The 288,358-nt window shown below is 41.8% G+C and overlaps 7 protein-coding genes, 2 long non-coding RNA genes and 1 other non-coding gene across 16 annotated transcripts; 6 read left to right on the top strand and 4 right to left on the bottom strand.

The window, feature by feature from the left end:
• Positions 1-10,406: 10,406 nt before the first annotated feature.
• Positions 10,407-14,428, top strand: LOC124054566. Its single transcript, XR_006842397.1, has 4 exons — positions 10,407-10,504; positions 12,532-12,572; positions 12,918-13,206; positions 13,910-14,428. It is a non-coding gene; the product is annotated as an uncharacterized LOC124054566 (long non-coding RNA).
• Positions 14,429-26,178: 11,750 nt separating this feature from the next.
• On the bottom strand, positions 26,179-73,816 carry lrch4 (leucine-rich repeats and calponin homology (CH) domain containing 4). 3 transcript variants are annotated; one of them, XM_046380229.1, is made up of 18 exons: positions 73,410-73,816; positions 50,060-50,204; positions 46,492-46,621; positions 46,190-46,295; positions 45,274-45,520; positions 44,705-44,801; positions 44,388-44,499; positions 44,140-44,234; positions 43,975-44,027; positions 40,231-40,383; positions 39,826-39,894; positions 39,569-39,623; positions 39,392-39,455; positions 38,453-38,554; positions 38,267-38,367; positions 37,507-37,644; positions 35,141-35,218; positions 26,179-34,776 (listed from the first exon to the last, which is right to left on the bottom strand). In XM_046380229.1, the coding sequence occupies exons 1-18, from the start codon at positions 73,579-73,581 to the stop codon at positions 34,540-34,542; spliced, it is 2,154 nt and encodes a 717-aa protein (XP_046236185.1). In that variant the 5' UTR covers positions 73,582-73,816; the 3' UTR covers positions 26,179-34,539. The 3 variants fall into 3 exon arrangements, with proteins under 3 accessions (XP_046236185.1, XP_046236187.1, XP_046236186.1); XM_046380231.1 differs by having other exon boundaries at positions 26,179-26,422; XM_046380230.1 differs by having other exon boundaries at positions 38,267-38,364.
• Positions 73,817-83,920: 10,104 nt separating this feature from the next.
• Positions 83,921-85,465, top strand: LOC124054927 (histone H2A.Z). The gene is made up of 5 exons (XM_046381469.1): positions 83,921-84,080; positions 84,330-84,407; positions 84,575-84,688; positions 84,777-84,906; positions 85,169-85,465. The coding sequence occupies exons 1-5, from the start codon at positions 84,078-84,080 to the stop codon at positions 85,228-85,230; spliced, it is 387 nt and encodes a 128-aa protein (XP_046237425.1). The 5' UTR covers positions 83,921-84,077; the 3' UTR covers positions 85,231-85,465.
• Positions 85,466-99,138: 13,673 nt separating this feature from the next.
• On the bottom strand, positions 99,139-147,442 carry mllt3 (MLLT3 super elongation complex subunit). Of its 2 annotated transcripts, XM_046380592.1 has the most exons (14): positions 147,286-147,442; positions 146,323-146,503; positions 126,111-126,193; positions 125,847-125,990; positions 123,145-123,183; positions 121,185-121,313; positions 117,387-117,965; positions 111,922-111,991; positions 110,870-110,923; positions 108,512-108,650; positions 107,466-107,562; positions 107,267-107,335; positions 106,631-106,702; positions 99,139-102,263 (listed from the first exon to the last, which is right to left on the bottom strand). In XM_046380592.1, the coding sequence occupies exons 1-14, from the start codon at positions 147,295-147,297 to the stop codon at positions 102,132-102,134; spliced, it is 1,800 nt and encodes a 599-aa protein (XP_046236548.1). In that variant the 5' UTR covers positions 147,298-147,442; the 3' UTR covers positions 99,139-102,131. The 2 variants fall into 2 exon arrangements, with proteins under 2 accessions (XP_046236548.1, XP_046236549.1); XM_046380593.1 differs by lacking the exon at positions 110,870-110,923.
• A 1,076-nt stretch (positions 147,443-148,518) lies between these two features.
• On the top strand, positions 148,519-201,217 carry focad (focadhesin). Of its 3 annotated transcripts, XM_046379815.1 has the most exons (46): positions 148,519-148,654; positions 148,822-148,856; positions 149,530-149,623; positions 154,712-154,782; positions 156,746-156,820; positions 157,803-157,957; positions 159,709-159,807; positions 165,251-165,352; positions 165,698-165,923; positions 166,751-166,960; positions 167,080-167,167; positions 169,012-169,205; positions 169,556-169,816; positions 172,667-172,771; positions 173,190-173,291; positions 173,423-173,550; positions 174,176-174,302; positions 174,388-174,522; positions 175,328-175,378; positions 175,812-175,895; positions 179,390-179,528; positions 179,841-180,029; positions 181,010-181,131; positions 181,230-181,322; positions 181,618-181,706; positions 182,548-182,589; positions 182,729-182,837; positions 183,402-183,518; positions 184,955-185,193; positions 185,306-185,395; positions 185,597-185,744; positions 186,059-186,178; positions 186,781-186,903; positions 188,243-188,320; positions 189,017-189,088; positions 190,740-190,842; positions 190,953-191,033; positions 191,240-191,368; positions 191,446-191,561; positions 192,422-192,682; positions 193,378-193,467; positions 194,073-194,250; positions 194,387-194,484; positions 198,813-199,064; positions 199,198-199,273; positions 200,269-201,217. In XM_046379815.1, exons 4-46 carry the CDS (start codon positions 154,714-154,716, stop codon positions 200,340-200,342), a joined length of 5,439 nt encoding a protein of 1,812 aa, XP_046235771.1. In that variant the 5' UTR covers positions 148,519-148,654; positions 148,822-148,856; positions 149,530-149,623; positions 154,712-154,713; the 3' UTR covers positions 200,343-201,217. The 3 variants fall into 3 exon arrangements, with proteins under 3 accessions (XP_046235771.1, XP_046235770.1, XP_046235769.1); XM_046379814.1 differs by lacking the exon at positions 148,519-148,654 and having other exon boundaries at positions 148,749-148,856; XM_046379813.1 differs by lacking the exons at positions 148,519-148,654; positions 148,822-148,856; positions 149,530-149,623 and adding an exon at positions 149,939-150,223.
• Positions 200,566-207,833, bottom strand: hacd4 (3-hydroxyacyl-CoA dehydratase 4). The gene is made up of 7 exons (XM_046379817.1): positions 207,590-207,833; positions 204,294-204,400; positions 203,127-203,254; positions 202,877-202,986; positions 202,074-202,180; positions 201,475-201,606; positions 200,566-200,759 (listed from the first exon to the last, which is right to left on the bottom strand). Exons 1-7 carry the CDS (start codon positions 207,643-207,645, stop codon positions 200,677-200,679), a joined length of 723 nt encoding a protein of 240 aa, XP_046235773.1. The 5' UTR covers positions 207,646-207,833; the 3' UTR covers positions 200,566-200,676.
• Positions 207,834-214,339: 6,506 nt separating this feature from the next.
• LOC124055100 lies at positions 214,340-214,503 on the top strand. Its single transcript, XR_006842561.1, has one exon. It is a non-coding gene; the product is annotated as a U1 spliceosomal RNA (small nuclear RNA).
• Positions 214,504-221,555: 7,052 nt separating this feature from the next.
• On the top strand, positions 221,556-250,062 carry c23h4orf54 (chromosome 23 C4orf54 homolog). 2 transcript variants are annotated; one of them, XR_006842326.1, is made up of 3 exons: positions 221,556-226,770; positions 246,564-246,718; positions 249,616-250,062. XR_006842326.1 is itself a non-coding variant. In XM_046379816.1 (2 exons), exon 1 carries the CDS (start codon positions 222,176-222,178, stop codon positions 226,748-226,750), a length of 4,575 nt encoding a protein of 1,524 aa, XP_046235772.1. In that variant the 5' UTR covers positions 221,556-222,175; the 3' UTR covers positions 226,751-226,770; positions 246,564-249,129. The 2 variants fall into 2 exon arrangements, 1 of the variants encoding a protein (XP_046235772.1); XM_046379816.1 differs by lacking the exon at positions 249,616-250,062 and having other exon boundaries at positions 246,564-249,129.
• A 6,355-nt stretch (positions 250,063-256,417) lies between these two features.
• Positions 256,418-259,614, bottom strand: LOC124054686. Its single transcript, XR_006842433.1, has 2 exons — positions 259,560-259,614; positions 256,418-257,597 (listed from the first exon to the last, which is right to left on the bottom strand). It is a non-coding gene; the product is annotated as an uncharacterized LOC124054686 (long non-coding RNA).
• trmt10a (tRNA methyltransferase 10A) lies at positions 258,607-272,524 on the top strand. Its single transcript, XM_046380964.1, has 7 exons — positions 258,607-259,035; positions 268,730-268,898; positions 269,007-269,078; positions 269,175-269,249; positions 271,210-271,359; positions 271,439-271,544; positions 272,218-272,524. The coding sequence occupies exons 1-7, from the start codon at positions 258,860-258,862 to the stop codon at positions 272,382-272,384; spliced, it is 915 nt and encodes a 304-aa protein (XP_046236920.1). The 5' UTR covers positions 258,607-258,859; the 3' UTR covers positions 272,385-272,524.
• Positions 272,525-288,358: the final 15,834 nt, after the last annotated feature.

Here is a 288,358-nt window from a genome sequence, read left to right as displayed (position 1 = left end):
TGACACACTGAACTCTTTCTTCCTCTCCCTCTCCTTCTGCACACATTCATGTCCCATTAATGCATATTACTAACTCAACTTCTTCCCTGGAGTCCCTGTGCTTTCTTGTCCCGCAGATTCCTATCGATCATGACTGGACCTCCTGCTGCGGTCCTGCTGTCGTCCTGCTCAAAACCTACTGCAATTACTACTGTTTAGTCATAATCTGATTTAAATCTGTTACGACTCAGTACAGCTACTACCATTATTGTTACTACTATTGTTATCAAAATCACCATAATACCTTCTGTATATTTCATTGTCATTATCATTATCTACATTTCCGATACTTCTGGTATTATTACTGCTGCTATGCATCTCTGCTTGTGTGCTCCTTCTCTCATACCCCACCCCCTCTGCCTCTCTCCCTTGCTCTCTCTCTCGCTCTCCTGCTCTCTCTCTCTCTCTCCCTCTCTCTCAACCCAACCGGTCAAGGCAGATGGCCACCCATCTTGAGCCGGGGTCTGCTCCGAGGTTTCTGCCTTCTAAAAGGCAGTTTTTCCTCGCCACTGTCGCCAAGTGCTTGCTCAAGGGGGAATGTTGGGCTCTCTCTATTTACAATTTAATTAAAGAGTTTGGTCTAGACCTGCTCAAATTGGGAAGTGTCATGAGATAACTTTTGTTGTGAATTGGCGCTATATAAATAAACTGAATTGAACTGAAACTGAATCACCTCCAGTAATACATCCAACCACTGCAGAGTCATCAGAAAATTTCTGAAGATGGCAGGTCTCTGTGCAGTGCTTGAAATCTGTGGTTTAAATAGTGAAGAGGAAGGGAGAGAGGATGGTCCCCTGTGGAGCCCCGGTGTTGCTGGTCACCAGCGCCGTTGCTAGCCATTTGGTTGCCCTAATTACAAATGCTTTGTGGTGCCATATCGTAACTAGTACCTACCCTGTTGTGATGATTTTGAACTTTTGAGCCTGAACTTTTGATGCCCTCGCTGGTACTTTGTGCCCTACACGCTGTGCGTAATGTGTGTGTGCGGAGCAACGGCTCTGCTGGTCACACTGTCTGACATGCAGCACTTTAGGTGTGCATACTGTGGTCTGCCAGTCAGATAGTCTGCAATCCAGGACACCAGTGGGGCCTCTACCTGCATCACTGTCAGCCTCTCAGCCAACATAGCCAGCCTGATGGTGTCAAACACACTTGAAAAGTCAAAGAACATGATTTTCACTTGTGCTTGCCGGCTTGTCCAAATAGGTGTAGACTGTGTTCAGCAGGTAGATGATGGCATCGTCCACTCCAAGGCGGGGCTGGTAGGCGAACTGAAGGGCATCCTGAAGTGGCTGGACCATGGGCCAAAACTGTTTCAGGACGAGTCTTTCCCGGGTTTTCATGATGTGTGAAGTCAGAGCCACAGGCCTGTAGTCCTTGGGGTCGCTGTGACTTCTCGTCTTTGGGACAGGAATGAGGCACGATGTCTTCCACACCACGGGGACGGGGTTGAAGACATGATGAAGAACTCCGCTTAGATGGGGGGCACAGGCTTTCAGGACCCTGGTGTTCAGACTATTTGGGCCTGCAGCTTTGCCTGCGTGGAGTCTCTGCAGCTGTTAAAGTACTTGAACCAACTAGGCATTAAAGGGGACATATTATACCCCTTTCGGAGAAAGTATTACAATTCCCTGTGGTCTTTATGAAATGTCTGTGACAATATTTGGTCAAAACACCACACGAATGAAGCACCACAGCTTCCCTCCTACCCCCTCTAAAAAAGCCCTTTTGAGAATGAGTGGTTTTGAGTGCCTGTTGCTTTAAATGCTAATGATTAAGATTAAGATTAAAGATTAAAGTGACATATTTTGTCATTGGAGGGAACTCACTCCAACGAAATTTGTTCTCTGCATTTAACCCACCCAAGTGACGTGCACACACACACAGCAAACCCGGGGCAGTGGGCGACCGCGTGCAGCGCCCGGGGAGCAGTGGGGGTTAGGTACCTTGCTCAAGGGTACCTCAGCCATGGACACCGGGACGGGGAATCGAACCAGCGATCCACCGGTTACGGGTCCGACACCCTAACCGCTGATCCACGACGCTGAGCCACTTCACACACGCCCCTGTCTTCCGGGAGGTGTGCTGACGCAAGTACGGGGTAATGGCAGATCTTCCATTGATCCTGTTGGCTGAAGACATAGATTTGCTTTGTTTTCATGTAAATTCACTTCAGTGGAACCAAGAGTACTTCACCTCTTAACATATACATTGTTAACTAAAAAGAAGGTAAAATATTTTCCAAAAAAAACTAAATCATATACAATACTGTGCAAAAGTTTTAGGCAGGTGTAAAAAAATTATGTAAACTAAGAATGCTGTCAAAAATATAAATAATAATTGTTTATTTTTAGCAATTTAGAAAATGCAAAGTTAACGAACAATAGAAAACTCTAAATCAAATCAATATTTGGTGTTACTACCCTTTGCCTTCAAACCAGCTTAAATTCTTGTAGGTACACCTGCACAAAGTCATGGATTTTGTAGGGTTATAGTCATGCCAAACAGGTGCTAATGATCATCAATTTTACCTGTAGGTTGAAACACAGTCACTAATTGAAACAGAAACAGCTGTGTAGGAGGCTTAAAATTGGGTGAGGAACAGCCAAACTCTACCAAGGTGAGGTTGTGGAAGACAGTTTCATGTCACAGGTCGTATACCATGGCAAGCCTGAGCACAGCAACAAGACACAAGGTAGTTATACTGCACCAACAAGGCTTCTCCCAGACAAAGATTTCAAAGCAGACTTGGATTTCAAGATGTGCTGTTCAAGCGCTTTTGAAGAAGCACAAAGAAACTGGCAACACTGAGAATCGTAGAGTAGGTTTCAGTATTGTCCTTCTGGACCTCAGTGCTGCATTTGATACTGTTGACCACCAGATTCTTTTACAGATACTAGAAAATCAAACTGGTATAAATGGAACTGCTCTAAGTTGGTTCAAATCCTATCTATCAGACAGATATCACTTACACTGTACATGTAAATCACAATTCGTCCATGCACATTAAAGTTAGCCATGGTGATCCACGAGGTTCTGTGCTTCGCCCGATTCTATTCACAATCTATATGCTCCCACTAAGCAATGTGATCAGAAAGCACTCTATAAGTTTTCAATGTTATGCTGACGACACCCAACTGTATTTATCAATGAAGCCAGATGAAAGCAATCAGCTAATACAACTGCAATCCTGTGTTGCAGATATTAAGTCCTGATGACCCACAACTTTCTTCTGTTGAACGCAGACAAAACTGAGGTTCTACTAGTAGGTCCAAAACGCCTTAGACAATCTTAAGCTAATGATATAGCCTTTCATAACGGACTAGCTCCTGCCTCTAGCACGATTGTAAAGAACCTGGGTGTTAGCTTTGATCAGGACTTGTCTTCCAACACTCACATAAAGCAAATCTCGAGGACTGTGTACTTCCACCTTCATAACATTGCAAAAATCAGGCATGTCTTTTCCTTAGATGCTGCTGAGAAGCTCATCCATGCTTTTGTTACCTCTAGGCTGGATTACTGTAACTCTCTTTTGTCAGGATGCCCTAAAAAATCCCTCATGACTCTGTAGTTCATTCAGAACTCCGCAGCTCGTGTCCTGAATAAGACTAAGAGGCGTGACCACATTTCACCTTTGCTGGCCTCTCTACATTGGCTTCCCGTTAAATTTAGAGTAGAATTTAAGAAGGTCGTGCATGGTCTGGCCACCATCATATATCACTGATCTCACTGAACCATATCAGCCCACGAATCTCCAAATAAATATGGAGCCCAATTATATACAAATTCATTGCAAAGCATATTAGTGCAAGTTGAAAATATTCATGTTGAGTCAAAGTCACACATGCTGCTGGGCTTTACAGAGCAGAGCAAAGGGACAGAGCGACGGTTCAGCTGCTGAGAGCTCAGCTGAGGTCAGCTCCCCTGAAAGCCTGTGTTGAGACATGTAAAGACAGCAGCTCTAACACATCACAATGTTTTACATCATGATAAGTTATTATGGAAAGTTACTGATAAGAATTATTTAATGCAAAATAACTTAAAGAAACATTGCATGTAGTAGTCCACCTTTCACCTTCTTTTTCTCTCTCTCTCACTCTCTCTGTCACTCACATTACATACATTGTTTGATTGTGTGCGGGAGTTTATGTGTCTATAAGAGGTTACTCCTTTTGAGCTCTTCAACAATGAAGAGCACTGTTTGGAACATTTTGTCTGTTTACTTAGCCTAGATTTTCCCACTCCTGTGGGCTGGGGAAAGAGCACCTTGGAGAGCACCGCAGCACTTGTCCTTGTCATTGTCTCAGTCCTCAGTCCCTGGCTTTCATAACAGGCACTGTCCATTGTTCTGAAACAGAAAGAGGGAGATCAGAACACATCAGTTCAGTTGGCTGCTTGCTTTACAGCTAACGCAGGAGTTTGAAGAATTGTGTTGTTTTAAAGATAGATTGTTGAGTCTCATCAGTCAAATATAGGTGCTTTGTGTGGGTGAGGAATGAATGGACTGTTTTTAAACATTGATAATATTTGACTACAATCTCTCCCATGAGTAGCTCCTTCAGCCGCAGACTGCTGCACCCTCAGTGCAAAAAGGAACGCTACCGGAGGTCCTTTGTCCCGACAGTGATCAGACTGTGTAACAACAGTATCACATAGGACTGCTGCTGTGTTCTTTTTCCATTATTCCTTATTTTATTATATTTTTTTTCTTTTTTAATTCTAGCTTATATGTTACTTATTTGTTTCTAGTAGCACATTGTGCACTGTCTTTTTATCTATCTATCTATCTATGTATCCTTTTGTCTGGACAAGGAAGTCTTTCAGGACATGTGAAGCAGCACCCATGTTTTCAATGGAAACAGTGGTCTGGACACAAATCTGATCTGATCAAAAGCAGTGAGAACAATGTGACTTAAAGAACAAACCCGATTTGCCTGCAGTTTGAACAAAGCCTTTGTGTCCACCTGATAAATGGAAGACAGACAGAGACGCAACAACAAACAATAACGAAAATAACAAAGTATTGGAAAAATAAAAGAACAGTATTAGCAATAATAATGATGATAGTATTAGTAGTAGTAGAAGAAGAACAGGCATTACCAGATAGTCCAGCTGGACTATCTGGTAATGCACAGCTGTTAGGATTTGCTATGCTTTTCTTTCTTTCTTTCTTTCTTTCTTTTTAACATTGTAAATTGAATATCAAAATGATTCACCAGTTCATGTAAAGGCTTTTAATCTTCAGGAGCAAACACATTACAAAGCAGCAAGTCAACAGTGACTTGTTTAAAGAGTTGCAGACTTTGACTTGGTTTACTGTGCGAATCAGCTGTATTAGGAGAACGAGGTTTACAGATTTGTTAGCACCAAACTTTCTTTTCTAATGTTGTTTCTGTGGCAGCGAATAGAACTGATTGTTTGCTTGATTGTTAATTAACAAAGTCCTAAACATCCAGAAACATGAGGTCCTTTCTGTGCTTTTCTTAGCAGAATGATTATAAAAACAAAAACCTGAATGTATCTGTAGACACACTTTAAAAAGGTCAGACCAATGCCATCATCATCATGCCATCAGGATAAATAAAGGAATTCTGATTCTGATCATTAGTCTGAATTTATAAATCTGAATTCACATTTGTGCCTTTAGTCAAATTACTGCATGCATAAACAAGTTTTTTTCTCAGTGACTGAAGAAATAGTTTTGTTGTTATTTTTTTTATCTTTATACTTTTATTTTCTTCGTGAATGGTGTCTGTTTGACACCACTGGGGTTACAGCTGAAAGAATAAGGCTGGAGTTGTAAAACATACGCCATAAGAATACACTGAAACACCACATCAGAGTACTATATTTTCTGCCTGCTTAAGATACATAGATAGTGCAGGACCAGGCCAAGATTAAATTAAAGATTAAATAAATAAATTCAGATCAGTTTCAACTGATTAAAGGCACCCTGTGGTTTTTCACCACGAGGTACTCTACAGAGTAGTCTTGATGATGGTATTATGCTGTTGATGGGATATTGCAATTATTACATAATTGCTTGCTCAAAATTACTTGAGCTGACTATGATCATCAGATATAATCATTAGATTCCAAGGGTAAGGAAGGTTTTACAGTCAAATATTATGAAAATAACTTTCAAAAAGAAAGCAAGATACTTTCCAATAAAAGCATGTAGTAATTGGTAAAAATAATAATCCAGAACATAAGTCTGGATAATAATAGAAAAAGTAATACAGTAAATACCATAAATTAAGAAATCCATGCAATAAAAAGAGATTTGAAAAGGACACATAGCCTGCATGAAATTTCCAGGTTGGGAGTTCAACTGCTGGGGGACCTGGACAGTGAATTTTCCAGTTACCTTTGGTGACGAGGCAAAATTTCCTTGCTGCAGTGAAGGACAGCAAGGTTTGGTGCGATATGATATAAGTTAAACACCTGTATCAACTGCAGACTATGGATATTACATCTGCTAATTCCAGAAGAAGAAGTTTGCAGAAGAAAAGAATAACCTGATTTTGCTTAGATGTCTTAGGTGTACAAAGCATGACTGCACAACTTTAGCCACCTGAGTAAAGGATAATTCTGAGTCAAAGATAACACCCAGGTTGCAGTCCCCAATGCCAACATAGCTTTTTAGAGGGTTGGACATTTGTGGTCCCCTTGCATTGAAGGCTGAACTGAGATGAAGGAGAATGAAAACTGAGTACAGACCAGTGCCAGCTGCAAGCAGTAGATCACTGGTGACCTTGACCAGAGCAGTCTCAGTGCTGCGTCGGGAGCAGAAACCAGACAGAAAATTTTAAAGACTTCAATTTAGTTGACTGGAAACAGTTGTTTCTGAATTCTTTGTTGAAAGTGATGGCTTGTATATGGGTCTAAAGAGAGAAAGAGATGTAGAAAGTGGTATGTTTAAAACTGGAGGTTCAGGTACCAGTAACAGCGAGCAGTTTAAGATAGATAGATAGATAGATAGGTAGATACTTTATTGATCCCGAGGGAAATTCAATAAAGGGCCAATGGATGACTTGGAAAGTGCAACAATGTCTTCCAGTATTGAGAAAGATATTATAGTGAAGTGGGTCAACATGAAAGATGGACTGGAGTCATCACATTGTCTGAGTTCAGCGTCAGGTGCTGCTGAATCTGCTATTTTATTATAGAAAGCGTGGGAGTTTATGGTTTTAAAAAAGATTTGGGGAATATGACTTTGTTTAGCAATCAGATCAGAAAAATTAAACACAAGAACACATGAAAAGGGCACTGTGGTTTTTAGAGACCGGGGAGCAACTAAAATCATATTTGCGTATGACTGCAAGCCAGCTCCTCAGTTTTTCATTCTCTGCAAATGTTTTAAGAAGAGGGAAATACATTAACCTCACATTTTGGTGTGTTCACACAGAAAGGCTAGCTAATTGTGTTAATTAGCCTTGTGTTAATCTCGAAAGTTTGATTTCAGCATTGTTTGTGTTTATTTGTGTTACTCATAGGAGTTTGACTGCGGGATCATTTGTGTATATTTGTGCCAACATTAGCAGCATTAGTGAGAACAAAGAAAAACAGCAAAATGAACATACCCACACGTCTTGTGCAGCCCAAGACTCAATAGCACTATGGCTCCCTGTCAGCCAGGGTACAGTGCTGAACAGAAACCTGGGGTTATTCTTGTTTTCCTCAATTAACTTTGAGTTATAGGCTGCTCTGGCAGTCTGTAGGGCCTTCCTATACGATCTAAGGCTGTCTTGCCAGATTGAGTGAGATTCTGTGAGTATAGAGGAATGGCATTTCCTTTCAAGTTTTTGCGCATTTTGCTTTAACATGCAAACCTCAGTATTATACCACAACGCTAGTCTCTTTTGCATTATGCTCTCTATTTCTCTTTTAGCAGGGCAATCGAGGTGATTGTTGTCCTTAATAAGCTTGCAGCACTGTCCACAAAATGGTGAATTTGAGAGGGACTAAAATTGGCAGACTTTTGGCCATGGCACACATTTTGTCAGGGTGTAAAACAGCCCTGGCCCAAGGGTGATACAAGGGTGGCGCCATGATAAGGTGTTGACAACACTTGCTGACATCTTGGAACAGGAAAGAAAGAGGAAACACCCAGTCAAAACAAAGCCATGGAAGAGCACCATCACCTTTGTCAAGGAGGGGTAAAGACCAGTTGTCCACGGCAAATGAAAACAAAATCTGTTCCAAACAACCCAAGAATGGGAATTGAAGGCTGATCTGGGGAGGAAACTCCAGTTCCAAGGGTGATACTTTCCACAACCCTAAGACCGGACATTGTGAAAAAGTGGCAGGGAGGAAAAAAAAGCCAAATATCAACAACTGGTTCAGGACTGTCAAGAAAAAGGGTGGACAATATGGCTATTTCCAATGGAAGTGAGATTCCCAGCCAAATACATGTGGAATCTGTGACATACCTGAATATATATGTGACATAAAATAGGACTAGTTGATCTTGAATGTGTTTTGAGTGTGGACCAGTGGGGTTATGGGTGATGGTCATGTGATAGGAGGGCACGGGGAAAAGGTTTCGAGGAGTTCAATAAAGTGCTACTGATGTTAGAACACAGTTTGTCCCTCGCTTACTTCTTTACTTCTTTATAAATAGAAGATCTTCTGACAAAAGTAGGAATAAGAGGACAGAACCAACTGGAGAGCGTTGTGGGTAAGGGTCGAAACACTCACTCAACACACTCGTCAGTGACAGTTGGGTAGTACCTCATGACCTCTCCTCCAGATAAAGGCTATATCCATTAGAAATTGATGTTTTAGGGCATCAATGATGTAATACTGAGTAGACTTAAATACTCAGTATGATGATAAGAATGTAAAATGCTGGTATGATTATCACCCTCTTTCAAAAGTGCTGTTGTCAACACAATTGTTCAGATAGAAAGAAAGCAAACTGCCTGTTTTGGTTTTTTTGTTTGTTTGTTTCTTTTTTGTTTGTTTGTTTTCTGTTTAGGTGGAGGTTTCTGTCCTTATTTCCAACTGCTTGGAAACTACAGGACTCAATCACACCCAGAAACCCTGCCCATGGATGTTGAGAGGCACAAGGATAATGAGCCACTGTCAGTGCTGAGAAAACTTGTTTGGAAATAAAGCACTTAAGGGGAAAGGAGGTTAAGTGACTTAAAGTCATCGTGTCAGGCTGGTTCTGGATGTTGAAGATATTAACAATAAAGGTTGGGTGAAAGCACAGTAGCACATCCAATACCTGCGTTGGAATATACGGCTCAAAGTTTCAACGTGTTCCCCAGTCCTGTCTAATTGAAATGATGGAATTTTACATGATGTTTTTGATGTAAGAAAGGCATTAATAAAAATATTTTATGCTCCCTGTCTGTGCTGCCTGAGTGGGAACACAATACATCACATGTGTCAAACCGGTCCACAGGAGGGCCGGTGTGGCTGCAGGTTTTTGTGCCAACCAACCAAGAGCACACTGTTTGACCAATCAACTGTCTGAAGACGGAGATCAGTTGATTAAATGAGTCAAGTCTGGTGTGCTGCTACTTGGTTGGAAAGAAAACCTGCAGCCACACCGGCCCTCCTGTGGACCGGTTTGACATGCCTGCAATACATCAACCCTGTTCGTTCTTTCATTTCATCCTCCAAAACTTTGAATTCTATCATCAGTGCATAGGGGCCCATGCCTATTAAACCTGATCCACTGCTCTCCTCATATAATTCCTTGATCTCTTGCCTCAGGTGCTCGGCCACCCACAGGTACACTGTGTTCACACTGCAAGCAACACAGTGCAGCTAGTGAGAATGTGACCCAGAAATGTGGACCATGTGTTTCTCACCTGATAGGAGATTTCAAGTCTTTTCAGGCTTCTGTGCTTGCGTGTTCACAATGTGACTTATGAATAGAGGTGTATAGTGGATTTCATCCATCCTGTATTCACTACAACCTATTTGAATGACTAACATCCAACTGAAAACAGTGTCTGTGGTAAGTTTAATGTCCCAAAAGACTGGTTGACTCAGTTGCAGAGAGGACACAAGCACACCAAGGCAATGAAAGGTCCACAATCCAGATACTTTAATCCACAGGCCAGACACAGGTCAGAATCCAAAAACACAGTCCGAAGAAAGGACAACAATACAGACAGGGACTAGGCAACAATCAAGATCTAAATAAAGCAGGCAGCATTCAAAACCAAAGACAGTCGGGCAAGGATCCGGCAACGGTACAGTGTCGATAGACGTATACAAACAAGATCGTTCGCAGGAAAACTCACTAGGAAACGATGGAAAGTATGGCATACCAAGGTAGCACAGACAATCTGGCAAAGACACATGGTTGAGGAAGCCCTTATATATGCTATGCACAGGTTGAACAGGTCAAGGGAACAGGGGCACTCAGTGGAGCACAGGGAATCACAGCCCAAACAGAAAACTGAACACACATAACAAAAGAGGGAGTGCATCCAAAACCTTACAGGTAAGTGTTCTTTTTAGATTTCCCTTCAACTTTTGCATTGTTTAAATCTTAATAGGTGTACAAAATATGTAGCACTTGCTTATGGAGTTAGTAGAAACTTTTATTTCCAAATGTTACATATCATAATGTTACATTTTATTTCATAATGTCATATTTAATGATATATATTTTTTTTCCCATTTATTTCATTGCCAACACATCTTGTAAACTGGCTCTATTAACTATTCAGTTCAATTCAATTCAGTATATTTATATAGCGCCAATCCACAACAAAAGTTAACTCAAGATACTCTCCAATTAGAGCAGGTCTTTCTCATCTGCGAGATGAGAAAACACAGGGACTCCAGGGAAGAAGTTGAGTTAGTAACATGCATTAATGGGACATAAATGTGTGCAGAAGGAGAGGGAGAGGAAGAGAGAGCTCAGTGCATCATGGGAGATCCCCTGAGAGTTTAAGCCTATAGCAGCATAAATAGGAGCCAGTCTAGGCCAGCCCTAACTATAAGCTTTATCAAAAAGGAAAGTTTAGTCTACTCTTAAATGTAGAGAGGGTGTTTGTCTCACAGACCAAAACCAGAAGATGGCTCCACAGTAGAGGAGCTTGATAACTAAAGGCTCTGGTTCCCAATCTACTTTTGAGGACTCTAGGAACCACAAGTAACCCTACATCTTCGGAACGTAAAGCTCTGGTGGGATAATAGGAAAAAAAGATCTTATAAATAAGCAAATGTACGCAATAAAAAGTATAAATACTGACAGTATATACTGTCAATCTCCCTTCACTTTGTCAGAGTGGTTTAGGCAGGGGTCAGCATATATTATTCCAGGTTTATAGCCACTAGGAAGAACATGCTGTTGAAGTATGACTTGTTCTAATGCTATCTGGTTGGTGTTATCTTAGCTGGTGTGTGAAACTTCTTTACGTAAACAGTGTGCAGGATGTTGTGGGTTAGTTAGTTTGTTCCAGCTGCGGTGGATGAACAGAGTGTTGATGAAGTGAAGCTATGTTCCTGTGGTCCTTTCTGAGGTTCGAACTGTCCTCTCAAGGGGCTTCCTTACCATCCAGTGACACCACTTGTGAGAATGCTCTCCACAGGACGTCTTTAGGCCTCAGTTAAAGGGTGACAAGTTGGGACACTTTTCTTCAATGACATTGAAAAATTGAGACTGTGCCTTCTTGACAGTTGCTGAGGTGCTTTCTGACCAATTTATCAGGTTGCTGGTGATGTGCAGAAACCCAGAAACCCAAAGCTGTTGACCTCCACCTCAGTACCTTTCAATCCAACAAGATTACTGAAATTCAGGATTAGCTTCTTGTACTTCCACTTGTACTTTAGTACTTCCATTACATGACATTTTTCATGTAATGGAAGTACAAGGTTCCCTTCTTTTAATATTTAGGTGAAGCAATTAAATTCAGTTCAATTCAGTTTATTTATATAGTGCCAATTCACAACAAACGTTGACACATGACACTTTCCAATTTGAGCAGGTCTAGACCAAACTCTTTAATTAAATTGTAATACAGAGAGCCCAATATTCCCCATTGAGCAAGCACTTGGCGACAGTGGCGAAGAAAAACTGCCTTTTAGGAGGCAGAAACCTCAGAACAGACCCCGGCTCAAGATGGGCGGCCATCTGCTTTGACCGGTTGGGTTGAGAGAGAGAGAGAGAGAGAGAGAGAGCAGGAGAGCAAGAGAGAGAGAGAGAGAGTGTTGGGTGTTTTTAATTTAAATTGTATTTTTAAAAGCAAGGCCTTTATGCAGTTATACTGAAATGTTTTTTCTAAAATTTGATTTTCAAATGCTAAGGTAATGACTCTCAGGTGTCAAATGCACTCAAGTCAAATCAACTATTGTGGATGCTGATAACACCATTTGATTCATATCACGTTTTGTTATGTAGGAAACCTGAGAAAAGAACTAAATGGTATATATATGAAGTCTTAAGTATTATCATGGTGTGAGATCTGTATTAATGCTATGCTCTTCTGGTTCTTCAAACTTCACATTGCATATTTTTTTCAGACCCTGATCAGCAGAACACTAGCATGCAGCACCATCTACAGGTAGGCACAGTGCAAAATGACAGGAGACACGACGGGCCTCAGGCTTTGCAGCTGTTACGAGGAGTTTTACAGTTAGGATGACACAGGAGCTTTCTTTAGGTGTTACAAGACAGCAAAGATAGACTGTGCTCTTATTTAACTGCAGATAAAGAAAGTAGCTGTCATCAGTGTACCTCAGCTAAATGCTGTTCTAAAATTTGATGCTGAGATGCATTTGTATTTCTTTTTGACAGGTAGAGCTCAAACTAATAACCTTCTATTTTCTTGTGCCTGTCCTTTTGCTTGTTCCTGTTATTATTGCTGTCACAACTGTCATGATTTTATGCCCAAACTGACTCCTCACAGGCGCTTCCCTACAACAGTCCACCACACATCACATTTCTCCACGCACATCCAACGTCAACTTCTGTATTTTAATAGTATCTATGTAGTTAACTTGTATACTCCCTATCCCCACATTATTTCTGTGTCTTTATTGGTGCAAAACAAAAACACACATATAAAGCAAACAGAGTTTGGCCCAAACAGCAGCAGCTTCCCTAGCAGGTCTGCAGCTGATCCTGCCCCTGGAGGTGCCACTGCTAGATGCTGCCACTGTTTGAGCCAGGACTTGCTGAAGGATCGGTGATGACAGGTATGATGACTTTTACTTCCTCTCTGCACTTCATAGTGACTGATGTGAGCACCACAGGACAGAAGCCATTCACGGAGGTAGCCAGGAGCCAAGAGGGTGATGTCTGAAGTGGTGACAGTCGCTGTTTCTCTAGTTTGTGACAGCCTCGAAGCTGTGGCACATATCATGGGTGTTGTCAGCATAAAGGCGGTTCAGATTTTGTGCATGGGTCCTTTTCTCTGCCCTAATTGAACATATTGAACATATTGGGTCACTTTATGTTGTTGATTTGGAAAGTCCTTAAACTAAGACGTCTCTTAGAGTATTTTCTGCAAAATACTCATAACAAATGTATGAAAACTGTAACAGAGTTTTTTAAAAAATATATAGTACCCACAAATTTCAAAATTATGCACCAGTTTTCATGTTTTTATACTCAACTGCAAACTGTGTTGAGTGTCAAAATGATATCGGATTTTCATCTTTCCATTATATTTAGCTTATGATAGTAACTTTGTCATAATGTAAAGCAGCTGACCAGCTGAAGACATGTCACAGATGTGATGGTAGCCCATGGTCCCACTCACACTGAGTCACAGCAGACTAATTCACAGACCAAGTGAATTACAATGTGGAAACAGACTTAGAACTCCAAGTGTGAGATGGTGTTTTGTCAGCAGCTTCCCCATTTAACAATAACCTTCTTCACCTCGTCTTACTGCAGGCTGATGAAGCAGGACAGCAGGTCTGGCTACTGGCTGATATCCATCTATGTTGGAGCGTGGAGGTTCATACCCGTCTTCAATTACATCCCATAAATGTCAGGTTGCCTCTTCAGTCCCTGCCTCGGTTAGCAGTAGGCCTCATGGGGGCGTCTGCTCAGACGTGACAAGAATCAGGCTGAAGCCATTTCCATACACAAGTGTGAGCATTCATCATGTGTGTGTCTTATCAAGAAGTGAGACGATAAGCTGGCAGCAGACGGTCCTCCAAGGCAGAGTGTGATAGAGCAATTAAGATGATTGTCAATTAGGCCATGCTGCTAATTGACTGGTGATTAAAGCCAGAGCTGATTAATAAAGTGAAAGCAGCTCTCGTCTCGATATCGAGGAGGTGCGGTAGAGGGCCTGTATGTGCCTAGACATAAACAGAGAACAGCTGGGCCCTGTTGTCAAGCTGCATGCTGGATAGCTTAGCACTTAACAGTGTTTAAGTACAGCTGTGATGCTGTCTTTGCAACTAAACATTAAGTAAGCTAGAGCTTAAAAGAACAGTGCATCCAAAAATGACAACCCACTACAGATGGGCTTAGAAGTGGCTGTAAATAATTTCTTTTCACATCAATATTTCTTCTTCTTCTATTGGTGAAATGTTTGTGGACTTCATGCGACTTCCCTCTCAGCATGGGGGTGAGTAAATAACTCATTTTTGGGTGAACTGTTCCTGTAACTGTCTCATAGTGCACAGAGATCATGCTTTATGTAATTTTTGTGACCTGTTATTGACTGATTAAATACTTGGGCAAAAAATATTTGTAGTTCATATTTTACAACATGTAAGAATTACAGCAGTCAGCACTTAAGTTAACTTTTAGCTTTTATATAAAGCTTTTAAGCCCCATTTTTGAGTTTACTTCTTTTATGTTTCATTCATACCAGCCTAGTTACTCTGGATAATCCACAGACCTCACCTGAAACACTTTTCACCAGAGATGAAAATCCTTTGCAGTGTGTTTAATGTGGCAGTAAGGCACTGAACCCCTAAGTAGCTCCTGGTGCACACACTAGTGCCTTGCATGGCAGCTCTATGTGTGAATGGGTAAATGAGAGGATAATTGTAAGGCATTTTGTCCGTTAAGATAGAAAAGGCGTCTCAAAGACATAATATATTCCAAAATGGACACATGAAACCAAAACTGCTCGCTAGATGCCTTGAGAGGCAAGTGAGAAAGAGAAAGATGATAAGTTATTCCTGTTGAAGGAATGAGTCAGGTGGAGACCTTGGAATGGGACATTTTGCAACATAATTAAACCTTTGCTGTCAGTGTTGTGACAAGTACCCACAGAGGATATGCACATATCCATTCACTGCTGCAGGAGTGACTGGAAGCAGTGCTTTAAAGCAGGATACTTCATTTTTTTACGGTCCAACGAGAAGAATGGTCAAGAAGCTGAGACTCTGTTTGTTAAAATTTCAGTTCGATTCAGTTTATTTATATTGCGCCAATTCACAACACAAGTTATCTCATGACACTTTCCAATTAGGGCAGGTCTAGACTATCCATCCATCCATCCATCTTCTTCCGCTTTATCCGGGACCGGGTCGCGGGGGCAGCAGCTTGAGCAGGGATACCCAGACTTCCCTCTCCCCAGACACTTCCTCCAGCTCTTCCGGGTGGACCCCAAGGCGTTCCCAGGCCAGTTGAGTGACATAGTCCCTCCAGTGTGTCCTGGGTCTTCCTCGGGGCCTCCTCCCGGTGGGGCATGCCCGGAACACCTCCACAGGAAGGCGTCCAGGGGGCATTCGGAACAAATGCCCGAGCCACCTCAACTGGCTCCTTTCGATGTGGAGGAGCAGCGGCTACTCCGAGCTCCTCCCGGGTGACAGAGCTCCTCACCCTATCCCTAAGGGAGCGCCCCGCCACCCTGCGGAGAAAGCTCATTTCAGCCACTTGTATCCGAGATCTCGTTCTTTCGGTCATGACCCAAAGTTCATGACCATAGGTGAGGGTAGGAACTTAGATTGACTGGTAAATTGACTGGTCTAATCTCTTCACCACGACGGGCCGGTACAACGACCGCATTACTGCTGTCGCTGCACCAATCCGCCTGTCAATCTCACGCTCCCATCTTCCCTCTCTCGTGAACAAGACCCCGAGATACTTAAACTCCTCCACTTGAGGCAGGAACTCTCCTCCAACCTGAAGGGGACAGACCACCTTTTTCCGGTCGAGAACCATGGCCTCGGATTTAGAGGTGCTGATTCTCATCCCAGCTGCTTCGCACTCGGCTGCAAACCTCCCCAGCGCACCCTGAAGTTCCTGGCCTGAAGAAGCCAACAGGACAACATCATCCACAAAAAGCAGAGATGAAATCCTGTGGTTCCCAAACCAGACACCCTCCGGCCCCTGGCTGCGCCTAGAAATCCTGTCCATAAAACTAATGAACAGGACCGGTGACAAAGGGCAGCCCTGTCGGAGGCCAACATGCACTGGGAACAGGTCCGACTTACTGCCGGCAATGCGGACCAAGCTCCTGCTCCAAGAGTACAGAGACCGCACAGCCCTTAGCAAAGGACCCCGGACCCCATACTCCCAGAGCACCTCCCACAGGATGCTACGGGGAACACGGTCGAATGTCTTCTCCAAGTCCACAAAACACATGTGGACCGGTTGGGCAAACTCCCATGAACCCTCAAGCACCCTGCGGAGGGTATAGAGCTGGTCCAGTGTTCCACGACCAGGACGAATACCGCATTGTTCCTCTTGGATCCGAGGTTCGACTATCGGCCGGATTCTCCTCTCCAGTACCCTGGCATAGACTTTCCCGGGGAGGCTGAGGAGTGTGATCCCTCTGTAATTGGAGCACACCCTCCGGTCCCCTTTCTTAAAAAGAGGGACCACCACCCCGGTCTGCCAGTCCAAGGGCACTGTCCCTGACTGCCATGCGATGCTGCAGAGTCGTGTCAGCCAAGACAGCCCCACAACATCCAGAGCCTTAAGGTACCCAGGACAAATCTCACACCCGGAGCTCTGCCACCGAGGAGCTTCCCAACTACCTCAGTGACTTCAGCTTGGGCAATGTATGGACCCGCCTCAAGGTCCTCAGCCTCTGCTTCCATAACGGAAGACACGTCAGCAGGATTGAGGAGGTCCTCGAAGTATTCCTTCCACCTTCCGACAATATCCCCAGTCGAAGTCAGCAGCTCACCCCTTCCACTGTAAACAGTATTAGCAGGGCACTGCTTCCTCCTCCTGAGGCGCCGGATGGTTTGCCAGAATTTCCTCGAGGCCGACCAATAGTCCTCCTCCATGGCCTCCCCAAACTCTTCCCAGACCCGAGTTTTTGCTTCCGCAACCGCTCGGGCTGCCGCACGCTTGGCCCTCCGATACCCGTCAGCTGCCTCAGGAGTCCCACAAGCCAACCATGCTCGATAGGACTCCTTCTTCAGCCTGACGGCATCCCTTACTTCCGGTGTCCACCACCGGGTTCGGGGATTGCCGCCACGACAGGCACCAGAGACCTTACGGCCACAGCTCCGAGCAGCAGCTTCCACAATGGAGGTGGAAAACATGGTCCACTCGGACTCAATGTCCCCAGCCTCCCTCGGAATCTGGTCAAAGTTCTCCCAGAGGTGTGAGTTGAAAACCCCTCTGACGGAGGGTTCCGCCAGTCGTTCCCAGCAGACCCTCACAACACGTTTGGGTCTGCCAAGTCTGTCCGGCTTCCTCCTCCACCAGCGGATCCAGCTCACCACCAGGTGGTGAGCGGTGGACAGCTCAGCCCCTCTCTTCACCCAAGTGTCCAAAACATATGGCCGAAGGCCAGATGACACAAGCACAAAGTTGATCATTGACCTCTGGCCCAGGGTGTCCTGGTGCCATGTGCACCGATGGACATCCTTATGGTTGAACATGGTGTTCGTTATGGACAAACTGTGACTAGCACAGAAGTCCAACAACAGAACACCACTCGGATTCAGATCAGGGAGGCCGTTCCTCCCAATCACGCCCCTCCAGGTATCACTGTCGTCGCCCACGTGGGCATTGAAGTCCCCCAGTAGAACTATGGAGTCCCCGGTCGGAGCACATTCCAGTACCCTTCCCAGGGACTCCAAGAAAGCCGGGTACTCTGCACTGCTGTTTGGCCCATAGGCCGAAACAACAGTGAGAGACCTATCCCCAACCCGAAGGCGTAGGGAAACGACTCTCTCGTTCACCGGGGAGAACTCCAACACATGGCGGCTAAGCTGGGGGGCTATGAGCAAGCCCACACCAGCTCGCCGCCTCACACCATGGGCAACTCCAGAGTAGAAGAGAGTCCAGCCTCTCTCCAGGAGTTGGGTTCCAGAGCCCAGGCTGTGCGTGGAAGTGAGCCCGACTATCTCTAGCCGGTACCGCTCAATTGGGCTCTTTCCCCCCCAGTGAGGTGACATTCCATGTTCCCATAGCTAGAGTTTTTGTCCGGAGTTTGGGTCGCCGGGATCCCCGTCCACAGCTGCCGCCCAAACCACATTGCACCGGCCCCTTCAGAACCCTCTCGCGGGTGGTGGGCCTACGAGAGAGCGGGCCCACGTCGCTTATTCGGGCTGTACCCGGCCTGGTCCCGTGGGCGGAGACCCGGCCACCAGACGCTCGCCTGCGAGCCCCAACCCCAGGCCTGGCTCCAGGGTGAGGCCCCGGTAACGCCAATCCGGGCGACGTACACATCCTTGCTGTTTTATCTTTCATCTGGGGCTTCTGAACCGCTCTTTGTCTGACCTGTCACCTAGAACCTGTTTGCCTTGGGAGACCCTACCAGGGGCTTAAGCCCCCGACAACATAGCCCCTAGGATCACTCAGGTACTCAAACCCCTCCACCACGTTAAGGTGGCGGTTCAAGGAGGGAAGGTCTAGACTATACTCTTTGAAATGGCGTCACATCAGCACTTTATGACTTGTTTAGAACTTGTAACTAAAAGTTTAGAAGTTGACTCTTGACTTGGGACTTCACTGGAAGGATTTGAGACTTTGTCTCACCTCTGCACCTTATTTTACAGAAAGGACAATCAAAGCATTTTCAGATTCTTACACTACTATTAAATCCATCACAGATTTACATACAGGGCAATAACGAACACTGTAGCCTGATGCTCTTTACAAATGTCTCACTGTAAAAAGTCTGTCCAGGAACAAGCACTGTACAAAATTGTTACATCTGTGCCTTAGAGTAATTAGCCACATTACCAGTTGTATTTTTTGTGTGTGCACATTCATGATTCCAGGTGTTACAAGTCAAGTTATTAATGGTGCCAAATTAAAACAAATCTTAGATAGAGCAGGCCTAGAACATACTCTTCAACATACAGGAATGCAACATTCCCCCAAGAGCACTTGGCGGCAGCAATGAGAAAAAACTACCCTTATGCAGGCAAAAAGCCTACGATAACATAACTGAGGTCAAGTCTATACTTTAACTAACTACAAACTTTTTTTTAACAAAAAGGAAGGCTTTAAGCCTACTTTTAAGCCTACTTAATGTAGAGAGAGTATCTGTCTTTCAGACCAAAATTGGAAGATGATTTAGCTCTTTAAGGTAAGCGGGTGGATTTTACAGGGAGTCAATGTAGAGAAAGCAATAATAATAGTAATCCAGTCTGGAGGTAACAAATACAGTTTTTTCATCTTTTTGAGACAGGATGGGATTTTTGCAATGTTCGGAATGTTAGCGGAATGAAAACTGTTTTATGTAGGAGTTATGTAGGAGTTGAAGGGCATGTGTTTGTAAGATGTTTAAGATTACACAATAACCTCAGTTTTGTGACAGAAAATTGCAGGTTATCCTAGTTTATATGTACTTAAGACATGCCAGAAGCTTAGTTCACAGATTTATTTCATAGATATAATTTCCTATAATTACATGTAATTTGAATAACATGTATAATAAAATGTATGTATGCATTACTTCTGTCCCATTAATGCATATCACTAACTCAACTTCTTCCCTGGAGTCCTTGTGCTTTCTCGTCTCGCAGGTTCCCATGGATCGTGGTTGGACCTCCTGCTGTGGTCCTGCTCAAAAATCACTGCGATTACTACTGTTTAGTCATAATCTATTTTAATTCTGTTACTACTCTGTACAGCTACTACCATTATTACTGTTACTAATACTGCTATTATGATCACCATAGTATCTCGTGTATACTTCATTATCATTATCTACAGTTCCAATATTTCTAGTATTATTACTGCTGCTATGCATCTCTGCTTGTGTGCTCCTTCTCTCATACCCCACCCCCCTCTCCCTCTCTCTCCTAGTCTGCCTCTCTCTCTCTCTCTCTCTCTCTCTCTCTCTCTCTCTCTCTCTCTCTCCCAACCCAACCGGTCAAGGCAGATGGCCGCCCATCTTGAGCTGGGGTCTGCTCCGAGGTTTCTGCCTTCTAAAAGGCAGTTTTTCCTCGCCACTGTCGCCAAGTGCTTGCTCAAGGAGGAATGTTGGGCTCTCTGTATTACAATTTAATTGAAGAGTTTGGTCTAGACCTGCTCAAATTGGAAAGTGTCATGAGATAACTTTTGTTGTGAATTGGCGCTATTTAAATAAACTGAATTGAAAAAAACTGAATTACTTAAAGGAGCATATATAACTTAAATACATGAAGTATCTGTCTAAGAACTGAACCATGGGAACTCCTTGACTAACTTTGCAGTGTATGGAGGACTAAAGATTGATGCCAGTTTAAGTTAAAAGTAAAAGCCAACTCTCTCCATGGGTCAGAGAGGTAGACACTCCATTTTTAAGTCCAGGCTAAAAACATTCCTCTATGATAGAGCTTATAGTTAGGGCTGGCTCAGGTAACTGAACCATTTTATAGCTATGCTGCCATTTGCTTAGACTGATGGGGGACTCATCAGGATACAAGGAGTCATCTCCTCTCCTCTCCTTCTACACATTTGCTGTTCTGTCTTTATCTGTTATAGTGTCTTCACAGATTTCTCCAGAGCTCTATCCACCAGCACCAACCTCCACCTGCATCACCTCCTTCCCTGTGCTTCTACCCTGCCTGCCGTCCCTGCTCATCAACCAACCTGCTGCTCCTGCTTTCCCTGTTCATGGCCCAGCCTGCCCACCAGGAGCTGCCTCCATCAGCTCTCCCCTGACTGAACATTCCCCATCCATCCATCCATCCATCTTCTTCCGCTTTATCCGGGACCGGGTCGCGGGGGCAGCAGCTTGAGCAGGGATACCCAGACTTCCCTCTCCCCAGACACTTCCTCCAGCTCTTCCGGGTGGACCCCAAGGCGTTCCCAGGCCAGCTGAGTGACATAGTCCCTCCAGCGTGTCCTGGGTCTTCCTCGGGGCCTCCTCCCGGTGGGGCATGCCCGGAACACCTCCCCGGGAAGGCGTCCAGGGGGCATTCGGAACAAATGCCCGAGCCACCTCAACTGGCTCCTTTCGATGTGGAGGAGCAGCGGCTCTACTCCGAGCTCCTCCCGGGTGACAGAGCTCCTCACCCTATCTCTAAGGGAGCGCCCCGCCACCCTGCGGAGAAAGCTCATTTCAGCCGCTTGTATCCGAGATCTCGTTCTTTCGGTCATGACCCAAAGTTCATGACCATAGGTGAGGGTAGGAACGTAGATTGACTGGTAAATTGAGAGCTTCACCTTGCGGCTCAGCTCTCTCTTCACCACGACGGGCCGGTACAACGACCCCATTACTGCTGTCGCTGCACCGATCCGCCTGTCAATCTCACGCTCCCATCTTCCCTCACTCGTGAACAAGACCCCGAGATACTTAAACTCCTCCACTTGAGGCAGGAACTCTCCTCCAACCTGAAGGGGACAGACCACCTTTTTCCGGTCGAGAACCATGGCCTCGGATTTAGAGGTGCTGATTCTCATCCCAGCTGCTTCGCACTCGGCTGCGAACCTCCCCAGCGCACGCTGAAGGTCCTGGCCTGAAGAAGCCAACAGGACAACATCATCCGCAAAAAGCAGAGATGAAATCCTGTGGTTCCCAAACCAGACACCCTCCGGCCCCTGGCTGCACCTAGAAATCCTGTCCATAAAAATAATGAACAGGACCGGTGACAAAGGGCAGCCCTGCCGGAGGCCAGTATGCACTGGGAACAGGTCCGACTTACTGCCGGCAATGCGGACCAAGCTCCTGCTCCGAGAGTACAGAGACCGCACAGCCCTTAGCAAAGGACCCCGGACCCCATACTCCCAGAGCACCTCCCACAGGATGCCACGGGGAACACGGTCGAATGCCTTCTCCAAGTCCACAAAACACATGTGGACCGGTTGGGCAAACTCCCATGAACCCTCAAGCACCCTGCGGAGGGTATAGAGCTGGTCCAGTGTTCCACGACCAGGACGAAAACCGCATTGTTCCTCTTGGATCCGAGGTTCGACTATCGGCCGGATTCTCCTCTCCAGTACCCTGGCATAGACTTTCCCGGGGAGGCTGAGGAGTGTGATCCCTCTATAATTGGAGCACACCCTCCGGTCCCCCTTCTTAAAAAGTGGGACCACCACCCCAGTCTGCCAGTCCAAGGGCACTGTCCCTGACTGCCATGCGATGTTGCAGAGTCGTGTCAGCCAAGACAGCCCCACAACATCCAGAGCCTTAAGGTACCCAGGACGAATCTCATCCACACCCGGAGCTCTGCCACCGAGGAGCTTCCCAACTACCTCAGTGACTTCAGCTTGGGCAATGTATGGACCCGCCTCAAGGTCCTCAGCCTCTGCTTCCATAACGGAAGACACGTCAGCAGGATTGAGGAGGTCCTCGAAGTATTCCTTCCACCTTCCGACAATATCCCCAGTCGAAGTCAGCAGCTCCCCACTTCCACTGTAAACAGTATTAGCAGGGCACTGCTTCCCCCTCCTGAGGCGCCGGATGGTTTGCCAGAATTTCCTCGAGGCCGACCAATAGTCCTCCTCCATGGCCTCCCCAAACTCTTCCCAGACCCGAGTTTTTGCTTCCGCAACCGCTCGGGCTGTCGCACGCTTGGCCCTCCGATACCCGTCAGCTGCCTCAGGAGTCCCACAAGCCAACCATGCTCGATAGGACTCCTTCTTCAGCCTGACGGCATCCCTTACTTCCGGTGTCCACCACCGGGTTCGGGGATTGCCGCCACGACAGGCACCAGAGACCTTACGGCCACAGCTCCGAGCAGCAGCTTCCACAATGGAGGTGGAAAACATGGTCCACTCGGACTCAATGTCCCCAGCCTCCCTCGGAATCTGGTCAAAGTTCTCCCGGAGGTGTGAGTTGAAAACCCCTCTGACGGAGGGTTCCGCCAGACGTTCCCAGCAGACCCTCACAACACGTTTGGGTCTGCCAAGTCTGTCCGGCTTCCTCCTCCACCAGCGGATCCAACTCACCACCAGGTGGTGATCGGTGGACAGCTCAGCCCCTCTCTTCACCCGAGTGTCCAAGACATATGGCCGAAGGCCAGATGACACAACCACAAAGTCGATCATTGACCTCCGGCCCAGGGTGTCCTGGTGCCATGTGCACAGATGGACATCCTTATGCCTGAACATAGTGTTCGTTATGGACAAACTGTGACTAGCACAGAAGTCCAACAACAGAACACCACTCGGATTCAGATCAGGGAGGCCGTTCCTCCCAATCACGCCCCTCCAGGTATCACTGTCGTCACCCACGTGGGCATTGAAGTCCCCCAGTAGAACTATGGCGTCCCCGGTCGGAGCACATTCCAGTACCCTTCCCAGGGACTCCAAGAAAGCCGGGTACTCTGCACTGCCGTTTGGCCCATAGGCCGAAACAACAGTGAGAGACCTATCCCCAACCTGAAGGCGTAGGGAAACGACTCTCTCGTTCACCGGGGAGAACTCCAACACATGGCGGCTAAGCTGGGGGGCTATGAGCAAGCCCACACCAGCTCGCCGCCTCACACCATGGGCAACTCCAGAGTAGAAGAGAGTCCAGCCTCTCTCCAGGAGTTGGGTTCCAGAGCCCAGGCTGTGCGTGGAAGTGAGCCCGACTATCTCTAGCCGGTACCGCTCAATTTCCTGCACAAGCTCGGGCTCTTTCCCCCCCAGTGAGGTGACATTCCATGTCCCCATAGCTAGAGTTTTTGTCCGGGGTTTGGGTCGCTGGGATCCCCGTCCACAGCTGCCGCCCAAACCACATTGCACCGGCCCCTTCTGAACCCTCTCGCGGGTGGTGGGCCTACGAGAGAGCGGGCCCACGTCGCTTCTTCGGGCTGTACCCGACCGGGTCCCGTGGGCGGAGACCCGGCCACCAGACGCTCGCCTGCGAGCCCCAACCCCAGGCCTGGCTCCAGGGTGAGGCCCCGGTAACGCCAATCCGGGCGACGTACACGTCCTTGCTGTTTTTTCTTTCATCTGGGGCTTCTGAACCGCTCTTTGTCTGACCTGTCACCTAGAACCTGTTTGCCTTGGGAGACCCTACCAGGGGCTTAAGCCCCCGACAACATAGCCCCTAGGATCACTCAGGTACTCAAACCCCTCCACCACGTTAAGGTGGCGGTTCAAGGAGGAGTGAACATTCCCCATCTATCCCATATCTCATGTCTTTAACTGCTTTCCTGCCTGTACAACATCCATTGTATATCTGCCCATCCTGGATGAATCATCCCTCCTCTGTTGCTCACCCTGAGGTTTCTCCCATTTTTCTCTGCTAAAGTTTTTTCTGGGAGTTTTTCCATAGTTGATGTGAAGGTCTAAGGGCAGAGGATGTTGCTGTGATGTTATGTAAAGCCCTTTGAGACAAACTGTTTGTAAAATTGGGCTATACAAATAAAGTTGTCTTGTCTTGCATTTTCTAATAAGATGCAATGGTGGGTGGAATCAAATATAGCACTAAGTTCTAGCAGTACAAGTACAGAGACTAGTCCCTCATCTGATGCAATTATAAAGTCACCAACACCAACTCAACTGATGTCACTTGAGGACTTTTACCAGACTTCATTTAGCTTGCTCTAGTGACACAAAAGGCTGTATCACACTTTACCATATACACTGAGACAAGTATAAGTTCAGGGCTTGAACTTCCATCACCAATTGAGATAGGGAGTAGCCTTGTTTGATATGGACAAACAGAAAGTCTGGCTCTCTCTCCAAAGTTCAGAAAACCAACTACCAACACCTTTAAAACTCAGAAAACGAAGAAACATGCGGCATGTACATATGTAAATCAGCAGAAATGTAAACAGTAATTGTTGAAGTTTCCTCTTTCTGGGCAAGCCTACTCAGTCTCCCAACAGTATCAGGGCACACCTGAGGGATTAAGAGGCCTGCAGCAGACCACTCCCACAAACAAAATGTATTCATGATTTTACTTATTTTAATTCAATGCAGATTGAGGTTTGCATAAGAAAAGTCAATGTATAAGACAGTAGCTTTTGGTTCTTTGATTGCATGCAGCAATTTTTAAAGTGGCCTCACACTCTATCATCTATCATCAACTCGATCCATATTGCGGCAACAGGCAAACTACCGACTCATAAAGCCGAACCGAGACACCTGGCTCAGAAGGCTATAGGGCTCGAAAGTGTGACGTAACGGAATGGGAAAACTGCAATGCATTGTGGGCTTTGAGGGCAACTGAAAAGTGTGCTTACGCCGGCTGTGTGCGTGACGTTGCTCTTGTGTTCTGTTGTTTTGTTTAAAACATGGTGCAAACGTGTTGTGTCGTTAACTGCCACAATCGTTCACATGATCGCTTCAGTAAAAACAAACTGATGAGCTGAGATTTTTCTCATTTCCAGTGTGGAAGCAAAGCCAAGGACCTCGGCATTAGCGTTAAACTGCTCATGTATTTTATGATTTCAGGATTCACAAGATGCTCCTCTTATTGATGAAGATGACGATGCGAGGCCTCAAATTAGGTGAGATTTGCGCTAAAAGTTTCAGCTTCCTAAGCAGTGGTGGAATGTGTGAGTTTATATACTGTAGCCTTCGTAAGTTCACCCACATGGAAAGAAAATATATTAACATAAATATTTTTTGTCTATGCCACATATATTTTCCAACATATGTGCACATATTCGAAATTCCCCCCCATACATACATTTCAACTGTATGTGCATATATGGATATATATTTATATTTACGGATATGTAAATATATGTGTGCATATATGTCTTCATATAGGTTTTTAACAGACATGACCTCACTCTGAGTAACAAAGATATGAGATGTTGATCCTCTCATTTAACTCTCAGACACGAAGTGCATATTGAACTGTTCCTTTGTGACGTAATGTTTCTGAGACAGGAAAAGAAACACAGCAAGGCTTTGAAGTCATTTACAGTCTTTTTTATTGTTTCCATGTATTTGATCTTTGGTTGTGAAATATGAAGCATATTGAAAATAACACTGTCTTGAGATGATCTTTTTGATATAAAACTGTTAAGTCTCTGCAGACACTTCCTGTTTCAGGGTCCGCTGGGAGCCATCAGCCAAGTCAACCAACACCTGAACTGTCTGAGCCAGGCGACTCAACCCATCATCCTCCATGATGAGTTGGGGGGAACACAATGAATCCTGGGAATGGAGAAAGAAAGGAATTCGCAGATGCAGTTAAAATACATATATTTTCATCCAGACTTGAATACCTTTTGCTTTGCTTTTCTATATATTGAATGGCTCTGTTACTGGCAGCTTTAATAATAATCATTCTGGCGCACAATCTTCAGACTGGGTGTGTTTTCTTTTCAAATCAATTTGGGACCTGGGACAAGCTGCATGGACCCATTTTATTATTTTCTTGGTTGTTTTAAAAGTTTTAAAAGAAGTCCCCAGCTCCTTCACTTGTTTAGGAGAATTCTTCAATGCTGTTTCGCAGTGAAGCTCCCGAAATGTTTTATGAAGCAAACTTTCCATTGGCGTGAGGTGAGTAGCTAATGACTGAATTTTCATTTTAAAGGACAGAACTTGGCTGTTCATCCCCCTGCCATCCACAGCCTGTCCTCTGTGAATTTTCTATGTGTACCCTGTTGCCGCCAAGTTTTTAACACATCAGACCATACGTGATAGTTTCAGATAGCCAAAAACTACAACTTTGCTGAAATAATACTACCTGGCTTACTCTCTGGTACATATTTTATACCAAAATAACAAAGGCATTTTAAATAGATAGAAAAAATGATGTTGCAGAGGGATAATAAACGCGGGGGAATACCCCCTTTGCCTGGTTGGTAGCCTTTGACCTTTAGTAGGTGGATATATATTTGAACACAGCGTGATGTCATTTGTATTTCACTGTCAAACAGAAAGGAAGTGAATTTTTAATCTAATTCACTTCTAATTTGCAGAATGACATGCGACTGTGTCTTCATAACCTCAGCAGTTGGTTGACTTCAGGTAAATGTAAGGTTACTTTAGTTTTGAAGAAGCTGAGGAAAGCCCTAGATGGATTACAAGGAAATAACATTAAGCTTGTTTAAAGCCACTATGTACACTGAAGGATCTGAAGATTCCTTTGTTTAGCGCCAACAGGTGGTAGCATTAAGAATAACATTGTAGCAGTACATGCCGCTACCCACAGATTCAGTCCAAATTTAATGCCATCAAAATAAGTTGATGTTGTTATTGTTTGGAACTTCAAAAGACACTGAAGTTAAATTAAAACCATTGACAGGTGAAATGAATCACATTAATCATCTGTTTACAATACAATGTTCTGTGGGGAAAGCTTGGGTTCTGGCAATCATGTGGATGTTCTTTGACACACACTGCCCACCTAAACATTGTTGACCAAGGGTTGAAGCTTTCAACAGAAAATATGATTGCTGATGACGTAAGACATTATTTTTCTGCAACAATCTGTCTGTTAGATGTGACAGATGTGTTGTCATTTCTTCTAAACTGTGAACATAAAGGCCAACCTGGTGGTGAAAGAGTTAACACATTTATAAGACATGCTCAATGACATTCTGCAGCAAAGCATGTCATTTCAGTCTCATATACAGTGAATATCAGAAACATCCACAGACCCTGTTCAGTATTGAAGTGTTTATTGCCTCCAGGTCTGAAATGAAAAGCCATTAAATCAGGCAGTTACTTTCACTTTCCTTTGGAACAAGCAACCAGTCACTTCACAATGAAGACAGACTTGTTGTAAAATAGAGAAACATTTGGTCATGTTTGAATGTTTAATGGAAAAGAAAGAGCTCTGATCTGACTGATGATGAAGTGTTGCCTTCATTCAAACATTGGCATTCATCAAGTCTGTATGTCTTTATGTTAGCTAGATATTTGGATAACTAGAGATGGCTAAAGCTAAGTAACCATCTTATATATATATATACTATATATATATATACTATATATACACACACATATATATATATAGGGCATACTGAATTAGACTTGTATGTCAATCAGAATTACAGTGTAAGGGACATGGTCTTATTGTTTGGGCCTTTGTTATAGTGGTACCATATGACCTATTGGCCTCATATGTCTTGTGAAGCATTTGCATATCATTTCCAGTTATTGTGCCAAGTTCTGTATTGCTACCTTATTCCAACTCACAACAATTTGAACTTTTGTGGCAGAAAAATAATAATGATAAATAGACAACCTCAGTTGGATTCTGCCCCATTAGGGCTTGAACCCTAACAAGAGTTCATTTGTTTTGGTAATGTAATAAAGTAGCCAGTAGCCAGCATGTCAGCAGTGTGCATCTTCTTGATGGGAACTTGGAGGCAACAGGGCATATATTGTAGGCACCGATTAGGTGCAATAAGTAAATGTAAGCGCCCATAGGGAATTCAGAAATTAGGATGGCTATATTTGGAGAAAAGTACCCTAACATAACCCAGTGAGGACACATAGAAATATGGGATTGGACAGCATGTGGCAGTTGGGTTCTAACTGTGAGCTAAACCTGTATCTATACCTTTGTTGAACTTTCCTGGTGTCAACTGACGTTTATAGAGTTTGACCTCTCATTGTTCACTGTTAATCCAAAGTGCACATTGCCATCCGACCCACTGCTCTGACTGCTGCAGAGCATTTATGTTAAACAAGCGCACAGTAACAATCAATAGAGGTTATTGTGACTAATCCATTAGGATACCCTGTCAACCACACCTTCAGAAAAACTGACAAATATTAAACAGACCATGATAACAGCTACATAATTATCTGAGGCTGCATTGGCACAGTGGTGCTTTGAGCTAACTTCTGATATGCACATAGTAACATGCTCATGATGCTGACACGCTGATGTTGAGCAGGTATTATTGTTGCATTCGATTTGTATTTGTCATTTTCAGAGTTTTTTTTCTGTGGTTTTGCGTAATTTTAGACGTGAAAAGCAGCATAATGTGTTGTTTGTCAGCTGGTGCTGCTTGTACCAGCTCGATGTTGCTATAACAATAATGGCTGAATAACGTTACAAACGAACTGTCCTGTGTTGTGACAACAGAACACAACTTCAACAAATTGAATGGAGGTTATGTGTTGCACGGTCGCCATCTTAGTTTAGCATATGAGTATATTAACTTAAAATGATTTTTGTAAATTTATGCTTATTGTGAATTTGAATTTGATGGCGGCAGCACACTCCACAACTTTCCATAGGTAAATGGGTTCATTGGTAGAAAGTGATAGTATCATGACTGGGTATGAAAAGAACATCCTCCAAAGGCTCAGTTCTTTATAGGCAAGGATGGCATTGAGGTTCACCACTTCACCATTACAAACGATTGTATGAAGGTTACTACTACATGGGCTCAGGAACACTTTGCAAAACTTGTTTGCAAATAATTCTATTCTGTGTTTTATAAAGTGTCCCAATTTTTTTGGAATCAGGGATGTAATCACATAAAGTACAAGTGTGGCTGATGCGAGTGGCCTTAGTTTGCAAGTTATTTGGTCACAAATCAAAGTAAAATTACAAATTATACTTCGGCCTGGTGATGGCTCTAGAGGAAAAGTCAGAGGTTCATTAAAGTTATTAGACCTCATCTTGAGGGAAACATTAATGTCTGAACCACATTTTGTGGTAATTGTTAAGATATTCAAGTCTGGGCCAAAGTGGCGGTGGACCAACAGAGCCATCCTGCTAGCAATCAAGCGTAGAAAGGACATGGGTAGAAGCCACGTCCAGTCTTGACACTAGCAGTCACATTTCTGAGTCAAATCTAAAATGGCAGCTGTATAATAGCGTCCAATTTTGGATTGGACCAGTTGTGCGGTATGGTTTGTAGCAGTAAATGTTTAAAAAGCCTCTGATGTATCCAGCCTCTGAGCATGAGCGTGTGCCTGTAGTCATCTATTTGTAGTTTGTTAATCCATTCTTATTTGATGGTTAGGTAACCTGGCTGACTTAATATAATCTGGTCATGTGACAGTCCTGCACAATTTGAAAGCCTTATGATGTACATCGATTGTTTGAAGCAAACTGCAGGATGCAACTGCCGAACAAGGTACCTATACAACAATGCACAGAAAGCAAGAGATATTGAGGGTCCCAACAGCAAAGTTCTGAATCGGACCCCAATTAATGTCCTACTGGTAATGATGTATGACTGTCATCATGCATAGCCCAGATTCGGCTGGTTGTCAAACTAAGTAGTGCTATCACACTCAACAGACACTGCACTGAATGTTTGTCCTGCTAGTTGTTGCACCACATGTTGATGGATTCATAGTCCCTCCTGCATGGCAGCGATTCTGAGGCTTTTGCATTTTGCAGACAGTAAGATGGGCCCGTTGGAACGTCCTCAGTGACCCTTGAAAAGACCCCTTGAGGAACTCACTCACCCACAAAAACTGACATTTCCCAGTCTGTCTGAGAAATGATTAAATCTACATAATCAGTGCTGCTGCCTGTGTAGTGATTACTTGATTAACTGGTGAACCTTAAGAGTCTGACTACACACACAAAATGAAGACTGTACCATAGCTTGACAATACACACTTGCAGTGGGGTGTGTGTGTGTGAGCAGCAGGCAGACTGCAGACTGAAGTGATGCAGAGAGGAAGAATCAGACAGGCGACAGAACCGTTTGAACATCCTTTTTGTGAAAGGTGCAGTACAAACCTATCGGCTGATTTCTGTCTTTTCACTGACCTTGGCTCAGCGCACTCACCTGCTCCAACATGGGCCAGCTGGAATTTATGACGGTAAACCTGCTGTTTGGAGAGCACACATGAGCTTTTGAAGAGGTTAAAGCACAGGGCAGAGTGGATTCACATCAGGATACCTGCATGCCTGCTCAAAATTTTACCACATTGCATCAGCCTGAATGTGTTGTTCAAAGTGACTTAAAAAGCAATGCAATAGGAAGGAACCAAGCTGGTAAAAATCAGACTGTCCTGTACTGATCTGACAGTGAATGTGCAGGATTTGGTCTTCCTTTCTAACTCCACCAGTTACTGCTGAAGCTTGTGTGTTTAAAGAATGAATCTAATGTTATTCTATATTTTTCCTCGTTGTCAACAGATCCCATGAAAGACCAAAACCATCTGACCCTTAATGCTTTGAAGGTCCCCAGACTTTGAAATAGTAGTTTGACATTATATAGTTTTATACTGTGGTGACAGGATGACAACTGGACTAACCTGGTCTTCTGCAGACTATGAGAAGCTTCATACAAAAGCCAGTGAGTGAACCCTGAGTAATTTTTTGTCAAAATATATTAAGGAGCTGCAGATACCCTGATCACATTCAGTTCTTGGCCGGTGAGGCAAAAGCATGACAGCAAGCAAGCAGACAAACAGCACATGGTCCAAGTTTGTTTTTAATAATTTCTTTACAGCGGGTGGAGGGAAAAAAACGTAGAGATTTATATAAACTGAAAAACGATTCTTAATAATACACGGGTATCATATAAATATAAAATACAATAGTATTTCTGTTCCACTAACATATTTCAGAAATAGCTTGTCTAGTGAAAGAATGACTGTATGCTGCTTATCCAGTTCCATTTATAAAATATACATTTGAAACAGTATAAATTTTATCTTAACAACACGCTAATAAAAAACTGGAGCCAGGGAGGAAGGTTTTTACAGTGGACATCCTGACTTCTGAATAAGTTATAAAACTAGACTGCAGTTCAACAAATGGCTTTTTTTTTCATTTGACATCCCCAAGAATCCATTGCTAAGTTAAGATGTTATGAACTAATCCTGAATACATTGTGTAAAGCATACATAACTCGTATATCGTATGGGATTTTACTTGAGTTTTTTTAGATTTTTCTTACATTGTGTTTAATTATTTGACATTTTTTCTGCTTTTGTGACAACAAAGTTTATTTCATGTGACTGTAATGACTGTGGTGTGTTGTACATGCATTTTATGTTGTTTTTTTGGAGAGGTTTATTTTCAAGTGTTTTAAGTTTCCATCTGCTTAAGGGTTTGTTTTTTGGCAACGCTGTTTTGCGAATGGAGGATGGAGAATTTGTGAATGGAGACAACACCACTGTTATGATGTATAAAAGTATTAGGAAATAAACCCACATGGAATAAGTGTCATAAGCATCAATGTCATTGTGACACAAACAGTTCTGGAAATAAAAGTTTCTATGACATAAAAATGAACTCCAGCAGAACTTTTATGATACTTAAAATGATGACATAGTATTTCATAACAATAATGACAGCGGTTTTAATAATTGGTTAAATTGTAGGTTCATTTACGGTATATATGTTCCAAATGTATTCAAAGGAATTCTTTCAGAATTATTTAGTATAGAAAAATTTGGGGCTCCATATTTTAAGAGTCAGTCCTGCTGACTGCAGGGTTAAACAAACGCATCCTTTGCTGAAAGGGAAAATATCACCTGTTCACCTCTTGTACGTTACTGGGCAAGAGGCCTAAAAACAATATTTTAGGTTATTTCTTTATTTGATTTTCCACTTATATTGAGTCACTGAAGTTTTCTGTCTGAACAAATTATGCTGAACATCTGCATTTAGTTCGTTAATTAGAACGTTTTAGTGTCCCACTTGTGGTTTAGAATAAATGAGGTTTATTTGTAGGGCTTTAGTTGTAGAATTCCAAAAAGCTTACCCTTGATATTAGCTTTGAAACTACCCATCAGTCAAATAAGGATTATAATCAGATTCCAGTCAGTGTTTAGTAGCAGACATTGACCTTCTGTGAGCAATAAGCCAGACACAGCAAGTGGTAGAAACAGCAGAGGCTCAATGTGTGGCCTCTAGGGAATCAATTATTTACCAATTCAACAAAAGGGAAAACTTTTAAACAATCAATGTTATTTCAACTGTGAATAATTGAATATTGATTACATCTAATTCACCTGCATGTGTGATTTAAAGTCCACACATTGATTTTACAAAGCTTTATGGGCCTTTAAAACTATGAGTTTACAGGCTTAACTGAATTGGTGAAGCTTCTGCTGTTTCACCTCAGAAACAAAAACAAACACAAACAGAATAGAATGCAAAATAAATAAAAAAAAAGCAATAATTTAATAAACTGTTTACATTTATACAAAAATGAAGTCAGCTGGTCAAAGGGGCCAGTGACAATGACAACAAAGACTTTACACACACAACCTCCTTGAGGGGTTTGTACCGTCACTTTGGACACATGAAGCCTGCAAGGGGGATTGACGCAGCGACATCGCCCCCTGCTGCTCACAGTTAAAATAGCAGACAAAAATAAGAGCCATCTCTGCCAATGTTCAGTAAGAGGCACTGCTTCACTTGTCTCACTGTTACATTGTCGTGTTAGACATAACATCACTTAACATCCAGGTTCCACATTTCACCAACTTGCATCTGCCTCAAGGCTAAAAATCACATCACATTCACAGTTCAGTCTCAGGCTACTTAAACAATTTCTCAGGATGAGCGATCGGCCTGGAGTTTGAATACACTCAGAGGTAGAGCTGCTCTGAACGCAGAAATAATCTCAAGGTAGAACTTGGAGAGCAGAGCTAAAGAACCACAGTCCCTCCGGCCTAGTGATGCTCAGAAAGAACCAGAAAAAAAAGAGCCACACTGGCCATATAAACTTTCCTCGGGCAATCTGTTAGCCAACAGCATTTGGGCCCTGATCTGTTCCCGCCTGATACAGAGTCAATCTTCCACATACACTCAAAGTCCACGACCACAAAGCTTGTGTCACAGCTGTTTGACCTCGCTGGTAAACAGCAGGCATGAGCACAAGACATAGTGTGTCAGTGGGATTCAGCTGAGGGTGTGGTTCCTTTGCTCCACCCTTTCATGTCACAACCAGTGAGATTGTGTGTGCATGTGGCGCAGCTCTGCCTCAAACAAACAGAAAAGTGTCATCCCGTCCGAACACGCTGTGCGTCACAGAGTGAAGCCTAAACGAGGCTAAGGCCTGTGACTGATCATCTACGCTCTTACAGTATTTGTCCAACAGTGTAGTGCTTTCTGTTCATCTTAACACCTCAATGAAAGCTGTAGCGTCAGTGTACTGGAGTGTATTCTGTTTGTTTCTTAAAGGTGCTCAGCTCAAAGCTCTATATGGCTCAAACATCCAACCAGTGCAGCTGTGCTCTGCAGCCATGGAAGGTATGCGCACACACACACACACACACACACACACACAGACACAGACACAGACACAGACTCTGGCTGCGTGTGTAGAGCAGGTCAACAGTCATGCGAATATACACATAAGTACTGCGTGCCGGGGGCTGCTCCTCTAGGTGAGCAGGTAGCAGTAGAGGATGTAGAGCAGGGCCATGACTGCACAGTAGAAGAGCAGGAAATCTGTGGACAGCAGCGAGGAGGAGGAGGACGATGACGATGAATGTGAGGAGTGGCAGCGCGACTGGTCCTCTGCCGTCCCCCCCCCCTCCGCGGCCAGCAGGGCCGTCACACAGCGCAGCACAGCGGGCAGCTTACACAGAAGCACATCAGAGCACACACACACGTCCGTCTGGACAGGACACACACAGGAGTAGAATAGAAGTAGTCAGATTGTAGACAAAAAAGGGACAAAACAGAGTGTAGAATTGGAGAAAGCAGAGTTATGATTGGACTGATATATGGGCCAGATGTTGGCAAGTGACTGAAAATATGATTGAATTCAGGACAAAAGTCCTTCAGACACATTTATCAGTCCAGCCCTTACAGGAATAAAGTAGCAACACAACTGAGCTTATAACACACAGACAATTCTATTTCAAATACTTCTTTAAGAATTGTGTTATTGTGAGGCTCTAAGAGACAACAACATTTCAGTATGCAAAGCGCTCATGAGTTGTACTGAAAGGAGAGGGAGAATCATGACGAGACTTTACCTCAGGGACTCCCAGCTTGCGACAAGCAGCAATGAAGTTTTCCACGTTGAGTCGACTCTTTGCTGAGCTCAGTTTTGGCTGAAAATAATACCAGACAACCTCATTCAGTTAACTTCACATTGCAGTGCCACACTGCCTTGCGTAGTCATTTTTAACATTTTTTTTACTGGAATTAAATTGCACAGAGAAACGGACAAAGGATTCAATTCATGAAGACCGAAGAAAAGTAAAACGCAATTGTGCTTTGAAGTTGTTGTGGCCGGTAAAGGCAGTGCATGACATTTAACAAACTGATCGTTTTTGTGAACAGATGAATGTGAGGTGCTGATTTGAAAGTTTCTGTCCTGTGGAGCATGATGTTCTCCTCTCCGGTACAGTGTAGCGTATGGACATGAGACATTAGAAGTGAAGCACTGAATCAACCCCACATTGAACACTCTCTGTTTTGGAAGGTTCCTAACAGAGTGAAACGACCTTGAAGTATCCAAGCAGCAGCCATAATGAAAGCTCTTTGAATTGTCTAAATGCTGAGGAAAGGTGCTTCAAAGCTTCAGTTCTCATCTCCTTTAGCATTGGATACACTAGTCCATCCTTTACAAAAGGAAGCAAATAATGCCATCCCACAATGCCTTGCAGCCCTTGTGTAAGGGCTGGTGTGGCACCATGGTTGTCTCTTCCTAAGCGCTCATGAATTCTCCTTCAAATGCTTCCTTTACCACATGAAATTGTTGGAAAACAACAAAAACAACAAAACTATCCGGCTCCAGTATCTCCAGTCCTGCCCCCCTTTGAGTCATACTGTGAACTACCCGCTTGACAGACTCTGTTTTAACTCACATTTTATTACATTTCTGCCCTAATATTGAATAGTTTGATTGAAAGTATTAATTATGGCATTAATTCATGCATTGTTTCTTTGTTTATACTGCAGAAAACTATGAGTTGAATGGAGGCAACAAATGGACACCTGAATTACATTTCCTGTTCAGAGCTCCTTTGTTACAGAAGTTGTTTCACTGTTGGAAACAGCACTGAAAGCAAACTGCAGAGTAGAAGTGATGGTTGTTGAATGAGTGTTGAATATGCCTCTGTGATGAAATTAAATACAGTCCATGCTGGCCACGCCCAAGCTCTTATTTCAACACTGGATTTCAAGAATTTACAATATGTTCAAATGTAACAGGGACCTGCAGACTATTAATTTTAGAGGAAGAATGATGGTTTTAGAGACCCTGATTCATTTAATTGCCTGCATAAATTAGTTCTTTTTTTTTTTTAAATCCTAACTCAACTTCCCTGGAGTCCTTGTGCTTTCTCGTCTCGCAGGTTCCCATGGATTGTGGTTGGACCTCCTGCTGCGGTCCTGCTTGAAACCTACTGTGATTACTACTGTCTAGTCATAATCTGTTTGAATTCTACCGTTATTATTGTTACTACTATTGTTATCATAATTACCATAGTACCTTCTGTATACTTCATCATTATCATTATCTACAGTTCCAACACTTCTGGTATTGCTGTTGCTATGCATCTCTGTTTGTGTGCTCCTTCTTTCACGTCCCACACCCCTCTATGTCTGTCTGTCTGTCTGTCTGTCTGTCTGTCTGTCTGTCTGTCTGACTGACTGACTGTCCGTCTGTCTCTCTCTCTCTCTCTCAGTGAAGGCAGATGATCGCCCATCTTGAGCTGGGGTCTGCTCCGAGGTTTCTGCCTTCTAAAAGGCAGTTTTTCCTCGCCACTGTTGCCAAGTGCTTGCTCAAGGGGGAATGTTGGGCTCTCTGTATTACAAAATGTAATTAAAGAGTTTCGTCTCAACATGCTCTAATTGGAAAGTGTCATGAAATAACATTTGTTGTGAACTGGCGCTATATAAATAAACTGAATTGAATTGGATTGAATTAACCCATAGTGCCTTTAATACCAGGGTGGCTGTACACAGTGCTGAACGCTGGCTTAATCATCTTGCATCAGTTACTTGTTACTTGATGTTTAAGAGACCTACTTGTAGTATAACAAATGTCACATAAATGTAAACGAACTGGAACACTAGTACAAGTACAAGGAGAATCACACTCTCAGTAATATCATTGTACAGCACTGTTTGCTAATATTAGCTTACAGTTAACAGACAGCACAAAGCTGCAGCAGCAAGACTCCTGAGTGTATTAAACAGAGCTGTGTTTTACTGCTTATGAATTAGACTTTTCACTTGGAATAATTGATGTGTTTTAAAAACCCTCCTGAAAATATAAGAGCTGAGGTGGGACTTATTCAGTTCACTTACCCAGTAAACAAGTGATGAGAAAACAGATGGTCCTCATGAGAGGAAACAAAGTCATCATTGACAGGCCGTTTATCACACTCACCACTGCTGGGGAGGGAATGTGGATGATTGACACGGAGCGTGGGCGAATGTGATTGACCAGCTGGCAGAGGACGGTGCCATTGGATAAGGCCTCACCCAGATCCTCCGGCAGAGTGATCTTCAGCCGAGACTCCAGAGTCTGAGCAGGGAGACACGGAGGAAGCGTTACATCACATCTTTATTCTTGTCAGCATTAAAAAGCTTCTTATGCCACCATGAGACACCAAGTCTAAAGCTTATCATAACAATGTTTTGCATGTGTTAGATGTCAGCATCTTGCATCATCAATGAACTGAGAAGAAGATGACACAGAACATATGTGTGATGCTGTCACAGTGCGAAAAGGCTGAGGGCCTTTGAGGACATGCAGAAAGAAAAAATAACCCTCCCACCTGAAACAGTTGTGTGAATTTACTGAAAACTACATATCAGTCAGCCAGCCTACCGTCAGCTACAGATATGAGTGTTTGCTACATAAACATCATGAAGCATTAGTCATTTTCATTTCCTTTGGAATGAAATGTGACCTGAGGTGGGACTTGAGGTGATTCTTACTTGTTGACCTGTTGCTTGTATGCCTCTCTAGCTAACTAAGCTAACTAACATATGAGCTGTAGTGTGTTACCACCTGGTGAGCTGTCTCAACACTCTTCCTCTGTATTGTGTTCTACTAAAAACAAAACTACAAAATAATGTGTGAAAGAAGAATTGCGTAAGATTTAGCAACTGATCCAACCTAGTATGTGCATTGTGCGGTTTACCTTGCGCAGTTGTGTGATGTTTGCTCTCTCCTCTTTTGGAGAACGGAGAGTCATGCGAGACTCACTTCTGCCAGATTCACCAAGAGTAAAGACTGGTCCCGCTAGAAAGACAACAGCCGGTGTTGGAGCTTTCTGGAGCACTGAATGGAGGTTTAAGGGATGTGTGTGTGTGCGTTGTTAATGTACCTGTGGGTTTGACGTTGCTGCGGGAGGAGGTGCGGAACAGGAAGCTGTTGGGTTTTTGAGCCTGGCCGGGTGGCGGAGACGTCTTCGGGGAGGACGGGACATCTGACACAACCATTTGTGTTAATGATGTAAATGTGTGATGTAAGACACACTCACATAGCACGTCTTAGACCGCTCATTCATAAAGTGCCACGGCAAAAGTCTGACTGATGGACTTTGCTCAGAGCAATGAGGGATAAGGACAGGCCTGGTGTAGGATGGCGCTTTATGTTCTTTCTAAGTCCATTATTATAACAATTTACTGAAGGAAACTGAGGCTATACTGAAGTCATCGGCTATAATCAGTCTCAACTTTAAGCCAACATTGATTAAGGTCCTCCAGCAGCTCAGACAAAATGCCTGAAAATTTCCAGGAGTGTTTTTTGTTTGTTTGTTGTTATTACGCAGACTGTAATTATACTGCTGGAAGAATAATTAGTGGTTTGTCTAATGATTCCTGTCATACTTCCCCAATATTTGAGCAAATTTTTCCCAGCGTCTGGGTAAAATCCATCAACTGAGGAAGACTGTGTGATGTCATAAACAGCACCATCGCAGCTACTACGACTTTGATCAACTGCTGTTTCCTGGTCAACAAAGAGCAATGAATCTCATCATTGTCTATGTGAGAGTGTGTATGCAGTCAGTTTAACCACCAATAAGTGCACTGGTAAGGTCACATGAATCATAGTTTTTACGGTTACCCAATCCAGGACAGCTGATAGGAAGTGTGAGGGTAGAGTCACAGCAGAAATGGACAGTTTAGGCAGGTAGAGGAGGTGTCAGGAAACAGCAGCTGACACACATGATGTGAAAGCCAAAGCCTGACAGCAACAAAGCCTCTGCTGTGTCACAGCCCACAGCAGCTCCCATATGAATGGCTCTTTATATGTGTGGTACCTGTTCTGCTGCTGGAGCGATGCAAATGTATTGAAGGAGATGCTGTGCTCATCTGGTCAGCACTCTGGGTTAAAAAAAAAACAAAAACAAAATTAACATAATACACATTTTCACCAATGGAGTGACACTATGCATCTCTCAGCTCTGTTTAGTGAAGGAACAAGGGGCATGACTCACTGCACATCGCTGCCGAAGGCCTGAGTGTGAGTTGCTGTTTTCTGGAGATGCACCACTAGGGGGAGACAGACACCAAAGTTTGTTCACTATGGAAAATCAAAACTTTCCACGCCCTCAAGATTTACTCCATTTGTAATTCAACAAAGAACGGGATTAAGCAAGGATGAATGGAAGTGAGTATAACTTTCAAAGTAACTCTCATGTGTCTCCTTGCTTCTGCTCAGCTGCGTTTTATCTGTTCAACAGGCCTTACTTACGCTGAACTACTTCCTGTCGGTGGTGCAGTGGCCACATGACTTCCTGTTTTGGTGTTCAACTTCAACAAACTGCAAAATGAGAGTTTAGACAAGGAGAGAGTATAATTAGATGTGAGTCAGACAGGAGGAAGTAGCCTCTGATAGGCAGATGCTCCTTTACTGCCCCACACACCTTTATATTCACACTGTGTTCCAATGATGATAGCAAACAGGGGAACACGCATGTTACTAATGTCATGTAATGTCTCTGTCCAATCCATTCACACACTGTAACCCAGGCATCAAATGCTTTTTCCTCTGCCAGCAGTAAACTTTGAGGTATGACGCTTGCAGTCTTTTCTGAATGCATGGAAGCACCAAATGTTGTTCTAGATTTCTCCATGGGGAATGTAAATGAGTGCTGACCTGGCCTTTTCTCTCTGCTGCTGCAAACGCTCTCTCTCCTGCCAGATGAACAGGGTACCTGGCCTCCTGCGCTCCTCCAGGGTGGGGCTGGAGGGGGACAGGGGAGAGGAGGAGGCCGATGACGGGGGGCCCACCTCCACGTGGAGGCTGGACCTGGAAAGAAAGAGGCAGAGAACACAATGAGGCACATCACATTGAAATATTTTGATGTGAATACCTTTTAAAATACTTACTATTTTTATGCATTTTTTCCCCAATTTAGAACTATCCTCGGCACAGCTACCTCCACCGATGGTTCCAGGAGTTGTAATATAAACTTTATGAACTTGTTCCACTTTCTAGCAGAGAAATACTGCCAAATTTTACAGGTTAATTTGGAGTTACAGATTTGATAGGACATAAGCTGCAGCTCTGCCTGTCATAACTACTCATCATTGACGTAGGCCGATTCCTTATTTTTATAGTTTTTGTTTGAAAGGCTTTATTTTTGTCTATCCAATGTGGGTACCTGACAAAATAAAGCATCAGTTTTATTATGTAATGAAATGGTTTTGAAATCCATTCTGACTGTGTAAACTGCTATAATGTGGAACACAATTCTTACTCCTTGAAAGGTTTAACACTATGCAGTACATACATAAAAACATGAAATCATTCTTCTTCTTTTTTTTTTTTCAAACACAGTGTTCTTAAGTTCATGTAGTAATATCCCTTCATGCCAGGTTGTCACATACCAACGCTTAGTCATGCCCATCTCAAACAGACACACAAGGTGCCACTCACATGCCTTCCACAAAACTGCACGTTGGCAAAGGTTAGGCACAGAAACCACGTGGTTAGGTTTAGGAAAAGATTGCTCATGTGTATTTTGTTTCACAACAGGACAACATGCGCCAAATTCACGTTGCTAACACTTTAGTAAATACAATTTAGAGCAGATAAAAGCTTGAAGTGAGATATAGAACAGCATGAGAAACAAATCATTTGAAGTCAAGTCTATGGAAATGATCTGACAGGCTTGTACTTTCATTTTGGGGGTCAGTTTTGCGTAAACCAGTTATATTTAAAAGCCTGGTTAGAAACTGTGCGTTGAGTTTTCATTGTAAGTCTCTGTATTCTGTTTTGAGAAGTCCCAAAGGAGGTGTTGGACACCAAGATTCAGAACACCTGTTTGTTCAAACTACAACACGAACGTGAAGGATTGTGCAACAGCTAAACTGAATCCCCCTCAGTGAGAGGGAGCTGTCCGGTGAACAGATAGTAATCATGTACACTATATGAGCCTCAATGAGGATCTGAGCACTAATTTGCCCTGACTAAATTAAACTCAGAAATTTCATGCAATGCTGCTTGTTGCTCCACGGGCTGAGAACAATGGCCCTTCATTACAAATGAACATGTAGCCAGTGGAGTGCCGGGCACTAAACAATGCAGTTATCTTAGTTAGAGAACAACAGAACTGCATGATAACAGCTTCAGCACAGAGAGGGCGTGAATGTTGCTGCTGCAGACGACACTTCACAAGAAGAAAAATCTGCAGCAGCTGGACAGAAACCGTGTAGTGGTATGTTTAACAAAAATATTCTGAAAGCATTTTATCCTGAGTCAGTCAGTGTGCTATCTGTTGCATGCGTTGTTGTATGCTACCCACACTGTGTGGGAGTGGGGTTGCTTTGTTGCTAGGTGCAGTTATTTCTGTACATATCCGTCTCATCCATGCATTCCTGCTGTTTTCATGGACGTAGTTATTACTGCTGCTGTGGTACAGAAAGATGACGTCCCCATTCAATCTTTCTTAATGTGCAAACAAAGAGTTTGTCTAAATAGGGAAAGGGTCAGCAGCTGCGGTGGCGTGCTGTTTGTTACGTGGCAGCATGACGAAGTGACGTCATGCAGCACAGGAGGCAGTTGGTATGACACTGAATGTCCACTGTCTGCTGCTCTTTGATTACCAGCTGATAAAGAGAGTGAGCAACATTCAGCTCATTTCTTTCTACAGCTTGTGAATCTTGACAAAGGCACCATAGTTTTTGCATTTTCTATTGGGAAAAAGACACAACAAGCTGTGTGAAATCTGATTTTTGGGGGTTTTTTGTCATTGGTACACATGCTTTTTTGTTAACATCCACTAAGGCTGTCATGATATCAGAATTTTTCCCTTCGATACCAATATAAAAAAAAAAAAAAACCAACTAGGCACCCAAAACAGGATAAATTTTCTCCTTCTTCACATGATTCTACACATCTGGTTTTGAAAACATTCTCTAAGTGTCAACACTTGCGAGCTGACATGCTGGGCTGTGGATCCCCTCACCTCTGAGAGGCTGGAACAAGACTGTGTCTGCTTTCTGGGTAACCGACTTATTCTAAATTGAAAACATACATTTTCTTAAGTTAGAAATTGCCTGATTGCTTACAATGCTGTATAATATGTTGTTTGTTTAACATTAACTTTTGTAAGATACATGACTGTTTACACAAAGCTGTTATGTTGTGACAAAGTAATAAATGCAGACTGAGCAAGTGAGCAAATCAAGACTGTTAACTCTCCAAGATAACAGAACCACAAGCACTCAACCTGCAGAGTTTGAGTGAGTGGCCAACAGTGTAAGTAATGGGAGCTGCAGTCTATTGACTTTCCCAGCTCTTCAAACACTCTGTAGGGTGACCTTGTAAAGCAAAGCAGGAAAGGAGAGAGGTGTGAAACTTTGTCTCTGTGTCACTTGGAGTGACAAAGCACACAGATTCCCACCAGAGTTTAGATGAAGAAGATGAAGAACGCTTTTCAAAATATACTGAGACACCTCACACAAGAACTGTAAACAAACGAGACCCTGATGAGCACCAACAGTGTCATGGAAAACTGAGACACTTCCCATAAAGCCTTTGACTCTTCGTCCTTAATCCTACCTCCCTGACGAGGATTAGCAAATTCACAGTGATATTTTCCAATCACCTTTCACTCCTTCTACCATCAGGAAGACCAGTGGCCTCTTCCACTTTTGTTTTGAAACACAATGATCCCAGTTTAGCGCTTAAAAGGAGCAAGCTTGTGAAATATGGCCAGAAATCAATGATGGTTCTAAAGTTACAGAGGGCAACATGTCAACAAACTGCTGCTAGCCATCCTGTTTGCTTTAGTTATCTACGACTATCATCAGCTGAACCTTGGATCTTGCGGGGGGGGGGGGGGGGTAAACTGTGGGCAAGCGGGGCTCAGCAGCCTCCCAGTGAACCAGATCAGGCCCAGTCTCAGAGAAATGCAGAGGCCAGCTTGCAGACAGGGGATGGAGAGAGGAGGTGATTTACAGCAGCTCTGACAGAGACAGTGACTTCACTGTGAGAGACAAACTTGAATTCGGAGGGCATATGGTTGTTGTTTACTAAGGAGGATAACTATAAGAAGATTTGATTTGTTGATATTTTGTGACTTATTCAACTGAACAGTAAGAGAGCTTATGATTCTGACCAAACTCTGCCCAGGTGTGAGGTTCTGGAGGGGGGTTACAGACGGGACAGGCCGAGTGCCCTGCCAAGTCGTCAGCACTACATCACCACATCAGGTGTGGAGTCAACCCAAAGAGAACAGTGCTGCTACGGGAATGTTTTCTGCTTTTATCCAATACTATTGTTTTACGCTTTTCACTCTAGTACTGTTTTACGTTTCTGTTATTTGTGAACTCGCTCTTCAGTTAAAATTGAGCAGCAACAAGCAAAGGACACCTTAGGTTTGACAAGACTGACCTGCATACTGTGGTGTCCTGGGCTTGCGGCGGTGGGGAACTCTCCTTCTGCTCCTGGAAATCAGAAAAACAATCCATAATTGTCCGTTAAGTAACACAGGAGGCGAGATGATGAGAAACAAGAGGATCTGACACAAGAGCTGATTAGATGTTGAATGGCTGGTACCAGAGGAGGTGTGGGTGGATCCATCCTGATCTCGTCCTCCTCTTCCTCTGTCACACTGCTGTCAATGAAGTCCACATGCTCAGCCTCTCCGTTCACTGCAAACAGTGTGGAAGAGGAGACTTTCTCTAAACGTGCAAACCTATTTACTGTATCAGACACATTTTAGGCCGGAGAAAGAGGCAAACCTACCTACTTTTTTTACAGTTTAATACTTTGACATGAAAAACAGCAGCTGCGTCCCTTCTCACCTTTGTTAGCTTCCAGAGGAGATCCATCCTCTTCGTCCTCCTCCTCCAGGTTCCGCTGGTCTCTGCTGACCTCAACCATGCGAAGAGATCGCTCTGAGAAGTCATCGGCTGACTGGACACAGACAGACAGATATTCGTTGACTAACTGATCTGTGGCCTATTGATGACAAGTAGGCTGTTCTTGTATCGTTGCATTTGAATATGGCACATTTTTCCACTCACCATATATATAGTATATATTATTCAGCTTTCTGATTCCCTGCAAAAGCTTCTCTACAGTCATATCTGTACTGACTTCATTTGTCCAGGAGTATTACCTCATTCCCAGACCACCGTTTGCTGCCGCTGTCCACACTGTTGAAGCCAGAGTCCAGTCCTCCGAACTGACCTGTGAACAGCTCCTGGTCTGACAGACTGAAGGGATACATGCAAAGCACACACAAGTAAATACACAGCAGTAATGTTGATAGACAGTTACATAGTGGTTCATGAGTTTGGAGGGCAAACATTTTCTCTTATCTCAGTGTATTTCTTGAAAACAGCTCACTAGGAAGTTAAAAGAGGTCCATTCAAGTTTATAAATATTTGATTAAACCCTGCTTCCTCTCAGTTGACGTACCCGTTCACTGTCATCATTTATCATCCATCACATCTATATGTGCTGTACATCCTGCTGTGTTGCCTCTCGTATGTTCACATCATTCATATTGTAGCACAAGAGTGTGTCATTAAGTGCTAATGGTAGCAAAAACACTTATGTCCAGTACTATTAAGATACCAAAAATGACTGAGATATTCTTGGAGATTTGACCAGTGGGAATGTGCTTGTTCCTTAAGGTAAAGGCAGGAGCCACTTTTCCCCCTTTCTGCCTCCAGTCTTCCTCACCAGCTGTTGAATCCAGTAGGCCTCAGGTGTCTCTCCAGCTCCTCCTGGCTCCTCTTGCAGGCCTCCATGTTGAGGTACTTGAAGATGTGGTATTTGCCCTTGGAGCATATCTGCGCAGGTGGCATTTGCAGCGGGTTGTTGTCCAGTGAGATGCTCTGCAGATGCCGGAGGTGGCGGTAGCACAAGGGCACACGGGAAATGCGGTTGCAGGACACATCGAGGCGGACGAGGGGGAGCTCAGATATTTCTGTATGATACAATGAGCAATTGCTGTGTGATTTGGGCCTTGACTTGTTGTCTCCTTAGACTCTGAAAGTGAAGCCTGAATACCATATTAGTTACTTCCACTAATTTCTCGAATAAAGGTTTTCATTTAGTTTTTCCCACCAAAACACATTGCGTGTATGCCTCAGGTTTTTTCCTTCTTCAAAAAAAATCACAAGCAAAGCCAATTTTTTAAGTATTTTAAATTTTTGTGTTTACTCTTTACTTTTTAGGAAGCATGTTCTTTTACGTAATGATAATAGAGAATGAGGCACTGATGATTTAATTAGGATGGCCAGAAGTAATTCAGCACTTCTAGATGTAAACAATCAATAGCTCACAATAATGATGTAATGACCATCCAACTAGACATGGTATTCACAGAGCTATCATTTATTTAGGGTGCCACAGCTATACTTTACAGACTTACCAAGGCTTAGTATGAGCGGAAAAGTTATCTTTACCATCCTGTGTAATTACAGATGCACTGAATACCGACCTGTGTAAATGATAAACTGTGCAGAATCACACTATGAAGTCTGGACAAAGACACTGCTGAGGTTTATGCAGTTAGTTGGGTTTAGCAAAAAGCACTGAGAGCAATGTGAGCTGAGATGAACAGAGACAGGTTTGAGGTCAACTGCGTCTATACCTTCAGGCAAAGTGGTGAGCTGATTCCTCCTCAGGTTCAAGTCCCTCAGACCCTCAAGCTGGCCGAGCTCTACAGGCAAACACTGCAGCTCATTACAGCTTACATCCTGACAGAGAAAGACACGCCAAGTACGGAGACTTTAGATGCAGACACTGTGGACTTTTAATTACGGTCCACAAGGACATAAAATGATCCGTTCCCATAGAAATCGCTGACTGACCTGCTGTTGCCGAGAGAACAGAAAGATACTGTTGACTGGAGACAACAGTATGTGTGTGAGAGTGTAAGTGTGTATATCATACCAGCTGTCGGAGGTGTGCGAGGGAGTATATGGAGGCAGGCAGTGAACACAGCTTGTTGTTGCTGACAATGAGCACCCTCAGGAGCGGAAGCTGAAACACCGACGGGGGCAAACTGGACAGGAGATTACGACTGTGGAGACAAACACGCGCAGACACTGATGTCATTCAGTGGCATAACCAGCTGAGTCTGATGGAAGGCTGAACTCGATTAAATTTCAATTCAGTTTATTTATATAGCACCAATTCACAACAAAATTTATCTCATGGCACTTTCCAATTAGAGCAGGTCTAGACCAAACTCTTTAGCCCTCCTTCATGACACTGAAATGCTCTACAGATTTCATTACATTTAGAACAGACAGTTTAACATTGTAGCTAAAGCTAACCTATAAGTCAAGTCAAGTCAAGTCAACTTTATTTGTATAGCCCATTTTTACAAGCAGTTTGTCTCAAAGGGCTTAACATAACATCAGCAACATCCTCTGCCCTTCGACCCTCACATCGACTAAGGAAAAACTCCCAGAAAAACCTTTAACAGGAAAAAATGGAAGAAACCTCAGGGTGAGCAACAGAGGAGGGATCCCTCACCCAGGACGGGCAGACGTGCAATGGATGTTGTACAGGCAGGAAAGCAATTAACAACATGAGAAATGACATTACTAAAAAGATAAGCAAAACAAAATCTCAACTGTTTAGTTTCACTTTTGCTACCACCTCAATATGATTTTAACATTTCACAAGTTATAAGAAAATTATAGTAATGAAAATTATAATGAACTGCTGTAACATTCATGTATTCTTTTTTTTTTTTTATGTGATGTTGAGAAACACTATCCTATCAGTTCGATTTCGGCCCGTAGGGAGAACCACCCCGCCCATAGTCGGTACATAGAGGAATGACAGGCAGATGTCAACAATACACATTGGGTTGGTCATAGAGCCGGCTACAGTTCAACTTGAAGATCTGGATGGAGAGATACCTGCAGAAAGATACAGAGAGAGAGAGAGAGAAAGGGAGGGAGAGACACAAGACTACGAGGAGCACTGGACACACAGTTAGTGACATAAAATAATGAACTGCATGTTAATCTGACGAGGGGAGAGGATAGAAGAGGAGAAGGAGGAGGGGAAACTGCTTGGTGGATCATGTTTGTGTCCCCCGGCAGCGTAGGCCTATAGCAGCTTAGCTATGATAGAGATTTAAAGATTAACAGTTAGTCAGACCTATTCTACCTGTGGCTATATATCATGAGGTGAGTGAAACTATGCCTACCAGCCCTACACACTTTATTTGGTGCTAACTATATGCTTTACTAAACAGAAAGGTTTTAAGTTTAGTCTTAAAAGTGGAGGTGGTGTCTGCCTGTCGAACCCAGATTGGCAACTGGTTCCACAGCAGGGGTGCCTGATAGCTAAAGGCTCGTCCTCCCGTTCTACTTTTATAAATTCTGGGAACTGTAAGTAAACCTGCACTCTGTGATCTGAGTGATCTATTGGGAATATATGGGACTATTAGATCCTGCAGGTATGATGGGGCTAGTCCATTTAGGGCCTTATATGTAAGTAGGAGAATTTTAAAGTCTATTCTGAATTTTACCGGAAGCCAGTGAAGAGAAGCTAAGATGGGGGAGATATGATCCCTTTTACTGATTCCTGTTAAAACTCTAGCTGCTGCATTTTGGATCAGCTGCAGGTTATTAATAGAATAATTTGGACATCCTGACAATAGTGAGTTGCAGTAGTCCAGCCTAGAAGTAACAAAAGCAGTATAACAATGTGCAACTACATTATCTTACAGTCTTAGTTATTTTCTACTAAACAGTATATTTACTTTGAGGCTACACTTTTGCTGCCTGTACTACAAGCCACCTGGAGGGTGTTTCTGGTCTCCTAGCAACAGTAAAATTATGGTGTGGTTTTGTTGTTCCAAGACAGAATTCATTGAAAGCATAAACAAACTGCAAAACGGACACAAATTTCTTTTGGGTTTGGTTTCCGGTTCACCTTTGACCTACCCCATCTACCACACATTTTACCACAGAAATTACATTTCAGATGCGCTCATTTTCACTTTTATAGATGAAATGATGTGCATCAGCTGTTCCAAATGTGGCTACAAGGACCCGAGGAAATGACAAAATTCTGCAAAAATAGTGCTGAGTAATATATCCCTTTACTTTAGAGGCTATTTCTGGTTATTTTTGCCTTAATTACACGCAACTTGGCACACTCCCTGTCCCTCACTCCCAAACGTACTCCCAAACTATAATCAGCTCAATTAAAAAAACTGGGACACTGTGTAAAAACACAAATAAAGTGGAATTTGATCATTTGCCAAACCTTTTTGACATATAATCAGAGACAATATTTAATGTTTTACCTCATCAACTTGAATTTTGTAAATATATCGTCGCTGTCCAACAAAAAAAAAAAAACGTATCTCCACTATTTACGTATTGGACATTTTACATTGTGCAGCATATCCATATTCCTTCCTAGCAACTGATGCGTTGGGTATTTATACAACCATCAGTCAAACTGATGTGTGCACATCAATATCAGATTACTATTTGCCCATGATTTATCTTGATTTCAATATAAAATGCGAACCAAAAGCTTTTGTTAGCATAATGTGCTAACTGGAGGTGTAGAAAAGAGAACCAAAAGCTTTTGTTAGCATAATGTGCTAACTGGAGGTGTAGAAAAGCCTGCAATCAAGTTTGGTGGGACATAAAAATGAGACTGGAGGATCGTAAATAAACGCATGTCATTGGAGTGTATACTAATAAAGATGCTCCTGGAAAAAAAACAAATTTTGGAGCTTATTCTGAATTTGATGGCAGCAACATGATTCAAACAAGTTGGGACCTGAGTGGTTTCTGTAGTTTCAAGTTTAGGCAAACCGAATGAAAGACAGAAAATCAAGGTTTTCTTTCTCTCTAAATTTGTTACTTTGCTTGCCCACTCTTTCACTCGTAAGTGCTTTGTTCTCTCTCTCTCTCTCTCTCTCATTACTTCACAGTGAGGATAAACAGAGAGATCACACCTGGAATGAAACCTACCTGATTTGTGAACAGGACACACACAGACTGTGTTTGTATAGTAAGACTGTTACACTTTTATCTTACAGTGTTGAATACTAACACATGCTAACAGCAAAAACAATAACATTGTCAATCTAAAAAACAGTCTATGGTGCAAAAAAACTGGCAACACATGGTTTGGATAATCTGTTGTAGCAATGTTGTTATTGTTGCAAAATCTGAGGAGTGACTCTGAGTTTGATGGGCAGTATGGTGACTGGCCATACCTTCGGAAACAGGAGCCAAGCTGCAAGAGCACCAAGAACCATAAGTTCTGGACAATGTTTTAGACATTTTGGTGAGTCAGGACCTGTTAGACTCTGAGTTTGGGCTTTTTAAGAGCAGTAATGCTTGTTAGAATGAATCACAAGCTGCAGCAGACCGAGCTGGACCAGTGCCTTTCATAGTGCAATGAGAACTAGCTAAGTGACTCAGATGGTGTGTGTGTGTGTGTGTGTGTGTGTGTGTCATCGTTGCTGAGTTACCTGAGGTTGAGGTAGGTGAGGGCCTGGAGGTTGCCCAGGCTGGAGGACAATGAACGCATCCCATTGTGGTAAAGGCTCAGTGTCTCCAGAGAGATGAACTGACAGAGCTCCTCCGGCAGCTCACACAGACGGTTCTTAGACAGATCTGACAACACATGAAGACGATCAAACATTAGACCCGTGCCTCCTTTTCTGCAAGTACCCCCCCCCCCCCCCCCCATCATGGGTGAAAACATCCATAATGTGGGAAATACGAGTTGTTGTTGTTGTTTTTTTTCTTTTTTTCTTTTTGAGCAACTTTATAAAAAAGTATGTATAATTGAACATGTTTAAAGACAGAAATAAAACACTAGCAAGAGGGTAATGTACTCTTTCAAATATTTTCAATAAACAACAATTGGCATGTCAAAAGTGAGAAAAGAGATCAAAGTTTAGATTGCGTTTTTTTTTTTTTTTGGCCATCCCTATTCCTATTTGCAATAATATCATTTGATATTTAAGTTCTTCGTCCAGTCTGAACCCAGCTGTAACCTTCCTCTGTCTCTATCGTGTTTCCTGTCACTGTCAAACAATGGCAAAATGCCATGGAAAAAAATAACATGATAGAGAATGAGACCTTTCAACAAGATAATAATAACAATAAATAAACAATTTTAGCCCTTGATATAAAACAAAGGAGGAAAAACTCAGGCTGACGGAAAAAGAAACCAAGAAAAAAGACGTTGGAAAATAACTGAAAAGCACTCAGCAGCACTTTCACAAAGTTAGAGTGTTCACAAGAGGCAGTTAAAAAAAAGAAAGAAAGAAATGCACCAGAGGCCAAGATATGCTGTTGTCCTTTTGTTACACTTCTCTTGCCCTCAGTTTGAAATGCAAACTTTCACTTTTAACTTTGTAGTCTCCGAGCCCGAACAGAGACGTAACCCTGATGAAATCAATCAAATTCATACTTTGCTTTTAGATCTGATGGGTCCTTGTGCCATTTGACAGGACCAGCTCTCTTTTCCAAAACCAGCAACCTAAAATTAACAAGCAGCTCCGCGCAGGGAAGCCACACTGCTGTGACAGAATCTTGGCAAGGTCAACCCTCGTCCACTTCTGAACAAACTGGGTGAGCAGCTGCAGAAACAGCTTCTATTGGCTGCTTCCTGCTTTCAGAGTTACTGTATGTAGGCCATTCCCATCCATCTTGAAGGATACATGAATACCAATACTAATGTCAATTAAGAATTAAGGTGAACCATCTGGCCCAGATGTACAATTTCTTACTGTGACCTTATTTTGCTTCCTCTCTCCATCAAAAATCTCCTACCTCTCAAACCTTCCACTTACCTAATGATTATGGGGCATGCTCAGTACCGACCCTGTCATCAACACATCTTCTTCTCTACACAAATATGTGTATCACTTAAACTCTTCATCAGGATGCACATGGGGTGAAAAATGTGAGCATGCAGTAAAGCATCAACAGATTGTCTATAGAGCTGCAGCAATTCCACCATTAGCACTGAGCTTTCACAGGCAGCAGGAAGAGACAGAAGTCTGTCAATGGCAGACAGCCCAATGGCTTTTTATCGATTGCTGGAAAAAGAGGAGGAGGAGGAGCAGGAGGAGGTACTCCATCTCTTTGTTCAGGCTTCTACTCAGACCTCTGGAAGACTCCGACCAAAAGCAAAAGCAAAGTGATGATATTTAAGGAGAAAAAAACCCAACCTATTTCTGATATCTAAAAATAGCTACAAATGACATCAGTACATAAAAGAGGAGGAGGTCTAATTTTGTGTTCAATAAAGAAGAAAGGCTACATACTTTATTGCTAAGCCATGTTTTACAAAGAGTTAACAAAGAAAGCCAAGTTTCATTTTCAGGACCACTTCACATGGCCTTAATGAATACAGCCACATGGTTCAATGTGTTGTGTGTGTATGTGTGTTGTGCCTGACTGTACGTACAGTAAATGTGAGCGTATTTGGATTCTGTACAGTCGCTCCTAAAGCCTGAGCTCTACCCGTCCTCACTGTCCCATAGCTGGAGGGGGGCTGTCTGAACAATAGGTGGGGGGTGGAAATAGTAGTGTGTGCCTTTGTGTGTGTGTGTGTGTCTGCTCTGGGGGATGGAGAGGTTGTCTATTCTCTATTGCAAAAGATAACCAGAAATCTGGGAGCTCCAGTTTGGCTAAAAAGGAGGTGCTGGACATAGTATGCGCACCCACATTTAATACAAATGACTACACTGAGTGCCTAACCTCAAACTGCATCCTAAATATATTTAAGTTCTTATCTTAACCTTAAATCCACTCATTCATACAGAAATGGCCCATATTTGGACTTTGTAGGTACAAAATAATAACAATAACAATACACAGTACAATACAGTGCTCTCACTGACCTATCATGGTTCACACTGCAACCAAAGTGGTCGAATAAGAGAGTGTGGGAGTTAAAATCTGACTTTGTTGCATTTGTGCAAGTGACCCAGTTGCCCAGCATAGCAAGAAAGCCTCTGCAATTCCACATGCAGTTCAACTGTGCAGAGCATTTGAGATGAGAGCTGCCACAATGGTACAACAGACTCAACCCAAGGCATTATGGGATTGCCATTGAAGGCTTAACAACAATACTAACAACAACAATAACTGTTTTCAAATTAGAAAGTAGATAAATAATGACAGAAGAACTTCAGTGTCGGATTTATCACTATAGTTGAGAGTCTCGATCATGCAGCTTCCCAGAAATATTTCGACATTTACTTGAAGTATCTTGCTAGCTTCAGCATGAAGTCATGAATTTTATCAATAGTAATGATACAGCAGTGAAGACTGCATCCATTCACTGTTAGGTCTGGATGGAAAATTATTGTTATATAACAATACTGTAATGTGTAATGGAGAGCAATTGGTCCGCAGCAGGAAATTGCCTTTAAAAAGACTTGCTCTAATCCAAAGCCAACTCCGTCAGCTCCACAAAGCCACATGAAGAGGAGGAGGAGAGCCAACAGGTCATGACAGCAAAAGCTGAGGTCCTTCCACTTACAGCATTAACTCACACTGGCCTTTGCAATTTGTTTCCAGATTGTCTAAATCCAGCAGAGACAGTTCACAGCTGGCATTACTGCATGCACAGTAAATGCGTCTCAGAGAATGTGAAGGAGAGCGGCACCAGCTATAACTTTGGCATAAAGTAAAGTCCCTGTCACTGTAACCGGCTTGTGGTAAAACACACACCTGCGGAGTCTGCATCAGGAGAGAAACAAACCAGTGAATGTGTGTATTGTCCAGACTTGCTAGTATGGGCAAAACTGTTCTGTTGGGATCTGAGGTAAAACCCTTGGCCGGCTTCTGAATTGTCTTTCTTTTTACGGTTATGAAGTGGATTGGAACTGAACTGCAGGTAACTGGAAAAACAAACTCTGTGAATGTTGGGTGAGTTTTTCACATGCACACACTCATATACACACCAAGACTGCTTCGCTTGCCTAATTTACTTGCACTTATTGATAAGAGAATTAAGTCGTGGGTAATTTGTTTTTTGCAGTGCCAGAATTTGGTGATGTACATTTCATTGCTACTTGCTTTATTTTTTTTAAAGTTTTTTGATGGAGTCATTTTATTCTTATTTTATATTTATTATTTGGGAGACATGACTCTGACTGGCAGCCCTTTTTATTTAAAAGTCTGAAACCCCCTGCACACTGTGATCAGATTTGATGCTGCACACAGTTTTGAGTTTGAACAGGAGGAGAAGCTGGACGTGTGCAGTCCGTCACCTGCAGCTCCTCACCCAACAGCACACCAAGGCTGCTCCTGATTGTTCCATTATCCCGTGCAATATTTCAAAATGATCTGCTAACAACTTGGGTTTCACCAGTTAAAGGCTTTACTGATCAAAGTACTGTTCAAACATTTGCAGTTGCAACATAGCTAAAGCCACAGGGTGACAGATTCTGAAAGGTCCCGCAGACGCAGCCAGTTCATAATGCTGCTAATATATAAATATTGCAATGAAAATCTTCCAGATTGTTACTGTAAATTAGATTTTGCATTATAAACAAACATTTGCAATGTATTTATAATGATGTTCAGGGCCAGCTAATTTTACTAAATAATTCAGTCAGATGCGTGCACTGAGGTACAACAAAACCTTTCCCCACACTGCTGAGAACAGTCCCATTTACATGAAACAAACAGTAGTTCAGTGTGATCATATGACCATTAGCTGGGTTCCTATGGCTGTGTATGGGCAACCTGCCAATACAACACCTGATCATGATGCAGGGTTATGACTCAGTTTATTGTGGCATACTGCTATACTATAAGCAAGGCTGTATGCTCTTTCGTAGGCCTGTGTTCTGTCTGCCTGTCTCGGTTTATATTGTCACGCTGGAGTCCTGGGCACACAAAATACGACATCTTTTTTTCATTAACAAAACTGCACTGAGTGCCAATACAGAAAGTCACTGAAAATTTAACCTCATTTCATCTGTCACTGTACACAATGCAAGGGAGAGACACCAGCATGGCAGGCTGCAAACTTCAGAAACTGAGGCTTGTCACTAAATGACAGGACAGTATGGAAGTAGAGACGATCGCTGAAAGAGTGGTGCGATCACTTCTGTTCTGCTCCGAAGCCATCTGCTCCCATGCTGAATGTTAATGAAGTCAAGTAACCACTCTGAACAGTGGAGACACTGAAACAACCTCCTGTGCCGCCACCCAGTGTGAGAGAGTGTTGTGCTGACAGAGCTGTCAGCAGCCCAACACCAGAGATGCACCATGGGGGCCTGGGAATTTGATGTGAACCATGAGCAGGCTGCACACAGTTTTATTTCTCTGTGTGGAAATGTGATGTTTTTGTATCAAAGAAAATGAGTAAAGCCATCAAACAGTGGATGGTACACGTATGACACAAGACTCACATAGGCCAACACAGGAGTTAAATGTGAAATATATATTTCTCATACTTGCACATCCCAATTTGAGGAGAACCCTAGAATTTTGCTGTCTGCTAACGTGAGACAAAAAGGAAAATTATCAATATAATAATATTAGAATTAAAAAACAAAAAGAAAAGTAACACATTAAGCACAAAACTCACACAACAGACCACGCAATGCTACCCCATTGGACAGAATTAATCCATACTTGCACCTTTAAGGTCTCTGACCTGGACTGACCCCTGGGGAGTTACCATGGTGACCATGCCGACTTTGCTACCGGCTTAAGAGCAGGGTCACCCATCATTAGCCGAGAGAAATTAGCTTGGTTGAAAAAGAAACCACCCAAAGCAGATGCACACAAGAATGTGTTTGTGTTTGTGATGGGAGGAACCTCCTCTTTCTGGGAGAACCTGGAGTTTTTGCAAAGCTCCGGGAAACCACTGTGAGCTCCCCTGTTATTGTCCTCTGTCACACTTTTTGTGTTTGCCCTACATCTGGTTCAGCTTCGACTGTTCGTCAGAGCTACATCCGCCAACCTCGGCAACTTTCACTCCATGCTGGTTGGATCTTTTTGACAGCTAATAGAAAACACTTGCTATGAAATCACAGACTGTGGCGTTGCCAGAAGTACCACATGCTTAAAAAGTTTCAAGCCACACAGCTATGCACCAGCACTCTGTTCACCGCATACTTACAACGGTGCTATATGCAAAAATCATACAACAACCAAAAAAAAAAAAACAGGAAATGTGTCCAAACTTTTAAAAGGGAAGGGGTGTTAAAGAGGAGAGCAGAGCAGAACAAAGAGGAATGGCCAGACAGAGCAGAGTGCTGTGTCTAATTACAGGTCAGGATGTGTTAGAGGAGCGTCCACTTCAGACGCTTACAACACTCGTGACCCAGTGACACACCGGAAGCAGTACTTATTAGTATATTCTCTTTGATACGTGAGGAAAATCCAAAATCCATCAATGCATCGAAACAGGTTGGCAAATTCTTTGTTTAAAAAAAAAAAAACCCTCATATTCCAGAGTCTGTTGTGTAACCTGGCGCCTCTCTGAGGCACATCAACACATTGACGTAATCAGCCAAGTCATTCGCTGCACTTCATTTTACAACCGAGACTGTGCTGCTACAGAATGATCTCATTCTTCACAGAATGGTGGATTCTGTGCATGCTATTCTGAAAGTTAGACATCACGTAGACTGATAGCTCAGTACTTGTTTCACTTGTAAGTAATTGTTTCCAATAAGAACACATACATTGTATTTAACATTCTATAAAGGAGGTGTTAGAAATGTCTTCAAGTCTTCATTGTAAGGCAGTAGAACTTCCTCTCCTGCTAAACTGCAGTGCGCTGTCAGAGTTCATTAACCCGCTAATCTGTTTGCAAATCTTATTACCTCTTCAAGGCCCAGACTGCTCCTATAAACTGTCAATGCCATGTTACAGTCTTCCTCAGCTCATGTCATGCTACCCTACCGCTGTAGGGTAGCATGGAGGTCAATACACACTAGTAGCTTATCAAAACACTTGATGCTATGGTCTGTGATTGGGTGTGGAATGAAACAACAACAGCCTTCCAGCAAAATGTGCACAACAAAGTCACGCAGGAGTCACAGATTGCATGACTGACACATTTTGTTTCTTGTAGAGACATGTTCTGCACTCAGAAAACAAACATCTAATATCTGAACTCAACTGTTGATGCTGGTCCCACTTCCAACACTTTAAAGATGTCCTTGATCGGAGTCATTTAATACTGGGTGTCTGCTGATTCCAAGTCCAGTCCCATATTTACCTGAACAACACAGCTGTCTAGTGCACATTCAAACTACAACCCACTCAAGCCACATTTTGCTTCATCCAGAAATAAAGTTTTGCATCAGGCCACAATCCAAGTTTAAGTGGGATTCCTGAAATTTATATGACCCAATCAGTTAGAATCAGTTATATTATGAGAGTTGTTGAGAATAAAGGAACAGCTGCCCAGACAGCAGTCAAGTTTCATTTTTGTTCTGTCATCAAGTTACTCTCTGCGGTAAAATGAATTAGTGACAGCTGATGTGAGCTACAGCCACTAATGTTTGTCATTCTCATGCTTTTAAAACAGTCAGAAAGCCAGTACGCCCACACCTTCCCAATGTGAGAGGCTGCTTCCAACTGTTCCTGTAGCAACAAGTGAACCCACTTCACAAAGCAACCGGCCAGGTTTGAAATTCTAATTCTTCACATATCTCCTCCTATCACTGTTCTTATGTGCAAGAGCAACCAGTAGGCAGTTTTAGGAGGGATGAGAGGCACCCCATCCCCTAGTGATTGTGCAATCCCTTTTCTTCCCTATAGTTCTTGTTACGATATAATAACGCTTCAAATACGCAAAGCTTAATCACCTCTTTTAACACTATGTCAAAAAAAGAAAAGAAAGAAAAAGCTAGCCACAAACAGGTAGTGTTTACTGCAAGCCGGCTGCTTTCATGTGTTTTGTTGTGCTTACCCAGAAATTCCTTCAGAAATATGTAGATATCAGGTTTCTGAATATCTCACCTGCTTTAGGGTTTTGGTGACTGAGTTCTAAGGCACATGATGAAGGCATCAAGGTCCAGACAAGTAAAAAGGGGGGGCGGGGGGAGTAAATGATTTATATGACAGCTGATTATGATCTGACTATGACTGGAAAGAGACAACATTAATAGGATGCAAAGAAGAGGAATAAAGACATGACAAACACTAGTTAGCTGCTCAAAACTGTTTCCACAAGTCACACTCTTCTTTGATTTTATATCTGAACTATAGTCGAAAGTTTTCTGATTAGCGTGTTTGTATCCCAGTTGTTCCTCCAACATTTATTCCATGCCATTCAGCCAATAAACATATGATCAGACCGCACTCAGCGTGACGCTCAGATGGAAGAAAAGACAGACTGTACACAGGTCTGTTTGTGTGTTCATGAAATGAGACTCTACTCATATCACATTCTGAGGAAGGGAGGCGAGGTTCATAAAAAAAAAAAAAGAGTGAATGACTAACAGGCGTATAATAGCAGCAGGAGAGCATGGACAAAGGAGCTGAGGAGCAGCCAGAAAGAGGATGAAAAAAAGACAAAGAGGCCGACCATGAGGATGCCAAGACAACAAAACCCCCTGAGAGGAGTGACTCAACAAAAAGTGGAGCTCTTCACTGGATTAAATCCACAGGGCTGCAGGGACTGCTGGGAAAGACCTGCCTGTGCAAACCTAGAAGACACTGATTCACAGGGAGAGGACTGTGGGCAGGCCTTAGTCAAAGCTTGTCCAATGTTTTCATAAAAGACAAGACTTTAAATTGATGATTAATTGATTTTTTAATGGTGTAATACTACATGAAAAACATTTACCAGTATAACGCTTGCCTCGAGCACACAAACTAAACGAGGAGGGTATTAGTTACAGTGCAGTGTCTATATCTGAATAAAGCTGGCTTTTAGGACAAACGTGCAACCATAGTCCACAATACAACTATTTATAGGTTGGGGGAACTGAGAGGTTATCTTTAAGTATGGAGTTTTACAGCCACAGTCTTACATTGTCTGGTGTGACCTGTAGCTTCTGGAGGCCAACATGAGCATATAAGATACTGTCACATTCACTGTCTGTTTGGGAGAATGCTCCACTGTGTCCACCAACTAGTCTGTTGTTTGGTACTGAGCACGTAGACTAAAGCAGCCAGTGGAACTGTGGGCCAGAAACCCAGGAACAATATGCTGAAACACACACTAGTAATCAGAATAGTAAGATTTCCAATGAGCATCATCTTTAGAAGCCACACCTTAATCCGTCCGTAGGCTCATTTAAAACACTAGAGCCTGCCATTCGATCTCATGCTGTTGGGGTTTATTTCAGTGTTGCCAGTGACAACACGACTCCGTGTCTGGTGTAAGACAGGATGTGGCAGGGTTGATTCCTGTTACAGTGTTAGTTACTGCGAGTCGAGGAGCAGCACTGTAGACTGAAGCTGAACCCCAAAGCGTGTGTGTGTGTTTGTGTGTGTGTGTGTGTGTACTGCATGCCTGGGCCTGAGTGCCACAACTACAACATGTTGTGTAATGTTGTAAAGTGACTTTGAGCGAGTTCATATTCAAATGAGAACATCAGTTTGACCGATAACTTCTATTTTATCATCATCGTGATATGAAGATATGTGATAAACACATTGTAAATGTCTGCCTGTAATTAATATCATAACACTTCCAAGCTCTTTTATGAGTTTTCAACAGCATCTACCAATTTATAACAAGAAAAGTACACTCCACTAAGAGTGGAACGGACTGCTGTCTTCAGCACTTACTGACGAAAGTGAAATCTTTCAACAGCTCAACAGTTGTTGCAGTGTACATTTTTTATGACTTGTGAAATATCACATATTAATTTGTGTACTTCGCATCATATGTCAATGTGCATCAAATCACCACAAACTGTTATTTTCATTATTTGACAGACTAAATGGTTATTGGATTAACTGACATTAATCGATAATGAAAATAATTGTTAGTGGCAGCCCAAACTCATTTTCCAAATTGTAGTGCTGTTCCTTTGTAACATTTTAGGCCAATTACTGCAATATCATGTAGCGAGGGGGGGGGGGGGGGTACTTTTCTCTGTCAGCAACCATTGATAAAAAGTAACTCCTTTTTGGATGTATTGTATTTGGCAAATCAAGTCAGACCTGATCTCCGCTCTCCTCCTACACCAACACCTCTCCTCTTCCCCTTCCGCATTTTATAATTATTTCTTTTCCCCTCCTCCTCTCTGTTCTTTTCCTCCTGAAGACTGCAGGGTTTGCATTAGCTCTCACATGCAAAACTCAAAGCTTCATGCAAAAGGGAAAATACGCTGTGACCACATTCAGAACTCCTGAAAATACCTTACGAGTACACTGTCAACAAGACTTGTTTGAACAGAAAATGAAAATCATAAGAATAACAAGCCATTTAGGCAGTGCAGCAGGCTCAAAATGAAATGGAACAACTCTCAGTATGACTGTAATCTATTAGCGAGGAGCATCTATTTTTTTGGGAGGAATTCTGGCTTTTTAATTTTTCAAAACGCACTGAAGGCAAAGGGACCATATCTGTAGAGGAAACTTCAACTCTGAGTGCAACAGTCTGAGAAGTGATAAACAGAAACAGATGGTACAATTGTCATGGAAACGGCATGCACATTGCAGGGGTGTCAAAACTAATTACACCATAGAAAAGGAAATACTGTAAGTATTCATGCAATTTCAGCACAGTCCATCAAATATACAAGGTCAGATGACTTATTTTAGGTACAACACTGAAATGGTAATTCACCTTCCACATGCCCATCTGATGGAAAAACAGACGTCAGTGCATATAATCACCCAAACATGCATATACTCAAACTGAAACTATTAAGAGAACTATTCAGTTTAGTCTATTACAGTTAAGGCAACTGACTAGAAGTGCAATTATTAGACCTTTAACTGATTAGTCAGTCAAAAACAAAATTAATCAACAACTACGCTTTGTGGACAAAAGTACCGGGACACCTGACCATCACACCAACAGGGAATTTCATGTTATTGCATTCTACACACAGACAGCTGTGCAGCTATAACAGCTTCCACTCTTATGACAAAGCTTTCTGTAGGAATGTTTGCTCATTCATTCAGTAGAGCATTTGTGAGGTCAGGCACTGATGTTGGATCAAAAGGCCTGGCTCACAACCACCATTCCAGTTCATCCCAAAGGTGTTGGATGGGGTTGAGGTCAGGGCTCTGTGTGGGCCATTCAAGTTCTTCCACACCAAACTCATCCAACCATGTCTTTATGGAGCTTTGCTTTGTGCACTGGGGCACAGTCATGCTGGAATAGAAAAGGACTTCAACAAACACGTTGAAAGCATAACATTGTCCAAAATGTCTTGGTTTGCTGAAGCATTAAGATTTCCTTTCACTGGAAGTAGGGGGTTGAGCCCAGGTTTGTCTGAATACTTTTGTCCATATAGTATATTTTGATAATCATTTGATTGTTTCACATGTTATGGTCTACAGTGCCAAAGTCAGTTACTAAATCAAGTTAACATATTGCAACGACCTTCACACTCTCATATTTTTGGTCATTTTGGTCAGAATTGATGTGGTTAATACTATGATAGTTAACAAAGTGCCATTTCATACAACTACACACAGTGTAGGATAATGAAAATGCATTCAACTCTTATTGACCCTACTGTCACGGATTAATCCCTGGTAATCATAGTTTTCACAAGACTGGTGTAGTTCCCTGCACATCACTGCTCAGTGAGCGTGCATCTTTTATCACTCTGTCAGACAAGTCTCTCAGTTCATTATAAATGGTCTCTGGACTTCCTTTATTTGGGATTCTCATGAAAAGTTACAGCAACATCCCTCTCACCACATCCTCTGAGAGATGACAACACATTTTTGTCACTGAAATGTTACAGTAAAAACTGTAAGTACTCACTCACAGTTTTTTAGGGATGGGGCGATTAATCGATACACATCGATACAAGGACACGCGCAGACGAGATGCGAGTGCATCAGTAGTGTGAACTGTAAACGGATGCAATTTTTGAACAAAATCGAGATGCATCGATTAGTAAAAGTCTGCGTCGGTAAAATTCAATATTTTTATCATTGAGTGGCTGCATTTATTTGTACGTCTAACAAACCAAATAAGACGTTATTTTTGGATATTTTTACTCTGACTAAATAGGATCTAAGTTAAGTGAACGTGCACCGCGGATGTATACTGTTGTAGGTGCACCTGGGTGATATTGATTTTATGTGGGCACACTGTTCAATACGAATATGGTGGAGGCAGAGAATATTATCTACTCACCTGTCAAACATAAATCAAAAGTTTGGCAATACTACGGACTTTATAAAAGTAGGAGAACTTGTCAAGTCAGATACAATCAAAATGTGCAAAATGTGCCTTGCTGCTGTACGCTACACAGGGAGTATCACAAACCTCACTAGTCACCTGAAACGACGGCACGGTGTAACTGTGGAGGCCTCCGCCAGTAACCCGGCATCTCCCGTCGTGGAGTCAGATCTGGCGACTATATCTATGAGCAGTGAGCGACGTATTGTAAGCTTTTTCCATGCTCCGCTGGATAACAGCTTCGCTCATGCAAGGACATAAATGACATAAATGAAAAGATATCCAGCCTTACAATGTTATTGAGAATGAAAGCTTCAAACACCTCCTCCATGTCTTGGACCCATGGTACCGAATACCAAACAGGAAGCTTTTCTCCAAAATTCTGCTGAATCTAGTTTACATGTTATGTTTTATAAGCAGCTATAGAAGATCTCTTTGTGAGAGAGTAATTTATTTTCTTTTTTTAATACAAAGATGACTTCATTTTATTTGATTAATAAATAATCAAACTCATTGAATTGTGCAGTGCATCGTGACTGAGTAGTGAATAATGTCGTGTCGCATCGAATAGGTTTTAGGTGGTGCTACATATCAGTAGGTGCTACATATGTATCTTAAATGCATCGGATTTGGACAGCGTATTGAGATGCGTATTGAGATGCGTATCGTATCGGCCTCATGCCAGAGATGCCCAACCCTAGTATCTATCTATCTATCTATCCATATTTATATACATATATATATATGTGTGTGTGTGCGTGAATGCAACCTCATCATTCCCTCCTAGGCCCCATGCCCTCTCTATGGATTTCCCACTTTCTCTTGAATCAGCCATCTGGACAGCAAACACTGGGAGTTAATGGATCTGTTGGGTTACATAAGACAGGCAAGGTCTCGGCCTACATTATTCACCAAGTAGTCCACTCCACACCATAAGATTATTTACACACGCTCTTACAGTGTTACATTGTGTTGCGGGACAAATACAAAGCCAGGAGGAACGCGACTTACGCCCCTTAACTAATGGCTGCCTGCTGAGCCTGGAGGAGACAGCAGCAACAGCACAACAAATAAAGAAAAGAAAAAAGCAGAGACCCTTTCATGCAACCGTGATGTCCTGGTTTCAAAGCCAGCCTGGGACCTTGGTGTTGGTCAGCTGTCCTTCAGCCACACTACCATCTTGTCCATCGATACTATGAACTGTCAAAACTTTAAAAGAGTTTGTTGGAAGACTGGGTAACCCATGCCGGTTGTTCTAGAGATAGATGTGATGACAATGTAGAGAGATCTAAATGAATGACCCTAACTTCCTTTCAAAAACCTCCTCAAAGATGAAGTTCAAGGATAAGTCTAATAATATTCTAAAGAGCCAAAGCAACAATGAGCCGATCCTACGAACAAGAACTGTGTGTGTGTGTCAAACATTGGACCTTTTATTCATGCCAATAAACACATCAGTGAGCCACGCTGCTAAAAGTGGCTGACATATTCCTTCATCACCATGAAAACACAGAGTGTACTTCAGTTGGACTCAGTTACACATACACCATTCCTGTCCTACTATGGCACTAAACATGGATTCAACCCCTGCTGAAAATAGTTCCCAACAAAGGTACTATTTCCTCCTGTTTAAGGTTTGATACAAACCACAGTGTCTAGCTGTTACGGAGTCTTTTTTTAATTAGACTATATATTTATAATTTGATCAGTAGGAACCAATGGACTTGTGGCGTACAGCCACAGAGATTACAGGCAGGTGAGAGGCCAACTGGTTGGCTTTAGTCTGTCTGTGGAACATGTTGACAAAAAAGAAGATTTTAGAATAATTCCATGTTTATCCTTTTAAACAGTATCTCCCAACAGGTAGATCAAAAAGTGGTCTATTGTGAGTGGACCATGAGCTTTAAGTAAACTAAATTTCAGCAGATTGCTTTCATTTTCAAGCATGGTCTCTGGGGAAAAAGGTCACAAAATATATGGAAACAAAACAGAATGCAAAGTTAGCTCATGTGCGGACCCTGACATTAAGGATTCACGATGCAGACGTTTTCAGTCGATACTGGTGACCAATAATTATCTACTTTTCTTGTTAACTTAAGAATCAATCAACAATAATTTCACATATTGTATATTAAAAGAAACTTCAGAACACATAGATGATGCTCACCTGAGGGTAGGAAAGACTATGATACAGTGAAGACAGATGGTGTTAAAACTCACTGACATTTTCCCTCCCCTCTGTGTAAAAGACATCCACACGGGCGATGACACGTTTGGATTTCTAGTCGACACCTAATATTCTTTATAATAACAGAAGATGACACATTACAAGCTGCGCCAGTGGTATGAAATGGTATGCAATTCCTGTCTCCTAACTGGGTGTGGTCCTCACTGGGCATCTTGAGCCATTTCAGTGTCAGAATGTTTGGATGACACGTGGCTGGTGAAAAACATGTCCAATATTTATTCTGGTGGGCCAAAGAATCGGTCATAATCTGTGCTCACATGCACTCCTCCCATTGGAAGAACTAGGCCCAGAACCAGGTGCTGGTTTCTTGAAGGGGAAGGGCAGTGGTGACACCCACCTGACACAGATGCAGGAAATGGCTCAGTGAGACGTTTCAGTTTCTGAACCATCTCTGTCTACACTGTGCGGCTCTAGCCAGCTGCAGCCGTTTGACATCATGAACAAGTAAACAGCATGCTATTCTTCTCCTTCGGGAGAAGAATGCTGGTTAAGTCAATGAAAGCAATGTGGCTCTTTATTATTGATTCTATTTATCAGGTATAATCTCATCATCAGTCAATACGCCATAGTATAAATTCCCCATTATAACGACAGTAATACTCTATGTGACATAAAGGACAGGCACAGGAACAGATGCCAAGGCTGCATGAGCTGGTGCTTTCAAGCCGAACTGAACAACTAAAAGCCACCAACTCACAAAACTGACTTCCCTATTTGTGAATGCAATCTCACTCTCAAGAGCCAGATATGATGCAACCTGTGCAAGTTCCCACTGATACTTAAACGCATTAATAAGGTACAGATCAGTGTTCCAGTTTGGCTGCATCACATACAGGTGCCTCATCCAAGAAGACCTTCATACCTTAAACAAGCTAAATGCTGCTGACATTCAGTTGCCTGACAACATGTTATCCACCTCATTACTCAGTGCCTGAGGGACAACAGCCATGGCAACTGTGGAGACGTTCTGACCCATGCTCCCTCCTCCACACACACACACACGCAAACAGGGCTATGTATGGCACAGTATATGTTTGCTGGCAGACTGGAGTGTTGCCCTACAGCCTGCCTGTGTCTCTGCCTTTACTCTGGTTACCTCCCATGGGAATGAGGAGGATTCCCCCTCCCCACCAGCTGCTGTGCTCTGAGAGAGAAAACACACCAGCAGCTTTCAGAGAGAAGCGTCGAGACACGAAAGTAAAAATAATGTAAATTACTGTAAAGCATGACAAACAAATTGAGAGCAACGCAGCCTCATTTACCCTCCACTGGAATGAATAACTGACTTCTGGTCCCTGGTAATGCAACAATGCAAGAGGATGTGCACACTCCTACAACAGGGAAGCTTCATTCTACAATTACACAAGCAAGAATTTAGCAGTTTATGAAAGATTGCTTCTGGTCTCCCAGTTTTTTTTGAGGAAAAAGATCCATCTGACATTTTATTTAGTGAGAAATTTTAAAAATTAGCTTTATGGCTGTAAGGAAACATGCTGGCTGACAGAAAGTGTGGCGCAATCAGACGGGCAAAGCAGTGAGGACACAGAGGAAGAAGACAAAGCAGAAGTGAAGACTGAGTGAACAGGCAGCCCACATCCGCAGCACAGAGGAAATAAAACACATACACACACTCACACACACCCACTGCACCAACATACATGCACAAAGTCTCATTTAATGATACAGAACAGATGTAAACAACTGACAGAGAAGGCTGCAGACATATGTTGAGATCACAGTGCACATGCGTGCGTGCTCATACACACACACACACAAAATCAGGGCATGCCCAACCCAACCATTACTAAACCGTACATTGTAGTTTTGTAGTTTCTACCAGCTTAGCCAGAGCCATGTCAGGCTCAAAACCCAGCCATTTGTTTAAGACAGTGACATGTACTAGTTCATGCAAAAACTGATACTTTCAGTATTTTATTTCTCTGTCCCCTGCCACTTCTAGCTGCTACATGAGAAAGTGGTGTAACTGGCTGGCAGTACTGGGGTCTCTGCTCCTCGCAGGAGAATAAAAGGATGGCCAGATCAGGCAGTGTCTGATTTCTACAGACCTGAACTGTGATTGGACTGGCGAACTGCTTTATTTATTTATTTTTTGCTTTTTACAAATATCCGATTAAAAGTATAAATCAATAAAAATTATTAACAATTCGGTTTGTAGGAGTTTGCACATTACAACCAACTGAACACTCCTTCACTCATCCCACACTTTAAAAGCTGGTAGGAGAACCTACATTGGCCTTCAGGTGTAACCACCTTAGGTTGGAGTGTTAGTGCCAATTGGTGCTGCACACAAAAAACAACTGGCTGGTGGCAATATGATTTTGCAGGTATTTGGTCATAAACCATTGAATCAAAACTGATGATAGAGCTAAATTAAAAAGATCACAAATGTTATTATAAATCATCTTGTGATGGTCATAAATGTCTGAACCATCAACTATATATAAGGATGGATAACATGAGAGCTCCCCAAAAATGAAGCCAAAGCCTCTCAATCGCCCCTGGTGGCTGGCTGCAGAACAGCTCATAAACTCTCCCCCTCCATGTTAGCAGATGGGACATTGGCCAATCTAAAAACGTAAGTACACGTCAAATAAATTTTTCGCAGCGGCGTTTTGTGTTGGAAGTTTAGGAAGTTCATGCTGAAGTACAATTAAGTGTTGATTGACAGCTGATCACTATCCACGACAGGGACAGACAGGTGAATGAGCACCATCACTACTGCACAGACTCTGGCAACGAATGACATAATGAGCAGTAGATGGCAGCATCTGGTAGACACGTCCAACTTTATATACTGTATGTCAATGGTCTGAACCAAATTTTATGAAATCTGACTAGTAATTGTTCAAACAGTTCATTCAAAACACAAATGTCAACTTCAGGATTGACCAAAGTCATCAGGATGCATCTGGAGACCCTGGATATCAAACAGCAATTATTTTTGATCATAACTACCATCACAAAGTTAAATCACAAAGAGAACGCAAGGAAGAAACAGCATTTACGAGCTACTAGCTGTGTGTCTGCCTCTGCTACAGACATTCTGATAATGAGGCTCTGGGATGACAGTCCTGACCCTTAGTGGAATACAGCTATTCTAAAGCTGTCCAAGCTGTATTCTGCACCATGTTTTGAGTTGTTTGCACCTGAATAAACTCAGCCCTAATGCACACATTAGGTGCCAGGATATTTTTATTGTCAGGAGAACGGTTCATGATTTGAACTCAGGGTAGCTGCTGTGAATCAATGCTAGCCACAGATGCCCTCATCAAATTTTTCAAAGTTTTCAGTTTGTTGAGTCCCTGCACAGACTCCTCTGAGTCAGTCCTCAGCAGATGAGTGCCTAAAAACCAACAAAATGAAGTAAACAGGAATTTGACTAGAGACACTGGGTTTCACTGTTGTTAAACAGTCTGGATGATAATGATAATGACAGAGTCATGGCCTTAAACCGTTCCAGTTTAACACCAAAAACACACGAGACAAACGACCAAAGTGGACAAGGCCTTTCACTTATTTTTCAGAATGAAAAATAATTAGGCCTTTCTAACTTTAATCCATGAAATAATACAATGTGAAAAAGAAGGGATTAGATATTTGCTCAAAGGCCGACAAAAGGGCTGTATGCCACCTTACAGGAACAGCATATTGAAATATCCTTCACACATATACACACACGCTTCCCTCATTCATTATTTCTCTGAGTCAGCTGCTGGTCTTCTCAGTTGTGGAGAGGGAGTGCTGGCTGTCCAGCTCCCCTCTTGCTCTTAACAACAGGCTCTGGTCTCACATCCCCAGAGGTCATGTGAGACTGGAGGTCAATTTATGAACTTTGAGCCCATGCAACAACATTTCCGCTGCTTCTGCCACCAAACAAATTAAAACTACATAGTCTTCACAGGTCCCAACAATTCTTTTTTAATAAAATGCCTAATATATAATATTACTACCAGAGTTTATCACTAAGAGGAAGACTCCAGTGCCAGTCTGAGTCTTTTAATATTGACTATTTGTTCTTTTCTACATTGTCTACAGTGCTCACTCACGTACTCACACATTTCTCTTATTGTAAGTGCAGAAAAAGGAAATAACCACAATAAAAATCGCAAAAATGTTGCCTTGTCATTCCTCATTAAAAGATCCAGAAGTTAAAGTGTTGGACACAACAACTCCGACGTCACTGTGAAATCCATTCTCAGTGTAATCAGATGTTGAGCGAGAGAAAGTTTAAAATAGTTGTAAAAATAGCCTTCCAGTGTCAGACTGCGCACATGCATCACTGTGCACAGTGAAGCGCAAACACTCGACTGTGGGAAAGACAAGAAAGAAGAAAAACACAGTGTAGACTGGAGGGGCACTTCAAGTTAAAATGACTTTTTATCCAGTAGCAAACACAAGATGGGGTGCGCTTGCAAAATGTTACTAAATTAAAGCAAGCAGAAAGATTCTTTTTTATTGCCTTTTAACTCAATCTCTGCTTGCACTATTTTCAGGCCTGTTAGCTATTTTTTGATTTTATTTCGTATGCTGTACACCTCACTCACTCACATAGTCACTAGTCACCACTTTCCAGTCAACATTCAAGTGATTACAGCTGGGGAATCGGGGATTATTCTAAAAGACACATCGGGTTTATGGCTGGGGCATATGACTTACAAATAATATCTCAATATTTTAAGCCTATGCTGTGATACATGGTGTTGATACATCCATTTTAACACTGAACTAAAAACAAAAAAAATATATCACACTTTCCCATACATTCATTTTTGGTATGAAAGAGATCACACTTAAAGATGCAGAACAGTGGCACCAAAAAAACCTTTTATTTAACAGATTCAGTCCAGTAACACGAATATCATCATTCCTAAACCCATGCATGGTAAAACCTAATTAGAAAAGCATTTGCTCAGGGGTGGGCTGTGTGTATTCAGTCTGCAACAACACACAGACATGTGGGTCCACAAGGTGCACACAACAGACAATGGCTGGGCTTTGTTCCCTCCAACTGCTCTGAGCTACCGGGAAACACTCTGGGGGAAGCAGGCCAAGTCTCCTTCCTTGTGTGTGTGTGTGTGTGTGTGTGTGTGTGTGTGTGTGTGAACCTTTGACCTTCCTGAGGGAAGCCGTTCCAGTGGGGAACAAGGACTGATGTTATCCTAAACACTGCTGGGCCTCCACAGCCCAGTCTTATCCCACTTCAACCAACATATTCATCTCTTTCTACGACAACGCAGCCTCACAAGACTCAGCGATTCGGTGGTTCAACTTGTACTTGACCCACCTACTGTCGTTATTCTCAGTTTAATATAAGAATTTAGTATATATTCAATTAAAATTACAAAATGAGTACATGAGTACATGAGTACAGCACCCTCGAACAACTCTTTGCTGTACGCACTCATGATCTCTTGTGTCTGGTCCTAAACGCCGACTACAGACGCTGCCCCCCCATCATCAAAGCAGATGGCAATCACTGATATATCAGTGCTGTCAGTGTCTACAACTAGGATGACAGGTTGAAGCAGGACTATCCTTCTGATCACAAAAAGAGAAAGAAAGACACCATGAGAGTGAAGAGTGGGAACAGCAGTCCAGTGAACTTCTGTTCTCTCCAAGTCTGATGTCAGTAAATAACCCAGCTAACCCAGCTGTTGGTCTGCCTGACTAAAGCGAGAGCAAAATTCAAGTATTTTTTAGACTTGATAAACATCCATAAGCAACAGCATTAATAAACTACAGCTCAGGCAAGAAAAAATTAGTCATGCATGAACATGTGTTACTATGCATGTGCATACCAGCATCAGCCTCTATGGGAACCAGTCAGTCCAGGCAATAAAGGGGCATGGTGACACTGAATTCTGAAACACCAGCCAAGGTTTAGTTACAACTCTGCATGCAAGATGGAAAGCAGTGGCTCTGACTGACTGTTGACTAAAGCCAGTACTGTCTTAAGTTTTACATTTTATAGTCAATAATATATAGTTAATAAGTATATTGTCATTTAGTTAACTGTCAGGAAAATCAGTTAGGTAACTGACAAGAATGTCCGATCTTGACTAAATTCAGATACTTGAATCATGAAGCAGCCTTGCTCACTGATTTGCAGCATGTCCCACAAAAATCTGATAAACAGAGACACATTAAAGACATGATAAGTGATGTGACAAATTCTGTGACAGAAATCAAACAATTGGTCAATTCTGCAACAATTTAATATGTGATTAATCAACTCAGTTTTTCCAGGGAAATATTTCAAACATTCCCTTGTTTCCATTTCTGAAACATGAGAAACTGCTGCTTTTCTCCATTTATGTGATAGGAAACTGAATGGTGTGATGGCTTTTGTTCTGTCAGACAAAGCAACACATTTCAAGATGACAACTTGGGTCGAGAGGAACTGTATGAACCATTATTCACGATGTTCTGGCGAATGAACTTGTCCAACCTGTAGAAAGCAGCGTTTAACACAACATGGTTTAAGACAATGTGTTACCAACTGCAGACTGAATTCTATTCACAGCTTTTTAAATGTTAATTTCAGCAGCCTGGTCTCTCAAATATGTGGACACATTATAGAGATATTTAAGCATTTCTCAGCTTTATACTGACTACATCAAACACACACTATATACTGTATGTGAAGCTCTTTATTAAACCTGGATTTAAGTCTGACTCTACTGTTTCAAGACAAAAAGTCACTGTAAATGCAAATTTTCTCTTGTCCTTTTATATTTTCAGCAGTGTTGTCCTACCTGTTAGGTTTTTACAGTCCTAACTGTAATAAGCAAAAGCTTATTACGCACACACCCAGGGACACAAAGAAACAGAGGGTCAGAGTGTGCATAACTACCAGGTGTCTCAGTGAAATGAGAGAAGCTCATTACTCAAATACTAGACATTACCACAAAGATAGCCTAGGTGCTGCAAAAACATGTATTCAAGACTTAATATCTACCACTAGGCCTATAAAGGAGCAAAACCCTCGAATTAAAGCTGAGTGAATAACAAATGAGTCACCATGAGTCAGACCAAATGACAGTGAGGGGACCAGCTGCCTTCTTCAATGAGAAGGTGAAGCCACGGTTGAACACATGATCCATCCATTTTGTATACCGCTTATCCGTCAGGGTCATGAGGGGGCTGGAGCCTATCCCAGCTGACTACAGGCAAGAGGCGGGGTTCACCCTGGACTGGTCGCCAGTCAATCACCAGGCTGACACACAAAGACAGACAACCACACACACACTCACACCAAGGGGCAATGTAGAGCAGCCAGTTAACCTAATGTGCATGTTACCTGGAGAAAACTCACACAGACCGGGATTCGAACTTGGAACGGTCTTGCTGTGATTTTTGATATGTTTCAGTATCAATAGCAAAATTTTACTATTTTCAACACCTTGCGAAAGCTAAGGTGAAGTAGGCCCTAACACTGGCATACCTGAATGGAATGCAGCCTTTATTAATTAATGTTAACGATATTTGACAAACCAAAATGGCATCTGTGCCTGTCTACTACAGCCTATCTCTTGTGGAGTTCTAACGAAACTCAAGACCTCCCATTTTATCCACTCCACAAGGGGTCTCGAGGGAACCTCAGATCTCAGCCTGATTTTCGAATTGGTGAATTCATCCATCTGTGTGTCTATCAGCAGCTTGTATAGCAATGCATTCTCCTCCCCTTGCAGATCTGACGTGATGTCAGTGAACACATCACAGCGAGTACGACTGAAGTCCGAGGGGCCTCAGTACACAAGTCCAGAGGGCAGACATTTGGATTCAGCCAGACACCAGTTTTCTGTTTAGTCTTCAAGTCTCCAGTGACGTTTCTATAACATCATCTGTGTTGTTTTATCACACTTGACACAGCCACAGAAGACATTATATAGTACAACTGCGTTTACTATCTGAGTAATACTCAAGATGAGTAAACTGTACAGCCACGTTATAATGAGTAGAGTACCATTTTAAACCTACTCTTGCTGTGTTTACTGACTTGCCAAGCTGGGTTATTTTGTTTATCTGGGAACCTGCTCTTGTATCAATTAAGTGACAGGTATGAGATCCGTTCATTTCCATAGACAGTACGGTCTGTGTGTGTGTTTATGTGTGTTCAAGGCCTCCTCATTCCACAGGGCCTAGACCTGGGTTGTTATGAGCAGATGGTCATACCTAGCAAAGCACAGAAAGCAGTAGCAGACGATGCGGGGGGGGGGGGCTGCTTTAAGAAGCTGCGTCGTCACATTGATTTCAGCAACCTGGATGGGGTAATCCTCTTTTCAGCGAGGCAAGGACAAGGTAGTTCATTTTAATCCACATTGTCACCCACACACCTACTTCACCGGTAAGTTTCACTCTCTGATGTTGTCTTCATCATCAAATAGTCTTCTATAACGTCCTGAGCAACGCAGCTCGATAAGTGACACACATTCAGACAGTCCAGGAGGCTGGCGAGTAAAAAGCTGCCATGTCGTTACACTAGGAACTCATCTCTCAAAACAGAATACAGTACTTCGAAACTTCAAAACCACCCTTGAAGACAAAGCAGTGAAGCTATGAGCAACAACAAACCTAATGAACGATGCTCGAATGTTCAGACTACCAAAAAAAAAGTACACAAGGGGACTGTCAGCGTGGAAGATTTTAGGACTCTTCTCAGAGGACATGTTGAGGAAGAGGAACTCGCATGTCTTGACTTTTCCTCTCTTTTTCCTTGAAGTCCACTTTAAAAGAAACAAGTCAAGTTCCCTTTAAAAAGCTGGAACCTCATGTGGCTTTGCTTCAACAGACCAGAAAACACCCCATAAAAAAAAGTAGGGGCTTTGGTGGGAAAAAAAAATCCAAAATGCTGGTTCACGCTGCATGCTAACGGTAACCCTGAGCTCACACGACACTTTGGTGGAAGAAGACTATGTTAAGGAGCACTTTAAAAAATCTTATTCATCTAACAGCGGTTTGGTGGAGTATACATGCATCGAAGTACGAGGATGAGTCCTAATAATCTGAAAGAAGTCTTAATTTACAATGGACGAAGTTGTGACAGTCACAGAAACAGCAAATGCGCGGTTATTTGAAAGTCTTGTGAAACGTGTCGGATGCTGAAAAAAGATGTGCCTTCCCCGTTAGAAAAAAAGAAGCAGGTGGCGATAAAACAAAAGGCGGTTCTCACGATAACAGCTAGCTCCCTCGTACTGCTCTGTAAGTTAAGGAAAACAGTGAATATCAAACCGACCTGCATGTGTAATGTCGGAAAGGTCGTAGTTCCTGGCGCTCCGTGGAAACTCCTTCAGCTTTCGGTTGGACAAATTAAGAGCCCCGCTCGCGGCAGCCTCCTCGAGCGCCTTCTCCACGCTCCGACTGGCCGCTACTGTGGCCGGCAGCTGGGCTCCATCCCCAGCAGCCATCAAACGTACAGGTCTACCTAATCTTTTACTTTGTTTGTAGCGTCCGCTCCTCTCTCATACCCCGTAATCCGTATGAAGTCCCAACTGAGTGCCCTTTTTGTAAACTTCTTTAAAAGTATCACATAAAATCCGAAGAAAACCAGTGGGCAATGGGAGTTGTAACCGTGCCCGTCACACAACAGGAGCTATTCGCTGCCGCAAGGACTGAAGGAGAGCGGTACAAGCTGTCAATCTTTCAGGAAGTTGCATCAAGTTCCCAAAAGGATTACGGGAAGACTATGCTTCCCCTTCAAAATAAAGGCGCGAATAAGCCCCACTTCTAAAGTAACAAAATCATCTGCTTGCTTGCTTTCTCGTTTTTATGCTTGTTGATGATAAATTCATCAATGTTTTTTCACACTATTCCAAATCATCTGTGACTATAGTTCTGTATATATCCCACCTCCAGTCAGAGCACAACACTGAAACAGCGTACACAGCTGATAATTTTTTTTTTTTTACATATTTCAACTCAGTAGCTAACAATGTTTACATTGTTACATGTTTACACACCTGTAAAGTGTCTTGAGATAACTGTGTTATGAATTGCCACTTTAAATAAAACTGGATTGAATTGAATTGAAGAAATTGCTTTGAACAAGTTATTCCTTCAGTGCACATATGGATATTGTCTTGTTTTAGGACAGTGACAATTGTTTTAGGACAGTTTATACAAAGCAGACTGCACTGACAAGTTTGCTGAAAGCGGACTAGTCCCAGCCTAGTCAAGCAAGCAGGAACTGATGAAGCCTCTTGGATGAGAGGTGAAACGTCTTCAAAGACAAATATCTAAGTCCAGTTGCTTTCGATTGAATTTCCTTGAGATAACCATGACCTGGATGAATGAGAATATTCACAGGCTTGCTGAAAGTAAATGCAACCAAGATCTTCCATGAAAACATAACGATCTCCGATTATATATACTGTATTTAACGTACTTAATTCTGCTCCAAGCGTTGTATGGTAGCTAATTCAAATTTTATTTTGATAGTTACAACCGGAAGTCAACAACAGTTTTTCTTTCTACCAGGCTCTCACGGAGGTTTCGGAAGGGTGCAGCCAGCGCGACGGAGTGTGGAGGAATGGGCGTGGTCACAACGCGAGACGGGGCGGGTTTTTTTCTTGCATAATAAGTACAGATTGAATTTCACGAGAAATGTTATGTTGATGCTAATGCTCACCAATCAGAATAAGCACTAGGCACTTCTTTTTGGATATGATTAAATCACTGACCGATCTTAAAGATGTGTGCACAATGAGGTAGTAGCCACGTGATCCAATTACGGTCTCATTTATCATGAATGAAAGCTTATGTCACTTTAATTGAATTTGTCCCTTTATTGTTCATCTTTATTCTCATAAAAAACTACAAGATTAAATTACCTCAAATACAGTATGCAGAGTACTTCACTAATGTATGCCCAGATTGTCTGTCTGAATACATACACGTGTCTAAACATCCATAAAAGTGCAAATGCAGCGTCAGCCGGACTGCATGGTACCCTCTTGTCTCCCCTGAGGTACCTTATTCTTATTTTTCAGTTCTTTCAGGAACAGATGACTCCCCTACAACACACACAAACACACACTTCTGCATCCATTAGCATTGCCCCCTCCTCTCCGTCCTCCATCCATCCTTCTCTTTAGCTTTTGTGTCCTCCCTGCCTCCCTCTCCAGCGTCCCATTGGACCATCTGTCAAAGTCCTGTCGGACTAGTCAAGCAGCTGCGACCAGGACTAATGCGTGTGTGTGTGTGTGTGTGTTTGTGTTGGGTGTGTGGGGGTAACTTTCACTACATGCACTTGCAAAATCCATTAACAGTCACTGGTTAAGTCATTGTACCCACTGTATCTCTATGGGATTAAAATAAAAGCATATTACCTCCTCCAGCCATTGGGATGTTGTAAAACTGTTTGGTTTGCTGTTTTGAGCTGGACTTTATGTTGTGTTAATGGATTAGACATAATTACATAAATTAATAATTAACAAATATATATGTGTATACATTTTAATACCTTAACTGTACAGGTTCTGTCAAAAAATAATTCCAGTTAAAATTTATGCTTTTGACCCATTCTTCACCATTCCTCGTGGTCTGCAAAGCAGAGCCTGAAAAGGGATATGCCAGTGTTGTTCTACCGGCATGTGTTGAAGTTCCTGTACTCGTTTGAGGCACGTCTTAATGATATACTGTATGTCCCACTGTCCACTGCCTTTTACGAATTACAAATAGAGGACCCCAAAATGCAGACACCAACGCAAGGGATAAGGTGAACAAGGAGACTTTAATAAAAGAACTTTCTCAAAATGAAACAGGTGCAAACAAAAGGCTGCTGGGAGTCCAGGGCATATAGTCCAAACAAAGAAATAATCCAAAACCACAACTCAGGGAACACAGGAATCAAAAGCACAGGGAAGCACAATGAATTGACAAAACACACAAGGAGAACACAGGTATATCAACACAGGGGCGACTGGACAGGTGAACACAATCAAGGTGGGGCAAACGATCAGAAAAGGAGGGAAAACAAAGACAGGAAATGAAGAACTAAACCAGACACCAAGGGGGGAAATGACAAAATAAAACAGGAAACAAACTAAAGAAACTTCATCTCCTGTCACTGGCATACTAGTAGTGTGCCGCTAAGTGTGTGGTTTTGAGGTGTTCCACTTTGACCAGTGGGATGTTGCTGTTGTGTGTTTTTTTTATCACCAAATGCCATCTACCTTTGGATTGATATCATTGCAAAATATCACCTTTGCGTAGGATTTTTAAACTAGCATTTGGCACTAAAATGACTAATATCCACAAAATTTATTTATTTGTTTATTCGGTCCACTTCCAAGCCACATACACAACCAACATCCCAACACTGACAGGTGTATCACTCAGCTCTGTCATGTGTACAGTGTAGATCTTTGTGTGTAGTGTAGACCAATTTATCAGTGGGCTGGTATTATCTGACAATATTGGCCTATCACAGACATACTTTGTCAGTATCAGCGTGTATATCTAATATATGCCTGTATGAAAATTCTTTTCTTTGCATGTTTTAATGCTGAGAAAGACACTTAATATAAATTTTTTTAATTTTAATTTTCTTTATTAATCCCAAGCTGGGAAATTATTTCTCTGCATTTAACCCATCACTGATTGAAACACACACACACATGCAACATGCAGTGAAACACACAGGAGCAGTGGGCTGCATCAAGCACCCGGGGAGCATATATAGTGCCTTGCTCAAGGGCACATCAGCTGGCTAATGGGGGGTGGGGACATTATCACTCCACCACGCTCAAATTTTTCCTGCCCGTATGGTGGGGGAATCGAACCAGCGACCTTCTGATCACAAGCTGCTTCTCCAACCTCTAGGCCACGGCTGCCCCAAATTCCCATCCATCCATTTTCTATACCGCTTATCCGTCAGGGTCGCAGGGGAGCTGGAGCCCATCCCAGCTGACTACGGGCGAGAGGCGGGGTACACCCTGGACTGGTCGCCAGTCAATCGCAGGGCCAACACACAAAGACAAACAACCACACACTCTCACACTCACACCTAGGGACAATGTAGAGCAGCCAATTAACCTAATGTGCATGTTTTTGGTATTGTGGGAGGAAGCCGGAGTACCTGCCCCAAATTAGTTATGGTAATTTAGAAATGGTGTCATTATGTATGTATTTATAATAAATATATAAATAAATGAACCAATATATGGATCAGAGGCACTGTGGCCGGATCCCGTTCTGGGCCCTTTTGTGTGGAGTGTGCATGTTCTCCCTGTGCCTGCGTGGGTTTTCTGCAAGTACTCCAGCTTCCTCCCACAGTCCCAAAAACATATACATTAGGTTAACTGGCTGCTCTACATTGCCCCATAGGTGCGAGTGTCTGTCTTTGTCTGTCAGCCCTGTGATTGACTGGCGACCAGTCCAGGGTGAACCCCGCCTCTCACCTGTAGTCAGCTGGGATAGGCTCCAGCTCCCCCGCGACCCTGATGGATAAGCGGTATAGAAAATGGATGGATGGATGGATGGATCGATATCAAAATTGTTTAACTGTTTTACTTCCTAAAATCTGTATAAGAAGTGGACCCAGTCTGTTAAACTCTATACATGGGTCATTTTTAAAGAGGCATCCATGGTGCATGCAAGCCAAGAGGAAGTGGCAGCTTCACCTCCTAAAGGCAGTTATTTCTACCATCTACCTTTTTAAGTCAGCAGTGTTAGCTGCCTTGCTAAGCAGTTCAGCAGCTGATACATTAATGATAGACATTATCACACCATGAAAGCTAGCTGGAGGGAAAATGTAATGACTGCATGACCATAGTCCTACTTCTTTTTGAATGACAAAAGCTTTATTGAGCAGTTCATTCCATTCAGTGCTTTTTGTACTGTGGACTAAAATAAACATGACAGCCTTTGGAAAATCCTTGTGGTGGTTTTCCAGTGTTAGCTTTCTGTTTGATTCAATGACCAAACTTCCCCATGTGGATCATCTTGTTTTAATGCAAACACACAACAAGAGACATGAAGTAAGGAGAAGAGCTGTAACTCACACACTTTAACACACACAAGCATGATCATCCTGTCTCTGAACGCCGCACAACAGGAGCTGACGACAAAAGAAGCAGTGACATAAACTTCTGCTAATGAGTGTGAATATTCATGCTTTTCAGTGACCCACATGGCATCAGCATACACCAATCAGCAGAACTGAATGTCACCACTGGGGTTGGAATCTATATTTACTTGGATTAGAGCAAGAAATTACTTCACTACTTATGTTGTCTTGATAAAAATGCCCTCTTACCTCAGATATTATTTAACTGAACTGATGTCTTCATTAAAAAAAACTATTGTCTCTTGTTTTTGTCTTTGAGGTCTTTGCACACCAGTGACCCAGGAATCCAGCCTCCAGTTGAACAGCTCTGGAGACTTTTCCCACCATACAACAGGCAGAGTGACATCACAGTTTCTCACGCTCTTTGTCCATCTCTTCTTCCTCTGAGCGCTCCTTCTCTTCCTCTCCCATCGTCCCCAGTGGGCTTCAGAGACATTGCTGGTCCTGTCACAGACAGAGACAGTGCAGACAGACATACATTCACTAATGCTCTCTGAAAACTAAACTACAGCTAAGTGCTGTATGTGCCGTCATTAACATATTAGATTAATAACAGAATATCTTAAACTGAAGTGTACCTCCTTCACATATGTAACAGGAACATGTAAAGTGGTTGATTTAGGCCAACGTGGGAGTGTGTCTACGGCAAGACCATAACCATGGAGTCAACATTGGCTGAGACCATATCTGCCAGAAGCACCCATCCCCCAGAAAAAGGAAAAATATATTCAAAAACTAATTTCCTGTGATATAGCCTACATGGCCATTTGCAAGTCACAGAATAGAGACAGTAGCCTACTGTGTTTGACTTTGACTGCACCAGTACAACAGCAGAGGAGCAACAGCCTCTGTTGGGGTATGGTGAAACCCCTTAGAGAAGCCCAGAAACACAGCACACCACCACTACTATAACCAGTTGAAATACGGCAATTTGTTAGTTTAGTTATGATTTTGATACATTTTCTAATGATTATTATATGCATGGTGGCCTCTCACAGCATAGCATAAGTGTATATTTTTCTGGGGGGACATTTTGAACAGACATGACAGAGATCAACCCTAAAGTTTAATCCATCACCTTGAAAATCTAAGAAATGTTGCCTGTTTTCACATTCAGCTGCTCTGAGCTCAAGCTAAATCTCAGTTTAACACCATACTCCAACACTGTGGAGTATGGAGCCAGCTGTGGTCCGGGAGGTAGAGGCTGTGTCCTGAAAACTTGAAGAATCTTGTGCTTATACACATTGAGAATGGACTCGTAGACTCAATAGTAACCCAGCTCTGAGTGGCTGAGTCAAGTGATGTCAGAACCTGGTTAGCCTAGCTGCTGCCCTGCTGAGACAGAAGCACTTACGCTGTCTTAATAGAACTAAGACTCGGTCCACAGCTACTCTCGCATCTCCCTGATCATTTACTTCAGTACTGTTGTGTCCAAATGACAGTGTTAATGTTCTGATGTTTGGCAGGTGTAATTTATCATGTTCACCACCTTTTTTTTAGTGCGTTAGCATACTCACATTCGCAAATTAGTATTAAACATAGTAAGTAAAAATCTCCTAACAACTCCTCTATAGCTGCATAATTAACATGCTTATAAGTTACTCAAACAGAAATGTGTATTTGTGGTTTTCAGGGGAAGTTACCCTATGTGCTCGAACTGTTTCTGAATAGACCAGAGCAGGTCACTTGTGCACACCTTCCTGAAGTGCCGTCGTCACAGTGAAGTTGGTTTAGTATGACTGAGCCGTACAGAGACCAAACCCTGAGCTTCAGAGATGTTGTTAGGAGTGTTTTTCAAATCTTGGCAGAGTCAGGCTAGCTGTTTCCCATACTTCCAGTCTTTATGCTAAGCTATGCCAACCACACCCTGACTGCCCCTGCACGCCTAAAACACAAAGGACTGTACAAATAAAATGTATTATTATTAAGCTGTGCAAGTATATTTATCAAATTGTAGAATTATCCCTTTAATAAATAAATCCATACATATGCTGTTTGTCACTGCTTATGCTTTTCAGGGTTGCAGGGAAGCTGGAGCTTATCCCAGATAGGATATGGGTGGGCGAGAGGAGGAGTGCACTCATGACAGGTCGCCACAGAGACAAATAACCATTCACGCTCACATTCATGCCTACAGGCAGTGTAGAGTCACCGGTTGGTTTAACCTGCATGGACGGTGGGAGGAGCCAAAGCACCCAGATGTTATATATAACATAAATACAGTTACTCATAGGAGTTAAGAGGTTAAGAAGAGCACTAACCTTTTTCCTGGGTTGTGGAGTACTAAACTTAAGTTCTGTCCCTAGTAAGCTGGAGAAAATTTTAGGATGTCCAGTCATATGCAAAGTTGAACACCATCCATATAATTATGATATGAGATGCACGTGGAGTTGAAATAAAACTGGACCAAGTATTGAGCCATGTAGAACACCTTTTGTAAGATTTGTATTATTTAGACCCAAATGAAAAATTGTTATTTGTAAATAAGATTTAGGATTAGTTTCCTCAGTCCAATGCAATATTCCAGTCTATCTGACAATATTCTGTGACCCACTGTATCAAATGTAGCACTGAGGTCAAGAAGAACAATTACAGAAACAGAAACAATTTCAGAAATAGACCTCTGACTGACAGACGTAGTAGAGTCGGAGAGGTGACTGAGTGACTGAGGAGGACGGGGAGAGTGGAATGAGAGAATGGGATGGAGGTCAGGGGAGAGAGTGAGTGACTGCTGAAAGGCCAACATGCCTGGGAATGAATGGTATGAGATTAAGACCAGCCCACCACCAGCTGTGCATGTTGTCCCAGACACAAACGCACAATGTCTTATCAAGTCCCAACACACACACCCTGACTGGAGCCTGTTATACATTAACACAGCTATAAAACAGGGTGATAGGGAGACTGGAATCTCTTTGCTTTCATGACTCTTTGCCAGCCACTGTTCCTTCCAACTGGTGATGTAAATTGTTTTTTATGTCTTTTGGGATATACAGTGTTTTATACAACAAAGGAAAAGAAGAACCGATGATGTACGTGTTTTATTAATCTTTTGTTCTTATCATTCACTTCGTTTGCTAAGGATTACAAATTTGACAATTAATATTTGTACATGATACGTTTTATATTTCTCATCATTTTTCTCATTCATACCAAACATGTAAAACATGAAAATTATCTGAAGGGAAAACTGAGAAGTGTGTTGAAAAAAGGCGAAATAAGAATATTTTCCAACTAATTTTGAGCTAAACATGAACCATGCTGAAGCTATTCAAAGAGTGCACCCTCAAGCATGGACGTTACTAAAATAAAATAGCTCAAATTTCATCGAGAACTATGACATCTATCATACTTATCATTTACAGTATGTCTATAAAAATTTCAGCCAAACTCTACAATAATTAGCTTTTTCTTGCAATACACTGAGACAGGGGATTGATGAACAGACTACTGATGCAGACAACCCTTTATTTTATACACCATACACAGAAGTACTGGGACACCTGACCATCACACCAAAAGGGACTTTAATGACTTTGCATTCTAAACACACAGACAGCTTTGCAGCTCTAACAGCTTCCACTCTTCTGGGAAGGCTTTCCACAACATGTTTCTGTGGAAATTTTCCCATTCAGGCAGTAGAGCATTTGTGAGGTCACACACTGATGTTGGACCAAAAGGCCTGGCTCACAATCTCTGTTCCAGTTCATCCCAAAGGTGTTGGATGGGGTTGAGGTCAGGGCTCTGTGTGAGCCAGTCAAGTTCTTCCACACCAAACTCATCCAACCATGTCTTTATGGAGCCACTGGGGCATTGACTACTTAAAAATGTGTGGGCCAGTACAGTATGTGTCACCTGTTTCATACCAGTATTGAAAAAGTAAACTCAGATCATTTACTCACATAAAAGTAGCACTACCACTGTGCAGAATTACTCTGTTACAAGTAAAAGTCCTGCATTCAAAATGTTATTTCAGTAAAAGTACCAAAGTGTCTGCATCAAAGTATACTTAATGTACCAAAAGATACTCACTATGCATAATGGCTGATTATGAAATAATGCACATTGTAATAATGGAATATAATTATTAAAGCATTAATGTCACGCAAACAAATTTTAATTACTTGCAGGTAGCATGTAAATTTAGCTGAATCATATTTCATTTGTTGATTACATCTTAATCGGAATCTGCAAAGTAACTTATCAACTTAAGTTATCAAATAAATCTAGTGGAGTAGAAAGTACAAGATCTTCCTCTGAAATGGCATGGAGTTAAAGTATAAAGTAGCACAAAATGGAAATACTCAATATAAATACAAGTGCCTCAAAACTGTACTTCAGTAAAGTACTTGAATAGATGCACTTTATTACTTTCCATCACTCTTTCATACAGAATAACTGGATTTTCACAGATAACTTTAAATTTTCAGACATTAGTTCATCATCAGTTTAAAACTTTAACACCAATGGACCACATCTACTTCTTCACATACTATGCACACTAAGCCTTATATACTTATTTAAAACTGACAATCACATAATAGGTAAAAGATAAGATAAGATAAGATATTATATTGATCCCCAGAGGAGAAAATCAAATGCATGAGTGGAAATTCAACAACACTTGGCAGAGGATGGTTGAGGATGATTAATTAAAATTCCTCACTTAAATAATATGTTAAGCAACAATGACATTTTCTGCAGCTGAAACTTGCAATGACATGTGTCTCCATAACTTGTGGCTATGGTATAAGTATGATGTTGCTGATGTGCGCTCTGGTTTGTATTTAGAACGAAGACTTCCTGTTGATTCATTAGCATTCACTGCCCTCATGTGGTCACAATAAGAAACTACAACACAATAATAAACATACCCCTTTAACACCAGTAAAATTATTGTAGTGAAAAACGTTTATCTTGCTTATCAGTTTCAGGCCTTCGGTGAAGAGGATGGGTGGACGCATCATGACTTTGTAAAGGTATTAAAATATTCTGAGGATCTAAGTAGTATAATCAGGCAGGTATAGGGATGTGACAGCACATCAAATGGCTTTCTTTTTTTTTTTTTACAAAAAGGGTACTTGGAGAAATAAAAATGTAATGAAAAACATAATACTAAATGCTCTTTATCCATATTCGACAACGAAACTTGGCGGTCTACTCTTGTGCATAAGTTTTTGCCTTTGACTCTGGGGAGTTCCTACTTCCTTTTGTTCAGCGTTTTATATTGTAGGCCTATTTTCTTTATTAGACAGTACGTTGTGTATGAAATGGACTGCAGCTGAGGGTCCACTGTCATTTTGATAAAATCACTGGACGTTTTTTGTTTTGCTGGAGCTTATATAATGATAAACAAAAGCTCTTTTAAACAACAAATGTTGCTCATATTTTCAGTCAATTTATTAACTTGGTCTGATGACTCAACAACTTAAGTTACAGGCGTATTTTCTTGCTTTTACAGATTAAATAAAATTAGACCAGAGAAAGAAAGCTGTACTCCGAATGAATACCAACTTGTTCTTTTATAATGAAAAAGACAATAGGAGTAGAGAGGCTGAACATCCGGAACTACATTACCCGTCATTACTTTGAACCGAAATTTACCATATTTCCCGCAAAGTGGGGTATTTTCTTGTTCATTGGCTAAACTCCATGACAGGACACGTATGGCGAAATATGATTGGTTTGCGCTCTCCCTTCAGTAACCCGGATAAAGATTTGCTATATAGCAGGGACAATCGAAGGCGGGGTTGTAGTTCAAACCGACAGTCAGTATTCTGTAGAGAGAACTCGATTTTGTGCCATAACGTAGGAACTTATTTGTAGATTTCAAATATGGTAAGTATTTCATGTCGTAGCGACATGTCTGGACGGTAAACCGTATGACAGAAATTTGTTGGCACTAAACGTTTAGCACCCGCCAGTGCATTTCGGCGACTAGCTATCGTTAGCGTTAGCTGTTGTAGTAGCTTAGCAGACAAGCTAACTTGTCGTTAAGCAATAGGATGGCTACAGAATGTTGAAATGGGCGGCAAAATTGCTACGATTTGGCGACTGCAAACTCATTAAAATATTCATCTTTTCCAGGCTGGTGGTAAGGCAGGTAAAGACTCCGGGAAGACCAAGACCAAAGCTATTTCGCGCTCGCAGAGAGCAGGACTGCAGGTCTGCTTATTGATATTCATTCATTTTCTTGGCTATGCTATTACAAGCTAATGTTAACCATCGGACGTCGCAAAGGTTACTCAGGTGGTGGCCGTCTCCTACCGACAGGCCACTGAACCCTTTGTTGATCTGCTGTAATGTCCGACCGCTTTTTTTTATTGACTCAGTTCCCAGTGGGTCGTATCCACAGACACCTTAAATCCAGAACCACCAGCCACGGCAGAGTGGGAGCCACTGCAGCGGTGTACAGCGCGGCAATTCTTGAATACCTTACGGCCGAGGTAACGTGAACCTTCGTTATCTTAGACCTGCCTATGTAAATATCTTAAGTCTGGCTATGTAAACATGCTAAGTCTGGCTTTCTTTCAGGTTTTGGAGTTGGCAGGAAATGCATCAAAGGATCTTAAGGTGAAGCGTATAACCCCACGCCACTTGCAGCTGGCCATTAGGGGAGATGAAGAGCTGGATTCACTTATCAAGGCCACCATTGCCGGTGGAGGTAAGGAACAAGTCCTGCACTACACAATAATCTAAATTGCATAAGTGTATAGTCATCAATTTATTTTTCAATTAATCAACTAACTGATTATAACATATTGGAAATTAATGAGAAATGTGGGATTCATTTTACAATAATGTATGATTACTTAAACATCATTCTGTAATTGCAATCACTGCTGCTTATTTTTCTGTTAATCAGGTTATAAAGTGTCTGCTTGAATTGAACACTGTTAATGGGCTTACCTGTTTGTTTTTCCTAGGTGTGATTCCTCACATCCACAAGTCTCTGATTGGAAAGAAGGGCCAGCAGAAGACTGTATAACCTGAAGTGCTCTGCAAGTCTGCATCAAGCGGTTAAATGTGTTAGATTAGAACACCTTTTAGGAATAATTTGTATTGAGCTTGCATTTACTCACCTGGGGTATTTTTTAAAAGTGGCTTCAGAGAAGCTCTTTTTTTGTTTTTGTTTTTCAGGTGTTGCTGTTTTTGTGTTGAAACTTGCTTTTTGTGGCATTCCCATGTTGAAAGTGGTGTTTTAATAAAGCTCTTATTGGGCATTTGCTGTTTGTTTTAAGTTCTTGCATTTTCATGAGCTGGTTTCTGTTGTCATTTCTACACTCAGTATTCAGTTGATTACTCCAATGTGGATGGGATGCGTGTGTTTGCTTTTAGTGGTCTAAATCATCCCAGTTTGCTTTGTCAACTGAGGTGGATTCTTTCAGAGGACAACCACAGCTTGAATATGGAAAGAGTCATGGCATGCTTGGATCCAGCTTAAGCATGTAAACATCAGTTTCAGCATCATGTAGTTGCATGAACTGCAAAGCATGTTTTGTCAGTTTACCACTGGACTGACATGAACTGGGAAACACTGTAGTCATTTTTGGATTCTTGAATAAACACTGGACTGGTATAGTCAAAGCATCTTGCATAATGTGTATGGATGGCTTATTGCATGAAGGCAGTTTGACTGCATTCTTGGGTTCAAAATGAGTTTGGTTAAGAGTAAAAATCTGCAACTTGAGCAGTATTGGTGTCCAGGCACATTTTAAACTCTTGATTATTTAGCACTTCAATTGCATAATGAAATGTAGAACACTGTAATTCAATGAAGGTCACCAGTTCCTTTTGTGAAAGACACAAAATGGGTTGGTACAAATGAGATTTTGCACAGGTTAAGGAAATGCAGTTATGTGCTTAAATATAAAAAACAAAAAAAATTGAAAAACTTGGAAAAATATGTATTTAACTTTTAATCACTTTGAACATGTTTTAAAGCAGAACTAAAAACAGAAAATTAAGGGAATCAATCTCAAGCACCTGTGGATCTAGACAGAAAAGTAAAACCAGAACCATAACGTTAAACATCCACTAGGTGACACTATAATACCACCACAAACCTCTTACTATATGACATGCCAGCCATGGCCTCAGTTATTCTGATGTATGGAGCCCATATAATGAGAAGTCAAGGCTTGTATGTTTCGAGCATCAGATTCATGCTTGGGAAGGTCTCTGAGGATGAATGGCATCAGCAGTTATGACAAATACTGTAGACGAAATGTACTCACAGGCACTATTCTAACCTCCAAAAAGTGACATTCACATTCTCACCAAAACCATCTCCAGCTTATCGACCTGGATGGCTTTGAGTGGGGTTTTATGGTAAACTGGAAGTTGCACTTTAAATAGACGCTGATGCTTCTGTTTAAAGCTTTAAATTTAAACTTAAAGCTGAATTCATCCATTTTGCACTTTAGAAATGCTTTTTTTCCCTTTTTTTTACATCTACTTCTTTACCCAGCGATCCTTTGTGATGTCAGCAGTCAGTTACATTAAAATAGATGAGATTATAGGCACCAATTTGCGTATTTGCCCATGGGCGCTCAAATTCAATTCAGTTCAATGCAATTTATTTATATTGTGCCAAATCACAACAAAAATTGTCTCATGACACTTTTCACTTACAGCAGGTCTAGACCAAACTTTTTAATTCGATTTTTGGTACAGAGAGACCCAACAAAATGAAAACAAAATGAAGTGAAGTGTCGTCCAGACAGACACAAACCAAAAAGATCAAGTGCTTCCAATCTACATGCTAAGCTTGGATAAAGAGGTTCTGAATGCAGCTGAATGCCAATGCTGAATTGGTGGTACTCTCATCTCACTGAAGAAAGCAAATAGTAGTAAATGTATTTTCCAAAATGTTAAACTAATCCTTTGACATGACTTTTTTTCTTTATTTAAATGAAAACTTTTGTGAAGATAAATAGGACAGGAATCACAAATTCCTTGTTAACCATGTGTCAGTGCGCAGGCTGACACATGGCTGACAAAATAGAATTGATTTCCTTTCAGCCTTTGAGTAAGTGAAATCAGATGTGACACTTAAAAATAATTAAGAAAACTTTTCAGTGTGACACAGACTTGGCTCGCACTCTGCACCGGAGTTAGCCTTCCTGGCCTGTCCAAACTAATCAAACATGTAGGAGAGGCTGAGGTCCTTAACTGGACAAATGAGTCCAAACACTACCTGGGTGCTCTCCTCACTGCGCCTCATTAATGAGAAAATAATGAGAAGAATAATTAGTAAACTGATCCCACATGTGACAGAACCAAAACTCAACAGCTGAAAACACCCCCCCCCCCCCCAACCCCCACTATAAAACATAACATCTTTGTTTTTCTTGTTCAGGTGTATCTTTTAAGCCTTGGCTAAGTCTGGATAGATGTTTCCCCTGCTTCTGCTTTTTATGCTAAGCTATGCTAGCAACAGCCTGACTGCTGCTTGGTACTTAAAAAAAAAGTATTTTTTGGCCATTTTACTTTAATTCAAAGATGGACGGAGAACAGGTAATCAGAAATATAGGCAGAGGTGACACACAACAAAGAGATCAAACATATTTACTTAATTCAGAGCTGAACTAGTCCTTTAAAGATCTTAACCTTTTCACACAGATCTCTGTTCAGTATTTGCAAGTCTACACAGCTAACAGTTGTGTTTTGGAGGAAAAACTGTTGAAATTCCACAGATCAACAGGCAGCTGGGAGGAAGTTTGAGGGTGCTCAAACAAGTTAAGGGTTGAATCTTAATAAAGTTTTGTTTTTTTTTAAATTTCCCCAGATTTTCCCATTTTCTTTGCTTCTTTTGTTCTGGTTACTTCTGTATTCAAGCACCTTGGCACAGCTACAAATATGCACCTGATTTTTTTTTCACCCAACCGGTTGTGGACAAAGTATCAAGTGTCTGGATCAGGACTAGCGCAGATCAAAAGCCTCTCCAAAAGTCTAAATGGGTGTAATGAACTTCAAAATTCGGTTGGCTGATCCATAACCTTTGGAGTCTTTAACAAGCACATCTGTCTGCTGGGCTATTGATGATTTGTTTTGTAGGCCTGGTGAAAAGCGAAGTGCTAATGAGGCTTTCCCCCGAGCCTCGTGCAGGCAGGGCACCACTCAACCATTAAGTCAATTTAGAGCAGACTGAGGGGGAGCTCCATTTAATTTGGTTCTAATTAAAGTGCAGGAAGTGAAACAGCGGCGCTCACCTACTTACCTTCAGGCTGGACGGTCTCTCCGGTGCTCTCTGGAAACCATTAGCACATCTGGCCTCACTGGATGGATTTAACATGATTGGGTTTTACAGAGCTCATAACAGCATGTCATCACAAGTTAGATGAAGAATTTACCATCTGTTAAGAAGGTCGCCTCTCATTTCTGCTGTCTCTGTATACAAACGACATACTGCACTATAGAAGTATGTAAATGTATGTCTTCATACACTCCTTTAAGAGGTAAAGTTATCAATTAATTATTTCATATGGACTTTTGAGCTGTGAGAAGATTCCTGTCATTTCTGACCCAAGTATAAATTCTAACATGATAACCATAACTAATCTGTACGATAGTAATATATCATTGTTGTGTTTCGCTGCCCTCTAGTGGCTAAAAAAATCATTTATTACAGTATAGTTTTAGAGTATGTTATTTGTGTAGTTTGGCCGATCATTCGTGTCAGTAATTCGTCAGCTGCTGACCTCTGGCAGAGCAGTGATGTGGCTAAAAACAATTTCATCAGCAGTCACGATCAAACTTACCTGAAGAAGAAAACAAAGACGAACTGTAAAGTTATTACTCAAACTGATGATGATAAACATCCGTCTCAGTTTACAGACCAACTTTCTGTTTCAGCTCGACCTACTGTTCTTACTCTAGCTGTGAGCACACACTTTTCCTGTAAAATTAGGGATAATTAGCAGCATTACAGGCTTGTTTTGGGGTTTGCTCACTTTTGACCCGGCTAAGATGCTGACTAGCTTCCAACCCATTTGACCTGTGCTTCTTTTCCCTCTTTTTGATCTAGTAATGTCTTGCAGATCTCTGCAATTACTTCGGTGAGTACATTGTCATCATAACTAACAGGATTGTGAAAATAATAAATGGTCTGCCAGTAGAAGTGAACCATATCCCAGTATGGGTGCATTTTATAAAGCACTGTCCACATGCTGCTCATTGAAAGATATCTTGGTGATTTCCTGTAGGCTCTCATAAGCTTCTTGATGAGCAGCTGCTTTGTTTTTGGACTCAGCACACAAAAAGTTCCCAGCATGAAATATTCCGCAGTGAGCGGCTGTAAAAGCTTGTCAACTTAGCATCGACCACATTACAAAGCAGATAAAATGCGTGGTTTGATAACACAGTTAGAGAGAAAATGAGGCGGCTGCCGGGAGGGCTGGGAATTGAAGTGTTTTTTTTCCCACTTTTCCTTGTTCAAGTTCACACTCGGGTCCATCTGGTGGCAGGTGGTTCAGAGAAGCTGAATAGGCTGCAGTCCAGACTCTCCTGCTCGCCCATCACACATGGCTAACTTATCAGAACAGACACAATGAAAGCAGCAACGACACTCACCGCGCCTGTAATCTCTGTCAGGGATGAGACTTTGATTCACAGCCGCTTTCAGCACATTTGTCGACATTTTTTACCCCCTTTCCCCCTCCTTTCCTGTTGGGTTCTGTGGCGGCTTGCCATTGTCTGTTGGTGTGTGTGTGTGTGTGTGTGTGTATGTGTGCTCTCACACAGACGGGGTGGGCTGGCAGGGGTCACGGTTCGCCGGCCCGCCTAGATCCATCAAGAGGAACAAAGCAGGGGGAGAAGGAGCAGTGCCAAGCCCCCTGAAATCAAAGACCAGGTTTGGGATTGGGATTTGCTCCAAAAGGCTGGACCCTTTTTGGTGGTGCAGGGGGTCTCTGGGAAGCCAGAGGGAGGAGGACAAGAGGAGTTAAAAACAACAATCAAATCCACCACAGCGTCTGAGGACGGGGCAGTCTGAGAGCGCTGGTTGAAGCCTCTGCGTGCAGCATCCCTCCTCATTCCTCCCCTTTGAAGTCTGCTTGCTTTTGTCCTTTACATAACTTGATCTGATATTTGAAAGGCTAATTTGTATGCATTCTGGGAGCAGTGGGTGGAGGGAGGAAGGCACAGCCACCCAGAATTCCACAGGGGAGCTGACAGGAAGGTCAACACGATTGGCCACAGGGGGAAATGAGGGACACAATCAAGCCAAAAGCATATGATAAGTGTCTTTGAATTATTGCAGCTCTGTGCAAATTTGATGACAATGGCCAAGTGGTCAGGGGGCTGAAATCCCTTTGCAAACAGAGACCGTACATGCTTTGGTGGTCTTCATTTTGCTGTCAGCTTCCCCACTGGATGGAACAGCAATAGGCTGCGAAGGCAAATCTGAATAAGCACTTCAAAGGAGCCCTGATAGGACTGAATTACATGAGCTGGATCCTCTACATGTTGAACATTATGGACTTGAAGTAACTATTCTGTGTATTATTTAGCTTCAGACAATAAACAGATTTAATCTTGTGTAAACTTGGGCATGAATGGGATGTATTCCTTCATTTGCACAGATGAACAAAAAGTTTTTCTGATGATCTGTAATGAATAAAAATGGAAGCAGATTTTCCTCATTTCGAAAGGATTGGAAATGCACCATCACAGTTGACTGGGAAAGCTGCACTTCATCTCAGTCAGACAAAGTAGTTATTTGGAAGACAAAAAGAAGGCTGACAGTTAAAGGATTACTCACGTTACCCCAACTTTCTGGTTCATCTTTGACCTCCTGATGTTATTAATCAGTAATTGATAAGATACACACACCTTTTCTTAGTTTAGGTTTAATTTAAACAGTTGTAGTGGAACATTAGTTATGTGATAAGTTAAGTCATGGTTATGTAGTTTAGGAACTCGTACAACTCCTCACTGTCCACCATGTTTATCATCATGTCCTTTCCCTCCATAAAGCAAAGCCTCTGAGTTATTGCCTCTGCACAGCCATCACTTCTACCTGTTCCAACACCAACATGTACGATGGTGGTCCACTTTGACTGCAGCCACTGCATGCTGACCTTTCTGGTGCTACAACACTGGCATTTTGCTGCACTAGTCACACTGAGTGTTGTCCTTTTTTACAGTGTTAATGCTCCCACGCTGAGCTACATTTTACCTCCTTCATCTTGCTTCACCATTTCCCACTGACATTTATAAACAATGTGTGTTTAAGTGACAGCAGTTTTAAGAGATGTTCCTAAGTCCATGTAGTAGTAACCTTCATACAGCCATGTGTTTGACATAGTGGTGAACCTCACCATCATCCTTGCTTGTGATGGACTGAGCCTTTGGATGAAGCCCCCAGTCATGATGCTCTCAGCATTTGTGAACCTGTTTACCTGTGGGATGTTGTAAACCGACATGGTGGTGCAGTGGTTAGCACTGTTGCCTCATAGCAAGAGGGTTCCAGGTTTGAATCCCGGTCTGGGCCCTTCTATGACCTCTCCCACTGATGGATGGATGTTGCAAACTGGTGTTTTTGAGCAACATCCATCCATCAACATCCATCTGGCAAAACAACAACAAAAAAACATTTCATTTTTAGCCTTTCTTTCTAGGCAGTACATAAACAGCCTAGTGCATTTTGACGCTGTGGTGGTCTGTGCAGCAGGCTTATGTATGGAAGTACATGACTGTTGTGTTGACAGACTGAATTTTTTAAAAGTCAAGATTTAAGATGCCAAACTTCATTTTAATGAATTTTGTTTTCAATTTAATTTAGTTTTAAATTTGAACAAACAACTTCAAGGCCTTCAATATGTCAAAATTTGGCAACAACAGAACGGAGCAATTCAAGAGCGTGAGTTACTGTAGAAATTATTTTTTCCAGACTATAATTTATCAGGGTTGTACCTCCATCATGTAAGCCAGGAAGGTACACCTGCTCGTGTGTGAATGACTCTAAAGTGTAGAAGGTGTTTTTGTTGGAGCAGCATGCCTTCAGACAGCGCAGAGAGTTGAGATGAGGGAGGAAGGAGAGACTTTTCATCAACCTTGAGCTTTAATGACTTCCTCGAGGTGCTTTTTGACTGCCGTCCAGAGGCTCGGCAGGAGGGGAGCCTTCCCCCTCAGCCTTGGCCGCGTGCCAGGGTGACAATCAATGTCTCTGTGTCTCTTCTGTGGGAGATTATTTCGAAGGTCTCTCCCTTTTTATTGGAGGAAATGGTATTTGGAAGCTCAAACAGGATGTCCCGCTGACTGGCCACCACTGCCCCGCCCCCCTTCCCGAACTCCATTCTTTCCCTATACCCCCCGCCCCCTCAGCTCCATTCTCGCAAGGGAAAATTGCTTAAATTAATCCAGGAGTCTAAGCAGACACTTCTCTTTTTATTGTCTCCATTTGGAATAGCATTGAAATGCCTTTAGTTGGTCTACTGTTTGCTGTAGATGATGCCATTTGAACAAATGAATTCAGTGTGGCTCCATTTTGCTGTTCCATAACACAGATTTCCAAAACTGAACTATTCTAAAATGCTGTCCAGAATGGTTAGATTTAAAGACAGCCAAAAATGAAAAAAAAAGCTTTTGAAAATTGTCAATTGGTTCCTTTGAAAGCCCTACAAAGAGAACAAGATGACCAAAATCCAAAACAGCACAAAGAAAGGTGAAAGTGGTAGAACCTAACTTAAAGCTGAAGGAAAACTGGACTGAAGTCTGACCAAGTCTATGTTCAGTGCCACTTCTTACTTAGTGATCCCAGGGGTGGTTTGAGGGATTTTTAACTGGGATTTGCCTGGGGTGGCAGAGGGATCTCTGGACGTGTTGTGTAAAGCACGCATTAATAGACTACTTATTGTCAGGATGGGTCGGCGTCGCTGACGCAGAGAAATACTGAGCCCCGATGCAGAGTCAAAAAGGCGCAGGCAGGTGAGGCAGAGGTCCGAGCAAAAGTCTTTATTTTAAGATAACAAAACCCAACTCAAAAAGCACACACTTACTGTGTCCTAGGATCTATGAATAACTGTGGCTAAACTCCTGGAAAAAACATGCCAAGGCATGGCAAAGCAAAACGAAACAAAAGTTCCTGGCTTGACATGGGTTTTAAAAAAAAAAAAAAAAAAAAAAAAACACAGACGCACAGACAAAGGTGACTGGGAAGACAAGGACTAAAGAGACATCACAACGAGACACAGGTGACAAACATCAGTAGGGAGAAAGCAATCAGGAAAACCAAAGCAAAGCTACATGAAAACAGGGCACACAGGGGAAGAGACACTTTCAAAATAAAACAGGACATGACAAAAACCTTGAACATAATACATGGAAACACAAGACACACATGGAACATGACACATGGACTCAAAAATCAAAAACAAAGCATAACCAAAAACACCAGGCATGACACTCATTAATACATAGCTGTTGATGGTCAGTCTCTTATTTTGCAGAACCTTCATATACACGCAGGCTGACACCGTATCTTAATCTCTATAAATCTCTCTCTCTTTCTGTCATTTCCTGTAGATATTTAACATTTAGAAAACAATGTGAAAATGCTGGCATGCTGAGAACACTAAGATAAAGCATTTCCAAATCTATCCACATTAGCAGGGACATGGCTTTAGCTTTTGACCTGTAACCCCACTTAGAGGAGTTAGGAGATTCTTTCAACCATCCCACCTAATTGGCACATAAACTGCAAACTCAGGTTGAGCAAGCACTCAGCTGAAACGAGTATGCTGTACAGATCATGCGCTCTTTAAGAGAATCTTCCAAGTAAAACGTGCCAATATCAATACTCATGATGAAGGAAAATCCTTACTGGTTAGCTGACTTAAGTTTATTGAGTTTATTAAGTAGTTCTCTCACTCTCCTGATTAAAAACATTGATCTGAAACTCAGCTCTGATAAATATAGCAAATTCAGATCAACACAAACCAATTTCAGGCTTAAATTAACAACTTTTCATCCAACCCTCCCAGTCTAAGCCCCCCCTTTCTGAGTACAGATAATACAGATAATAGATAATCACACAGCTAATTAAGCTGGCTAAACTGATACATACAGATACTGGAGTTCTCACTGGTGAACATAGTGGAGTGCTTACCAACAGCTAATCAATCAGGCACTTTTCTCAGGTGTTGTTCGAGATCATGAACAGACCTTAAAGGAGAGTGAATATCTGACAGACATTCATCACATCAACCCAACATAAACATAACCAATAAAAAAAAAAACACCAAATCATAGCCCATGACACCTCACGTATCATGTCGAATGCTATACACCAGTGTACACTAGGACAGTCTTCTTTTGCCACCATTCAATAAAATAAAATTTTACTTGACCAATTGAGAGTAAAGTTGTGATTTCCTGGGACAGGACTAATCTTCTTGACAAAATTGTTTAGGATTAAGAGAATATCTTAACATTTCTGAAACTCTTTCTTGGTGAACAACAGCTCGGTGCTTTGACAGCGTGCAGCCTCCTGGAATCTTGTCGTCATCGTGAAGTTGTCAGGTTTGGACCCATCATGTGTTAACAGAGACCAGAGTCACTGCTTTTTGTGCTGTTTCTGCAAAGATTTCAGCTTATCTTTAGCTTCACCAAAACTGAAAAACCAGAATCTAGTCTCAAACCTGTTGTATGTGGGTGAAATGTCAGAGAAAATATTCTAACTCTGACTAATGTCTGGAGCATAAAAATATGCAGCAGATATAATATAAATATTTGATCTTTCTTAGGACATTTTGAATCACAGCACAAATACTGTAATCAGCTGTTCATGGCATGTGTGGGGTTCATACTTGGCCTCTCCTGTTATTAGCGCAGAACTTATGACTTTAAAAGAGGCTATTTGGACTCAGTTAAATATTAGAGGAAAGGGAGTGTGAGTTTGTGCTGTGAATTGACCAAACACACCATCAAAAAAGAAAAAAGAAAATAAAGAATAAAAAAAAATTGACTGAAAAGGTCTGAAGAGAGCTGTGGCATGAGGACAAAATCCAGCTGAGACAGTGCTTTTGCGACTTTAACAGGTCAGTCTGTTGCTGTTTAAGAGGAGGACAATTCACAAAGTAATGAAGAGGAAGCATGATATGATTAAAGCATGATAAATTATGTTTCCATCCATTATCTATCACTGCTTATCTCTTGCAGGGTTGTGGAGTCTGTCCCAGCAGTCATTGGCTTCATCATGTAACTGTTCGGTACAGTACAGATTGGTATGGTTTGTGTACTCACTGCCAACGGTACTTGATAGGTGGGGCGCATGGAGGGCAATTGCTGTGTCAGCGAGGTAAGAAGTGTGACATCATTTAAGCCTGCGAAGAACACAGTAAACAAGAAGAAGAAGAAGAAGAAGAATCAGAACAAGAACAGCACATAGTCACATGGAAGTGACGACTCCCTATCGACCAATCAACAGATGGCAGTGAGTGTAGCTTAACCCATACCATACCATAACACCGTACTTGGTACCCTAGCGGGATGGTGCCAAAAATTAGTACGGGACACTTTGATAGGCTTCACAACTTTTCATAATGGAAACACAAACAATTGCGTATCATACCATGTTGAACTTGCCTTGCTCTGTGGAAATGCACCAATAAAGTCACCAGTCAACCCAACTTGCATGTGTTTGATCTGTGGGAGGAAGCTGGCACAGTTGGAGGGAACCCACACAGACACATGGAGAACTTGCAAACTCACAGGAAGTGAAGACAAGAAACCTAGAACCTTCTTGCTATGAGGCACACTGCTAACCAATGCACCACTGTGATGCCACTAAAATGTGTTTCCATCTCTGAAAACTCAACTTTAACGTCTTCAGTTGTACATCCAGCTGTCTATCATTAGCATGTCTGGAACTTCTGCAGCCTCATGCATTTTCAGATTAACAGAGACCAGAAGTCATTCATTCTATGGAGGGTGAATGATCGACAGTAACATCACCTGCCAGAACACCTGAACACAGATCACATTAATAAGTGCAGGGATACTCAGACACAGCTAGGACTAGATTTTCCTCCACGTTGCTTGGTGGTTCCATCCAATTGTGTCAAGCAAAAGGCTGTTTCAGTGTCAGAGGTTGTGTTGACAAATCAGGTCCATCAAAATAGCAGAAGTCGAGCATGTGTAATTAGACATAGCAGTGCTTCGAGCTGAAAGCTAATGTCAGAATGCTAACATATTCAAAATGATAATGACACTTAGTTTAGGACAATAGTAATTTAAGCTACATTTTAATGAAATTTGCACTTACTCAGCAGGTTTGTACTATTTACTTAGCTTGTAAATAGTCTTCTTATTTCTGTGGCAACATTTTGTACCTCTTGTGTGTCTCCTTACATTCTGATGAGATATTAACAAAGGCTCATTATTTACGGACTGAGCACACACTTCGTGTAAACGCTTCATCAAAAACGCTGACTGTATCCAAGACTTTTCATTTCAACTAAATTAGTGGGATGACTAGGATATAATCTTTCAAACATCATCAGTCAAATCAAAGCCTTTTCATTATGCAATAAACAAGTTGTGTAAAACAATCCGACAATCACAATTACCTCATCCAGCATTTGCAGCTAACTGTTTCTTGACACTTAAAAGACACAACAAAGAGTTCTTGGAGAGAAATGAGGGAGGCAGAGGAGGGTTGGAAATGTTGGCCTGACGATGGTGCTGCTAAGTGACGTTGCCATAAGGCCCTGCTGCCAGTGAGTCAAACACAGGACTTTTACATTAAATCCACAGGATGAAAATGGACCGGAACAGCACAGATTTGCACTACACCTAAACATAGGAGAACACCACTGAACACCTACCAACTCCTCCACAGAGACATTTTTAACATTTAGCCTGCAGCCAGTGGGAACAGGTTGTTCCAGTGCCTGGTAAGATGTGTGACATGGAGACTGATGAAAGCATGTGCAAGTCTTCCTCGCCCACAATAAATGGGGAAACTGGATGGCTTCCAAGTTCAGACCACCCACTTGGACTGAAAATGCACGGCACAGCTTTTGTCATCTGCTGGTGGAGGGAGAGCAACATTTTGATCCCAGAATCCAATAATTCACTGTTACTGACCTCTTACCTCTTTTCACTTTGATTATGGCTCAATATTGTCTGTTTTTAGATTTTAAGTCACAACTTGCAATACAAATATTTCATATAAGGGGGATCCTCTCTGTACAGCAGCACTGTGTTTTCCTCATTTGGCACACCACCACCAGCACCCTTCATGCACTCTTCAGTAGGACACACACACCGAGTCACTCCGAGAGCTCCCCACACACTCTTTTGCACTCAAGTTTCACTTCGTTTTGACAGCTGCGGTGGTCAGTAGTGTTGGGCCAAAGTGTCAGTGAATTATTTGGAAGTCTTCATTTGTCAGACGCTGTATTGGAACTGATGTGGACTGGACAAGAAGAAAGGAGTTTAGCAAAGTTTGTAACCCAATTTTCATATCCAAGCAGATGAACGCAAGCTTATTTGAGTAGAAAAAGCTTTTGATTTTTCTGTTTGTTTAATTTAATTTAATTTAATTGGAAAGTGTCATGAGATAACTTTTGTTGTGAATTGGTGCTATACAAATAAACTGAATTGAATTGAATGTGTATGGCAAATCGTTGTCTAGAATTTTGAAATTTTTATAAATTTTCATTTACATATTTTATATCACTATAATGGGGTGGGCATTTTTAGCAGATTTGAATTTTAGGGCCGGATGTGTCCCCCTCAATTTAACTAAAGTGTGGATGAGACTGCTGACAGCTTAGCGCTGTGAGGGACACACTGGTGATGTTTGGAATGGAACAGAACCAGCTGACCAGTTCTGTTTTACTTTTATTGTTCAGAAGCGGAATTTGAAAGACTGACCTGACCACACAAATGATCTCCCGCCATGGAAATGTTGCCTTAGAGGATGGTCACCGCTGAGAACTTTTGATTGCTCCTGCCCCAACTTGTCTGAAATGTATTGTTGGCATCAAATTCACTGTAAGCACATATTTTAAAAGATCTGTGAAGTTTTGACACAATGTCACAACTGTTTTTGGAATCTGAGTTGTAATTGTTTGTTCTTATAAGTAATCATCATATACAGTGTACACATTTCGATTTTCCAAAATCCTGCATCAGGCAAAAATTTATCTGTCAGGGTCATGGGGGGGGGCTGTAGCCTATCCCAGCTGACTACGGGCGAGAGGCGGGGTTCACCCTGGACTGGTGAACACTGAGAACAGCAACTCATCCACCCTGTCACTGTGTCATGCCTCACAACATATTCTGAACACCATCAGCTGCAGATGCCACAGAAAGCCGTATTTCAAATCATATCCCTTTTCTTTTCAATTCCAGCAAGTACTGCAACTCTTACAAAATAATACTGCAGCTATAGTGTGTAAAGTTGTCTACAATATGGATTGTGCCTTGAACTTACCCTTAACCCTTACATTATACACAAAAAATAAATACATGCTGCCATGCGTTACTGTGGCTTTTGTCAAGTGCCAATGAGCTTTCATCTGTCAGCAGCTCAGTCCATGTGATGTATTTCCTGCTGTGCAGAGCACTGTGGCTCAGAATAGCCAGAAAAGCATTCTGGGATGCATGATGCAAAATAGCACATCTGCAGCAGGGCATCCTGATATTTTCTGGATACTGCTACGTATTCAGACTTGTGTGGGTATTGGAATGCAAAACACCTTAGACAACCTTAAACACCTACCTTTCCTGTGGCGTTACCCCATGGGAGCTTGGTGGTAACACTCCACTGGAGGGCGCCAAAATGAGTATTGGGATAAATTATATAAAGACAGTCAAAAAAGAAAGCTAAATGAAAATGTTGCAACCTGGCCAAAAGAGAAAAACTTCTTCACAAGCAAACAACTTATCTGTACATCATACAGTATTTTTATTTTCCTCGAAATACACAAGAAACCATTAAGACAGAACATAGGGCAAGAAAAGTGGTTTGGAAAGGACCACTATGGTTCATCATCCTGAACTTTCATTATCAGACTGGCAAAAGTGTCCTCTGTTACAAATGAAACCAAGGCCTTCACCTTACAAAATTAATGCTGAGCTTTGATTTAACAACTCAAATTCCCACAAAATAAATAAAAGATCTTTTTTTCCCCCTTTAAACCCGTAACAGTACTGGTGAGCCAAAATTCCCAATTGGCTTTCTTTTTATTAGTGTTAAATTTACCCAAAACATTTCACACATTTCAGGAATGCAGAACACAGGAGCAGTAACTCATATTCTGTAGACAAACATGTCCAGAGCTGACTGAATCTATGAACTATGCTCTGGGCATGTTCCACTGGCCCTGTAGCAGAAAATGAGCAGACACAACAAAGCTTTATTTGAGTTGCAGCCAAGGAGCAGCTGGGCAGGACCTGCTGCAGCATGATATTCCTGGATTTGGTAAAAATGTTTCTTTGATTGTATAATGAGAACTTTAACCATAGTGATTTGTGCTCATGTATTCATGTCTTACTTTATACAGTGTCAAAAGCTGGGAATAATAAAAAAAAAACTGCCAAATGATGCTGCACTTGTATTAAATGCTGTGCTGGTGTGCTGGATTGTTCAAGCTAGAGAGCCAATCTCTGTGTGCAATGTCATTTAATTTCTTTCTGGATGTAGGCGACAGATGTATGCATACGTATAATGAGTTCGCAAGTCATGTGGAAAAAAAAAATCCAATAACAAAAATATAACATCTTTTATCACAAGCTTTCTTTAAGAGGACAAAGCCAAAATGTTGGGGTTTAAAGCCACTGTATGCAGAATGCTTATGGCAGGAAGCTACACCTACAGTTGTTCTCAGATTTTGTTTGCAGCAAAACACAATATTTCCAATGAAAATGTTGCATTTGGGCACATCCATGAGGTGGAGGGAGATTATAACTTTCTTTGCTGCCTGCCAATGTTTTGTTTGTAGCTCATCAGTCAGATGCAGTGTTGCAAAGCTAAATTAATGCCTGCACGCTGAGGCCAATCATTCTGGATTGTCTAACAACATTTGACACACCATTCCAGACACATCTGTTCAGATGAATATTTTTCAATTTTCTGGAGCAGACCGACGGCCGCAGCCACTTGATGCAGTCATAGACCAGGTGTGCAGAGATGTAGAAATGAACAGCATAAACGCATCTGAGAAGAGGTGTTTAAAATGTGTGCTGCTTTCCGCAGGCCACGCAAATTTATCCCGCTCGGATGTCCTTTGGGATTTTATCAGTTACCATGTTGGCTCTTTAAATACATTTGTGGTTTGTAGGAAGTGTGGGGGTGCAGCTCTTCATTGATGCTATTTTCCAACAGCACTGAACCTACATCATGTGCATATGCACTCCTGTTATCTCCCAAAGGAAACCCAGCAGCTTTCTTCATGGGGTATCTGCCTTGTGTCAGGGCACTAAAACTTATTTGTGACTGGAAAGAATTCAACCAGTCAAAACCAAAAGACAGTGCTACAACTGCATCAGGACCTAACCCAATCCAATCCAAACCCCATTTTATTTTGAAAGTATAGGACTGTTAATGGTAATCCAAACCACTTCCAGTCACTGACTGACCAGGATTCTCACAGAAACTGACCTCAGGACCTCCGACAATGCTGTGGAATAGACTTGGATGGTATCTATGTTTTCCTTCCTGACACCAGGGTATATAAAAGAAAAAGAAAAAAAAAAAAGCTGAGAGCTGCTGGTGTGTCTAGTCTCTAAGAAATAATGCAACCATAAGAAATAAGCAAACTTTACTTCACTTTAGACTGGATAATATTAAGTGGTGCCATGTTTTAATCCAAATGTCATTTCATTTCACTTTTTTGGCTTATTAACCTACATAGGCAATCATTTTTGTATCATTTAAACTTTGCATCATTATCAGCGTCATCTGTTAGACTTATCTGACATGAAGTAGTTTGTTATCACCTCATCGCCTCAAACTGACCTGCTGAGGGAGGTGAGATGGTGATGGGTGAAATGGGCCACTTGGATCCCAAAGCAGACTGCAGTGAACTGCATTCTCTGTGATCTGCTTTGCAGCATCTCCATACCACTTTTTCTTGAAAGAGGAGCATCTATATTTTTTCATACCTTTGAGATTTCCAAATATCCTGACATACCATAATATGTTGATACCACCCAAGCCTACAGCTGAAAGTAGTTTTTTGCACAATTTAAGTTGCACATTTACAAATATCATTTACTAAGACAAAATACAAATTTCCCAACAGTTTCACACACTCGGAAGTCAAACAAATCACACCTGCTGTGGCAGTGTTTTGTTCCCATGATTCAGTTTGACATTCAACTTGTCAAGTCAGTGACATAGTGAGTGTTGTAGTAATGATCAGCTGTCACACAGATTCAAAGATATGTCTGTTGTGAAGTGCTTCAATAAAGTCTCATTCTGCTGTTTTTCTTTCACTTTTGCATTTCAAATACACGCACACCTGCAAATTAAATTCAATAAATAAGACTTACAATGTTGTAAGGCAATGTTGACCATGCATCTGTCACAATGAACAACAAATCAGGAAACATACATGGTAACAATATGCACATTCATTAAGAGCAACAAGGTCGCCACTCCCCACTTTTTTCCCCCTATAAATCAAGTGAAGTTTTCAAGGCTTTCTGGGTAATCTCCTGATCGACAGGGCTCATCCCCACGACACCGGGCTCTGCTTTTCTGTAGCGAGACCACCTCTTCTTTCAGAGAGCCCAGTCCAACCAGCAGGCTGGACACACAGCAACTGGACCCAGCCACAGTGGGGATTTTGCATTGCATCAAAAGTTGAAGTTTATTCAAGAAAAAACAGTCTGTGTGGAGACAGAGATCCAGCAGCCAGCTGCTTCAGAGCCTCAGGACAGTCCAGAGGTTTCCAGGTAACTCTGGAGTTTTCTGACCGTACTTCTGTCCAAGGAACAAAGGTCGAAGTCAAAAGTAGTGTTTGTGATATGGAAGTGTCCAGTCTCTTCAATGAGGTTCACAATCTGGAGGAACAGAGAGTACAGTGTATAAGTAAAACATGCATGTATTTCTATTCATGTCTGTAGTCTGGCTTGGTGCACAAAACATTTTAGCTGCACATGCAAGAAAAACGTCTGGCCGAACGTGAAGTAATGAATAAGATAACAACGACTCATTAAACATGAAACCAAAATGAGCAAACGTCAGGAAGTGAAATAACAGCAATACACAGCCTCTTTCATCAGAAAAAATAACCAATAATCCATTTAATCACGTAGTGAGTTTTACGTAAGCATAACACACAGTGACACGCAAAGTGCCGGTGATCAGAAAAAGTTTCACTTGTTCCAGAGCAGCTTTACTTGTTCTGAGAACAGTAAAAGACAAATTCTAAAAGCCAAAATCAGCATGTATAGGCAGGTTTTTCAACCTGGTTAAACTTTTTGGAAATACAGGTGACTGATCACCAGCAGATGAGTTTGCCTCTGTGTTGTTTCTGGTGTGTCACATTTGGTGTCAGGAATGCGGTAGGAAACAGCAAACAGTAGAAACAATGTTACACTGGTTACTTTTCTGTCCCTTCAGACCCTCTTCCAAGCTCACTGTCGTTTTTTAATGAATGGAAATGAATGGGAACATATTTAACTAATGTCCCAAACATGAATGTGCATCATAGCACTGCGTCGAAAAAGAGACAAAAATGAGCCTGTCCCCCCTGGGTGTCGTGTTTCACTCGCTGCCGATAAATACCAGTGACTACTGCAGAGTCATCTGACACAGGAATGAATGGTGATTGTACCCTTTCACACTGGGGACAAAAGACAGATGTTAGTGGGTGTTGGTGGGTTCTTTGTCCAGGGCAGAAGGGGCGTAAGAGTCTACAGCCACACTATGTCACAGCAGGAGCAAAGTCCTATTCTTTTTTCCACCAATCCATTTGCTGCTGATTGATACATTTAATGTTTAAACTGACAGGACACCTCCTGTATGCAGCAGTACACTTTAATGTAAAGCCACAAGGGGAAGTTTTAAAGGAACAGTTCACAAAAAATTGAAAATTCAGTCATTATCTTCTCACCCCCATGGAAATGAAAAGTTATTTGAGTTCAAAAAACATTTCTGGAGCCTCACAGCAACACTCCCTGGGGACTCAAATTCGTGTGCACACACTGCTAGGTGAAACTGTAACCCCAGACTCTATGAGTATGGGCGCAGCCCTCCGTAGAACAACTTTATTTCTCTCCGTTGTGTGCGACACAAGCTGTGGCAGGTTTAAAATAAGGGAGTAAATAACTTCTTTTCAAATGGATTTGGGATGTCTTCTGGAGACTTGGATTACACTGGACCAGCTTACGGAGCCATTATATGTTCTTTCCTTTTTTATGTTTTACAACAATCTTCAGCCCCTCAGTTCTTTATGCTGCAGTATTGTTTTGTTGTGAAATTTTGAGCCAAGGCTAAAACTTCACCCGACTTTGCATGGGTGTAGATAACAACTGATTTCTGGGGTAACTCTTGCTTTTTTAGCTAAGTTTATCTTAATAGAAGAAGCAGCAGGAAAAAAAAAAAAAAGAGTTGACGAAAGACGGTTTTAGATAATGAATGGCTGAAATGGATGATAACTGCATCTCTTACTAAACATACTGAAAGTGAGAACAGCAGCTATGTAGTTCAACAGAGAAACTAATAAGCAAAAGAGTGTGTGTGAACACACTGAAACAGGTTTGAGGTGGAGTAGAGGATGCTGAGGAAACTGCTCAACGCCACAGGAAGTCCTTCCTCCCTGTGGCTATCAAACATCTTCAATTCATCCCCTTTTTCCACATAGGATGAAAACAATTTATCCTGCACTACAATTAACACTTTAAGATTGTATCCGCACCTTATCCGTTGCCATTCTGAACCTTATCTGCCCTCATGTATATACTCTGTTATTTTTTATAGTTCTCTGTTATTATTACCATTTTTTTTTTGTTATTTTTATATTTTATGTGTAAAATTACTTGCTACTTCTGTACGCTTCTTTATATAGCAACCCTGGCACAACAATTTCCTGCGGGATCAATAAAGTTCTTATCTTATCTTAAAAGTGTTGTACAGTTTTGAAAAAGCCTCAAATGTAATGTAATGAAAACGAATGTGGACTCCTCTCTCATGTGTCTTTCATGTGAATTATTGGTTTGGACATGGTGGAAATGAAGCTTGATATTGGGGAACGTATAGGTACACTTCTCAAAAATGGGGGGGGAAATTAGAGCCTGTCTGCATGACAGGTTAGATCTCTGTCAGATGCTCAGGCATCAAACTCTCATTCAAATTTGATGCATTTTATTAGTCGAGTCATTGCTGTTACCACTGGCACTTTGACTGCCAGTGGCTACCAAACTGCTGTGGTACTCTGCTGTCTGAAGGCCATCTGCAATACTGTGTTCTGTGTGTTACAATATGTGGTCCCCACCGGTGTGCAGGGGAGGCTGTAAGTTAATCATTTCCATCTCTTTTAACAGGAAGTGGAGCCAGTTGGTGAACTCAGCTAGATTAGACTGATTACTGTGAAAGTTGCTGCTGTGCACAGACAATGTTTTCCTCCTTCTTAGGAGAGCCAGGAGGAAGTTGGCAGCTGCAGTCAGGAAGATCCACTAAAACTGTCACATGATAGGTCACAACAATATAAAGAAGAAACATGCAATCTCTTAGGTGGACAGAGGTTAACCAAATAACAATAATTCATTGCTTGCAGATGAAGCTGCAGACTGCAGAGGATCTGTAACAGGTCACAGCTTCTCTCCTAATCCAACGCTACAATACAGCTGACCAATGGCAATGGCATGTAGTGATATTATGCTGAGGTGAGTGAAAACTGGGGGAAGCCAAGCAACACATTTTTCCCTTTTTTAATCTGGAGCTTGGCACTATAGTGTAATGTCTGAATACAGGATAATATGCAGGAATGTCAAAAGTCAGTCACATTAAATGTTTTCGTATTGGCAATGGAACACAATACTTCTTAAGGGAGTGTACTGTACATATAGAGCCTCCTTCACACATACACTATATGGACAAAAGTATCCAGACACACCTCTTATGTGGCTGATTTTCAGGGGTTGGCCTCGGCCCCTTACTTCCAGTGAAGGGAAATCTTTATACTTCAGCATACCAAGACATTTGGACAATGCTATGCCTGTTCCAATCCACACACAATCACCAAACAGTGTTTTCTTTACAGATTATTAAATGCGTGTGCTTTTTTGTCTCACAGGTTCCAGCGGATCGTGACTGGACCTCCTGCTGCGATCCTGCTTGAAACCTACTGCCTATACATCTATATACTTCATCATTATCATTATCTACATTTCCAGCACTTCTAGTATTATTGCTGTTGCTATACATCTCTTTTTGTTTGTGTTTTACGTTTTACGCATGAACTTTTGAGACACGCTTCATGTCTCCAGCACCATGCACACTGACATATATATACATGTAGCCTTTGAGTGCTGGTGGGAAACTGGGACAATGGAGCTTTAGGTGAATTTGTGTGCAATTTCAAAGAGGGAAAAGCATTTTTCTCAATAGACAGAATAGCTCATCACTGCCCAATTAGAAAACACTAAGCACAGTTGGTCATTTTATTAAATGTTAGCTGCATATTACAGTTTTAAGATGGAGTTTCCATGTTTGCTAGTCTGGGAGTAAGGATGTGGCAATTTCAGGACTGCTCACTTCAAGTTGTTGTAAGTGCATTTTTACTATTTTAGCATGTAAATGAAGCCTTCTAGTCCACTCAGTTTTTAATGAAAAGTGATCAAACATAAACATTGGAGAAGCGGCTTGTGATCGGAAGGTCGCTGGCTCAATTCCCCCACCGGACAGACAGGAAAAATTTGAGTGTGGTGGAGTGATAATGTCCCCACTCCCCCTATGAGACGGCTGATGTGCCATTGAGCAAGGCACTTAGCCCCCAATACATGCTCCCTGGGCGCTTGATGCAGCCCTCTGCTCCTGTGTGTTTCACGGCATGTTGCGTGTGTGTGTGTTTCAATCAGTGATGGGTTAAATGCAGAGAAGTATTTATTAATCCCAGCTTGGGATTAATAAAGCAACTTAAATAAAAAAAAAATAATAATTAAAAAACAAAACAAAGCAGTGTCAGTTTGTCTTAATGATGTTCTCCAGTATTCAGAAGAAGTTGTTCCCTCTGGACCCTCCCATTTACTACAGAGACTACTGACTTGGACTTAACAGTAGCACAGGGTGAGACAGTAACTTCAACCAGCAGTGAAATGCATTGTGGGAGATTTTAGAAATTGCTAAATTAGAATAGGCAGGCCAATGACAATACTCACACCTTTCCTTCGCACACTGACTATACATTACAGGGTATCATACCCACCTGTTGAAGGATATGACCTTCTCTTAGTGTCATCAGTCTTTTGTGCAGTTCCACCAGCTCATCCAGGTAAGCCTGGGAAACACATACAAACGAAGTAGTTTGGTTGGGCGGTTCTTGAGAAACATACAAACACAGACAGTAGCGCCCTACACGCAGCTATGTAGGTTAGAGTGCAGTCCCCCTCCCTAATCAAACTTTTAACTGTATCTTGACATTTTTAATACATAAAAATGACTGCACCTTTTGCTTTTAATTTGTGCAGCCTGTCTTTAGCCTACATTCAGTTAATTAAAGGTCATTTAACAAAGAAGAGTATATAACATTTAGGTGTGGTTCATGAAGATAATGAGAAAGTTACAAGCAGCAATATTGAAGTTCTAATAATTCTATAACACCTATAGTCACACTAGTATTTGTACAGTATATTTTATTAGTGTTGTATCTAAGCCAAGCAGTGTCAGAGCCATGTTTTACTCTGCTAAGCCACTCAAACCAACAGCAAACATGACTCAACCCTGCTGTATGAACAGTGTAATAAACTGTGTCGGACCCTATTGAATGTGCATGCATATTTGCTAATCAATTTTATCTGGGCTGCTTTACACCGAAAAACGAAACAAAAAAAGCCTGGTGTACCTTGTCACAATCTAGGTTTTTGTTCTTGTCCTGCTTGCTCTGCTTGGTAGGACTCTTCACTTCCAGTATCTGCCAGAGGACAGAGCAAACACATCACTCTGGGTGACTTGGAGGTCCACGCAATACCACCTGGGTTCTGCTTGTGGCACATTAAATTACACCGAGAAAATACCTGATACATGATATAATATCATCTTACCTGGTTATTAGTAGTCTTTAATAAGGGCGGGGCTTCATTGCGGGATGGCGGTGAGGCAGACGAACTGTCACTCTCACTGCCATCACTCAAATTGACCCTGGGTAGTCACAATACAGAAGACAAAAAAAATGCTTCAGTGAAGCAAAAGATGCAGTACACCCGTTTAGTGAGGCTTCCATTGGTCACACTGAAATAAACTCTTCAAAGACCACACATACAACTATATATAGCGAGTAAATTTTCTGGATACCATTTATAGATACAACTAGCTGTTAACACAACATCTGGCATATTATCACCTTATAAATGCAATACTGCTGGTAGCAAACACATCCTGCAGAAACAGAGCAACATTTCCCATGTTTGTGTCCATGTGATGAATCTAACTCCAATATTCACTCTCCTTTTAGCTCTCTTTTGGTCTCCACATCTAATTGTGCCTATTTGTCTGTCTGTGGTGGCAGGGTACAGCAGGTTTATCAGACCCTTTAAAACCAAAACAAGGAGCAAAAAGAGGATAAATGTCTCTGCAGAGCTTAGAGGAAGTGCCGAGCTGGTGAACTTACACAGAACACTGTGACTTGCTCCATTGTCAATAAAGAAATATTTATTAATGTGGTTTTAAAAACCACAAAAAAGTCAGGAATTTAAAGACAGAGGTGCAAAGATTCTGAGATCTTAAAGTGATACCATGCCTTGGTATAGACTCACAGCTGATTTATATGCTTATACACAGAATTTAGCAACGCTGTGGTACAGCCAACCTGAAAGTATAAAGCACAAATTCTGACACGTTCCGGACACGTTTCTCATCACAAGCTCACCATTCTGCTTGTGAGAACAAGCCAATATTCACTCGACTGATACCGAAAAATCACACACCTGCTCCCCAACAACCCATGCAACCGCAACTGCGATGATCAAGTTAAAAGTCTGCGGTTTTTGTATCCCCTTACTATTCGCTGCCTGTGTCTATGACTACAGTTTCATGGGACATATGTGTGTCACACAATCAATCAATACGTCTCTTGTGAGCATTTACTAACCTGCGTGGATGGTGTGTGAGATGCGTGTGTGCAGATCGATCCACATCAGAGTCCATGTCATTGTCATCGTCGTCCTCTGAATCTTCATCGTTGTCGTCTGAGTGCAGATCCTGCATGACTGACTGCAACGGGCCCAGCACTGTGTGTCAGTGTGACAGAGAACATAAAAGACCACACTGGAATACAGTTTTTAAAAATTAAAGATTTCTAATCAAGCACATGTTAAAACATGCACAAGGCAGTGAATCATGCTGTGAGGTGGAGGGATGGGGCCATTGTCCAGTGGAGCTTGTAGCTGCAGACCTGCTGCTGGTTTGATCCCAGTAAGGCCACAAACACATTTACACTTCACTTATAAAAGATAAGTTAGTCTACATTTTCACTTCCCCACTCAGTCTGCAGCTTTTAGCTGCAAACCCACTGGGTCCTACTGAAGACGTAAACCTTATATAAACACAAATATACAATGTTATGAGAAACGGCCAAAAAATAAGGATAAAAAAAACTTTACTTTTTACTTTAGTTTTTGACGAATGTCACTGAAACAGGCGGAAATAGCTCCTTTGTTGTGGACTATTTCCAGAAGTGGAGCGGATGAAGCCATATTTGCTGCTTCAGTGCACTTTATGTGGGCTGCAAGAGCTTGCAAAGAATATAATTTGCCCAACACAATTCTAAGCTGCACTATGGAAGAACAGTGTCCGTAAACTACAGGTCCCAGAATGCAACAGGATTTTGTTATCCATGCACTAAACATACATAGGTGCGAGGTGTCAGGACAGCCTTGGCGGCACCTCAGCATCATTTAGCGATTTCTAGCAGGGGTATCCTAGTAATGTCAATATTTTAGAAGTAGCAGGCGAGCAAAATCTCCATGAAAATAAAAGCTGATGCAGAGGGAAGGCAATTTTAATGAAGGATGGAAAAGTGAATACAAGTTTGTGCTTGCATGGAGACAAGCCTATATGTCTTCTGCAGATGCACTTTGGCACCAAACAGAGAACCACATGCTGACCTTAGACATCAAGGAAAGCAACAAAAAAAAGACAGCCTGACTTCTCGACAGAATATGTTTAGAAAAGTTACAGGAAAAAAAAAAAAAAACGATGCCGTAGTTGAAAGCAGATTTATTGTGGCTGACTGTCACAGCGTTTTTCAGAATGTGCATTTTTGCTGCTGATGGGATGTGAATAGCTGTACACATGAATGTCTGCTTGCCATTATTTTTTTATTGGACTTGCACTTTCAGAGCTGGTTATTAATTATTAAGTAAATATGAAAACTAATAATCAAATGCAGAGGCTTTTACTTAACATGCTAACAAGCAGATACATTTATACAGTCTTACATTTCCAACCAGCCCAAGCTCTATAGGGCATTTGTGGCAGCAGGACAGTGTATGAGTCAAAATGGCAATGAAGGAAGGTGTCACCCAGTGAAACTGTGTGGCTCATCGATATGTTTTTAATAGTTGTGGACAGCAATGGAAGTAATCACCACAGAGTTACAGTGTGTTCAATCACTGAGGTTGTTTTCACATATAGCCCCTTTTTAAACAAACCAAAATCAGTCCTCTTAAACTGGATCAACAAGGGAACCAACAGAAAAGGGACTCTTGTTCTTGTTTCTTTCACATTGTGAGTTCTCTTTCTCTTTCTGGTCTCACTATACTTCCTCCGGAACTCTCAGACCTGTACTGTTTTGGATTATGGGTAAGTGTCACTTGGAACGATATGGCAGTTGTCATATTTGCCTCATTCATATTGTTGTAGTGTGTAGTCAGATTAGCTCACCGACATAAAGAAAACCACAAAAGAATCATTCAGATTTCCTCAGCCCAGACAACACCTTGTCCTCCTCCTGCACTTGTCATCTTTTTATCAGCGATGTTTCTATTTTGTCGTTCCAAGCGCAATGTCATGTGATCTACCTACGGCAAGCTTAAAGGGCTAAAACACAGTGGAAACTGAACCTGGAGAGTATTTTGTTTACAATGCACGGGTTAAGCAAACTGCTCCACAGACTTGAGGCGAACTGAACACTGAGGTGATCTCAGTTCAGTTCATGTCAGAGGGGTCTGAATTCATTGGCTGTGTTCAAATACGCGCAAAAAATACTGACTAATCGCTTCGCTAATCGTTCGGCCAAAAGGGACGAAGTGTGAAAACACCCTTAGACACCATAGGATGCATCAGGTCATGTACACGTGTTGCTGGACCAGCAGTGATGGGTGCTTTGGAGGACGGCATCATATCCATGGGATAATAATCACAAAGAGACAGACAATCTGGAAAATTATTCTCCATGCAGATGTGAAAAGGGTGTGGCGGGCCTCACAGGTGTCACAGGAAGTGTTACCTGTGTGGGTGGTGGCAGGAATAGCCACCTTTTTCCTGATGATGAAGTCCACCACTGCATCCAGAGCAAATTACAAACACACAAGCAGAGGTCACCCTCAAAGGAAGCTCAAAAAGAGTTTTGTTGGACCAAATAATACACTCCACACTGACAATTTTCATTACTGAAGGACTTCCAGAGTATTTAACCTGAAACCATAAGTATTTAACATAATAATCATAAGTATTATTTAAAACATCTCTCCTTGTTTTGTAGTTTTGGATTGAATTTTGGCAGTTGAGATAACAGCTTTTAAACATATGGCAGGTTGAATTTAATGAATCCAAAAAGTTGAATGAGGATGGTGCTCTACAGTGTCTCCTTTAAGCACAGCAGAAGGTCAGGCTAATCATGTTAGTGCTTGCCTTTGTTTTCACTTTCAGTTCAAGTGGGTTACACTGGAAAGTTACTTAATGCACATCTCTACATTAAAATATTATGGCCATGGTTAGAGAAGAGAGTTAAATAAACTATTGTGGAAAATAAAGCTTTAACAGTGATGCACGATATATGTCAAACAGATGAGTGATCAGCCTGATAGTGAGACATCTTATATAAGAGGCTGTGAGACGATAATGTAATTACAACTGATACAGAAAGCTGATAATATAAAGCCAAAGTGCCTTCACTGACTCAGCAAGCACAGCATCCCCACACTCTGATCCGGCAGAGGGCCAAGAATAAGGAGGACAACATGACTGTAATCTGCAATACATGTTCAGAGAGGACTTGAAAAGTTTACAAGTTTCTGTTCAACTTATCTTAATACAGCCCTGAAATATTAAAACATCATCTTTGCTCACCACAGGTGAGCATAAAGTACAGGTTATGAACTGTAAAATGTAGAAAAGAGTGGAAATGAAAACCAGAACACTTTGAATTCTGTATCTGCACCTGACTGAACTTCCTTTGTTTCCGCTAAACAAATTGGACTCGATGCCACCAGGTGCTCCATAAGACCGACTGAATAAATATGTGAGCAGCTGTAACCCATATTTGTTCCAGGTCATTACCTTGTCGTTTGTGGTGCGTGGGAGCAAAGCCTGAACTGGAGCTGGAACTGGCTGGACTGGGCTGTTCGGACTGGGAGGAAACAAGAGAGAGAACAAACAGTGATGAGTGCGACACCTCTGGCACAGACTGAACAGCAGAACAGTTTCTGACAAACATCAACACCAAAAATGTGCACATGGCATTTGAAGGACTGCTAACCAGACAAGCTTCAGATTTGACCATTTTCAAAAATCCAAAAATCCAAAAATCACTTGAGTCCTCCTTTAAATTGGACTTAATATCAAAGTGTTTCTTTTCGCATTGTGTGTAAAATGGCGTTCCAACATGCAGAAGAAGTTATTGTTTTTAGCTGGTCGCTCCACAAGGTGTTCTAGTTGGTATGTAATTCTTGTTGGTCTGGTTGGTAACGCAGGTCATTTACTACTCTTGTACATGAAATCCAAATAATAATGTGTTTCAACCATGTTTTAGTCTTGCTGCAGGTTGCAGTAAGAAAATAAATCAAACAGAAACACTTTATATTTTGGTAATATCGCCCAGCCCAAGTGGATACAGTTTGATCAGATTCAGAGTTGGATCAAAATGATTGCCTGGTTACTTTGTTATCTATGATGCTCTTTATGTACAAAATAGAGACTACTCGATGTCGGCAGCCATTGACTTAAATCTTTGAAGTGAGGCTAAATGCTGATTTTAATAAGTTGTGAGGTGGCACATTAGTTTGTTCTTCACCGCTACCTGTTCATCTTGGTATGTCAGGCTCTTTCACCAACATCTGTCAAACAAATGCACACAGAGCTGCTCCACTGCTGGCACCATCTGAAGAGAGGCAGGCCACAGGGCTCAGGCCTCCATTTAACTTAATAAGTTGCAGAGTCTAAGGATGTGCAATGCACACGCAGCAAACTGCACACAAACAGCACTGAAACGCAGCACTCACACAGTTGCAATGCCAGTCTATCAGCGAGCATCTCAGAACACACGTGGGGCTGTTCACCACCACAGATTCATGCCATCTCTGTTTGCCTGTAGCTTCGAACAACTCATAGATATTCAGATGGATGACCCGCCTCCACTTCCTCCCGCTGTACAAAAGTGACACAAAGTGTGATCGCTGCCACCTTGTACTTGCATTTAGAGCCAGAGTCTGTGCAGTAGTGATAGGCCGGTGGAGCTGCCATACTGAGTTTCCTCCCATATGCCTGTTTGACCCAATCAGGAGCAGTGTTCAGCTGTCAATCATGACATTTCAGCCCCTTTTTATAGCATCAAATTACTCATTAAAACCAAATTTGTCCCCATTTGTCCCCTCGCTGACTGTGAGGGATCAGGAAAATTAATTTTTTTGAGTCTTTTGCTTTCTTTTTAATACCTGCCTATTTTACATGACAGTTTGCATTTGGATTTGCATTTAGATATTTTGAAGATCCAAAGAGTTTTTAATTTTAAATGGATGGAGCCTCTGAAAAAGTTATTATGTTATTTTTAGTTTGCTTTTTGTTTTAAAGGTTCTCAAATCATATTTGGTAAAGCTGAGGTCAAGCACCTTACCTCTAACTTATTTAACTATTTGTTGTTTGTGTATGTGTTGAAATAGTAATTGTTGAAAAATTAAAAAAAACTAAAATCTACTGAATACTGGACATATCAATCTTCAGCCTGCTTAACATATTTTTATTGTTTTAATGTATTGAGTGTATTTTTGCTCAGAACAATCTTTGCTATCTTAAGTGAATATTGTATCTTAAGCAAAAAATTCCACTATTTCAATTCATTCCTGATCACTACCGAAAACTGACAAAAACTGACAAAATCTCATGGGCACTTGACTTCAGCCATGCCTGTAAGGCAGTGTGGCCTATACACAGCACAACACTAACAAGCTGTTAACAGTGGATCTGTTTCTTTCTACACATTTAGTTTATTTCATTTGGGGACTTCAAATGGCTATTACAGTTGATCACAATAATTCATGTTTCTCTAAAATGAACCCAAACATGACAAATTGATAATAGCTGGCCAAAGCGGTGATGTTCAGGAGGCTACTGAGAGAGTTTTTTTGTATGACAACATGCAGTCTGTTTAAAACAAAGACAGACTGCAGGGCAAAAATATGGCAACAAATATAGCCTTGGTTTCTGTGGGACTATATTACCTGAGACTCTGAAATGCAACATACAATAACACTTAATACCTTTTGCATGGTCATAGTACATAAAATTATTGGCAAATATGGCATTTTCTGCATTACTTAACCAGCTGTATGTGGCAATATAATCCACGTAACCTAACTATATGGTTTAAGTTCTGCATAAATTGTTCAATCAAAACGCACTATGAACTCAGTTGTAGAAAATGGTAATAAACAAAAGAGAAGGGAAAACTGTGAAGAAATGTTTACTTTTTGGTTGCCGAGCTAACACACACACACGACCGCAACCAAAGCTGCAGACAGTAGAGAAACTCTCAGCATTGTGTGTAATATGCATGTTTCCTGTATGACAGGGCCATTCACAGTACTTAACTAACTAAACATTTCTATTGATAATTTATAGTAAAAAGAGAAATGGTACAGTGTGTCCTACACTGGCCAGCTCTCATCACTTTGATGCAGAGTCATTTGTTGCTTCCCGTCCTCTTCACACAGGGCTTTTACATGTGTGGACGGCTCATAAATCTCAACAAGGATGCACTGTGAGTACTCGGAGGGAAAACGGAGCTCATGCTAGCAGACTTGGCTGCAGATGAAATGGATCCATTTAGATAGTCAGATGTGATCACCGTGATTTGTTGACACTTCTGAGGAAACTTGGATGCAAGTTTCTGCCTTTCCCCCAGCTGTAAGTAGTTTAGTTTGGGGACAGACAGTTTGGAGGGTCACCTGGAGGTCAATTAATAATCTAATCAAGCACACTTTCTCTGTGTCTGTGTGTGTTTTCTGAGCCATGTGTGTTTTAAAATAGTGAGTTTCTCAATTTGACTGTGTTTTATTTAATTACAGCCTTGTTTCAAACTGTTGTTAATGTGTTCATCAGATGGTGAAGCTGTGTTCTATCTAAAGCTGCTGTATGTTGACCATTCTGAGCCATCAATTCAGCAAATGGAATAACTGACAAATCAAGGAGCTTCATCACACCGATGCAAAAATCACATACAAATGCTGTTGCCATAAAACAGTTATTCACTGATTTGCCATGAGACCAATGCCACACACTGGCCCCAAACTAACGTTATTATGTTGGCCTTTAAAAATCCACTCGGCAGACCTCTCCCACGCAGCATCTGACCACAGCTGGAAGGACTCTTGTGAAGCCAGGGTGACACACTCAAATCAACTCTAGACGGGAGTATAAAAAGTAACATTGTGTCAAAGCCTTTGTATGCACTTACATGTTCGTATCCAAACCCAAATTAGGAAAAAGGATGCTGCAAACTAGAAATTAACAAGAAAACAGAAGACACACAAGAGGACAGGAGAGAAGCATGGACAAAAGGCAGAGCGACGTCAATGGTCGTCACCTCCTACAAACAACGCACAGCTGGTCTGTTGGTTTATGGGACAGCTTCTTCAAAGCGCCATAAATCTTGCCACTACTCCTTTTTTCCAGGGCTTTTGTCCTGCTTCATTCAAAGACACCAAAGCCTCCCTCTTCAAAGAAAATAAACAGTCTCTAGTCTGAGTTTGCTGGCATCAATCTGGCTTCTTCTCTTAACTCTTGGCACAGTTAGCACAACCAAAAAGAAATGGCAGCAAACAAGACTAAACTGACCAAGACAATTTGGTTTGTTTGTCTAATTCGGCAGGGGCTATCCAAACAAATCTATTTTAATGTGAGGTTGACACTGGATTCATTCAAACAAAGCCAACTCACAGATACTGAAATGTTGCAGTTTGCAACACAAATGGACTATCAGCTCCTCACTCATGGTGCAATTGCCTCTCAAACCATGTGCCATATATTAAACTTGGCCTATAACAGTGACAATAGTAACAAATTATCCTTGAAGTATCACACAGCATGAGTCTCATTAAAAAAAAAACAGTTCATGTCTCTTGATGAAGTGAGCTTTACACAATCTCATGCAGGTGACAAATCACTCAGCTTGCACCCACATCTAGTGTACTAAAAACAAGGTTCTCAAGCTAACTCGCCATCCTGCTTATCCTTCATGTCATCACCCCTTCCACATTTCCTCTTCTCTGCTTTTTCTGGCCCAGTGCTCAGTGGAAAAGACTGAGATCAAACAAGTGGTCACATGAGAAATGAGAGTGGCCCGGCAACCGGCCACCGAGGTTGCTAGCCTGGGGAGAATCAAACACCTGGCATTTGTCACCCCACATCCCCTTTACAACTGCCCGACCCCCAGTCCCTGTATGGGGGAACTTAAAAGGCATTTACATAAAGCGCAGAGGAAAACACAGGTTCTGCTAGTGCTAAGTAATAACTCCACTGGCTAAACAAGCTGGCCTTACAGAAAAAGATACATGAAGGTCTCGGTTTTATACAAGCATCGAGAACAAAGATGAAAAAAAAACATCACGTAAAAGGAAACTGCCCAAAACACTGGGATTTAGACCTTTTTACCACAAATGCTCACCCTTTTTCTTCTTTCAAAAGCTAAAGGGATTAAAGGCGAACTCCATGCCATTCACTGCCGGGTCTCCCCTTTCTCCTCAGGTGTTGTAAAACCATAAATCTTTCTCGTCTACTATTTGGCCTTAAAACAGTCCTCCTTTATTGGGAGGTTCTCCACCAAATGTGCGTGGACCAGGCAACACAGTCAAATGCCTATTCATGAAAGGAGCCACTGTAGACATGAAGTTTTTCTAATCTTGCCCCTGAGGTGGAGGTACAGAGGACTAAAGTTTATAGGTGTGTGTATTCTGCAAACATATCCTTTTATTTACAAACTATATTTTAAGTGCAGAAAATTTGTCGTTTTCTATCAGTAAGGCAACGAAACTACACTTTGCAGCACTCTTACTTAAGTTTTGTCCACATCTTGTTTGACCACCCAGAGCAGCTGAACTCCCACTAGGTTTATTGGTGCCCACCCCTTCTTCCAATTTCCCTGCCCAACCCCCTCAACTCCACCAGACCACCACTAAAGAAGATTCTCTCCTCTGTTGGTTATTTGATTTTATAGCCCTTCAATGTGGAGGAAAGACTGACCACCAACAAGCTCGCCCCCTCAAAGTCTTATAAGAATCAGATACCTTTCCACAATCCCTCCCTCACTTTTTCCAGTAAAGTGGATCAAATCAGTGAGTCCAATGTACCGCCTGGCCCCTGGACTCGTACAAGCCAGACAGCTGTTTCTTAAACATCTATGCTGATAAAAGATACATGCATACATTTATTAAATCTGCTTCAGTCTTAAGACAGATCAAACTTAAGACAGAAACTTTTGTGCCCATAACATTTAAAAGCCTAAAAAGATTCCAAAAAGATGCTCGACTTACATCTGATTTGGTAGACTGGTCCTCCATATCAGAGTCATTGGGGTCCACCAGTTCCTGAAATGGGGGAAGTGTTGAGACCTTCCTTCGCTCAGCATCGTCACCTTCTGGTCGCAATTTACTGGTTCGCATCTGCGATCTATCCTTCAAAAGTTTCTTATCCGAATGTTGAGCGTCTAACCGTGACGTCTGCTTCCCCGATGAATCTACGTATCCCTTTTTACGCTTTTTGGTCAGGTGATCGTCACTATCAGGGGTGGACAGACGCTTGTTTAGACCTGACCCATGGTTCATTCCCTCAGTTCGATGCTCCTTGGACAAAGACTTGGGTTCCTTAAAGCCCATCTTAGGATTGATATCTCTAAGTGGCTGGTTCTCTTTGGGTTTCCTGGAAGATTCTTTGGGGGCATTGCTGGGTTCCCAGCCAGAGTCTCTGAAGGCACTTTTGGGCTCTTTCAAGTCTTTTGGTGGCTTGTCTTTGTGGTCCTTGGAGGGTTTGTGCAGTTTAGAGAAGCTGCTGCTGTTGGTGCTGGTGGTTGTGGCGGTAGTCAGAAGCGTAGTACTGCTTCCTTTGGAGCCATCCTATGGATTAAAGCCAAAAAATGAGAATGAGCCCACATTATATGAAGACAATAAGCAACAGGTTTACAATTCTTGGTTGCGTGCAATCTGAATCATGATGTACAAACTGTACGGTGGCAGATTAAGTCGTGCAAATAAACATGAAGAAATTCTATCCAGCTTTCAGGGTGTTAGGCGTAGTATGACAGAATCATCTAAACTACAAAAGAAAAAACTGCAGCTCTAGGGATTATGGAGCAGTGTAGGGGGAAAGCCCACTTTAGGTCAGTGGGCAAACATAATAGCATAAAGGCATAATTAAGCACTGAGAAATACTGCTGTCTGAGGACGGTACGAACTTTTATTGCCGTGATAACAATTGAAAATGACTGCAAACGAAAATAACCCAAAATATAGACAGAGTCATCCTTTCGAAAAGTGGAAACCCTTCTTTCCGGTGAAAAAAAGCATGTGATGCTATGATGTCCTCTTGCTGTTTATATTGTGTGGACTTTGGACTGGATGCTTTAAACTACATGCAGAATTTCTACAACACAGAGTACCAAACAACAAAGTGAGCAAAAACCAGACAGCTAGGTCAAATGAAGATTAATCCTCTGTCTTTTACACGAGGGAAAACATGCATGCCACCCTGCAGTTTTGCATTACCATCTGTGAAAAGAGGTCTATTCTTAAGAAAATCAAAAGGGTTTTCCTCGCCCCATCTATGGACTTAAAGAGCAAACTCAGGACTTCTTTTGAACAGTGTTGTTCAGTGGGGTGAAGGGGCCTTTTCCACAGCCACACATGTGTAAAGTGGAACGAAGAGCAAAGTAGAGAAAGGAGGAAATGCATTCCTTTTAACGACGGGAGCCATTTGTCCCTGGGCCTCACCTCCAGCCCCCTTGTCAATATTTCATCAATGCAGTAAACCCATTAAAGCAGTCTAGACCATGGGGTGTGTTACAACTCTACCCAATCACCTCTAAAACCTTTCATTTTGTCTATCAACTAGTGACCCTGGGACCTCAGGATGTAAAGCTGCCGGCTCTTTCTAAACTCCAGCATGCAGTGAACCCATTTCCCTCCCAGCGCAGCCCAACATAAAAACTGGTTTAGTGCTCTGGAGGGGGACATGTCTCTACTGCCATCAACATTGGAGAGATCACTAAAGTGGCACTTTTTAACAAACCTTTCAGCACCGTGACATTGCCAGGTTAACAGGTGACCCTTGTGGATGTAAATCACTGAAAAGTCCAGAATAATCATAACACTGTCAGAGTGGAACTGAAGGCATATAATAAACAGATACTGAATAAATGTTTTACTTTCTAGGAATTACATTATATTCAGGGTATGTGCAGGTTCATGGGTTCAAGTTATATTTAATGTACTTAAATAGCTATTTCACAATCCTACTGGCAAAATGTACAAAACCAGGAGGTTTAAAATTATTCATTACATATTTACTGCACACAACATTTTAGCCAGTAACTCCCAGAAGTACATAATCATTCTAGATGATGTAATTAATGAAATTAATCAATTAAATATGAGTTAAAGAGCTTCTTAGCTTAACTAACTAGCAGTAGTGACAGCATCTGTTACAGATCTGATGGTGTCTTTCAAGACTCCTGAGAGGAGAAACAATTTCAGATATTACTGTCTGCAGCAGGCAAGAGAAAATAGTCAAGACTTTTGTCACTTAAATGTAAATATATTAGGTGAGTTATAATATGTCTAACCTAATAGGTTAAGTGTCTTAGCCTACTTGTTGCTGCTGTAAATTTGACTTAAAGTCTTAATTATTAAGTATAATAGTGTGGTAGTATCATATGAGAACTTTAGTATTTAGGACTACTCAGAATGTGAAAGAGAGAGAGGGACTAGTGTGGTCGACAGCGCATCACAGACTGTCAGACCACACACTCCACTATACACACACACACACACACACACACACTTAAATTTTCAGTTTAAAGTTGAAATTTTCTAATGATTAAAATCAGTTCAGGGAGAGATGGAACAACAACTTGAGCATGAAGAACTACAACGTGAGGACCTGATGCCAACAGGACAGAGATGCTAAAACATAGCAGCTCTAAACTTAGACAGGCCCTGCTTCAGTTTAAACTTGTTATTCAGTCACAAAGTCCTCCTTTCCTTATTTCCCCAGTAAACGAATGGAGACGAATTGGAAGCTAACCAATACTGAGGCATCTGTGTGAGCAGTGATTTGCAATGCCTGAATACTGGCCTTTCTTATGGAGCAGTGTCTTAAGCAAGGGGCAAATTGGCTTTTTACCAAATCACCACATGACTGACCACATTTACAATCTACACACGTGAATCAAAAAAAAAAGCATGAGGTATAATTTTTGAATACATTATTGATGTTAAAAAAAAAGCTTAGAGAGAGAGAGGGGGAGAGAGAGGAAGTGAGAGGAGAGAGAGAAAGAGAGAGAGAGACAGAGGGAGGGGGACAGGAGACAGAGAGAGAGGAGAGGAAAGAGAGACAGAGAGAGTGAGACAGAGAGAGACACACAGAGGCAGGAGGGACAGGAGACAGAAAGAGAGAGGGGAGAGACACAGATAGGGAGGGGGGACAGGAGAGAGAGAGAGAGAGAGAGAGAGAGAGAGAGAGAGAGAGAGAGAGAGACCCCCTGCTCCATGAGTAATTCATCACATACGCTATGTTTAGACAGCAAAGTGTTTCCATGTGAAAAGGGCCTCTCCTAACCTGGCTCTTAAATGACACTATTTGAAGGGACTAAAAATAACACATAATGGAAACAACATGCCAGCTTATTGACATACATGATTTAGTAGACATTACAAAGGTAATGTCTCAGATAGCTTATAGGTCCATCATTTAGGCCTTTTCCCCCAACCCCCACTTCAATTCTCCTCACTGTCTTTGTGCAGCAGTATTGTCTACGCACAGGAAGTTTTTAAAAAGACATTAACGACAAATGTGGGCATCTTCAAACCCACACGTTAGCACAGCAGTGGAGTAAACACTTATGGCTGAGCGTCAGCCAAGATATAGTTTGCTTAAGCCAAAGTTGGATGTCTTTGAAAACCCTGGGTTTAGATATACTGGATGTCTTTGAACCTGCCAAATATGTGGGGGATTAAGACTTTGAAAGGGTAAAAAAATTTCAGAACGGGGTGGAGCAGAGAGTGGAACTAGAGGAGAAGGTTGCTTAGCTCCAGGCTGCATCTGGAAACAACACTGACCTTTGACCCATGGTAGCTTTTGTTCTTCTTTGGGTCGGAAAAGGTGGACGTCAGCGAACTGTTGGGAAGTGTAGGCAGCTTCAGGTGCTGGCCAAACAGGGAGGTGGAGCCCTCCTGCATTACCATCACCTGCCGGAAGAACAACAACCCAAAATGATCAGAGGTGTCTTTGCTTTGAAAGATTTTGCTCTAGGACACGGTTATAAAGCTGACAAGCAGGGCTGGGTATCAATGCTAAATCGTTTTGGGTACTGAAATGAAGTATAAAAAGTACTGACAACTGACACACTGAATCCTGGGCCAGATTCTTAGTCTTGTTTACTTGTTCCCAATTTAAATTACATATTTATGCAAAAATATCAATTCCAAGGAATCCAAAAATGTCCACGACTAGGATTCCTTACATCAGCTGATTTTATATTGTGATACTGATCAAAGCTTTTATCAAGGTTTCCATTATTCCAGTAATTATTGATTTTTAAAAACTCTAGTCTCCCATACTTAAATATTATTTAAATCATATTTCTGTCCAGTCTGCCCCCTAAACACAATTTGTTTTGGGCTATAGGGAAGCTTTTAAGATGAATGAAACATACATTAAATTGGTTCCATTGTCGCTTCACTCAGACAAACTGCACACACTGACTGAATGATACATCCTGCCTAACCAACATGACAGCACACAGCGACGAGCGAGAGAGATCCGACGCTTCCTGAACCCAAGCACGTCTAATGATGATGGATATGAGCTACAGTCTGATGTCACGGATAAAACCTGAATTCAAGGAGATGCCTCCATCAGCTGTTTTTAAAGTCGGAGCAAGTCATTTTGAAGAAAGATTGTTCAATGTGGAATCTCATTTAAAGGCTGTCAATTGCTCATGGCTTTGGGACAATCTAGAAATGACACTCAACACTTAATTACCTTCACCTCCAGTAAATAAATAAATAAACACAGATAATTTGAACGTGAACCAATTTTTTTCCCCAAACATTTTTTTTTTTTAAATTTTGTTTTGCAATTTTATTTTATTTTTTTTGACAGTAAGCCTGTTTAACTCCTTTCCAAAAGAGAGATGAGACATTTGATCTGAAATGCACATCTGTGACTGAAGTGCTCGGCCCAGGGTATTGTTAGCCTAGGCTAGCATAAAGACCAGTAGCAAAGGGATGCTGCTAATCTGGCTATGTCCAAAGTTCAAACACACACCTACCAACACATCCAAAGCCCTCTAATGAACACACATCCCATTTGTTTAATCTGTACACAAACACTGATATCTAATATTACTGAAAGCGTTTGAGTGCAAAACTCCCCCTACAGCCACATTTATGTTGTGGTATGGACTAAACAAACAAAAAATGTTTAGGTGTTGGGTGTGGGCAATCACTCCTTAATCATGACAACCATCTACATTGTCATCTTTTTTCTTAATTTTGACAAACTCTACTGGTTTGTTCATGCACTGCAGACCAGCTAGTTAATGAGGTTGGGTCAAGGTCGGTTAGACGATTTGCTTGAAACTAGATTGTGGGCGACTGGCTACAAAATCAATCTCAATCAAAAATGATCAGATTGCTCAGCCCTACTTCAGGTGAACTCTGAGGAGGCTTTTATTAGACTGACTGAATTCAGATGTCGCCATAATCAATGCCAAAAGCATCAAATGTCTACACAGCACACATTAAATGGTGTAAACTGCCTGTTTTGGCTGGAATACTGGGCAGTCATTACAGAGTTAGAAAGTTGGCCAGAATATGCAAGTAAAGGCAACACAGCTGCTTCAGTGTGTCTATACTGGAAGGCTGAGGGACATGGCAGTAATTCTCCCAGCCAGGAATGCTGGTATCACTTCACCAAAAGCAATTTGAAGCCACATTATAGAAGCGTCCAAATCATTAGTCATTTTTAGACGATCTTGTTTCATCCAAGCCACCCAAATCATGCTGGAAATCTTACTTTTGAGTCTTCTGCACTTCGTTTGTGAGGATCCCGTTGCTGTTAAAGAAAAGGACAAGAAAAGAGACAGATTATTATCATCTTCAGTGCAATTCTACAAAATAAAGGGAATTTATACTTGGTATTGTTATTATTAAATAATCTAATAATAGTCCAATAATAGCCAATATCTGTACAACACAGAGTGGGAAAGTAACTTCAAACTAAACGAAACCATACAGAGTCAAGACACTGAAGACTCTTGGATAGGAAGACCGTTTCGACAATAGAGAATGTGAGTTTCGACATGGTCTGTGCATGGCAAAGCAAATACACAGCACTTAGCTCCAGTCATAAAACCTTGGAGGCTACAGGGGTCCTCTGGCTGTGGGCCAACACACTGAGGAAGCAAGCAGGTATGCCTTGAGCTGATGAACGTATCACAGCAGATCACAAATACTTTATTGGATAGGTACTGGCTACAATGAAGCAGATCAAGATCTGATCCTGTCTTGACTGGACTCTGCTGCTCTCATAATGACAGCTGGCTTCTACACTGCAAGAACTTTGCTCAGTATGAAAGTGAAAATTTGAGTGTGCGAATGTAAAACATTATTTGGTTGCACTGGCAACTGATTCTCTTCTGACACCCAAGATAAAAGCAGATTTGCCAAGTTCATATGGTAACAAAGCTGTTATATCTCTCCTCTGTTATTAGCCAAGAGCCACGAGCACAGCAGCCAACCAGCAGCTTCCATTTGTAGCTGGTACACCTTGCACAGGTTAAAATAGCCAACAGCACTGTGGGAAGGTTGTGGCCAAACTAAACCTTATCTGTTGCTGGCGTTGTGTGCTCTTTGTAAGACAGTGTGTGTGTGAGATTCAGATCGTTTCTGAGGCAACAGAAGCGTCGCTCTGTAACACCGCTGTACAAAAGCAGCTGGACCGACAGTTTCTGAAGTTCCCGCTTCCCCAGCAGTGAGGTGACTCCTCTCGATTGTTGCTTCTTGCGTGGTGTCCCGTTTTAGAAGCTACATTCTACATTTCAATTTTTATGCCAATCATATCAGTAATTTAAGCGTACATATTTTAAGTTTTGAAGCAAGACCTTCAGCATTTGGATCAAACTGCTTGTGAAATATTATGTTGGCTGAATTTAGTAGCTACAACTGTTATTTTAATGTGTCAGAGGAACACTTAATCAGCATTTAGATCAATGTTAATATCCAGTCAGTCTCTGTACTGGCAAATACTCAGTATTTAAAAGGACCGTGGTCTGGACACCCCCAGAAGCTTCTAAAAATGTAAATGGATGCCAGGTTATCATATCTGTAATAACTACAGAAAGCTTTCATGACTAGATAAGCTGATTCGTGTGTGTGCTGCTAAATATAAGGGAGTCATTCTGCATGAAATACGTTTCATAAAACCAAACAGCTGGATAAAATCTATATACATTTACACGACAGAATAACGCTAAAAGAAACAAGAAAATACAGAAAAAGTTCAGACAATACTAGCTGCACAATAAAGCAGCCGAGCAGCACAGCTACAGAACAGATAACAGGAGCTGAACACAGGGCACTTCCTCAGGTCCTTACTAAAAACATTACGGCAGAGTAATATTTGTAATCCAAAAACACGTAGTCATATTCATGAAACAAAATCTAAGAAACACCAAGGAAGGAAGGGGAGCCATTTTAATATGATTTAAAGAAAAGCTCTGGTGATTTAATGTCAAAAATTCCAGAGGCAGAGCCAAACCAACGACTGTGTCCTCTAACAAGCATATTGTGTGTTTCAATGCCTCATGTGTCTTCTGTGTCAATCAGCTTGATTATTGTCAATGTGTAAAAACATATCAGTGAGCTACAGTGTTGTATCGGGTGATATGTTTGTTTATTACCGTGAAACACGCACTGCAGGAGAGTCACCATCTTGCTGTCCCAAATACAAGGGCACCAAACAACTTCATGCTGTTTGAGTGCTAGTGGATGAAAAGTCGAGTTGGTCTTTAAGCAGAAACCCATATTTGATGCCTTACTCATCTTCTGTGACAAGACTCACTCACCTCCTGCAGTGCACCACTGTACTACGTCGTTGGTTACCTTTTTGTGGGACATGCCAGCCATAAGAAATATCATCAGCCTTGTTCTTTAATAACATGCATAAATACTTGTATGCAGAATAAGTTAGTATAATCTCTTACTGCTGACTGTGTGTGCTGATTTATTATGATGAATGGCTTGTCTTAAACTTATTTTGAAGGATACTGAACCTAAATCAGTATCAGTTTAAGCCTGCAGATTTATTGGTGCCTTGTCACTGCTTGCAGGTAGGTTGATTTTGTATTTTTTAGTGTGTGTGACACAGTGTGAGTGTGTACGGGGGCTTTCCTTGAAAAACAACACTGAACTCCACCGATTTAAGTGCAGGCATTCCTGCTACGGTAGAAGTTGCTGTATGAAGACACAGAACAGAGACGGTGAACTGAGCATAAAAACATTTGCTGTTGAAAACAACATATGAACTGAACATTGGCAGTGAAACATCAAAATACAAAAAGAAATAAAAAGATAGTGCTAACAGTACTTTTTCTGACAAAGATTTCAGTGCCACGTTCAGTTCAGATTTTGTTTTCAATACTAAATTCCGTTTACATTGCCAAAAGTTATAGTCCACGTTCTAGCCCCATAAGCCCCAGCTTCGCCTCGTTCTCCTACCCCTCCGGCTTTCAGCAGCTTCCTGCGAAACTCCTCCGTCGGGTTGTTGAAGGTGAGCTTCTCACAACGGAGATGATTGACAGGCGGGTGGCCCTCCAGGTGGAGGAACAGGTCGTAATCAAAGCGAACTTTCTTCGGTTCTTCCTGAGAAAAAGCGGTGATCCACCCAGAGAGGGGAAAAGAGGAGAGCAGTCACGATGAGTCACTCAGGACTTAACCAACATTATGTTCAGTTTGCTGGGGAGTAACGTTGTTAAATGTTACCTTGTTTTTGAAGTAAACCTCAATGGGTAAGATGAAGCCTGCGTACCCAGACTCCTCTACTTTGTACGGAGGATCCTTGCACACTGAAATGAAAGATGAATTCGCTATTAAAGAGAACCCATTGACCTTCAACAGAAGGTGACTATCAAAACAGAGAGACTAGTTTAAATTCATTTAGTTCTCTGACACGCAAAGCAGTTGCCTTCATCCAGTCAGTGTTGAGCATGCAGCAGTGGCCTGTGTGTGTAAGCTAGTGGTTGCTGGGGGACAGGCGCTCCTCTGAACACAGTCCACACCATTACTCTCAACATTCTGGACACACAACTAAAGTGAAGAAGAGGATGAGAACATGTGACTGTTGCCTTTGCTTCTCAAAGTCTTTCAGCACTGAGCCACTAAACCTGCAGCTCCATACTCATGAGATCTGTTTAAGTCTTATTTCCGTTGCCTGCACTGATATCAGTGCAAAAAGTCTGGTTTAAATTAGAATCAGCGGCTTTAGAGCTTGTGAATCCACCCCGCTCATGACAAGGTGGAGACATCCCCCATCCCCTGGGCCTTTAAAGACAAACAGTCTGCTAGAGCTCAGGTGTTCTTCCCAGGAGGTGTGTGTTTGTCATCCTCTCTCCCAGTGGACTTGTCAGAAAAAGTACCAATTAAGTTCATGGATGTGGACACCTGAGCGTGTTTGCTAAGAGTACACATAAAAGCAGGTCCTAGCTTTGGTTCAGATAATCTCACTCTGATGCAACTCATGAATGGAGGGTATTTCAAATGTCCCAAGTTAATAACAACCAGGCTGAAGTGTGAAAATGGTTACGGCTGAGCTGACAGGATCCTTTAAGACAAAAACAAAACAAAACAAACTGCACCGCTATATCCAGGAGAGGCCTGTAATATAACATGCAACCCAGTCAGGATCCTCATTAGTTGCTTCCCTGGAGTCCGCATAACAATTTCATGTGCAATGTTAATACAAATCAGCACCACATGGAACAACTCACAGTTAAACAATGACAATTCAGGCTGCAACTAACTCATCAGTTGGGGTGGGTGGTAAACAGTGTCATATTCAACCCTACTGTGATACTGAGCCACAATATGCATGTTGCACTATTGCCATCATTGTGATAAACCGAAAATTACAAAAAATAATGCATTTCATCAAATTAAAGTACACACAAATGTACGAATAAGAGGCAACCCAGACAACTGACAAATACTGCCCCTATGTTTTGTTCACATCTGTCATATACTCTACACAAATTAAATTTTGCAATGTAGTCAAAGACGTAATGTTGCTGGTGTTGAAATAAAAAGCAAGACATTGAGCAATGCACAGGCTCCTGTTGCAGGCAGTGTGTCTGCTGCTGTACCTCATCACACATGCAGCTAGACATGGAACGAAGGGCAATCGCGCTTGTACATTGCAAAGGACATGGAGTCCACTCAAACCACACATGTGGCTGCACTCTGGATTCCAGGCTTTCTTCACCTGCTTGAAGCTCCGTTTTCATAGGCTTAATACTGTAATTGGCAATCTTGCCAGTTCTTTAGCTGGTAAATTGACTGGCAATACAACACTATATCACCTGAGAAAATTCATTCTTGACCTTACCTTTATGTCACTATCATTTTTGTAATCCCTGCAACAATAACAACATGTATCACATGTATAAAACATAATAATGCTCCACAATATGATAATATTGAATTAGAATATGATAAAGTTATTATCACTATTGGACTGTAAACATTAACAAAATGTTGCACATAGTATCTATGGAGATTCACAGTCATCGAGGTCAAGGAAGAATAGTTCCGTTAGGCAACTGGACAAGAAGTTTTCTGGAAGACATTTAGTCGTCACTCCATTGCAGGGGTTTCTGAAAAGCTTAGGAAGATCTTCAACCAGCATCAGATCCCCGTACATTTCAGACCTGGCAATACCCTGAGACAAAAACTGGTTCACCCCAAAGATAAGACACCCAGGCACAAACTGTATAATGTGGTGTACACTGTTCAGTGTAGTGAAGAGAGACCTGACCTGTACATTGGAAAGACTAAACAACCGCTACACAAGCGCATGGCCCAACACAGGAGGGCCAACTCCTCAGGACAGAACTCTGCTGTTCACCTACACCTTAAGGCTAAAGAACACTCCTTTGAGGACAACAGTGTCCACATTTTGGCCAGGGAAGACATATGGTCTGAGAGAAGGGTAAAGGAAGCCATTTTCATCAACCTGGAAAAACCAGCACTCAACAGAGGGGGTGGTCTCAGACACTTACAAGGACCGCTTAGGAATAATATCCAAAAGATTCACTTCTCACCTGCTCCCATCAGGTGCACACATCAAAGAGGCATGTGACCAAAACCACGTTGATGGGGGTGTCAATGACCCATCAGAACCCCCTCACGACCAGTAACACTTCCCCACGTGACCCTAACAGCCCACTCAATAGAAGGGACTTGAGGCACCTGTGTTTCCCAATTGCCTTTTGTCACACCCACAATATATACGTATATTCCAGTACTCCCCACCATCAGTTAGAACTGAAGAAGCTTCGTCTTCCAGAAAACTTCATGTCCAGTTGTCTAACAGAACTATTCTAAACTGCACATGAAAGTGTGTGAATGAATATTGAACAGTGAGTGGATACAAAACAACACTTTTTATTTTAACATGTTATTTGCTGACTAGGAAAACATTTGCAAAAAATGTTGTCACAGTGTAAGTTAACAGCACCGACAGAATGAACATTTATTATCTAAAAATCCGGATACACCTGCTGATGACATCACGTTAACAGAGTAAAAATGTGACAAGCATGTGGCGTCAAACTTCAGTTCTTGACAGGCGCTCAGGAAGGATTTGGCACGTCACTGCTCTTAAACGGGACAAAGCAGACTGCTGGAAAAACATGGGTTTTCTGAGAGTACAACCAACAGCTTGGCTTTCAGTGAGGCAGGAGACTTGGAAATATCCTGTGTCATCCTCAGCCCTGACCAGGCTTTGGCAACAATCCAATTATCAATGAGCTCTCTTGTTTCTTTTTGGAGCCCCGCCCCTTCAGGGAGCAGTAGTGATTGATGGCTCTGCTGACTACGCTGAGGTCAACCTCACCACTGGGGCCGAGCCATCCATAACCCAATACCACTGAGCAAATATTATGGGTTGGAGTTAATTGTGCATGTGGGTCAAGTTCAATTGCACCCAGCTACAAGAGCCCATTCACCACCAACACCTTCACACAAACCGACGTGAAGGAGATGAGGTGAACCAGCCCAAAAACCTCACACTCAAGCACATTAAGTCCGTACATTTGTTGGTATATTTTTTATTTCCATTTGCATGGACAGACTTTTGCGGTAGGAATATCCTGGCAAGATTCAGCCTGGATTCAGAGGGCTACAACGTAATAAAGATTATCAATCCATCTTCCGTGCATGATTCATTTTTCCTCTCTGTGGGACCATTACTGTGGGATATTTGTAACAATCCATAATTAAAATAAATTGTGTGCTGCAAGAACCTAACTTTGTAATTTTTGACAGTTAATGTCCTCAGTCAATACTGAACGTAAAATGAATGTAAAAATTGCTGATATTCAGAAACCTCCACTGTTGTTTGTGGCAGTTGGTCGCTGTGGTATTTGTCCCGCCCCTCCACCACTGTGATTGGAGGGCTGCAATGAGCACAGCGTTTCACGTTTAGTTAAACATTTTTAAAGTCTCAGCAGCCATGGGAAAAAGAATATAAGAACACCAATGTTCAGTGCTCAGTGCAGGATGGGCACGGTTCATGTTTGCAGCACAGTGTAACTATGCGGCACTCCCTTTGTAAGCAAATAAAAAAAATACACTGTCCTCAGGAAAATAAGTTTTGGTGGACACAGCCTCTTAAGAAGTTTGACAAGACGCACATGTTTATGCCAGGATCTACAAAACTCTTACAAGTGAAAATAACGCTGAGAATTGGGTTTGAAATTTCTGTGCCTTTACTCCTCTGCCTCCAGATGAAATCTTTTAAGAGAGAAACTTCTAAGAAATGAAGATTTCCTTGACATGAGATATTTTCAGTGCAACTACAGTGAAACAATACAATTTGAACCTGACCAATAATGTATTTCTGAGGCTGAGACTGATAAATAATTGACAGCTAAACAACAGGATAAAATATTGGAAGTTAGCACAACACAAATATATTTGATAGGATTTCCTTACATTTGGTTATCAAAGAACAGTGACCAGCATATGGACAGAGAGGGACATTTTATGGTTACTGTTAAATCACCTTGTAATGATACCCTGATGGACAAACTTTAAATGACTTTTACATTTTGTTCACTTTATTTATTTCAAGTTGCTTAGTAAAAATGCCAAATGTTTGCTGGTTTTAACCTCAAAATGTAAGAACCTGAAGCTTGTCATTGTCATATACTGTCGTATACAATGATTAAACTGAAAATGGATATCTGAATATAAACTGAATATCTTTGAGTTTTGGAATATTCTCGGGGGAAAAGAAAAAAACCTTAAGAGACGACACCTCGGACACCCTGGGAAACGGAGTAGATGTCACTGTTTCCTGATATTTCCCAGAGCAAAAGATGATTAATAGAAAAAAAATATGCTTGTTGCAGCTATAAAAAAAAACATTCTTTAGAAATAACTCACCAGGAAACACAGCAATAAGCATAAACAATATATTGTATTGATGGAGTTTGGTTTTTGTGTAAGTGCTATTAGGTATGAAAGAAAACTGACATTGAGACAAGATGTCGATCAACACCTTCAAGAGACAAAGTCCTGGGGGAATCCCTGGCTGTTTATCATGCTTCAATGGGAGCACATCTCAGTTTAAAAAAATTGCAGCAAAAACCATTTCAACAATAGACACTGACGGAATACTTTCCAAAGTCACCATCAGCTCATTTTGGATAACAAATGGAATTTGTGGAGAGGGTGAGATTACAAGTAAGAATTCACGATGTGGTTAAAATGCGAGTAAAACCCTGGAGACACACGATGAAGCCAGTTAATGTGAAGGAGAAGTCAGTGCAGTAACTTGGCTGGGTTCAGCGGTTCAGGTTGCAAAGGTTAATATTATCTGAAGGAGCGTCTGAGAGGCAGAGATGCACAATGCGACCACTGACCTGTAACAGAAAACTTCGCAGTGGTCACAGAAACGTTTCAAGGGGGACAGGGCCGTGTCGTTTATTAACATGGCCTTGGTTTAAACCCAGACGCTGATCACAGAACAATGCCAGTCACTATGTATTTGGCCTTTCCACACAGACTGGTTTGTAATGAGGCCGAGCCAACCTACAGACTTGACCATAAAACAAAAGGCAAGACCGTAAATAAGAAATTCCTCAGAGAGGCTTGTGGCTCAATATGAGCTCCTTCCGCTCGCTAATTTAGTGCTGATCCCTCTCCTCTCTAACGGAGCCATTCATCTGAGCATCAGTTGTGCAGTCAGTGGCAGGCGTCTGGGCGGCAGGTGTCCACATGTGCAGTGGCATTACAGACAGACAGACAGACAGTAATGCAGTCTTTTCTGTCAGAATCAAATCATTTCAGCTTCAACAATTGTGTTCATATTTACGTTATGCTGTAATGTTATAGATCAAAGGACCAGGCCACGTTTTTTTTTTTCCTCAGGAGTGTCTGAAAACCAAAACAGAGCTAAAAAGAGAATGAACATCGGACACACACATTCTCATAATGTTGCACTTTCTCTGTGCATTTTGCCTGTGTATGAAAACGATGTTGCTAGTTTCGACAAGGTGCGGGATCATGTGACCATAGCAGAAACTCCATATGTCACTAAGTTCCTGAAATTTGCTGTCTCACTGTGAAAATCTGTTAGAGAAACTGTGGCCAGGGAAAACTTAGCCGTATTCAGACCAAAGATTTGCAACTAAATGAATTGAAACTCGCACCTATTTGAACAACACACTCTGCAATGTTCTGTAAAACCTGCCAGTTTATACCAATGCAATGAGGCAAGATGGTGCATCGTCCCCATAGCAACGACTGTCTGTTCCTGCTCTAACTGCCTGCTTTTCAGGCAGGCTTTATTTGCAGCTGAATATAATGCAGAGTGTTTTAAAATATGAGTGAGGACCGTGTTTTTTGAATTTCTTCCTACAGTTACATTAATTAGACTAAGCGGTAAAAACATTAAAACATTTAGATGGTTGAGTATTTGCGGCCAAGCATGTGAGCTTCAGCTGAAAACACAGGGGACTTGCGGACTTTAGACAGGAGATCCTCCCCTCTTTGTTCCCCCGTCTATTACTGGAACAGTTTGTAGACTTGACGAGCAAACTTTGCCACGAGTCGGCTGGCTTCTGACGGGGAAGTTCATGGCTGGTCTCAGAAAGGACTGAGATTTGAAAGCCAGCCCTGGTCCTGACGAACCAAGCCAACTTCAAAGAAACAGTATGAATCTGATCAAACAGATTCACAAATATTAACACACACAACAAGTCTACTACACTGAGTACGATACATTTTGTGGCATAAAGCACAGTCACATGACAGTGTGAAAAACAATGGAGGCCAGCGATTAGCAGCTCAATAGGGGTGGGGTCTATGGCTGACTGAGCACAGCCCCTTAAGAACAACCTCACACTATAGTTTCTTCACAGTCCTGCAGGAACTCTGCTCACCCAAACGACCTCACACTAATCAGCTAACAAAGAAAGACCCGGGAACACAAATGGACTCAACATTAGTCTGCTAAGATTAAAGAGCAGAACGCAAGAAACATCCACGTTTGTGATGTCAGCCAACGTACTAGATAAGCAGTGGGTGACTGTGGGGTCAGGACAACTGTTCACACTCCTCATTATATACGGTATCGTCGTTTGGTTAAACTGGGACTCATTTGAAATAACAAACCAGATTATGGACAGAATCCTCCTTCCACCCTACCTGCACCCAGACCAGCAGCAAGTACAAGCCCTAGTCCAAAAAAGGTGGGACGCTGTGTGAAATGAATAAAACAGTGCAATGATATACTAGTCCATTTAACACAAGTGAAACCCATACAAAGACAATATATTTAATGCTTTTACCTTATCCATTTCACTGAATTTTTAAATATGTGCTTATTGTGGTTGGGACACGAGCAACAAGCCTGGGAAAGTTGTGTACTGCTCCAAAACACCAGTTTGCAACATTCCACAGGTAAACAGGTTCACTGGTTTTTTAAAGAGTTTGGTCTAGACCTGCTCAAATTGGAAAGTGTCATGAGATAACTTTTGTTGTGAATTGGCGCTATATAAATAAACTGAATTGAATTGAATTTGTAACAGCTGAGAGCATCATGACTGGGTGTGAAAGGGACTTCCTCCACAGGCTCAGTCCATCACAAGCAAGGATGATGGTGAGGTTCACCACTATGTCAAATACATGGCTGTATGAAGGTTACTACTACATGGGCTCAGGAACACCTCTTAAAACTGCTGTGAGTAAACACAGTAAACGACTCCTGTTTTAAATGTTTACACTGTCATGACTGCTGGAATTGGGGTTATAAGACACACAAGCATGCTTGTCAGAAACAGGTTGAATAAAATGAAATTACACATTAACACCACCACATGCACATCCTAGACTAAAACCACAAAAGTGTGAAGCCACACCCACCTTAAGGGACCAAACACACACAGGAGGAACAAGAGAACAAGAGAGAAGCCTTGAACAGGTTTCCACAAATGATGGCTGACATGACCACACTGAGCTGGTCTAAAGTTGGATAACCCTGCATACGTGGCCATCAGCTACTCTTTTGTCTAAGTCAGCTAGCATAAAGGCTGAGAAAGGAGAGAGAAACTATCAATATTTGTTTATTTATGTCATGTCATCGTCGTACTAATGAACAATGTTATAGTGCATTGCAGATTTTTCCTCATACTGTGAAGGCCTAGTGGATGTGGCCGCACCAACCAATCACGTGAGATGATACATCATTTCATTTAATCTGGTCACGGATATATCAACCACTCAGAGTTCTTGTAAAGGTGCCCAACTGGGAGAAATTCCAGGCAAACATTATCTATGTTTAAAAACAAGCCACGGAGACCGCTGGTACTGTGCATCACAACCCAAAGCCTCCGCACCAAATCAGCTGCCTTTCTTTACCACAATTCCAACTGTACTTGTGTTCACAGTTAGCAAAGTCATTTTTGGCCTTGCACAAGTTTTGCGCTGACTTTGTATACAGTCATGGTGTCCCGCCTTTGTATGTAATTGAGGTATTCAATTTCAATTTATTTATATAGCACCTTATACAATCAAAATTGTCTCTAGATGCTTTACAGAGCCCCAGAGCCTGAACCCCCGAGCAAGCAGACAGCGGCAAGGAAGAACTCCCTTTTAAGTGATACACATAAAATAATATAATAATTGTTAATGTTTATGTGAAGTATCACTCAGTTATTGGTTTCTATTAAACTCTCAAATATTGAGAGCAGTACTAGCCTCAAAAGTTCACTATTGGTCAGGCTACAGTAATTAGAGTAACAGAAGCTGAAAGCAGGTTGACTTTTAGTGAACCGACAGAAGAGGCCTTTGTCAGGTGCAGCTGGAGAGAGTTAGCAGCATGCACTCTGCGACAGCCAATTAGCTTAGCACCACAGGGTGCTGCCTCCCTGTTCTGTTGTGATGTGACGGCACAGCACCACTTAAATGGATGTGGCCATGGCATTTCAATATTTATTTCAAAATCTTTTCTACTCTCTTCTTTTTTGGCTAAGAAGTGTCTGAAATAAGAGGACCCCTGTGGCCTGACCTTGATGCATGAAACACTGCTTTGATACTCAAATGCTTGTAAATAAATAAATGGGCCAAACTCTTTTTGTCCTGACTGTCTGATGCTTGTTTTGTCTTGCACCTGCACTCTGTCAGGGATGGACACCTTTAACCACCTTGTCCACACAGAACTTCTGGGGAGACCATCATTTTTATTTTGTAGTAAGGCCAGAATAAACCACTGTGGCCAAACAGACGCAAAACAACACCTGAAACGCTGAAACAGAAGCACAGCCAAACTTCTTGCCATCCACACCAACATGAAAAAACTGAGTCTGCCACTTGGAATTACTTTCTTCCTGCTGATGTTGATTCTCTCTCTCTTTAATACTATAGTAGTTACAGTACAGTGCATGTGCAGTTTATATTTATATCTGTCCAGATTCATTGCATATTCAGTGCAGACCTTGAAGAAAAACGGTATAGTAAGTACAATAACAATATTAATACATTTTATTTCTAGGTTAATTGGCAAAACAAGCAGCAGAACATCATAAATCAACCAAGGCAGTGATGACTACAGTGACGAAGTATAAAAACTTAGTGTGAGTGTAACCACAAAAGTCAGGATCAGACCAAGCAAGGCAGTTTGAAGGAGGGTGTTTTAAGACAGGATCTGAAAGTGGAGAGAAAGAAAATAGTACAAATGTCCTGTGGGAGAGAACACCACGCTTTTACGCTTCTAATTTTCTAAAAAATAAATCTGACAGCACATAAACAAAAAGCAACTTTTCTATAATGCAAAATTTTACTTCATAGTAAAAGAAATTAATAAACTTTACATTTTCCTCTCAAAATAAAGCAACTGGCAAGAGCTACAAATAACAAACGACTGAAAATGAGCTGTACATCCAACTTTATCTGACATTTTACTTTTTTACCAAACAAAAGCAAATGCATCAGATTTATATAACAAAACAAATGTCAGTTACTAATATAAATTCAACAGGGCTGAGGTAATTCATCAGATTTCTAAAGTCTCTTTTCTCAACTATGCAGAATGGCTGATCATTCCCTAATTTTTCTCATAACTGAGTCTTTTCACTGCTCATACCAAGGAAAGCTAGGAGAGGCCGCTGCCTTGTGTGTGCCACTGAGCTCTGGTTAGCTTTAGCCACTTTTCCTTTGCTAGCTTTTCAGACTGGGCCTGTTGAGCTGGGCTCCTGACCACCCGACTGACATAGTTGACAAGCGTCTGACTACTTTGGCCTTATTTGTATTACAGATTGTGAGCTTTGGGTCTTCTCTACTCACAGTGAAGAACTTCCACGACATGCTAGCGTGCGGCTCTGTGCGAGGCTGTTGCCTGCGCTGCGGTGCATATGACATGTGGCACTGGCTCAGAATTGAAGATACATGAGACCGGTCGGTGGCCGGTCCGGTCCGAGAACGCTAAATGGCTTCCATAATTACTTAATTTTGACTTCCCGTTGATGGACTAAGTGATTTAATTTAATTTAATCAAACCACTGTAAAACAACTCAGTATAAGCTGATGCTAGTAATAATTTGGCTCCATTTATTTCCTATGATAAAAGGGAGGCCGCATCTCCTTTAGTGATTTGGTGTGTGGAGGTGCTGTAAATAAAGGACAAATGTTTTATGGCAGGGGGCGAGTGAGAAAGGAGTGAAAGAGCTGCCAACAGACAGCCCATATAAACCATGCTTCAATAAACCACTTCCTGCAACCTCCTTTCATTGACTGAACTGAGGGAGAGCCGGCATTTACAGCTCAGTTCCTGTTGTTTGGTGGTGGCTGCCCCGTCTATCTGCACCTCCTCCCCTTCCCCATCCTTTCATGCCAGCAGCAGCAGCCAGCCTGCAGCTTTCATGGCTCTTGCTTTCTTTGTGTTCACCTATACAAGTAGGTATGATTTCGGAGGAATCGTAAAACAATTCCTGGCAAATTCCAGCAGCTCTTTGATTTCTGCCAGACTCTGGGAGAGAGGGATGGAGGAAGGGGATCTCAGGGCCCTTTAAACTCATGGTTGGGCATTTTCATGCCAGAACGCTGCACACACAACCTCAAATTTAGCCCCTCATGCACACAAGAATGTGCTGTTTAAACTGGTGTCATATTGCAGGAAGTGGTCCGGTTCTCTTTGGTGCGCGTTGCGTGGGGTTTTTGTTTTGGAGCTTTTCTTTTTCTAGTGGACTCTTGACCATCCGACTGACATGGTGTGACAATCATCACAAGTGCACAAGTGTTGGGAGTGGCTTAATGAGGCGGAGGCAAAGTAGCATCCATTTCATTCCTTCTCAAAGCTTTGTTTTCTGTAGTAGTACAGTCTAGTGTTAGACTGCAGTACAGTCTAGTGTTACTTAAATGCATGCAAACGTGCTGATTATTGACAGTTGAAACTGGACTGATGAGAAAATGAGAAAATTAGCAGAAAGGCAAGTATTTGAGGCGAGTATTTCAGTTTGGAAGGTGAGCTAATCTAAAGAGAATGAAGGCTGAAGAAAAATGAAGAACGCAACACCTGAAACTGATGCGGGCAGCTGGAGAGAAGATGTTTAGGTTGTTAGAGAGCAGGAACTACAGATCCACTCATGGTTGTACAGCAGTGTTACAGAGTGGAAGTTTGTCTCTCACAGTCAATCTTTGGCTGAGCTCAGGCAGCTGCAGAGAGCACAGAAACCCGAAAATGGCCACGTTTCATTTTGGTTCAGCTGTCATTTGAACTGGTGACAAACAGGACCGGTCGAAAATGATAAGCTGCTCGCCGAATGTTTTCTTTGCTGCTCTTCGGTAATCAGAGAGGAGTTGGAGCTCAGGGAATCTGTGGAACATTATTTTATCAATCCAGATGTCTAAGCTTGCATCAGTACACAAATACTTTGACACACTCGGGTGCTCTGATCACAGATCAAAATCCTGTTTCCTTACTGTATCATCTGTATAACTGTTAGTTATAAGAGATATAACAAATACACCATTAAAATGTAGAGGAAATTATTCATTTATTTTGCTTGACTCAAAAATAAAACAAAATGAAAAGTTATGTGCAAACCCAATGTGGCGTGTGCGAGTGTGTGTGATGGGTGGGAGTGCCCGTACACTCACACACATGTGAGAGCAGAGCATCCTGAGCTCGGCTTTGGACGGCTGATAGCCATCACTGGGACAGGCTCTGGACATCTTTAGTACAAGATTAAGTGTTTTTGGCTTAGCAAATTATTTACACATCGAGCAGACAAAGGTCAACATTACCATACACGAGCCAAGACTAGTCCGCTATTCACTTTGGTATTGGCTGCCCCAGTGCGAAAACGTCAGCATGTGTTTCTTATAAACATGTGAGGCTCAAAGCAGAGTTTCCTTTGATCTCTAAAGAGAAATGATTACATTTTTATGAAACAAAACATTAGGCTGCTGCTCGGGAGATTGTAATTCAGGGATTTCTATTGTGCACATGTGAATGTGATTCACTGTGGGAATAGACTGATTTACTACCTTGGACTATTACCGAATTTGATATTTACCGTTCTGCTGAGTAGCATTTTTTTCCCTCAACTGCCAGAAAAATAAATTATTTTAATGTGGCTTTACTCTGTGGTTTCATCTGAATGGTGACAAGTCTATCAACACTGAATAATAACAAACTAGAGTAACTGGTAAGTAAAGTTATGAAAAAAAAAAAAAAAAAGTAGTGGAGTAAAAAGTTCAATAAAAAGTATGTAAGTACGTTACTGATGTTCCATCACTGGTCATTTTAAATTTTGACGGAATGATTTTTAATTTTTCAGTGAAATATGTGTTGGTTATGGGGCTGCTGGATTACTCCTGTAATAATCGGTGTCTGCCCTGAATAAATCTCAGCAATTAAGCAAATGAATGAATGATAGAAAATGTTGTAATCACTTGGTTCGCAGATTTGACTTGAAATGCGGCATCCTTCACTGAAAAATGTCACCAGTGTCTTACCAAGTGAAGTGATGCATGATGACGTCACTGCCGTTTGCTGTTTGAAACTTGACTCAGACAGACATAAGAGAAAAGAAGTCACATATATACAGGAAGGCATCCTTCAACTCCTCCCATGATATCAATACTGGTATCATCGGAGCTCATGGAGATCACATGAGCGAAGCCACAGCAAAGAGGAGAGGAATGCAGTGTAGCTTCTGAGACATCTTTCAGCCTGAGGATCTGTATCTTATGTACAGGTCACTGTGCTGACTTGACTTATGTGGTATGTGCACACAAGCCACAAATTAAGCCTGAGCAGGGGATGAGGGGAGTTAAAAGGTTTCATGCGAGTGTTCCACAGAGTGCAGGAGATGGCCAGAGGCTAACATATTGGCCCAATCACTAATGCATCAATCTGTGTGTGTGTGTGCATGCAGGGCTTCATACTGTCGCCAATCTGGCTAGCAGAACAGAACGCCCTTTCATTAAGCAAAGGAGATACTCTTTCACCCTCTACTATTGTTGTGAAGTTTGTCTTGAGCAAGAGATTCTCTGAGTCTCACAGAAAACCTTCTGAAAGCCCAAGACAGGAGGTGAAAACCTGAAGCTTCAGGCGGTGTAAGTGTAAATGCTGATGAAACTCAGAGCAGCAATGAGCCCATTACAGCTCTTTTTTCTTTTGATTCAGCTGGTCTTTCAAACTCATGTGAAAATTCAAAAGTGACTTGTCAAACAAGCTATGAATTTATGGGTGATCACCCACTGGCCAAGTGTTTAGCTCACAGCTAGTCAGGTGTCACTGTCATTTCTCCAATTCTTCATTTATAGCTTTTTTCCCCACAGTTCATCTGCATCACCACACCACCACACTTCTGTATTATCAAACAGTCTTAATTTACTTAACTGTAATCACATTTTGATGACAAAATAACTAACATATGTGATGTTTCTTTAAAGCAACATTAATTACAGTTGATCAAGGGCCAGAGTTCTTCTTAGCAGACAGCATGTGGGTCAGACTTGCTAAAACATACAAAAAACATTTGGGAGCTTATTAACCTGTTATTGTTAAATAATCTTACTTTCTTCCAGAATGAATGCTGTCTTACTGGCCTACATCAGTATAAGCAGACTGGAACATGGGAGACATGATATCCATAATGATCATATCAGTCTTCAAGATGGACAACTTTGGCTGAGAGGATCCTCCTCCTCTCCTCTCCTCATATACTTTACTCACAAGTACATTAGGTGACCTGGATATGAAGCCTGTTTTTAAACATATGAGACAGAGACCTGTGCCCTGTTTAAGTTGCACTGTAACACTCCTTCACATGTGCATCACTGACAAAGCTGTCAGCTTGTACAAACTGTTGCAGTCAGCCCAGCAGCAGATTTTACACTGGTGGATTCCTGCTTTCATATTTCCAAACAAATGACAGAAATGATGATTTTTATTATATAAAAATTACTTTAGAGTTTTGTTTCTGTTCCTGGACCAAAAATGGATCAACCCCAAAGCTGAGGTGCATACCAAACACAGGATTCTGTGTACCAGAACACCATAAATTTATACTGCTAAATCTCTAACCTCTAAACATGCACAACGGCTGCTGCTCTGAAAGGCATGATATTAGAAAAGGTTTGGGTTGGATAAACTGTCCTTGATTATAGAGCCAGTCCAGTCAATCTATGGCAGCAGCACACCCTCTTTTTCAACCAGGAAGAATCCTGCTTTCAAGAGTTGTTTTTTTCATGGTCTTAAAAACCCAAAAAGAGTCCTGGCTATTGTGGACCTTTCCTGCACTGCACAGAGCACAGATTTCAAACTCTTCACCGAGCTCGCCCATTTCTTTCCCATTACACCGTCTTACATCTTTCTATAAAAGTGACAATTGTCTGAAATATCACAAACACCTTTGAAGAGATGCCATCTCCAGAGTAGATTAAATGGCAGCCGAGGCTCCAAATGAGGTGCTTAAGCAGCATGAGCCGCTGCTGCCTATTGCCAAAATAGCACCCCCTTCACTGGTTCCAAAGAGCTTCTTTACCTCCATTTGTTCAGATGGCACTGCCATTAGGCCGTCTCCATGGCAACGCCTCAACGCTGGCCCGTTAACCGCATGGCAATAATGAAGCGCAGTGGCAGCTTTACTGACTGATTCGTCATTAATCTCAATGTGTGTCTGGCAGCTTCTCTGAGCTGAGAGCGTGGGAGGAGCAGCGGTAAGAAGTTACATTCACACATTCTTATCACTTTCTCTCTCCAACTACTACACCTTGTGTGTGTGGAAATGCAGCAAAGTGATGACACGTTGATAAGACAACAGTCTTGGGAGCAATGGAGTGATGTTGAAAAGCTCTTTTAAATCCTCTCTGTGTGTCATAAGAGCCTACCTGTCGCCAGGCGTTTCTACAAGAGCCAATAAAGCACCAAAGCAAAAATCTGAACAATACATGGGCCTTACATTAAACCCGCATGTGAGCTGAGTGGCAATGACATATTTCATTGGATTTTTACAAATCACACAGCAGTCTTTGAAATCCTGACAGACCTGGTCCACAGAACAAATGCCTTCCTGCTGCCATCCTTCCCAAAGTTCACACTCCTCACCTCCATCTATCAAGCGCTGCTGTCACTTATGGAAGGCAACATGCAGGTGGAGGCAGTCAAAATGCAATGTGTTACTGTCACTGAATTCTATTTTTGTTTCTTAACTTAAAGACAATGAAAAAGTCAAAAAATATATTCAGGCACTGTGCTGATGAAGTTTAAAATGATGTTCCACTCCATTGAGTCCTCTCAGTACTGTCCCAAGGCTCACACTAAATATCAGGTTTCCAAGCTACATGGTATGTAACCAATAACAGGCACCTCCTGTACACTGCACATGTATTCCTGCTGTCCGTTAAAGTGAAATGTCAGCTATAACCTCTACAGAGAGCATAGACTACAGGTCTGAAAGCAAACTGTTAGCACTCAGTTCCTGGTGACAGCTTTACTTCTGGTTTAAATGCCTTCCATTTCATTTTAGAGTGGATGTCAAGTCAGTGAGGGAGGCACGAAAGTGAGAAAAAAAAGCTTCATTCTTCAACAGCTGCAAAACGGACTAAATGTAACCCCCTGGAGACAAAGACAAAAAGAAAGGACAGAGCAGGAATCCTTAGTGCTGACCTCAAACTTCATGCATGCGTGTAGCCAAAGGTGGCCCTGCTGGACCACCAAGTAAGACTGTTAGTATCAAAAAATGGTTCCAGATTCTCAAGTATCTTCTCTGTTTTTGTGAAGTAAATTTCTTTTGCTTTCAGAATGCTGGTTTATAAAACAATCCACTGGAATTGGTGACCTGGGGTTCCTTCTGCCACTGATTCATTGGAAATTAACTGTCACATCTGCTAGTTAATAAAACATCTTCTGTAAACATTAAAATCTCTGTCTTCTGTGTGTGCCACTCACTTTATGTGAAATCTTGACCAGATGAATTGAGTGTAGGCTGATGACAGTTTATGGTAATGAAATGCTACATTCACCTGGGCAGTTTCCACGATCTCTCTGATTTATTACACTTGGCCTGTGTTTCAACTAGAAACACTCAAGAGCATGTGAAGACCCAAGACCTCAGGAAACACTTGTGCTCGCAATTTGTCACCATGTTAAAACACACAGGACCCAGAGACTTGGCAGACACTGGAAAGATCTCGTGGCGTGAGTCGGGTTAAGTGTTCCCCTGCTCAGCTTCAGGCCTCAGGCTCTGAGCCACACATCACATTATGAAGACCGGACAGGAGCTTGAAAAGCCCAGGCAGAAAGATGTGGTCTACAGAAGCCAAATCTCATTTGGTACCTTGTAATCAAAGGCCTTTTAGTAGAAACTTAAGCTTCGAGGGATGCATATCGGCGGCTAGGAATGTGATTTATAGACAGCTTAGAGGCACTTGGGGAAATGAATACAGTGTAGGGTTTCCAGCTCCATGTGTGCACTGGGCCTGTCTCAAAACAATGTTTCTCACAACACTGACAACTTTGAAGTCCATCAGTTTTTAAGCTGATTGATGTTGGAGTTACATCAAACTTCCACAACCTTCAGGTGTTCCCTGCTACTCAGAATTAGCATTTTCACGTTCTGAAAGAACAACAAATCCACTGTTTCAATCTAAACAGAAATGGAGGCAACAGCTTTACAACACTGGCCTTTATCCACAAAAAGAGTTCCTAACAAGCTTCCCAAGTTTCTGTCAACGTTCCCCAGTGCCCAAACACGCTCCCAAGTTGCTCACAAAGGTCCTGGATCCAGAGGTTATAGTGCGTTCTTGAATATATACATATAAAATCCTGAACTCACATATAAAGCCCTGAACGGTCAGGCACCATCCTATCTTAAAGAGTTGATAATTTCCTATTATCCCACCAGAGCTTTGCATTCCCAAAATGCAGGACTACCTGTGGTTCCTAGAGTCCTCAAAAGTAGATTGGGAACCAGAGCCTTTAGTTATCAAGCTCCTCATCCACCTTGACCATCTTCCAGTTTCGGTCCGGGAGGCAGACACCCTCTCTATATTTAAGAGTAGACTAAAAACTTTCCTCTTTGATGAAGCTTATAGTTAGGGCTGGCCTAGGCCGGCCCCTAGTTATGCTGCTATAGACTTAGACTGCCGGGGGTCCTCTCATGAAGCACTGAGCTCTTTCTTCCTCTCCCTCTCCTTCTGCACACATTTATGTCCCATTATTGCATATCACTAACTCAACTTCTTTCCTCACCACTGTCACCAAACCTTGCTCAAAGGGAATGCTGGGTTCTCTGTATTACAATTTCATTAAAGAGTTTGGTCTAGACCTGCTCTAATTGTCATGAGATAATTTTTGTTGTGAATTGGCGCTATATAAATAAACTGAATTGAATTGAATTTATGCTCACAATACCGATTAAAATGTCTCATGAAAAGAACAGTTTGCAAACTCATTCTTGCACCAAACAACTGGCTGTGTTTCCACAACAGTTCCATCATCCACACTACGTTTCTCCTGACAAGTCCAATCACACAGAAGCACACATAGGAACACAGTTAGGAATGATGTATGTAATAGAGAGGGGGTTTGTGTTGCCCAAAGGTGAGCGAAAACTGTGAAGAGAACTTGCAGTTCACCCCGATTTTCTTTTTTGTAGGTAGAAGGAGTACAAACCCAACAGTATGGAGAAAGTTGATTCCAGTGTTGCTTTGTTCTCTGTGGACTTCATATCACAGCTCTGTTTTTTTCCAGTGAAAATGACATGTGATGACTATCAAACAGTAATATTTTACTGCCTTTTAGATTCACCAAAATCTGCTTTTGTCTTAATTAAAAGGAAAGGTGACAGCTCAGTTTGTGTTATTAAAGTATTTCAGGACAGCTGCTTATAGTTTAAAATAACTCTGCTTATAACATACAGTCACTTTATATGTTTTTACGCACTTGGTTCACTGCACCCTACATTATATTTTATTTTTGCACCACATTCAATATTGGTTATTTGTTGTATATACATTTTTATATTGCTATTTTAACATGTATAGGTTATTCTTTTTATTTCATGGTGTTGATATCGTCACTGTGTGTAATACTGCTGCACTGTAATTTCCCAGCACAGGATCAATAAAGTATATCTATCTCCCTATTAACTTGTTCTTTCTATCAGTTTCAACAACAACAGACAGCAACTGCAGCCGACCTTTTTTTCTTTGCAGACTAATCTGCTGATTATTTTACCTATGCATTGACTAATAATGAAAAATTCCCATCAGTGTTTCACAAAGGTCAAATACAACAAATATCTTGGTTTTCCCAACAAGCAGAGAATTTCACTGTATTTTGCTGACCAAATGACTGAAAAAGCTAAAGTGTTACTGCTGATTTATGTTCTGTCAAGAGACTAATCGACCCATCTGACCATCACAGCTTGATGTGGAACACTTGTGCTATCTAAAATACCACTACCTGGATGTTTAGGGTGATAAAGACATTTTTTGTCTGATGCCACCAACATACAACACATCATGTCCATACACAAAGAATTAGCATTATGATAATGTTGTGAAAAAGTCTAAGAAACAGCACGAAGAAGTCTTTAATGAAGCCAGATTAATCTCATTTGACTGCAGGTATTCAGCAGCCTTCGTGCAGATGTGGCCAGCGTCAAATCATCAAACTTACTGCAGGTAGTCAATATGCCACAATATTAATGACTGTGAGGCAGAGTGGAGTCTGGTTTTTGAGCAGCCTTAAGGACCTCACACAGCCGAGCGAAGGAGACCACAGAGACCCTGACGCACTGCGGGACTTCCAGTTGTCAGTGATGAACTATTACTGACCAGTTCAGAGTTTTGGAGACCAGAGACGGCCTGCATGAAAAGTCTCAGTTCACACGTGCGGGACCTCATTCACACAATGCGTGTTCTGCTACGACACACTCCTGCAAACTAACCAATCAGAAAACAGCTTGAGATCACACCGAATACACTGATGGTGCGATTCACTATTTGCTTGATTATTTAAACAGCCGACAAACAGAAAATTAAACTGCAACCATCTCAGTAATTGGTGAGTTGTTGCAATAATTTTCCAGCTTGTCAAATATCAAGTTTGTCAAACATGATCGTAAAGTGGACATTGCCAGGTCTCAGACTGTCGGTGACATTAAACATGAGGCATTTTTCACTATTTTGAGACATTTTATGGACAAAACGACTAGTTCAGTTTATAATCTTGCACAGCTTGAGGCGTCATTAAGCTCAGATTGCTGTTACTGCACAGAGTACAACATGTGTGTATGTGGCGTGTATCGTCTGTGTGTACATCCATCTGTGGTCGGGAGACCGCAAAGCTAAGTTCACGATGAACAGCAATTATCAGTCTAGCCTCGACTTTAAAGACTTCCTGTTCAGGAGCACTTGTGTTTTCAGGCTCACTGGCTCAAAGTGCAACCAACACAAGTCGTAGCTGTCACTGCTTTACTTTTACTGCCAGAGCAAACAAGGTTTGTCTGCTTCATATCCAAAGGCAAGGTCAGCTATGATTCTGTAGGAATGCTCCAAACTGACATCAGCACATCATAAAAGTGTTTTTTCTGTCTTATTTCCAACCTTTCCTTTCTGTCTTCAAGGAATCACAGTGAGGGAACATACATGTTTAATTTGCCATTGCACTGCACCCCCAATCCTCAGCTGCTTCTGCTCAAGGAACCAAAGACCTCTGCATCCTCTCCTTCATTTGCACTGATGAAAACTGATTTGAACTATGTAGAGATACATGAAAAAAGAAACAACAAATTCACCATTTATGCCACGGTGCACAGATGCATCGAGAGGTCAGAGTCAGCTACAGGCACTCAGAGGGTGCCTCTCACCACACAGGAAACCCTGTCGCTCTGAGGAATCACTGCCAAAGAAAACATGAAACAAAGGGCCAAAACAAGGCAGAAACAACAAATCCTCTTACCTCTTTTTGGTTTCGGGAAGCTTTCGTGCAGGTGAAAAACGACTTTCTCCACAAAGTGCTGAATGTTGCTGTGCTCCGGTCCTCGGACAAACACCATCCAGTCGTGGGTGAAGCCTTCCACGGTGGGTTTCTTTCTGACCTGGGCACGATGACCAAGTTCTAGTTTCACCTGAACAGCACCCTGTAAAAGTAAATGATATGATAATATTCATTTACTTATATTCATAAGAAGTTAAAAGCTTTGAGCAGACCAAAAGACGAGATTGAAAGAATGTGAAAATTATTCCAATTCCAAGATTTTCATGTGGAGTAATGAAAAACCTATATATGTATGTATGTGTGTGTGTGTGTGTATACATACACCTATATAGAATATTTTTTATATACTTATAAAAATCTGACAGTCTGAAGAAACTCCCGTTGTCGACACAACCTGATTTAGGACTATTAGCACAAATGTACAGGTAAATTCAGAATAAATAACACACATGAAACATTTTCACGAACTTTACACAGCTAAATTTTGCTCTCACTTTGCCTTTTACCATTGGATGACATGACATGGCTGTTCAAACATAATGAGACGAGACGAACGAGAAAACCCTTCGGGAAAGTTGGATTAGCAGATTTACGTGCTGCTTTACATACTGCGTGTAAGCTTATGCCGAACTGAAGAATGAACTGTAACCATCCTGAATCAGCCTTAATTTGCCCATTAGCAAAAGCGTTTATGACAGTAAACAGAAAGACCTTAAAACTGCTAGTTTTTTTAGTTCAATTTTGCAGTACACTGTCCATACATGAGGTAGCGGCACGTATCGGCTCTAGCTAGCTGTACGGCTTGAAAATCCTCGTTACGGAGTGAAAACCACAGACTCCTCCGGTGTGACAAAACGACAAAATGTCCAAACACACACTGCACTGGACCGAATAGGCAAACGCATCCTCCAACGGGCTACTCACCGAGTTGGCCATCCTTGAGGCCCCGTGTTACTGTTATTTCATAGAGAATTTGTTTTAAATGAGAGTCGATGTGAGTACAGTTTGCCTATGACGGCGGACATGGTCTCTCCCGGACCGAAGTCAGACTCAAGACTTTCAAAGGCTCGCCGGCTGTCAATTACCCATAATAACATAGAGAATTTCCGCTGCGATTTTTCAGAATAAAACCAAAGTAGTGCGACACCTCTGCAACTATATCTCCTTGAACGGTAGGATCTGCCATTTTGGGTTTTAAGTAATATACGTTTAAATTACATGTTTTTTGACATTTGTTTACTCCAGACCATAGCAGTGTGGATTTTAAAAAAATGGTGAGTCCAAGTGCCCCCTACCTATATTTTTTTAATAAGGCATAAAAAATATTTGACTTGATTTTTCCCCTTATCATTCAGTTTAATTAGTTAAATAATCAGTTGCGTAATTATTGTATTTCCTAACACAAAACTCTAAATTATTTATTTATTTAATGTTGGAGATTGTCAAAGATATTGAATTTTAAAAATACCCAAATTAAGCATGTAAAAATCCATTATATCACATTGTTACAGTGTAGCACCCAAATGACATAGTTGAAAAACAGGTGTGTGCCTTCATAGAAATTCGCCCAAAATTGGAGTCTCATAGCATATCTGTTATCAACACTTCATTACCAGCACGATTAAATAACGAGCTCTATGGACTTTTAATGTCGAAAGGCCCAATCCTACAACAACAACGCAATGTGTTCTCTTGTTTTGCTTGGTGGAAATGAACAGTTTATTATATTAAATTCGTATTCGTGACGCAAAAGCAAGCCAAACGTATGATAACAGCTGCTGTAGTGCTCATATTAATAAAAGAATCACTCACAGCCCTCATTTTTAAATAACAGTTGTTTTGTTTTTAGCGTAATCAGTGTGTCTTTTTTGTCTATTATTTTTCATTCTTTTATTTTAAATGTAAACATCCATTATTTCCGTTATTCACTCGCCCGAATTCTGCGAAATTAACAACGCAGAGAGGTAAGGCGCACGCGCAGCTTGGTGTACCCGGTGGAGCTGCATGACTTGGAAAAAGCCAATAAGAGAACAGTAGATATATGGACCTCCAATCATGTGGATGCAACCTCCAGTAATTATGTTGCCTTCATGTCTCAAGGGAAAACCGGCGAATGAAACACGTTTAAAATTTTGCAGGAGATGTTCGAATCCGGTTAGCTTTCATAAGCCTAGCCTACATATATACTATTAATGTGATTAAATTTGTTACTGTGGCAATAATGCATCTTCCACATCTGACTTTTAATAATCGAAACTGAAATATAACATTCACAAGACATTTTGAGACAAAGGTAATTTCTCTGAATGGATGGAAATGGAAATGGAAACAGTTAAAAGGCATACATTCAGATTAGTTTAAAAAAAAGGTTCACTCTTAACTTAATAACTTTTCTAAGAGGAATATTATGGTGTGTAACGTGCAGTCTCTAACACTTCTGGTCCTCGATACTCGCCGTAGATCCATGCGAGTTTGCGGGAGGCAGGATGAATGAGGTAAAGTTTGGGCAACATGTATAACTTTAACTGAGGGTATGTTATTTTATCTACTAAAGTAAGAAATACAGCCCAGCTCTCTTTATTACTGCGAATGCACTTCCTGTTAGATATCCTGAGCTTCTGTGTTGATAACTTTGTCTATAGCTATTATTAGCCAATTCAGCTAACTTCATTTGCTAGCTTGTCCGTTATATCCAATCATTTAATAACAGTTACGTCTGAATGTCGTCGTTATTGTCTGTCCAAAGGTTTGTGCTGCAGGTCTTACGCGACTGCTTTGGTATGTACGACACGTAGCCAGCATCAGGACCGTGACTAGCCAAGAAAACGTGCTATAGTAAACTCCATTTAAAAATCTGTCAACGCGTACTGCATGTAACGCGCAGTACGGTACCGAAAGTACCTCCTGACTCAGCAGAAAGCCCCCTCTAATTCGGCATAATATAATATCACATAATCATGGTCTGCATTGAATAACTTGCTGGCAAAACACACCAGCCGGGACGGCAGCAGCCTTGTTGTGTCAATGGCTGTTGGATGCTATAATGAGTAATGATTCATGTCGTATGTAACGTAAAGTTACACAAACCAATCATGATAACGAATGGAGTGACTCTCTGCCAGGACTAGCAACCCGTGCTGATGTTTGTGCACATGTTTATCCCGACAGGAAGCATGAGACTCCAATGTGCAACAGCTACACGTGGCATCATATAAAATCAGCCCTGAGAACGGAGTCATTACTCGCTAAAAGGACTTCTTTGGTAAGATTTCCTCGAAGGTTTTTCTATGAAAGCTCTCTGTTGTGTTCTCAGATGACCATGCTGGAGTTCCTCAGCTCTTTGCTAAAATCACTGCTGATATTCAAACAGATTAACTAGACCATTTAGTGTGCCACACAATCTGTATCTCATCCCCCAAGCTTTACAAATAAATTCAGCCACTAAAACTATAAACACCATGTGAGGCAGCCATACTGTGTTTACAAAGAAGTTGACTTTAAAAGCAATGAAACAGAAATGGAGTTCATCCACTCTCACCCAGGCAACACGACGGTTCCTTTGCTTTAGAGGGACTGTTTTAATGGTGTTACACCTGAGTATAAGCATGCACACAGAAAGCACTTCAGTTTGTCGCTGAGCTTCTGCGTCACACTACTGCTCTACGTTTTAGTTGTGCTTTGGTGTCATCCCCAGGGACACTTTGACACATGAACACGAGGAGCTTGGGATCACAGCCGACTCTATGAGAGCTGAAGAAACGATAATGAAAACCAATCATATTGTGGTTAAAGTTGGTTTTCTTCCTTACCCAGACTGTGTCCACAGTTTCAGGCCAACACATGCTCAAACCTGAGTGTGCATGTGTGTTTGCATAATGAAAACAGGCCTGCTCAGGAAAGCACTGTCCACAGGGCAGCTGTGCTTTGTTAGCTTTAAAAATACTTTTAGTGTCTTTGCTCAACTCTCACCACTTTGTGGTGCTCATAGGATTAAAGAAGTAATATTTAAAAAATCAACAATTACAATGCTGGTGGTCACCTGGATGATATAAATGGTTTGTTAGGAAATGAAACAAAGCTTCCTGAAGTTAGAATTACTCAAAACATGCAAGAGTCATTGATAAAAAACTTGCAATTTTCATAGTACATGTGATTTTATGTTAGTAAGAGTGCAGTTAGGTAGTAACAACATCTTACGATACATTAATTGTTCTGTAAATGCAATTAAAATGCTATAATAACCACGCCTTTCTGTACCTCCACCACATTTATTTGATAACTTTTGTTACTGGTTACTTTGCAGATTAAGATTATTAATACAAAATATAAATGCTCCTAATAGAAACAATTATTATTATTATTATTATTATTATTATTATTATTTTAATTTAATTTATCGTATTGGAGTTTGGGCAACAAAAACACTGATAATCAGAAAAATGCTAAATATTGGATCCAGTAGCCAGTTCAATAATTCCCAAGTCCCAAATTAAAATTATACAAGTAAGAGCTCCGTCACTCCTCCGACTGCTGCACTCACATCATGTGAGAATGTAGTATACAGTTGTGTTTCCCAATTCACGTTACCTTGCGAAGCAGCTGGATTCACAAGGCCGTGATTAGCTTCATAACCTACCCTCAGTATATAACAGAGACCATTGACTCTATATTAAGATGGCTGTCATGAGAGCTCCTCAAACTGAAGCCAAAATATCTGGTTCGCCTCCTAGTGGCTGGCTGCAGTACACGTTAGAAACCCTTCTACTCCATGTTGACATATGGGATGTGAACCAAACTAAAGATGGTTTCTGTCATTTTAGATGGCTCTTATCAGACTTATGGATATTTAATTGCTAATTTTTCTGATACATTTCATTTAAATTAGTTATTTGATGCTATAAAAAGGGGGTGAAACTTCATGGTTGACAGCTGACCACTCTTTGCAGTTGGATCAAACAGGTGTATGGGTGGGAACTCGATACTGCAGCTCCACGCCTTGATCACTACTGCTCAATCACTACTTGATCAATATATTAGGGAAGGACCAATATTGCTTCTTCAGGGTATCGATTTTTAGTAATCATAACTGATATTTGGAGCTATAACTGCAATGATTAGCTGATTAGTTGTTGTAAAAAAATTAGCCTATTCCAGCTGACTACGGGCGAGAGGCGGGGTTCACCCTGGACTGTTTGCGAGTCAGTGACAGGGCAGACACACAAAGACAGACAGCCACACACACATACACACACTCACAGCTAGGGCCAGTGTAGAGTAGCCAGTTAACCTAATGTGCATGTTTTTGGGAGGAAGCCGGAGTATCTGGAGAAAACCCACGCAGGCACAGGGAGAACATGCAAACTTCCCACAAAAGAGCTGTTTTTTTAAATTTATTTTATTTATTAATTGTGAAAAGAACTGTCGGAGTAATCTAACATGAAAATAACTTAGTTTCAGCTCTGTTTAGAACCAATATACATTTGTAGTAAACACAGAAGTCTTAGTGTAAAAATTTAGAATCACTGAATACAATTTACTCAAGTACTCTATTTAAGTGCTATTTTGAGATACTTAAACTTGTATTTTTATTCATCAGTGCTAACACTAAACTAAACAGGCACTAAGCATCCTGTTAAGACAAATGCTGTCTGTGCTGTCATGATGTCAGGTCTTCCAACATGGCTGTGAAAGGCTGTGTGTTAGGCCACCTGAAAGGCCTTCAAAAATCCCACGTGCCTGTCCGGCATGTGCAGTGTCACACAGTAAAGCCTCAGCAGTGACATTTCTAAAGCACTGTTGGCTCAACACTGTTGATGCATTGTCCTCTCTTCTATTGCTAATGCAGACCTAGCAGTACAGACCAGCCTATATTGTTTTGTGCTGTAAGGTAAATGTGCTGTAGAAACCACTGGAACAGTTTGGTGGCAGCCAAACTTTTTCTACATTTAGCTGACCATTGATATTGACACTTTAAATGGGAGAAGAAGCCAGATACTTGAAATGACAGGCATCACTCTAACACAACAAGTGATGACTGCGCTATTATCCTCTTTAGTTAAATTGACAAATAAACCTCTGACACTCACGTTCTTGTCTAACTCCTGAACATGATGACTCACTTAAGAAATGATAGACATCCAAACGGTGACATAGATATTTCATGCTTAACAGCCACATTGTGTACGAACATCACTCAGTTAACACTTGACAAAGTGTGGTGTCAGTTCACTTACCTGTTGAGGGTAGCCAGTGTGGAGCGTTCAGGAGCAGGGTGGTGGACAGTACAGCGAAGCAGGCTGACTTATCAGTTAGATAACAGCGGGGGTGGGAGGGGGGAGGGGTGTCTGTGCTTGGGGAGGGGGGGTGGCAGGCTACGTGAGGCTCGTATTTCCTGCGTAATGTTAAACCAGTGTATAGATTTACGTATTGCTGAACAGAAAAATGTTGGAGGCAAAAGGCCTAAATTTTTTTAAATGTTGCTTTCATACTTTAGTTCACTGATATTTCATGCTTTCAGATAATAGCCAGTCAGAGATAATATCTCTATCAGCTTTGGCCTCAAAAATCCAATATCAGTTAGGCTCTAATGTCAGTCGAAACACATTAGTTATGAGTTGTGATTCATCATTAATTTGTCATTGCAGAAGATAAGGTAGTGAATAACGCTTGCTGCGTTTTTTTGTTAATAGATGAGTTGGTACTTTTAAGATTAGTTTAAAAAAACTACTTTGAGCCCAAAATCATATCTTCAAATGTCTTTGTCCAACACAGTCCAGAACCCCAATGTACTCAATATACAATAATATGAAGAAGATAAAATGAAAGTCCTCACATTGGAAGCAGAAATTGTTTGGTATTTTCCTTTATTAATTGATTGTTAAAGTAGTTGTCATTTAAAGGTACTAGGTTGAATTTTTGCCCTTTTGTGGTGCTATGGAACAATATTTTGATGAGTGAGTCTCTGTTTTGTTTGTATTTGAAGCTTGTGCAGACACACACAAGCACAGTACAGAATATGAAGCAATACGCGTTGTCTCCAAAAACATAAAAAATAATAAACAATTAATTAATTATTTTCAAAACAAAATATCCCAGGATTCATTTCTTTAGTCTCCTGTGATAGTAAATTTTCTTTGGGTTTTGGCAGATTGCTTGGACAAACCAAAGAAATGAAATGTTTCAGCTTGGGTTTGCTGTAATTGCAGTGATGAACTATTGTGATGTTTTCTGCAGGCATAAAGACCAACCAGCTGATCAGAAAATCAGCCATGCCTCATGTGTTTGGTTGAGCTGTTGACGGGAGACGATTAGCTTAGCTTCACTTAGCACAAAGGCTGGAATGAGGTGGATTCCCCCAGCTCCTCTTATGTTCACTCATTTATTTGTTCTATGTTTGTATGCTGTATTCTCCCCGTGTCTGTGCGGGCTCCCTAACATAATGGGTGGATGTTGTATCTTGCTGGGTCTTGTTGGGTGTCTTCCTCATTTTACTCAAGGCCAATAAATGTGTTTTAAAATATGTCAAACCGATCCTTTAAAAGCACTTCGAAAAGACTTTTTTTTTGGTCTTTTTTTAGAAAACATGAGAAAATTGTCAAGCGTTCATTGTTGTCTGAGGGTAATCTTTGTTAACTTTAAAAAACTGATTAATTATGATTTTCAGTTTTATTTTAAAGTAAAAGAAAAGTAAATCAGATTGCAGTCTGATGATATAGTATATTCAGTGCCAGTTTTCAACAATAGTTTTTGATATTTAGTGCAGCACATATTTGACAGTCTGTTCCCAGCCCCATTTAAAACCAGTCAGATCTTCACCTCTGAAACAGCAGCTGTGGCCTGCAGGCCTCAGACAGCTGGTGGTCAGCACCTGTATGCCATATTGTCACGCCTAATGAGACAACCTGAGATGGCCCTCTCGTCTGCTTAGCAACCTGTGACTCACTCAGTGGAGTTGTATACTGATGACTTGTGAATAATTTAATGCAAAATTATGTCATGGCCACAGGCCAATAATTTGATAACACATGGCAAGGATCAGCTTTCATCAGCTCAGTCCCTGAAAACCTGCAAGCAGGGCTTCTCCCTGGAATGTCTTCATTACTCTGAAGCAACAGGTGGCTGCGTCCCTTAGCTTTCGTTTCAGAGGTTGACTTCAGCACCATTGATATGTGATATTCTTGTGTCAAAAAGGACAGCACCAAGCTTTCTGTCTTTTCATAGTGTTGTATGACAAAGCATTGAACTCATAGAAGTTAAAGAGAAGAAATGACGACACTAATGCTGTTTACTGACAGTACTGTCATCAAGTTTTGTTAATTTATTCTAATGAGTTTTGTTTTTCTGTTTTCAGGCATGACAGCAAATACGATGGAGGGTTTGCAAATCCGATTTGATTTTCCCAGCCCTGTCATACAGGCCCAGGTGAGCTTTGACTCATGATTAAACAAGCCAGCGATTTTTTTTTTTTTCCCCATCTTCCAAAAGTATTTTTCCATGTTCTTCCTTTAGCAAATACTATACAAATGCTAATATATCTGGCCAAATTAGGGTGTTTTTTTTTAATCTCTTAGTCTTAGTTAAAAGCAGTTCACTTCACTTCATCCATTCATTTATTTTAGGGCTGCACAATCCTGGAAAAGAATGACATTTTGATGTGTTTTTTGGGAAAACAGATATCTGCAGTGTGTGGTACAGATACACAGTTACAGTTAATCATAGTTTTTATCATTTTTGTTACTTTTAAATGAAAAACGTTATTCTAATTGTTCAGCCAGTGTTTGTGATAGGCCAATATTGATGCTGTATAATTTGATTGGTAGTCTCTACAAAGGCCGATTGGAAAAACACTCTTGACAGCACTGTTAAAATACTAGAACAGATGGCAGGGTCCCAGTCTCATCCGATTGGCCCTGACAGAATCCTTTTAGCCAACCAGAGTGCATCTTCTCGTGCTGTTGCTGTAGTTATTATCATTGGCAGGCATCTCAGCAGGAAGCCGATGGAAAAACTATGAAGATTGTTAAGTGTTTTCATGGTATCTTGCTAATATGTTTTGCTGAAGGAGAACTAGTTAGCTGTGAGCTGCTGGCAGCCAGTGAGCAGCAAAGTCCTGCAGTGTGTTTGGCTAAAGAAGCTAACAGCTAACAGAGCTAATAGCTTTCAATGGAACAAAGCACACAGCAAGACTGAGTTTCTGTTCAGAGGAACATGAAAACTTAAACAGTGAACTGCAGTTTAATGTGACAATACAACAAGTGTACAGTAAATATATGTCCTAAAGTACAGTTTGGAGGTGAAAGTACTTCGAGTTTGGAGTTACAGACACTGTATCTCAGTGTATATTTGACCAAACGTCCGTCAGAGAGGAAAGTAAGCAGATAAAAGCAACGATCGAGTGGTGGAGTTGTGGCTTCAGGACAAAGACTGAGACAACTGAGTTTGAGAATTTTTTACTAATTCTGTCTTAATACATTCTGTGTCCAATTTATTTTTGCATAATTCTGTTTTTTGCAGTTTGCAGATAATTTGTTTGTTTTAAACCTATTTCATGTATGTGACTCTGGGTTGGACATGTGGGGAGAGAACAGGAGGAGAAGTTTTTGAGAAAAACCTTCTAATAAACTTTACAGAGTGATCTGTGTGTCACAGTTGTGTCATTTCCACGTAATCTACCAGTTTGAAGATAAACAGGCTGAAAGCTTAACTGAGTTATAGATTGGTCAGGGAAAATGAGAAGCATGAAAGTTATCCTTTTGTACTTGACATTGTGTGTCCTGCAGTGTCACTATCGGACATGAGCCCTAATTCATTCATGTTTTCAATCATTCAAGTTTGTTGAATGAGTTGTGGGGAAGACTTAAGCCTAGCTTGGTGTGAAGCCTGGAAGCAGGGGAAGGCGAGGAGAAGCAGCTGTCCCGGTTCTGACCAGAGACTGACCAGAGGCACTGACTAGTCACAGACTAACATGATATATTTCATTTTTTAACTTTGTAACTTTAACAAAGAGCATTCATTCTCTTCTGTTGTTACATTGAAGCTCGTGTTGTGGCTTTTGCATTTGGCCGACACCTCACACTGAGAAAGGAAACACTTTTGAATGTTGAAATATTACTGTAAAGAAAAACAGCCTAACAGGTCCAACTTTAGTGCCTCTGTTTTTATCATTCGGCACTTCAAGCCAATCTTTTCAGTTCAAATATCTCTATGACTTGGCTTCTGACAGAAAACATATCACACAAGCTCAGGAAATGTGTCCGTCCAGTCACTTGTGTCTTGAAGCTACCAAAGGTCTAAAGTCTGCCATCTTTGCTAATGAGTGAGAGTGAAAAGACCTATCTCATGTAAATGATAACTGTACATGCTGTGCCTGTTGTTTGGTTTCCAGACGGTGAGAAATCTTGTTGCTGCTGTGCTAAAGGAGAAAGGGCCAAATGGGCAGATCACACAGTCCTCCTCACAGGTAAGTCACTGACTCACAATACACACCAAAGGTTCATTTTAAAGTGTGGGATCAGTGGGAGTTTTTCAAGAAATAAAAGGAACAGTCTGCCCAAAAATGAAAATTCAGTCATTATCTGCTCACCCCCATGCCAATGAAAAGTCAGGTGAAGCTTCTTACTCCACAAAACCTTTCTGGAATTTCACAGCTAAACTGCAACGCAGCACTAAACCACTAATGTTTAAAAACAGCTGAAAATAACATAAAATGGCTGCATGCAGCTCATTTGATCAATCAATCAATCAAACCTTATTTGTACAGCACTTTGTATACAAAAATAATGTAACCCAAAGTACTTTACACATTAAAAACAAAAAAAATACTACCCCTCACAGACATACACACACACACATAGAAAATAAGACAAACAAACAAACAAATAAAGAAAGAAAAATAAATAAATATTAAAACAATAGAATACTGAGTAGCAGCGGATAATAAAATGCTAAAACAGAATAAATATAAACAGAAATGAAAGGTGAGATATTAAAAGGAAACATTAAACAAGTTAGAAATAAAATATAACATAATAAAATACTAAAGAGAGAGGAGCATTAAAAGTCAATCAAAAGTTTTACTGTGAAATGTTTTGTATACAAGTAGACTAAATGTGACTTTCCATCAGCATAGGGGTAAGTAGATAATTACTGAATTTTAATTTTTGGGTTAACTGTTCCTTTAAAGCACCTATTTCACTGGACCTTTCACAGCACAGTGTTTTTCTGCGCTGCTCTCTTGCTTGTAACTAAAATGAAGCCGTTTAAAATGTAGTGTTTCCGATCACGAATAAAGACGGGCAGCAGTTTTTGTACCTTCTTTATCAAGAACTGAAAAACTCCACACTCATGAGAGCCATTTTCTGCTTTTGGGCAGCAAAGGTCGTATTCAGTAGTAACCAAATATGGATTAAAATCTTGAGGTGTGTGTTGTTGCTGTATGTCAGGGTCCGGCGCTGGAAACTCTGTGGCAGCAGTGCTGCAGTGACTGTGCTCTTGTGCGTTCAGCCTGCTGTGATGCTGTGGTGCTGCTGGTGGATCAAGGCCACGCAGACCTGCACTGCGTCCTCCACAGCGTCCTCAACCTCCTGCCATCTGCCAGGTCCGTGAAGCACTCATACCTGCTTTCAGTGACAGCACTGTGCCTGGAAGCTCAGTGGGTTCATCAATAGGGTCCTGTGGGTTTTAAAACATAGCAGCAAAGGCAAAAGTAGAACTGCTTTCTGCTACAGATGTGCCAGATGTTGCAACTGCCCTGAACATTTCTGAATCTAACATTTCATGTGTTTGAATGCAACTTTTTTTTTTATATTTTGTACCATTCTTGTACCTCTCTGTGACTATTGAAAGGATGGGGAGACTCGGCCTTCATTCCTATCAATAATAATACGATTGTGTTCACTTATTTAATTGGTGAGTTCTGGGAACATGGATCACTAAAGAAAAGTGATGTTTTAAGATTTTTTATTAACAATTTTTAATGAATGAGAATCATCCTTGAAGCTGAACCTCAAGAAGAAGAAAAGTTGGATGCTGTGAAGTCGGCATGATTCACAGTCATTAACAGATGCAACAGTGCTTTTGTGTAAAAAAATGGGATTTGGAAATAAAATCTTTGACTAAAATTCACATTGGCTTAGATTGGAATATAGGACCTGGGCAAAATCAAACGAATGCTAACAAAATGAACAGAGGCAAACCACCACAAAGTGTTGTGGTGAAAAGCTTTGCTGTATTGCCTGTAGGTAATACAGCACCTCTGTGCAGAAACATAACCAAGCTTCACCATGCCTCATCATCCTTGTCCTCTCTGCTGACTTGGATCCATTAATTCTTCTCATGCCCCGATCATCAGAGCAGGAGGCTCAAGTCTAATAGCAAAGTGACCTTTTCTGTTCCACATAGTAAGACTCCTCTTATGTGGAAAATGCAGCATTTTCAATGACCTTTTAACCAGTGTTTTTTTTTTTGTTTGTTTGTTTTTTTAGGGCTATGAGATCAGATGACTGTGTGTGAAAGCAGTTACTTGTAGTGATAACTCCACAGAGAAGTATCCTAAACTTATCAGTCATGAAATCTTACAAAATGGCACGTCATGAAATAAAGCAGGGCCATAATTGAGGCGATTTACAACCTGCTCGGCACTGGTAGGCAGATGAGGTTAGAGACTCGGGATGTTGTCACACACAGGTTCGTTTGTTCTGGGCCAAGTGGGGAAAAAAAGATACAATGTTGCATTTGCAAATAAGTCAAGAGGGGTAAACGTGAGGTTAAATAGACTGACAGGTAAGTCATTTGCCTGGACAGCTTTGGTGACTGCCATTGTGCTTCACCTGGAGCCACGTGTGGAAATCAAAATGTTCTGACTGACAGACATTCATGCAGAAACGTGATGCTTTTCATGTATATATTTATGTTGTTGAGTGTCACAAAGGAAAAAGAAAAGATATATATGTATTGTTAGTACTAATAGGCATCTGGCATTGTAATGATCCAGGGCTTATTACTGTTTGATCAAAACACACAGTAACTTAGCTTCAGTATCAATACCAAAATGAATGGAATGAACTAGTTTATGCAAAAACTGAGTGTGAAAGTTAAGTAACTTTGACTTTAGATAACTTTAGATTAAAAAAAAGAAAACAAATAAACAAACAAAAACAACTCAAACATACTTGCCAACTGAGATTTCAAGCACAGGACTGTGAGATGCCTTTGAAGATGATCAGATGGATAACTGACTGGACAGAGCAGTTGATCTAATTTGATTATTTTTTTCTTAGTTCTCTTAATGCTCCTCTTTGGTTGTGTTTTTAATGGGTTCTCATATCATCTGTGTTGAATTGTGAACAGAAATGTCCAGGGGCTGATAAAGGTCATTGGACGGCTGCTACAGATGCAGGCAGACCAGAGAGACAAACAAACACACTTCACCTGTCCATACTCCATCAGGTCAGTCTTGGCTATATAGCTTGATTTTGACTGCTGTTTTGTATATCTAGATCTTCGGCTGCTTTCACAGGCTAAGTAGTACCAACAATGACTAGTAAACTGATCCTAGCACATCTAATCAGTGGAGGTCTTTTGGGTTGAGACATGATGTGATTTCTGAGAACTCTGGAGACTGTATTGGACTAATAGTCATACGTTATGTTGAATGATGCAAGCAAACACATGCTAAATATAGAGGCAAGCGTGTGGAGGACCACGGGTTGGAGTCAATGGGACATTGATGGGAGCATGGTGAACTCTAACCCTCTTGTGCACACCTTGCATCAATTCAGTCATTCATAGGACTCATAAGGTATAGGGTGCCTTCACAACAAGGCAGTAGTAATTATATATACTCTATACAGACAAAAGTTTTACTTCCAGTGAAGGGAAATCTTAATGCTTCAGCATACCACAACATTTTGGACAATGCTATGCTTTCGACTTTGTGGAAACAGTTTGGGCAAGGCCCTTTTCTATTCCAGCATGACTGTGCCCCAGTGCACAAATCAAAGCTCCATAAAGACATGGTTGGATGAGTTTGGTGTGGAAGAACTTGACTGGCCCACACAGAGCCCTGACCTCAACCCCATCCAACACCTTTGGGATGAACTGGAACAGAGATTGTGAGCCAGGCCTTTTGGTCCAACATCAGTGGAAATTAAAATGTTCTGACTGACAGACATTCATGCAGAAATGTGATGCTTTTCATATATATATTTATGTTGTGGGGTGTCACAAAGGAAAAAACAAGATATATATGTATTGTTAGTACTAATAGAGGCATCAGGTGCTGTAATGATCCAGGGCTTATTACTATGTGATCAAAACACACAGTAACTTAGCTTCAGTATCAATACCAAAATGAATTGATGAATTTTGAATACTTTATGGAAAAACTGAGTGTGAAAGTTAAGTAACTCTGACTTTAGATAACTTTAGATAAAAAAAAGAAAGCAAATAAACAAACAAAAACAACTCAAACATTTCTGATTAATGAATATTTGAGTTCCTGATTCTGATTCTGATTCTGATCTGATTCTGATCTGAAGAAACGAGCCTTCCCAGAAGATTGGAGGCTTTTATATTGGATTATTATTGACATTTGCCATGCACTCACTCTCAGTTTGATTTTGATCATCTGAATGGACCACTGGCTTGCGACCATTCTGATTGTCTCGCTGCTCGTGTTTCTTGACCTGTCGAACTTCCTTTTAGCACTTTCACCGTGTTATAAAGTCAGCAGTTACTCAGGCCAGCATTTTAACCAATGGAAGTTAAGGTCTTAGACTTACCATTTACTGATGCTTTAACTTCAGTCAGCAAAATAATCTTGTATTTCTGTTTTTTGCGCCATCAGAAAGATCTTAAAAATTCAAAGTGAAACACGTGAGTCTTCATTTTATTTTCATTAAAGTAAAACTGACATTTCATTGTAAGCTTTTGTGAAGAGAACAGTCTTTAATAATGCATGCAATACAGTTAATGCCCAAAGTAGGCCTAGTTTTCTGTGGTTCAGGTCAATCTGACTCGTTGAACATTCCCAGATATGGTGTAGTGCTGCGCTCCTCCTCCTCTTCCTCCAGTCTTAGATCTGCACCTCTGCCAAGATCCTGGGGCCTCCTTAATCAGTTACAGCGGGTGATAAAAAGACCGTGCTGCTTTTTTCCTTTTTCTTTTTCCTTCATGTTTCCCTTACTGCCTCCTGCTCTCCATGATTCTCTCTCTACCTCTGACACCCTTTCCTCCTTTTATTCTCTTAACCTCTTTTTCTTCACATCTCTATTCCTTCTCTCTCCTACAGTCTTCTCCTCCTTCCCATTGTCCTTTTTCTTTCCCATTCTGTCTTCATCACTGTGTCTGCTGTCTGCTTCTGTCTGGCGGTCTGAACCTCCCTGGTGGGAAGATGAATGTGTTGAGGGCAGCAGGGTGGCGTCGTTGGGCTGGCAGTCTGGCCTGCCATTGGTCATTGGGCCTGGCACTGCTGGGTAACTGTAAATGCTGTGGGATTAATGGAGGATGCATACTGGTGCTCATTGTTGACCGTCTGCTCGTTGCTGCCCTGTGCAATCTGCCAGTGAGACTCTGAGCCACTTCAGCTCCCAGCAGGATCAAGAAAGATTCAGTCCAGTCAGTCTGCATGTAGTAGTCTAGTCCGTCTTGACTGTCCCCTGCCGGCTTTCCCGCGAACTCAGTGCATCTGGCCTGCCTGCTCAGGTACAAGGAAAAATATTCCACATATTTGAGAGAGACATCACTCTTACCTGACTGGTGTTAGATTTTTGAGGCTTATATCAATGTCAATACTTCTACTATCCACACTAGACCCAGATACATTTAATAGTTTCTGTCCAAAAAATTATAGTGCAGCAAATTTATTTATTTATTTTTTGGAGAATGAGCTCTAAAAAATATGCAGATCATGGCACAGAAATTATTGCTCTCCTTAAATAAATCTGTCTTAGGATTTTGACATGACCACATTATTTTAATTGAGCTTCTTCATAATAAAGTGGGTGTTTCAGATTTGGTTTTAGACTGGTTCTCTTTCAGAGCTGCATGGAAATCAGTTCCGTATCATTAGAAAGGGGGGTTCCACATGGTTCTGTTCTTGGGCCCTTTCTATTTTTCGTTTATGTGCTACTGCTTGCTTATATTAATGAAAAACACATCATTGGTTAAAATTTATATGCCGATGGCACACAGTTGTGTCTCACATTTGACACGTGCACTGCAGTTATTACTGAGTGAATGGTGTCAACAGAATTACATTTCCTCCCATCTTGGTACCCTCTCATTGAACATTATGAAACTGTGGAATTACCTTCAGTAACTGCCTCACTTTTGACCAACTGAGGCAGACAATTCTGTTGTCCAACCGCATTTTCCCCAATGATGAATACTTAGATACTCAGAAATCATGTCATTTTTACCTCCCAAGAGCTCAGAAACAGTAATTCTGGAATTCATTACATCCCTGTATGAAAGCTGCAGTACACTATTCTCTTGCCTCACACAGTAAAACCCCAATAAACTTCAGCTGATTCAGAATGCTGTAGCCACACTCATAGCCAGGTCCAGAGGGTTAGCTTCAGAATATATAGCTGACATACTGACTTCCTTTGAGTGTAAAACACCTTGAGATCTTCTGGTAGGTCACCCCTGGCCATTCTTCGGTCCAAATTTAAAACTAAGTGGGCTTTTTTAGTTCTGGCTCCTCAGTTGTGTGTCAGATTGTCTTCTTTAGGTCACTTCTAAAAACTTCACTGTTTTAGACTTGATTTGTATTGATTTTGCTGTTACTGATATTATTTGTTTGATGGATTTTACTTTTTGTCTCACCATCTTTTGTTGGATTTTATCATTATAATTTATAAAGTTTTGCCTATTGTCTTTTTGAAATTAAAATTTAAATATACATATAATAAGTGACATCTCGACATATGTTGCTTCAGGAACGAAAGCTTCTTGGCTGAATGCTTTAATAGTCTGCTTGTTTGTGAGAAACATTATCTTTGTGTTACCTTGTGTTAGCCCTCTACACTCTCACAGAGTAAATCAGGTCTGCCCCCTAAGACTTAACCTCAGAGGTTGTTATTTAGCAGACCTTGAACGGAAGCTGGGTGTTACAGCAGATGCATCTTACCTGGCCTATTGGTCTGCCAGCACTCAGATTCAGCTGTGAACTTGGAGTTGAGCTAAAGGGCAGACAGTCCCTGCATTGACTTCCTGCCTCCTCCTTTGTGTGGCATCTGACAAGTAGGAAACAGTGTGAGAGGCTGATGAATGGAAGCTGTATTGAAGCTGCGGGTTTGGAGACCGCTGCAGGGAACCTGAGGAGAGGGGGGTGGAGATGGTCAGACAGATTACACCATGTGAAGAACGGGAAGAAAGAGCAGGACGAAGGGGGAATTCAGCGACTGAGTAGACCATGTCTGGGCTACGGTGCAGGCTGTCACAGGCACAGACATGCTCAGTCAATAAACTTCCTTCCTATGCTTAGATATGTGATGACTGATGGAAGGCATTGGTTAAGTGAACCTGATGGAGGTGTTCATTGCCCACACATACATGCACACACAGAGACACCCCATCCCTGTTGTGTTAACCTTTGACCTGTTGGTGGGCAGGGACCGTAAAAAATACAGAGACTTGGATTTGACCTCAGTGTTTTGTCTGGACTTAATGGGTTTGCAAACTGAAGAGTAATAGAGGCTGTCCATTGTTTATGCTCACAGCACAGGACAGGGGGAGGATAGAGACCTTGGCAGTGGTGGTACTGAGAAATATTTAGTATTAAATTGCTATTTTTTTGCAAATAATAATAAAAAAAAATCACTTCATGATATTTATGTTTGCTGAATATCATGAGGTGAATATTAGTGATGTCCCAGACATATTACATTGGACTCTGACTGAATGTTTCCATAGTTCCATCACCTTCAACAGAGTGAGATGTTAATGTTCTTTTTAATGTAATTCAATTGTTTATTTATATAGCGCCAATTAACAGTTAAGTTATCTGATGACACTTTCCAATTAGAGCAGGTCTAGACCACTCTTCAATTCTTAGCTAACTCTTTAATTAAAATTTGCTATAATAATTTTTACTAGCCTATATTGGTGTGAACTGACAGTGAAATCCATATTGATAAATAAATACTTCATAGATACTCACTAAATTCGGAGACAGAGACAAATGAATGAGTCCTTATCTCAACAAAGACATCTCTGACAACTCTTCAGTTACCTCCTGCTGTCCGGCCAGAGCTCTGCTGTCAGCCCCAGGGAATGGCCAGACTGGGAGCTGGGCGGTTGGATCATGGCTTCACAGTATAAAGAGCATGGGGTTGGAGAATAATCTGATTCTGTAGAATGGGTGAACTATGAATCACAGTTTTTGGTTTGTTGCCAAGGGTTAGCCAGATAATTGACTTACTGAGCCTCTTCCATTGGTGAGTGATGTTAGATGAACACATTTTCTGAATTCATATATACTCTGCACATTGGATGGGAAGCTTTAGTGAGCCAAGTGTTGCACACAAGCTGCTTGCTGGTGATCACGGTTCTACAGTATATAAACATCTACTAGATGTTGGATGTGCACAAAATTGTTAAATGGCTGAACAGCTATTAATTGTATTGCCTTTAATGTTGGTACATAAGGTCTCCTGACACTGTTTAAGTGACTACTCGTCCTCCAGTGCCACATGAAATTAGGTTTTTGAGGTGAAAGTGAAATGTCTCCACCCACAATGAATGGATTACCATGGAATTGGTTCAAAGATTCATATTCCTCAAGATGTTTGATCACTTCAGTGATTCTTTAGAACTTCACTGAGAGAATTTGGAGACTGGGTCTGTGAGATGAACATGGCCTTTGCTCTGACCCATTGTTTTGCAGGAGCAGCCCTCACCCATACATCACAGCCCTGGAGAACCGAGTGGACTGCTGGCCAGTTCTGCTGCTGGAGATTGATGACTTCATTCAGCAGGCTGCTGACAGGTTAGTATGGCTGCAACACTGGCCTTGGACCCTCCAACCAATCACTCCCTCCCTCACTGCATGCATTTCAGGGCCATCTGTGAAGGGCACCCCAAAACTGAAAAAGGCTGAAAAAACTCACCACGCCACTGCCAGCTGTTGTTATGCTGTACTGATTATATTTGACACCATGCCACATACAGTAATGTCTGTACAAGGCTTAAGTCCTTAAGTTTCAGTTTGACATGCAATCAGGTGTTATTGACCTTTGAAAGCAGATTATTAGTCAACAGTATGTAGCCACTGGATTGCTTTTTTGAAGACCTGGAGCTGCTTATTAACACAGTATTTGTATATGTCCTGCAGAAATGAATCAGCCTACATCTCCATGCTGGTCCCCTTCCTGCAGTACCTGTATTGTGAACCTCAGAGGCAAACTCAGCATGCCCTTCTGCGACACAGTCTCCTCAGGGTGCTTCTGCCGATTCATCAAGGAGCTGGGTCAGGCCTCCAGAACAAGGACCAAAAGCAGATCTCCCAAGTGTCCGACAGCCTTCTGCACTGCCTCTGTCAACTACTGCCTCACATGCAGGTGACACACTGATGGTAGAGGGGAGTTAGAGAGTAATCCATAAAAGGCCATTGTCATAAAAAAATAGAGTAAACAGAATTTGATTGTTAAGTGTCTTCTCCTCGTGTCTTGAACTGAGACATCTCTGTCCACAGGGACTGGAGCATGAAACTTAAATAACGCACTCTTCCTCTTACAAATGAGATGTTGAATTTAAAAGCAATTAGAAACAAGTTTGCTCAGTTCAGTACACTCGGCAGTGTTGCTGCTACAGTCTGCCTTTGCCTGGGTTGACCACTAGCTTGTGATGGTTCATGTTAGCAGTCAGGCCACTGTTCACCACTCGCTTCACAGTCCCATTTTAAGTTAAACTTTATTTTTTACAATGTTTTCACCTTTGTAGTGTTTCTGGTGTTTAAAATAATGATCCATAGTGGATATAGCAATAATTTTCACAGTTCAAAAAATAAAAAAGAAACAATATTTTTTTTACTAGTTACTTCTACTAGTCATTGGGTTGAATTGCTTCTCTCACAGTGTGAAAACATCTGTATTCTTTAACATTTCTGTGAAAGAGAGAAAAAATCACCTCAGCATATGACAGAGAGACTTTTCTATGAAAGAATCTCACAAATATAATAAATAAATTTGATGAATGAATTTTTTAAAAAAGAATGAAATAAATAATAAGTAAAGAAAAAAACACTCAAGTGAACTTTATCTCTCTGAAGTAACTTTGCTGGGTTGAATATATCTTTCAATAGTATATCATGAGGGAAAGTGTGGTCTGCTGCTTGGGGCAGGAAAAATGAAAGCATTTAACGGTAGTGTTGTCTGTGTGGTGCCAGGTGGACAGTGTGGAGGCAGTGCTGGAGCTGTGTGCATTCGTAGAGGCTCTGCTTCAGGGTCTCATGGCAGCCCCCGAGGAGAGCTGGAGGACCGAGAGAGTCGGGCTGCTCCTGCAGCTGCTTTGTGCCTGTCAGCGTTGCCTTGACTTAAATGGAGACTGTCGACCCCTTCTCAGCTTGTTACAGCAGCTGCTGCCAAGCTGCCAACAGGTCCAAGAACATTTTAGTTTATTATTTTCTATCTGTTATTATCAATAGCAGTGTCTCACATGCCAGCACACAGCACAGAACATTACCGTGCTGCGTCTAATCTTTACTGTTGTTTGTAGGAGCTGCCATTGGATGAGCTCTTGATGGGCGTGGCCCTGCTCTTGCTCCAGGCCCCTGCATCTCAGCAGAGCGACCTGCTCACTCTGGGTAAATACCTTCTTAAATAAATACAAGTCTATTAGTGAGCTACGGATTGGCAAATATCATGAACAATAAACATCAAAGATAAAAGCTGGAGTTATAAACCTGACAGGACTGAGGAAATAAACATTTTGTTTCTGAAAGAAATATTTTCGTGGCCTAGAGGTTGGAGAAGGGGCTTGTGATCGGAAGGTCGCTGGTTCGATTCCCCCACCAGACAGGCAGGAAAAATTTGAGTGTGATGGAGTGATAATGTCCCCACCCCCAATTATTAGCCGGCTGATGTACCCTTGAGCAAGTCACTTAACCCCCAATATGCTCCCCGGGTGCTTGATGCAGCCCACTGCTCCTGTGTGTTTCACTGCATGTTGCGTGTGTCTGTGTTTCAATCAGTGATGGGTTAAATGCAGAGAAGTCATTTCCCAGCTTGGGATTAATAAAGCAACTTAAAAAAAAAAAAAAAAAAAAATTTAGCCAGCAGTGATGGAGCTCATGATTCTTTTAGGAGGACAGACTGTTTCCCTGTATGAACCTGGACTGTCCTTTTGGATCTGTAAACAATCAGATTCTGAGTGATCTTGTCAACATAATGGGGGATTTAAATATACAAACATCAGTAAACATTGAGGTTGGTGTGCTTTTCATGCACTTTTTCATGCACTTTGCATCTCCCCTAGTGGACTGAGGCCTCACCTTATTTCATCCACCCATTATTAATCAGAATGATAATGTCCTAGATTAATGTCACTGCCCACTGTTCAAACTGCAGTAACAAGATGAGACATTCATGCCAGGATAAACAGTCACATAAGTTAGTTACTTTTTATTAAACATTCCATTATCATCACTGAGAGCTTATTAGCTACACCTGGACAAAATATCACAATATTACTTCAGCATGAAGTAATATTTTGCAATGTATATTTTAATACCCCCTTGGTGGTGACCAGGTGAGAGTAGCCTGTTTATGTCAAGTGCTCACATGAACACTGACATGACGAAATGTATTTTGAAGTGGTGGGAGTCACAGTGTAGAGATTAGAAAAGTTTGTCATTCAGGAACAAATTCAAGTCAGACTAACAGCAGCATTTTCATTGTTCCTGGGCAGCCGTGGCGTAGAGTTTGGAGAAGCGGCTTGTGATCGGAGGGTCACCAGTTCGATTCTCCCACCGGACTGGCAGGAAAAATTTGGGTGTGGTGGAGTGATTAATGCGAAAAAAATGTCCCCACCCCTCCATTAGCCGGCTGATGAGCCCTTAAGCAAGGCACTTAACCCCCCCACAGTATGCTCCCCGGGCGCTTGATGCTGCCCACTGCTCCTGTGTGTGTTTCACTGCATGTAATTTGCCGGGTGTTGCATGTGTGTGTTCAACAAAGGATGGGTCAAATGCAGAAAACGAATTCAGTGTGTGTATGTAAAAACATATATACTGTCAAGAAAGCTGATTCTTCTTCTTCTGTTCTTAACACTGTGACTCCATTCTCATGGTATTATCTGACCTGTAACAAGTGCATCATTGTCAAGAGCTTTCAAGTGTCCGGTGGCTCACAGAGATCAGGGTCTGACCTGTACGTGGGCCACTGGTGAATGCAGACACTGTTCAGCTCTCCAGCTTGCAAACTCCTCCAAATGAAAGTATTCAATAAAACAAACAAAAGACCAAAGACACTCATCTTCTTAAAGTTTTATCCATGCAAGTCTCTCCTACACTTAAAATCTTCTCTTTTAGACAATTTCACTTATGATTGCTTGATGTAGTGATGATCATGCCTGTGTGCATAACACATCATGATTAAAAAAATTTGTACATATGAATTTTTAACCGGCATTCTCCTCTCACTCTCACAGCCCTGAGTTTAGTCACTGAGCAGGCTGAGCTGTCGACCTGGTTGAGTCCCATCCTGGTTCTTCCTGTGCTGCAGCTCCTCTCCTGCTCAAGCCTTACCGAGCCGCTGTCTGACCGGCGGACTCACAGGCTCAACCAGGACTTGGCCCACTGCCTGGTTCGCTGCATCAGCAGAGAGCCTGATAAAACACGACAGGTAACCTCAAGGCTGCTCCTCAAATCTTTCTGGTCATGAAACAAGCATCTTCAGGATATGATGAAATGAAAACATTCTGATAATATCCGTATTAGCCTTCACTAACCAATCACAATCACATATGCAGTTCATTGACAGTCCGACATACAGTAAATTAGTGTGGAAATTTTCAAAGGTTGGCACTCTTGCTGGAGCTCTCAAATTAGGGTTTACAGAAATATAGAATTGTTATTTTTCACTTGTTCATTTTTTAGTTGCTGATTTAGCTTTTTATGTGTTAATCATAATTTTAGCATGTAACAGATCCACATTTGCTGATTTAATTTCTTTGGCTCTCTACTTCTGATCAGTCTGGTCCACCATTGTCACGTCCTCTCAGTTCCTGGTACAACAAACTCAGTGTGGCTCTGTCCGTACTGCGCAAATTGGCAGACAACCCAGCAGCGGCAGCCGATTGGCTGCTGTCTGTCAGCTCTGCCCTATCGTCAAGCCATCGCCAGCTCTGCTCTGTCAGCCTCATTGTGACTCATCTCATCATCACGGGTCAGGAGGACGTCTGCCAGCTGGCTCTGAATACAAGCCAGGCCATCGCTGCAGCCGACCCCTGCCAGGTAGATATATTATAACATCCAGCAGTTTTCAATAGGTGTACAGTATGAAGTCATTTGACTCAAAGTTAGTATTGAAATGTGAGTAGTAGTAGTAGTAGTAGTAGTAGTTTTGAAGCTACAGTCAAAGTTAACACTTCCTGCTGTTGTTTCATATTGGAGGCTTACCATGAGGTGAGGGATTTTGCCAGTTGAGATACTTTTAACATTAAATATCTATGCAGGCAATTACTTATAGAAGCAGAAATGGTTATCCAAAAATGGCAAAATAGAGGGGACTCGAAATAATAAGTCTGTCTGTGGTACAGTAGATGGATTTAGTGCTGTGGAAAAAGAGAAATTAAGGCTTGTCTCTAATATGAGCCTGTTTCAAATAAAGTTATGTTTTTTCCAAGCTTTAACCGCTGGGGCTGACAAATACATCTGATGCAGAAGTGATCATTTTCCCTAAGATCCCATATTCAGATGTCCAACTTTTGCATTTTTGGTATTGCACTTTGCCATATTGTGATTGATAATATTAATAATATGTCAATTTTAGAGTTGTTCTTTGTTTCTTTGACAACAACCTGTGTTGCTGTGTCCATCTTATTCATACTTGTTGCCATTTTAGTCATCACTTTTTCAGTCTGTAGTATTCACAGAGGTAGATAGCTAGCATTGTAGGAAGACGACACCCCCATTCGTAGACCATGATGCACTCATAGGCCAACTGTTCGTACAACAAGGGGAATGAACACAATGTTAGATCTACTAAAATCACCACCCACGTCATCTTTGCAACTTGATTTTCTTGATATGTTAAATGAAATAGAAGTCAATGACAGCCTGACAGCCTCACTTGGATTTTTATTGCTTCATTTACAGTATGTTGGAAGTTTTGACATCTTTTGTACAAAAGGTGTTATTGGCTTTGAAATGTATTATTATCTGCTGCATTTTCTGCACTTGTGTAAAGAGAGATCCTTACTCCGACAGACTTACCTCTGACCATCTGGGACTGTAAATGGAGTCACTAACTCCAGATGATGATGTGAAATATCACATGGTGCTATAGGTTCCTCATTACTTGGGCTCATTAGATGCCAGAGTATTCCCCTGTTGGTCTAATTGCTCCCAGAGTGCCACTTGTGCTGGTCGTTTGGTGTCTTGGTAGAAGGTTATTGGCACATTTGAATCACAGCACCTCACACCTGCCTCTTTGCACTAACAAATACTGGAAACACCTTTTAAGGTTTGCAGTCTCGCTGTGTTACAAGATATGAGAGTAATAACAAAAGTAACTATAACGGGGAGGAAAAATGATTTAATCATAATTTTTCATTTATTATGATTTATTGGATTGTTTTATTGAGTTGAAGTTTGTGGTTTAGAGCAGACCTTTCAGGGACTTAAAGTAAAAGCTCCATTTTCTTTTTCTCTGCCCCTTCTTTAACTCTCAGGTGAAGTGGTTGCTATGCAACAACCAAGGTGCAGGGCAGCAGCAAGCGCTTTATGTTAATTAAAGGCTGCTACACTGCAGAGCTGTTGACTACATGCATCCAAGGACCCTGACTAGTTCCTTTTGACGCTTTTGACCTCAGCTCTAAAGAGAGTGATAACTGTTAACCTGACTGTTAACCTGGCATTGTCCTTCATTCCTCTGACTTGTATCCATAAAACTTCAATCAATTACTGTGAATGAGTGTGAGCTGGGACTCAGACGTCCATGACCATAGGTCAGACCTTGTGGAGACTGGTAGGTAGGACAGCCAATAATCTGGCGTAGTTAATCTGTGCTTGATAACATCATCTGTGAAATAAAGATCTGTGTCACCCCCTAGTGGCTGTCTGCAGTATGGGTCATAAATCCCTCCCCCTCTGTGTTAGCAAGTGAGACATAAACCAAACACATCAAGTATACATCAAGTAAATTTTTCTCAGATGTTTTTTGTCATCTTAGGAAGTTCTCATCACAGTGCTATACGTTAGAGCATTTATTTTTCTGATATGTTTTAATTAATTACTTAAAGCTATGAAAAGGGGATGAAACATTATGATTGACAGCACATGATTGAGCGCTCCTTGCAGTTGGTTCAGGCACAAATGTGACATAGTCAGGTCAGTCAGGTTTTGGCTTCAGTTTTGTACAGTGGTAGCGATTGGGACCTGGCATCCATCTTTTTACATGTTCGTCCTTGATACTGATGTATGTCCATTCTTCTTTTGACTACTTTGGTCTCCATCAACTCCTGAGAAAAATATCTGGCTCTATAGCTGCTAATTTTTCCACTACATTCTCCAGCTAATGTTTTGTTGTGTCTTTCTGCCATTTGGTGTTTTTTCACTGGAAACATCTGCCGGAAATGACTTTGAGGAGAGATGTGAGACTGAACTGAAACATTAAACTTTTGGTTCCAATTGTTGTAACTTAAAGATTTAAGGCATTGGACACTCATATTTTATATGACAAATGATATTCAGACAAATGAATATTTAATTTTTACAGTGGTCCTGAAGGTATTACAGCAGAAACAAGCATCTAACACAGGGCTTTAATGTTCAGTGTCAAAAAATTCAGATTTCTAGAAAGATAAAAATCAAATTTAACAGTGACTGTGACTGCCTTCTTGAGAAATATTGCTGATGCCTGAACCCCATTTCCTGGTGACTCCTCTCATCTCCTGAGGACACCTCTGGATGAAGTATCAGCACGGACAGCAGGAATTTCCTTAGTTCAGAAATTTGAAATAACACTGTCACCCCTTGTCCTACAGTAAAAGTAGGATCAAAAATGTATTAGGAGACAAAATAACTGATAAATACTGTCCCTTGTATCACTTGGTTGTTTCCTTTCTCATTGTTTATCTACAGGTCCCTTCTCTGATTCCTGTTCTTTTGTTCAAACTGGGGAAGGTCAAGAATCCAGGGCAGGCTCATGCTGTGTTGAACTGCCTGCCAAATCTCGGGACTCATAAGGTACTGAGTACCTCTGGGCTCTACTCTATAAAGATCTTAGAACATGGAATGCAAAGTGCTGCATGTCACTTCTCTGTCGTGTATACCTCCTGTGGCAAGCTTGTTGCCACGGTGGGTTCCCTCATCACAGATACTACATATACAAACTACCACAAACTAATGGTCCATGCTTCTTCAGTTTCCAGCAGCTCTGACTTTCTGCTTCAGAACACAGGTCACAAAACTTTGCAGCTCTCTCCAAACCATGCCTCATACCTTCATTATTTCAAATCATCATGTTTGTAGGCTCTTTTTATTAAAACAGAATTTTTAGTGTGGATATAAAGATCTCATTATATTCAGGTCTATGAGAATTTGCAGAAAGCTCATTTCAGATAATCTTAACCATTAACACATGCCATGTGCTTTAATGTTCCAGCTCTGCGTCCCCATGGTGCTGCAGACTCTTCACATCCTGGCCAGCACCCCTAAACTGAGAGCAGTGGCAATGCGCCTCATGACTGCTCTTTGGAAGAAACAGGTCTCTAATAATAAATGGTCATTGCAATCATCATATTAATATATGTAGGCCTTCTTTATTCTTTCATATCTTTCCTGTGTTGTCTTTTTGTTCGCTCTCAACTGACTTCTTCTGATGCTCCTTCCTGTAAGGATCGAATTTACCCGGAGCTGCAGCGGCTGCTGGGCCAGCAGGACAGTAGGGTGGTGGTGGGGAGGGACACCCAGTGGGAGCAGACTCTGGCCAGGGCCGCCTGCCTCAGGGACATCTGCAGAGAGAGGTCAGAGCACCACTCACACTGGACGCAGTGTGACAAGGAGTGTTGCTTTTTTGTTTTTTGAACATGTCGGGTCTGAGTGATTGAATATAGTCGGGACTGACAGAGAACTGAGTAAAGGGAAATCATCTGTCTGATGTGTTTCCTATGGTCTAAATGTTAAAATGTAGCAGCTCCAGGGTTTTCCTTAACAAATAAACTGTAACCAATTTTAGCTTCAGTCTTAAAAATAGGACAATGTCTATCTAAAGATAAATCTACAAATGATTGCTCAAACAATATAATGTACTGAATTATCATGCTATACTTGGGTATCAGTGTGTTTACTTTGTTCTTGTACAGTTTCTGCACCTCTGTGCGCTGCATGATTCTGTCCATGCCACCTTACTTTGTCAGCTGCACGTGTACTGTATATGTTGTGGATGTTACACATTCTGTTTAATTTGTAAAATTCATGAAAATTGAAAGCACCTCATTGGCTCATGAACAAATAGAAACAGGCGTAATGAGTAGTCTCTGCTTTAATGACTAATTTTAAGGTTGTTTTCCACCTTAGTTGCCCAGATGTTGTGATCTAAATGATTGTTGGATGTTAGGTATCATACGTTGCATGTATGTTCTTTGTCAGGCCCTACCAACATGGAGGTGACATGCTGGCTGCCATTACACTCACTCTAAACCGGTGCACCAGACCGGATATGGCAACCCCTGCTGCCCTTGCCCTGCAAGGATTACAGGAGCTGTGTCGAGCAGAGGTCACACACAGACACACACAGATACAACCATGTGCTGCATGTACAGTAAACACAGGTACAGAGTTTTATGAGACTTGTTTTGCAGGTAGTGGACATCATCTCAACATGGAGAAGTCTTGGGCCCGAGCTGAGCTGTGACTCCCGTCCACTGATGGTCAGGGCCATAGCTGAACTTTTGGCTCTGATTCCCCAGCTCACTGTCAAGGCAGAGGAGTATGAGGTATCTGATCTACTGCATGAAAACATCTGTTTGATGCAGGAGATTTGTTTTGATGTTTTTGTGTCTTCCTGTCTGTTTCTAACAGCTCCCAGTGGTCGTGTCAGAAATTACACTAATTATTGAACAATAAAAACTAATGCTACAACATATAATTCTGACTTGCAACCACACTTTCAGGTATTTTAGACAAAAATGGGACGTTGGATATCAGCCTATAGTTTGTTAAGATGTCTGGGCCAAGTGAAGGTTTTTTAAGCAAAGGTCTGATAGCAGCAGTTTTAAACGCCTGTGGTACATAACCTGTTGTTAAAGACAAGTTGATTTGATCTAAGAAGGAAACGCCAATCAAGTAAAAGACGTCCTTAATGACTATTAATGATGAATAATAAGCTGTTCTGGCTTTACGAAGGGCCTTTTCATATGTCAGTAGACTATCTTTCCAGGCCTTCTGGGATTCAACTGATTTAGAGGAGTACCACTTCCTCTCCATCCATCTTGATGTTTGCTTCAGTGTTCGTATATTTGACTTATATATGAGCAACAAACAGCAATGAATGCCGCTTGGTGTCTAATGCTAAGGATTAAGTCCTTCAGCTGGTGATGATCACTAGGAGGCTGAAACTCAGTTTGTAACTTACAATTAGCACTGGCTAAAAGGAAGAACAGCTTATCTTTAGTGAGTCTTAAATCTCTTTTTCTATATATAATTTGTTTACTTTCTAAGAGCCACAATTTGCAGACGGATTTTTTTTAAATTATTGTTGCTTTAAATAATATTTTTTTTAATCTCTGTTTTTTTTTTCAGAAACTGAAAGGGGAAGTGGTCAGCTTTCTTTGGAATTATGCTGCGAGCAAGGTCTGTGTACTGAAGATATCAGCGCTATGTGATGTGTGTGTGTGTGTGTGTGTGTAGTCTGGCTTTACCTTGACTGAAGATTTTTGCTATTAATTGCAGAATTTTCAAAGGTTTTGATGAATTATTTAGAATACTGTTTATTATTGATTGTTTTGGTTGATAAAACATTGCCGTTGCTGCAAAAGGTGTGCCGTATATAACTTAAAAATGAATGAGACAAAATATCAGATGACTGACTTGCATATAATTAACTTCTTAACCTTAGGGAAGGCAGTTACTGAATTGATTACCCAATACATTCTGAATTTGCTTAAGTAAAGTGTAGTAAAACAGCTTCTACCCCTCCTACATTGTGACTGTATGTCAAATGTGGATTCATCTCTTTATGTACAGACCTTCTGTGTAAATACTGTGTTTGTGTTTGCTGCAACAGGATCCAGAAGTGGCCAGCTGTGGCTATAGGGCTTTGGCAGATTTTCCTGAAACCGTCCACACAGTAAACCTCCTTCCTGAGGCAGTAAGAGTCCTGCTGTGCTCCCCTATCAGTCTAAGTCTATCATTTTACATTCTGCATTAAAAGGTTTTCTAAACTTATGTTAATTTTCTTTCCAAGAATTCCATGCATATCATTATGTGGAAAATGGTTATGATATAGAAATCTTTGTATTTCATCTTCAATATTACTTTAAGTTTTCACTGGGTATTTGCAGGAAAAGATATTTTACAATAAACTGTCCAAATTTCAGGTCTTGGAAGTTACTGAAATATCTTAACATGTGTAAAGCATGGACAGTTAGGTCCATATATTTTGGGACAAGTAGAAATTGTTTGGCATTTGGCATCTGTACACCACCACATTCATTTTGCAATGTTGCATGTTACATTACATTAATTTTTACATTAAATCTGAAACAAACAATAAGGATTGTTTTTAATACTCGGATGAGAATCCTTTTCTCCTTTGGGATGCTTTGCCAGGCCTTTACTGCAGCTGCCTTCAGCTATTGCTTGTTTGTCGTTCTTTTTGCTTTCAGTCTTGTCTTCAGTAAGTGAAAAACATACTCAGATCAGCTGACTGCCTTGGCTAAGAATATCCCATTTCTTTGTCTGTTTTGGGTCATTATCCATCTGCAATATGAAGCAGCGTCCTATCAGTTTTCATCATTTGGCATAATCTGAACAGAGAGTAAACACCTTGCCCTAAGCCCTAAACACTTCAGAATGCATCCTGTTACTTTTATCAGCAGCCAGGTCATCAATAAATACCAGTGCCCCAGTTCCATTACCGCACATGCCCATCCCATAATACAGCCTCCACTATGTCTGACAGGTGATTTTGTATGCTATGGATCATGAGTTGTTTCCTTTTTCTGGTACAGTCTAACCTGGCCTTTCTGTTGTTGAGCATTACCAGTGGTTTGCATCTTGTTGTGAAGCCTCTGTCTTTATATTCACAATTCTATCTCTTGACTGTAGACTTTGACAATAACACGTCTATCCAGTAGAGGTTCTAGGCACGGTCAAATCGGGGCACCATTATTTCATGACACAAGGGGGGCGGCACGAGCGCTTGAAAAACAGAAAAAAGCGCGCTACATGGTTTTCTATTATTTGTGATATTACCGTGTGGAGAATCAGCAAATTGGCGCCCCCTGCAGCTGCAGGCGCACCTGCTTGCTTAGAAGGTGCCGTGCACTGAAGCTGTGCGTGAGAAAAGGAAAGGGGCGGGGGGCAGTTCACCCCTGGGTGGGTCTCTCCCAAATTGAACGGGCAGGGGGGAATCCACTGTATAAAATCAGTCACACCTTGACTTTCTTCCATAGAACGTACATTTCATTCATAACATTATAAATACAGTCCTATAATTCCTGCACATTTTTGTTTTTCTGTGTGAAATGGCCAAATAAAAATAGGTAATACAAAACGATTATGTGGTCACCAAGGTGAATTGGTTTGGTCTTGACTGCTGGTCCTGAGTGACAGCGTTGGGAAATTTGTTGATTGTCGAGTGCCGAGTAAACGCAGAGATGGACAGAAAAAGGTCAAAGCCATCAGGTGCCCAATTTAGGAAAAACAGAAAAGAAGGAGAGGTGAAGCGAGCAAAAGATGAAGTGATGTTCTCTCTGTATGATTACAGTATCCATGTCATGAATGAAGGGCTAATGTTAATTTGTGGTATATGTTTGTTAGCCTTCTTGCTATGATGCTTGCTGTGCTTATACAACAGTAATTCATCTTAACAAACACCAGATCTAATTTCACCATAAGGTTGTGCTTTGCAACAAAACTGTTACAAGTTCAGTTATTATTTATACCCATCACGTTGGGTCCTGTAATTAGCCAACAGAATTTTCATTTGTGTAGGTAGTTTCAAAGATGAACATTTGCTATTTGCTACAACTCTATTTTGTGACAAAACATAGTTTAACCAGTCATAACTAAAAGTGTGCCATGCATAGAATTGGAGAATTGGATTTTGCATCAAGGAAGGCCGGAAAGGTCAGGTTTTAGTTTGTGTTTGTGTTTTCTCTTCTTAGTGCAATAGTGTAATGATTAGATTTTCTTTAGTGTGTTATTTGTGTGATGAAGGATTTGGGTTATTTAGAATATTTATTCTATATTTTATTTGTATATTATTCTTAATATTTTATATCATTGTTAGTTTTATAGGGATAGGCTCCAGCCCCCCCTCGACCCTGACAGATAAGCGGTATAGAAAATGGATTGATGGGTGTTTGTTTTATATATCTGATTGTATATATTTTTGCCACATTTATGTATATAGGGTGTATTTTTTTAAGTTTTGATAACGTATACTGTTTTGTGCAGAATTGTGTTAATTGTCTTTTTTTTCCTGTTTTAATTGCAATTAGGGGTGAGGGGAGGGGTGGCGGCACTCGGAGGTCGTCTTGCCCGGGGAGTAATTCAATGTAGAACCGCCACTGCGTCTATCTCCTCAAGAGTGTTCTTGACATGAAAGGGTTTTTTGGTTCACCAATGAGAATTCTGTGGTCATCCGCTTTAGTTGTTTTCCAGGCCTTTTGGTGTTGCTGAACTTGGCAGTTAATTCCTTCGTTTTAAGAATGTTCCTAAATGCTTAGTGCCACACTTTTTTCAAATCCCTTGAATTAAAGCTCAAAGTCTTCACTCACATCTTGATTCATTTCATATTCTGTGTGGTGTTGTGCACAGGCCAAATGCCAAAATCTTATACCCATTACTAATTTAAACGATATATATGGACCTAATTGTATAACCTTATAACACTATGAGTTAATTAGTGCAGTTTTTTTTGCGCTTGTGGTTGCAACTTTTTATTCAATTTAGCAGGATAGCTCCAGGGATGACCATGGCGGTCTGTCAAGTCTTATAAACTTTCAGATGATTTTCCGATCACCTAACATTTCCTCTGGCATAGCCAGTGGGTCAATGATTATTTGTCTAATTATTTGTTTTGGACAGATATTTACAACAACTGATGATTTTCACTCCAGCCTTAATTATGCTTTGTGTTTATTGCTAGTTACCAAGTGCTAACATGCTAACATGGGATAGCGGACATGGCAAAACCGTTACACCTGTTTAACTTTATCATTGCACTGTCATTGTCATTGTGAGCATGTTGGCATGCTGATGTTAGCATTCAATTCAAAACACAGCTGTGGCTAAATACAGCCTCACAGAGCCATGAATAACACTGACTGTAGAATTGTTAGGTCCAAATTAGAGAAAAAAATAACAATGATAACATTACTCTCTTCAACATTCTGTGCTGTAATTCACTTTAGACTGCCCAGAAAGGTCTGAAATTTAGCTCCTAATTTCCTATGAGTTAAATTTTTAGTTTTCTGTTTCCTCAATGTTGGTTGAACATGTCATCATTATATATAAAAAAAAAAAAACTCAAAAACCTAAACAGTGAATACACCTGAAATTTAATTAAACTTTGATTATCTGTTTACATTGTGTTCTGTTGTATCTGTTGTTGTTGCTGCTCTGTCTGCTCTGTAGGCCAGACCAGATATAAAGCACCCTGAAAATGAGGAGGATCAACAGGGGAATGAGAAAGAGGAAGAAGAGAAGGATCTCTCCATCCCAGGTTCATCTTATGTGAAGCTGATGGTTCTCACCCCCTCATCTGTTCTGCCTGGTAAAATGACAAAACTACTCTCATGTTGTGGCCAAGATCATGTTTCATAATGGTGCTATGCTGTGTTCACCGATGCCAGGCACAGTTAGCAGTGTTCATGGTGGGAAACCACTGAGGGATCATTTTGATAGGGTTGGTTTAAGGGCAGTCCCGTCTATTGTTGTGATTGTCTTTCATTATCACCGTCTGTCATTATCTGTCTTTGCCTACAATTCTGGGAAGTTGAAATGTTGAATCATAGCACTTCAGCCTCACAGTAATTTTAGAGCTCCTTCTTACAGATGCTCACCTTGACACTCTTTCTCTTCTCAGCATTTGAGCTCTTCCTAACGTCACTGGTGAAGCAGGAGATGAGCCAGATGCCTCGGGGGGTATACTTCTCTGCCCTGAGGGGTGGGAACCTACGCTCAGACCAGGGAAAAACAGTGGCAGGAATTCCATCATTCATACTGAAAACATACGAGAAAAACAAGCAGCCCGGGCTGAAGCCTGGCCTAGCAGGTGACTAATCCACCCCCTATGTATATACAGCTTTGGATGGTACTTTTTTTTTTTTTGCTTTCTTAATGGACATATTTGTAATTATATTTAACAGGTGTTTTTATTATTGTGTCCACCCTCAACTACTGCGACCCCACCAAATTTGACATAAGAAATTATGTCAGGAATAAGAGCAGATGTTTCCCAAACATAATTATAGTGGCTTTAAAATAAATCACAAGACAAGTTAAAGCCCCACTTTAGTCCAAACTGTGTTTTTCTTCTTGTTCCTACCATTGAATGTTTGAGCTTCACTGTGTATAATGGTGTTTGTGCAGAGCCTGATACTAGAAGGCTGTTTTGACATTCATTGCTGAATATGTTACAAATTTTCTTCTTCTCTCTGAAAATCCCGTTTTAAGATGCAGTGCCTATGAGCATGATTGTGGTTCTGGTCCAATATTCAGCGTACACAAGTGTGGTGTGGAAACTTGAAGCCTCCATTTCATCGTGTGTCCTACGGTTGAACTCTGGAAATAATAATAAATGATTACATTCACAGATTCTGGAATGAGAGTGGAGAGCAAGATTCTCCAAAACAGACTGAGCTGTCGTAGATGCTTTGAACCATACAGTGTTTTACTCCAGTATTAACTGCTCCACAAAAGAGATATATTTTCTAGACAGTTAATGGACAGGTGCAAGGAGTCAGGTACAAATAACATTGCTTGAACAAACTATATGAGCCTATTGGTCTGAGACCAAACTTGCAAATGCACAAGCTTGCTAGCTTGGTGAATGATTGTATATGTTCCTGGCAGGCCAGACTGTTAGCATTTGACTTTATGTCACCTGTTTTGCATTCAGAGAATGTCTGATTATCAATGTCCTGAACAATAGACTTTATTTAATGTTTTTTTTTATTCTTTTCACACAGCCAGTATGTTCGCAGTTAGAAACCTGCTACAGCTAATTTTGTGTGTTTCTGTGTGTGTCTGCAGCTGGACTGTTGCTGTGTTACGAGCTGCCTGTGCAGACAGATCGTGACGGGAGACCAATCACTCGTTTCCTCGTAAGCCGCAGCCGCAGCTACCAGCAAATCTTGGCAGCCCTCATTCATGAAGTATGTCTAAGCCTGTCGTCCTCTGATTATCACACTCCACTTTGATTTTAGCAGTTAGCAACAAAAAAAACCTCCTGCTTGTTGTTTTTGATGTGTAGGTGAACATTCAACCCTCTGAATGGCACCGTGCTCTCCTCCTGCCCCAAGCCTGGAGAGGTTTCATGAGCCGAACTTTCCATGCGGTTATACAGGTTTCTTCCTCTGGCAATTGATTGCTTATTTATTGAAAGACTCTAGTCCCTGATCAGTACTACATGTGGCTCTAGAAAGGAAATGTTTTCCAGGGCAGATGAAATTAATGAAAAACATTTTAATAGCAAGTGTTTCAACAATATAAAAGTAAATATGTGACATCATATAATGAGACACTACAACCTAAAAAAGCATTTTTGTCAAAGTCTTTCTTTCAGTTTGATAAAATGAATTCGATGTCCTGCATAGTAAAGTTAACCCTTGTTTCCTTGTTTTATTTGTGTCTGTCTTGAGGGTCGACGTGCGGATTTGGAGATGCAGCAGAAACAAGGCAAAGAGAACCCACAGGAGCTGCAGTATAAACAACACTGTGCCTGGCTGTGGTGAGAATCATTTAGGCAGATTTACTACTACCTGTATGATTGTATAGAAAGATGGATGGCATGAGAGCTCCTCAAAAGTGAAGTCTAAACATCTTGATTGCCCCCTGATAGCTGGCTGCAGGACAACTCATAAACTTCTCCCCCTCCATAGTAGCAGATAGGACATGGGCCAAACTAAAAACCCAGAGATGATTTTTGTCATTTTAGATACTTCTTATCACACTGATCTATGTTCAAGTGTTCATTTAAGTAAGGTTGGTTTTGAATAGTTATTTGATGCTATAAAAAGGGGGATGAAACTTCATGATTGACATCTGAACTCCATACTGAGGCTCCACCATGTAATCACTACTGCACAACTCTGTCTCACAAGATGGCAGCGCTCGTATCAAGGATATTGTGAGTTCCCTTTTGTACGGTGGAAACACATGGGCGTGTGTCACACACACACACACAGACACATGCAAAAGTAGCTTGCTACTAAATCAGGTTCAGCAGTAATATGTATTAAGGGGTACATTACAGACCAAACAATGACTTTCTGTCAATAGTGTTTCACTTTACCTGACACACTGATACTTTTTTCTGAATTATTTAAGTTACACAAGCACACATCTTACCAGAAAAAACATCTTAAGCAGCCAGCTGACTGATGCACTGGTGTGAGATGAAAGGAGACAGTGTTTCTTACTGTCTTTGAGTGCTCGCTACTGTTCATACTTTATTGCATTAGGAAAGAAAGATCCTCTTTTCATACCTTGATGATGCAGAAATCACTCTTTTGTTTTTTCATTGTTCTTCTCTTTCTCATCTTTCCATCTCTTTTTCTCATCTCTCTCAGGACCAGAGATCAGCTGGCAGATGTCATCAAAGCTGCTACAAAGTGAGTCCCCTGCTTGTGATTGTTACATTTTGGATTTACAGGAAACAAAATGGTTGGATACACTTTGACATATTGCATTCAATCAGACTGGCCTTCTGAGAGTCAGTACTAACAAAAGGGTGTTCTTTGTGTTGGTCAGGGATAGTCCTGTTGTTCAGGGAAACTCCATCCTGGCTCTGAGCGGCCTGGCTGCTGTCCTTGCCAAATATGAGAGCAACCTGCCTGCTGATAGCGACGGCAGCCTTGGGGTAAAATACTCAATAGTTGAATCCATAACTGTGTGATTTGCTGTACAACATCTTTGCCAGTTGTAAAATTTTGAATTGATGCTCTTCGAGAAAGTGATGGTAGGTGGTAAGTTTATTTGTATTCATTTATTTCTTAAATTTACCTGCATTGTATAAAAATGGATTATTTGAGTTTTCATAAATATTAAAATAGAAAGTGAATTCATACACTTAATATTATCATTTTCAATCATTACAGTTAATTATGACTGCAAGTGGAGCTTATGAAAACGCCTGAAGTCCACTGAATATTCAACACAAGTGAAAGATTTGATGCACAGTTGTTTTGATAATGACCCAGGATGCACCTTGTTCATGTTTTCATTTCAGAGTCAGAATTTTGGAAGAAATCCTTGCAGCACTGTGGTTTTGTACTAGCAGGCAGTAGTAGTATCTTTATGAAATGACAGAATTAATGACGGAAGATTTAATATCTTGTAATCATTTACGAGGGTTTCCACAGTTGGATTGTAAGTCTAGGGAGGGATAGCTCATTAAATATTCTTCACTGATTTGTCACTTTAGGCTGGACCAGAGTTTGTTCCCACAGCCAGTTGGTTAGCCATGGTTCTCAACACCCTGCTCAGCATCAGCGGCAGCAACTACAAGCCCGCAGGACAAGTTTTCCCATGGTTCCTACATGTAAGTTTCGTCAGAGTTTTTGTTTGCTGTTGTCTCTCTGTCTGCCCTGTTACAGTAGGCAATCAATTCGTTCATTCAGACATTTTTAACACTTCCAGGCTGATCACTTTTGTGTGCACATGATGTAAAAAGAGATGCGAAAACAAAAGCGGTCACAGTGTGTGAAGTGAACTGTGAGGAGGTGAACAGAGGGTGTGTTTGTACAAATTTATGACTTAAATCCCAGAAATGTTTCTTTTGTTTCTCAGAATATTACCCCACCTCTTCTGGACACTAACACACAACTGCTGATTGAATAAAACAAGCAATGTGAGGACATTACCATGATTGTATTCCTGTTTCCTGACACCTTTCAGACCAAAGAGATAGTTTGATTAATTGAAAACATAAGCCACATACTTAATAATGAAAACAATCATCAGTTCAGTCCCTACAATCATGTGGTTTTCATTCTATGCACAGTTGCTGTTCATTTCATTGATTCAGCTGCATTCTAGTCAAAGGTGGGAATTTTTGTAATACTTTACAAATTTAAGTTCATGCAGGAAAAAGCTGCAGGAACTGAAGGAAATGATCACAATGTCTCATGATTCTCAGATGCAGAAATGGTGTTGTGAAAGTGTTTTGAATTCCAGAAATGTGGATAAAAATTAAGAATTACAATGAACAACACAAGCTGCATTGGCTTGTGTCCCGTCCCATTTAGAAACCACAGGATTCTTGTTAAGATGATGACTGCTTTGTGACAAGAAAACATCAGCACACAAACATCAGCCTTTCAAAGCTGCAGTCTTTTCTACAGATTCGCTCTTTGTGTTCCCGTGGATACTGTCGACCTGCTGAGCTGCAGCAGAGCGGGGCTATTAGCTTAAGCTTGCTACATTTTTGCACAGAGTGAAGACTGGATAATGAGATTCTTACACTTGAATCATATTGAAAGAGTTTTCCACTCAGTTGGTGTATTACTGGTTTTCATTCCATCCGTGCATCATTTTGTCAAACACACAACTGTATAAGCAATATTACTACGAGAGCTCAGGATCACTTAGCAAAAATGTTGTCAGTAAAAACACTGTTTGTTGTTTAGATGATTGTGTACAGTTTTTATTTACATTTTACACAACATCCAACTGTATGAAATCAGAACTGTACATACTTTGAGTTGCAGCTACTTAATTACCCTTTTGAGGCACTAACTGACAGCCACAGGGAAAATAACATGTAATGAGCTGTAAACTCCTGCAGGTGTCCTCGGTCCTTAGCTGCTTCCTAACTGAGATTGCCATTAGAACCTGTAAACACAACACAGCAGTGCCTTCTCCTCACTGACTAATGATGTGGAATAATGAAGAAGTGTTATCAGCTGCTGTGTTGCTTAGCTCCTCTAAAAGGTACGCAACTAGTCAGTTACACCTGACACCCTCCTTCCCTCTCAGCGCTCCTACTCAGGTGAGAACACAGCAAGTGCCATAGCTCGCTCCTGTGCCAGTCTGGCATTATCCCTGCTGGTTCCAGTGCTGGTGGTGTGGCAGAGGGACGCTCTTGTCCAGGTTCTGTCCGTACTGCGGGCTGGCCTGCCAAGCTCGCCCAGCACTGACGACTCCCAGGCCGTCCAGTTCCACTCCGGCCTCGCCCTTGGCATGGTGCTGTCCAGTCTGCACCGCCAACACCTCAGGTGGGCCCTACATGTCCGGAGTAGTGACCCAAACACATGCTGTGACCCATCATTGGTTGTTGAGATGGTTGTCTGTGTGTGTGGTTTCTACCTGTGTTTCTCTCTTATCCAGTGATGTCTCAGTTCAGAAGGACGTTGATCTCCTCCTCAGCTCTCTGGACACTTTAGAAAGTTGCTGCTTCAACCCCAGTCTGGAATACAGGTCAGTGCCCAGTCCTTAGACAGCGAAGACTGTGAAGTATGAACCAGTTGTGATTTCCAGCTGGTGGTTTGTGAGCAAAAAAAATAATGCAGCCTTACAATACAATTAGCCTGTTGGTCATGTGACCTCGGCCTCCACATTTGATAGGTCATACTGCGTTTCCTGTCTCATTTCCTCTTCCTTATCTGTCCTCACCCTCAGAACTGGCTGTGTGCTGGGTCTGGCTCTGGTGCTTGCAGCTCTCTGCAGCAATGGACAGACAGACCAACATGTCCACGTCACACAAACACTGGACAAGCTGCTGTCCAACTTGCAGGAGAGCAGTGGGCAGAGTCGCATGCTTCAGGAGGTATAAACCACACTGCACAGCACTGCTTTTACTAAAAATATGGTTTTCAAGGTCTGCAGAGAAATTTCTCCTGTAATGCTAACTGTGTACTGACAAGACCACAAATTCTGGATGTTCTACTTTTGCAAATTGCTAATCTCCTGTGACAAGTAGATAATTAATAGAATTTCTTTTTATTATTCTCATCTGAAAGTTAGTCTGGCAAAAGCTCTGATAAAAATGATTCTGTGTGACTGAGATCTATGTCCATGCTGGGATTGCAATATTATTATGTGGTGTGTTATGTAACAGATTTTTCTGGTCCACCCGTGCAGGTCTTGGCGTATTCTGTGGCGTGTGTGGGCGTCTCGGCCTTCAGCGGAGGCCTTATAGATGCTCCCAAGGCCGAGATGGTCATGAACACTCTGCGCACCCTGACTGAAGAGAGCCAGCATGTCAGTAGTTTCTTGTCAGTGAGACTGTTTGAGGGGGCTTAGCAGCAGCTGCTGCATATATAATAATTCTGATGTTACCACATTGAGCTCTCAGGAAATAAAAATAGACTTTGTCTGCCCACTCAGAGCTGGGATCTGCTCTGAGAAAGTTTCTCTTCACCTCTCTGTCACCAAGTGTTTGCTCATGGGGGTTTTGTTGGGTCTGTCTGTACCAAAAATGAAATTAAAGAGTTTGATCTAGACCTGCTCTAATTGGAAAGTGTCTTTCAACAACAACAACTTTTGTTGTGATTTGGCGCTATATAAACAAAATTGAATTGAGTTGAGTTTGAATTGTGTTGAAATATTTTTTGTTCTTATCTTGGTCACATTACTCACTCCTGGGCCAAGAGACTTTCAAGTCAAACTGTGATAATTAATCAAGAAACAAACTGCTGATACGAAAAAGCAGTGAAGGTAATCCAGCCTTTGCTGGAGGTGGTTGTGTGTTGGTTTGAAGTATTTTGTTGGTAGATTCACTGAAGTACTGTACTAAGTATAATTTTCATGTATTCTCTATAGTCTTAGTTCACTTTTTATGCCTTTGTACTGTTTCCGTTCAGACTCCAGGCTTCTCCCTGGCTTTAGGGCTGGTGGTCCACGGCCTGTCAACGTCCGGTCATGGTAAAGCAGAAGACATCCATCCTCGTCTGCTGGCTGCGTGGGTCAAGATCTTACTGGCTGAGGTACTATATCTACATATACAGCCTCACTCGATTTATGATGGAATGAATTACACTACTCACAATAAGTTAGGGATATTGTGAGAGACTCAGTGGATGTCATACATACGGTGTTTGTTTCACTTCAGAGATTTTTGGGAGAGACAGGTAGTCTGGGGTGATAGACACACCTCATTTTGTGTTTTCCACATAATGGTCTCACTGTGTACAGTGTGCCTTACATATTAGGGCCAATAAAAGACAACCTTTTTCAATGTGGCATCAATTTCAACATTGTGTGGGTATAAAAAGCTGGTATTGTCAGTAAGTCATTCCAAGTTCATCATTCAAACAGCCATGAACACACGATGTCACTTAATGGACGAGAAGCACCACCTGGCCACAGCGTGCCTTCGGGTCGGTGGCAGGCAGTCAGATGTTGCTCGTGAACTTGGTGTGTCTCAAAGTGTCATCAGCAGATTTGCATCAAGACACAGAACTACTGGCAGAGTTGGTGACAGACCCAGGAGTGGAGCCCTACGAGTGACAGACTGCAACAATGACCAGTACCTAAGGACCTATGTGCTCAGACATCGTTATGCAACTGCCACACAGCTGCAGGCCCGTTTACGAGATGTGAGGGGTACTAGGGTTTCCAGACAAACCATTCGCAACCGACTCCACCGCTTTGACTTGAATGCCAGACGACCGTTGCAGGTGACTCCACTGACACCCAGACACCACCGTAAACGTTTGCAGTGGACAGAAGACCATGTTACCTGGACAATGCAGCAGTGGTCTACCGTCCTGTTCACTGATGAGTGTCGGATAACCTTGCACAGAAATGATGGTCGTCAGCGTTGCTGGAGAAGGCGAGGTGAGCGATACGCCGAGGTCAACGTGGTCCCCAGGGTTCACTTTGGTGAAGGAGGTGCAAAAGGCAGGCATCACCAGTCAGCGCAAAACCCATCATCATCTCCCAATTCCGCCTGCACACCCCCAACTTTCTGTTCATGGATGATAATGCTCCACCACATCGTGCCAGAATTGTCACAGCTCGACTTCAGGAAGTCGAAGTGCCTCATATGGTATGGCCAGCAATGTCCCCCGACTTGAACCCCATAGAGCACGTCTAGGACCAGCTGAAGCAGAGACTGGGTGATTGTACCCCACCCCCACGTGACCTGGCAGAACTGCGTGTAGCTCTTGTGGAAGAGTGGAGCGCATTGTCTCAGAACAACATCATGAGGGTAGTGAGGAGCATGAGGCAGATGTGAATGACTGAGTGCTCTCTCTACCAATAGCTGGACTCAAGCCTTAGCTCTGACCTGTTTTCAGTAGTGTTTGTGTCTTTGTGTTTCAGGGTTGTCCCACCATGCAGCGACTGGCTGCCCTCAACGGCCTGGTGGCTTTAGTCGGATCTGAGAGCTACCTCATTCAGGTGAGAAATCCACTCATCAGCTGTTTCCAGTTTTTACATGTCAAGTTTGTTTCATCGATTGAGGCAAGCAGTGATTCTAATTGGTTGCCGTTGTTGGTTGCTTTGATTAGGAATGACAATGAGTTGACGCATTACTTCCCAAATGTTTTCTGCATGGCCCCATTTTCGAGTTCCGCCCTCCACATTTTCTTGTCTTTGCCTTGGAAGTTGTGCTTTGAGTTGGTGATGACTTACCCTCTGCTATGCGTTTAGCTGGGATCCTTCTCACAAACTTGTTCACGTTATGCTAGCAGTATTCAAGCACTCATTCATTTGCCTTGCTGAGTTTTTCAAATGTATTTTTTGGTCCTCGGAGCGACATAAGTTGTATCCAGTTCCATTACACTGAAGAGAAGGCCAACATTTCTCCAGTCGATATCAATACCATGTAACACAAAAACAATCTAGATGAATGTGTAAACACAGCCTGGACATATGAGTGGATTACAGAGACCTAAACTACCTCATGAGTAGTCAGAGTTCATTGGTTTTAACACTGTTCTTAAGTTAAAAAGTGTCATTTTATCAGAAGCGGCTACCTATTCCAAGTCCATTCTCCTTCAATACCGAGCACTTCTTCAGTAGCATGTTTGTGTTCATGAACATCACTGTTTCTGTCACTGTAAATTTCATTGGACTCATTGTCCTGTGTTACAGCTAACAAGTGACTTGGAGCTTTCGTCCCAGCAGCAGAACAGGCTGAATGAGGTTATTCGAGCCATCACACAGGTATGTAGACTCATTTCTTTCTGAATGACCTTTCAGCATTATTATTACTAAATACTGTTATTTAACTTTCATTTTTAGTCCGGAGTGAAGTCTCATTCAGTTGTGCTGGCCAAAGCAGGCAGAAGCACAAGACATCACTCAAACATTTAACAATTAGAGGGGGAACAAAGAACAAATTACAGAATCTTAAAACACCAGAACATTCATCAACATTCAAAACATCTACAGCCTACTGTCCTTGCTTCCATATCATTTAGAAATGCTTAAAATGCATCCAGTGAGACCAGCTCCTGAAGATTCAGGTTGTTTCATAACTGATTCCAAGCAGCTGCTTGAAAACTCCAACTTTCAAGTGAATGTGCATGCATGTATAGAACATTTCACAGTCCAAGGCAGACACAAAGGTGATAGCAGGTCTCCTGTTGGCCTCAAAACGAAAGCAACCTAATTTCATCATCCGTTTTTTCAGCATTTGCTCGCTGTGAGGTTTAAGTAAGATAGAATCAGTGTAGATGGAAGGTTCAGCAAATGAGATTTTTGATTTGAAAACATCATGAGTTTTGTTTTGTCAGCATTCAGAACGAGCTTTAAATCCCACAGGGTACGTTGAGCAGTATTCAAAGAGCCGAGTTTGGTGTAGACACAGAGCAGTGTGTGACATTATCCTTGGCAGTAAAGTGGAAATTAGCTTTGAAAACATTTCATTTTAGACTGTTGATATATACTGTGCAATGAAAGTGGAAGCCTGATCCATGGGACACGTCTTTGGATAAAAGAGACTTAGAAGTGATACCCTTAGTTGTACCAGGACTATTTGTTTGTTTGTGAGCTACAATTTTTTTGTTAACAGTTAGTTGTTTCATCTATAAAATGTCAGAAAATTATGAAAAATGTTCATCAGAATTTCCCAACGTCAAGATGATGCCTTCAGATGTCTTGTCCACAACCCAAAGATATTCAGTTTATGCCATAGAGGGGAACAGAAACCACAAAATCTTTACATTTAAGAAGCCGGAATCAGAAAATTTAGACATTTTACATTTTTCAAATATCAAAATAGTTGGGATTTAATTTAATAGTCGAAAACCAGTTGATTAATTGAATAATTGTCTCAGCTGTGTAGCACACACCGAATTCTCCTTTGCCAATAATTTTCACACCAACACATACTACAAGATGTCTCAAGTAATATCAGACACCTCTTGTCTGTTTTTGCCTAAACTTATTCTGATGCATCGTGACTGTGCCAGTGTTTTAAAATGATGTGTCTGTAATTACTGAACTGTCAATATGTCACCATCAGGCCAAAATGGCAGGTTTCCATCAAACAGTCCTCCTCCCCAGAGAATTAACCCTTTATATAATCCACGAACTGTCATCCAGTACCCCCCCCCTCAGGGCAGGACAACTTCATGTCATGTTTGGCGTGAAATGTATTCCTCAGAGAAAATAGACTCCACTGACTCAAATGAATGAGTCTTTCCTGTCCTACCCTCACACACCAAATATTCTACTTCCACTGAATGTGCTTATCTATACTCCATAATGTAATTGCCATACTATTTGTGCAGCACATTTAAGACTTTTTTGTTTGTGCTGACCTTAGCTCTTTGTGGATGTTTGTCATTGTTATGATGGCTTCCTTTTGCAGATCATAACATTCTCAGGAGCCATTGGTTTGCAGTCCAACAGTGCTTGTTTGGTGGGTCATTTGCATTTGGCCCATATGTCCACCAGTCACAGTCACACAGCAGGTAGGTGCAGCAGCTCCTTTACCGAAATCGACTGGAATGGAGCCTACTACAGGTACTGTCTTTACACAAAATGTGTGTTACGTCTTTCTCTTCTCCTGTTATCCCCTAAGTTCCTCAGGATTTCAGTTACCTCCCAGAGAAAAGTGTCATCAGGTCCATTATTGACTTCCTCACAGAGGCAGGAAAGAAAGGTTCGTTAACTGGTTTTTAGTTAAATGAACTCTGTATTTATTTCCCCTCTCTTTCTCACCTTTAAATCCCTTTTAATCTTGAAGTCCCCAGGACAGGAATTTTCATTTCATCAGTATACCACAAATTTGAACGTAAAATACATTTTCAAAAATCTTTCGGCTTGTGTTAGAATTTCTCTTAATACAGTTTCTTCCCGTGGACGCAGGTCCAGAGTTTGCCCATCCAGCTTTGGTCAAGACTGCTCTGGCCCCCATGGCATCAGTGGGAGCCAATTTCCAGTACCCACCCATCAACTGGAGTGCTGTCCTGTCTCCTTTGATGAGGCTCAGCTTCGGTAAGAGTTACAACGCATTTTTCTCAAAGGGCTTGTAAAATCAGTGCATCGTGCTCAGCTTCTTTTTCCTCTGACAGGAGAGGATGTACAGCATCAGTGTGTGGTGCTGGCAGCGTGTCAAGCTCAGTCTTCTCAGAGTGCCTCTCTCTTTCTGGGCTCCTGGCTGTCACCACCCTTAGTACACAGTCTCAGTGTAAGTTCCTCTTGAGTATTTGTATATCAGGTACCCAGTTTGCACTTCTATTAGCCAGCTGAATCCTACTCACACATAACTGATACTATTAGCTGATATATTTGCTGAGGTGTGTACAGGTGAGTATAGGCAGTCATAATGTGTTATAAGCCCAATCAGTCAACCTCTAGTTTCTAACTAGTCAATAGCATCTTCAAAACACTTGAACTTATATTTCATTTTAAGTCACATCTATAATGTTTCATGGCGGTTGATATCATGTCACGTGGAATATTATGAATGTTGTATTCCAACCATGAATAATGACATGTATTTTTTTTTTTTCATAAAATACTTTTGCTTTTGTTTGTGCTTTGTCTGGCCCAACATAGTCACACACATCAATAGGTATATTATTTATTTAATTTTCAAAACTCACTGTCCACTTAATTAGATACACCTGCAAAATCTAAACCAATCCGATAAATTCTGACTTTACAAAATTCGTTACAATACAATACAATACATTATATTGAGAGTCTAATTGAGTGTCTAATGTTTTCTCATTTATGGACTTGAGTGAGTTCAATAAGGCAGCGTAAGAGTATAAAATGTTTCTTTATACATCTTTTTTTTTTCTTTAAAAAAATTTTGGATTTCTCAAATTTGTCAAAACACAATCAACTATACAAGAACTTTGCCTAAATTAAATTCAGTCTTAAATTAATAGCATTTTAATCTGAGAAAAAGTAGCAAGACTGTGACTCTGACCCGATGTTTGATGCTTATGCTTATGGTACTTGACAGTTTTCAAGTAAGTCAGCACCAAAGAGTGTTGAGATTCAGTACCTAGTCCTACCCGTATTATATTTTTCCTCTAGTGCCAGACTAGGGCTCACCTGTATGAAAGCTTGGGCTTGTGGATGAAGCATGTTGCTGAAGACAAGCTCCAGGTCTACATGGAGAGTCTGGGCCTGCAGCAGTTTCAAGAGGACCTTCGACCCCATCGTCTGTCCCTGTGCCACTCCCTGCTGCAGGGTCTCGCTCAGGCCATGGCCCTCCCAAATCCCCCTAACAACTGCTGGACTATCCTGCGCTCCACTACTGAGAAGATCTTCGCCATCCTTCCCAACCAAATCCAGGTACAAATTTGAAAAGATGATAATTTTTATTAGTCAACTAACATTTCAGATGCTGTTTTTACAACTGCTTCAATTGCTTTTACATGCTACAACCCAACTGAAAATGTCGATAACTGATTTTTAACTGAAATTAAAGCTGTTTTCACTATTTAGCATTTAGCACTATTTTCTGTGCTGCTAGTTTGAACCTGTGTGTGACGCATCCACACTGTAGAATAACTGGTGTTCTCTCAGAATCAGCTTTATTGGCTGAACATGTGAACACATGCAAAGAATTTAACTTTGTCGTTTTGTTTCTCTCAATGAACTTACCTACTAAAGGACACACAGCAGTAGTCCACCATAAGCTTATCAGTTTTGTTGATACTGATCTTCAGATGTGGTTTCATTGATGCTGCACCATGAAGCTCTCTACCAGCATGTTCCACACTGGATATTATTTACTAGAATCATACATGCCAAAATAGTCATGACTTCTGTTTCACAAAAAAACAAAAAACAAAAATACAATTAACATCACAGTTTTCACTACATGTTTCACTACCATGCAAATAGCTAACATTTTAACACATTTTAACGTGATTTGTTTTAAACAAAGTACTATATAAGCTATAATTGTACCAAGTCATTCACCTAAAGTTATCATCCCATTTCCACTAATAGTTTTCTGCTGGTTATAAATTCTTTTGTTTTAGGATAATGAAGTGGATTTATATGTGGGAATCACCAAATGTCTGTCAGAGCTGTCTGATCCAGAGATTGATCGAATCGCTCAAGTCACAGAGGTACAGTATGATGTGACAATAAGAAACAATGAGTACACAAAGGTACAAAAAAGTTGTTGTGAACTAACAGTTGCTAAAGTCAATGATGTATGTTGCCAGTGTCTATCTCAAATGTAATTTTTTCTTTCTTGGTGGTTCATTCTGCAGCATTTTTTTGTGGTCTCTTACAAGCTAAAACTGCAACCCACAGTGCTGGAAATCAGGTGTTCACAGATTTTGTAGAATATCACTCTCATGCCTATATCTCATGCCTATATCTTAAGTACAGAGTTGGAGTCAGTCACAATCAACCTAGCTTAACACAAAGAATGGAAACAGGAGGAAACTAGCCAATGCTGTTCAATGATTGAAAAAAAAAAGAAGAACCCATCACTAAAGCTCACTGATTAACATTTTATCTTTTATTCAATTCAAATGTATTGCTAGCAGTCCAGGTCAATCCAGCATCAGCTGCCAACTAATAGCAGCAAAGTCTAAAATTTTCAAATTATACACATAGTGGGTTTCAAAAGCCATAAGTGAGAAATTACTACTGGACAATCTGTGTATTTGTAAATGCAAGTAAAAATAGTAGTAAATGAAGCTCTGTTCTCTGTACTATTCAGACTCAGATGGAGAAGACCTGCTTCATCCTGGCTTACTTGACCTCCCAAGGTAGAGTTCCTCTCCTGGGTCTCAATGACGTCATTGCTGGTGTGCTTCGTGGTTGGCCAAGCCACAAAGTTGGCTGGCTCCTCATGCAGAGCTTTTACCAGTGTCGCCTGTCCACCAACCCCAATACAGGTTAGGCCAAACCTCTCTTTCTGCATTTCAGATCATGTAGGAAATGCTGTGCAAGAAAATACTATTCTTCAAGTTATATGTTTTCCTCCTCTTATGAGTCAGCCCACATGCTGAGATGAGTTGTTCTTTGTCACAGGTGTTCTAAAACGAATGGAGTGGCTTCTGGAGCTGATGGGACACATCCGAAATGTTGCCTACGGTGCAACCTCTGTCGCATGCGGAGACGTTAAACTGGTAAACTACAGTGTGGTATTTTTAGAGCTCTCAGTGTGTTGTTGTCACATGCCCCAGATGATTTCCTGTAAAGTAAAAGCTCTGTGTTGTAGCATGTAGGTGAGGGTTAAGGGCCGCCAGGAGTAACAGTTATTCCTGAGGGGTTTAGAAATGCAACTCTGGGCTTGTGGGTGTGTCCACAAATATAAATTAAATAAGCAAAACAGGTTTTAAAATAAAGATTAGATTACATTAGATTCAACTTTATTGTCATTACACGTGTACAAGTACAATGCAACGAAACGCAGTTTGGCATCTAACCAGAAGTGCAATAAGCAGTAAGTGCCAGATATACAATAATTTACAGTATGTACAGGGTGTGTACAGGTGTCTATGCTACAGATATACTATAAACATGATATACAGGTAGTTGTCATAATATACAGAGATTCTTAGTACTATGAACATACTATACAGATGGATATGTGCTTAAATGTGCATCCCGTGTAGGCGGAAACTATAACACAATTTACAAATGATATTTACAGATGTTAAATTAACTATAAATCACTAGTGCAATGGACAATATGGAGTGTACAGCGATAGGCAGTAGGCTAGCTATATTAACAGTGAGGTAGAGGAACTAGTGCAACACTCAGTACGTAGTACTCAGTTAGGATAGGGTGGTGTAGTGGAGTGTGGTGTAGGGTGGGGGTGTTAGTGGGGGGCTGAATTCAGTGAGGAGACAGCCCTGGGGAAGAAGCTGTTGCTCAGCCTGCTGGTCCTGGCCTTGAGGCTCCTGAAGCGCCTGCCAGACGGCAAGAGTGCAAATAGACCACAAGCAGGGTGGGAGGAGTCCTTGAGGATGCTGCGAGCTCGACGCAGACAGCGTTTCCTCTGGATGTCTTCAAGGGCTGGAAGTGGAGTCAGTACACAGCCCTGTGGTACGCCTGTGTTGAGTGTGATGGTGGAGGAACAGATGTTGCCTGACCTAACATACTGCGGTCTGTTGGTCAAGAAGTCTCTGATCCAGTAGCAGAGGGAGGTGTTGATACCCAGGTCTCCAAGTTTGGTGATTAACTTGGAGGGTCTGACGGTGTTGAATGCTGAGCTGAAGTCAACAAACAGCATCCGTGCATATGTGTTGTTATTGTCCAGGTGTGTGAGCACAGAGTGCAGTGCTGTGGAAATTGCATCCTCTGTACTCCTATTGCTGCGATAGGAAAACTGATGTGGGTCCAGTGTGGGTGGGAGGTAGCTCTTAAGGTGTGACAGAACTAGCCGCTCGAAGCACTTCATGACAATGGGTCTGAGTGCAACTGGGCGGTAGTCATTCAGGCATGTTGGGCTGGAGTGTTTTGGGATTGGTACAATGGAGGTGGTTTTGAGGCATGTTGGCACAGCTGCTTGGGCAAGGGACAGGTTGAAGATGTCCGTAAAGACCCTGGCGAGCTGCTCCGCGCATGCTTTTAGCACACGACCAGCGATGCCGTCCGGGCCAGCAGCCTTGTGTGCGTTGGTCCTACTCAGTGCGGCGCAGACGTCTGTGGAGGTGAGGGTGAGGGGCTGGTGGTCTGCTGAGAGTCTGGTGTTGGTGGCCGTTTCAGTGTTGTCCCTGTCAAAACGAGCATAAAAGTCATTTAACTCATTCAGAAAAGAAACATCTGTGGCTGTCATGGACGAGTTACCTGTTTTGTAGTAACTGATGACCTGGATGCCCTGCCACATGCGTCATGGATCGGAGTTGGAGAAGTGCTCCTCTACCTTTAGCTTGTAGCAGTGCTTGGCCTTTTTGATGCCCCTCCTCAGATTAGCCCTGGATATGCTGTAGGCCTGTGCATCACCTGATCTGAAGGCGGTGTTGCGGGCTTTCAGCAGGAGCCGCACCTCCTTGTTCATCCATGGCTTCTGATTTGGGTACGTGGTGATCTGCTTCTCTGTTGTGACACTGTCAATGGTGGTGTTGATATAGCCCAGTACAGAGGAGGTGTATGTATCAATGTCTGTGTGAGAGCCACAGGTAGCCTGAGCAGCAAACATACTCCAGTCTGTGTTTTGAAACCTGCTCTGGAGTACATGGTCTGTCCCTTCTGGCCACACTTTGATGGTTTTGGTTGATGGCTTCACACGTTGGATAAGTGGTGAGTACTTGGGGATAAGAAACAAAGAGAGATGGTCTGACTGTCCGAGGTGGGGGAGGGGGGTCGCGGTGTAAGCCCCAGGAATGTTTGTGTAGACATGGTCCGAAGTTGGTTCATAGCCAGCTTAGCATTAGCGTCCAGGGGGATATAAGCAGCAGTTATAACAGTGGAAGTGAACTCCCTTGGCAGATAGAACGGTCTACACTTAACCACGAGAAATTCGAGGTTAGCTGAGCAGTGCCTCTCAATAATGACAGAGTCTGTACACCAAGATTTGTTCATATAAATGCACAGTCCTCCTCCTCTAGTCTTACCGGAGTCATCTGCCACTCTGTCTGCCTGGAGTGTGTGGCGTCCGGCTAGCTCGATAGCGTTGTCAGGTACGCCACTGTTTAGCCATGTTTCGGTGAAGATCATGACATTACAGTCCATAAGTAAACTAAACCATCAAATGTTCTTGACCAAAGCAGTAATAGATAAATTAACATCTAATCCTGATGATGTAACAGATTCAACAAACTACATTGTTCACCAGCAGGACATGGTTGTTTGATTCTTGTGATCCCGTTCTGTTTGCTAGTCACATTGCGCAATGATAACGTTTTTAAAAGTGAACTGCACCAATTCAACATTACATTACTGTAAAATTGTTGGAATCATAGTGGACAGTCATGCAAAGTCCAGAGACATACTGTAGTCTTGTTTTTCATGCATAATAAAGGTCTGGAAGTAAAGAAGTAAACATTTAAGCATTTAATCAATTGTGATTTAGTATTCACTCGTGGAAATGACATTTCAACATGTCAGAATGTGACTATATTTTGGCTACAAATGTTAATTTAACATACATGTAAAACAGTTTTCACATGTTGCAAATGCATTTTCACATGTAGAAATTATATTTTGATTGGTCAATACTTATTTACAAGTATGTTTAATTTAATCATAGATATCAGTAATTCCTTTTTCACTTGTAAGAATAACAATTGCCAATATATACAACTGAATTTCCATATGCTGATAAAGATTTGTGACTAGTGAACATATAATTTCTGATTTCAGATGTCAGCAATTGAATTTCCAGTATGTCTGACATATATTACCCTCAACAACATATTCATTTCGGATATATGTACGACTGATGGAAATTGCTTTTTTTCTCAAATTCGTTACTGACTAGTGATAAAATGAATTGTAGATATCTTATATATAACTCTTACAAGTAAAAATCCAGTCTGAAATTACATTCTTACTGGTTACTCACTTCCAATATGACATATCAATAATTTCATTTTAACTAGTCAGAATTGAATATGAAAACAATTTTAGATATTGGCAATGAGATTTCTACTAGTGAGAACTTAATTGTTTATATTAAGAATATTAAAAATTACATGTGAACTTGGAGTTTATACATTAGGGCTGCACGATATATCGAAAATTTATCTTCATCGCAATATTAACATTTGCGATAAAGAGTCTTTGAACTACGGTAATTTCACGTTCAACGCATTTACTTTAATTGCTCCCTGGGGACTAACAAAGTTTTTTGAATTGAATCGAATTAGACAGAGGAGTTCAAAAAAGCTAGCGTTAGTAGCGTTAACTACTAATGAACTGGGGGTATTTCTTGGTCAGATTTGTCGCTTAAGTCAGATGCACTTTTTTTCAATAAAAATGGTTTGTTAGAATGTAAATAACCTTTTTCATTTTTTGCTCAGTGTTCATTCACTGTCAACAGAGCAAACCTAAAGCAGAAATACATTTATAAAAAATTAAGGAATTCTGATTCTGATTCGAAATTGAATTACTAAATTATGTAACTGAGTTGGACTAGAAGTCAGTGGTACAAGTTGTAAGTAATTTACAGATATCAACGCTGAACATTTCCACTATTAACACATTAAATGTAGTTATCAGGCATTTACGTTCTGACTACTGAGAAATTAACTGTAGATATCTTTAATTAGCATTGCTACCAGTCAAAATTACATTATGGATACACTGGCTTGATATTGTAGTTAAGTTAAAAAGCAATTGTCAATCTCTGCAACTGCTACTGCCACCAGTAATGAAATGTTAAAAGGGCCATATAGAGGGCACTGAAAATGCCCTGGACTTGGTCAAACTTGCTCAAATTCACTCTCTACACAGTATTTTTTTTCTGGCTAGTTGACATAAACCTACAGTTCCTTTGTTTTTCTGCAGGCAACAGACTTCCTTTTTCAGGTTTTTGCTGCTGCAGTAATTTCCTGGGGTGACCAGTTCATGCCCCTCCTCCTTGGCATCAGGGCCCAGTGGTTCCCATGGCAACCTGGCTCCAAGCCCCCAATTCTACAACACTGTCTGTATGGTGAGGAGTCATTCACTGAGCACACCCTGCCGCAGTGCCTGCTGGGATTCTCCCACAGCCTGGCTCTGCTCCTGGACAAAGAGCCGTGGAGCAGCTGCACTAACAAGGTGAGATTGTTTGTTATACTGCATTATAATCTGAAAAATAATAAGTCAATTATGGGTCAGATTGTTTGAGCTGAACAAGATGACAAGTGCTTCAGTTACAGCTTGAGCGTGAGTGTGTGTGTATGTGTCTCAGTTCATAGACTGGCTTCTCAGCATCACAGAAGGTCCTGAAGAGTGTTTGTCAGTCACCACCATCAGCACAGCCAGAGGTAAACAACACAACAGAGCATACAACACACAGTACACAGAGGAAGTAGAGTTGGGTCTGATATTATGAAGAAATTGTTGTGGTGCAAATTGCAGCAATCTGGCACTAATGGGTTGAAAGCACTTAAATAATGTCCGTGATGCAGATTTTAGACCAGCACACTCCTGGAAATGCACTCAGTATGACATCTCAGCCTCACGCTCAACTGTACTGAGAAATCTCTTTCCAGTTAATCTAGTCACTCAGACAGTGTTTGAAATCTTCACACTCGCCTGCACTCGGGAACTATGAGTGATGTCCGCAATGATGTCAGTTAAAGTCTATGAGGCTGGGAACATGAATGTATTAAGAAAGATGTATGCACTGCTGCCTGTCAGCTTTGTCTTCTTATTGACCCAGTGGCCACCCAACAAACTTTGTGGCCCAGGAAGCTGTTATAAAAAACACATCTTTAAAGCTGTTGGCAGGACACCTTTAACTGCAAACAAGTTGTTACTCTTTGTAACCTTGTTAACATGTGTGACCATGTCGTCACCTCAATGCAAAGTGTTTGGGTCGAGGAGGTGGGCTTTGGAAGCCAAACATGAATGCACATATGTAATAGGTCACTTACACTGCCGAAGCACACCAGCAGCAGAGCACACTTTTTTAGTTGTATGAGCTTGGTGAGCAACTGCTATTGGACTGAGTGGATTTCCTGGAATGGGGTTTGATGTCAAGTTCTCACAATACAGCCATGATGTAGAGTGTGCAGGTTTATACACAGAAGGTTTTTGCAAAAAGCTGAATGTTGACACATCTATTCCAAAGAAAACTCCCAGCGGATGACTCACTGATGTTAGTATTGTTATGGATAGGAAACATCGTAACATACACAGAAATACGCAGCCCATCTTTCTTCTTGAAAGAAATCCCACATTCTCAAGGTCAAACAGCTGCCTTGGCTGAAATGTTCAGAGTGGTTTATCTTACTGTCCTCATGTGCCGTGGTTTCAGCCGCCCTGTTGGCCCTGAGGTCCTCTGCTGAGTTCAAGAAGAAAGCTGTGTGGACCAGAGCATATGGCTGGTAGAACACGGAGGCCATGCCAGACTGTCACCGTGTCATATTTGGAGACAGCTGAGGTTCACTTCACACCATGGACTGCCCCTGTAGTTCTGCATCAGTTGCATATCAGCATGGCAGTGCCAAGAGGAATGTGCTTTGTCCAAACAATATATGCCCATTAAAAGTTCATTACTTACAGTTCACTTACAGCAAATATTTATTGGTGTTGAATTTTGAGTCTCTCGAGGTCTTGTAATTTAGATTTTATTGATCACATCTTAGAGACATCAAACTCTGAGTTAAAAAAAAGTAACAAAAGCAACAAAAATTTAAACCACCAAAGCATTCAGTCCATTCAGTCATTTTCTTTTCATCTTCTTGTTCCATTTGTCCATTTGTTGTTGTCTCTCCTTCAGCAGCTGCCAGACTGTTACAAACGCCCCTGAAAAGATATCATTGGTGTTAGAAAATGAGAAAAAAACTAAACAGCATGTGTGATGTGGTTTGTCTGTACTCTTGTGGTATTTATGGCACAGATTATCTTAACAGCTTGTCATTACATCATGAAGTGTAAATCCAGTGGCAACAAAAAAACTGTGTAAAGATGGGCTTATTGTCAAATGTAGTGGTAGCAAAATGATTTGGTATTAAGCTGTAGTCTCATTCAGTGAGCCATGACTCAATTATTCTAAACAAAGAGCTGATTTCTAACTTTGTTAGACTGGGACCACACAGCTGGAACAATCAAAAAACAAACCAAGATTCCAGTCCGACTACAGTCTGACTTTAAATTGACGTCAGTTATTTACAAGTAAGCTCTTCATCACTTCACGACTGGCAGTTACTACTTCTTTTGTGTAGTGTAAGACTTGAGGTTGCGCCAGCTGTTGTGAATGTAATGTTTGTGGTACTGTTTTGCACTGTTACACTTCATCAGTGGTTATGTTGAATTGAATTTCTACTGTAAATGTATACCAATGTCAGTTATTGGTCTCCTTGATTACTAATAATCCATATGGTCAGTCCCTATTATAAACTCGTCTGAAAGGCCTTCAGACTCTCTAGTTGGTCACTCAGACCGTCCTCCCCAATGCTGTTCCTTTCGTTGCTCTAACTTGGTGCTGTTGTCAGGCTGAATGCTAGTTAACTCATCCTACCGAGAGTGAGAGCAGGCAGGCAGAGCATCAGAAGGACGGGCAGGTGAATGTGCGCTGACGCCGTTGAATTCAACAGGCATGAGTTTGGTGCTGTTGACTCAACATAAGGCAGGGCCTGGTATATAGTGACACCTGAAGATGAAGGAAAGAAAGAAACACTCATGCAGCATCAGATGTGCAGCACATACAATATGCTGAACCATTTCTTTAAAGTTGTCAGGCTCAACATCATTTTTTACAATCACAGTGAGAATATATCTAAATGAGTCCACTAAAGAACATTTCTCAGTAATGAAACCTTGGATCTGGTGTTTTGAAAGGACACATGCTGTGCCAGTGGTGACACTCATCTGCCTGTGTGTACTGTGAAGCTCTGGTATATGTTATCATCATCTCTGCTTTGCTAACCCATTTCCTGTATCTTCCCACTACTTCCTTTGAGTCTTTGACACATTTAAGCAGCTCATATTGTTCAGAATAACTGAGCTTTTTTATCCTAAAATGCAGCCTGGATCATGTTTGGCCATTTGGTCTGTTCTTATAAAATATACTTTTGCAGTTTGATAGTAAAGATGAAGTAAATAAAATGGTTTAGTCACCTTCAGTGGCCACTGACAGGATGTATAAGGGGATCCAGAGTGTGTAACGGGTCCACAGCATGGCAGTGGAAGGTGTGTCCATAACACACAGCAGCTCGTGTGGATATCTGTCCATGATTGCACACTTTTACACAATAACTGGCAGTTAATTGCATCCTAATCATTTTATTATCACACATCCCTCTGTTCACCTTTACCTCTGGCAGCTCTCTCTGCATCTCCTAAAAAGACTATTCTTCAATACTCACTTTCACTGTAATGTGTTATACTCATGCAAAATATGTTCAACATGGCTTGAACAGCCACTTAGTTCTGAACAGCACACAATTTGATCAATTGTAAATTTATTAGTAAATGTGCAATCTATCCACCAGAATAAATGTTGGCATTCTATATTTCTGCAAGTGGCCTCCCACTTGGCAGTACAACACACTATTGACACAAGGTTGGCTGGAAATTTTGCCACGATGAAAAAATCTGATCATATACATGTAATCTGAAGCTAAGTCACAGCTAAGTGAATACCCACAGTGATGACTGTTCTATGATGGCTTTTACTGAGCCGGCTTTAGTTGGCCAATTTCATGAAATGAGACACTGCACTGCTGCACATCATGAGAGGCTACATCACATCAACAATAACAATAACAACAACAATTTATCAACTATATTAAAAGTCTGCCAGAAGTGGAGCCGGTGCTCCTGCACTCGTGTACAACCTAACATTTGTATCCAACTATTGCAAAAAGTGCAAAAAGTATGGATGAAGTGATGAGGTGAAAAGTCATGTGTGAGGTGCATACCGTAGGAGGTCCAGAATATTCCATAAGAAGAACAGTACACACACGACTGGTTTACTCTGGATCTCCTCCAGCATGATGACCATGATCAGCAGGAGGTTCTTCTCCATAACCTGAAAAACAGATTGTACACACAATCCACTAATCACTTCAAATGGTAAAAAAAACACACCTTTGATTACATATTTGTTACCGTTTACAGCATCTACATGACTAATAATTCAAATCCAAGAAGTTGAGCTGTGATACACACTTGGATGAAGCGAGGAAGCAGTCTGGCTTTCTCAATCCCATCTGCGATATGGAAAAGTTCCAGGATGGAGAACAGCTGGCACAGACTCATCACAAAGCCAACAGAGTAAAATGTGTCTGCTAAGGCATCTGCAAAGTGAAAAACTATATTTTATCACACTTAAATATGCTATTTGGTGGAGAGTCCAATTCTTGCTCTCCCAATTTCAAACCAACAATGATTTAAAGAGATGTGATTTTATTTATTAAATGAACTTAAGATCAATTTTAAACTGGAGTATTACAAATCAGAAAACCACAGATAACTAGTTATTTGTTTAAACTTAATTTGCCTGTGGTGAACTTTGCAGGCACCCAGTGTGATAGGAATTCAAGGTATGAGGAATTTATTGCCAGAATATTTTATTTTTAATATCATCCCTCTCATTCACTGTAGCAGTGACACACTCCCACTGTGTGTTAGGCTCTGTTTGTCAACCGACAATTTAGTCCGCACTCTGTTGCCTGGTTAGAATCTCCTTTAAAATTGCTGTGATCTCATCTTCTAAACAAGTTAGATTTTGTTTTTAGGTCTGTCGATATTCCTGACTAAACCTTCATTTATTCTAGGAAATGTCAATGCAGGTGCTGTCGATTAAGTTGATTTGAGATTTATAGATCAAATGTCTGTAATTTACAAGTGGGATTTACAGAACCTGCTTATAGTCATATTTTATGAATCAAATGTCAGCACACTATCAGGAATAATCTTAATGCAAAGTTCAAGGATCCATTCATCCATCTTCTACACCACTTATCCGTCAGGGTCGGGTGGGGGCAGGAGCCTATCCCAGCTGACTACGGGCAAGAGACGGGGTAAACCCTGGAACCCTGAACTGGTCGCCCGTCAATCACAGGGCTGACACACAAGGACAGACAACCACACACACACACACACACACACTCAAACCAAGGGGCAATGTAGAGCAGAGAAAACCCACACAGGCACAGGGAGGACCCAGACCAGACCAAACCCGGAACCCTCTTGATGTACAGCAACAGGGCTAACTGCACCACCATGCTGCCCAGGATAAATCAAAGGTTTATAAATAATGCCCCTGGTCTTTTATGTTGAGCTTTGTGCCTACTGGGCTGTTCAGTCAGAATGTTTTGCTTTGATAAACCTTACCTTGTCCAAATGTAAGAAATCTGGCTATACTGTTAGCCAGTATCCATGTGTGTCCACAGAACTGGAACAAGTTATATGAGAAAATGTAGGCAAGCCTGAAGCTGAGCCTGTAAGAGAAGATCAATGAAATTACCAATGTTAGCATTTGGCTTTTGTTGGTCCACGGTCGGGCTTCTTTGCACTGCAAATGGAACAAAGCTAGCATTAATGTTATTACTTACACCTGTGTTTTTAGTGCTGTTAGTCACAGTGTGAGAATGATCTATTTCCTGATGCACTTTGACTATAATTCAATTCAATTCAGTTTATTTATATAGCGCCAATTCACAACAAATTGACACTTGACACTTTCCAATTTCAGCAGGTCTAGACCAAACTCTTTAATTAAACTGTAAATAGAGAGAGCCCAACATTCCCCCTTGAGCAAGCACTTGGCGACAGTGGCGAGGAAAAACTGCCTTTTAGAAGGCAGAAACCTCGGAACAGACCCTGGCTCAAGATGGGCGGCCATCTGCCTTGACCGGTTGGGTTGAGAGAGAGGGAGAGAGACAGAGGGGGTGGGGTGTGAGAGAAGGAGCACACAAGCAGAGATGCATAGCAGCAGTAATAATACCAGAAGTATCGGAAATGTAGATAATGATAATGACAATGAAGTATACAGAAGGTATTATGGTGATTTTGATAACAATAGTAGTAACAATAATGGTAGTAGCTGTACTGAGTCGTAACAGATTTAAATCAGATTATGACTAAACAGTAGTAATTGCAGTAGGTTTTGAGCAGGACGACAGCAGGACCGCAGCAGGAGGTCCAGTCATGATCGATAGGAATCTGCGGGACAAGAAAGCACAGGGACTCCAGGGAAGAAGTTGAGTTAGTAATATGCATTAATGGGACATGAATGTGTGCAGAAGGAGAGGGAGAGGAAGAAAGAGCTCAGTGCGTCATGGGAGGTCCCCGGTAGTCTAAGCCTATAGCAGCATAACTATGGGCCGGCCTAGGCCAGCTATAACTATAAGCTTCATCAAAGAGGAAAGTTTTTAGTCTACTCTTAAATATAGAGAGGGTGTCCGCCTCCCGGACCGAAACTGGAAGATGGTTCCATAGTAGAGGAGCTTGATAACTAAAGGCTGTGGTTCCCAATCTACTATTGAGGACTCTAGGAACCACAAGTAGCCCTGCATTTTGGGAACGCAAAGTTCTGGTGGGATAATAGGGTACTATTAACTCTTTAAGACAGGATGGTGCCTGACCGTTCAGGGCTTTATATGTGAGGAGGAGAATTTTAAAATCTATCCTGAATTTTACAGGTAGCCAATGTAGAGAAGCCAGAACAGGGGAAATATGATCTCTCATGCTGGTTCTCGTCAGTAGTCGTGCAGCAGCGTTCTGGATTAGCTGGAGAGTCTTTATAGATTTATTGGGGCAGCCTGATAGGAGAGAGTTACAGTAATCCAGTCTAGAGGTAATGAATGCATGGACTAATTTTTCTGCATCTTTCTGACTCAGGATGTGCCTAATCTTGTTTTGTGGAGGTGAAAGAATGCAGTCTTTGAAATATTCACTATAAAATAAATAAATATAAAATTCTAAAAAGTCATTTAGAGACTTAGACTTAGACTTCACTTTATTGATCCCTTTGGGATGACTCCCTCAAGGAAATTGAATTTCCAGCAGTTTAAGAAGTAAGGAAGCAGCACACAGGGCAATTTGCAAACAACAACAAACAACAACTATGCAAACAGGAGAGATAACGATATATAAAAAAAAAAAAACGTGGGAACAGATAGAAAGTTCACTAATAATACTGTACTGTCATAAAGTATAACTTTGAGACTTTTTAATTTTGCTTATCTAGGGAATATACTTTACTTCTTAATTTCATCACATTTAGCTATATTTAGTGCTAACATTAACATGCACTTAGGCCTACACATCAGCTTATCAGCAATTTAACTCTCTGGAGTCTTTTTTTTTATTTCTTCATATTACTTTCATATTTGAGGAACATTTTTATTTTCAAATACACTTTCTTGTCAAGAATTAGACGTGAATGTCATTAGCCCCTTCAAGTTGGCATTAAAACAGATCTGGAGCCAGGAAGTGATTAGCTGAGATTACATAAACTGGAACTGCTAGCTTTCTTCAGAAATTCACTGAATCCAGTCAAGAAATAGTTACAACATGCAGCTAACCTAAAAACCACAAATGTTTCATCTTTGTTTTTTGTTGTTGAGTACAGATTGAACTAACAAGAAACAATGTGCTAAGGTTTTGAGGTGTTGGTAGAACTTAGAACTTTCAACACAGCCAGACTAACTACATCCTCCTGTCTTTATATGAAGCTAGGCTAACAGCTTACAGGCTTTACTGAAGGCGACAGACATGAAATTGTTATCAATCTTCACATCTAACTTACAGCAAGAAAGCAGACAAAGTAGATTTTGCTGTTAATATTTGAGTAATTTTACGTAAGTACAGTTTTGTGTACAGAACATTTACTTGTGGGGGTATTTACATCAAGATTGTTGTTTTAAACTTGTTTCTTGATTTTAGATTGCCAATTTCACACCTGGCCTGGGACTATAGATGGAAACTAGCCTCTTGGCTAATTCTGCCATATACAGTGACTAATATGTGCTCTCCCTGAGAAATAGATAATGAATAATGAAAAATGAATAAATTGCACTGGTACTTAATTACTTAAGAGAATGTAGCTACTTCTTCCACCGCAGAAGTTAAAGAAAGGCCATCTCACATGAGGAAACCTGGTTAGAGGATACCCATACAACCTCACTCCTGTTCTAACTCAAGCACCCAGAAGATGTTCATTAGGACCATGAAACCCTTTAAACTCCCTGGAACCCAGCATTTCACTTACATTTGGTCTGAATACTTCTCCAGATACTTTGAGGTGATCAAGCACACTGGCTCATTAAGAGTATGAAATCATTTTATATACAATTCATTCACTGCACATGACCTTAGTACAGATAAAACTTTAATGTACAAAAATGTACATTTTCATGACTGCAGATAAAAACACAGCCTGTCGGCTGGGGTAGTTTTATCACTCAGTGCATATATTTTGTGTGCTCACTTTGGATACAAAAACATGCAAAAATATAAGTAGTAATCCTTCAGATACATTTAAACTCTAATCCTTTTTTCCAGTGCTTAAGTGTTAATGCTTGAAAAGATGACAGCAAATGAAGCTGTGTATATGAGTAGCCAACATTCCACAACACGCCCTGTAGATACAGCACATTCCTCCCACAGCAAGAAGAACCACTTACATTCTCCTTCTGAAGCTTTTTTGGTCCCTTTGTTGCAAGTAACAGGAGCTGCTCATAATTCCTGCCTGACGTTAAGGAGAATCATTTTTCCAAGTGCAGTTCGTGGCTCCTTGCAGCCATTTTCTCCCAGTAAGCAGAGACCCACCTCTTACTACATCCTCCTCACAAGTGGAAGCAGAAAAATGCTGCAATATCTGTTTTCTGCAGTGCTTCCTCAGGCTGATTGCCACAGTCATTACTTTACAGCAAGTAGGAAGTAGACATTCCATGTGTGAGTGTGACGTCAGAAGGTCCCAGCCCACTCAAAGAAAATTATGAACTGAATGAGCAGCAGAACAATGAGCCACGCACACAGGAGATGTCTAGAATGTTTGGATTAGCAGCAGGAATGAGTCAAATATAGAATACACCACCACCAACAGTATTTCAGTATATTTTGTATTTCAGTATAGATATGCTGTCCTTACTGAAGGTTGTTGCAGGCAACATATTTTCAGCTACACAGCCAGCTTAACACAATATTTTCTAGCATTGCATTGCAAGGAACAAACTGTTTGTCATGTTTGGCAGGTTTTAATGAAATATACTGTAATTCTTCTGTAAAACTACAAAGAAGAACACAAAAATACAAACAGACTAATAAATTGGAAAAGAATGTATAATATGTCTAAAGCAGCAATAAAGAAAAGATACCTGACATAAATTAATGTAACCGGTGCTTTAAATGTGCAACTGTATAACAAACCACGAAAACACACCAGCAAATGTAATTCACACAAGCACCAATGATACAACCAGCAACTGCAATTCATGGGCACATGAACATGTCAGTGCAACTGCAAACCATGTTCAAGTCACAGATGAAGCCACTTCAGTGAACTTTAATGGCTGGATTACCAGGATAACACACTGAGATGCTTCTTATGTGAAGCACAAGAAAACACACTTCCTGATTACAACTCTTACCTCACTTCCTTCTTAAACTGTTATTTACAGGCACCACTAGGTGGTACTAAAATACACTCATAGGAACATAAATCATCAATTCCACTGCAATAGTATTTAGTATTTCATATTTAATTGTCATTATACAGCACAAGATTGTATAGTAAAACTCCTAATGTATAAACTAATAAGTAAATAACATTACATCCACTTTTCAGAGTTGGATTGTGGTGTATGAGTTCAGCTGCTATGTAGTCTGGTGATACAGCAGTGGATACTTCTGTATCTTTTGCCAGATGCCAGCAGACTTTGTTGTGGCAGGGGTGGGTGTTGTCTTTTAGTATCCTTTTTTGCTCTGTGCAGGCACTTCACCTCACCAATATCACAACAGATGCTCTTGATCTGTCACAAAGCAAAGCAAATCCACTTAAAGTTTGCCCTGATTATATTTTGAAGTGAGCAAGAAATTGTTTAATACACACTCTGATCCACAGAGTGTGCACATATATATATATATATATATATATATATATATATATATGTATACATAAGGAAGTATAAGGAAGTAATTAAACTGCTCAAATCTTTAAGTTGTAGCTCCAAGCAGGCCTTTTCTTTGGGCTGCGGCAGGGCTGAGACTGGCTGAGGTCAAAATGAGTGTCAGCTGGTATGCCTTCTCTCCATTGTGCTGCATGCACTCCAATTTACATGGTGGCACCTCTGCTCCCTGCAGGGGGCGCACTCTCCCAAAATGGGGAAAAAAATATATAAACAAATAGAAATAAACACTAAATGCGGCTCCTACACATAAGTATATCAGGCTTTGGATACACACAATACTTGTTGGTAGATATATTTATTGTTAGTTTAGCTCTGTTCGTGGGATTTGTTGGGAGGAAGAAAAATATAGAGCATTACCAGATCAATCGTTGAATCAAGAATTAAATATGATAATGTGCAAAAACACAACACCTAGATCAATGATACCATGCTTTAACCAAAAAGGATTTTTGTCTTTTGTTATCTTGTTATATGTTTGGTTGGGCTCCTGGTGGCCATGGGACCTTACACAGCTGTTGAGTGCACTTGAATGTCTCAGTTTATACTACTTTACAATACTGATGCCTCTTTATGATTTACGTAAGTAAATGAGACCATCAACAAGAAGATTGTTTATGTTGTATATAGTGTACGGTATAGTTTTAAATGCATGTCACCAGGTGACCAGTTTCCACATAAAATAATAAGTCATAAAATTAAATGTATGGAGGACTATAGAGGATGAGCTGATCAAACTCACACCTTCAGGATAGAAGCTTCTCTGTGGTCTGATGGTACACTAATGGATTCTTCTGTACTGCCAGACAGCATAAGAACAACTGGCTTACACATTTGATATTCAATTCAGTTCAATTTAGTTTTATTTATATAGTGCCAATTCACAACAAAATAGAGAGAGAAGGAGCACACAAACAGAGATGCATAGCAACAGCAATAATACCAGACGTTTTGGAACTATAGATAGTGCCATAGATAGTGATAATGATGAAGTATACAGAGGATACTATGGTGATTATGATAACAATAATAGTAACAATAATAATGGTAGTAGCTGTACAGAGTAGTAAGAGAATTAAAATAAAATATGACTAAGCAGTAGTAATCACCGTAGGTTCCAAGCAGGACCACAGCAGGCAGGAGGTCCAACCGCGATCCATGGGAACCATGGGAGACGAGAAAGCACGATGACTCTAGGGAAGAAGTTGAGTATAAATGTGTGCAGAAGGAGAGGGAGAGGAAGAGGGAGCTCAGTGCATCGTGTGAGATACCTTCTCAGTCTAAGCCTACAGCAGCATAACTAGGGGCCAGTCTAGGCCAGCACTAACTATAAGCTTTATCAAAAAGGGAAGCTTTAAGCCTACTCTTAAATATAGAGAGAGTGTCCACCTCCCGCACCGAAACCGGAGGATGGCTCCACAGTAGAGGAGCTTGATAACTAAAGGCTGTGGTTCCCAATCTACGCTTGAAGACTCTAGGAACCACAGGTAGTCCTGCATCTTGGGAACGTAAAGCTCTGGTGGGATAATAGGGAACAATGCAAAACACCATAATCCAGCCTGGCAGTAATAAATGCATGGACTAATTTGTTCTGCATCTTTCTGACTCACAATGTGCCTAATTGTTGCAATATTGCAGATGTGAAAGAATGCAGTCTTTGAAATGTGTTATGTGTGAGTTAAAGGTCATGTCCTGATCAAAAATAACTCCTAGATTCCTTAGAGTGGAGCTTGAGGCCACGGTTAAGCCATCTAGCATTGCTATATCATTAATAATAATTTGATAATTTGTTTCTAAGGCGTTTATGGCAATACTGTTAAGAAGGCCAGATGCTGCCTGGCCTTGTTAACAGTCCTGTTAATGTGCAGTGACCAGGACAGGTCCCGTGTGACCGTCACACCGAGGTATTTAAAACTGTCCACCCTCTCATAGTTGATTACCATAACTTTCTCAATAAAATGACTATTAGTGCAACCAAATCTGATAGCTGATCATCATATTACAGGTATTATCCTTTCTTCCACAAATAATTGGATTACCTCATCAGCATCCTGAAAAAAGCTGTTGTAGAAATGTCTCTGTTTTTAACTCAGTTCCAAAATAAATACATGCATTAGCCAGACCAAAAATGAAAGTTCCTTCAAGGTGCTTTACAGTTGCGAAATATAGCCAGGATGTTTTAGTTTAAAACATTCAACAACTGAACTAACATTATCAACAAAATGTGAAGAAACCAGTGGTGGTGTTATGTGAAAGATGTCTATGTACTGTGTTGCACAGACATGTAGTGAAGTTAGCACACTAACCACTTAGCTTTGGCCTGTCCTGTCTTTAATACTTCTATGTACCTCTTGAGAAGGGGTGTCAAACTCATTTTAGCTCAGGGGCCACATGGAGGAAAATCTATTCCCAAGTGGGCTGGACCGGTAAAATCATGATATATTTAACTTAAAAACAACAACTTTAGATTGTTTTCTTTGTTTTAATACAATCAAAATAAAACATAAAGCTGGAGCCTGAGGACAGTGTGCCCAAGTTATTTGAAAATTCTGAGGACAAAGAACACACAAACACACAATGCCTCAGTGATTCACAGAAGTATATCACAGATGACAGAAATGTATCAGTGTGTCTCATGCAGCACTTTAAGTGGGGATACATAGTTTATTTCACTTCTGATACCTGGCATCTTTGAAGACTCACATAGTGGCGACGAAGGTTATATTCTTTCAGCACTGCAACATGCTGTGAACACTCCAAACACATAGTTTTCCTATTCACTTCCATGAATAAATAGGAGTATGACCATTTTTCTTGGAACCCTCTGCACTCTGTGTCCACTTTTCTCTTTTTTGACAGAGACATGGGGCAATGAGGGTGCCAAATCAGAATTCCTTTATTTATCCCAAAGCACATAAGGTTAAAAGTGGAAGCCGTAATAAATATTGCAGGCAAAACAAAGTAGCTCATCCAGACTGGCTGCACTTGCTTGACCTACTTGCTCTGCCCCGGTATAAACAGTTTGCTTGCTTAACACAATTGCTATTGTGCCATTCAGTGGACGCAATTGGAACAGCAGTTTCTTTTATTGAAAAACTGCATATACTTTACAAAATCATCTCGTGGGCCGGATTAAACCTGTTTGCGGGCCTGATCCAGACCGCGGGCCGTATGTTTGACACCCCTGGTATAGATAGTCCAATAGCTGTCAAGAAAGGAAATATTCCTGCACACATTTTCCTTTCTTAAAAAAAAAAAAAGGCAATGTTCTGAGTTCAGGTTTCTCTTTTTGGCTCAGTTTAATGCTAAAATGGCAAATCATAATCAACCAATATCTTAACAACCAAGAGCATTTATTCAAATTTGGGTACAGTAGTGATGTAAATGTTGTAACTGAACAGTGATTCCTCATATTGAATTATCATATTACAAATATTGTACTTGTATGTGTTGTCAGGCTTAAAAGACAGAGGGATACAGCTTTAACATTTATGTAGTCTGTCATGGATTGGCAGACACATAACAGTTACAGTTGCTGTTTTCAATGAAATAGTAGACACTGCTCTCTAGTGGTGAAAACAACAACAAGTTCATCCTGCAGACATCAGATTCATCCATCCATCCATCCATTTTCTATACCGCTTATCCGTCAGGGTCGCGGGGGGAGCTGGAGCCTATCCCAGCAGACTACGGGCGAGAGGCGGGGTACACCCTGGACTGGTCGCCAGTCAATCGCAGGGCCAACACACAAAGACAGACAACCACACACTCTCACACTCACACTCACACCTAGGGGCAATTTAGAGTAGCCAATTAACCTAATGTGCATGTTTTTGGTACTGTGGGAGGAAGCCGGAGTACCCGGAGAAAACCCACGCAGGCACAGGGAGAACATGCAAACTCCACATAGAAGGGCCCAGACCAGGATTCGAACCTGGAACCTTGCTATGGGGCGACAGTGCTAACCACTGCACCACCGTGCCGCCTACATCAGATTCACCATCAGTGAAATCATGCACCTGTATTGCAGGACAAAGACACACAGAAGCAATCAGTTTAAATTCAACAAGCTTTCACTGGAGGTTATACAGCTTTGACAATAAACTGTTTCAGTTGCTTCAGCCTTGCGTCTAATGTCATTTGTGTTTGTGTTGATACAAACGTCACCACAACGTCTGGCACGAGTGGCTAAATCTGTCAGCTGTGGGTCTTTCACAGCAGGTGATTTCCACCATACAAAGTGCTCAAGCCTCCTCCACTAGGTCTCTGTATGACTGTAAGTGGAGAGTGTTTGAGGGGTGGTGTCACAGAAACGGCCACATTCTCTTTCAGTGTCCAGTAGGAGCGATATTGTCATTCTGGCAGGACCTGATTGACAAACGGAAAGCCTTCTCCACAGTTAAAGTGTTTTTGGCAGCTATTGCTGTCTGTCATATGGGGTTTGGGAAGAAAACAGCGAGCCAGCACCTGCTGGTTTGCCGTTTTATGAAGAAAGCGCACAGGCTTCTCCCCGTGTCCAGGCCGCTGGTACCACCATGGGATCTGGCTGTGGGTTTGGAGGGGCTGGAAGGGGCAGACTTGAAACAAGTGTCTCTTAAGACAGTGTTATTGCTGGCTCTGGCTTCGGCTAAATGGGTTACTGACATACATGTCTGTAAGTGTGACACTTGAAAGATGAAAACTTTTGAAAAGTTTGTTTGCAGTCTGGCAAAATGTACTTAATTTAACTTTAAATTAGGTGCATTTTTGTGAATTCTCATGTGCCGTAAATAAGCCGATATTGTGGGAGAACTGTGACAGCAGAACTGACAAGTGAACGCCTGAAGGAAAAATTAATAAGATATTGTTCCTTTTGCACTCCAGTTTATCTCTTCATAAACTAGTTTAATTGCCTTAATATAATGTAGACTGTGTTCAAAATCTCAAATGAAACCCTGTTCCAACAATTACCAGTTAACAATTACGTCTGATTTGTTCGAAAGAAACGACTAAACCAGTAAATAAAACAACAGGTGAAAAAAGCCATAAAACTATAGCTCATGTAATCAAATGTCTGCCTGTTAAACAACACCACAAACACATTCACACTATGGACTGCAGAAAGGGAATATATTGTATGTATATATATATATGTATATATTTACCGTGTCATCAATAAATACGAACGATGAGGTGACAATTCTTTGATGCGTTGTAGGTGTTGTGTCCTCCTCTGGAAATAAAACTTTCCAGTGACAGTTTGTTACCTTACTTACCTGGCATGGGAGATACCATGATCACGAAGGTGGTTCACCCAGGGCGAGGCTCATCCATTGCACTCCGGTTGTGCTGACCACTGCGAATTCCCCAAATGTGGGAATCTCGACTGCATAATTTCTGGTAGTGGGGGACTGCATTCGCGCTCTCCCCTGATTTTATCTTGGGGGCAGCCATGGTCTAGAGGTTGGAGAAGTGGCTTGTGATCGGAGGGTCACCAGTTCGATTCCCCCACTGGACGGGCAGGAAAAATTTGGGTGTGGTGGAGTGATTAATGCGATAAAAAATGCTCCCCCACCTTCATTAGCCGGCTGATGTGCCCTTGAGCAAGGCACTTAACCCCCCAATATGCTCCCCGGGCGCTTGATGCAGCCCACTGCTCCTGTGTGTGTTTCACTACATGTAATTTGCCAGGTGTTGCATGTGTGTGTTCAACTAAGGATGGGATAAATGCAGTAGTAAAATTCAGTATGTGTGTATGTAAAAATATATATATACTGCCAATAAAAGTTGATTCTTCTTCTTCTTGTTCCGTTTCCGCACTTGTTTCAGCAGACAAATAATTTCAAATCCTATTTCTAAAAGAAATGTAATTTCTGTAACAGAGAACTGAGTATAAATTGTAAGGTCTGAAACAGAATCCAATTTCTCCAAGCAACTCCCATTTTCTGAGAAATACTATAGTGTAATGTAATTTAAAACAGCAACATACTATTAAGGGCTTATGTACTGTTTTTTCAAATCAGCACACCCACAACGCATTGCAAAATACAGTACTACATGAATACAGCATGTTACTAGTGAGTTTTGGCCATAAAAACAGCAATTTGTTACAGTGTAGTCTATAGGCTTTAAGTCTCCAAATGGCCAAGGTTTTTCAGGGGTCAGGCAAAACTGACCTTACATGCAAAACTGATATGTTCAGAAGATGAGCTCTATGATTTGGATAACCTTGGACTACTATATGCGATGGAGTTCCAAGATAATGAAATCTTTCTTTTGCAGGGTGGTGGGGAAATGCAGCCCTTTCTAGCATGCACACAGAGAAAGGCAGTTAGTAACAAATGCGTAGGTTTTTAGTCTATCACAAGGCTTATGCAGAATTACACTTAGTGGCAGTTTGAGTCAAGAGCCCATGATGTATATGAAGAAGTCTAATTTTTTTTTAATCATCTCTGCCCCCTTGCTGTGCTGTTGAAAGGCCAGTGAGAGATTGAAAACAGATAAGTTGAGGCTGAGGACCTTGGCTACTTGTTAGCAATATAATATCCTCTCTGAAATTACACCTTGTTTTCTGTACCAACTGCACCACTGCACTCAAGAACCCTGCAATAGAGTGCATGCTCTTAAGCTGTGACCTTTCTGCCACTGTTGAAGAGTCAGACTTATAGGTAAGCAGTTAGAAATTTCAATTGCAATGCTAGTTAGCCTAAAACACAAGGGGAACAATATAGGATTTTACTGTGTCTGAGTTCCCTGGATGATACACCTCTTCATCAGTGCTAGCCAGAATTCTTCAATTCTACACTTCAGCCAGCTGGGTTTAGCTGCATGATGAGATTTCAGAAGGTGGTGTACAGGCTTGTTGGATCAGAGGTAGCCAGGAGCTGCAAGGACACTGAGCCTTTCTGTTGCCAATTTAGAACAGAGTAGAGCGTCTTTAGCTTGCTATATGAAAGTACCTTTATTTCAGAAAAGCTCCGTAACCAAAGGTGTGACAACTGTTTTCACAGGCTGAGTGGCGTTTCTTGTGATGAGTAAACTGATCTTCGTGTGTAAAGTCTGCATGATCATTAATCATGACAAATGCAGATAAATGAAGTCTCTGAATGAGTCTGTTAGCTGCTGAAGAAGATGTCTTGCTGTAATAGCTTGTTAAATAGCTTTAACAAGTTATTTTCATGACATCTCGGATCTCCAAACAGTGTATGAGCTAAATGTGAACGATGTGCATATATTTTTGTCAGCTGCTGTGGAGACATACTGTAAACAGTGGCAAGGACTAATTACAGTAGTGGATGTTGCAGGAAAGAAAGGGAGTATTTATTAGTGAGCTCTCCTTGTTAACCACTTATGTCGCCTTCTTAATCCTTTTTGACTAATGGCTTGACATGATTGACTGCCTGCTGTTTTAATGTGGACTCCATAAGTAACTGTATCCCCTCAAGACCTGCAGTCACCAGGCCGTCTCTCTAAAATAGTACGCTAAATATATCCTGTTTGTGCAGCCGGGTTAACGATAATTCGGTTCCAGTCAACATCAGGAGCAACAACTGAGGTTTTCATACAGTTTTTCAGGCAGCTGGAATTTCACCAGATGTAAAACTTGTCTTGGAGGGCAAATCTACAGAGGGACAACTCCTATACAAGACTCCTTTACAGTTTTGTAAAGGAGTCTCTTACATGTAAGAGAGACAGAGGCTGCATTAGGAGGGCAACTGAGTGTTCCCTTCCTGGTTTCATTCTGTCATATGTGGCACAAATGTGAGAAGGTTATGTTCATTCCACAGACAATGTGCAATTTAGAATTTTGCTGGGATAATTTTTTGTTCATATGGTAGGTTATAATATAATAAAGTGAGTGAGCTGCCAGCCCCCTGTAAGCCTCCCTCACTGTGCATTGTCTACATAATTGCTGGCACCAGGTTTGCTGTGGTTTGTGAGTGGTAACACACACACACATAGCATTTTTAAGGGTGACTCCTCAGCATTATTTTGCCTTTTGTTTGTTTGTTTGTTTATACGAACTCCTAATCAGTGTTAGGTAAAATTGAATTAAATTGATTTGAACTCAGAAGTTCACTGACAGTGTGAACATGGAGAGTGGCTGAAGGGTTATCTTGGAAGATTTGAGCTAGGCTGAGAAGAAAATGATTTAATTTTTTAATATTAAACCTTCATTTCAGGATTTGTAAAACCACTATTCAAAGCTACTCTGCAGCTTCATGGGAGAGACAGAGACAGAGACAGACAGCAGCAGCAGACCAGTGAACTGCAGAATGAATGAGTCTCACAAATGCAGTAGGGAATCAAAGAAATAAAATCAAATTTTCTAATTGTTTTCACTTTGGTTATGTTGTAAAGCACAAAAACAAACTTATGACAAGGTGCCACATCGCCGGATTGTGTGTTAAGTTTCTTGACTGTCCGAGCTGAGTGGCTGGCCCTGCATCTGTGTCTGTAGTGCAACCACAGCCCCCTGGCATGTTTAACCAGACAGACCTGCAGCTCACAATGTCATGTAGGCACAGGCGGACTGAGCACTTACATGTAGCAATCAATCATCAGATACAGTACCTCCATCAGGTCACATGGGGAAAAGGTTTTAGACATTTTAGGCTCAAGAAAATAGCATTTGACACTAAAACATGCATATTTTTTATTACAGATGTGTAGAAGTTATAACATCTGAGTCAAAATAAAATAAAATAAGTTGAATGAGTTAAGTAATTTTAAATTAATTCGGAATATATCCAAAATAACATTAGATTTTTGGTATGGCAAATTTTTTGAATTTTTGCTGCCACAGTGTCACGAGAAACTGAACAGCACTTTGGGAAAATATTGAGAGAGAGAGAGAAGACAACAGCAAGACTCAAAGCTGCAAACCTTAATTAAAAGGTGTTCAGAACAAGCTGAACCACAGATTACATATTATGTGCATGATTCCTTTCAGTTTTACTACATCTCATAGTATCTCACCTCTATATTACTAACATACTCATATAGGCTTTGGATACTTGTATCGCAGTCTTGGACACAAGTAGAGCAGAGTTTCAACCAGTTAAGCTCAGGGTCATCTCTGGTTTCTCACTCAGCATCTACTGTATTACACTGCTGGCAGAAGGTGACAGGGAGGTTTTGTTGCCTACCAACAGCACACATCACAACCCCCTTCATAGCCTGGTGGTGAGTTCAGGATCCCTACCAGCCAACTACCAGCAAGCCAAGTTATTCATTCCAATTAGACTGGACTCCCTTACGCTAGCTGACTTGTACAGTACTATAAGTTGCACTGATGGTTCTATCAATCAAGCATCAATGTCTTATTATATTGACACTGACCCTAAGTATTTTTATTGTTCAGTATTATTCTTTTCATAGATTTCTATAGCACACACTGTGAACAGTAACTGAGTGTTTTTATCTTTAGGAAAAGTAGACATTGGTCAAAATTGCTGTAGGAACAGCTACGCTAAACAGTATTTCATATTCATGATAGACCATAAAGTATGGCTGTATGTAATGTCACTCATAGTGAAGAGCCCACCGAGACTTATCACCAGCTATGTGGTTCCCCTCAAGGTCTGCCAGCCTTTTTAGCTCATTGCTTTTCAGTCTTGTTTCCAGCTGCAGTAACCAACCAACTGTTTTTAGAACTTCATCCATGTTGTCTAGTAAGTTTTCAAGATGGGAATTTCTACTCAGCTGTCAGTGAAAAAGTCACATAAGTTTTTGATGCCCTCCCCTTCCTCAACCCGCACACACACAGAAGTTCACTGACAGTGTAAATATGGAGAGTAGCTGAAGGGTTAGCCTTGGAAGATTTGGGCCTGGAAGTAGAGAATAATTTTATGATTAAACCTTCATTTTAGGATTTGTTGGTTGTTTGTTCGAACACTATTCAAAGCTCAATGAGAGAGACAGAGACAGATGGCAGCAGCTGTCCAATGAGCTACAGAGTGAATAGAGAGATTGAGTGGTCTTATTGTGAACAGAGCAGTGCATGAGAGAAATAAAATATTATTTTTGCATCATTTCACTACAGTTATGTTCTAGAGCACGTGACCAAGTGCGGAGGTGCTGCGTTACCAGATTTTTGTGTGAATTCATCTGAAACTCATTTTTTATTCTGTCCGCTCTGTGGGGCTGGTTGTGTCTGTGTATAGTTCAGCCCTTTTCAAACAGACAGAGGCAGAAGGCAGAATGAGGGCTTATATGTTGTAACGTTATCATCAGAAACCTACATCAGGTCACATGGGGGAAAGGTTTTCAATGGAATTGAGAAAATACCATTTTAATGCTAAAACAGGCATATTTGGACCAGTTTTTGGACCAGAGAGTGCAGATGAAATTGCACTGATAGGTTTAGTGAGTGTGCAGGAGACTTTTGGAGTCATGTGAAGCAAGTGTTTGCAGATCTGGTCTATTATTCTAATCCTTGTCTGTGTTGCTTGATGATAAGTTTAATTTTTATTTAAGTCTGTTTTAAAAAAAACACAAAAAAGGCTTTCGTGTAATAAAATTAAACCCAGCAAACACTCACACAGGTATTTTCTTTATCATTATTATTTTGCGTGAATAAAAGGTTTCATCCAGTAACAGGCAGCGAAATCTTTGCCTGGGTGGGCAGTGAAGGCCCAGGATGTGTATTTTGTCTTTTACTAGTGATAGAACTACAAAAGATGAGCTGTCTGTGGTGCTGAAGATTCACCTTGATGCCATTGTGACTTTTCATTTCTTCAGTTTCACATAGACTGTGTGCTTTAACAAAGCTGACACATACCAACTGGTGCTTTAAGTTCTTCTCCCAGACTTACCAAGCGTTTGGCTGAAATCTGGGGTCAGTTTGCATGTTGGTGGCTTTGTATGGGGAAATTCAATGTGGACTTTGAATACTTCTCTTTCACTGGTGTTAGAACAAGATCCTCCTCCTTCATTTAGTTCCATTTGTTGATGGGTTAAGACTTCCCCAGGACAATGAAGCATTCGAAAGGCCACTTGGATTCTGGGTTGTTGACGCAGGTAAAACTTCAAGCCATATCTCAATTGTGGGAAATGACTTTTTCCTTGTGAAAAGACTTTCTGTATTCTGTATTTTGTATTGTTTATTGGACAATCCCTCCAGGATTTCGCGGGCGTTTTGTGTGATTGTTCCGGCCCAAAATGCCTGATTTTGCGGCAGTATTTGAAAAAAAAATTGCAGTGCATGTTGCGATGTTTTAAGCACTTTTGTTGCAAATGCATTGCAGGAAACAGTGAAAATTGCAAAAAGTTGCAGTTTTGTTGTGATTAGTTAATTATAAATCAAAGGAAAATTGTTCCAGGCAGAACAAAACTGCATTCTGCTTTGTTCCAAGTAACCTTGCCAAACAGGCTCAGGATTACAAAAGCTCTTAGAAAAAATAAAGCAAAACAGTTTTTTTTTTTTGTTTGGTTGGTTTTTTTTATTATTATTATTACTTTCTGAAAGAATATTGAATGCGACCTATTCTTTTAAAGGCCGCGGTGGTCCCCGGGCCCAAGACTGGCCCCTGCCGACACAGACTAACCCCCTGAGAGCTTCAGCAGTCAGACGTGCACAGTGGCCTGTCCTCAGGGGGGTGTGTTGTTGCAGAGTTGTTGACACGCGGGTGTTTATGTGCCAGACAGTCTTCTTGTGAGGTGTCACACATTCCTCCTGTCTAACATAGCTGCAGTTTTCACATTTTACCACAGTGCCTATATTTGAGCTCGACATGTGTTTTTAAAAGCAGCCTGCGAGCCGTCTGTCTGGATAGGAATGTTTTCTGTTCGTCAGGCAGAAATGGGAAAAAAAACAAAATTCGCCTCAACTCCTCTTACATTAGAGCAGATTTGATAAGGTTTGTTGGTAAAGAAGTCAATCTAATGGGGCTTTTACGAGTACCCTGATACATGGACATTAGGTGCAAATGACATAGTGTTTTAGCTCCTCACCTCAGTCTGAGAAAATCTGCAGGAACACCACAATGTAAAAATACTTCATTACAAGTAAGAGCCCCGCAGTGAAAGTATTCACAGGAAATGAGTGACCCTGTGCAGAGTCAAAGCCAACTATCACTGCTGTGGAGCCTGTCCCAGCTGACAATGTAGAACGATTCATTTAATGCTGTCTGTCATAGTTTATCAGATTTAAAGTAGGCTTCTTTGGATACTGTTGGGTAGTTTATCGAAAATTCCAAAAAAAAAAAAAACTCCAATCTTGTAAAGATGTTTCTGAGTATAATCAAATCCTAAATATCTATCATTCTTAAAAGTTGGAAATGAATATTTAAAATTGTTTTTAATTTTTAACTAAAATGTTTTCCTGTATCTTGAATCAGGAAAGACAGGCAAGTTTGTTCCAAGTAAACTTTGTACAGAAAATATTTGAAACAGGTTGACTGGAGATGAAGACGGTTAGATAGATAGATAGATAGATAGATAGATAGATAGATAGATAGATAGATAGATAGATAGATAGATAGATAGATAGAATATTCTTCTTGCGCTGAAAGTTTTTTCACTTTGTTCAGACACAATAATAGAACTTTAAGTACTCAGATTAATGGCTTGAAAAGAAAGTTCTTCAGCTGGTCAATTGTTTTTTAAAAAAGATTAAAACAAAAATAGTACAAATACTTCAAAATTGTACCAGTGAATGCACTTATAACATTACCCATAATTAGGTATGGGAAGATGATTTTTTTCACCTCATTAGTTATGATTTATTACAGAGTCATAAGAAGTTGATGCTTTATTGAGGCACAGTGAGTGTTAATGGTGATATTCAATAAACTCATTTTGCAGGGGAGTCCTCTCAACGACCCCTATTGGTCCCTCAGCCACAGCTTGAGAACCGTGTGGCCTAGACTGTAGCTAGTAATGTCTCTAGTCCTTTTTAGATACTCGGCTTTGGGCTTCATCTCGCGGTGAACTGGAATGCTTGGAGCGTTTGCGTGTCAGCAGAGTGTGTGTCTGCCCAGGCACGGAGCTTTGCGCGCAGCACCATCTCTGCTAACGGACTGAGGAATCCTGGTGGCCTCCATCTCTGTCGTTTCTTTTCTGTTAGACACCTCATGTAAACTCAAACCTGCCAGTTCAGCTATGAAGACTGAGAAAAGTTGTGTGGAAACACCGGTGACTCTCCGGGAGGTCAAAGATCTGCTCGGAAAGCTGGCGCCCGGAGAAGAGGATGCCCCGGAGAAGCAAGACGAATGCAAGTACGTCGATTTGGAGTTAGTGGACGTGACTGAATGCGGGGCAAAAACGGAGAAAGACAATCGCTCTGGTGAAAGAAACCAAATGTCTGTCCGTATCAACAGCAGCAGCCCCGGTGCTGCCCCGGAACCAAAGGATGAGCACGAGATTAAGACTGAAATTGAAACTCAGAAAAAAGAAGACTTTGGAGCTGGAAAAGGTGTGGAAGACGTCAACGAGGGAACCTCTGATCCACTGTCGTCACCAAATTGTCCTTTGTTTACAGCAGACGACTGCCTCAAATCCAGAGACAAGAGCGAGCGCGCCATGACGCAGCCCGAGATGCCTGAAGAAAAAAACAAGAAAAAGACGCCAAGAGATGAGGAGTTATACTGTGATAATTATTGGAGCGGGAGAAGTGAGTCAGAAGATTATGAGGATGATGATGATGATGATGATGATATTACTTTGGTGATTTCTGACGACTGCGTCCCGTGTGTAACGGAGGATGAGTCTCATTACATTACCACGCACGAGATCCAGCTCTCGGAGCTTTCTGATCATGAGGGGGACTGCGACCTCGGGGTGGGCTCCTCTGCCAGCTGGGACATTGAGGAAAGCAACCAGGTGTACTCATTTGTCGATTATGCTTCTTTTGACGGTGAAGGAGCGGCGGGGGAGAGGGGGGACGGCCGCCAGCCCCGCTCTCAGGGCGAAACAGCAGCATTCAGCACTCTGCATGAAAGTGATCTGTGCGACGCGGCCAAGTTCACCAGCTCAGATGAGAGTGTGATTAAGCCGCCGCAGCAGCAGTGCAGTGGCAGCAGTGCGGGACAGATCCACCTGTCAATCAGAACCACTTCTCGAGCTATAAATGACCCTAGCAGCATCAAAGAACAGGAAAATATTCTTTATCATGCCACGCGCTCCGAGGACACGAACCGCTATGTGTTCAGGGGAACTGATGGGAAGACAGAGACCTTGTGTGACAGGGCAAAGTCCTTCATAGCCGCGCCAGGACGCTTACACTTTGGCCGTAAATTGAGGGGAAAAGAGGTCACCGGGTATTCTAGCGGTGCGTCCAGCGCTGTCAGCGAGCTGGACGATGCTGACAAGGAGGTGCGCAACCTGACAGCCAGAGCCTTCAAGAGCCTGGCTTATCCTTACTTTGATGCCATTAATTTCAGCACCTCCAGTGAGTCCTCTGCATCAGAGCATGGGATAGGGATAAACAGGTGGTCCACATTTGTCGACCTGAAATATGGCAACATGAATGTGTCGAAGGGACTGGACCAAAGTGTTGTTTCCCACCAGAACTCAAAGGCCTCACTTGAAATCGCCAAAAAAGTAGAAAACAGAGGTTATAAAGGCATTGCACTAGCAAACATCAAACCGCCCACCAGCAAGATCTTCACCCTGAATACCAATCCTCACGGCGCATCGTCATCTACAAAGAAAATAGAGGTGATGGGAAAATTTAGTCAAGGTCACAGTGGGGTCATTAGACTCACAGAGACTCTGAATTTTCGTTGCAATGTTAAATCGGGGATGTCTGGGGGAGAAAGACGCACGAACTTTGCACAAAACGCTGCAGGATCACGTTCCACAGATGAAGTTACCAACAGTTTGCTATGCAGTCAGAGGAGAGGGGCCAGGCAGCCGCCCTCTAAAACCATGGAAGACACACACAAGAAAGCCATATTCGCATCTAGCCTGATCAAAAATGTGATTTCTAAGAAGATGCAGTTTGAGCAGGAGCGCAAGATGGAAAGAGGGGAGATTAGTGAGCCACACCAGACGCCATCTCCATGCTTTGTGCACCAGGAGTGCGACAGCCACAGGGGGAAAGGGAGCAGGGAGCTACACAGACAGAGCTCTAAGATTTCCGAAAGCAGCTCTGACTACGCCATAATGTGTGTGAATGAATTAGGGGACATAGTGGACAGCGGCTCATGTGATACCAAGAGCGACTCTCTCAAGCAAGACGCAGTCGCTCCCGCACCAGAAACTAATTTAGAGCCGACAAATGAAGCTGGAATCGATACTAAAAAAGGCACACTGGAAGCGTCCAAAAGCACGCTGCTTCGCAGCGAAAATAGCGCGTTCAGATGCTGGAAGGACGGGGAGCTAGAGTTTCAAAAGGATCATAAAAACGATCAAACTCCAGAGGAGCAGTCGCCTTCAGCTAACGACAAAGAGAGCGAGAGGGATCAGCATTCGTCGTGCAGCGGCAAACTGACCAAAATGTCACATTTGTTTGTGCCAAGTATCCAACTGCTGCCCAGTGACGGAGAAGTCGGGCAGCAGCTGCAAAGCAGGAATTATTCTCCGTGTGGAGACGGGGGAGGGATAAAACTGCGCTCCGACAACACTTTCTACATCACAGACTCCAGAAGTGTGGCTACATCTAAGTCTCCTGAAATTAAAATTAACTTGAGGAGTGTCCGAAACAATAAGACGGAGCCTTTCAGCGTCTCCAAACCGCGCGCTCCCAATATAGGCTGTAACACATCCAGCCTAATGAGAACAGATGACTTCAAATGCCAGGCGCTGGCTGCAGCTTTGAAGGGTGAGTCTTCAGATAAAGTGCCGCATTTCACGGTTAGAGACATTCGAGATAATAAAGGGAAGCTGCAGACGCCCATACACCAAGTAAGAGACGTGCGTAAATTAGTTAAAAGTTCATATCACTTTGTTTCTTTGGATAACAACGAAAATAAGTCGAACTTTACCTCTGCTGACAGTCATTCAGAGCAAAAGAAGCAAATTCCATATCGAAGTCCTAATTCTGTGTCCCCTATAGTGATAAAATGCCAGTCTGTCAATACAAGTGGTAACGGAAAACCATCTGGAAATCTTACTGAGTTACCTCATCGGGATCCGTTTGACATAGACAGATCATCTCCAGAGGGCGCTAAAAGTACTCCACTGCAAAGGGCAGTAGGGGGAGCACCCATAGGTAACTCAAATAGCTCTTCAGAGGGAGACATTGGATCGAGAACTGAAAACAAAATAGCTCCAAAGAGGCAGGAAAAAATATCAGATATTGCAGATAAGAAACCTGAATCAAAGATGTCAAACCAGGTGGCTTTGGAAAAACTCCAGGCTGCAGTGAAAACCATGGAGCAGCTCTATGTGTTTGAAAGAAATGAATGGAAAAGGAAGATTGATCCTCAGCCCCTGACAGACAGCCATGTGCTTTCGCTTATAGCCAGCGAGGAGCATGGAGGACCCATTGATGAAGGAACAAGAGGGTTGAACATTGACAAGACACTGTCAGCAGTAGCAGCATCCCCTGGCCCTGACAGCTTCCTGAGGCGAGAGGACAAACTCCTTCAGACTGCTGTCAGCCATGACGAAAGGCCGGTTGCTAAGTTGATGCAAGTCACCAGGACCACAGGGAATAAAAACACGTTTAGCCTCAGCTCCAGCCTGAAGGCCTCCACAACCCCAAAGATGCCGCAGCCAAACCCTGTCACACAAGCACCTTTCAGTACCAAAAGCTTTGTTCCTAAGTCTCCAAAATTGCCTGTATCCTTAAAAGTCAGCCAAACAAAACTAAGTGGACCTGAGGGAGCTGAGTCAAAGGAGTTAGAGAGGTCCACACAAGATCTGTTCAGCTCCTCAGCTGACAACGAGAACTACTTGACCATTCCTGTCAAGTCTCATGCCACCAGCAACAAACAAGCTTCATCTTTGGATAAAACACCAGTGTACGCAATGACCACACAGACACACCCAACAACACCTTCAGGACACCTGTCATCTGGTTCCAGAGGACAGGAAGACCATAATCAGTCCCCTAAACGCTCCAGCATTGTGATGGAGACATGCTCACCAGAGATCCCTTCCGCCAACATTTATCACTCCTTGCCACTGGGCATGTCCACCAATCAGCCTCAGGTTTACTGTTTTTCCCCAGCAATCACACCTGCTCCCTCCCTGGATCCCTTCCAGGTCACCCAGAGGAAGATGCTCCTGGATCCGACCACTGGAAACTACTACCTGGTGGACACTCCTGTGCAGCCGGCCACCAAGCGTCTCTTTGACCCTGAAACAGGCCAGTATGTGGATGTGCCCATGTCGCAACCTCCTGCTACCCCTGTGCCAATGCCTATCTCACCTTTGGCCCTTAGTCCAGGTGTGTATGGACACACCTACATGATTTACCCAGGTTTTATGCCAACACCATCCGTGATTCCGGCTCGGACACTGGTGCAGTCAGAAGTGGAGAGTGTGGAAAAAGCCTCGTCTCAGCAGACTGAGGGCATGTACATGGAGAGTCCCTTCTACATGACCACTGGAAAGTCTCCCAGTGCGGCCTTTGGGGCTCAACAGCAGGCCACTGCCAACAGGTCACTGCAGGGCGTCTCCAGTGTCAAGCAGCCAGTAATCAGCATCACTTCCCAGCAGGGGCCGCGGATCATTGCCCCACCATCGTTTGATGGGACCACCATGAGCTTCATGGTGGAGCACAGATGAACAACAGCTTACCTGGGCAGGTGAGTAGTTCTAGCTTCTTAGCAGTTCACCTTGACTGTTCAGGCTGCAGTATAAGGTTTTGAGTGGATTAGAGTGATGATGAATTGTGTGACATTGTGTTCCACTGAATTTAGCTGCTAATTTAGGCTACCTTGATTTTAAGAGTGACTTTCAGGTATTCTTTTGTGTCCTACAAACCTAAATATGATGCACAAGGGAACTGTTCTCGGCACATGTTCTTGTCTTGTTTCCCTCTTTTTTATAAGCAAAATGGTGACTGTATCTATAGTACTAGAGTATAACAATTACAAGAGTACTACGGTTTATTTTTCCACTTCTTCCTCATCCATAATCGTTAGTACAACCACTTGAGATTACTTTTATTCTTGAGCTTTAAAACAGCAATTTACAAAATCATTTTCACCACCTTCTACTTCTATTAATCACTGGTGGAAAAAGTACTTGGATTCAGTGGTTCTTAGAGTGGTGTCAGAGTCATTTTGTCATTTGGATGGAATAGTTGAAATAAATTATTCTTTTTTAATTATCTTTAAAATTATTCTTTTTGCTGGGGACCCCCTGTAATCCTACTGGGGGGGCTACTTTCAAGGATTTAAGGAGCTTTATTGTCATTTCACACATGTAGAAACATGAGGTGGAACGAAATTAGTTTCCCTGGTACCGGTATAAGCCCAATAGCCTACAATATACGTAACTACTATAAATATAGAAACAACACTATATAAATATAAAATCAACCAGAGTAAATAAAATATAAACAGTGTCAGAGATGACAACAATATTTACAATGGTATTGTGCAAAGGACAGAGTAGTCCAAATGAAAAGAGTAGTGCAAAGTTCTGTAATAAAATATCGAATAGCTAATTTCTTATCTTTTAATTTGTGTAAGTAATGTGAAAAACTTTCATGTGAAAAACTTTGAGAAGCACGGCTTTAAATTTCTTCTTCGGCAGAACAGGGAAAGAAGTAAAAACTAAAACATGAAAACAGAAAGAGAAGCTGATATTGACCCCGGATGAAGACTGAAAATAAAACGAGTCTCAGTGGTGTACACACATGAAAGACATGGAGAAAACACTTTTTCTTTTGACACCCTCATGTCTGGCTGACCATAAACCCCTCCAGTGTGTCAAACTGTCCAGATCTCTCTGGTTAGCCAAACTGGTGTGACCTTAGGTTAAAAATGAACCCTGTGTTTGAAAGAGGTGTCCCTTTTCCTGCATCCTCAGAATTCTGCTCTTGTCCCATGTCCTCATTTACAAGATTAATTTGCATTTCTAATTTGAATACAGCACCAGTTCTAGATCAGTGTGAAAGCATGAAGATGAAAGTAAATACAAAGATATTGTGAAATAATCACAATCATAATAAAATAATAAAATTTAAGTTAATTTTAAGTTAAAGTTCATTACTATGAGTTGTTACATCCACAATAGAACAGTTTATTTCATTTTTATTTAGTTTTACCTGTTTAAAATGTTATTTCAATGACAACTGTTTACTGCCAAAACTGAGACCTTGAGTGTTCAAAATGAAATAAATGAACACAATATTTTGATACATATGAAAAGATGAGACCAAAATAAAGAATCGATTCATCCACTATTGGTTGTTATTGGTAGATAAAAACAAGAGACAATCATATAAAGGCCTCTGCCCTATTTTTCTTGACTGACACATAAAGACTATGACGGAAAGTAACATTATAAAATAAATTTGTTATTGACTTTCTTTACTTTGTAAAGAAACTGAGAACAAAATTAACAAAAACTACTACTACTAGTTTATTTTCTTCACTACGAAAGCTTTGGCAGTGTGGTAAAAGTGTGCCTTTTCAGATAGAAACAATACAAAATAAAAAGTTCTGGAATTAAGTAAGGCTTGCAGTAATCTGTGTTATTTAGAAAAGAAACAGGGTGAATTACTTCTCAGTGCTGATTTTAGAAGGTTACGATATTATTTCACAGTTTCATTGTAATATATGCTATTTAACTGCTGTATTCATATTATCATTTATTTTACACTGCTTTATTTATTTAATTTAAAGAGACAGTTCACCTCAAAATCAAAAGCATTTTCTTATCGCTGTAGTGCTGTTTATCCATCTAGACTGTTTTGGTTCGAGTTGTTGAGTTTTGAAGATAAAAGCTGTAGAGGTGACTGCCTTCTCTTCAATATAATGAAACCAGATGGCACTTTAATAGCAATGTCTCTATCCAATAATCATGACATAGTAAGTACATAATCGATTTGTGGTACACTCTCAATGCAACAATTGATCACCTACCCTGAAGGCAACTTAGTCACAATCCCTTTACAAACTTTGTCGTGTCATGTCTTAGATAAGTGCATTAAGCATTCAACCAGTCAGTCAGTATTAGAATTCAACAAGCAAGAAAAAGAAAGAGACACAATGTGACTGTAAAGTTTACAACGGAGCACCTCAGCAGGCGGAAGCACTTGAAAGCTGGTTTGTGAATTCTGATATCAACAGGAATACCGAGGATTACATTGCTATAAGATTCTTCATGGGCTAGGTGTTTGAATGTGTGTGTGTGTGTGTGTGTGGTGTGGTGGACATAGTGTGTGCAGGAGTAAAAGGTCAGGCGATGGCAGGTGTTTGTTATGTGTATACACTGACTGCTTCAGCTGCTGCTGGACATCACAAGACTGCCATGCAGGACAGAGTCGCAGCAGGGTCACCCGGCTTATTATAGGACCAGTCATTTAGAGACAGAGAAAGCGAGAAGCCAGCTACACATGCCCTCTGATCAGTAATTACATAAACACAACATGCAACATAGCAGCAAATAGCCTTGGCCGCAATGTGGGTGAACATTTGGAGTTCCCCTTCTCGTCTGAGAATGAGATCTGCATACTAAAGGGCTCAGTTATGCTTATAAAGTAAACAGATTGTAGTCTGACAGTCTTGAAGTTGAAATGGGCTTCTGAGTGAAAGATACTTTAAATCCTGCATGCAAAACTGTGTGAGAAAAGTCAAAGTCAGGTTGAAAACACTGAGGACAGTCTTGATTTTGCAGTCATTTTTCTTCCTTAGAAAAGATTATGCGTTGGTGCAGAGGAAAACATCTTACATGCAAGAATACACATTTTGGACTCAAAAACTCAAAAAAAGATAAGAGAGAACATGTGGTTGGTTTTGAGATGGCAGAATGGTCGGTTATCTAATGTGACTCCCAGATTCTTGGCGGCTTTGTTCGGACTGACTGTGGTAGAGCCCAGCTGGAGGGTGATGTTGTGTCTAATTGTCTCTTTGGCTGGGATCACAAGGAGTTCTGTTTTTGACAAATTCAGCTGTAGGTGGTGTTCCATCATCCATGTTGAGAGGTCTGCGAGGCAGTTGGAGATGCGTGCTGAGATCGTAGTGTCTTCCGGCTGGAACGATAGATACATTTGGCTATCATCCGCATAGCAGTGGTAGGAGAAGCCATGTGACTGGATGACGCGACCCAGGGAGGTGGTGTAGATCGCAAACAGGAGAGGTTCCAGCACTGATCCTTGGGGCACGCCTGTGGAGAGGGTGTGGGTTGTTGACAATTTCCCCTGCCATGATACATTAAAGGTCCGTCCTATGAGATAGGATTTGAACCAGGCGTGTGCAGTGCCCGTGATTCCCATGTTGGAGAGTGTCCTGAGAAGTATGTTGTGGTTGACTGTGTCAAACGCTGCCGATAGGTCCAGTAGGATTAGTGCAGAGGACAGATTCTTGGTTCTTGCCGTTTTTAGAGCTTCAGTCACTGAGAGCAGAGCGGTTTCAGTGGAGTGCGCACTTCTGAACCCAGACTGCTTTGGATCCAGGAGATTGTTTTGCTTTAGGAATTCTGTGACTTCTTTTGCCACTGTCCTTTCCAGAATCTTTGAAAGGAAGGGGAGCAGTGAGACCGGTCGGTAGTTTTCTACCTGGGCAGGGTTGAGTGTGGGTTTCTTCAGTAGAGGTGTTATTCTCGCCTGTTTGAAGGCTGAGGGGACGGTGCCGGAGGCTAGAGATTTGTTCATGATGAATGTGATCGTTGGGACCACTATTGGGGAGATAGCTTGGAGTAGGTTAGTGGGCAGAGGGTCCAATTGGCAGGTAGTGGGGCGGCTTTCCTTGATTAGCTTGGATAGATCACTTTCTGAGAGTGGAATGAACTCTGCTAGTGTTGTCTTTGAGTCAGGTTGGGTGGTAGATAGTGATTGAATGGATATTGATTGAGTGGAAGAGTCGTGGAATTGCTTACTGATTGCTGCCACCTTGTCTGTGAAGAAGGATGCAAAATTGTCCGCGGTGAGGTTTGTGGCAGCTGGGGGTGGGGGAGGGTGGAGTAGTGATTTGAAGGCAGAGAATAGCTTCCCTGAGTCTGTGGCGTTGGTGATCTTGTCATTGTAGTAGGTCATTTTTGCAGTTCTTACAGAGGAGGAGAAGGAGGTGAGTAGAGTTTGGTAAGCTTCCAGGTCGTTGCGGTTCTTAGTCTTGTGCCACTTCCTTTCTGCTGCTCTAAGGGTGGTGCGTTGAGTGCGGATGGTGTCTGTTAGCCATGGACGAGGTTGAGTGCCTCGTGCAGGTTTAGAGGTTAAGGGGCACAGGGTGTCCAGGCAGAATCTTAGAGTGGAGCAGAGAGCCTCTGCAGCCATGTTGACATCCAGTGAGTCGAGAGTGCAGGGAGGAGGCAAGGCCGTAGCGACAGCTGAGGCAAGAGTGGTTATTGGTAGGTTGCGTAGGTTGCGTCTGAAGGTGACCATGGTGGGAGGGGTGGGCGGTAGTTCAGGGAGGGATATTGTGAAGCGGATGAAGTAGTGGTCAGAAACGTGTAATGGTGTGACGACCACATTCTCTGCTGCACAGTTTTTTGTGAGGATTAAGTCAAGTTGGTGACCATTCTTTTGAGTTGGAGGGGTAGATGCTAGTTGTAGGTCGAATGCGTGTATGAGGGTCATGAAGTCTGTGGCATGTGGTTTGTTGAGGTGGATGTTGAAGTCACCGAGGACAAGTAGGGGACAGTCTTGATCAGGAATGGCTGAGATCAAGGTATCGAACTCATCGACGAAGTCCCCTAGTGGGCCTGGGGGGAGGTAGATGATCAGAACAGTGACTTTAGCTGGGGCTGTCACTTTGATGGTGTGGTACTCGAACGAGTTGTAGGAGTGGTTCAGTAGCTGTGAGGTGAAGCTCCACTGCTTGTCCACTAGGATCCCAGTTCCTCCTCCTGGTGTGTGAGAAAGGGAGTGGGCCGATGACAGTGCTGCTGGTGTCGCCGTGTCTTCTGGTTTGAGCCAGGTTTCGGTGAGTGCCAACAGGTTGAGGGACAGGCTGTTAGCGTAGGCGGGGATGAAATCGGCCTTGTTTACGGCAGATTGGCAGTTCCATAATCCGACAGTGAAGGAGGACAGGTTGGGGTTGGCAGGATGTAGTGGGTGGAGGTTGGCCAGGTTTCTGTGTCGACTGTTGTGGGGAAAAGATCTACGTCGCTGGAGTAGCACAGGGATTCGTTGGAAGCACATAGTGTCCGCAGGTCAGTAATGAATATCATTTGAGTTGCTCCTATTGTACCCTAACTGGCGGTTTAAATGCAGTTTTAACTTACATGCAACAATATTATAATCTAATGTTTGAGACTAGCAGCACTCCACCCCCACTGATCACTGAGCAGGCAGCCGCTCCGGGGCTCCGCTTCCCAGGGAAACACAACCAAGAGAGGGGCGGCCAGCTGCTCTGCCCCGGTCATGAAAACACCCCGCGACCCCGCGAAGGAAGCGTATACCGTCAAATTCTAATAACCTATTCCACCTTTTCCAATTACCCAGCTGTTCTTAAACCGTAAAAGAGCAATGTAGGCTATGGGCCGAGTCGCCCTGTAAACCAATACACCAATTGCTGGAAGCGCATCAAATATAAATTTCAAACGGGTTAAAATTAAATAAGGTTGCAAAAGCATGCATCATTCATCAGCGGGGTTAACGGTGTTTTGTTGCCCATGGACGCAAATTTAGTGAGGGTTACTTCGTGGGTGCTGCGTTTCGTTCGATTGCACAGCCCAGTAAACACCCAACCCGTAAACACTTAGTCCGCTGTTTAAACCTAAAACCTCACTTGATATGCACCTTGGCGATCGTTTACCATCTGGAGCAAAGTTTGAACTACTATTCAAATCTAATACTGTATTTCACACCGTAAATAGGTGGATATTTAATGCAGTTTAATCGGTATCGATCCAAGCAATGCGCCTTTAATCTGTTAAAAGGGCGAGTTTAATCATTTCAGGAAACAGATGATACAACAAAATCTTCGCAGACACAGGCTTATGTATGTGATATTAAATAAAAACACAGATAGAATAAAAGTAAGGCTACTTCAACACGAACAAGCAAATGCAACTTTATCCATAGACGGTGAGATAAAATATTGTGTCTTGTGGAATCCGACCTTTTATTTCCCTCTTTTTAAAAACACACTATCCGAAAATTAAAACGATTAAACACTAGGTTGTATTTTAAAAACAAGACGAAAGTCGAGTTAACCTTCAACGGCTGTAAGCAAACACATTACAGCAAAGACTCGTGATATCCAGGCGGGCGGGATCTGAAGAATAGCTCGTTCAAAAATCACAATAAACCCTTTTTACTTCAGAAAAATCCACCAGATACAAATGTTACCTCTAAGCCCTCTGAAATGGACTGGGGAAGGTGGGTGCGAATGTATGCTTTTCCAACGGTGATCCATGCGGCACGGCAGCGGAGTAGCACGGCATTTCAGCCACGTTTCAAACTTTTCACGGTTCCATCCTCAACATCAAAATCCTCAATATCCAGTCGGCACTCAGCTTGTTCAGCCCTTCGCTCACGGGAGAAAATCTGTTTGATGATATATGCCTTAATGTTCCCCACAGGAGGTGGCAAAGTTCGCTTTCACAGCATCGGAGAAACCGTCCGCATGAAGTAAAACGCTAGCTGGACGTGCACCAAAATCAATGGGTGCACCAAAATCAATGGGGACACGATGACATAGCCATTGTAGCACTGGTCCTCAAAGGTTCTGCTGAAGAGCAGGGTGTCATCTAAATAGGGGATACAGATATCATCTCTCAGCCCTTCCAAACAATCCTCCATACAGCGCTGGAAGGTAGCTGGAGCGTTCATAAGACCGAAAGGAATTCTGATCCACTCATACAGACCTCATGGTGTCACAAAAGCAGTCAGAGATCTGCTCTCCCTTGCCATAAATCCCTGATGGTAAGCCTTCCCTTGATCTAAGAGAGAGAACCATGAGTTGCCTCCAAATCCAAGATGGCGGCGCGGGTGCACGCAGCTGCTCGAGGCTCTTGGCTTTTTGTGTTTTTATTCATGTTTTTGTTTGTGTTTTCATCACTGTTTTTATCACTCAAAGCCTTAATTCAGTATGGAAGGGCTGAATTGTGGGAATTGGGGAAAAATTATGGACTGTTTGCACCCCCAAAGCTGGATTTTATCCCACCAGAGCTGCAGCGGGTCACTCGTCAACAAACAGGACGAGATTCGAATGAGGATCGTCTCACGTATGTGTTGCGATCTTCACCAAGACCTGGGTGGATAAAAACATCCCCGATGCAGCGGTGGAGCTAGCAGAGCGCTCGCTGTTCCGTGCTGACAGCACTGCGGCTTCAGGCAAGACCCAAGGCGGAGGTTTGGCGCTGTACATTCACAACTCGTGGTGTACAGCAACGACCATAATAGGAACTTTCTGTTCCCCCGATTTGGAATATCTTGCAGTGAAGTGCAGACCGTTTAAACTGGTTAGAGAACTCAGCTCGGTCATGATCATAGCGACCTATATACCACCGAGGAGGCTTCCTCAGCCCTACAGGACTGCATTGAGCACACAGACTGGGGAGTGTTCAAAGCAGACGCTGACCTGGAGGAATACACGTCAGCTGTGTTGTCCTATGTTCACTTCTGTACTGATGCTGTCCTACCTACAAAGACAATCACAGTTTTTCCTAATCAAAAACCATGGGTGGACGGCACAGTGTGGAACCTGCTAAAAGCCCGGGATGCAGCCTATAGGTCAGGAGATAGGCTGGCTTACAGCAGGGTCCGGAAAGAACTGAAAAAGGGCATCCAGCTGGCAAAACACAGGTACAAGCAGCACATTGAGGAGCACTTCAATGACAACAATCCACGTAACATGTGGAAAGGCATCAGGACCATCACGGACTACAAGCGCAACGACCAGCAGGTCAGCCATGACCCGACCCTATCTGACACCTTGAACAGCTTCTTCGCACGCTTCGACTCTCCGAGCAGCAGAAGAACTGCACACCTTCCTCAGCCAGATGTGCAGCAGCAGCCTCTTGTCCTGCAGCTGCATCAAGTGACCTCCGCTTTAAGGAGGATTAACATCAACAAGGCTGCAGGTCCAGATAAGGTGTCAGGACGCACACTGAAGTCATGCGCTGACCAACTGGCAGAAGTCTTTCTGGACATCTTCAACCTGTCCATGCAGCTGTCCACGGTCCCTGTGTGCCTGAAGTCCTCCATCATTGTGCCTGTGCCCAAGAAATCAACCATCACCATCACCTCAACGACTACCGACCTGTCGCTCTGACCCCGGTTATTATGAAGTGCTTCGAAAGGATCATCCTGAGATACATCAAGGACGCCATCCCTGTTGGCCTGGACAGTTTGCAGTTTGCCTACAGGGAGAACAGTTCCACAGAGGATGTTGTCTCATTAGCACTTCACATGGCCCTGACTCACCTGCAGCATCCTAACACCTATGTTAGGATGCTATTTGTGGACTTCAGCTCGGCTTTCAACACCATCCCCTCGGATATGCTGGCCCTGAAGCTCCACAACCTGGGTTTGTCAGATTCACTCTGCTTGTGGATCAGGGACTTCCTCACCAACAGGCCCCAGGTGGTCAGGATAGGGGAGTCTACATCTGCCCCTCTGATCCTCAACACTGGCACGCCGCAGGGTTGTGTACTCAGCCCTGCCTTATTCACCCTCTACACACACAACTGCTCTGCTATCCACCCCACAAACATGGTCGCTAAGTTTGCGGACAACACCACTGTGGTGGGTCTAATATCTAACAATGATGAGACCCACTACAGAGATGAGGTCCAGAACTTGACACAGTGGTGTTCCAGGAACAGCCTCATCCTGAACATCAGCCAGACCAAGGAGGTCATAGTGGACTGCAGGAGGTCCAGGAAGACAGATCACGCTCCTGTCTGTATACTTGGAGGCGGTTGAACGGGTGGACAGCATTAAGTTCCTGGACATCCACATTTCCTCTGACCTCTCCTGGTCAGTGAACACCTCACTCCTGGTGAAAAAGGCCCAACAGCGGCTCTTCTTTCTCAGGAAGTTGAAACGGACAGCTGCTTCTGAACTTTTACAGGGCCACAATTGAAAGCATCCTGTGTCTCAGTGTGACTGTGTGGTATGGCAGTTACACAGCACAGGACAGGAAGGACTTAGCCCGGGTGGTGAGGACAGCACAGGTGATTGTGGGCTACAGTCTACCAGATCTGGACTCAGTTTACACTGCCCGAGTCCAGAAGAAGGCAAGACGCATTACCACAGGCCCCACCCACCCGGGCAACGAACTGTTTGTACCGCTTCCATCAGGAAAGCGGTACAGGAACATTAAAACTAGCATGAACAGACGCAGGGACAGCTTCTTCCCCAGAGCTGTAAAAGCAATAACCCCCCTACAGTGAAACACTCACGTCCCACCCCCCTACAGGACTTCACACATACACCCTCCCCCGTCTAGCCGCATACACACAAACAGCATACCATAGACTGACACTAAGTGCACTTTATTTTCTGCACAAAATTTTGTTATGCTTGCATAATGACAATAAAGACTCTTGAATCTTGAATCTAAGCCATCCATTATATCTTGCACCCTGGGGATAGGCTGACGGTCCAGGAGTGTCTTTTTGCCAATGCACAGTCATAGACTGCCATCTTTTTTCCAGACACACACAACTGGTGAAGCATAAGGGGAGTACAATTCCTCTACCCAACCGTGAGCGATGAGTCTTTCATTTCCTGGTACAGTGGCTTTGGCACAGAGATATGTGCTTCAGGCTCAGTGTCTCTTAGAGATATACTAAGTTGTAATTTTTCTATGCGCCCGATATATCATCTGTTCTTGAAAAGGAGGCAGACTCCTCTCTTAACATTTGGCAAACTATCTCCTGCTCTGGCTCACTGAGGTGACCCAGATCTACAGGTGGGTCCCAAATGTTATCGCTAGTTTGAGCCTCTTCAGCAGTGATGTGATTTGTTGCGACTGACGGTGGTGGGCGAGATCTCTCTAACATAGAGGCAGGGTGGACTGCCAGACTTGACAGTCCCCATAGCAGTTCTCCCTGCTAACACTATGTCGTGATCTGTTGGGTTCTGCACACTTACTATAATAGATGGTGTTGAGATCTCTGGCCATGCGCTCTGGAGACAGCGTCCTACATGTAACCCATAAAGCCTGAATTAGAGTGACTAACCATTTATGACTAGGTGTACATCATGGGTGGGGTCACCCATGATGTACACCTAGTCATAAATTCCTGAATTCAAACTCAGAACCGGCACGGACATTGGCTGCGTGCCAGCCATCTCCACGGGGGTCCGAGGTGACGTCACTCAGGTAATAAAAGTTCACTGCGACCATCAGACCCCGCTCTTTCACGTGCGTGCTGTGACAGTGAGAGCTATTCCAGGCTCTCCAGGTGTCCAGACCGCCAAAAGGGAGCAACAATCAGACATTTGATTATCATCATCTTAGATCCCGGGTCACAGTTCTGCAACTCGCAGGCCGAGAAACAGACTGCTGTATTTTTTCTGTAACTTTCCTTTTTTTCTCTCACCGACGTGGATCGCTGGGCAATCAGTTGATCGCATGTTAACGAGCCGCGCGCCGACTTTGTTAAGGACGAAACAAAGTTTGTTAACTTCTTCACCGGGGATTTTCTCCACTGCCGCCGAGAGATCAATACTCTGCATCATCTGACATAACGGACGGCCAGTTTACTGACTCCGCTATTGTGTGGTGATACGCGAGACTCTAAAGAATTGGAGTGGATTCTTTTATTGGGTTGTGTTTCTTGTATTTTCATTTCTATCTTTCTTTCTCACACTCTTCTGAATGGTGAGGTGAAAGTCCGAGCACGCGATCACGAACCGTAACCAAGGGGTACGTGGCGCCCAAAGGCTTTCGCCCATTGTTCTCTTCTGTGACCACATATCATGTGGGTTATCACCAACTTGGCTCTGAATAATATGGCCGGCGTGTTCTTGTGTAGCCATTTGGGTTTGGCTGAGTCGTCACTTGTGCGTTCATGTGCTGCTTTATTTGCTGAGAGACCCTTTATGTTTTTGTTCATTTTGTGTGCTGATTCCCCCTGATGTAGTCCTCCACCATTTTGGTTGTAGTTTCTCCACTCATGTGGCCATCCGCCATCTTCATTGTAGTCAGACTTGTTGTTAGCTGCTATCTTGTTAGCCGCCCTCTTGTTTGTTTTTAGCCGCTAGCTTGTTAGCCGCCATCTCGCTATCCTGCTAGCCGCCATCTTGTTTGTTTTTAGCCGTTAGCTTGTTAGCGGCTATCTCGCTAGCTTGTTAGCCTCCATCTTGTTTGTTGTCATCTCTCTCTCTCTCAAACACACACCCATATACACACACACACACACACACACACACACACACACACACTCCTGTATATATGCACACCTATGTATAGATATACTCTTGCTGCTGTACCTGTGTTATCCTTAGTTAATAGTCAATGTGTGTTGATAAAACTTCGATTTTAGTGTTTATTACAAAGTGATACTTATCTATGGATGGTTGTTGCTAGTTAATAAATCCTGTTATAGTTTAACTTGTCGTTGTCTGTGATTATTGTGAATGTACTTTTGTCACTATTCCTCACCCACTATTGTCACTTGGGAGCCTGTGTCCCACAAAGCTTGGACCCTTTGACCTTGGATGAAACAACTAGGTGTTTCTCTCCTACCAATGGAACCCTCTTTGCCCTTTTTTCTCCTTTTGATGTAGCGCTAGCCCATGAGGGGGATTTACAGTGTTTTTTGTGTTCAGCCCAATTATCAACTTGACATGGTCTGGAACAATAAAGCACATTCTTACAGGATGCACACTGTTTTAGCATTACCCTTCTCCCCTCTGTCCACAGCGTGCACATTGCTGGGACCCTGGTGTGTGAGTGGTCACTCCATGTCCCGTGTGAGTGACTTTCCTCCATTTAAAAGCCCATCTCCAAACTGTCTCTGTGCCCTTACTCGACATCCCGCGAGGAAATGCTTGCTGCTGCCACACCCTGAAACAGTGTGTGCAATAATCTTCAGCTCCACTCTGACAGCCAAAATATCTCCTCATTCATCCACGACTTGAGAGGGGGAAGCTGTGTTGAGGAACCAATCTCTGCTGGTAATGGGCAGTTCCACCTCGGTGTCTAGGGCCTGCATTGAACCAGTAGTTCTGCAACAAGTCCTGCATCTGCTGACCTGAGAATTGCAGTCCTGATGTGCCATCAGCACCCCCTGCTGGTGGTTGTGGTCTATGGTCAGCTGGTGGTGCTCCCGTGAGGTTTCTTTAATTCAATTTTCAATAAAATTTTATTTATATAGCACCTTTTACAATTCAAATTGTCTCTAGGTGCTTTACAGAAACCTAAATCCCTGCACCTCAGAAGTCAACTGTGTATAGAGATTGGTTGCACTTTTCTCCTGAAAATGTGAACGGAGGATTCGTCTCAGTGTTTGTAAGGTCAGGTTCACTTTGCCCTCCAAGTAGCTGCGAAGCTGCATACCAGGCGCTATGGCTCTAATCACTGCATCCACAATCTCCAGTTCTGGAAACCCCTTGCTAAGACCATGTTCAATTTGCTGCACTAAACTTGAAAAAGTCAATTTGTCTTTTTGACTGGGCTCACCAATTTGTCCAACAATTTTAAAGTCTTTATGCCAGTGATAATATGGAGGGTTGTGGGCTGTGTGCTGTGTTACTTGTCTGTTGTAACCGTTGCTTTGGTGTCTCTTTTCTCCTCGTTACCTCTCTAGTTCTGTATGCTTGCTAACCAGAGCTACGAAGTTTTGATTTCCTTTAATAGTTTTCCTCCTCTTTATCTTGTTTTTTCTGCTGCTCCTCTGCTTGTTTTGATGCACTAGTATCACACATAGCCTGTAGCTTGTAGACTTTTTCTTGACGATTGAGTAAGTCAGCCATACCTTGATCCTCAAGGTCTGCTAGCTCTTCTCTCTGGAAGTAGCTTGAAATTAGCGTGATGAGAGCCGTTAACATGCTTGAAACTCGCTCCGGCTAGGCTCAGGTAGTCACACAGCAGCAAACAAAGTTCTCTTATAACTGCGAGTTGTAGTTTCTCTATCTCTGCAGACGCCATTCTTCTAGCAGAATGTGGGTATTGGCCGTTAGGTGGTACCGATCAATCCCCGCAGCAGTAGCTCTCCTGGTATGTAGCAATACCTCAGATCACTTGTGGCCGAAGACGGTTGGGGTTCCATGGCGGCCGACTCCTCACTTGCTCCCTTGCTCCGAATTGTTTTAAAAGGGATGCGTGAAGGCTGGGAACACCTCTTGTAGCTGTTTAACCGTGCTACACACAATCCCAGCAGTGCCTCTAAATGTTATGCCCTGATACCGGGGACAATAATAAAAAGAAAGGGAAGAACAACACAAGCATGACACGATAGCCTTCACTCCATGTATTCCACGTTCAGTAAGTGACATACATCAGACACACAGATGTGCCATGGGTTCACAGATGTCACCCATTGTGGCCAATCTCTACATGGAGGAGTTTGAAAGCAAAGCACTGAGCTCCTTCAGAGGAACAAAACCTAGCCACTGGTTTAGGTATGTGCATGACACCTGGTCCAAAATCAAAACCCGAGAATTAGAGGCCTTCACCGAATACATTCACTTCAGGATCCCCTTTCACTTCAGGATCTCCTACAGTTTGCCTACCAGCCCTGCCTTGGAGTGGATGATGCCATCATCTACCTGCTGAACAGGGTCTACACCCACCTGGACAAGCCGGCAAGCACTGTGAGAATCATGTTATTTGATTTCTTGAGTGTGCTTGACACCATCAGGCTGGCTCTGTTGGCTGAGAAGCTGACAGCGATGCAGGTGGATGCCCCACTGGTGTTCTGGATCGCAGACTATCTGACGGGCAGAGTGCAGTATGTACACCTGAAGTGCTGCTTGTCAGATGAAGTGATCAGCAACACTGGTGCTCCACAGGGGACCATCCTCTCTCCTTTCCTCTTCACTACCTACACTACAGACTTTAAGCACTGCACAGAGACCCGCCATCTTCAGAAATTTTCTGATGACTCAGCAGTGGTTGGGTGTATTACTGGGGGGGATGAGAGAGAGAGTACAGGATGGTAGTGGACAACTTTGTCACATGGAGCAGGAAAAACCACCTGACAAAGACCAAGTAACTGGTGGTGGACCTGAGGAGGACTAAGGCTCCAGTGACCCCTATCAACATCAATTCTCATTCTGACATCAACTCAGTGGACCATGACGTTAAATTCACCAGGGAGGATCCTAAGGGAAATAAATTCCCATTTCTGGACTTTATTGTGCTCATTGATGATGATGAAAACTTGAACACTGAGGTCTACCAGAAACCCATACACACAGACCAGTACCTACTTTTTGACTCCCACCACCCACTAGGAGAATCAACTAGGAGACATGGAAAAAGATACCAAACTTCAACCAGTGATGAACAGAACAGACAGAGAAATGTTGTTGTTCCCTACTTGGCAGGGTTGTCTGAGAAACACTTTAACACACTTGAAACCCAGTAATACCCTCAGACAAAGACTGGTCTACCCTAAAGACAAAACATCTACAGATAAACTAAACAACGTGGTATATTCAGCCAAATGCAGTGAGGAGGGCTCAGACCTTTACAAAGGGGAAACCAAACAATCACTCCACAGACGCACAGGAGAGTCAGTTCATCCGGACAAGACTCGACTGTATATCTGCATCTCAAGGATAAGGGACACACCTTTAAGGACTCAAATGTTCACATTTTGGACACAGAAGACTGATGGTTTGAGAGAGGTGTGAAAGAGGCCATCTATGTCCAAATAGAGCATCCATCCTTGAACAGAGGTGGTTGCTTACGACAACAACTTTCAGCCACTTGTAGTGCAGCTTTGAGATTCCTCCCTAGAAAAATGACTCATATGATGGCACAATTTGTCAATGACTCTCAAGACCACCCCCAAGGTGACAACCCCACTAGAGATTAAATAGCTGGAACTCCCTTTCATTCTCAGAACTGAAGAAGCCTTTTGATGATGTCCAGTTGCCTTCGTTAATAGCACTTCAATTATTATATAGTATTTACGGTATTATTGTCACATAAACAGATGTGAATAATATGACACTAAATTATGCAGATGAAAGGGTGTTTGTGTGTAGTATGCATGCACAGTGAAAACAAGATATACAGAAATATGCAGAAATACATACTGTTGTTGTAACTGGAATGTGCTGGAGTCACTCTTCCAGTTTGGGGGTCACAGCTCCCAGTGCCCCGATTACCACTGGCACCAGTGTTGCTTTTACTTACATCTTTTCTAGCTCCTCTTTTAGCCCTTGGTATTTTTCAAGCTTTTCATGTTCCTTCTTTTTGATGTTGATGTTGCTTGGGATCGCTACATCAATTACCCCTTCTTCTGTTGTTTGTCGACAACCACAATGCCTGGTTGGTTTGCCATCACCATTTTGTCAGTCTGAATCTAAAACCCCACAGGATTTTAACTGGATCATTCTCAACCACCTTGAGAGGTGTCTTCCATTCTGACCTTGGGACTTCCAGGATACTCAGTGCGCTCACTCCTCACACTTGTCTCAGGGGCAGCTGTGTTAGTAACATGCATTAATGGGACATAAACAGAGCTCCCTTGCTCGCTCGCTCTCTCTCTCTCTCTCTCTCTCTCTCTCTCTCTCTCTCTCTCTTGCTCTCTCTCAACCCAACCGGTCAAGGCAGATGACCGCCCATCTTGAGCCGGGGTCTGCTCCAAGGTTTCTGCCTTCTAAAAGGCAGTTTTTCCTCGCCACTGTCGCCAAGTGCTTGCTCAAGGGGGAATGTTGGGCTCTCTCTATTTACAATTTAATTAAAGAGTTTGGTCTAGACCTGCTCAAATTGGAAAGTGTCATGAGATAACTTTTGTTGTGAATTGGCGCTATATAAATAAACTGAATTGAATTGAAATTAAACCTATAGCAGCATAACTAGGGGCCAACCTAGGCCAGCCTTAACTATAAGCTTTATCATAAAGGAAAGTTTTAAGTCTACTCTTAAACATAGAGAGGGTGTCCGCCTCCCAGACCGAAACTGGAAGATGGCTCCACAGTAGAGGAGCTTGATAACTAAAGGCTCTGGTTCCCGATTGAGCTACTTTTGAAGACTCCAGGAACCACAAGTAATCCTTCATCTTGGGAATGTAAAGCTCTGGTGGGATAATAGTATACTATCAACTCTTTAAGACATGACAGTGCCTGGCTGTTCAGGGCTTCATATGTGAGGAGAAGAATTTTAAACTCTATCCCAGATTTTACAGGCAGCCAATGTAGAGAAGCCAGTACGGGAGACATATGGTCTCTAATGCTGGTTCTTGTGAGTAATCGTGCAGCAGCGTTCTGGATTAGCTAGAGAGTCTTTAGAGACTTATTGTGGTAACCTGATAAAATCCAGCCTGGAAGTAATAAATGTATGGAGTAATTGTTCTGCATCTTTCTGACTCACAATGTGCCTAATTTTTTGCAATATTACAGAGGTGAAAGAATGCAGTCTTTGATGGGGAGGGTGAATAGTATTGGCCTGAGGACAGAACTTTCGGGAACTCTGTGACTAACTTTTTGAGTATGGACGATGCATCATTAACATGAACAAATTGAGATCGATCTGATTAATAGGACTGAAACCAGCTTAGTGCAGTTCCTTTAATGCCAATTGAGGGTTCCAATTTGTGTAGTAAGATAGAGAGATCAGTGGTGTCAAATGCAGCACTAAGGTCTAACAGTACAAGGACAGAGATAAGTCGCTCGTCTGATGCCAATAGAAGGTCATTTGTGACTTTGACCAATGGCGTCTCTGTGCTATGATGAGCTCTAAAGTCAGATTGAAAATCCTCAGAAAAATATTTCTATGTAGAAAGTCATGTAGCTGACTGGCATTTCTCTCAAGGATCTTGGAGAGAAATGGATGTTTAGATATTGGTCTATAGTTGCTTAAAGCTCTGGGTCAAGTGTGTGCTTTTTAAGGAGAGATTTGACTTCAGCTGCTTTAAAGGACTGGGGTACATAGCCTGTTATTAGGGACAGATTGATCATGTCTAATAGAGAGGTGCTAAGAAAGGATAAAACTTCTTTGAGCAGCTTAGTTGGGATGGGGTCTAAGAGGCATGTTGTTGGTTTAGATGAAAATATGAGTGAATTTAGCTGATGACGGTCAATGGGAAAAAGCAGTCAAGATAATTATCTGGTTCTACTGCTGTTTCTAAGGCTCCAGTGTTTGAAGGTAGATCAGTACCAGCTGAGGTCAGTCGTTGAATTTTGTCTCTAATGTTTAAAATCTTGTCATTAAAAAAGGTCATAAAGTCATTACTGAGGGTTACAGGGATACAAGACTCAATAGCACTATGACTCTCTTTTAGCCTGACTACAGTGCCGAACATCTATGCTTCAATATGCAAACCTCAGTATTATACCACTGCGCTAGACTCTTTTGTTTTATGTGTTTGTTTTTAGTGGGGCAATAGAGACAGTTGTTGTCCTTAATGAACTTACAGCACTGTTCACAAAGTGGTCGATTTGAGAAGACTTTTCTTTGGTATTGTAATATTCTGCAGCACTGGAACATGATACTGAAGTATATGACAATAGAATTTATCACAGCACTGTCAGTGGTATGGTGGTATGTAGTCAAGTACTATAAACTCAAAAGTTTATAAAATGGTCAGATAAAAAAGAATTTTATTCAAATACTATTAAATATTCTATCTCAATGCCATATACCAAAGCAAGGTCTTGTGAGTTATTGTGTGATGGAGAGGGCTATTGTCATCCTGAACTGAAATTGGTCATTGGCAACAGGAAGTTTCCTTTTAACAGCTCTCTGAAAACAGAGGAAAAATGTTTTTAGAGGATTCTTATTTTGAAATGCTACATCAGAACTTCCTGTAACTTATTGTGTGACATTCGGGGGTGGGCTACTGTTATTCTGAAGTCAAATTTGTCAGTGGCAACAGGAAGTTTCCTTGAAATAGCACTCTGAATTCAGACAGAAAATTTGATGATATATAGGATTTTGGACAACCTTAGTTTTGAAAAGCTACATCAGAACTTCCTGAATTCAGAGAACAAATTTGATGAACATATTTGTATATTTATATTTATTCACATTAATTTTGTTTATATTATATTTATCTTGATTTATTTATTTATTTATTCATTCATGCATTATATTCATGTGATCATTTATTGATGAGTGATTGACTGCAAGGTAAAGTAAAGTAAAATATATATAAAATATAAAATAATAATAAAATAATATATAAAATATATAAAGTAAGTAAAAGTACTGGTTTGAGCACTCTGACTCTGACTGATGTATAATTGTATATGAGATTGTTATTAATGCTAAAGCATTACTGTGTAAACTGGATGTTAGTGTTGTTGCAGCTTGAAATGGAGCTGGTTTGAAGTACTTAATATATAGCTTTATGAACACCAGATAAATCCCAGGGGTCGTGTGATAATTACTGGGAGAGGAAAGAAGGAAATAACTAAATTCTGGTAGACAAATACATTTTCAGTTTCTGAAATTTCTTATTATTATTGGATCATTTAACTATTAATTAAAATGAAACCATGGGTGGAATATCACTGTTTTGTAGTGTTGTTCACAACTCATGGACTTCTGGCATGTGACCCAACTACACACTGCTTTTTGGAAGACATCAGGAGCCATACAGCCATAAATGTCGTGGAGTAGAAAGTCCAATAGTTGACTTGGAAATGAAGTGTTGGGAAAGTATAAAACAGCATAATAAGGAAATGCTCAAGTAAAGTACAAGTTCCTTAAAACTGTACTTCAGTACAGTACTTGTGTAAATGTACTGAACATTTAATTCAAAGCTCTTTAGTTGGAACTGAATTCAGATTTTCACCTCTAAAGCTTTCTCCTCCTCAATGTGGCAGCTTGGTGTAGCTTTAAGTGAGCCTTTACTGAAATGAGAGAAATATAAATATTGCCTGTTGTCCATGTTGTTATGATTTTTTGCCGTTTATTTTGCTTTGCATTCATGTATTACTATACAGCACGTCGACAGGCAGTAATCAGCTTCTGGTCATCCACACTACCTGGTGGCCTCTTGTTAATTAGAATTACAGCTCTTAAGGCTGTAATCAACAGACCTGTACATGTTGAGAGCCAACATAAATAACAACTCTTAAATTGTCATGTTTCTTATGACAAACATAACTGTGGGATCAGCACTGGGTCACAAACTTCAATCACTACTGACTGGTTAGAGCAAAATAATCTTTCTTCCATGCAGAAACTGGCTGACATTAACATGACTTCAGGCTGAATACTGAAGTGAAAACAAAATGACAAATCAGGCTGTTTGTAAGGTTTTCCTCAGAACTCAAGGCTTTTTGCTAGAATAATGTGACTTTACCATCTTATTGTGAATAAACGAGTGTCTTTTTCTTGGTTCCCAACAGGTCTGAGCTGAATGGACACTGGAATGCTACGAGTCTCTTCAGTTGTATTGCTTATGTGCGTTTTATTGGCTGGAGGTGATGAATCACGGGCCTTGTTAAGAGGGCTCATTTACATCTTGTTTCGCCTTATCTAACTTGAACAAGATCTGTATAAAGTACGTATTCCTTGCTTTGTTTTATAAGACTGACATTGTGAGAAATAGAAAAGCTAGTTTAATTATTAAGTTAATACTGCATTGGCTTTGCTAGTGCAGAAATCATTCACCCCTTAATCTTCTTAAATTCTGGAAATTCTTTATTTTTGATGTCAGATTCTGTAGGTTTTTTGTGATTACGCAATTTTATTTCATTTTTCAACTCATTATTAAATCATAATAATAATGGTGTATGATGATGATGACTATATTTAGCCAAATATCTGCACCAGTTAACATTTACCATGTCATACTTACCATGTCCTGTGTGTTGGATTGTATGCAGTGGAGGCTATACAGCTGTGGAGCTCCTAGAGATCTCTCATCATGCACTTGTCCTGCATATTGAGCACTATAGTCATTTGATTTTTGAACATGGTGTATCACATTAGAATCTTTCTATCTAATATCCACTCAAAGGCAGGTTCTGTTATATTGAGATAACATTTATCAATCAGTTATCACACAAAATTAAAACTACTTAATCCCTCTCCTTTCTCATCAGAATATAAGGATTTGATTTTAGTGTTCCAAGCTGTTCTGGTAGTTCAGTGTAGCAACAGGATGTTATTTTCTATAGTAGGCAGGGCAAAGACGAGCGTCTGGGATAACTCAACTGTGTGACATGCAGAATAATGGACTGTTTGACATATATTTCTGTCTGTCACTGTTTCTAAGTAATTATTTTAACACTGATGCATTGTTTTGTACTTTGTTTTAACTGTGGATCTGCTGGCCAGTCCATCCTTGTTTCATTTGAATTGACTGCTGGAAATCTGTCACTGTACTGTCTTTATGCTAGGAAACTAGAAAGTCCAGTCTAACCCAGTATCAAGCATTCTTTTATAATGACTGTAGTAAAATGATGTCTGTTTGCCAACCTATAGAGCCCTACTGTGAACCTGAAAATGTTGATTATCAAAAAGTTAGAAAGGATACAGGGTCCTTAGCATGTAGAAACTGCCTGATGCTAATTTGTGTAGCATAATTAGCATTACTTACCCTAATTACCTATATGGACAATATTTTAGTAAATGATTGATGTTGACTGCGATGGTGTTATAAGAGAATACCATATTTCTAGATGGATCATAGTGAGTTGAGGACTTATTAAGACATATTCATGGATTCAGGTGATGTATTGTATTAACAGGAATAAGGTGTGTGGTTTATATAGATATGTTATTGTTTTAATTTGAATTAGAAAAGTCAGTTGTCTGTTAGGGCTGTCAAATTTTCCTTACACAATTATCACAATTCACAATAATGATAATATTGTGATATCAATAGAAAAAAGGCTCTCAGTCAAATTCTTCTTCAACTTGTTTATTGTGTGTTTTGTCTCTTTTTTTGGTAATTAGTAACGCTCAACATATGAGTGTAGGGAGGCGGAGAGAGAGTCTGTAACCATAACTGTACAACAGTGTACAAATATAACAATTAAAATGAATAATGAAAAGGCAACCAGGAGAAATAATGAACAATAGATCTGCAAGGCCTAACATCTGCGCTGGATTATTTACATCATATTATCATATATGTATTAACACAATATCATTCATCATTTCATTTTTTAATGATGTGGTAATCATCAATAGCAGTATATTTCATCACTGTCTGCCCTCTGCTGTGAAAAGCTGTGAAATGTGATAATGTTGAAGATATTCTACATGGGTGTTGTCATTGTGTAGGATCCAAAAGTTGCTGCGTCACTGCCTGACTGCAGCTCATCTCTTTATTATGACAGTCACAAAGTCTAAATTAATTACGTTAAAGCAAATGCATGGATTAATATACCAAGCAAATAGATTCCTAACATGAGACCCAATCTAACAGATTCCATGCCAGTCCTTTCTGCTATCATTTCAACCCTAAATCTTGTACAAAAGAGATTATGCTGTCAAGTTTATTATAACATTTTTTTTGTTGTTTTTACTGTCAGCAGTAAATGAAATGAAATCAAATTCAAATTACTTCCAGTGATTGGGTTGGAGGCTAAAATTTAAGAGGCAGTAACACCCATCCCACCAAGACAAATAAAAGCAGAACTCCCCATCTGACTAGAAACCTACTGAGGATTTTTTTTCTGATTTGTGTGAATTGACCCTTTATACTGTATATTCTTTTGAAAGCCCAAACTGTATACTGACAGCAAAACATGAGGATTACCACATAGTATGGATATGCAATACAATTAAAAATAATACTTTGATGAAATGATACTTTGATAATAACATCTTTTCAATAGTATTTGTCAGTTTTCAGAATCAGAATCGTCTTTATTGCCATTGTAAGTGAAAAGGTTTCACATTACTAGGAATTTGTCTTGGTGATTGGTGCATACATAGAACGTAACAAGTAACATATAATAGTAGAATAAAATAAAATAAAATAGAGCAAGGTAAAACAACAAACAACAGACATAAAATAAGTAAAATAAATATGATTCTGGAGGTAGTCCAAAAGTGAGGTAGTGCAGGGTGGAAGTATAGTGCAGGTAGGTGAGGTAAACACTGCAAATGAACAGCAGGTGGCTAATGACATGAGCACCAGTTTAATGTGATGTGAGTCTTCCTAAACTATGTATATTTCTGAAAATCTACAAAATTCTATTGTTTAAATCTACTTGAATGTGCACTTTTCCTTTCAATCATATTTTATTGTTTTTGGTCCCACTGAAAGGGTCAAGTCTTCTGAATTATCAAACCATTGCCTTAGTTTTGGTTGCAGTCGCACTTTACAAGTCATATCGCAGCAGATTTTTGCATGTGAGTGGTGAATAACTTTAGTTTTTTTCACTTTTGTGCAATAGAAGAAAGTTTGTTATTTCTGTATAAGTGTAAATAGTTTTTGCACAGGTCTCAGGGAAGGCCTGATGTTCCGATGCGTCGTTGTGATCCCGGGACTTGTGTGATTTAAAGCCTCAGTCAGACAGGGAGGGGGTGAAGACAGACCATCCTGTTTCTTTTAAACCACGAGCTTTCTGGACAGATGGTAAATCAGGTGAAGGTGAAAGAAAGTCGAGTTTTCATGAAAAGAAAAAGTAAGAACATTGGACTTTTAAAATGAATGGACTTCAATATGGAATGAGAAGATGAATGTGTTGCAGGGACATGTGGTATCGGTGGACAAATTTTGTCCAAAGTGAAATGAATGTTCAAATAAACACTAGGTGTAAGATTGATGTACGTTGCTAGTGAATTTGAGCAGTGTCAGTACAAAATTGAGTCACAAATACCGCAAGAGATGTTTCATCAGATGCTGATGTTTGTGCATTGTGTAAATGTAATAAATATGAAACCCTTTTGCAGACTTCTCGTGTATGTTTTTCACTTCTTCATGTTAATACATCACCAACAGAATGAAACACAGCCACATGTGGCTGAAGTCAAACTTCACTGGAATTTTTCACGCTTTGTGTTTAGGTTATGCTTTGTCTTTTGGTTTTTAGTCCATTTGCCTTGTTTCATGTTTGTCTTGTCATGTGTTTCCATGTATTATGTTCAAGGTTTTTGTCATGTCCTGTTTTATTTTGAAAGTGTCACTTCCCCTGTGTGTCTCTTTTTCATGTAGCTTTGCTTTTGGTTATCCTGTTTGCTCCGTAATGTGTTGCACCTGTGTCTTTTTGTCTTGTCTATTTAGTCCTCATCTTCCCTTTCACTCTTTGTCAGATTGTTTTGCTGGCTTCATGTTTTCAAGACAGGATTATCTTGTTTCTTCTTGCCATGATTTTTGCCACAGTTGCCACAGTTGTTGATCCCTTGCCACAGTAAGTGTGTGCCTGTTTTGAGTGTTTTTTGTTTATATTAAAGAATACTATTTCGGATTCCTGCCTCCCAGCCTTTTTGTGACTCTGCACCGGGGTTCAACCCTCTGCGTCAGCGACGCTTCTTGACAGAATTCTATTTAATACTAAAAGGAAGCCTTTGTCACTTTCCCCTGACCTTTAAGCTTTTTATATTTCCATTCCATGTTGTATAAAAGCAAAAAACAGTGTTTATACATTTTGTGCCCCACCTGATATCTAAGCAGGCCTAGTGGGGTATGTGGATCTGTAACTGTACTGCTTCGCCCCTTCAGCATTGAACCTTTGGAGTGGATGGGAGAGTTAAGCTTAAGTTTTTTCGGATGTGAGATACATTTTTGGAAGAATCAGTATGAATCTGTCAAAGAGAAACAAATTTTGTCATATAACTTCCTAGGCTGGACTGGGCTCTTTAAACAGCTAATACATATTTAAATTAGTTTAAAATAATTCACTTCTTTCTAAAAGTAGATGAGTGGGCTAATATGAATCATATGGTTGTCAATTATAAATGGACCTATGATGTTTAACTTAGCATAAAGACTGTAAGCAGGTCGTCTAAGCCAACTAATTAAAAACTGCTTGCTAGAATGTTTTGATTTAAACAATCAAGCTCTGTGATGTCTTGCATTGTGATGATTAACAGTTGGGGTGATTAACAAGAAATAGATAAACCCCTAAAACCACAAGGTTTTGTTGTTGTTTTTTTGTTGTTTGTTTGTTTGGTTGGTTGTTTGTTTTCAGAACCATGCTAGCTGTTTTGTCCTGTTTCCAGTCATGAGGATAAGACATTTATTAGCTGATCTGAAAATGAAGGGAACCCTCACTGTAGCCAGGCTGACTAAGAGTCACAGCTCTGTTGAACCTTGTATTCCTGCAGCTTTTAGTAGTGAAGACTTCATGAGTTTCTTCACCAATAAAATCAATAACATTAGAGAAAAAATCAATAAAGATCTTCCCAGAATAGTTGATATAGTGCCATCTCTAGAAACCTCTTTTAATCCTTCTCCATCTCTGGACAGCTTCCTGCCCATAGACCTCCTCGAGCTGACCTCCAGCATTAACAAGTCTAACCCAACTACATGTCTCTTAGACCCTATCCCAACTAAGCTCCTCAAGGACGTCTTTCCCTTGATTGGCATTTCCTTCTTAGATCAGATCAACTTGTCTTTAACAACAGGTTATGTACCACAGGCGTTTAAAGCCGCTGTTATTAGACCTTTGCTTAAAAAACCTTCACTTGACCCAGACATCTTAGCAAACTATAGGCCGATATCCAACCTCCCATTTTTATCTAAAATACTTGAAAGAGTGGTTGCAAATCAGTTAATTGATCACCTACACAGGAACAGTCTCTTTGAAATGTTTCAGTCTGACAGACCGCGGGCTTGTCTCCATACCTGTTCTACTGGATGTCAGTGCTGCTTTCGATTAGATTAGATTAGATTCAACTTTATTGTCATCACACTCTGTACAAGTACAATGCAACAAAACGCAGTTTGGCATCTAACCAGAAGTAAGTGCCAGGTATACAATAATTTATGTGTCTATGCTACAGGTATATTATAAACATGATATACAGATTGTTGTCATATATACAGGGTTTCTAAGTACTATGAACATCCTATACAGATGGATATGTGCTTTAATGTGTATCCAGTGTAGGCGGAAACTATAACACAATTTACAAATGATATTTACAGATGTTAAATTAAGCTATAAATCACTAGTGCAATGGACAGTATAGTGTATACAGCGATAGGCAGTAGGCTAACTATATTAACAGTGAAGTAGCGGAACTAGTGCAACACTCAGTACGTAGTACTCAGTTAGGATAGGGTGGTGTAGTGGAGTGTGGTGTAGGGTGAGGGTGTTAGTAGGGGGCTGAGTTCAGTAGGGAGACAGCCCTGGGGAAGAAGCTGTTGCTCAGCCGGCTGGTCCTGGCCTTGAGGCTCCTGAAGCGCCTGCCAGACGGCAAGAGTGCAAATAGACCACGAGCAGGGTGGGAGGAGTCCTTGAGGATGCTGCGAGGTCGATGCAGACAGTGTTTCCTCTGGATGTCTTCAAGGGCTGGAAGTGGAGTCCCTGTGATGCGCTGGACGGTTTTCACCACTCGTTGTAGCGCCTTGCGGTCTGCAACCGAGCAGTTCCCATACCATACTGTGACACAGCTGGTCAGGATGCTTTCAATTGCACAGCGGTAAAAGTTCACCAAGATGGCTGAAGACAGATGGTGTTTCTTCAGTGTCCTCAGGAAAAAGAGGCACTGGTGAGCCTTCTTCACAAGGCTGGAGGTGTTGGTTGTGAGATGTAGGTCCCCAGGAACTTGAACTTGACACGTTCAACCGTCATCCCATTGATGTGTATGGGGGCATGCGTGCCTCCTCTCTCCCTCCACAATGAGCTCCTTTGTCTTGCTGGTGTTAAGGAGCAGGTTATTGTCTGCACACCACGTGGCCAGGTGCTGTACCTCCTCCCTGTAGGCCAGGGGTGTCAAACTCAGTTGCACAGGGGGGCAAAACTCAAAGCACACCTTAGATCGCGGGCCGATCTAAAGTTAACACTTTGAACACATTTTTAAACATACAGAATAAAAACAGACAGGAATATCATTCCAAAATAAATAAAATAACTTAAAATCTCCTGTCAAAAGAAGTAAAAATACGAACATGCTACAAAAAAAAACTTTCTCACAAGAATGTTTGTAATAAGCTGAAAAGACTTGCAAGACATTATTGCTTGAGTAAATGGCATGATCTCACAGAGGACTTATTATGGCTCAATTAAAGTAGTTGGAATATAGTTTTATATACTGCTAGTGAACTACAATATTTATTATCACCATCAGGCATAGTTTCATTAACTTTCTTTGTAAAGCGCAGGCCTGGTGTTTGTCACCATATGAGCAAGTAGCAGATCAGGAGATTTTGTGCCTGACATATCAATGACATGTTACGGATAAACAGAAATAAGCAGAGGAAGAAAGCCAGGCATTCATTTTATTTTCAGAAAAACACCACCAACAGCAGTCTGAAAATGCCGTGAACACACCAACATCTGTCGGGTGATTGTACTGAAAGTGATGTTTGGTCGTCTCACGGCTGCTACCCAGGCCTTTCGGTGTCTCCTTGTTAGCTCACAGATCCGAGGTCCTTGGGTTTGCGTGCACGTAGGAAATGAGAAAAAAAACTCACCCGATCGTTTATTTTACCGAAGCGATCGTGTGAACGACTGTGGCAGTTAACGACACAGCATGTTGGCACCATGTTTTAACTTGTTGAAACAAAACAACAGAACACAAGAGCAGTATCATGCAAGCAGCAGGCGTAAACACACTTTTCAGTTGCCTGAAAAGCCCACAATGCACTGCGGTTTTCCCACTCGGATACATCACTCTTTCGAGCCCGGGGCGGCACAGATGAGCGTGTCGTGACCGTTTTCCGACAGGAGGGAGCAGTGCGCTAATTGCGCAAGTAGAGAAGTTGTTGTTGTGCTGAAAGTAATCGTAAAAGAGCAAGCTAGGCCAACAAAATCAACAGTCTCGGTTGTATAAGGCAACAGAGCTCGACTTGATTGACGCGGGAATGTTCCCAGGTAGCCAATAGTAAAGTAAGGCGGCAGTTGCGCTGCATTATGGGACCTGTAGTTCGTGTGTTATCAGCGCTTCATATTGGCGGGCCATTGGTCACAATAATAATAGATCTATATGAAATGAGCTTGTGGGCCGGATATAATTGTACGCCGGGCCGGATGTGGCCCGCGGGCCTTGAGTTTGACACATGTGCTGTAGGCTGTCTCATCGTCGTTGCTGATGAGGCCAATAACTGTGGTGTCATCAGCAAATTTGATGATGGAATTGGATCCATGTGCAGGCCTACAGTCATGGGTGAAGAGGGAGTAGAGGAATGGGCTCAGCACACAGCCCTGTGGTACGCCTTCGACACTGTAGATCACAACATTTTATTACACAGATTAGAACATGAGACTAGGATCACAGGGACTGCGCTACGCTGGTTCAAATCATATTTAACAGATTCCATTTTATTCACGTTAATGATGTTTCCTCTTCATATATAAGGGTTAACCTCGGTGTTCCACAAGGTTCAGTGCTTGGGCCGATCCTGTTCACCTTATACATGCTCCCTCTAGGAAATATTATTCAGAAACATGGCATAAACTTTCATTGTTAAGCTGATGATACAGCTGAATTTATCCTTAAAGCCTGAAGAAGCAGAGCATTTAGCCAGACTCCAGGCATGTATTGAGGACATAAAGGACTGGATGACCTCCAATTTTTTATTATTAAACTCAGACAAAACTGAGGTCATTGTTCTAGGCCCCAAACATCTTGGGAACTAGAATAGCTGATAATATTCTTTCTCTGGATGGCATTACTTTGGCCTCCAGTACGACTGCGAGGAACCTCGACGTTATCTTCAAACACGACGTGTCATTTATCCATCACATTAAACAGACCTCTAAGACCGCCTTCTTTCACCTCCGTAATATTGCTAAGATTAGGAGCGTCCTCTCTCAGAGTGATGCTGAAAAACTTGTCCATGCTTTCATTACTTCTAGGCTGGACTACTGCAACTCACTATAGTCAGGATTCTCCTACTTATAAAAAAGTCCCTAAATGGACTAGCCCCATCATACCTGCAGGATCTAATAGTCCCATATATTCCCAATAGACACAAATATGATTCACCAAGCAGTTCCCCCTCCTCTTTTTCCTCTTCTTCCTCTTCCATCCTCTCCCCTCGTCAGATTAACATACACTTCATTATTTTATGTCACTTAACTGCAGGTATCTCTCCATCCAGATCTTCATGTTGAACTGCATGAAGAATTGAATTGATAGGATAGTGGTTTTCAACAGAACATGAAAAATACATGAATGATACAGCATTTCATTATAATTTCATTATTATAATTTCAGTCTTGTGAAATGTTAAAATCATATTGAGGTGGTATCAAAAGTGAAACTGAACGAATGAATCACATTTTTAAATTTTTATGAGTTGAGATTTTGTTTTACTTGTCTTTTTAGTAATGTCATTCTCATGTTGTTAACTGCTTTCCTGCCTGTACAACATCCATTGCACGTCTGCCCATCCTGGGTGAGGGATCCCCCACCAGAGGATGTTGCTGATGTTATGTTAAGCCCTTTGAGACAAACTGCTTGTAAAAATGGGCTATACAAATAAAGTTCTCTTGTCTTGTCTTGTCTCAGAGACACAAGTTGCTTGGGCACATCTCAAAATATGACAAGGTCCTTGTTGAAATGTCCAGGTTGTAGGCTATGTTGAGAATCAGTTGTTTTCAACCAAAGCTGACTAAATAACTTAGGCCAAATAACATGGTGTCACAGATAATCAACTGTGTTTGCAAGGTCGAAAACCAGCTTAGCACCGTTGATGCTGGAATGTGCGCTAAATAAGCAGCCATTGTTAATGCTTTGCTGGGTCTGGACCCATATAGAAACTGGGTTAGGTAGGGATATAGATGGATGGATGCGGGATCATGTTGCAGAGCCCTAACAATACAAATAGAAGCTTTTAAGGCCAATGTGCCTGCAATGTGTTCCGTTACATCCAGAGTCCAACACGCACATACACACGTACACAGAGCTTTTAGCTATTTTGCATTACACTCACTGTTTGCACTGTCAACAGCTCAGCAGCATCAGAAATTTATTTACGAGGATCAGTTTAATTCTGGGCATCTACAGTCTTGATTACTCTTACCGAAGAGAGTCTAGTAACACAGACTTTAACAGTTGTTGAATTAACTATGCATTAAATGGTCATATAACACTGAAGGTCACTTGCAAAAACACAAAAGGACACTGCAGATGATATCCAATTATTTTTAATGTTAGTACAACTGATCCTGACAAAAAAAAATATATTTAGATCCTTAGATCCAAAACCAGGCAAGAAAACAAGTTAGATCAGATCTTTGGATCAGAAAAAGGATTACAAGTTTTTTGTTTCTCACTTGCCTCTCAGAGATTCTGTAAAAACAAGAAGTATTCAGATCCTGTGGTACTAATACCACACTGTGAAAATACTGCTGGCAGTGTTTTACCGTATATCTAATGTTTTTGGATTATTACTGCTGCACTGAAATGTATGCTGAATTTTACTGTTGTAGGTGTTCAAGCTCATTTTAACTACTTTATATACTGTTCACTAGTTTAATCTGCAGCAGTGCATCATATTCTTTAAGATCACCATATGTTTGTATCTCTAAAAACTCAACTTTTCATGAGCTCAGAAAAACAGCCTGTTGTCAGCTTTGTCGCACTGCATATTTCCGCTAATTCAAGAGGCTTTTTAAAGAGTTAATTTGGCTTAAGAAGTAGGAGAACTTTCCTAACAAATAAAGGAACAATTCATCCTTCAGTTTATCAGAAACATTCAGAATTAACACATCTGGAGATACATGGGTTTTGCTACACAAAAAGGGTGTGGAAAACTGCTACATCTGTAGCTGTACAGCAATGATGATAAATTAAATATGTTGACAAGTTATGGACAAGCAAGAATGGGATTTTAGACATATGATGCACTGATATATATGCATACTGTGATAACTTGTAAACAGGTAGTAACCAGAAAGTGATTGTAGAACAAAGGTAAAGTGACATATGCATCACTTCAATTTGAGTAAAGTGTCATGGTGATGAGCTTGGGAGCAGTCTGATGTTCTGTAGGAAGATGCTCTTCCTGAGCTTGGTGGTCCTGGGCCAGATGTTACAGTGCTGTCTGTTGGACAGTAGTAGACACAGCACTTTCTAAATGAGGTGACTGGGGTCTATCACAGTCCTGTTTGCCTTCTTCCAGCAGCACTGGCTGTAGAGGTCCTCCAATGGATGACAGCTCTATTCTTGTCATGTGCTGAGCAGTTTTCTCCACCGTCTGTAGAACCTTGTGGTTGAGGGTAGTGGAACTGCCATACAAGGCCATGATGTAGCCAGTTGTCCCTCAGGCTGGCTATGCACTGATTTATGTCTACTTTGCATTGTACCTCCTGATGAATGCAGAAATTTATTATCACCACAGTATGCCACAACAAGAGAAGTTCAGTCACATTTGACTAAATCTAAGCCAAAACTTAACTGTGCACAGTTCTGTGAGAAAACTATTCTTAAATAAATTGAATTAAGGAGGTGAAACTCCTGTTTTCTCACTGAAAGCATCCCCGTTATGTGATGAGGTGGAATTTGAGAAACAGAAGTCAAACCATGTTTTCTGTCTAATTCGGTCATATTTGACTAATTCTAAGCCAAAATCTTGACTGTGTCACATTGTTTTCAATAAATAAATACTGTATCTAGTCTGAGAAAACAGCCCCAAGTCAAGATTCAGCATCACAGTAAGTGATTGACAAGTTTATTTTGTCAAATTACAGTTGCAAAAATCAAGAATAAACTTTGCCTAAGTTAGAATCCAACAAGAAGGAGTCTTAAAAAAGCACAAGGTAAAAATAACACGTCAGAATATCTATCTCCCAGATAAATTAATAAACTCCATTGGGTGTTGAGGATACAGTTGAAAAGTTGTATCATTACATCATTTACTAATCGGTCATACAAAATTTAACATCTCTATTACCTATTTATTTCAGTGTTTGCAAGCAGTTTCAGTTCAAGCCATTTCATGAACACATTTCCACAGATGATGTTGTACCTGCTGACACATAACCTGGGTTTAAAACACTGAATTGTGTTCTGTATCTAGGTTCATGCATTCACACATGTTGGATATACGTACATGAATTTATAATCTTGACAATTTCAAGTCAGTTTTGATAATCTAACTTCACATGTATTATTTCATTTTTATTTTTAGGCCTGCTGTTGCCTGTGTGTAATACATCCGTGTCTTTTCTTGTTTGGCTGTCTCTTTTGTTAACTGTATTTATTTACATCCTGAGTTACACACCTCAGTACAGTAGGTGGCGATATGCACCCCCCCCAGCGAAGAAGAAGAACATCCATGAGCTCCTACATGTAACGCCTTCCGATTGCATTTGAACGTATCGGGCGCGGTTAAGTGACGTCATACACGCGCCAATAAAATCTACATGTGGGACTGTGTGGCTATGTAGTTAAACAACGTGTGTAGTTGTTAAATGTCTTTTCTTTCTTTGTTCTTCGAAGTTATAAAGCAAGGAACGCTGGTTGGCCGTTGGCTGCCAGTTAACTTTCCGCAAAGAGTAACAACCAAGCTAACATCAACTAGATGACAGAGCAGCATTAGCAAGCAGACAATCATCTCTGATCTTCACAGATGGCTGATGATATTGTGAAAAATGAAGCTTCCATCCATCAGGGGAATGATACTGATAATGAGGACGTTAAGAAGACGCTTAGCAGTAATGCGGCAGAAAGCCAAACTCTGTCCAAAAGGCAAAAGAAGAAGCTTCTGAAGCAGCAGAAGTGGGAAGAGGAGAGGGAACTGCGAAAGTAAGTAAGCTCTTTTTAACTGTCAGCAGTACAGTCATAGTCATTAAGTCCTTCAGCTGACGTTACAGAGGAGTCATAACTTTGTCCTGTTTAACTGAGTGGGTTTTTTTTCCGTGCAGTGCTCCCTTACGCGCCAAACTCCCTTCATACATTTGTCAAATTAAGTTTGTATTGCTTGTAGTGGCTGTTCGTCTACAACTAAAACTGAAGAAACTCAGTTTACCGCCGTTGCGCCTCAGGGATTAAAATTAATCCCTAGAAGTCAGTACATTTTTGACATTTCTTGAATTTCCCTCGAGATCAATAAACTATCTATCTATCTATCTAGTCCAGGGGTCGGCAACCCAAAATGTTCAAAGAGCCATATTGGACCAAACAAACAAAAAACAAATCTGTCTGGAGCCGCAAAAAATTAAAAGCCTTATATAAGCCTTGTATGAAGGGAACACAGGCTGTAAGTGTATATTAGCTATATTAGCTTACCAAAATGACTAATTTGATGAATGAATCCTTCACGTACTCACCATCTGTGAACGGTTTTCCACGCGTTATTATCTCCCGGGTTGCAGCAAAACTAGCAGCAGAAGTGGAGTTTGGAGATGCAATCCACCTCTTAAATCTATCTTTGCGCTCCTCTAATTTCTCCAGAAGTAAAGCAATCGCACCTTTTCTCTCTCACTCCCAACTGGGTGGTCTGCTGCAAATTTAGCATGCCTTCCCTGGAAATGTCTTTCCAAATTGCTCTTTTTGTTATTTGATAACTCCTCATTACAAAGCAAACATGCAGGCAATCCTTCCGCATCGGCAATGAAAGCAAATGATTCGGTCCATTCTTCCTTGAATCCTCTGTTCTCATCAGCTATCTTTGGCTTTTCCCCTTTGGGATCCATGGCCCATGACACACCCGCCGGTTTGTTTCCAACAGCCACCTGCCTGGCATCGCGCCGCGCCAAAACGTGTGTCGCAGGCTATGACGCACATCGTCATTGACAGAAATGTTGAAATTTAATATTTATTATGAACATTTTTACATCACTGGAAAACGTTAAGAATGTTTGTGTCATGTTTGTCGTCCTACAGAAACCATATTAAAACAAAATATATATTCCCACCTATTTCTTTCCATTTTCATACATTTTTGAAAAAGCTCCAGAGAGCCACTAGGGAGGCGCTGAAGAGCCGCATGCGGCTCCAGAGCCGCGTGTTGCCGACCCCTGATCTAGCCATTTCATTTGTGAGTAGTAGTTTAGTTTGGTCCAAGATGGCGCTGCAGGAGAGCTGTTGGCTCTATGCGGCCATGCTCTTCTCTGCACGGAGAAACCAGAGATTCCTGATGAGATACGGAGGAGAAGGAGAGGCTGCAGAGCGGAACGAAACATCTAGGAGAGGAAACGGAGATACAGACCATATTTACCCTCTGCTATTAACCGCAGTCGTTATTATGGGTAATGTTCATTCCCTGATCCAGCTGCAGAGAGTGTACAGGGAGTGTAGCCTCATGTGTTTTACTGAGACCTGGCTGAATGGACTGATACCAGATTCCGCGGTTTCTATGGACGGTTTTAAACTTGTCCGTGTTGACCAGAAAGTAGAGGACTGTGGTAAGCGGGAAGGCGGGGACTGGCAGTGTTTATTAACGAGAGATGGTGCAACTCGGGACACGTCTCTGTAAAGGATCAAGTCTGCACTAAAGACATCGAGTTACCCTCAGCCAACACAGCAGCTGCCTGTGAGTTGCCCTACAGTGCAGTGACCATGATGCATACACAGCACCCACAGTCCCTCCTGCTTATCAGTGGAGACTTCAATCAAGCCTCTCCATCTGCCAAAAAGTCATCTGGACAACAAGACGCTGGACTTTTTGTATGCTGATGTCAATACACCTCCGCTTCCCGCTCGGACACTCTGATCACTGTCTTGTTCATCTGCTCCCTGACCAACTCTGTGTACATCTTCAACCTGAGCCTTAGTCTGGAGAGGGTTCCTGTTCTTTGGAAGACCCCCTGTGTGGTTCCAGTTCCTAAGACTGCACACCCCAAGGAGCCAAGCCACTGCAAGCCTTTTGTGGAATGGTGTGAGTGCAACCACCTGTGCTTAAAAAAAACAAAGGTGATGGTGATTGACTACCGGAGGAGGACACTACATACACGGGTGAACATCCAGGGTCGGACGTTGAGATGATAGAAAGTTTTAAGTATCTGGGTGTCTACCTCAACCATAAATTGGACTGGTCACATAACACCAATACCCTGTACAAGAAGGGCCAAAGTCGCCTCCACCTTCTGAGGAGACTGAGGTCCTTTGGAGTGTGCAGACTCCTCTTACTGACATTTTATGACTCTGTGGTAGCCTCTGCTATTCACTACGCTGTGGTCTGTTGGGGACGGGGCACCTGGGACATAAAGAGTCTGAACAAGCTGGTCAGGAGGGGCAACTCTGTCCTGGGCTGTCCACTGGACTCTGTGGAGGAGGTGGGTAAGAGGAAGATGTTAGCCAAGCTGACATCCATCATGGACAACACCTCTCACCCTCTGCATCAGACAGTGGAGGCTCTGAGCAGCTCCTTCAGCAACAGACTGCTACACCCTCAGTGTAGGAAGGAGCTGCCACAGGTCCTTCATTCCCACTGCTGTTAGACTGTACAACTCAACAAGATACAAGATAGGTTTATTTGTCACACACACAATCATACACAGTACAATGTGCAGTGAAATTCTTTATGTCCCTGCTACCAAAAAATAGGTAAGTAAAGAAGTAAAGAATTTAAATATTGTAAAATAGAACGCTTATAAAAAAATAATAAAATTAAAAAAGAGAAAATGTGCAGTATTTACATGAATAGTATCTACATCTAGTGCAGGTGGGAGTTGGATTGTCCAGATTAACGCTCACTGTTGAGCAGACGGATGGCCTGGGGGAAGAAGCTTTTCCTCATCCTCTCCGTGTTGGTTCTCAGGCAGCGGAACCGACGGCCTGATGGCAACAGGGAGAAGAGTGAGTGTCCGGGGTGATGGGGCTGCCTGAGGATTTTCTCAGCTCTCGACCTGCATCGTTTGATGTAAATGTCCTGCAGGTCGGGTAAAGTTGTTCTGATTGTCCAATCAGCTGAGCGGACTACTAGGTCCTGCTTTGTGCAGCTGCCCATCCATGTGGTGATGCTCCCACTCAAGATGCTCTCAGTGGTGCAGGTGTAAAAGTTCCTGAGCACCTTGAGGGGGAGCCTGAAGTCTCTGAGGCGTCTGAGGTGGAACAGACGCTGCCTGGCCTTCTTAACAGTCCTGTTAACGTGCAGTGACCAGGACAGGTCCCGTGTGATGGTCACACCGAGGCACAACAGCAGTATTAAAACTGTCCACCCTCTCCACCTCGGACCCGCCGATGCAGAGTGGACGGATGTCCTTCTGCTGCTTCTTCCTGTAGTCCACAATCAGCTCCTTAGTTTTGCTGACATTCAGCAGGAGGTTATTCTCCGGGCACCAGCTGTCCCGGTGGGTGACCTCCTTCCTGTAGGCCTCCTCCTTGTTCAATTCAATTCAGTTTATTTATATAGCGCCAATTCACAACAAAAGTTATCTCATGACACTTTCCAATTTGAGCAGGTCTAGACCAAACTCTTTAATTAAATTGTAAATAGAGAGAGCCCAACATTCCCCCTTGAGCAAGCACTTGACGACAGTGGCGAGGAAAAACTGCCTTTTAGAAGGCAGAAACCTTGGAGCAGACCCCGGCTCAAGATGGGCGGCCATCTGCCTTGACCGGTTGGGTTGAGAGAGAGGGAGAGGGAGAGAGAGAGAGAGAGAGAGAGAGAGCAGGAGAGCAAGAGAGAGAGAGAGCAAGGGAGAGAGGCAGGGGGGGTGGGGTGTGAGAGAAGGAGCACACAAGCAGAGAAGCATAGCAGCAATAATAATACCAGACGTATCGGAAATGTAGATAATGATAATGACAATGAAGTTTACAGAAGGTATTATGGTGATTGAACAATTGTAGTAACAATAATGGTAGTAGCTGTACTGAGTCGTAACAGATTTAAATCAGATTATGACTAAACAGTAGTAATTGCAGTAGGTTTTGAGCAGGACGACAGCAGGACCGCAGCAGGAAGTCCAGTCATAATCCATAGGAATCTGCGGGACAAGAAAGCACAGGGACTCCAGGGAAGAAGTTGAGTTAGTAATATGCATTAATGGGACATGAATGTGTGCAGAAGGAGAGGGAGAGGAAGAAAGAGCTCATGGGAGGGCCCCCGGTAGTCTAAGCCTATAGCAGCATAACTAGGGGCCGGCCTAGGCCAGCCCTAACTATAAGCTTTATCAAAGAGGAAAGTTTTTAGTCTACTCTTAAATATAGAGAGGGTGTCCGCCTCCCGGACCAAAACCGGAAGATGGTTCCATAGTAGAGGAGCTTGATAACCAAAGGCTCTGGTTCCCAATCTACTTTTGAGGACTCTAGGAACCACAAGTAGCCCTGCATTTTGGGAACGCAAAGTTCTGGTGGGATAATAGGGTACTATTAACTCTTTAAGATAGGATGGTGCCTGACCGTTCAGGGCTTTATAAGTGAGGAGGAGAATTTTAAAATCTATCCTGAATTTTACAGGTAGCCAATGTAGAGAAGCCAGAACAGGAGAAATATGATCTCTCATGCTGGTTCTTGTCAGTAGTTGTGCTGCAGCGTTCTGGATTAGCTGGAGAGTCTTTATGGATTTATTGGGGCAGCCTGATAGTCAAGTCAAGTCAAGTCAACTTTATTTGTATAGCCCATTTTTACAAGCAGTTTGTCTCATAGGGCTTAACATAACATCAGCAACATCCTCTGCCCTTCGACCCTCACATCGACTAAGGAAAAACTCCCAGAAAAACCTTTAACAGGAAAAAATGGAAGAAACCTCAGGGTGAGCAACAGAGGAGGGATCCCTCACCCAGGACGGGCAGACGTGCAATGGATGTTGTACAGGCAGGAAAGCAATTTGCAACATGAGAAATGACATAGTAATGAAAATTATAATGAACTGCTGTAACATTCATGTATCCATGTGATGTTGAGAATCACTATCCTATCATTCGATTTGTTCGATTTCGGCCCGTAGGGAGAACCACCCCGCCGATAGTCGGTGCACAGAGGAATGACAGGCAGATGTCAACAATACATATTGGGTTGGTCATAGAGTCGGCTACAGTTCAACTTGAAGATCTGGATGGAGAGATACCTGCAGAAAGATACAGAGAGAGAGAGAGAGAAAGGGAGGGAGAGACACAAGACTACGAGGAGCACTGGACACACAGTTAGTGACATAAAATAATGAACTGCATGTTAATCTGACGAGGGGAGAGGATAGAAGAGGAGAAGGAGGGGAAACTGCTTGGTGGATCATGTTTGTGTCCCCCGGCAGCATAGGCCTATAGCAGCTTAGCTATGATAGAGATTTAAAGATTAACAGTTAGTCAGACCTATTCTACCTGTGGCTATATAGCATGAGGTGAGTGATAGAAGGGACTTACAGTAATCCAGTCCAGAGGTAATGAATGCATGGACTAATTTTTCTGCATCTTTCTGACTCAGGATGTGCCTAATCTTTGCGATATTGCGGAGGTGAAAGAATGCAGTCTTTGAAATATTTGCTATGTGCGAGTTAAAGGACATGTCCTGGTCAAAGATAACTCCTAAATTTCTTACAGTGGAGCTTGAGGCCACGGTTAAGCCATCTGGCAATGCAATATCACTGCATAATTTGTTTCTAAGGTGTTCGGGGCCCAGAACAATAACTTCAGTTTTGTCTGAATTTAGAAGTAGGAAGTTGCTGGTCATCCAGGTTTTTATGTCTTTAAGACATGCCTGAAGCTTGACTAGCTGATTTGTTTCATCTGGTTTCATTGATAAGTACAATTGTGTGTCATCCACATAACAATGAAAATGTATGGAGTGTTTCCTAATAATATCACCAATGGGGAGCATATACAGGCTGAATAATATTGGCCCAAGGACAGAACCTTGGGGAACTCCATGATTAACCTTTGTGAGTGTGGACGATGTATCATTAACATGAACAAATTGAACTGATAAATAAGACTGAAACCAGCTTAATGCAGTTCCTTTGATGGTTTGTTGTGGGAGATTAACCCCACGACGGCTGTGTCGTCAGCAAACTTTATAATGGTGTTGCTGTCTGATGTGGACACACAGTCATGTGTATACAGGGAGTACAGCAGGGGACACAGCACGCAGCCTTGGGGGGATCCAGTGTTGATGGTGAGGGGGAATGAGTTATAGGGCCCCACGCGTACCACCTGTTGTCTGCCAGTAAGGAAGCTGTGGATCCACCTGCACAGGGAGGAGTTCAGTCCAAGATCACACAGCTTAGTTACCAGCCTGGAGGGGACTATGGTATTGAATGCTGAGCTGTAGTCCACAACCAGCACTCTCACATAGTTCCCCATCCTAGTGTCTACGTGGGAAAGTGTCTTGTGCAGCAGGAAGGTTATGGTGTCATCTGTGGATCTGTGTGGGCGGTATGCAAACTGAAGGGGATCCAGGGTGGGGGGCGGAGAGGAGGTGTTGAATGTTTTGACCAGCTTCTCAAAACATTTCATCACTAGATGTGAGGGCTATGGGGCGATAGTCACTGGGTTTACTGGGCTGGGCTGTCTTTGAGACGGGGACTACAACAGACTTTTTAAAGCAGGTGGGAATCACACACTGTGAGAGGGAGAGGGAGAGTTTATCGTTGTAAACACCGGTGCGAGCTGTTCAGCGCAGGCTTTGAGGACCGGACCGCTAATGCCGTCAGGCCCTGCTGCTTTCCTGGTGTTTACACTTACATCCTCCTCACCTCCAGCTCCGTCACAGTGAGCGTCACCTCTCCGCCAGCTGGGAGTGCAGCTTCTTGCCTGCTGTCCGACTCGAAGCGAGCAAAGAAGTTGTTGAGCTCATCAGCCAGAGAAGCGTCAACTCTCACCGCGAGTGGATGTGGGGCTTTGTAGTTTGTGACTGTGCGTAGTCCCTGCCACAGCGCCCTGGAGTTGCTCCCCTCCATCTGTAGCTCCAGTCTTGCGGCGTTTAGCCTCCTTCACCATCCTACGGACAGCGTAGATGGCTGCCCTGTACAGCGTCGTGTCACCGGTGGCGAGTCCCGAGTTGTAGGCGGCGGTGCGGGCCCTCAGCGCATCGTGGACAATTTTGTCCACCCACGGCTTCTGGTTGGGAAAAGTTCTGATGGTGGCTGTTGGTGTTATGTCTTCCACCATTTTCCCGATAAATCCCACAACCGCTTCCGTGAACTCGTTGATGTCACCGCCTGAGCTGCACCGAAACATGTCCCAGTCCGCTGAATCCAGTGCGCCTTGTAACCATCCTTGAAAGGAGAGTAACAGTGGTCCAGAGTCCTCTGTCCTCTGGTGGGGCAGTCGATGTGTTGTTTTAAACTCTGGTATCACCTTCCTCAGGTTAGCACGGTTAAAGTCCCCGGCCACGATGAGGGCTGCATCACGCTGGTTAGCTTAATAGGTGGATATATCCTCATGTAGCTCGGTGAGAGCAATGTCCGTGTTCGCCTGAGGTGGGATGTAAACAGCACTGATGGTGATCGAAGTAAACTCACGGGGCAGGTAGAAAGGACGGCACTGGATGGTCAGGAGCTCCAGGTCAGGGGAACATTAGTGTTTGAGAGACACAACGTTCCTGTTGTCACACCAGTTGTTGTTCACCATAAGACACACACCACCTCCCCTTGATTTACCGGACTCGCCCGTCCTGTCCTTGCGGTGAACTGAGGAACTCCGCTGGTTGAACGGCGTGGTCCGGAGTCAGGGGGGTCAGCCATGTCTCAGTGAGGCAGATGACATTACAGTCACGTATATCCCTCTGGAACTTTATTCTGGCCCTGAGTTCATCGAGCTTGTTTTCCAGTGACTGGACATTGGCAAGTAGGATTCTGGGCAGAGGTGAATGGTGTGCTCTGCGTCTCAGTCTGTTCCTTACGCCAGCTCGTTTCCCTCTGGGCCTTCTCTGTGACCTGCGGCCTGAGTGTCCGTTGTTGTTGTTGTAGCCTGCCCGTAGGATGTCGACGGGCCAGGTTGCGTCCAGGATTAAGTTGATAGGAGCACAATTTGAGTACTGTGCTCCAAGGTTAATTAGTGTGTCTGTCCTATGTGTTACAACATACAACGGGATGGCTTAACAAGTTAAAAATTATGCTAAAAATGACTATATACAAACAAATCTCGGGAGCAGGTACGACAGCGGCCGACCTCACCAGCGCCATCATTTCCTCACTTATGCAGATAGTATATCACGTTCTCACGTTCTTCGATTTCTCGAGTGCGTTTGACACCATCAGGCCGGCTCTGCTGGCTGAGAAGCTGACAGCGATGCAGGTGGATGCCCCACTGGTGTCCTGGATCGCAGACTATCTGACGGGCAGACCGCAGTACGTACGCCTGAAGTGCTGCCTGTCAGATGAAGTGATCAGCAACACCGGGGCTCCACAGGGGACTGTCCTCTCTCCCTTCCTCTTCACTATTTACACCACAGACTTTAGGCACTGCACAGAGTCCTGCCATCTTCAGAAATTTTCTGATGACTCTGCAGTGGTTGGATGTATTACTGGGGGGGATGAGAGAGAGTACAGGACGGTAGTGGACAACTTTGTCACATGGAGCGGGAAAAACCACCTACAGCTCAATGTGACAAAGACCAAGGAACTGGTGGTGGACCTGAGGAGGACTAAGGCTCCAGTGACCCCTATCAACATCAAAGGGGACACTGTGGAGGTGGTGGAGGAGTACAAATACCTGGGGGTGTACTTAGACCACAAACTGGACTGGTGCAAGAACGTGGACATGGTCTACAGAAAGGGCCAGAGCCGCCTCTACTTTCTGAGGCGGCTGAGGTCCTTCAACATCTGCAGGACGATGCTGAGGATGTTCTACGAGTCGGTGGTGTCCAGTGCCATCACATATGCCGTTGCCTGCTGGGGCAGCTGCCTGAGGGTGAGGGACACTAACAGACTCAACAGAATCATTAAGAAGGCCAGCCATGTTGTGGGAGAGGAACTGGACTCTCTGACAGTGGTGTCTGAGAGGAGGATGTTGTCCAAAATAAGAACTATACTGGACTTTCCCTCTCACCCTCTCCACAATGTGCTGATCGGCTACAGGAGCTCGTTCAGCAACAGACTCTTACTGCCACGATGCACCACAGAGCGACACAGGAAATCATTCCTGCCTGTCGCCATCAAACTGTTAAACTCAGCACTGTGACGGACACACTCACTGTATATACAATGTACATATTGGCTACTTTTACACATTGTACATACCTGTATTTTTAAATTTTCTTAAAAAATTTTGAATACAGTTTTTGTAAATACTACTGTACTTGAGATTTTAGTTTTTGTTTATCCTATTTTTATACTCTGCACTTTTCTCCTTTCTTGGTCGGGAATACTGCATGTGCAATTGTCTGTAGAAACAAGAATTTCCCTCCAGGGATTAATAAAGGAATTCTGATTCTGATTCTGATTCTGATATATCTGTATATTGTACAGTGTTTACTTGAAACCTGTCAATTTATTAACTCTTTATACATTTTGAAACTGTTTTGCACTCTTTTCTGTTCTTGTGAGTTGCCACGACAAGTGAATTTCCCTGCTGTGAGATCAATAAAGTTTATCTTATCTGTCCTGTGCTTTGTGCTGCAGACAGAGGCGAAAGGAAAGGAAGCAACAGCGTCGGCTGCAGAGGCAAAATCTTGCGGAGGAGGAGGGAAATGAAGCCAAGAGTGTCAGGAAACATCCACGCAGAGAAGTGATCCCCAGCTCACTGAGGTTGGTGGTGGACTGCAGCTTTGACTACCTCATGCTGATCAAGGTAAACGGCTTTGGGAACCACTGCAGAGAGATACGCAGCATATCTAGATTGAGATATGACCTGAGGCACAGACTCTTCCTGACTGATAATCTTCTTGTGTTTCTTCAGGATGTCCGGAAGCTTCACAAACAGATCCAGCGGTGCTATGCTGAGAACAGACGAGCCTTGCATCCAGTGCAGGTTAGTGGCTTCTGACTGCCATGAAACAGTAGAAACCATCCGATGTATAGTCAGATGACCATCTGATGTATGACCACTCCTTTCACTTGTCTCCAGTTTTATCTGACAAGTCTGGGAGGACAGCTGAGACAGAGCATGGATGAAAAGGACAAAGGATGGGTAAACTGGAAGGTATGCATTCACTCTCCCTCCCCTCTATTAACACTCACCAGACAGTATCTGCCATCATGCACTAAAAACATGACCGCAATGGGACAGAGCTCCTACAAATATCAACTAATTTAGCGTAATTGAGAACACTCCACCAATTTAACTTTGTCGGACTAATGATGGTCGGATAAAAAAAGAAGCAGCAGAGCCAGATATATGTATTTTTAAGTTTTATTTTATACATCCTTCTTTCTTGTCAAAACATGCTGCCAACATTGCCCATAATGCAACACTGCAGCCAGCAGAGGTTTGTGTGTTATGCTATTAGTATTTAATATTGCGTCGAGCCTCATCCTCAACTAGTCTTCACCTAGTCTTCAGCCCTTATCGACACTACCTGAAGTGATGTCATTTGAGGACATGTATCAGACCTCTCTCTTGAGCCTTTTTTCTTTGCATCCTTGTGTGAAAAAAACAAAAAAGTGTTAAATTTATTTATTAATTTTTTTATTATGAAATTTTGGATTGTACTTCATTGCTTTTCATACTTCTACTCCACAAAGCTCTGTATTTGAATATGAGTCAGCCTGGAGTCAAATTCCTCCCTCTTTTTTTTCTTCCGTAAAATGAATTAGCTAACTGATTTATACTTTCTTTTCTAAGTGAAAGGTTTGACTGCATATTTAACTTATATTGGCAGCATGCTAGCTGTATAACATATATATTGCATACACAGTAATTCATTTAATGCCTTCAGTATTTCGTAAAACTGGTTATTCACCTGGCACACCAACCTCCTCACTTATTTGTCCTGTTTTTGTCTCAATACTACCTCATGTAAAAACAGAAAATTAGCTTCTCTCCCATTCCTTTGCATTGTACACTAGGACACATGTCCATAATTATGGACACAAAACAAAACTGCATGGAAATGAGGTGTTGCTGGTTCCAGACTTCTGAATCACTGTCCACATGTTCAGCTTGTTTAGAAATATGACAGATAATTTTCATCACCAGCCTGGTGTCTTATCTTCCCACTAACTGTCACGGTTTCAGAGAAATGCTGTATTTCAACATGTAATTTGTGCAATAACCATGAAAAGGGGAATATCCATCCATCCATTTTCTATACCGCTTATCCGTCAGGGTCGTGGACTGGAGTCTATCCCAGCTGACTACGGGCGAGAGGCGGGGGAACACCCTGGACTGGTCGCCAGTCAATCGCAGGGCCAACACACAAAGACAGACAACCACTCTCACTCTCACACTCATACCTAGGGGCAATGTAGAGTAGCAAATTAACCTAACGTGCATGTTTTTGCTATTGTGGGAGGAAGCCGGAGTACCCGGAGAAAACCCACGCAGGCACAGGGAGAACATGCAAACTCCACATAGAAGGGCCCAGACCGGGATTCAAACCTGGAACCCTCTTGCTGTGGAGGTGACAGTGCTAACCACTGCACCACCGTGCCGCCCCCAAAAAGGGAATAATTAGTTTCAGTTATTTTTGATTATTCTGCAGAAAACCAAGATGGCGCCAAGGACGGACGCCCTGGTGTTTTGGTGCGCTCTGTCTCCTTACTCTATTTTATTTTTATCTTTATTTTTTATTTTATTTTATTCTTCAGTTATATGTTACTGTTATGTTCTATGTATGCACCAATCACCAAGACAAATTAATAGTAATGTGAAACCTCTTCACTTACATGGCAATAAAGTCTTTTCTGATTCTGATTCTGATTTCTCATTCTGATTTCCCCAGTTACTCGATTCCATAAAATATCAGGAAATAGTGAACAATCTTAAGTCCTCAGAGCTGACGGTGAGATCTTCAGATACTCACTCCAAACCTAAAAATGTCAAGTTCTCTACTGTATATGACACAAATTTGTTTAGTTGTTTCTTCTTTGAAAAATGTCTAAAAGAATGAACCTAGTGTTGCATAACTCTGTGTTAATATGCATGCTGCTGTTGTGTGCAGGACATTAGCATTAAAACAGAGCACTACATTGAAGTTGTGGCTAAGGAGGAGCTTGTGTACCTGACGTCAGACTCTCCCAATGTGCTGGATGAGCTGGACCAAAAAAAGGCCTATGTGATAGGAGGCCTGGTGGACCACAACCATCACAAGGTGTGTCAGACTTCACAGCTGTGATTCTGTCTTGCTGGTTTGAACTCTTCTTCATTTTTCCGTCTGGGTTTGTTCGCAGGGGATCACCTTTGAGAGGGCAAAGGAGCTGGGGATCAATCACGCCCAGCTTCCACTGAGCAGTTTTGTTAAGATGAACAGTCGAAAAGTACTAGCCGTCAACCATGGTAAAGATTATTGTCACACCAATGTATGAGACTGGTATCAGTAGTTTTAAGGCTCTGGTTTTTGTATGTGCTGTCTAAATCTTTGGAGAAAAATTATTTCTTTTTTTCCCCTCTGTAAAGTGGGCTGCAAATGATAGCATATCTGACTAGCATGCTACCTCCAATTGTAACCCAGTCATATCTCAAAACCCAAGACAATACCCCCACACTGTTGAGCAGCTGAAGTCATATATCAGTCATGAATGGGAAAATGTTTCACTTTCAAAACTTCAGCAGTTCATGTCCTCAGTTCCCAAACACTCACTGCGTGTTGTTAAAAGAAAAGGTGACGTAACTTGGTGGTAAACACATAAGTTCCACACAGTTAAGCTAAGGAGTTAGCTACCTGCAGGTGATAGAGCTGCTCTTGTCTACTTCTGTCCAAAGCCCCATTGTTTCAAAAGCCACCATACCATACACCTTATCATTTTGACTGTATATGTGCAGTCCTGGAATAGAAAGTCCGGCAGGTATAGCAACAACAACTGAGGCATGCTGTTTTAACAAAGGATTAATACACCAATCTTAATTATGGTTGTTCTGCATGAAGAAGTTGATGGATTCCTACTTTGATGCTTTTGCTTAAGCAGCCTGCATTTGGTTTTTGAAATTTGTGCTTTCGTCTGCCCTGCAGTGTTTGAGATCATCCTGGCATACCTGGAGAAGGGCAACTGGCAGGAGGCCTTCTTCACCGTCCTGCCTCAAAGGAAAGGAGCAGTGGCTGTCGACCAGAATGGAGCAACTATGCTTGAAAAAGAGGAGGAAGATTCTGACTCTGACACACCAGAGCAGCAGAGCTGAGAAAAGGACCTAAAACATAGTACACATAGACAGTATTCAGACTTCTGATGTCTAGATATACTGATGCTAAGACTGTGCTCAAGAGTGATATTTCTGTTAACAAAATATCTGTTTCTTGATAATATCAAAATGCTTTTTTTGAAGAAGAAAAAAAGACTGCTATTTATTGAGATTTCTAACGTTTTACTTTGAGCCACCTGTAACAGGTGATAGTTTAGCTGAGTAAGTAAATTGTTATAATTGTGATCACAGTCAAGAAATCGACCTCTCTCTAATTTTTCTGGGGTTTTTTTATGTTTTTTGCTTAAAGCTGAAATTGTCAGACCTGTGCCAAATGGAGTTATTTAAAAGAAAATGGATAAAGGAAGGTGATCATGACCATCAGTGGCCCTGGAATTAATGGAGTATTTTGGAAATTTTTAGTTTTGGAATTTGTTACATTCTACAGAGAACATTGGGGAATATCAAGCAAATTTGCACCTATATTTATTAATATTAACACAATGCTGGATAAAGTCAAACAGAAACTTTATTTTTACTCTGCTGCTGAAGACAGTCAGCTCATAGTTTAATATTAAAAAATGAAATTGAACCAAAAAAATACATCAAATTGATGGAATAAGTCAAGAATGGCAAACTGAAATTGGAAAATGGAAGTAGAAGTCAAAATTAGTACATGGTGAACCTTGCCCTTTCAAAGGACAAGGTTCCAAACTTATTCCTGCTTTCCCTGTGCTATAGTGTTCAGTGAATTCAGGTACAGCAAATTGAAAGGTGAGTCAAGTATGGCCTTTAATGTTACACCTCATCTGAAATAAATTGGTGGTTTGTATATTAGCTTACAATATAGTCTAGGTCATATGAACATGGTCTAAAATGGACAAGACCCATTCCAACTTGTGTCTAAGAGCAGTCAGACCCCATGGCAAGTTAACTTGGCCCTTCCTGCAAGTAAAACGTGTGTAAAGTACTAACTATTATGCTGTCAAAATAAATTGAAAAGTAGGAACACATTTGACAACAAACTAAAATGACATTGTCAAGTGTCTTTACAGCGTCATGGCTTCCCACACTTGAAAAAGACAAGACAACTTTATTTGTACAGCCCATTTTTACAAGCAGTTTGTCTCAAAGGGCTTAACATAACATCAGCAACATCCTCTGCCCTTTGACCCTCACGTCGACTAAGGAAAAACTCCCAGAAAAACATTTAACAGGAAAAAATGGTAGAAACTTCACGGTGAGCAACAGAGGAGGGATCCCTCACCCAGGACGGGCAGGAAAGCAGTTAACATGAGAACAACATTACTAAAAAGACAAGTAAAACAAAATCTCAACTCATAAAAATTGAAAACCACTATCCTATCAATTCAATTCAGTTCAATTTCGGCCCACAAGGGAGAACCACCCCGCCGATAGTCGGTGCACAGAAGAATGACAGATGTCAACAGGAGACATTGGGTTGGTCATAGAGCCGGATGCAGTTCAACATGAAGATCTGGATGGAGAGATACCTGCAGAAAGATACAGAGAGAGAGAGAGAAAGGGAGGGAGAGACACAAAACTACGATGAGAACTGGACACAGAGTTAGTGACATAAAATAATGAATGTATGTATGTAAAAAAAAAAAAAAAAAAAAAGGAAGGGCTTGATCAGACTTCAGGATTTCATTTGTTGTTTTCCTTTATTTAAACCAGTACACAGGAAGTAGGGAAGGTGAAAAACCTACACAAAACAAATAAATAATTTAAGTACATAAATAAATCCAATGTAAATAAAATTCAGCATTTTCCATCAACCAAGGTAAGTATTTATTTAAGCGTTGGAAAATAAAGTTCCATTACATGAAATAATATTTTTGTTGATTTTAGTAAGTAGTAAGTTTTAACATTACTACTTTTAAACAGAACTGCACAAAAGTGAGTTTACGCCGGCTGCATGCGTGACGCTGCTCTTGTGTTCTGTTGTTTTGTTTAAACGTTAAAGTTAAAACACGGTGCAAACGTGCCGTGTCGTTACCTGCCACAATCGTTTACGTGATCGCTTCGGTAAAAACAAACGATGGGCTGAGATTTTTCTCATTTCCAACGTGGAAGCAAAGCCAAGGACCTCAGCTGATCCTGGTGTCTCCATGCAGCTGGACTCTGTTTACAAAGTTTTTCCTCTTGTGGGGCAGTTGTGGATCAGCGGTTAGGGTGTCGAACCCGTAACCGGTGGATCGCTGCTTCAAGTCCCTGTACCGGTGTCCATGGCTGAGGTACCCTTGAGCAAGGTACCTAACCCCCACTGCTCCCCAGGCGCTGCACGCGGTCGCCCACTGCCCCGGGTTTGCTGTGTGTGTGTGTGCACGTCACTTGGGTGGGTTAAATGCAGAGCACAAATTTCGTTTCGTTCGAGTGAGTTCCCTCCAATGACAAAATATGTCACTTTCATTTTTCTTAATGTGCATTTTAATAAAGCAAAAATCTTTTCCCATGTGCTCTGATCCGTTTGTGTGACAGTGTGAGGCGATTCTTTTCGCATCTGCTTCTGCTGTCTCAGTTTTCTTTTTACCTCCAAAATGGCTGGTGATCCAATTTCATTGTTCAGACGCGCGCCACTGATAAGTCTGGGTTGTATCCACCTGCTGAGGCGCGTCCAGGTCCACTTCAAAAAAATAAAAGTCCAGCTGTATCGCTGATGGTATTAAACCAGTGGTTCTTAACCTGGGTTCTATCGAACCCTAGGGGTTCGATGAGTCGGTCTCAGGGGTTCAGCGGAGCCTCTGCCAAGACACACCCGACTCATCGTGTCAATTCGTGATGACACACCCCGCTTGGTCATCACTGGTGGTAGTACGTACGTCGTCTGATTTCTTCCTTAATATTTTAATCCATACTAACTATGTCGAGCAAAAAAAGAAAGTGGTCGGACGAATATGTACAACATGGATTCACATGTATCACGGAACGTGATGGGAGTCAGCGTCCTATCTGCATGATTTGCAATGCCAAGTTGAGCAACTCTAGTCTTGCACCGGCAAAACTAAAGGAACACTTCTTGAAGCTGCATGGAGATGGGGAATACAAGAACACAACGCTTGCTGAATTCAAGGTGAAGATTCGATGAAAAGGCCACTCCTGCTTTTGGATTTGTACCCATTGACAAACCGATCCTCACAGCATCGTACGAAGTTGCTTACCTGATCGCAAAGCAGGGCAAGCCACACACCATTGGTGAAACACTCATAAAACCAGCTGCGTTAAAGATGGCGAATCTGATACTCGGAACAGCGGCCGAAGGTAAATTATCCCAAATTCCTCTTTCAAATGACACCATCAGCGTCAGAATAGAGGACATGAGTAAAGACATCTTGGCTCAAGTAGTCGCAGATCTGATTTCAAGCCCGGCAAAATTCAGCCTTCAACTCGACGAGACCACAGACGTTTCTAATCTAAGCCAGCTTGCTGTTTTTGTGCACTATGTGAAAGACGACATGATAAAAGAAGGTTTTTTATTTTGTAAGCCTCTTACAACAACAACTAAGGCAGCCGATGTGAAGAAGCTTGTGGATGACTTCTTCAGAGACAACAATCTTTCATGGGATATGGTTTCTGCGGTTTATACGGACGGAGCTCCAGTCATGCTGGGAAGAACGTCTGGTTTTGGTGCGCTAGTAAAAGCCGATGCACCACACATCATTGTTACGCATTGTATTCTGCACAGGCATGCGTTGGCAAAAAAAACCTTGCCTCCAAAAATGGCAGAAGTATTAAAAACTTTATTGGAATGTGTGAACTATGTGCGAAATAGTGCTCTGAGGCACTGCATCTTCAGTGAGCTGTGTAAAGAAATGGGCTCTGAATTCGAGGTACTTCTGTACCATTCTAATGTTTGGTGGTTATCCCGGGGACAGGTGCTGAATCGTGTTTTTGCCATGTGTGACAGTTGGATGAGGGAAGTATATTTATGGTAGTTTAATATTAAGCCAGTATCAGTAAAATCCAGGAACGGCTGCAGAGCCTGAAAGTATGCAATAGCAGAGATACCAGGTCTCTCGTGGATGTGTGTGCGTGTACTTCTTGTGATGTCTATGTTTGTACTACCCGGGTAGATTTCTAAATGTTCATCTTATCTGTCTGTGGGTGAAGAGGGAAATCAATGATGCTGTGTCCTGCAGATGGATCCTGCGGCTGGCCACACCGCGTTGCTGGTTCCTCCACAGTCAAGTCTCCACTTTAACTGGCTCACCACTGAACACCAAGTTCAGGTCCCGATTGACTCGGTCTAAATAAAAAACCAATCTATGCACACAGCGCAGAATGCATAAGTCACAATCTTTTCCTCTCTTTCAATCTCCTTAACTCATTATCATTCAAACTTTCTTTTCAAGTACATCAGTTATCAGGGATATACAAAACTCTAATCATTATAAAATGAATAGACACACATCACATCACACAAGATATCTTAGTGCCAATGAGCAATCAATCATGTACTCTTATTTCACAACATCCACTTAAACATGTGAATGAAATCATAGAATGCATCTGAAACTCACTATTTATAATTTTAACATCTTAAATCTATTTATGCTTTTTAACCGCACTGTAAATATAACATATTTTAATCATTAAATGACATAAATCAATCACATCGGACATAAAATCAGTCAAAAGAACAAACACTCCCTCAAGGAAATAACTTTTAACTCGAATAAAATATAATGCACCCTTAATGGGGTGAAACACTGTTACTGCTCCGCTTACGGTGCTATAACTGTAGCTAGCTTAGCCAAAGTAGCTGCAGAGTGTAAATAAGCATTAACATGACAACGCTAGCGATTAGCTTGATGCTAACGCAATTAGCGATCGTTTTTACCATCATTCATCACAACTTAAAATGATCTATATCTGTATCTATGTTGTATCAAACCCTTGATAACAGTATCAAAGCTCTGATTGTTTTTTTTTCCATAAAGAACAACACAATCACTTCAAGGAATCAATAGAGCCAACATGGTGCCTGCATTAGCGTTCCCTACCGGAGCTAAGGCCCACCAACCGAGGCGTCTCATTCTGCTTGAATCACAGGTTGAGAATTTTTTCTCACAGCGCACGCGCCACCCCCAGGGAAATGCACTACTTCACAATAGAAAGCTCAGAAACCCATGTGGGTTACACATGCGTGTGGAATTGGCCCTGTTTTTGCAAGAACACCAACATTGTCATGCAGATTGCTTCAAAAATTCTGAGTTCATTCTCATTTTAGCGTACATGGCTGATATATTCGCAGCTCTCAATCATCTCAATCAGCAGATGCAGGGTGGTGGAGTCAACATCATGGAAGCGGAAGAAAACCTGAAGGCTTTTCAAAAAAAGCTACCGTTATGGAAACGACGAACAGAGAACAATAACTTCGCAAACTTTCCCCTTCTGGACGACTGTGTAAGTAAGACTGAAAATGTGTCTGGAATCGGAGACATTTCTGTACCCATGGAACTGAAGCAAGCAATTTCCACGCACTTAGATGAGCTTGCAAAGTCTCTCGACGGATACTTCCCTACAAGAGAGTCATATCCAGCATGGGTGAGACAGCCGTTCACGTTTGCTGTTGAGACAGCAGATGTCAATGATGAATACCTCGACGAAATCATTGAAATTCAGCAGAGCCAGGTTCAACAGCAACTCTTCAGAACAACAACGCTCTCAACGTTTTGGTGTCGACAAATGGAAAAGTATCCAGTTATTGCTAAGAAAGCCCTGGAATTTTTTATACCATTTGTTACAACATATCTTTGCGAGAAATCCGAGGATGCTGGACATAAAAACAAAGAAAAGGAACAGACTTTGCTGTGAAAATGACATGAGAGTGGCACTTGCCAAGGTGAAGCCACGCATATCTGAACTGGTCTCTCAAAGGCAACAGCAGAAGTCACACTGATTTGCAGGTATGTAATTTGTTGTGAGTTCATGCACTGTGTTGGTTTTGTTCTTTGAACAAGGTGATATTCATGCATGGTTCATTTTGTGCACCAGTAAAATAAAAAACATATGCCTATGTCCTGAATTTGAAAAAAATCATATTTTATTTTTCACTAAAGGAGGGTTCGGTGAATGCGCATATGAACCTGGTGGGGTTCGGTACCTCCACAAGGTTAAGAACCACTGTATTAAACATTACATCTTATATCTTTAAAGGAGCAGCAATTCAGTTTGAAAGCTATTCTGTTTATACTTGGTTTATCTATGACTGATGCTGATATGTATAGTGCGGAGCCACAGCGTTGGCGGGAAGCGCAACATAGTAACCAAATAAGTGCAGCAAATCACAGGTACTAGCAAATAAAATCCTACGGAAATATTTGCCACGGCAAATACTTTCCGGAAATATAATATATAATATAATATTATTATAATATAATAATAAAATATAATATTTATAAACGTGACACATAATGTCTGGGTGCACTTCAAAATAAAAGTCCAGCTGTATCGCTAATGATATTGAACATTACATCTCCCTTCAAAAAAAAAAAATCAGTCCGCAGGGCATGGATAGGAAATGTAAGGCAGTAAATAAAACAATCTTAAGTCATAATGCAATTAACATGACTGTATAAGCAAAAAGCACATAACTGAATAACCTTTGTTCTGTAAAACGACACCATGTAACCTTGTAAACTTTTTAAACTTTTTAGTGCATATGTTGTAACTCTTCTGCATTAGTTATTGTACAGTTGGAAGTAATAAAGAACTTTCACCTCTGTCTGTTGTTTCTCTGAGAGTAATACATGAACATGAACAGATAACAGACCAAAATCATAACAAGGAATATAGTAGGTAAGTACAGGCTAGAATTATAACAAGGCATATAACAGGTAAGTATTTGTTTGTGTGTTTTTACGGCAGCATTCTTCGTACACCCTTTACAATGACTTATGAGTCCAGGACTTGGCTTAGCTTAATGGCACGTCCATACTTTGTGCGGAGACAAGGCTCGGGATGATCTGGTCTATGTCCTGAACCCTGGGAAGGTTGCTGTTCCTCTGGTTCCCGTTGTCCAGAGATCAGATCCTCCTCAGTGATGTCAGGGTGTTGTGTGACAGGTGTGTGCTGTTCCACTCGTGTGTCGAGAAGGTGCCGACGGTTGCACCTAAGAGTCTGTCCATCACTTGTTTTAAGAATGACACTTGCTGGTTTCCATCTGCCATCATCCTGCTGGAAACGGGTGGGTGCTCCAATGTGTAGCGTTGGTAAAGGTCTAGTAGACCTGTCATAATGCTGTTTCTGGTGCTGCTGGCATATCTCTCTTCTTGCCTGCACTGTGGGTTACTTGGGGTAGTAGCTGCAGTGTTGTTGTGAGCAAGATGGAGCGCAACTTTTTGTGATACGCCATGTCTAGTGAACACTGCTTTCATTTTGTGAATGACGGCAACTGTGGCGATGTGCAGGTGTTCAACTTCAAAATACCTGCTGAGGTAGTCGCACATGATGATGTAGTCCTCTGAGTTCCATGTGAACAGGTCTGTTGCTGCAGTCTGCCATGGGTTCTCTGGGATGGCCTGTAAGAGCATGGGTTCCTTTGTGTTGGTGCTGTGATGTGTTTGGCATATATCACAGTTCATTACTTTTTTTTTTTTTCAATCTCCTTGCTCATGCCTGGCCAAAACATTATGTCTCTGGCCTTGTGTTTGCTCTTCTCCACCCTAAAGTGTGCCATGTGTATACACTGTAGCATGTTTGCTCTGAGTTTGTGTGGAATGATTATCTTCTCACCTTTCAGAAGAAGTCAGCGTGCCTCTGTGACGGTGGTTCATTACGGTGGTTCCAGTATTCAGTGATGTGTGGGTGACATTTTTTTCTTGGTTCTGGCCAGCCTGACCAGATGACTCGCTTGAGAGTGGACAGCTGCTCATCCTGAGCCGTAGCTCTCCTGATGTCATTGAGCCTGTCTGCACTTACTGGAGCTGTGCTGATGACGGTGTGCACCTGCGCCTCCATAGTCTCAGACAGTGAACTGTCCTCCTCATCCAGAGATTTCCTTGACAGCACGTCAACCACTGGTATCTCCTTTCCTGGTCTGTGAATGAGAGGTATATTGTCTTTCTGCAGTGCTAGCATCATGTGCTGTAGGCGAGGTGGTACGACTGAGCTTGTGGGGTATAGTCTTTAGTGGCTTGTGGTCAGATTCCACAGTTACATGTCACCCATAGAGATATTAATGGAACCTTTTACACCAGGGGTGCTCAATACGTCGATCGCGAAAGGCATTATAGGTAGATTGCATGGCATTAAAAAAAATTAGACGTCAGCCTATCATCCATCCCGTCACTTGATTGATAGATGTCAGCCTATCGCTCATCCCATCACTTCATTGATATACAGGGCAGCCAGTCAGATGACATCTGACTTTTTCTGACACTTGGGTCACTGTGCATGTGCAAACAACGGCGTCAAGTGCAGCAAGGCTAACATGCTAGCTAGCGAGTTACCTCGAGTTTTTAGCCCTCGTTTTTCCTCTTAAACTAGGGTATAAAAATGAGTGGGGAATCTGGACCAAGTAAAAAAATAAAAACGTATCACTTTCATACGAAACAGGAGGAGGAGTTTTTTTTTCACGATGACATTTTCATCAAAGTGCGTTTGCCTCATCTGCCAGTCTACGATCGCAATACCAAAGAAGGGAAATGTGGAGCGGCATTTTCGGACTGTACATAGAAAATACAACACACTGTGAAGCCATGGCTGAGGATTTGACCCAGCAACTTTGGAAGGACATCACAGATTGCGAGTGTTTCTCGCTGCAGTTGGACGAGTCTATGGACATGAGTGACACAGCCTAGATGTGCATTTTCATTCGTATGGTGTTTACTGATTCACTGCAAAAGAGGAGCTATTAACAGTACTGCCCATGAAAGAACAGACGCGAGGAGAAGACATATTTCAGTTGTTCAAAAACTTTATTGAGAAAACCCAGCTCCCAGTGTACAAATTGGTGTCCATCACCACGGATAGAGCACCCGCAATGGGCGCATGAATGGATTTATTGCCAAGTGCAGGCAAGACGATGCTTTCCCAGACTTCCTGAATTACCATTGCATAATCCATCAACAAGCGTTATGCGCTAAAATGCTCAACATGAAAGAGATCATGGATGTGGCAATGAAGATCGCCTGTTCTATTCGTGCTGACTGGGAGTTGTTGCTACACACTGACGTGAGAAGGCTTAGTTGAGGGAAATTCCTGCAAAGATTTCGAGAGCTCTGTCCGGAGTTTAAGGAGTTTTTCCATGGAACTGGACATGCAGAACTCAAGCAACTAAATGGCGGTCGGTGGCTGTTAGACTTGGCATTTTTAACCGATGAGCCTTTTCCCACATGAAGATTATTAAGTCCAAGTACCACCATGACTGATGAACATTTGGAAGTGTGCTTGAAGCTGGCTGTCAGCAGCTACTGTCCGGACTATACATCCCTGGCTGATTCCATTCAGTGCAAGTCATCAGAGTAAACACAGGCAACGACAAAAAATGATTCCGAGCACTGACTGTCATGAATTCAGCTGTTATTACCAGTACATTCATAATAACCACAGACAACGACCGGTTAAACTATAACAGGATTTATTAACCAGCAACAACCATCCATAGATAAGTATCACTTTGTAATAGACACTATTATAATCTAAGTTTTATCAACACACATTAACTATTAACTAGGCATAACACAGGTACAGCAGCAAGAGTATATCTATACATAGGTGTGCATATACACAGGAGTGTGTGTGTGTGTGTGTATGGGTGTGTGTGTGAGAGAGAGAGAGAGATGACAACAAACAAGTCGGCGAGATGGCGGCTAACAAGCTAGCGGCTAAAAACAAACAAGAGGGCGGCTAACAAGATAGCAATTAACAACAACAAGCTAGTGGCTGACTACAATTAAGATGGCGGATGGCCACATGAGTGGAGAAACTGCAACCAAAACGGTGAGTGGAGAAAACTACAACCACTGTTTGCACTACATGTATATATATATATATTTTTTTTTTCTTGTAAATATTTTATTCTTCTTTTTATTATTATTATTGCTTTTTTGTATTTTGTATGGTGCACAGGACAGAGAAAAATCCGGAGTCAAATTCCTTGTATGGTCACACATACTTGGCAAATAAAGCTGATTCTGATTCTGAAAACGGTGGAGGACTACATGAGGGGGAATCAGCACACAAAATGAACAACGACCTGAAGGGTGACTTCACAAATACAAAAGCACATGAATACATAAACAACTACAGAAAAAGACGGCAGCCGCATTACTCAGAGTCACGTTAGTGACAACCCACGTAATGTTGCTTATGTGGTCTCAGAAGAGAACAATGGGTGAAAGCCTTTGGGCGCCATGTACCCCTTGGTTACGGTTCGTGATCGCGCGCTCGAACTTTCGCCTCACTGTTCAGAGAAGAAGAGGGTGAGGAAAGATAGAAATGAAAATACAAGAAACACAACCCAATAAAAGAATCCACTCCAATTCTTTAGAGTCTCGCGTATCACCACACAATAGCGGAGTCAGTAAACCGGAGCTTATCTGCTCAGCTATTGGCCCTTTAACCGGTGACGCGAGGTCTCGCTGAAACGGCGGAAGCGACCGACTGTAAACAACAATCAACAAATGCAGCACTTACAAGTTACAGGAAATCATGTGTAAACAACCCTATTTTACACTGTCTCTGCCCAGACATAAGCCTCTTACTTTGAGTTGCTCCGATTTTTCGGAGTTTGAAATAATAATCCGCTTAAACGTTCTCAGCGTCGTCCTCAGCGGGATGCTGGCGGTCCGTTATGTCAGATGATGCGGAGTATTGATCTCTCGGCGGCAGCGGAGAAAATCACCGGTGAAGAAGTTAACAAACTTTGTTTCGTCCTTAACAAAGTCGGCGTGCGGCTCGTTAACGTGCGATCAGCTGATTGCCCAGCGATCCAAGTCGGAAGAAGAAAAAAGGAAAGTTACAGAAAAAATACAGCAGTCTGTTTCTCGGCCTGCGAGTTGCAGAACTGTGACCCGGGATCTAAGATGATGTTAATCAAACGTTTGATTGTTGCTCCCTTTTGGCGGTATGGACACCTGGAGAGCCTGGAGCAGCTCTCTCTGTCACAGCACGCATGGGAAAAAGCCACAACTGAGGGTCGCAGTGAGCTTTTATCACCTGAGTGACGTCACCTTAGATTCCGTAGGGATGGCTGGCACGCAGCCAATGTCCGTGCCGGTTCTGAGTTTGAACTCAGGAATTTATGACTAGGTGCACGTCATGGGTGGGGTCTCTAACGGTTAGTCACTCTAACTCAGGCTTTATGGATTACATGTAGGCTGCTCTATTGTTCTCCAGAGCGCATGGCCAGAGATCCCAACATTATAAATAAATATATGTTTTGCATTTTTGTAGTAGGTATCCAGGATGCTTAAGTATCTTGTCATTTTATAAGTAGCTCACATGCTGAAAAAGTGTGAGCACCCCTGGTTTACACCCATATACGACTGGGTAAAGCTCCTTCTCGATTTGGGCATAGTTTTTTTTCTGTGTTGCTGAGTTCACGGTTACACCCAGGCCATTCTTCGACACATCCACTTGTAGTGTCACTTCCTTTTTTAGCACTGGTCCTGGCTCAGCTGTGATAGTGTCTTTCATCAGCTGAAACACTTTTTCATGTGTTATGTCCCATATAAACTCTGTGTCACGTCTCAGCAGGTGTCTGAGAGGTGCAGTTATGTCAGCTAGGTTGGGGGCAAATCTGGTGAGGTAATTCACCATGCAGAGGGTGGTCTCCAGCTCTTCTTCGTTTTCTGGTGGTGGTGTTCTGATTGCTTTTACCTTGAGGGGTTCTGAGGGGGACTGGTTTCAGGCCATTGGTTGTGAGCTTGTGTCCAAAATAGCTCACTTCAGACACACAGATGCAACACTTGTCCGGGTTCAGCCTCAGCCCTCAATCTCTGGTTCGGCTGAGCATGGCTCTGAGGTTGCGGTCATGCTCCTCTTTTGTCTTTCCGAACACAACAATGTCATCCATGATACAGGCTATTCCTTCGAGACCCTCATATGTCTCATCCATTCTCCTCTGGAACTCGTCCTGGGCCGAGACAATGCTGAAGGGGAACCTGAGGAAGCGGTACCTGCCAAGTAGTGAGCAAGGATGACTCCTCACTGAGCTCGATGGCCCAGTAGCCAGATCTTGCATCCAGGACGCTTAAGTATTTTGCCCCAGCCAGTTTTTATGTCACATCCTCAAGTGTGGATAGGGGGTAATACGGCCTCAGGATTGCCTTATTCAAGGGCCGTGGGTCTAAGCGCACACTGAGCTTGCCTGTTTTTGGCTTTTCACATGAAAACTTTCTCATGAAACTTGTATCTGGTGAATATGGGGTTAGCTTTCGGCCTGAGATATGCTGAAAATCCATCGTAGTGTGTTTGCAATGAATTGGCATTGTCCTCAGTTAATGTCCAAGTGTTACTGCTGTCCCTTCCATTATCTCTGATCCATAGAAGGAGGTAACTGCATTTTTCTTCCTCCGTCTTCTCCCTGAGCAGGCAAGTGAACAAGAGTTCAGCTTGTTGCTTGAAACGCCGCCTAGTGTCAGGTTAGATGAATCCCAGTCCATCTTTGAGGTAGAGACACTGAAAGCCTTCATTTCTTTTGGTTTTTAGTCTATCTACTTACTCTGACACCATGTTGTGACTCTACATCTATTAATAAAGTCAAGCACACAGGATTCAGGAGCATCGGTCACGCCGTCTTGTTGTTCTACAGGTGAGTGAATGATGTAAATGTGAATGATTGGAAAATGTCAGGTAGCATGATTCTGGAATCGGTAACCTGTTTTTCTTTGAAAGTAAAGTTTAAATACGACTGGAAAGTCTGTTTGTTTAGCGAGAGAATTCGCATGCTAATGCTAACACTAGCTAGCGTCGGAGCTCACTGGCTCTGGTATTGGACACATCACGCTGTGCTGGACACCCTGTTTTCCCTGTGAATGTGTTTATGGTTAATATTGTGTAATGCTGGTCCTATGATGGGAGTGGTATTACATAATGAGGTTTTGAAGTCACACGGACACACGCGCCCATACACATGCATTCACTCACACATGAACACTCACTCATGTACTTTGGTATGTCAGCACGCACTTTTATGTCAGTTATGAGCACACATCTTTTTACACTCATCCAGAGCTGTTTATAATTGTTAGACTGCTCTTATTGTCATTTGTTTTTTTGATATTCACGATATATTGTGTCCTATGTGATGGTAAAGCATGCCATGTTATTGTTTAACAACTTTAGGCACTGAAATGAGACAGCCGAACTGCTGATTAGGTCAGCGTACGCTGCCAGATAGCCAAAAGTCGACTTATACCACCAGGGCCACCACAATGTCAATGCCACGTAAAGAACTGCTTTGGTGGATCAAAAAGAACATATTCAAACTGTCTGGTTCAGAAGCCTGCGAGGTAGAACAGGAGAAATATGATCTCTCTGAACTATGTAGTGCCTGCATAGCTCAAAGTGACAGCCCCGCTCAGCCATGTAAGTTGGTGGCTCCACTTGTTGGTCGCAAATTCCTATTGAAATGTAGCATGGGGAGTTATGCTGCCACTGTTTTACTGGACACTGAAGCCAATGTAGGTCTTATAGACCGGAGATGGAAGACCAAGTATTTACCCAACCAAGATATTCGGCCCCCCAGCGAGTTGCTGGATTATGACCTTGATGTGTCGGTGATCACTGGAGATGAGGTGCCATATGATGGGTGGGTACAGGTGGTGGTAAATCTGCAAGGATGATGACCCAGACCTAACTATCCGTGTGCCATTCCTGGTGAGCCGTTTGAGACTGGATAGACCAGTAATTGGCGTTAATGACAAGAAAAGACAACTTAATTTGTATAGCCCATTTTTACAAGCAGTTTGTCTCAAAGGGCTTTACATAATATCATAACAACATAATGTAATCCAAGTACTCATTAAAAGTAATGCTAGTCGGCCTAAAGTCTTGTCCATTCTGTCCACTCTTCTTGCTGGTGCCATGGAGATGGACAATGCCACTAGTTAGTTTCATCCAGTAACAGGAACCCCCATCAGAACAATATGCCTCGGTAAAAGTTGGCCCTAAGAAGGTCACCATTTTAGCAGGTCATGTGGCTCACATTAAGTGCAAGGTCCCACCAAATATTGATTCGGTTGCTCTGTTAGAGTTGACCCATGACATGGCACAGCTGGAGACATTGAGTAGGGGGGCTGGACCATTGATAATTCACCAGACAAACCGACCGTTCGTCAGAGTGCCAGTGTCCAATCATTCTAAATATGATGTGATTGTTTCGAGTTTAACTGTCCTCGGCAGCATTGAACCCATTGTCAAAGTCATACAGACAGATTGTCCCAAAAATGATGAGAGTAGCCAGTTGGACAAAGTTGACCCATCATCACACTCCAGTTATAAGCAGGCACCCCCCACCGCACACCCCTGGAACCCACCTGTGGATGTCATTCACCTGACAGATGAGCAACAGAAGGAGGTGAAGCAAATGTTAATGGAGGAGTTAAGTATTACTATACATTAAGTATTCTTAACGAATAATCTCATTTTGATTTAACATGGCTTAGTATGTCTAAGTGAACACTGTCACTTAACTTGAAACGTCTAAGTTAACAGGTGTACGTGTGGGGACGTGAAGTCTGACGTCACTGTACCCAACCGATCGGGGCACGTACCAAGAAAATTCAAGATGGCTGGACCTTAGCGGGGGATGCAACGGAACGAACAAAGGACGAAAAACAATCATATTCATCGAAAATCCTGCACAACAACGCATATTTTTTCGCCGTGCTGTTGTAAAATTGTGTTATTATCTCTGTTTTGTGTTATGGGACCCCGACTTCAGGATTGGAAAGTTTCGCACGCAAACCGGTGAGTAACGTTACAAAAGTTCAGCAAAAATTCACTAACTTACATATAGTTATCTTTTGTTAGACGCTTTGACTATGTGTAATGAAGTTACGTGTCACAATATTTATGTTTAAACTAAAGTTTAATTATCGTCAGTGTCACTACTCGTCCCAGGCCGCTAACGTTACTTTGTTACTGTCATCAACGTAATGACACACACGAGAAAAGTGTCACACCACGGTGAGGTATTGTCTTGTTTTGGGTTTTTGTCTCGTCATTTCCTGTTTTATTTTGAAATGTAACTGTCCTCTCATTTCAGGTCACTTGCCCTTCCTCGTGTCTCCAATCTGATTGTCTTCCCGATTACCTGAGTGTTTCCACCTGTTTCCCATTACCCTCATGTGTTCAGTCTGCATTTCCCTTATCTCGTGCCAGTGTGTTTCATCCCCGAATGATCACGCCAGCGTATCTCTTCACAACCACAGAATCTTGTCTCGAAGCTCTTTGTTGTATCCTCTGTTTAGAGTGATTTTTGTTGTACTTTTCATAACTCAGTTTAGTTACTTGTAAGATTTCAACTTAGATTATTTCCTCTTTAAGAGTGATTTCTTTGTTGTAGATCTTTAGTTTAGTGAGTTTTGATTTTCCTCCATTTGGAGTGATTTTTTGGTCATAGATAGTAGTATTATTCCTCCCTAGCGTTTTTCGTTCCGTAAATTCTTATAGCCAGTTTTCGTTTCTTTGTTTCTTTTGTTAATGTTTCACAGCCATGGGTTCTCTTCTAGAGAAGAACTCACGTCAGGTTATTTACATAGCCTCTTTGTTTTGTGTGCACACTGTCTGTGCCTCATCTAGAAGGTCACTATAGGGTACCCTAGTCAAGCGATGGAGAGTACAAACTGTGTGCAGGGTACTTCGACTGGGCATAACTGAGTGACTTGCTAGCAAAGGCAATCGGCCTCGCAGTTGACCCACCAACAGGGACCTGTGACAGAACAGCTCCAAGACCGTTACTAGACGCATCCACAGAAAGTACAAAAGGGCGACTGAAATCA

The sequence above is a fragment of the Scatophagus argus genome, chromosome 23 (assembly GCF_020382885.2).
Source record: "Scatophagus argus isolate fScaArg1 chromosome 23, fScaArg1.pri, whole genome shotgun sequence".
Lineage (NCBI taxonomy): Eukaryota > Metazoa > Chordata > Actinopteri > Scatophagidae > Scatophagus > Scatophagus argus.
Note: the sequence above shows the minus strand (reverse complement) of the source record. Positions and strands in the feature narration are given on the sequence as shown.

Coding starts and splice junctions, on each gene's coding strand:
- focad (XM_046379813.1), top strand. CDS start 150,202: ATGCTCAAACCTGAGTGTGCAT. Junction 150,224..154,711: donor GCTCAAACCTGAGTGTGCAT/GTGTGTTTGCAT, acceptor TTCTGTTTTCAG/GCATGACAGCAAATACGATG. Junction 191,369..191,445: donor TTTGATGAGGCTCAGCTTCG/GTAAGAGTTACA, acceptor TTCCTCTGACAG/GAGAGGATGTACAGCATCAG.
- hacd4 (XM_046379817.1), bottom strand. CDS start 207,645: ATGAGCAGCTCCTGTTACTTGCAACAAAGGGACCAAAAAAGCTTCAGA. Junction 202,987..203,126: donor TGCTTCCTCGCTTCATCCAA/GTGTGTATCACA, acceptor TCTGTTTTTCAG/GTTATGGAGAAGAACCTCCT. Junction 202,181..202,876: donor AATATTCTGGACCTCCTACG/GTATGCACCTCA, acceptor AATCATGGACAG/ATATCCACACGAGCTGCTGT.
- c23h4orf54 (XM_046379816.1), top strand. CDS start 222,176: ATGAAGACTGAGAAAAGTTGTGTGGAAACACCGGTGACTCTCCGGGAG.
- mllt3 (XM_046380592.1), bottom strand. Junction 125,991..126,110: donor AGGTTTACTTCAAAAACAAG/GTAACATTTAAC, acceptor GCTTTTTCTCAG/GAAGAACCGAAGAAAGTTCG. Junction 102,264..106,630: donor AAGGTCATATCCTTCAACAG/GTGGGTATGATA, acceptor CTGTTCCTCCAG/ATTGTGAACCTCATTGAAGA.
- trmt10a (XM_046380964.1), top strand. CDS start 258,860: ATGGCTGATGATATTGTGAAAAATGAAGCTTCCATCCATCAGGGGAAT. Junction 268,899..269,006: donor ACTACCTCATGCTGATCAAG/GTAAACGGCTTT, acceptor GTGTTTCTTCAG/GATGTCCGGAAGCTTCACAA. Junction 271,545..272,217: donor AGTACTAGCCGTCAACCATG/GTAAAGATTATT, acceptor TCTGCCCTGCAG/TGTTTGAGATCATCCTGGCA.
- LOC124054927 (XM_046381469.1), top strand. Junction 84,689..84,776: donor TTGAATACCTTACGGCCGAG/GTAACGTGAACC, acceptor GCTTTCTTTCAG/GTTTTGGAGTTGGCAGGAAA. Junction 84,907..85,168: donor GGCCACCATTGCCGGTGGAG/GTAAGGAACAAG, acceptor TGTTTTTCCTAG/GTGTGATTCCTCACATCCAC.
- lrch4 (XM_046380229.1), bottom strand. CDS start 73,581: ATGGCTGCTGGGGATGGAGCCCAGCTGCCGGCCACAGTAGCGGCCAGT. Junction 46,296..46,491: donor TCGCACACCTCCGACAGCTG/GTATGATATACA, acceptor TTTCTCTGTCAG/GATGTAAGCTGTAATGAGCT. Junction 45,521..46,189: donor GCTCACCACTTTGCCTGAAG/GTATAGACGCAG, acceptor TGTATCATACAG/AAATATCTGAGCTCCCCCTC.